The 221,170-nt window shown below is 37.8% G+C and overlaps 27 protein-coding genes and 1 long non-coding RNA gene across 41 annotated transcripts; 14 read left to right on the top strand and 14 right to left on the bottom strand.

The window, feature by feature from the left end:
* The first annotated feature begins 5,878 nt into the window (after nt 1-5,878).
* Nucleotides 5,879-9,840, top strand: rom1b (retinal outer segment membrane protein 1b). The gene is made up of 6 exons (XM_056769950.1): nt 5,879-6,008; nt 6,288-6,438; nt 7,679-7,954; nt 8,026-8,180; nt 8,341-8,587; nt 9,398-9,840. Exons 2-6 carry the CDS (start codon nt 6,289-6,291, stop codon nt 9,623-9,625), a joined length of 1,056 nt encoding a protein of 351 aa, XP_056625928.1. The 5' UTR covers nt 5,879-6,008; nt 6,288; the 3' UTR covers nt 9,626-9,840.
* A 760-nt stretch (nt 9,841-10,600) lies between these two features.
* ccdc88b (coiled-coil domain containing 88B) lies at nt 10,601-28,579 on the top strand. The gene is made up of 29 exons (XM_056770077.1): nt 10,601-10,863; nt 11,129-11,277; nt 11,420-11,528; nt 12,793-12,862; nt 12,983-13,041; nt 13,153-13,236; nt 13,390-13,530; nt 13,656-13,798; nt 13,891-13,972; nt 14,112-14,270; nt 14,417-14,563; nt 14,690-14,870; nt 16,019-16,134; nt 16,215-16,304; nt 16,429-17,064; nt 18,634-18,813; nt 19,082-19,422; nt 19,586-19,712; nt 21,295-21,681; nt 21,849-22,010; nt 22,233-22,510; nt 24,118-24,261; nt 24,887-25,073; nt 25,917-26,062; nt 26,301-26,414; nt 26,743-26,894; nt 27,860-28,156; nt 28,237-28,302; nt 28,418-28,579. Exons 1-29 carry the CDS (start codon nt 10,804-10,806, stop codon nt 28,465-28,467), a joined length of 4,857 nt encoding a protein of 1,618 aa, XP_056626055.1. The 5' UTR covers nt 10,601-10,803; the 3' UTR covers nt 28,468-28,579.
* Nucleotides 28,580-34,838: 6,259 nt separating this feature from the next.
* Nucleotides 34,839-85,618, bottom strand: macrod1 (mono-ADP ribosylhydrolase 1). Of its 2 annotated transcripts, XM_056769046.1 has the most exons (11): nt 85,504-85,618; nt 85,078-85,323; nt 84,269-84,361; nt 83,704-83,814; nt 54,582-54,611; nt 48,481-48,597; nt 42,754-42,875; nt 41,441-41,471; nt 38,957-39,030; nt 36,080-36,161; nt 34,839-35,284 (listed from the first exon to the last, which is right to left on the bottom strand). In XM_056769046.1, exons 2-11 carry the CDS (start codon nt 85,136-85,138, stop codon nt 35,259-35,261), a joined length of 747 nt encoding a protein of 248 aa, XP_056625024.1. In that variant the 5' UTR covers nt 85,139-85,323; nt 85,504-85,618; the 3' UTR covers nt 34,839-35,258. The 2 variants fall into 2 exon arrangements, with proteins under 2 accessions (XP_056625024.1, XP_056625023.1); XM_056769045.1 differs by having other exon boundaries at nt 85,078-85,612.
* flrt1b (fibronectin leucine rich transmembrane protein 1b) lies at nt 58,067-77,948 on the top strand. 2 transcript variants are annotated; one of them, XM_056769043.1, is made up of 4 exons: nt 58,067-58,225; nt 59,312-59,421; nt 70,891-71,300; nt 73,735-77,948. In XM_056769043.1, exon 4 carries the CDS (start codon nt 73,854-73,856, stop codon nt 76,002-76,004), a length of 2,151 nt encoding a protein of 716 aa, XP_056625021.1. In that variant the 5' UTR covers nt 58,067-58,225; nt 59,312-59,421; nt 70,891-71,300; nt 73,735-73,853; the 3' UTR covers nt 76,005-77,948. The 2 variants fall into 2 exon arrangements, with proteins under 2 accessions (XP_056625021.1, XP_056625020.1); XM_056769042.1 differs by lacking the exon at nt 59,312-59,421.
* Nucleotides 85,619-87,147: 1,529 nt separating the features above from the next.
* fermt3b (FERM domain containing kindlin 3b) lies at nt 87,148-92,866 on the top strand. The gene is given in 15 exon segments (XM_056769044.1): nt 87,148-87,220; nt 87,223-87,270; nt 87,403-87,636; nt 87,780-87,896; nt 88,032-88,200; nt 88,279-88,381; nt 88,488-88,595; nt 88,761-88,889; nt 89,007-89,053; nt 89,129-89,253; nt 90,101-90,207; nt 90,341-90,556; nt 90,769-90,893; nt 91,342-91,483; nt 91,596-92,866. Coding segments are annotated over 15 exon segments (1,923 nt in total). The 3' UTR covers nt 91,776-92,866.
* A 1,301-nt stretch (nt 92,867-94,167) lies between these two features.
* Nucleotides 94,168-98,548, top strand: slu7 (SLU7 homolog, splicing factor). Its single transcript, XM_056770408.1, is given in 16 exon segments — nt 94,168-94,237; nt 94,240-94,309; nt 94,469-94,622; nt 94,713-94,793; nt 94,882-95,046; nt 95,184-95,252; nt 95,411-95,440; nt 95,781-95,906; nt 96,011-96,108; nt 96,297-96,364; nt 96,479-96,618; nt 96,712-96,873; nt 96,965-97,069; nt 97,192-97,269; nt 97,350-97,469; nt 98,031-98,548. Coding segments are annotated over 16 exon segments (1,716 nt in total). The 3' UTR covers nt 98,211-98,548.
* Nucleotides 98,549-98,680: 132 nt separating this feature from the next.
* Nucleotides 98,681-100,997, top strand: c1qtnf2 (C1q and TNF related 2). Of its 5 annotated transcripts, none has more exons than XM_056770359.1 (3): nt 98,681-99,036; nt 99,311-99,567; nt 99,651-100,997. In XM_056770359.1, the coding sequence occupies exons 2-3, from the start codon at nt 99,318-99,320 to the stop codon at nt 100,277-100,279; spliced, it is 879 nt and encodes a 292-aa protein (XP_056626337.1). In that variant the 5' UTR covers nt 98,681-99,036; nt 99,311-99,317; the 3' UTR covers nt 100,280-100,997. The 5 variants fall into 5 exon arrangements, with proteins under 5 accessions (XP_056626337.1, XP_056626335.1, XP_056626334.1 ...); XM_056770357.1 differs by having other exon boundaries at nt 99,305-99,567; XM_056770356.1 differs by having other exon boundaries at nt 99,233-99,567.
* Nucleotides 100,998-101,795: 798 nt separating this feature from the next.
* On the top strand, nt 101,796-105,635 carry nocta (nocturnin a). 2 transcript variants are annotated; one of them, XM_056769451.1, is made up of 3 exons: nt 101,796-102,377; nt 104,003-104,266; nt 104,364-105,635. In XM_056769451.1, exons 1-3 carry the CDS (start codon nt 102,206-102,208, stop codon nt 105,221-105,223), a joined length of 1,296 nt encoding a protein of 431 aa, XP_056625429.1. In that variant the 5' UTR covers nt 101,796-102,205; the 3' UTR covers nt 105,224-105,635. The 2 variants fall into 2 exon arrangements, with proteins under 2 accessions (XP_056625429.1, XP_056625430.1); XM_056769452.1 differs by lacking the exon at nt 101,796-102,377 and adding an exon at nt 102,391-103,730.
* Nucleotides 105,636-106,468: 833 nt separating this feature from the next.
* On the bottom strand, nt 106,469-113,908 carry elf2a (E74-like factor 2a (ets domain transcription factor)). Its single transcript, XM_056769448.1, is given in 10 exon segments — nt 106,469-107,969; nt 108,159-108,169; nt 108,171-108,441; nt 108,525-108,717; nt 108,796-108,876; nt 109,824-109,931; nt 110,082-110,174; nt 111,940-112,135; nt 112,285-112,430; nt 113,603-113,908. Coding segments are annotated over 9 exon segments (1,557 nt in total). The 5' UTR covers nt 112,360-112,430; nt 113,603-113,908; the 3' UTR covers nt 106,469-107,440.
* Nucleotides 113,909-114,255: 347 nt separating this feature from the next.
* mgarpa (mitochondria localized glutamic acid rich protein a) lies at nt 114,256-124,248 on the bottom strand. Its single transcript, XM_056769556.1, has 8 exons — nt 124,062-124,248; nt 121,700-121,800; nt 121,271-121,376; nt 120,663-120,680; nt 118,693-119,046; nt 116,337-117,488; nt 115,962-116,017; nt 114,256-115,764 (listed from the first exon to the last, which is right to left on the bottom strand). Exons 1-7 carry the CDS (start codon nt 124,141-124,143, stop codon nt 115,998-116,000), a joined length of 1,833 nt encoding a protein of 610 aa, XP_056625534.1. The 5' UTR covers nt 124,144-124,248; the 3' UTR covers nt 114,256-115,764; nt 115,962-115,997.
* Nucleotides 124,249-125,210: 962 nt separating this feature from the next.
* ndufc1 (NADH:ubiquinone oxidoreductase subunit C1) lies at nt 125,211-126,193 on the bottom strand. Its single transcript, XM_056769187.1, has 4 exons — nt 126,038-126,193; nt 125,669-125,772; nt 125,503-125,570; nt 125,211-125,317 (listed from the first exon to the last, which is right to left on the bottom strand). The coding sequence occupies exons 1-3, from the start codon at nt 126,081-126,083 to the stop codon at nt 125,511-125,513; spliced, it is 210 nt and encodes a 69-aa protein (XP_056625165.1). The 5' UTR covers nt 126,084-126,193; the 3' UTR covers nt 125,211-125,317; nt 125,503-125,510.
* A 677-nt stretch (nt 126,194-126,870) lies between these two features.
* Nucleotides 126,871-137,188, top strand: naa15a (N-alpha-acetyltransferase 15, NatA auxiliary subunit a). Its single transcript, XM_056769184.1, has 20 exons — nt 126,871-127,113; nt 128,668-128,752; nt 128,858-128,962; nt 129,133-129,290; nt 130,488-130,622; nt 130,807-130,960; nt 131,264-131,383; nt 131,496-131,591; nt 131,675-131,781; nt 131,880-131,952; nt 132,251-132,420; nt 132,496-132,648; nt 132,755-132,883; nt 134,570-134,783; nt 134,879-135,072; nt 135,170-135,278; nt 135,351-135,449; nt 135,548-135,691; nt 135,819-135,916; nt 136,001-137,188. Exons 1-20 carry the CDS (start codon nt 127,060-127,062, stop codon nt 136,205-136,207), a joined length of 2,604 nt encoding a protein of 867 aa, XP_056625162.1. The 5' UTR covers nt 126,871-127,059; the 3' UTR covers nt 136,208-137,188.
* A 35-nt stretch (nt 137,189-137,223) lies between these two features.
* Nucleotides 137,224-141,587, bottom strand: ugl (ureidoglycolate lyase). Its single transcript, XM_056769185.1, has 15 exons — nt 141,465-141,587; nt 141,135-141,263; nt 140,683-140,901; nt 140,375-140,465; nt 140,234-140,310; nt 139,962-140,072; nt 139,770-139,829; nt 139,183-139,339; nt 138,914-139,112; nt 138,634-138,712; nt 138,453-138,545; nt 138,282-138,354; nt 138,132-138,199; nt 137,927-138,057; nt 137,224-137,762 (listed from the first exon to the last, which is right to left on the bottom strand). The coding sequence occupies exons 1-15, from the start codon at nt 141,468-141,470 to the stop codon at nt 137,594-137,596; spliced, it is 1,662 nt and encodes a 553-aa protein (XP_056625163.1). The 5' UTR covers nt 141,471-141,587; the 3' UTR covers nt 137,224-137,593.
* Nucleotides 141,588-141,964: 377 nt separating this feature from the next.
* rab33ba (RAB33B, member RAS oncogene family a) lies at nt 141,965-145,188 on the top strand. The gene is made up of 2 exons (XM_056769186.1): nt 141,965-142,456; nt 142,755-145,188. The coding sequence occupies exons 1-2, from the start codon at nt 142,229-142,231 to the stop codon at nt 143,241-143,243; spliced, it is 717 nt and encodes a 238-aa protein (XP_056625164.1). The 5' UTR covers nt 141,965-142,228; the 3' UTR covers nt 143,244-145,188.
* A 197-nt stretch (nt 145,189-145,385) lies between these two features.
* On the bottom strand, nt 145,386-147,545 carry zgc:113425 (uncharacterized protein LOC541425 homolog). Of its 2 annotated transcripts, none has more exons than XM_056770065.1 (7): nt 147,367-147,545; nt 147,008-147,196; nt 146,641-146,700; nt 146,411-146,542; nt 146,100-146,246; nt 145,820-145,880; nt 145,386-145,678 (listed from the first exon to the last, which is right to left on the bottom strand). In XM_056770065.1, the coding sequence occupies exons 2-7, from the start codon at nt 147,170-147,172 to the stop codon at nt 145,572-145,574; spliced, it is 672 nt and encodes a 223-aa protein (XP_056626043.1). In that variant the 5' UTR covers nt 147,173-147,196; nt 147,367-147,545; the 3' UTR covers nt 145,386-145,571. The 2 variants fall into 2 exon arrangements, with proteins under 2 accessions (XP_056626043.1, XP_056626042.1); XM_056770064.1 differs by having other exon boundaries at nt 147,008-147,179.
* Nucleotides 147,546-148,075: 530 nt separating this feature from the next.
* setd7 (SET domain containing 7, histone lysine methyltransferase) lies at nt 148,076-151,815 on the bottom strand. The gene is made up of 8 exons (XM_056769495.1): nt 151,703-151,815; nt 150,711-150,840; nt 150,028-150,229; nt 149,655-149,844; nt 149,403-149,484; nt 149,092-149,209; nt 148,835-148,992; nt 148,076-148,671 (listed from the first exon to the last, which is right to left on the bottom strand). Exons 1-8 carry the CDS (start codon nt 151,740-151,742, stop codon nt 148,470-148,472), a joined length of 1,122 nt encoding a protein of 373 aa, XP_056625473.1. The 5' UTR covers nt 151,743-151,815; the 3' UTR covers nt 148,076-148,469.
* mgst2 (microsomal glutathione S-transferase 2) lies at nt 151,756-155,782 on the top strand. The gene is made up of 6 exons (XM_056769496.1): nt 151,756-151,894; nt 154,205-154,354; nt 154,708-154,807; nt 154,958-155,028; nt 155,144-155,225; nt 155,318-155,782. Exons 2-6 carry the CDS (start codon nt 154,294-154,296, stop codon nt 155,427-155,429), a joined length of 426 nt encoding a protein of 141 aa, XP_056625474.1. The 5' UTR covers nt 151,756-151,894; nt 154,205-154,293; the 3' UTR covers nt 155,430-155,782.
* A 6-nt stretch (nt 155,783-155,788) lies between these two features.
* On the bottom strand, nt 155,789-166,261 carry LOC130437857 (uncharacterized). 4 transcript variants are annotated; one of them, XR_008909241.1, is made up of 7 exons: nt 166,099-166,261; nt 162,620-162,751; nt 161,145-161,286; nt 160,181-160,312; nt 158,134-159,575; nt 156,925-157,055; nt 155,789-156,265 (listed from the first exon to the last, which is right to left on the bottom strand). It is a non-coding gene; the product is annotated as an uncharacterized LOC130437857 (long non-coding RNA). The 4 variants fall into 4 exon arrangements; XR_008909239.1 differs by lacking the exon at nt 166,099-166,261 and adding an exon at nt 163,823-163,944; XR_008909242.1 differs by lacking the exon at nt 162,620-162,751.
* A 5,675-nt stretch (nt 166,262-171,936) lies between these two features.
* On the top strand, nt 171,937-177,580 carry cabp2b (calcium binding protein 2b). Its single transcript, XM_056769919.1, has 6 exons — nt 171,937-172,263; nt 176,300-176,330; nt 176,425-176,556; nt 177,017-177,126; nt 177,203-177,350; nt 177,473-177,580. Exons 1-6 carry the CDS (start codon nt 172,075-172,077, stop codon nt 177,496-177,498), a joined length of 636 nt encoding a protein of 211 aa, XP_056625897.1. The 5' UTR covers nt 171,937-172,074; the 3' UTR covers nt 177,499-177,580.
* A 1,524-nt stretch (nt 177,581-179,104) lies between these two features.
* On the bottom strand, nt 179,105-181,535 carry crybb1l1 (crystallin, beta B1, like 1). Of its 2 annotated transcripts, XM_056769590.1 has the most exons (7): nt 181,430-181,535; nt 180,476-180,582; nt 180,011-180,105; nt 179,802-179,920; nt 179,591-179,723; nt 179,363-179,505; nt 179,105-179,276 (listed from the first exon to the last, which is right to left on the bottom strand). In XM_056769590.1, exons 3-7 carry the CDS (start codon nt 180,098-180,100, stop codon nt 179,105-179,107), a joined length of 657 nt encoding a protein of 218 aa, XP_056625568.1. In that variant the 5' UTR covers nt 180,101-180,105; nt 180,476-180,582; nt 181,430-181,535. The 2 variants fall into 2 exon arrangements, with proteins under 2 accessions (XP_056625568.1, XP_056625569.1); XM_056769591.1 differs by lacking the exon at nt 181,430-181,535 and having other exon boundaries at nt 180,476-180,615.
* cryba1l1 (crystallin, beta A1, like 1) lies at nt 181,536-183,630 on the top strand. The gene is made up of 6 exons (XM_056769592.1): nt 181,536-181,707; nt 182,009-182,091; nt 182,174-182,292; nt 182,389-182,530; nt 182,663-182,805; nt 183,190-183,630. The coding sequence occupies exons 2-6, from the start codon at nt 182,017-182,019 to the stop codon at nt 183,335-183,337; spliced, it is 627 nt and encodes a 208-aa protein (XP_056625570.1). The 5' UTR covers nt 181,536-181,707; nt 182,009-182,016; the 3' UTR covers nt 183,338-183,630.
* Nucleotides 183,631-184,371: 741 nt separating this feature from the next.
* On the bottom strand, nt 184,372-189,232 carry LOC130438132 (uncharacterized). Its single transcript, XM_056769940.1, has 5 exons — nt 189,052-189,232; nt 188,623-188,710; nt 187,127-188,298; nt 185,407-186,643; nt 184,372-184,954 (listed from the first exon to the last, which is right to left on the bottom strand). The coding sequence occupies exons 2-5, from the start codon at nt 188,708-188,710 to the stop codon at nt 184,677-184,679; spliced, it is 2,775 nt and encodes a 924-aa protein (XP_056625918.1). The 5' UTR covers nt 189,052-189,232; the 3' UTR covers nt 184,372-184,676.
* A 437-nt stretch (nt 189,233-189,669) lies between these two features.
* On the top strand, nt 189,670-193,075 carry tmem33 (transmembrane protein 33). The gene is made up of 8 exons (XM_056769762.1): nt 189,670-189,808; nt 190,436-190,509; nt 190,623-190,717; nt 190,887-191,074; nt 191,172-191,239; nt 191,341-191,474; nt 191,578-191,661; nt 192,155-193,075. Exons 2-8 carry the CDS (start codon nt 190,462-190,464, stop codon nt 192,282-192,284), a joined length of 747 nt encoding a protein of 248 aa, XP_056625740.1. The 5' UTR covers nt 189,670-189,808; nt 190,436-190,461; the 3' UTR covers nt 192,285-193,075.
* A 2,387-nt stretch (nt 193,076-195,462) lies between these two features.
* On the bottom strand, nt 195,463-198,603 carry ccna2 (cyclin A2). Its single transcript, XM_056770256.1, has 8 exons — nt 197,992-198,603; nt 197,200-197,440; nt 196,956-197,062; nt 196,645-196,868; nt 196,354-196,558; nt 196,165-196,278; nt 195,944-196,077; nt 195,463-195,856 (listed from the first exon to the last, which is right to left on the bottom strand). Exons 1-8 carry the CDS (start codon nt 198,202-198,204, stop codon nt 195,805-195,807), a joined length of 1,290 nt encoding a protein of 429 aa, XP_056626234.1. The 5' UTR covers nt 198,205-198,603; the 3' UTR covers nt 195,463-195,804.
* Nucleotides 198,604-198,857: 254 nt separating this feature from the next.
* Nucleotides 198,858-205,247, bottom strand: bbs7 (Bardet-Biedl syndrome 7). Its single transcript, XM_056770254.1, has 19 exons — nt 204,115-205,247; nt 203,927-203,992; nt 203,438-203,500; nt 203,168-203,343; nt 202,884-203,070; nt 202,598-202,670; nt 202,400-202,516; nt 202,076-202,206; nt 201,891-201,975; nt 201,617-201,719; nt 201,348-201,540; nt 201,178-201,252; nt 201,009-201,074; nt 200,748-200,887; nt 200,480-200,644; nt 200,188-200,297; nt 199,794-199,897; nt 199,589-199,712; nt 198,858-199,393 (listed from the first exon to the last, which is right to left on the bottom strand). The coding sequence occupies exons 1-19, from the start codon at nt 204,148-204,150 to the stop codon at nt 199,260-199,262; spliced, it is 2,148 nt and encodes a 715-aa protein (XP_056626232.1). The 5' UTR covers nt 204,151-205,247; the 3' UTR covers nt 198,858-199,259.
* Nucleotides 205,248-207,230: 1,983 nt separating this feature from the next.
* anxa5a (annexin A5a) lies at nt 207,231-213,598 on the top strand. Of its 2 annotated transcripts, XM_056769831.1 has the most exons (13): nt 207,397-207,448; nt 207,627-207,657; nt 209,455-209,539; nt 209,792-209,886; nt 210,394-210,507; nt 210,665-210,755; nt 211,569-211,648; nt 212,260-212,310; nt 212,471-212,564; nt 212,644-212,739; nt 212,820-212,878; nt 213,087-213,209; nt 213,298-213,598. In XM_056769831.1, the coding sequence occupies exons 2-13, from the start codon at nt 207,655-207,657 to the stop codon at nt 213,355-213,357; spliced, it is 951 nt and encodes a 316-aa protein (XP_056625809.1). In that variant the 5' UTR covers nt 207,397-207,448; nt 207,627-207,654; the 3' UTR covers nt 213,358-213,598. The 2 variants fall into 2 exon arrangements, with proteins under 2 accessions (XP_056625808.1, XP_056625809.1); XM_056769830.1 differs by having other exon boundaries at nt 207,231-207,657.
* A 2,888-nt stretch (nt 213,599-216,486) lies between these two features.
* Nucleotides 216,487-217,645, bottom strand: fgfbp1a (fibroblast growth factor binding protein 1a). The gene has a single exon (XM_056770115.1). It carries the CDS (start codon nt 217,478-217,480, stop codon nt 216,851-216,853), a length of 630 nt encoding a protein of 209 aa, XP_056626093.1. The 5' UTR covers nt 217,481-217,645; the 3' UTR covers nt 216,487-216,850.
* Nucleotides 217,646-218,394: 749 nt separating this feature from the next.
* Nucleotides 218,395-219,090, bottom strand: fgfbp2a (fibroblast growth factor binding protein 2a). The gene has a single exon (XM_056770311.1). The coding sequence runs from the start codon at nt 219,088-219,090 to the stop codon at nt 218,395-218,397; it is 696 nt and encodes a 231-aa protein (XP_056626289.1).
* Between the last annotated feature and the right edge of the window lie 2,080 nt (nt 219,091-221,170).

Here is a 221,170-nt window from a genome sequence, read left to right as displayed (position 1 = left end):
CAGCTATAAGAAATGGAAAGATTCTTCACACCAGTTCCCGGATCCTCTGAGGATGAGGCCAAAATTTACAAACATTACCAACCCATACCTAATCGACATCCGCACAATAATCATCACCACCACAACCAGTATCATCACCATGGATCACACAGGTATGTGCCTGAAATCTTTCTGAAAAACTTTAAGTTTATATTTATTGTTTACCCAATATGTTGACTATATTCTGTATTGATCTTGGTTAAATTGATCTTTTCTTTATTTTCTTACTGCAAGTAAAATAGTGTTAAAAAATGTCTTTTGTCTCCAAAAGAAAATCATTACCTTGTCCTTTTTTACGTGTTCCCTATTGCTCATGTTTTTAGGTAATCGATAACTAATAATGGCTTTCGTAACATAAAAAGATTACTAGCCTACATCTGTGATTAATAAGTGATTATACAACACATTTAATTTCAGTAATCCTTTTATAACTCTTCTTACACCAGTCACAGCTCTTCAAACAGTCATGGGAAGCAAACCAATAGCCACGATCACCATTACAATTATAACCAACATCAACCTTATCATCACAAAAACCCTAAAATTTCTGGAGCCCACCATGGCTTCACCAAAACATCATCTTCAAGCCTGTCTTCCTCCTCTTGCCCAACTTCATCTGCCTCCTGGACATCAGAGCCCAGCCTTGATGATGAGTCGTATCTCACGTACAACAAACCCCAACATTCCCTGTCCTGCTCCAACATCTCAGAAGTTCAACGGAAAATCAGTGAGGACTTTGATGACAGAGATCCGTTGCATGGACAAAATAAGAGGCAGCGCGGGTTTGAACACTCTGCCCAACTGCTCCCGAGTTCTCAACATGGACTCAGAGCACCGAAACTCTGCCGGGGTCACAGCAAAAGCGAGGAGGGACTTCAGCAAAATTGGCAGAGAGATTCTGAGGAATCCCACCTGAAGGACCATGGTGCACTGTATAAGACGGCAAGCCTAGTTCACAGCCTTGCTCTTGGTGAAAACCTAACTAAGACGCCAAAGAAGGCTGCATCATCTATTCAGTTACCCAACAAAGGTATTTTAAAAAACAAAGATGAAGTACAAAATAGAGGTAACTTCAGGAAGTCCAAATCTATGGAAGTGCTTTCTACCAGGGTGGAGGTTACAAAAACCTCCAAGCAGAGCTCCACTGAAGTGTCAAAACATAACGTTGTTAAAGGGAAGCTTCAGTTCTCTGCGTTTTTGGATGAGATCACCAGACAGGTTATCAGTCCCTTCACCCTTAGCTCTCTCGGTTTAACCCCCCCGAAATCTCCCAATAAAGAACTCAAGCAGTTTGCTGACAAACTTAACCATGAGAGGACTGCGCCACCACCAAAACAGCAGCCCGAGAGACTCTTTCCTGATTCAGGAAAAACTGCTACAGATTCCAGCACATGCTCTCAATCGCAAGAGAAGGGAAGGCAGCACCAGGACTATTACCACGACAGAAACCGTACCAGTCTTCCGACCCTGCCACCCCGGCACCCTTCCAAAGCTGAAAGACGAGGGACCACATCAGATAAAAACCCTAACAGGCAATATTCTCAACTGCTTAATGATGGGACCAGCATCAGCCCAGATCCGACCCCAAATCACAAAGAACGGCAAAGTGGTCCCAACCCAGCGCGTCAGCTTCATACCAAGGAGCAGCAGAACAGCTCTTGTCTTCCCCCTCTCCGAACCCCAGGGTCATCCACTAGTGCCAGCTCAGAGAGAAGTGACAAGGCCAGACACATGGGACACAGGAGACACCCCAGAACACACAGGGTGAGAATTAGAGAATTTTCTTTTTATAATTTCATGTAGATGATTTTTCATGTTGCTGGGTTCATCTGATTTAGATATAGGTAGTTAGTTTGACTCTTGTTATCCCCTGTAACATCTAAAGTTTGCATTTAAAGGGATAGTTCACCCAAAAATAAAAAATTCTGTCAAAATTTACTCCCCTTCGAGTAGTTCTAAAATGTTCTTTGTTCTGATAAACATATAGACAAAGATATTTGGTTGAAGGCTTATAACCAAACCAATTGAGCCAATTGACTACCATCTATAGGAAGAAAAATAACTTTATGATTTTTTGTCTTGTTCAACACAATAGAATATATTTTTAAGAATGTACAGCAAACACTTCTGGGGCACTTTTGACAAAATTTTGTCTTCTAACAAAATATTCCATCATTAAAATGGAATATTGTATAAAATGAAGCAAAAGTACAATTTTACAATCTTTTAAATCTTTTTAATAATAAGATAATAATAACGGATAACCTCTACAGGCAGTAACCTTTACGAGGAAGACCCAGCATCATGTCATATCTGTTAATCTATACCCTATCGAACCGGATGAGTGATCAATAAATAGTCCATCCTGCAGCGTATAACTTTAAAAATCTATTTTCTATTCTGTTCTTGTCACCCCCTCCCCTGTTAACCGTTTCAACTATCTGTCTTTCCTGACCCTATAGGATTCTGCCAGTGCTGTGGACACAGTTCAGTAAGTACTTCCCCCCTTTCCTCTGGATGATTATTTCACAGTATTGATTTTGCTCTCGTTCCAAAGCTTTCCCTTATTTCACTGTGCTCTATTTCCCCCATATCTGCCATCCAGCCTCAGCCCTATATTAATTGTACACAACCAAAACAGCATTGACAATGCCTTATTTATTTCAGTGCTTTATAATATTGAGTGTGATTAATAATATGTTTTTTTAATGGAGATAGATAAACACAGATATTTATAATGCAATGCAGGTTGCTGGAGCAGTACAATAAAGAGTTGCACGAGGATCTGCTGCAGATGGTGTCATGCATTGAGAATATGGAGGCAGAACTGCAGTGTACCAAAACAGAACTAGTCAGCTTTAAAGAGAAATACAAAAGGTTTGCATGAATGCAGAGTTATAATCAAATAAATGACTTTGTATTACAGTTTGATGGTCTCAATTTAATTAGATCCTTCTTAGATATGTAAAAACAATATTTTATCATGAAAAAAACTTTACTAACTTATCTCTTTCATTGTCTAACATTGTCATTCACAGGCTTCAGGAGAGCTATTCTGCTACACAGCAGGCAAACAGTGTACTGGTGCGAAAACTGAAATCTATGGTAATGTTAACACTTATAAACTGTAGAAAAAATATATTTATGAAACAGTGCTTAAACATGAAAGATTTTTGACTATTTAATTTTAATTCACAAAATAAAATGTATGTAACATCTACAGACAAACCACCACTTGTGTAGTGTTACACCCAGAAAGTATATAGGTTTTGTTCTGTATTATAGGTTGACAACTTGGACTCAGAAAGGAAGTTCCTCCGGCAGAGGTTTGTGGATCTGACCAATAAGCTGGAGACAGCTCAGAAGACCATCAGCTCTCTGGAAAACATCAATGTAAGTGCAACAAGTAAGATACAACATACCTAGTTCAAGATAGTCTTCTTTAAAATGCAACAATGTTAGAGTATAGCAACTGGTCTAAATTTTTTTTAAACGAATGTTAAAACCAATCATGCTTTTCTGAACTGGCTAAATGTGATGAGACATTAAAAAGGATTCATGTTTTTCTTTTTAGGTACCCTCATTGATTAGAGGGTTGTTGAAAAAGCCTTTTGACTCCAAGAATGAACTGGAACACCTCTCAAATCCTCAAACCTTACTGAGCCAATCTGTCACTGACCAATCAAACAGAGCTCAACAGTTTAAGGACAGCCAATCATTTGATGAAACGGGGGAAGAGAGGATGTTTGAATGGCCTGGAACTGGACAGAGTTCCAGTAAACATCCTGCCACAGCCTTTTTGCCATGGAAACATGATCATGATCCGTGGGCGGGGCCTGATCCTCTTGACTCACTTCATTTTTCAGTTACTGATGATGTGTCTATTTGCAAAGCAATGACAGATGCAAAGTCTTCAACTCATCAAGCACATCCATTTGGCAAGAATACAGAGTTTCACAGTGTTGCCATGCCAACCCACAGCTGTGTTGATGTTCCCCCAAATCCATTTAACTTAAAAGAGACGAGACTCCGCAGAGAGACAGGTGGAGATTTAACAGACGAGGGAACTGTCACAGTAAGAAAAGACCCCAGTGATTTCAACTATCTTACAGCACAGATGATGCTAGAAGATTTTTTTAGCCAAATTCCTCCCCCAGAACTTGATGGAAAGGAGAAAGATAGGCTGGAGCCAGTTATGGGGGCAAGAGAAAAAAAAGGAAATTAGTGACATGTATAGGAGGTTCTTTTTCAGTGAATATGAACAACAATGAGTAAATTTCAGAATTGTTTAAAAGTTATTTTATTTTAATAATTCCCACAGATTTACTGTAATTTCTTTAGGACCCTAATAATAATTTGATATCTCCTACGGCATCTGTTTAGACAATTGTAATTTTTTTTGGTTGATTATATGTGTACACCATTTGACTTTGTAACATATACATTAATTTAGTTTTCTGTAGTCTGTAATCTGTAGTTCAACATTTGTGGATTGGTGGAAAAAGTATCCCTATATAATCTAAGCCACATAATATTTTGAAACTCTCAAAGATTCATGTAATCTTAAATTTAAGAGTTAGGCTGTCTGTCAAAACGAAACGGAAGAGTGATTAAAACATTTGTTAAATATGTACATTACTGCTCCAACTCAGGCAATTATCTAAAAGTGATAGTTTAAAAAAAAAGAAAATTCTGTCATCATTTTTGTAATTTCATATCTGTATAAATTACTTTGTTCTGATAAATACAGAGAAAGATGTTTGGAAGAATGTTAGTACATTTTCAGTCCCGGGATATCATTGACTACCAATATAAGGAAATAGAATTTGTTTGTTTTCCCAAATTCTTAAAAAGATCTAATTTTGGTATGGTAGTGGATGATGTCCCGGAATTGAAAATTGCTAACATTCTTCCAAATACATCAGAACAAAGAAATGTATATAGGTCTGAAACCACCTGAGGTTGAATAAATGATGAGTGTTCAGTGAACTTTTCCATTAATGTGTCACTCAATGGTATAAATTAACGTTTACCTTTTATCTACTTTTATCTATATGTTTCTAAATGTCAGTTCTTCAATGTCGGTTACAATGCAAGTAGGACAATAGTCTCTTTATAATGGAGAAAAGTGCTGTACCATGTAATTTTGATTAAAGAATATGATATATTAATCTCAAAATTAATATATATGGCAATATATTAATAAAGTGTTGTATCCACATGGCAATTTTTTATATGGTTCTTATGTACAAGTGTCAGATTTTTTGTCAGACAAATTTAAAAAGACGTCACTATTCGCCATTTTAACCGCTTTAAGGGATAGTTCACCTAACAATTGAAATTCCGTCACCATGCTCACTTTGTTCTAAAACTGTATACAATTATTTGTCTTGTTAAACAAAACAAGAATATGGGAAACTAAACAGATCTGGGGCATCATTGACCACCGTAGTATACTGTTTTCCCTAGTATGGGAACGTATAATTGTCTTCGATACAAACATTCTTCTAAATATCTGTGTTCAGCGGTTGTTTTGGAACAACTGGAGGGTGCAAATAATAACATACTTTTTTTGGAACTATCCTTTTATTATTGGAAGAGTTTTTATAACTTTTGATGACAAAGCATTGGGTAATTTCTGAGTCTGCTGGACACCCAGGCTCAATGGTTAAAATGGGTGTCACATTCTATTGTGTTTTTACCTGTTACAGTCCATTGCATAGTGAAACCCCTCCCCCTGGGACTTCCTCTGGACTTGTTAACCAAGGGCAGGTTTGTTTAGAGGACACTGGCCTAGATTCTCATTGGAGTTGGTCTAATAGGATTGGACATGAGGACAGAAGATTATGACACTCAAGACATAATACTCTATCTATATCATATTTTTAAGCTCTAGCCAACATGGCTGCCAAACTGTAGGAAGCATATTGAAGGCTCAGGGTTTGAAAGTGCATTCAAAATTCTCGAAGGTAATATAATTTGAAACTCAAACTAATCTTGTAGTGGAATAAGTTTTCATGTGACGTTATTATTTGAATTCGTATTATTTGTTTGATTAATATATAAGTCTCACAAGATTGATCCTGACAGATAATGATGGACAATTGATGGAAAGAAATCCTAGAAATTTTTCTTTATTTACTTGATGTTTGTAGAACTATACAACCTTTATCAAATCTCTCATGTTGTTCAAAATCCTCTCTTTATCTACCTTTCTATCTACTGATAAAAAAACTTTTTTTAAGCAGCATGGCATTGTTGAAACTAAAGTTCCCCTTCCAAAAGAGGGTCCGTCTGGCCCAGGGTCTCTGGCTGCTTTCTTGGGTAGCTGTGTTCTCTGGAGCCATAACCTTTGCCGTGGGAGTCTTCCTCAAAACTGAGCTTCATCGCAGATCAGAGGTATTTTATTGAAAAGCATGTATTCATGATGAATTTATTAGTTTGTCAAGGTTTGTTATTATTATTTTTAAATATTAAAATGTTTTGTTTTTGTTTGTCATAAGGCTAATGCTCCAAATTCTTTACACGATGTGATTCCACGCTGTTGTGATAACCACGACGTCTCTGTGTCATGTTCCATTAATAATCCATATTTTTCATGATCATTACTGTAACTGTGGGGGAAAAATAGGAAAGACATTATTTATTCTGTGTGTGAGTGAGTCAATATGATGGGATTCATTTCACTTTTTATCATTATAGTTTGCTGTATGTAAAGATATTTCTCACTGTTTTGAATAACGACGGCTGAGTGTCAAAGACTACTTATGATACATTAAGTCACATTTCCCTAAATGTACTAAACATGGTTTAAATGTTGAATAATAATTATTGCAGGTACTATTATTAACTTATTACACTGTCAAGGAATGTAACATGGCCTAAGCTTTGCCTTGTCAAGAGGAATAATCTGACATAATCCTATGGATTGACACTCAGATAAAGTCTCCAGTAAGTACTAATAACTGAGCTAGTATAGTATCAATAATGAAGCGAATAAACATTTCAATGAGACCACTGGAATGAGCACTTTGGGAAGAAAGGAAATTATAAACAATATATAGTGCAAACGAGGCTGCTTGGTGTCATGGTACTCATAGACCTGTGGCATCCACATGTGCAGACGAGAAAGAATTTTTAATATAGTTTTGGTTTAAAGGTATTTTTTTGCAGGATCTATTGACAGAAATGCAACATTATATGCATAACTCTGTCGTTAGAGGTGTATAAAGTGTTACATAATGAAGTGTTATCTTTTTATTATCTTAGAATGAGCTATTTCTATCTACATTCACCGCGGGTCCCCTTGCATTGAATTCACCATGTTGTTTCTAAAGTAGCCTTTAACGGACAAACTGTTCTACTGAGCACGTTTCGTAAATATTTTATCAACTTCGGGGCAAAGAAGCGAAGACGCAACGACATCTTAGTTCTGTGCAGCCACCGTGGTGATTCGAAAGGGAGGGGTGGAGTGAGCCGTTGGTTGCAATTCGCAACGTCACCACTAGATGAGGCTAAAATCTCAACCTTGCTCCTTTAAGCATCTGACTTGGCAAAAATCACATGTGTTAAAATGAAGTAAATGTCTGTCTACGGCCTAATCTATAACTGACCCTAATAACACTTAACCTCCATACAGGTGATGCACAATATGGACATCCACATTGTGCCAAATTTGCTGATGGCAGTGGGGTTAGCATCAGTGGGCATCAACATCTGTGCTAGTAAAGTCTGCCAGGACTCACTGGACCCCTCGCGGTTCCCGCGCTGGAAGACGTTTCTTCCTCCTTTCTTCTGCATGTCTGTCTTTCTAGCCTCTTTGTTGTTGGTGGCCATGATTCTGAGCTACATCCTGCAACCCAGCCTGGAGGAGTCTCTGAAAATCGGCCTGAAGAACGGCATCCGTTTCTACAAGGTTTGTGTGAGGGTAACACAAAAATCATGGGAACAAACAGCTATTTAATACTATGAATATTTGTTTTTCAGGATACAGACACACCAGGCCGTTGCTTTCAGAAGGAGACTATTGATCGCTTGCAAACTGAGTTTCAGTGCTGTGGCAATACTAACTTCAGGGACTGGTTTGAGGTGCAGTGGATCAGCAACCGCTATCTGGATTTTACATCCAAAGAAGTGAAAGAGTGAGTAAAAAACAAAGACGAACACGTTGAACGCGAAGTCAATACAAGACAAAAAATCTAGCGTTGGCACTCAAGCTCTACAACTTAACCAAACAAAAAATGAGTGAATACTTCTTAATAAGTTTGAAGCAAAATACCCATTGCACTCTGTCCAATGCAGTCGTGTGAGGAGCAATGTGGATGGCCGGTATCTGCTGGACGGGGTTCCATTCAGCTGCTGTAACCCCGCCTCCCCTCGGCCCTGCATCCAGTACAGTCTCCTGGACAACTCTGCCCATTACAATTACGAGTACCAGAGTGATGAGCTGAACCTCCACAACCGAGGCTGCCGCCAGGCTCTGGTCAACTACTACATGGGTTTAATGAACACAATCGGCCCTGGTGTTCTTTCAGTTTTCCTTCTTCAGGTATGAGCTGTGATATGAAAGACATGACATACAACACCTTGACTGAAATATTTCTACTTCAATATTTAATAAAGCATCTCAATTTAATAAAGCATCTCAAGTGAGACCTCATCTCTATTATTTTGATAAATTAACCAGTCATCCTAAACTGTTCAACATTTGTGTATATGCCTTGTGATAGTAAATGTCTGTTGCATCAGATTCTCTGCATAAAGAGATACGAAATACAAACAAAGAGCCGTAGGACTGATTTTTGTGGACCTCTGTTAACTACATCATCACGCTTCAGCCTCAAAAACACTGTAATGTAATGCACTCAACACATCGAACCATTCACACACTGGTCACTCAGTAAATATTGACATGCTTCCGGATTGGCTGACAGTGCAGCAATGAACTCAGAGGTGTCTGTATTTATTATTTAAAATGACTTGCACCCAAAACCACATCACGCTCTCGGCTTTTATAACAGTTTGGCCAGCAGCTTTTGAAACACTGACGATGTGACACATCTTATCTCATACTTTGTCAACAAACAAGATCATAGTGTCAACTAGCTCTTGGTTTACATTTGATAGATGAGATAGTATTCATCATGTCACTAAATTTTAGCTGTTAAGAAACAAAGGTGTTCTTTACTCCATACAAAGTAAAGAGAGCTGGAAATGACCTTGTCACACTTTTTGTCAACTACATTGAAAATAAAAAACATTTACAATGATTAAATATGATTAAGATTAAAACCAGGTTACATTTTAAAGATAAAAACATGATTTTTCATCGGACCTCTGATCTCAATTTGTTCTTTAGATGACTGTGCTGGTGAGTCTGCGCTATCTGCAGACCTCAATGGAGGGTGTGATGGGACAGGAGAATTTGGAGATCGACACAGAGGGATATATCCTGGAGAAGGGAGTAAAGGAAACATTGATGGAGACCAAGGAGAAGGTGATGAAAATATTTGAGTACGCCCAGGTGGGCGATGCATCCGCTACGACCCCGGGGTCAGATCCTGAGGCAGGACCTGCAACTAAATAATGTGTAAAACTGGTCATCAGAGGTGCTGACACCTTTATAACCGTCCCTCATCCATCATCATCCAGCAAAGGCATAAAACACGTTCTTACTATATTACATTTGACCAAATATTTGATGTTAAAGTCATGTCCTCTGCTTTAATCTCTGGTAAACCCCTCATTTCCCCGATGACAATTAAAAAGTTAAAAATCCCTCTATTAAATTGTACAATTTAATAGTACATTGCACCACATGCTGTTCTGTTTGTAGATGCTTCATGCTTGCTTACATAAACAATAGTAGAAGGCTGAAATTGCAGATGTATGCCACAAATAAAGATGTTAATAAAGAAGTTTTTAACTGATCTGTGGAGTATCATGATTATTTTTTCACGTGGGTCATTAACTGCATTTCTCATTACCTGTTTGAGGGGAAATTCAAATTTTTTTTCTTCATATTTGCAGGTGCAATACACTGCTAAACCACCAGATGACATTAAACACCCATTGTTGTGTTGCTTTTCATTTAATAGATGAATAAATCTAATGTACATGCATTATAGTTCTCAAATTTCTTCAATAAGAATAATCCCAAAATGCAAATCAAATATAAAAAATAGCTTTTTTCCAATTCTTCAAATTCTGTCAGATTTCCATTTCTATGAATATTGTTACCAGTTAATAAGCATATCATTGACAAATTTCCGTATTTTACTGTCTAGTCCACACTTACCTGTGTCTCAAATCCTTACAAGCTGTCAACTCTAGATAGGGTGTTAAAAGGCCCGTTTAGCATTTGTGTGCATCGTCATACTGGGGTTGTTTAGCGCAATTGTGATGCACACAAATTCAACACACGCCAAAACTGCACAACACCCAGTTGTTTATGCAGGAAGCTCAATTTGTTTTGAGACACAGCCCCACTGTTGCGGTCTTGCTGTGTGGAAACACGCACGTCACGCTGACACGCGGACGCGCATAGGGGAACAGACTTCAATCGGCGCAACTTTAAATTCCGGTGTGGTTTCGAAGTGTGACTAATATGACAGAAGGAAGGGAAATGCACAGAACAAACTGTGTTAACAGTTTAAAAGTTTAGCCTTATTGTCTTGACAATGTGATAATCATGGATTATCTCTTTAAAGAAGTTTATTATTTAAGGTGTAATTAGTGTTGTAACAAATACAAGTGACCAGGAAGATGGACGCAAACTTTACGGAAATATTAGAAGAGTTTATGGGAAGTGCACTTGTTACTTGGGTAGGTTTTTTTGGTCAATTTAAAGAACATATTATAAATATAGTTTTATGAAGTTGAAAAGTTCGTCCAGTATATTGTGCCGTTATAAATCATGTTCAGAAGTGTTGTAACCAATTTGTGTTCCGTATTGTTATACTCTGATCATTATAAGTAGGCTAAACATGTTGGCCTAGTCATTTATTTTGTTAAGATCAGCAATTCACATCGTTCAAATTGATATTCTACTCACGTCTACATTTTATATATACATTTAATCTTTTTTAAGGTGCATCTCTTTGAGGGTATTGTCGGTGAGGAGGAGAATGGACCGTTCTCTCAACGGTACATGGAAGTAAACTCCAACTCCCAGGATTCATTGAGGCAGTACCTGAAGTTTACCAATGGAGTCTACCTCAATGAAGTCCTGAGAATCATGTATGACAAGGATTCTCGAAGTTAAAAAATTCAAGCATTTGCATTGTTGCTTATTTAAACATGTTATTTTTAACAATTCAATGTAGCTGTTTCAACAATGACTAATGGCAGCTTTTGATATTTGTTTGTTGCTTATATTCAGTGATCCCAATCCAAAGGTAGAGCAAATTTATCACAATGTGGGTGACGACAATATTCGGAGAGTCCAAAACTTTTCCATCCTCAATCGACACCTGAGATCATACTATCAGGTATTGAAGTGCATCATGTCATGTGTATTACTGCATGTCATTGTTCCTATAGCTCAGCTGATAGAGCACCGTGCTAAAAACACCAGGTTCATGGGTAAATTCCTAGGGAACACAAACTCATAAGTTAATGCACTTTTATTTGCTTAAAATTCAAGCGTCTGCAAAATGCAAATGTGTGAATTGTGTCATATCAACACTTCTATTTGTAAGTAATTTCCACAAAATTGTTATATTGTTGGATTTATCCATATGTCCACTCATATGAATGGACATCGGAGTAATTTACTAAAGTACCTAACTGTAGAACAGCTTTTTTTCTGTTACTGTGCTTTCACTTCTTGTTTCAAAAGTCCTTACAATGGACATTTTTTTCTCACTGTTGTTTTGATGCAAGTTAAATATCTGCTTTGTTCTAAATTTGGCATATGCACCTAACAAGCTTGTTAAAATTAGAGCTAAGAAAAGAAATGTATTATAATTTGATATGACATGTATACAATACATACTGTAGTATGCACACTGGCATGTATTGTTTGGGACTGTGTCAACTTAAAGACATTATTTAAAGGCATTAGATTCAAAATCGTATCCATCAAGCCATGGCTGTCTTATACAAAACGCTAAATGTGACTTTAGTCATTATGGGATTGACCTGTATTATTTAGTTTTTGAGAATAGCTGCTTTAATAGCTCCCTCTTAGCCCATAAAGAGTTCAATTTGTAAGCACTAAAGTAAAAAGGAAAATCTATTTTTAATGGTATAATTAATGTTTTTCCTTTCAAACTGTTGATGTGTTATAATAGTTAAAATATTGGCTTTTTACTTTAATGCATTAAAATTTTAATGCATTTCCGGGTCAGTGAGACTGAAAATGATGGTGCGGGTCACCAAAAAACTGTGTTTCAATTTCACAAGCGATTGGTTTATTTTTCTAAAGAAAGTAATACAGTGTATGTGCATTTTAACTGTGCATTGCAGACATTTATGAGGAAGTAACATAATTGAGTGCGACCACTTGTGACTTCTTTACTGTGTTGTATTTGTTAAAAATATACCATGTTAATAACATGATGTTTTTTGATATATCAAATAAAAGTGCCAATGTTACATGATAATATAATAGCAACTATAGGCTGTAGCACATATTTGGTCATACAAACTATACATGACAGCATTACGTAATTCTATGATGTTTGGCAGGGATGACAGCAGGGCTTCAGGTTATATTGCTTGTCACTGCTTTCACGTAATTTTCTCTTTCAGGAGAATCTACAACAGCTGTTGCTGATGCCTCTGCCAAATGTTGCTGTTTTGGGTCGAGATCCTCTGACAGGTGTGTTTCTGTCATCATTTTAAACAGGGATGTTTTTCTTATCCAATAATTACTTAGAAAAAAACAGAAACAGAGAAAATTGTTCAACATTGTGATGTGTCGTGATTTCTTTGTCAATAGAGGGCGCTGTTGCGGAGCTCAGAAGACTGTTACTGTTATTGCTGGGGTGTGCTGTGCAGGTATATATCTTTAACAAGGTTTCAGCTATTTGCTCCTTAGAAAATAAACTGATATGTAATAAACCTGTACATTTTCTTTGCATTTCTTTCCAATTCATTCATTGCTACCAGTGTGAAAGGAAGGAGACTTTCATTCAGCAAATTCAATGCTTGGAAATTGACACACAGGCAGAGATTGCCCTTTGCATACAAGAGGTCAGTACAAGAATGATGTACAGGTCCTATGTTAAGGCTGAAGGGTTCATTTCAAAACAGGTTTCACACTTTAGTCTTTATGAATCAATTTCTTCATTTTCTTGCCACAAACATCACCCGAAACTACTAACCTGGTAATGGGCAATTTTTTAGGTAACCCAGGACCCGAGTGCAGTGCTGCCTCTGGAGTTTGGAGACATGTGTGGCCTCAGCGGAGCAGAGCTACAGAGTCTCTTTTGCTCCATGGCCAAACAAATTCAGAGCCTGCATGCACAACGAGACATACACTTGGAGGTGATAAAAAGACTGCGAGATATCTATTTTTCTATGAATTCATGATTCGGTGCAAGTAGGTCAGGCTGAATCAAATTAAAATAAAGGTATTCACTAGCTTTGGGATTTTTCTGTTTGATGTGTAGAGGATAGCAGAGCTTTATCAAGAAGAGCAATCATCTACAACCCATATAACCACGTCCAGCGGGTTTGGTGATGGAGCTCCGGAAGGACTGGCTGTGCAGCTGGCAGACAGCAAGGCCAAACTACGAAGACTCAAACAGGAACTGTAAGAATAAATCATTTTCTCCATTATTATTAAAATTGATGTGTGAATTGGTTCGGATGTTTTAAATACTTTTGAATAAAAATCTTTAATAGGGAGGATAGATGTGATCAACTGTTGGACTGCAAGCAAGAAATGCAAACTACGGAGGAAGAGATTAAGAAACTACAGAAGGAGGTAAACAGGCTGTATTGATAGTAAACATTGTATATCATAATTAAATGAATGATATGCTTTGTATAGTTAAACACATAGACACTGAACAGACCCTCATACTGTATATCAATGACATGTTGTGTATGTTGGGGTTTATTAGAACCGAGCCCTACAGGTGGATGCGCGTGTGAATCGTGGCCTGAAGGATGAATTGGATTGTCTGCGGGAGCGCGCATCCAGAGTAGAGCAGCTGCAGGTGGACCTGAAAAACTCCACACATCGACTGCGCAGCATGGAGCTGTACCGCACGCAGCTGAAGGTAGTATAGCAATATACATCATGGTGATATATAGTATATCACAGGTTTGAAATAAATGAGAGTCAATGTCAAATTCATTTGGTGATGGATATTTGTAAGTAAACTATTCCCTAAACTTATTTTATTCTTTCTCTGGTTCGCTCCAGGAGCAGCAGCAGTACTGTGCCTCCCTCCAAGAAAACAAAGCTCTGCTGGAGGAGCAGCTCGCTGATGCTCGCACACGCTGCACGGCTCTGCGGGAACTCGAGAAGGAAAATCTTCTACTTAGGCAGAAACTTGTGCATATGGAGAGTGTATGTATGACTTGATAAACTATATTTATCTCGTGTTGGGTTAAAAATGAGCTTTCACCATATTTAAAGTATAATTACATATATTAAGGACAGCATTTGTTATGCCGTATAATTTTATGTGTGTAGGAGCGAGATGTGGAGAGACAGAGGGTGGACGAGCTGTTGGAGATGAATATGAGTCTGCAGGTGGATCTGAAGTGTCAGGCACATAATGTGGGTGTCACCCAGAGAATGACTCATCAGGATTTCCTCCAATCAGAGCTGGAGTCTGACGATGAAGTTCAGCAGATGAACTTTCCTAAAATCGGTATGAATAATTCACACATGATTTGATATTATGAATAGCTATTGCCAGATCATTAGATTCTACGCCATGTATCTGTAATTCCATGTCATTTTACCTCAGTAGATATTTAAGAATACATATGTGACCCTGGATCACGGTAACATTTTTTGTAAATGACAACAATACATTGTAAGGGTGATCCACTCACCCTCGAGTTGCTCCTAATCTGTATAAATTTCTTGGTTCCGATGAACATAGAGAAAGATATTTGAAAGACTGCTTTTAACCAAACAGTTCTTTGCCACAATTTATCATGGAAAAATTTAAATGGTAGTCAAAGTGCCCCAGAAACATTATCTTTCCTAAATTCTTTCAAATATCTTCTTCTGTGTTCAATAGAACAACGAAATGTATAAAGAAAATTTTCCTACTATGGTTTGGTTACAAGCATTCTTCCAAATAGCTTTCTCTTGAGGGTGGGTCAATAAAGTTATTATTTTAATTTTTGGGTGAACTGTTTCCTTAACATTCACTCTTAAAGGAACAATTCAACTAAAAATGAATTTTGACAATTTAAGTGAACGGGAGTGCATGCTAAGCATAAAAACAAAATACTGAAAAGTTAAGAACTGAATACATATCTTCTCAATGATTTTAGATTTTTTAGACTTTAAATCTAGAGGACTACTGTCATTATCCTTTGTCATTTATGTGTCCCCATTCAGTTTTTTATTTTTGCCTAATGTCTTTTGTTTTGTTTTACTGAAGGAAGAAAATCGTATGGGTTTGTTTACCACATGAAAGAATATTGTGGTGTACTTTTGTATTTACTATAGTAAACTGTGGTAAAATCATTGGATACTATAGTGTTTTTGAAACATACCATAGTAACGTATAATACAGTATATTGTTTAGCAATTCACTACAGTTAACTTAATACTACAAATACTTTAGTAAAGATACAATACTACTATAGAATACTATACTATAGTAAATAAATATATATCTACTATAATATATAAGAAATATACAGTATTACTATATACTGTAAGTACAGTTTTTTTTCAATGTGGGAGTAAACATATGACATAGTGAGTGCATATGACAAAAGGGAGTAATATATCCTTTGCACTGTATGTGCTCACTTGTGTCTACCTCGTGTGATTTAGATCTTAAACCCCTGAGCGAAGAGGTAACCGAGGCTTCATCGCTGCGGCTTCTGGGAGCTGAAAATGAGAACGCTGAACTGAGAAAACGTCTAGAGCACCTGCAGGCCGAACAAGAGGTCAGCAGTCAAGGGTGTTTCACCAGTTTCATCATCTCATACATACAGACGATGAGTAAACTCTCATGTTCCTCCTGTAGGCTCAACACAGGAACTCCCCTGAGGTGATGGAGGATCTCCAGAAACGGACAGATCAACTCTTCCAAGAGCTTCAAAGCACAATTAAAGAGGTGAGCCACTAGAGACAGAGAAGAGGATTTTAAACATGGTTATCGTAAGTGTTTTGTCTGCCTTTTTCTCCGTCCTCATCTCAACTTTTGAATCAGACTTTTTCAATTCTCTTTCAACCGTTAGCTGAAGCATCTGAAGAATGAAAATACCAGCTTGAAGATAAGTCTGGAAGAGCTGAGGACGAAACAGAAACAGGAGGACATAGAGGAGGACGGAAGACTCTCTGAGGGAAACGAAGAGAGAAAGCTAATAATCCCAAGAGGGGAATGTGAAGGAAAAGACACAAGAAAAGAGAGACAGGACGGAAAAGAAGAAAGAGAACGAGAAATAATAAAAACCCTCAGAGAGGATGGAGAGGGGGGAGAGGGGGGCGACGTAATCCTCAGTGAGAGAAAAAAGAAGGTTAGGGATGAAATGAAAAGCGGAGAGAGAGGAGAGGCTGAGGGTGAGAAGGAAATTCAGAAGAAAGACATCACAGAGGAGATATCCCAGCACAGCGCTGACACCCAGACAATCACACAGACGGAGGCAGGGGAAGAGAAATTCTCTCAGGACACCCTTGACCTGCATAACCAGCTTCAGCAGGCTCTGGAAGAGGTTGACAGACAGGCCTTGCTAGCACAAGATCTCCGCTCCAGACTGGCAGAGCAAAGTAAGAAGGTCTTGGAGGCCGAGCACAAGATGGTTTTCCTCGAGGCTGAAAACCAGAGGTTGAAGAAGGTGGCGGACACCCTAACGGAGGCCAGGAAACAAATAGAGGTAATGTGCCAAAAGTTGTCACGAAAAAAAACTTAATTATTTCATGACTACTTCATTACAACACTGTGAAAACTCTTTCACTATCCACTCAAAAACAGATAATGGTCCAGTCAATAATGGCAACTCAACAAATAAAACAGAGGCTTCCTGCCATTAGCAATAAACAAGAACATCAAGTAATCTTACTTCAACCCCCTACTGCCTATATAGGTTAAAAAACCATCCAAACCACCATACACGAACAATCTGGAATACTGTACCAAGGCCGGAACTTAAAAGTTGCTTCACTACTAAGTTGGTCATGGTAAAAAAATAAATATATATATACACATTTCCACCAATGCCACTAACAACAATTATTGTAAATAGAATAACATTATACTGGGTTGTGTAATACTGTGTTATGATGCGTTACCAAGCAATGACATCATAATGGGTATTGCCATAATAAGTGTACTTTGATGATATCGTAATGGGGAATGATGTCATAATAAATGATGTCACTGGTGATGTCATAATGGGTGACAGGTTTGTTTGACTTCATGGAGCGCCGCTCAGACCGATCTATGTCTGACATCACAGTACCGCAAAACAGAGTAAAGAGCCGACTGCTCTGTGTGCTTTTTTCGCTCTCACCCTGCTGTGATGTCACAAGCAGAATGATTTAAGTCAAACATGAAGTCTAAATGATTGGACATAACGAGTGATGATGTCATAATGGATAATGATGATAAACAGATATGCCACAACAGCTGTGTCTATACATCTACAGCTGAAGTCATTTTTATAGTTGAACCGTTGTAAAACACACACAGAGGAGTACTTTAAACTAATCACTTTGTTGTTTCTCAGCCAGTGTTGGTGGGTCTAGTGGACCTGCTGCAGTTTTGTGTTTTTAATTCAACACTTTATTTTAAAATAATAAAAAGATGTTTCCTTCATCCGAATTAAAAGCAAACAGCATATATGGCTAATATTCGCCTTGTACCTTTGTTAGGTCACATTTATGAATTGAAGTGCTTGCAGGAACGGCAGGGGCAGAAACAGAAAACTCACACTTTCAAACACTCTCTTTCACACACGCACACATAAACACACACAAACATACTAAATGGAGGCCCAGACATGAGGAGGACACAGTAAAGATACAGAGAACCTACAGTTTCCACAATTTTATAATCCCTGGGTCCAGTGGTCCGGAACATCCTGTATGTACTATAAATGTGTAGGGGGGTGTACAGTGTGCGGTCATTGAAAATTGGTCCTGATATATTTTCTTCACAGAAAATAAGCCAAAGCCAATGAGTTTGATAGAAAATGAAAACGGGTACCACAGACCCGAAGACCACACAAGGGTTAAAGTAATAGATTGAGAACCCTTTTTGGACCCCCCGCCCTTGTCCAAGCTCTGTTCACACTACTTACTGTAAGGTTGCTGGGTCGATTCCCACAAGAAACAAACTGTCAGCATTGTACCCTTGAGCGTGGCTCTTAATCTGAGATTGTTGCAGTGCAAACTTTGGATAAAGGCATCTTGCTACATGACTGCTTACTGTGTTTTTTTGTCAGGTGCTGCAGGGCGAGTCTATGCAGCAGGAGGAGGAACTAATGCGTCTGCGCACTCAGGTGGAGTTTCAGAAGATGGAGGCTGCAGTGATTGCTCAATTAGAGGGAGACAGATCCGCGCTGGAAAGAGAGCGAGAGACTCTCAAAGCCACTATAGACTCGCTCAGAGCTGCAGTACGCAAAGTGAGCCAGGTCCCTTGTTGGGCTTTCTGTAAAACACAAGATCTGAATTAAAAGTCTGGCGAGAGGTTGTGATTTATGGTCCCTGCCTTAAAAATATGCTGTAACAATGAGTGAATATTAAAAACTCTAAAACAGGTGATGCTTCAAAAAAGTATTTTTGGGAAAAAGTAAAAAAAATAACTTTAATTAATATACAGTCATTGTTAATGTTTTATAATAGTTGGACTCAATATGTGTTATTTTTAATTGTTGACCTGTTTTCTCATAGGGTGATCAGTTAGAACTCATTAACCAAAACCTTAAGGTTGACATGGAAAGGCTGGGGAGAACTTTGGAGTCGGCCAGGCGTCGTGAGGAAGAGTTAGAAGCCGAACTCAGAGATTCTGGCCTGGAGGCGGGGTCTCTGACTAGAGGGCGGGAAGAAGCGGTGTTGGAAGTCACACGATTGGAGCAGGAGAAAGAGGCGTGTCAGGTGGAGCTGGACGGCCAACGGCGTGAGCAAAGACAAAAAGAAAGAGAGTTGGCCAGACTCAGACAGCAGCTGGAAAGCACAACGTCTGCTCTAGAGCACAGTAACCAAAGAGCCTGCAATTTGGAAGCACAAAACAGGTAAAGACAAACAGTTGGACTACAATTGTTGCTTGTACTCATGTACTCACCCTGATTTCCAAACTTTTATTACAAAACATTACACACTTTGTTTTTTTGATCTTGTGAAACAACTAGCATGAGAATGAAATTTAAATTACTCATATCTGTCATCTGCCCACAGACGGATGTGTCAGGAGATTTCTCAGTTTAAAGATACATGTGCACAGTTACAGGAGATGCAGAAGAAAAATCAGGAGCTCAGTATAGTCAACGCCGAATGCAAGGCCCAGATTGAGTCTCTTACAAAGGTCTGTGTTCACTGTGTGGTCTGAATGATAAACGTACAAGGTTACTATAGTTTACTAAAACTATTAAAACAATTCTATTAATTGAAATCAAATAATATATAAGCCTAAACATTATTTAAAAAAAGTAGGCTAGATAAAAATGAGAAATGTTGTCTCAGCAATAAATTGAAATAAATTTAATCCGAAGCACTACTATTATCAACAGTAAATAAATTAAAACAATAAATTAAAACTGAAATGAAAATGAATTAAACTTATATAGCAATAAATAAAATACACAAATTATGAAATGACAAATTATATGAAAACAAAAAATATAAAAGTAAAAGCTGATTCAAAATGTTAATAAAGCTACAGTAAAACTAAAAACAAAACTATAATAACTCTGTGAAGGTGTTGTGTCCTTTGGAGCCCCACAATTCACCACAGGCTTTATTTTGCAATTACATTGTAAAAATTAAGGCCCCATTTAAGGTCCCATTGAGTGAAGATCTAGTGAAGTGGGCCACTTTGACTCGTTTTTTCCACCAGTAATTGCTTTCGAGTTGTTTTCTTATCAAAAATCCTCAACTCAACTCCTTAAGCGTTTTGTACAATCTTGAATTTTTAAAGGGTCATGTAATAAAAAAAATATTTTCCGTGATTTTGTTTCAAGTAATGGAGTTCATTGTACTATAAAACACACTAAACCTGTTAAAAATCTCAAAAAGACCATCTGTGACCCTGGATCACAAAACCAGTCTTAAGTAGCACGGGAACATTTTTAGTAAAAGCCAAAAACACTTTGTATGGGTCAAAATGATACATTTTTCTTTTATGCCAAAAATCATTAAGATATTAAGTAAATTTCCTACCTTTAATATATAAAAATGTTATTTTTGTGAGTGGATGGCCTGCTACAGTGCCTCTGATGGACAACTTTAAAGGGGATTTTCTCAATGTTTCGTTTTTTTTTGCAGCCTTCGATTCCAGATTATAAACATCTGCATCTCCATCATATATTGTCCTATCCTTAACAACTCCTACATCAATAGAAAGCTTAATTATTCAGTTTTCAGATAATGTAAAAATCTCAATTTTGAAAAATTGACCCATAAAACTGGTTTTGTTGTCCAGGGTCACATTTGTTAAAGTGAATGTTCTTCCAAAAATTAAAATTCTGTCATCATTTACTCACCAACTTTCTTTCTTCCGCGAAACACAAAAGAAGTTATTTTGAAGAATGTTGTTAACTTGCAATGATTTTTTGTCAATACAATAGAAGAGAATAGGTGCTGGTGACCAACTTTCCTCAAAATATCTTCTTTTGTGTTTTGCGGAAAAGAATGAAAGTCATACAGAGTTGAAATGACAAGAAGATGATTAAATGATGACAGAATTTTCAGTTTCGGGTGAACTATCCCTTTAAAACTAAGCTGCAAAAACAACTTGTTCCAAAATCCTTGGATTAAAAGGAACTGGCTATTTTATGATTTGATATGACCGTTATGATCGCTCAATCCAAAAGAGACGTCTTGTTGGTTCAAAAACGGATTTGAATATTTTGATAAAGTCTAACTTTAATAACCTTTCTTTCCACCAGGAGCTGTCTAATGAGGAGACCCAGTCTCAAGAGTTATCCAGCCAGGTAACACGACTCAACCACACACTTGAGGAGATGCAGAGCAAACTTGAAATGGCAGCTAAACAACAGCAAGAATCTGCTTCGGAGGCCACTTTATCATCCTCAGACTCACACGCACAGAGGATAGAAACTTCTGTATCAAACACGGAGGCTCTGCAACTGACAGCAGACCCCCAGGAGACCACTGTCAGAACTGTAGATAAGGTTAACCACAACCATGGCTCCGGGCCCACAGACTCCCCCTGTGCAACAGAAGTCTCGGAAAACATAGAGAACAAGCACGCTCTTACAATGCTGGGAAGCCAGGGGGCTTTGAGTCAGAGACTGATAAATACAGAGAGGGAGGTGAGATAAAATGCTAAACAATAATGCTCTGTAAAAATGTCATTACATTTTCGACCCACAGGGCCACCTGACGCCCGTTTTTAATTAAACGCTGTTAATGCTGTTCAGGGATCGTGATAACATTGCCTCTACATATCCTGAATTCTATGAATCTGCTTGTATCCCAGAATGCCGTGCTGCAGCATGAACGAGACATATTGTTGGCTCAGCTGACTCAGTCTCAGTCAGGCTGCGCTCAGCTCAGGGAGCAGTTGGATACCCTGCAGCGCCATTCCATCTCGCTGCAAGAAAACTGCAGTAAATTACAGGCCCTCAACACCAAACTACAGGTAAGAGCATGATTGAGTGTGGGTTGCTTGTCTGGAAATGGACCCTTGACGCTGAACTAAAGGGCAATATATTTTCGAAGCTGACATGTTTAAATCTGAATTAGTGTTATAGTGGGTGGATTTCAATTACACCGTTTCACTCGAAATGATACGGGCTTTTCACACTCGTTATTAACATTTCACTGGCCACGCTCTTTCATTAGATCATTACTTTTTCCTCAGGTGGAACAGGCCACGCTGAGCTCCGACCATGCAGCGGTGTTGGCACGTTGCAACGAGAGCGAACTTCGCTGTGCGGCTCTGGATGCCGAATCGAGGGTGTGGCTAAAGGAGAAGGAGGAGTCAGTGATGCGTCTGGAGGCTTTAAGGCGGGACCATGAGAGACTGACAGCTCTACAGCACAGGCAGGAGGCGGAGCTAGAAGAGTTGATTGGTAAACATCGTCAGCTGAAAAGCAGCAATCGCAGTCTGGAAGCTCAATATAAAGACATCGGAGTCAGGTAGGGGTACATAAATTATGCACGTAAAAGGATGAAGAGCAAAAGGGATGAGAAACCTGCTTTTTTATGTAGGTAGATATATGGATATAATATACATATATCATTTTTTACTTTATTAATCTTTTCATAAATATATTACTGTTGTATTGCTAAAAAGTGAATATATATTTATTTTCTTTGCAGTATTTGAGGTCTGAAAAAATACAGAGCATATTCTCTGTGTTTTGACCTGTTTCTCCAGATTTCTGCAAATAAAGGCAAAAAGAAACTAGGGTTGTGTATCGGCAATATCCCGGTAGATGGGTCACGATACAATATATTGCTATGTATTTCGATACGATACACATTTGCCATATATTGAGATACTTTATATAGACAATGTAAAAAGTAGAGGTAGAAATACAACATGCTGTGCACCTCCTGGGGGTTTCTGCAAGGATAAGTGTAAAAACATCCTCGGTGGTCATGATGTGCGATGTATGGACATGTAGTTTAGAGGTTTGGGATCCCAAACCGTAGATTGCGCCCCTCAAGTGGGAAGCACAGGGGAATAAGGTGAGTCACACAAGTCACTTGGCTGTTGTGATGCATTACAGTTAAAAAATGAACATGGGCAGTATAAAACCTCTGGTTCATCCGTGCTGTAAATGCACTGGTGTCACATCGGTGAAAGCACAATACATGTCATTGTTACCTTTTGGAATAAACTTTGTCGAATGCACTGCAGTAGCCTAGTGATTTGGTGGCTCAATGATGTGAAGCTTACAAACAGTATTTATTTTATATAACTCATTATTACTCCATGACTTATTTTTAAAACCAAAGCACACCCACACATCAGCTCTGAGAGCTCGAACATGCTTAAATTTTGTCGCCATGCTCGCTTCCACTTACATTTGCACGTATGTATATGACATGATTTAAAAAAAAATTGATAGCAGAGGTATCACTATCAATACACTATCGTAAAAAAAAATTATTGTGATATTTACATGTATCGATAGTTTTGCACAGCCCTAATAGAAACAATATTTTTATTTGAAAATTTGGGACATATTGTTAGTATTTCATAGAATAAAACGAAAATGTTTATTTTAAATAAAGATGCATCTTAATTTACAGCTTTCCTATAGCTCATAGGTAAGAGCATTGCGTTAACAACGCAAGGTTGTGGATTCGATCCCAGGGGATTGCACATACTTAGAAACAAATGTATGGGATAATGCAACGTAAGTCACTTTGGATAAAAGCGTATGCGAAATGCACAAATATAAATGTAAACATGAACACAGTAGGCCTAAATACTACAAATACAAAACAAAACACTAAAAAATTATATTTGTAATATTTAAGAATATAATTTAAAAACTGTCTTTAGGGCTGATTATAATTTCTATTTTCAATGCCATGTAAGTCATTTTGGATAAAAGAATCTTTCTAATACATACAATGTATAAGGACGGAGCATACATACTATTCTACACTATTAATAACATTATGTCAGTTATACACTTTGTAGATACAGTTAATGATCTCTTACTTTATTATATAGCAAATAACCTATTATTCCAGTCTTGTAAAATACTCTAAATACTGTGCCCCCCTAGATACAAGGAGCTATTAGATCGAAAAGCTCAGCTAGAGGAGGCAGAAGAATCCATACGTATGGAGCGAGAGAAAATGGAGAGAGTGACACAGGGCCAGTTGGAGAGTGAGAAAGAGCTGGAGAAACTGAGAATGGACAATGAAAGGTGAGAAGTCATTACTGAAGTGTCCACAACACCGAGCTGAAGTTACAGTCAAGCAGATTCTAAGAAAAAAGGAAGTGATGTCAAGTGCCCACCAGAGTTTCGCCACAGCATGACTCACAGCGCAGTTTCTAACAGTTGTTGCCATGGTGTGATAGTATATGTTTGTAAAGCTTGTTATTTTGTGAACAGGATGAAAGGAAGGATTTTACATAACAGCCTCGGTAGGAGGCATAATACATTTATTTGGCATGTGAAGTTAGTTTAGATTGGTGCTTTGATCAGATGTTATTTGGACGATAAACTGTATGGATGAATGGTTGCATAGAGAGATTGTAATGGTGAAAAACATGTCTGTATTTGACTCCCCCCAAAAATGTTTGCATAATGAAAATAAGATCAGGCCCATCTGAATCACTTAGACTTACAAATAAGCCCAAGCAATATGAAGTATTCTGGTTTCTTATTATTTTTATTAGTACGTGCATCTTTGGATCATTAAGCCTTTTCACATTATCATGACTATTCATATTATAATCCCCCATATTTTCTTTTCTGTTCGGTGTGAAACATGACCCGGGTATGTTTTTGACGGTCTTTGTGAGATTCACCCATTGATTACCTGTAGATACCAGAGCCTTCAAAAGGAGTGGATTCAGGTTCAGTCTGAGCTGTTGGCTCAGAGTTCAGTTCTGCGGGCAGAGGTGAGCGCGGCACAGCTTGAACGGACCAAACTGGAGGGAGATCTCAATAGCCTTAAAGAACAGAACCAACAGACAGATCTTAACTACGTTCGTCTCAGCGGCCAGTACCAGGTCTGAGAACCTTTAAACACATTTTAGTGGGGTGTGGAATTCAGAGAGTTTGTCTTGAAAACACCGAAAAGTTACATGTGATTTTGATGTTAAATGCACATTTAATATTCCATTCATAATGATATATATTTAATAATATTTCATTATTAAGTTTAAGGTAAGAATAATGTAATGTTATTAAGTTATTATATTTAATATCTCATTACTAAGATTCTTCTCTTTTTCAAAGTCACTAATAAAACGTGTGACATATAACTATATAACCGTCTTTTAAAAAAGGTCCAATTTCTTTGCTTCCTCTGAAACACACAAGGTGTTATTTTGAGCATTCTCAAATTCTGCTGGGTTTCACTCAAACCATCTTGTGTGCATAGTGTTGTAAAAGTAAAAGTTAAAACAAAATTCTCAAGCAATTAAAATTTCCATTCATATATATTTTGACAACAAATTGCTGCTGTCCTTCCGAAACATTCTCCATATCTCCATATTTCATAAATCGTTTTTAGTCACCCTTTATGTTTGTCACTGTTTTAAGCAAATATCTAACCAATTAAAGTATTAAAAAATCCTTGTCAACTTTGATAACACAGTATTTAATCATTTAAAATTTCAAGCGGGTTTCTTTTTTCCTGAAAAACTGTAAATTTGGAAATACAAGGTTTTTGAAGGACAGCGACAAAATAATGATTAAATAAATATGCAAAGTTAAAGCTTCTGGACCCCGGTTTATATAATCAGTAAAAAGTCAAATATTTTGAACACTGAAAAGTATAAAATTGTGAATAGTTTGATAATCGCGGCCCTATTATGTATGTACTGTGTATGTCTGTATGTGTGTTATAGCTCCTTAACCAATTGAAAGCGAACATGGAAGAGGAGAACCGACATTTAGGAGAACAGAACCAGAATCTAGCCAAAGAAAACAAAGCTCTGCTGGAGAGCAGACTGGAGAGCAAAGACCAGCACCACAACGAGCAGAGAGAATACCAGTAAACACACACACACTTCCACATGTGCCAAAACATTGCTGGATAATTCTACTGACACAAAAAAATAAACGTTTACACATACTGTAGCACACCAATGCCTTCTGTATATTCATTACCATTATGCAGTGCTATTTTACAAAAGTGATATTTATAGCTTCCAGCAGTGGATCACCTGCATCTGTGAATAGCCTTCATCTTTTCTCTCTCATCTGTCCATCTCTCTCTCTCTCCACCCCAGTGACAAGCTCAACGAGCTGCGCAGGGAGAAGCAGAAGCTGGTGGAGAAGATAATGGATCAATATCGAGTTCTGGAGCCGGGTCTGCCCGGCATGTGTCCACCCAAACAGCCAAAGTTAGTCATCCTTTAACATCTGTCTCTAGCAGACCTTCCCGCTATGCACTCATGCCTTTACTCTGTGTTTAAATTACAGGGAGTGCAAGACCCCCTATGTCCTGTTATAGCCCACCTAGCCATTTGAATATTTTATACACATACATAACTGCAGAACAGGAACCGTAAATATGACATTACAGAAAATAAACATACTTCTTTTTTATGCAGTTTTGACATTTCATATTTTTCTGTAATCTACATTCAAACATAGGAATTGCCCCCCCTGTTGTCTCACCTATGTAAAATGTACAACCTTCAAATCACTTAAACTGTCTTGTGGCCCCAGGAAGTCGAACTGGATAGCAGACCGCATGAAGAAGCTGATCAAGCCAAAAGGTGGAAGCAAAGAAGGACGAGCTCTTTTTATTGCCGTCGGCAGTATAGAGAACCTCGCAGATGCCGTGGATGGCACGCCTGGTTCTTCGGCCACGGTGCCAGGTGAGAACCGCAAAGCTGTTGCTTCTGTAATAACATAAGACGTATTACACCACAGAGTGGAAGAGAGTGCCAATAAGTTAAGACTGCAGGGTTCCCTGGACTCTGTAAAACACAAAAAGGTCCCCCAAAGCCTATAACAATGAATGATGCTGTTACCCAACCACATTAGGCCTTTCCTTTCTTGGATCACAACCAGACATAGTAATTCTGTGTTTATGTGAGGGAGTAATAGAATGAAATTTGGAGATCAAATGAATATTGTGCTGATTGATTTTTTTTCCAACAATGAGATTTTAGGCAAGTCAAAGAAATTGTATATTTTGTGTCATTCATCATCATATTTCACCCCAAAATATTACCATAATAATACCATCAAGATTTTTTTCACTATAACATTTATTACAGAATTGAATATACTCAATAGTAAATCTTTTATATATTTTATATTATTTATATTAAGATGTATATTTTAATAGGTACTTTGTATAACTTTTGGTAATTTTGCATTACAGTCATGAGAGTTTTGGGGACTTCATTGTCCTATGCAGCAGTGTCAGAATGGATAAAATCTTATTTGATCAAAAATTCTTCTTTAAGACGGGATGTCCCATTTCTCATAGCCGTTGTTGATGTTAAATCACCAAAACAGACACACCCCTACCCCCATCTTTCGCTTTCGTCAGCGCTCGCCTCGACTTATGTCCATCCTGTGTAATGTGCACCTTACTGCTGATTGGCTACAAGGTTGTTTTGGTACTCGGCCCGACTTTATCTAAACAAGCGTTATTCGGAAATCGGACACCCCGCCTTTAAAGGATAAATATAATTTACATTTTCACAATATGAGAGCCTAATACGAGCTAGACAAGTTTGGAGAGATTCACCCAAAAATATCTATCCTTCAAAATCTTGTTCTAAAGATCTATTGTTAACAAAAATACATCTTTCACTATTTCACCCTTTAGTTCATGAGCAGGACCCCATCAGTGCTCCAGTCTCTCCAAGTGTACTTAGAAGAGCCTCCTCCCAGGCTGAATCTGAAGACCAGCCGAAGGGTAATCTGCGTACTGGTCGGCGTAAATTGGGCTCCAGGCACGGCTGGGCTCTCGGCAGGGGCAGAGGAGGAGTCTCCCAGTCCTTCAGTCCCGGTGACCAGCATGCACAACCTCGCATCCGCCTGCACTCATCCCACACAGCTTCCACAGCCATCTGGGAACACGACGGCAGCCCCACACCCAGCCAGGATAGTGAGGAGGGGAGAGGTGAGTGTAAAAATATGTCTGATTTTTCTAAAGATATTTCTGAATGTTTGTTAGGAGAATAATATCTGTATGTGTTTTAGTTGAGAGCGAAGAAAATATTTCACCTGAACATTCAGATGTTAGTCGTGTGTCATCAGGAACAGAAGGTTGGTCAACAGAACTGTCAGTTTTAATATATAATATATATTTTATAAACATGGTTTAATAAAAACATCTTTTAATATGTAAAAAAACCAAAATATTTCTGTCTCTCTCCTTTAGACTTACACTCCAGTTTTGACAAGCCACAAGATGCAGATCACAAAGAATAAAACATTATTCTTAAAAAATTTTTACCATGTTTTTATTACTTTCATAAATCAGATTATGTACTATTACAATATTTAAAAACAATAAACGCACAGATATAAATTGTGAAAACAATACATGTTTTATTATTTTATCAAATATACATGATGTCTCAAGTATTGGTGCCTCAAGTATGAAAAGATATAAATGTATAAATATTCAGCCACAGAAAAAATTAAGAGACCATTTTGAAATCTGTTTTTCTGATTTTAAAATTTTAAAAACTTTTCTTTTATCATGTTTATGTTTGATATCAGTGATAAACAAAATGTATTTAATTTGGTTTTCCATGGTTGTAGTTTTGGTCAAGCTGTTTCCTTATAATGGATTTTGGGAAAGAGAGCTTAGCGCAAGATTTTCTTTATCTGTTATATAAGAGCTTGTTCTTTTAACAGAAGCAAGTTAGGTATTACAGAAATTTGGGCTCATGTTGTTCAGGTCGTTAAACATGAGTTTATAACAGTGAATTCCTATGGAGAAAATGACTTGCTGCCGTCCACGTGATTGAAAACAAACTTTAAAAGTGCTATTTTTGAAGTGTGCACGCAACCCCCGCATCGACACAGACTGGTCTGTCCTATTTCTCTGTGGCGATGGCGGCGTGTGGTTAAAAATCATAAACAAATTTGAAAGTGGGGGGACATGAACAGGATTTTGAAAAATGGAGGGGACATGTCCCCCTTGTCCCCAGTGGAAATTATGCATCTGTCAGTTACTTATGTAAGAGAACTGGATGTTTGGTCTCATCCTTCCTTCTCTCCCCCTCTCTCCCCCTCTCTCTCTCTCTCTCTCTCTCTCTGTGTGTGAGCGTGATCATTTTGCTTTGTGGATATTTTTGCATTGTTGGAAGTGTGCCACTTTAATTATGTCTATGTGCGATCTACTTTGTTTCTGGTTTTGAGGATGAATTTTGTACATTTTCTAAGTTGGGTCTCTCCTGAACCCAAAGACCATGAGTGTGACGTTTTTTCACACCAACATAAAATCAAGATATCATATAAAAAAATAATATTTGTAGATCTAGAAAGTGCTGACCACTTAACAAAGTATCATGCCATTTGGACAAAGAGAACATTTCCTTATATTATCGCAAACGTCATTTGTGACCCTGGACGACAAAACTCTTATGGGTCAATTTTTCGAAATTAAGATGTTTAGGTCATCCGAAAGTTGAATAAACAAGCTTTCTGTTGATGTATGAGTAATTAGGATATGAACATATCTGGCGGAGATACAACCGTTTAAAACTCAGGAATCTGAGGGTGCCTTAAAATCTAAATATTGAGAAAATTGCCTTTGAAGTTGTTAATAAGAGGCACTGTAGCAGGCTATCCACTCACAAAAATAAAGTTTTTATATATTCACGATAGGACATTAACTAAATATCTTCATGGACCATGATCCTTACTTAATATCCTAATGATTTTTGGCATATAAGAAAAATAGATAATTTTTACCCATACAAAGTATTTTTCCCTTTTACTAAAAATGCTGCCGTGCTACTACAGACTGGTTTTGTGATCCAGGGTCACATTGTATTGGTCAAAAAGACCCTGAACGCGTAAGGGTTAAGCTGGTTTCCCAGTCTGACCAGCTAAAAACACCCAAAACTACAAAAACCTGCTCGACCAAACTCGAAGACCAGATAAAACCAGCAAACATGCTTAAGCAACCATAGTATTCTATCTATATATCTCCTATTTTCGATCACTATGTTGCAAATCCCAGTGGTGTTTTCATCAGCATGGTTAGGAGAGTGTCCTAGACAAAGTGATGCTAACAAGATATTTATGAGTGCATATGAATTCATTCTGTCTCATTGGAAAGAAGCTGACACTTTACATACTCTGACATTTAGAGAGGAGGAAGATGATGATGGGGGGGTCTTAAAACAACGAGGGTGCAGGCAAAGAATGTTTTTTTTCTACATTCCTTGGCTGGGGTGAATCATAACTCAAAACCGACAAATGGAACGCTAATACAATTCATGAATTATGCAGTTGTCATAGCAACATTAATCAAAATGCGTCAGTCTGCAGACCATTTTGTCGATGAATTGATGATATACTGAGCAAGATGATTCACAGAGATCAGAGATTGTCACTCAGTACACCACATTTTAAACAATGACATAAAGACGCTGCATTCAAATGGTTTGAACTAAACTCTGTAAATCGATTTTTCGTCCGGAGATGCACAAAAACACATTTTTCAGGTTGAAGTGTTGAACTTACAAAAAGAATGGTTAAGTTGGCATGATTTAGGCCAAAATTAGAGGACCCCTGAGGGTAGCCTTCATTAGATTGAGAGGAGAATGATTATCTTTTGAGATCTCAGGCCTGATTGCCTCTCAGATAGTGCTCTGGGAACAAAGAAACCACAATTTTTATCTGTACCAACGCAGCAGTTGTGAAGTGAGATCTTACAGACCCTATGGCATTGAGGTCTATGAAATATTTGTAAATTACTAGCAATCATAATTCATATTTCATAGGTGTCAATGCTATAAAGTCCTAAAAAGTACCATGCACCACCACAACATTTTTGGAGGTACAATAGAGTCCCATGTAAATACCATGGCACATGGTAAAAAGTCTATGTACTACTATCAGGTACCATAGTACTACCCCAGTATGTTTTCATAGGGTTATCTATCAGAAGCATTCTAATATAACAACATTCGTTCTCTTTTTCCTTCATTAACAGTTTGGTGCGCCACCTTAAACCCTCCCCATCATCCTCCCTCCCATACTTGTTTCTCCTCCAGTGTATTAAAGGCTTTGACGCTCTCAGTAAAAAGCTGATTTATTTTGTGGAGGTATCGATCGCTCTCTGCATTAAAGATTATAATTCATTACCCCCGCCACTTTTAATACATTAAACATTCAAAATAAAAATAAAATAAAATCTAGGTGGGTGAGAGGAGAGCACTCAGACACTATCCACACACACATACCGTTTCAATCACATTTGTATAAACACGCGTGCATGGAAAACTTTAACACCAAAAAACAACCTCTTTTTAAGGTATAATTATACACTTTCAACTTATTTAAATATGTAAATGGATAAAATCACACTGGCTCTGTTAAAATTGAGCACATATTTGCACACTGTGAATTGTGGAGATTTACATGAATTAGCTTGCGTCAGTATTATTACTTACCATATTATTCCTTTTTTTAATATTTATTCTAGAGAATTGAACTACGAGTTTCACCCTGCAGACGATAAGAGTTGAAAATGATATACCTGTGCGTCCCCTTACAAATAAAAGTTTAAAAACATTTTTTTAAATGTAAGGTGGACTCTTGACAAGCATCACTCAATTTTCTTAAAGTGAACAAAATCAAGTCAATTTAGCAGACGCTTTATACATTTTTATACTAACATACAGTATAATTTGCAAATTGTCAAAGAGACATACACATCACAAGCTAAAGAAAACAGTGATGCAAGATACCCACAATTCTTGAAAATACAAAATGATCTATGATCATTGAAAAGATCCATCAAAGTGTCATGATTCACTCAGTGTCATGTGGGCTGAGCATTTCGCAAATACCTGAAGATGTATGACAAACATAGAAGGAAAAAAGACAGAGATACAACAGACCATTTAATAATAGAGATAAAATGCAGTCATACATTTGTGCTCAAAATGCATTGCTCACAAATGACCCAGTCTTCCATTATGACGGCGAGCGCTCATACCGGGTAGTTTTTATCGCAAACACTGCATTTAGGGCTTGTGCACGCATTTTACTGATGCAAATCTAAACACTATCTATTATACTATAACGTTTGCGCTTTAAATTATTTTTAATTGGTTGTCTGAATAAATTTTTCAATTACTAATTCTTAATGTTCATTTTTTGGATGAATTTGAACAAACACTTTCAATGTCATACTGCTACAGAGTAATGTGGTAAACAAACTATAATCTTATTTTAACTGCCTCCATGTGCTTTGGGATTCCTGCAATTGTTAAATATTAGATTAGTAATATTACATTAGATATAAGCTACAGTTTTGTCAGACAGACAGAAATGATACCACTCTCATACAATACAGCAAGCAAACATCTTAAATATTTCAGTAGTCACCAACAAAGAGAAAACACATGTACTGTAAACGCACACACATAGGTAGATGCCACAGAGCTCTGCAGGAGATGCAGCTTAACTTCACTAAAAATAATTCTCTCACGACGTGTTCTGCTGCCGCAGTGTTTACTGGAGAACAAAAGTAAACTGCGTATTTAATTAAAGGGATTGTACAGACACACAGATGAGCTTTCGACGGGAACCGTCAACTCTGCTCCCACAAGGAGAAAAGTCGGTTTTTTGATGAACGTTTTCCTCATAGGTTACTCTGCTTTAAGGGATATTTCACCTAAAATTAACATTTTTATATCATCTTACTATAATGTCTACCCCTGTATGACTTTCTTTCTTATACAGAACACAAAAGAAGATATTTTGAAGAATGTTGGTAACCAAACAACATTGGCCGCCATTGATTTTGTGTGGACTCAAAAACATTAAGACATTTTTCAAAATATCTTTTGTGTTCCACAGAAGAAAAGAGTCAAATCTAACCGATTACAATATTTATTTCTGAGTGAACTATCCCTTTAAGTTCAACATCTCATTCCAAACCACTCCTCTCGCACCTCTGGTTTACCCTTTACTCACTTCAATGTTGGTCTTTCCGGCTCTGACAGGCTTTCAACTAGTAAATCAGTGAATTGATCTTGAGGGGCAGTAGAGTGTCCTGGGTTCTGCTTAAGATCCATTTTCATTTCACAAGCAGCCCCTCCACCCCCCCGCGAACGTCTTCTCCAGCATCCATAAACATCAGCAGCGCACCCAACACTTGGTGACCCATGACTACTTCAAGCTTTTCTTCCCCTTACACTCTTTCACTTGCTCGCTCAGATCTTTCTGTTCTACCCATGGGTGTAATGTTTTTATAAGCAAGGGTGCTCTCTTGTAATGAATAACAGAGAACAAGGCCATATAGCGCTATATTGCCTCACAGTTGTCAATATCCAGAATAATTCGTTTTTTTAGAAAGAAAAGTTTCAGAATAAGTAAAATAAAGCAAACTAAATTGCAACTAAACTTGACAACCAGTGATCACCAGACATTTTCGTTGTGAGGAAAATTTGACATTTTCATAATAGCCCCTTTTGTGTTCCACTAAGACATGTGAATGTGTAATTCCTTCACAGTTTTAGACAAGAACGTTCATGCATTTGTCACACACTTTTTTCAAATAAACTTAATACGGATTTTTTATTCATGTGCTGGTTATATGTGTGTTCCCTTGGAATCCAATTGCGCTCGCGCAATCCTCCACCAACCAATTGAGGTACCAGAACACGATGCTTCCGGTTCTACTAGATCAGACCAGATTTAAACACTGACAATCTGTGTCCACAACACGAGGATAAAACGACAGGGCTCTGTGTGAGGTATATCTCGGTTTTACTGACAGCATCAGATGTTCCGCGTCTGACAATACACGAAGCGCAGCTGGAGGGAGAGACAGAAGCGAGCTGATAAGATCGTTGAAAATGAGAGCACCGAGGGCACGGGCGAGACAGATATGGGGGAGAGCGCGGCGAGAAACGAGAGACGACAAGCTCTCATCTCTCGATGCGGTTCTGCAGCTAGCCTATAGGATGTACTCCAGCGTCATCTTCACTGAAGGGTTCCTATTTCAGCAACAGACTGGCTGCTTTCACTGTGCCAATACAGCAAATTAAATAACACTTTACTAAGAGGGCTAGAGAGGGCCGGAGAGCCGGATTGGAAGAGGGAGGAAAGGAAGAGCTAAGTGCTGATGGGACGGTGATGAAGACTGGATTTAGGATAATTACTCCGCAGAGCGCTGCCTTGCGTCCTCTCTCATCCGCTCGCCTTGTTCCCCCCTCCGCTCTCATTATTTGGAGACGCTCGCCTGATGACAGTATCTGAGTTGGCTGTCGCTTATTAAAAAAGGAAAATTGCTTCAGATGAGTTTATTAAACTCATCTCTCTCCCTTCTTCACAGATAGAGCGGCATGCTGAGATGAAAGGAGGCTCATCTCGTTGGAAACGACTATACGAGATGTTCAAACCGCAGGAAAGAAATAAATCACGCAACAATTGGGAGTTCTTGCCATCTGACAGGGGAATTGGTTTCGACACGGGAAACAAAATCAATACGCATCAATATATTAAGATATTTCATCTGTTCTAAGCCCATTTGCTGACATTATACTATTAACTCAAAGGCTTACGGTGTAATTAATGAAAGTTGCATTAAGAGCGGCCAGAGCCATTAGTTCAGAGAGAGGAGTTGACTTTAATGAGAGTCTTTTATCATACTGGAAGACAGAAAGTACACTGAAGAAGTAGAAATAGTGCACTTTCATTATAGGTTAAGCGTTACAAGCATTGACGTGCACTTTTGATTTCCTTAGATTTAATTCACAATTTAATGAACAAGTCTTTATAAACAATACTCACACAGAACACCATTTTAACACATTGAAAAAAACATTTGACACAACTTCAAAGCAACATGACTTTATCCAGAAACTGAATTAGGCGTAGCGATGTTTTGGTGATGAGTATGAATCAGGCAGTGTCGGGCAGCTATTATCGCTGTTGTTTGTCAGACTACATCAGGTAGCGAGATGCACTGATGTGGCGGAAAGAGGCTTGAACTTGTGTGCCGTTTCCACAGCAACTATGACATCCTCTCATAATTTGCTCTTTGGTGGTGAACCTGCAGGTGAAAAACATGTCTAATAGAGCTGAAAGTGCACACATACATTAAAAATCACTACTGTATACAGACATGAACACTGATGCCACTTCCATGTTAGATATCTGTGAATACTAGAGATTGGAGGTTTGGCCATGCAAGATGTACAATGAAACAAATCTGTGTCATCACAGTATCAGCTTTCGGCACGTTTGTGAATATTTCAAAAAGACATAAAATTTTGTACTATGAAATCTTAAATTAGTCAGTGTGGTGCTTTTGAATTAATTTCCTTTAACAACGTAAACACTGCATCTCATGAAAATGCTAATGCAGTCGGTGTTAGTTTGTTAGCAGCACGAGCTGCATGCTGTCGCACGACAGCTGTGCTAAAATAATAACTTCGACTAGTTTGTGCCCTCTGTCTCAAAGCACAGAAAAAGATGAAACAAATGACATCTGAGTCCGAACCACCAATCACATGTCCTCTAAATGAATGTCTCAGTCTGGCCAGGAGGCTTTGAAATGCACATTTTAGAAATGTGATGACAGGACAGAACTAAAGGGTACATTTTGTTTCCAAGGGGAATTATAAAATAGTTTAAGCTGAAAAATAATTACATATGACAGCTACTTGTTTTTAACAGGCTGTTTTCAAAATAGCTTAGTGGTGACAATGAAAAAAATCTAAAGTTGAAAACATCTAATGTAAAAAAGTGCACTTATAAACATATTTCATTCACGTTTAATTTGATTGAAATAATGTTAGTATAGATACAAGTCACTATAAAATGTGTGTGTGAGTCAGTGACAGACCTTGTGGAAAGTAGGCAGACAGTCTTGTTTCATACAGCTCTTTGTCAGACTTCAGGAACACGCAGAAGATGACCCGGTCCAACTGAGAGCAGACAAAACAAGAAAGAGAGAAATAAAAAATGAATGAAGACTGAATAGCTCAAGCTGTGATTTTAGAGCAGAAACAGAGAGCACCACACACACACACACACACACACACAAACTTTAGGCAATACTCGTAAGCTTAATGATGCAATTCCACAAACGACAGGAAAATAATTTCCATTTGTTTCTTCAGTTTGTAAAAAAAACATGAAGGATGCAAATTTCTAGACTTCTGTTGCAACTGAATTTTTGTATGTTTTTACCTCAACAATTTACAATATTTATTTAATGCATGAACAAACAGTGGGCAATATATGTTTACAGCAGTTATTACTCATTGTTAAAGTGATAAATCACCCCCAAAAAAATTCAAAACGTGTATATGACTTTCATCTGAACAACATAAAATAAGATATCTTGAAGAATGTTGATAACCAAACAACCACTGAATTCCACTGAATGGACACAAAGCCACGGACACATTTCTTAAAATATCTTATTTTGTGTTTCACAGATGAAATAAATGAATACAGATTTTAACTAAAATGGTGAATAAATGATTTTGCTACAGCTACAACTTTATTTTGAAATGTATTTGTACAAATGGTGAAATGAACCTTAGATTAATATAAAGAATTGATGGTATTAAGTTTGCATTAACAAATGTAGTAAGCCTGCCTTAAAGTGAAAGCAACAAAAAGGTCATCATTTACTCACCCTCTTGTCATTTCAAACCTGTATGGCTTTCTTTCTTCTGCAGAACACAAAAGAAGATATCTCGAATAAAGTTGGTAGCTGAACAGCAATTCTATTCATTCACTTCTGTTGTATGGACACAAAACCAATGCAAGTGAATGGGTGACGTCGCTGTTCGGTTAATAACATTCCTAAAATATCCTCTTCAAGAAGGTTAGAGAGGTTTGAAATGACAAGAGGGTGAGGAAATTAAAGAATTTGCTTTTTCTAAGCGATCACTTTAACAAACAGAACGTTATTACCATTAGCATTTCAACATCCATTTACCTGGTTTCAACATTTTAAATTTACAGGTTTTTTCAGTCATATGATCTCCCCTGTGGAAGGGCTGTCCACTAGAAAAGACCATTCGGGTACAATTGGTTAGCATATTCGAATGTCTGAGCCTTCTAGCCGGAGAGGCGCTGTGCCAATGACCTAACTGTCCTTGACAGAACACCAGCACCAGTCCCAAATGCTTTGTGGTGAAAAAACAACATAAAAAGAATACATTGAGATCCGTGCCAGCATCCTAGAACCTCCATCTCCATGACAACAGTGGCGAGGGCAGGTGGGCTGTTCCTCCTTCTAATCATGTTCTTGTAACACATCATTGCATCCAGCCAGCACTCCTCCTCTGCCACTGAATTCTCTCTCCCTCTCTCTGTCATTTCTCTCTCTGTCTTGTCTAGCATTGTTATTTTCTTTCCCTTTTTCATTTTCTTTTGCCAAAACGACGCTTTCTTTTCCACTCTCACTCATCCTGTCTTGCTTTGTCTGTCTGATTCAGATTCAAATTCGGGAAGCTTTATTGGCACGGTAAAAAATAGAGCTGAGCCGGTCGATCTTGAAGTATCGATACTCGCAAAACTGATGTGGTACAAGGAAGATTAATGATCATTTTTAATACTGATATAAAACGTTTTATTTATTTAGTATGAAAATTAATGTATACCATAAGCTTCAAAGTAAAAACAGCTGTGAAAGATAGTGACTGTTTTTTTATCCTTATTTGCAGATAATTGGTTATGCTCTGTAATTTTTATAAGGGACAGGTCACCCAATAATGAAAATTATGTCATTATACATCTTGTCATTTCAAACCTGTATGTCTAGCGCCAGCACCCATTCACTTTTATTGTATAGACACAAAAACAATGCAAGTAAATGGGTGCCAGTCAACAATTTTTTTCAAAACATCTTCTTTTGTGTTAAAAAAGAAAGTCAAACAGGTTTTAAATGAAATGTAAATAATTAATATATGATAAACAATAACATAAGCCTGATCATTTGCCATTAAGGCTTTATTTTATTAGCCATATCGATATTGGCAATATTGTCTTTAAAAGCAGTAAAACACTAATATAAAAAAGCAGTATAGTTCATCTTTATATGCATACAGCACAGACATATATTTCCTCTCTCTCTTTCTGTCTCAAATCTCTCGCTCTGTCTTTCTCTGTGGGTTAGAGGAGCAGGGGTTCGCAGGCAGTAAAGCGCTGGTTAATGAGTGCTCTGTAATTAGGGTGTCTCTGTCATTTTGCATGTCTGTAGCGTAAAAGAAGGCGAGAGCAACTAAGCACGCAGCTCAGAGTGAGATGAAAGCTCAGGACAGGAGAGACAGATCAGCGAGGAGACTTGAGGAAAAAAATCACAGATGTGCTAAGGGAAAATAAAGGGAGCGTGGCCGCAGCGTGGGGTATGCAGAAAGTTTGCTGAACATGTCCTGATGGCTCATTTCCTGTTAAATCTTCTCTTGACTCACATTAATGCATGGGGGCCAAAGATAGTGTCAGTGTGTTTGCGGGTTTTTTTTGTATATGTGATGTTCTGTGCAGCCTATACAAGCTCCGTTAGGAACCAATTAAAAGTTATATATATATATGTACTGTATGTGTGTGTGTGTGTGTGTGTGTGTGTGTGTGTGTGTGCTGAGTCAGAAAACAAAGTCCCTATGCAGCCACCATCTGCCATGGTGTGTACTCGTAGCAAAACAACAACAATGGCAAAAAAAGATCACCAATAGGAAAGAGACGCATACTATACACGTGTACACACCTTCTCATGGTTTTCCTCCAGGTATTCTCTCACTGTTCTCAGGGCAACTTCGATTGCTTGATCGGGAGGATATCCTGCATGACACATCACCAAACAACAGACGCATTACAAAATCCTCGCAGTCACTTTTTTCATCTTGAACAGCAGTAAAAATATAACCTTCCTTAAAAGGGATGCATTTACTGGAGAAAGAGTTGCGTAAGATACTGTAATACCGCTAGACTGCTTTCAGGGAATATATCTTCAATTAGGTTACATTTTTCTTATCCCACTGGCAAATTGTTGTTCATAAACCATTTTGTGAGATTTATTCACGAAGCAAGAAAAACAATTTGCTAATGGGACAAGAAGAATACACTCAATACCTTCAAGATATATTATTTAAGTAGAAGTCTTAATATAGTATCCTATTCATTTTTGCTTTTCAATATTTTACTGGGAAACAAGACAAATATTAAAGGGGAGATTCGCCGGAAATTGGAAACGTGATTTTCTATGTTTTTTGTTTTTATAAGTCGCACATGCATGTATTAGACACGTAAAATTGCAAAAATTTCAGTGTCGGAACAAAATATATATTTTATCTAGAAGCGAATGCTCACCCAAACCTACCTGAAACTCCTCGTGTAACCACAGCCCGGCGAATCTACGTCAGTTTGTAACACGATTCGACTAAGACCACCCAAATGTATACGCAAGTAAGGTGGGCGTACAATTGCTATAGAACCTGATGTTCCAAATATGGTAATAGACGTCACATTTCCGTGCAGTATTCGACCAATTACTACACACTAGTGAACAGGCCAATCATAGCACACCAATGAGCTTTGTTAAAATCAGCGTGTTTCAGAGTGGCGGAGCAAAGAGGAGATACAAACATGCACGTTATGTGGAAAATACAGCCTTTTTTAACCGTAAATCGTGTATACACATTGTATCAAATCTAAAGCAAACAAAAATATTTGTTTTAGCTGCGTCAAATGACCCCTTTAGATAAGAATTAAGAAAACTATTTTGGTGTGTCCACTGGTTATGCTTCTTTGTTAACACCATCAAGATTTTGTTTTGTTCAGATGGTGAAATTGGTCACCATTTCTTCTGAGCTTTTTTATGTGAGTACTATTAATCCCCTTCCACCTTCAGAATTCAAATGGAAAGATCCTGCTGAGTGACAAATTAATTTTTGAAAGTACAAAATGTGCATGTGGTTATTAAACTCGTATGAGACAATAAAATCTTAATATATATTGTATTAATGAAACAAATCAATGTAGGTTTATTTCAAAATTATTTTCAGTTTTCCTGAAATTAGGTACGTATATGTTTAAATTATATTTTTTTATTCATTCTATGAACTACTACGGTATATCTCCCAAATTTCAAATAAAATTGTTGTATCTACTTGCATTTATTTGCAGAAGATGAAAACTGGAAAGACAGGTCAAAATAACAGAAAATATGCTCTGTATTTTTTCTGACTTCAAATACTGCACAGAAAAGAAGTTCATATTCACTTTTAAGCAATACAACAGAAATTAATTTAGGAAAATATTTTTTATGTGATAACCTCGATTTTTATCACAGTTTTCATGTGTCCTTTTCATGCTGTCGGTTTTTTACATTGCTGCTGAATGCCTTTATGTCACAAGTTTGATTCTGTTCAAATTCAACAGACCCTTGACTGGAATGGACACAATACATCTGGAAATGCTGATTAAATGGAAATTTGAAATGGTCTCTTTATTTCTTCTACAGCTATACTTCAACAGCCAAAACCATTTTCACACCGTCAACAAAGCACTTCATGTCAGCTTCCTATTCATCCATACTAAATTACACAAAAAATAGCAGAACGACCATTATTATTACGGATATACAAACACGCACATTGCTTCAACTGCTGTAATTATGATTGACTAGGAGGTGTAAGAGATCAACATGTTCACACCATGTTAGCACTTCCCAGTACTGCCAAAACATAGCACCACATTCTTTGCAAGAAGACGTTTAAGAAAAAAAACAGTGATGTTTTTTAAGAACTGAAGCTTTTCGCTGGGTTCATTTTTGAGTTTAATCTTGACACGTATAGTTAAGGAGAGAGATTATAATCACAGTGACATGCTCTTGCTCCTAATCTCTCCAAATCTGACTCTCTAATACCACCCTTAATCTGAAAATCCCTCATGCTACTGCAAGTGATATCCACTCACTGATTCACAACTAAAGTTTCTACTACAAATATCAGCCACAAATAAAAGTTCAGTATAAGCAAAAAGCTCACAATAAAACTATGGTCCAGAACGATAGATGCTGTTAATGAATGATCAGATTATTTAATCATAAATGAGTCTATAAAAAAAAAAAAAAATCTTTGATCAATAACGCTATTTTTAGAATGTAAAGAATATAAACAAATTAATGATTAAAGACAAAACAATTAAAAAAGAACTGCCAAAATAGAAAATCATAAAACTTTATGCCCACCGTACACTCCAGTAGAGATACATGGAAAAGCCTAGACAGAAACAACAAAGAGACATAAAACGGATACTTAATTAAAACAACTTTTCACACTTTTAATTATGTAACATTTATTATTTACTCCTAAATGTTTTCACAAATAAATGTGTGCTATTATAATAAAAATGTTAAATGGTTTAGAAAGCACTTAGGGTTGTACCTATTTATACAAAACAACAACAATAGCTTTTACAAGGGAAAGTGAATGTAAATTGATAAATTACAACCCATTAAAGATACAATCCATTACTAATGACACTGGGCTACTTGCATCCCAGAACTAAAGGCCTTAAAAACAAAAGCTTTACTTTAAAACAAATGAAGTGAGACACAGCCAGTCGCTGACGCTGCTTTTAAAGGTATTGGCTGTTATGGTACCACTTGAATCCTGCATGTACATATAGTACTTTAAAATAAATAACAGCAACAGTTTGATAAAGTAAATTACTCATCCTTTTATTCCAAACCTGTGTGATATTCTTATTTTGTAAAATACAGCGTCCTTGAAGTTTTTTTGCCGTGGAATGAAAGCGAATAACGACAGGAAGTCAAAAGTAAATATAATTACTTCGTATTTGTGTGGAAAAAGAGTGCCTAAAACGCTCAGTAAAATAATTCATCTATGTTCCACAGAGGAAAGAAATGTAGGGGTTAAAACACGATGGCGAGTAAAGGATAAAAGATAGATACACTTATAAAATAATATCTCACTTGTTTAAAGACAACAATCTCTCACAAAAAACTCTATTCACATAAGGGAAAACCAACAACTTAAAAAGAAACCTCAGCTGTCCCTGTGTGTATTTTTATCCTTACCCGTGCACTGTGTTAAAATATTTTATATATGCAGTAACCTGTCATCAAATAAATCAATCGCTGAAAGAAATAAACTGAAACAGCTCTCGACTGTTTTAGTACGTTCATATAAAATTGTAAGGGCACAGGATGAGCGCGAGTTATGTACTGTGTTATGACTGGAGTGGTGGCATCTAGATTTTTAAACCGTGAAGCCGATGTGAGATGTGAGTAATACAGGATGAGAGTTTAACGTGATAATGTTATTTACGTGTTTATGTGTGTTCATATGAGAGCAGGACAAATTTAGCATGCAGCGTGTAAAATACAGTATGTAACATTTACAGTTTCACATACAGATTCAGTGTTCATTTTCGAAAAGGAAGTCAGATTCCTTGCTCTTCTATTATGCATAAATATTAAATCAGATTAGATCAGATCAGCTGTTTTTTAGCAAAGCATCTGTGTTTGATCAGACTTACCACAGTCCGCAGGTTGTTCTTAGTCGCTGTTTGTAGGCAGTTATAATAACAGTTTCTAAGGGATTCCTTTTCTCTCTCCCCCACTGAACCGTTGACTATCGGCCCCACAGTGTGAATTACATCTGTACAAGTGAAAAGCAAACAACAAAGTCATACTAAAAAAACAGAAAATATGTGAAATGTCTTTCATAAGCTCAACTTCCTGTCTGGTATCCTTGCTTTTTATTCAAGGATTTCATTTTTTAAAAGAAAGACTTAAAGAAAGCAACAGACGATTCGCTCTTCTCTATTCACTAAAGCTTCTCCACTGTTTGTTGTTCTTGTCTCTGCCATCTGTTTCTCCATTAGTGAAGCCCCACTTGTCTCCATCCTGTCTCCTCCATCCCAATTTCCTCTTTCCTCCTCTCATTTACACTCAGCTCAACGGCAGGCACGTTCAGATCGCCCGATAGTGACCTGCAAAGTGGACTTCACAGGGCATTTGGCCGTTTTGAGTGTCAAACTAAATCATACAAAACATACTATATATGCTCAATCTGAAGGGCACTTCAAACAGCATAGGAAACAAGTTTGGCTCAATAAATCAGTTCACAGAAAGTGGAAAGATATCAACTCCAAAATTGCTTAGACACTTTTGACATTAAGGTGCAGGAGAAAATATTAATTTTTTTCAAAAACTACACTCATTTATCACTATTTAGGGGTTTAAGAATGACACTACACCACTTATGTCAATATACTTCTGGATGCATTTTATACGCATTTAAATGCAAGGAAGTATGGTCATTTTAATAAAATACAAATTTAACCCTTGTGTGGACCCGTTTACTAAATAAATGATAAAAAGTTTTACCTCAGACAATAATATTATTCAAGATAAACATGTTTTTTAGCACTTCTTAAACAAAAAGAAAATGCACTTTTTTCTCAAAAAATGTGACCGGTAGATGGAAAACCATAAAGGATCAACCATGAATGATCTTTGTTTCTTGTATTTGTTATAAAATAAACATCCACTAAAAACAGTTGCGTTAAAAACACATTTTGTGTTGCCTAACTCAACTTGTGTAGTCCCTTTATTCAATATAAAATGTAATACAAAATTGTATATTTAATATAAATTCAACAACAAAATGTTTTAAAATGACACATAATGTGTTAAAAGCCATAACTCAAACAGTGTGATTTACACATCCTTTATGAGAGTGTAAAGTATTTTTACACATTTTTATGGCTGTATTGAATTAAAAAACAAATAATATTGAGGATCCACCAGAGCGGCAAACATTGGCGGAATAACAAAAACATCAACAGCATACAAAGGTTAAATAAATATCACTTTTGAAATGAACTAAGTGTTTCGTTTCATGACACTGCAAGGCTTCACAAATGACCAAATTTTATCAAGCGAACTCTTCAAGACCCCGAGCTAGGAAGCGCCGACTGCTGAGTAGGGACCATGTGAGTCCTAAAGTGGCTAATGTGTCTGTTTCCCTTTCTACCTTCTGTCTTAAACGTTCAACTATCTGTCCTCTGCAAAGCTCATGTCCTCATGTGTCACGTCCTCAATCTCTCCCCTTTGCCCTGTTCGTCCTTCAGATTTCCAGCCATCCGTCGCCAGTGACTGTGACACTCTCTCATTCGCGGACCCACCCCACCCGCCCCCTCTCACTGACACCTCTCTGCTGTCCGGCTGTGTTTATTTACCGTTGCACTCTGCAGTGTTTACAGCATCGATCCACCTCTGTTTGTTTAGTACAGCAGCACCATCATACATCAACCCGGGCAGAGACATTACTCACACACGCACATACGCACACACAATGTGCAAAAGACAACAACATACTGATGAACGGGGAACAGCGGGCATGTGTTTCACTAGAAGTACAGTGTCACAAAAAGTGTGTTACGTCTGTGGCACAACATGATCTGTAAAGCGGGAGTCGAGGGAGAGGAAGATGACATAATCACCGCAGACACACAGGTGCTGCTGGGGGTTAAAGCAAACTAAAGAAAACAGCCGGGAGGTTTAGAATTCACGATGCTCCACTTTCTCTGCATTTGTGTGAAACAAACACACACAAGTAACTTTAGAACATACTGTGCTTGAGAATTAATTTTTTTTTTACTGCTTGGTGTTAGTAGCTTGAAAGGTTCAAAACATACTGCGGAAGCTGTGGCCTGGTGGTAAGAAAACGTGGGGGACTCATGACAAAAACTGCATGCGCAGTAATGCACTTTCAATATAAATCAATGGGACAAAACATTCTCCGGCAGGCTTGCATTTTTGTTAAATCAGCTTTGTAAATAAATGTGTGTTATTTGCGCTGTTGTTGTACTTTTTAAAGGCTGTGATATTGCTCTACTCTTGGCAGGTGACCTTCTGGTTATGCATTTCCTACATTATTCCCGTGCAGATGGTTATGTCATATTCATAAATTAAGTTAAGCTGGAACAATCCAGAACAGTTTTCTGCAGTTTGTTTGTTGAACAAATTCATATGTTTACTTGAAATTCCAGACTTTGTTCAGCATCATTTAGTGTTCTTATTTAAGTGTAACTTTAGGTATGCTATAACAATAATAGTAATATAATAATATAGTAAACAAACTGTTTTATTAAATGGATAGTTCACCCAAAGATTAAAATTATTTTAGTATTTATTCACACTCATAATGATCACCTGTATATAGCTGTTGTCCTTCTGAAACCTCTTATCTCCATATTTAGTGATTTTTATTTTTTGCAATAAATCATTATTATTAGTCACAATTAATGTTTCTTACTGGGGTTTTGGACATATCTTACACATTTGTGAGCTTACTGTGAATGCATTGTTGATGTGTTATTTCAAAAGACATCAGATCTTTAGTGCTCTCCCACCTTCACAATGGCCATTTATTCATGCAGGTTAGCATGCGATTTTATTTTTTCTTTAGTTAAATGTTCAAATACTTAAGTCTATACATTTTGATGAATTACATCATTCACTTTCACTCCAAATACAAAGTAAATGTGCTTCTTTTCTGATAATAGACATCATGCAACATATAACTGCTGTCCTTCTGAAACCTTGTATGTCCATATTTCATGATTTATATTTTTGGCCATAAATCATTATTAGCAGTCACCCTCAATGTCTGACACTGGGTTTTGCAAATTTCTAACCAATAAAGTGTTAAACATGCTTTTTTAACTTTGACAACACAGTATTTTATTATTTAAACTTTTTAAGTGTTTTTCCATTTCCTGAAGGATTCAAGGAATCAAAAGGACAGCGAAGATATGTTGTCAATAAAGCTGAACTTGAATTAAACCCCCAAACATTCCTAAACGTGTGGTCATTGTGGCTTTTTAAAAAATCCTTCTTTTTTAGTATAACACCCAGCTTCAACATCCGCTCTGAGAAAAGCTATTGTTACGCAGTTCCCAAACTACTCACCAAATCCTGACAACTCCCATAATGAATCGACGAATGCACTCCAAACTTGCTATTATCAACCTCTAAATCACTCCTACGTTTGTCTCCCCATCCCTCCTCCCGCTCTCTCTCTCTCCTCCTCCCCATTCTCCCTCCTTTCCCGTAAAAGGTTCCCCGTCTTTTCACTCAGGCAGCCCAAGCCCAATTCTCCTGTCTCCTGCACAAAGGGAGGCCCTGGCCTCACCCACAAACCCCCCAGAGAAAAAGTCACCATGCTCCATACCCTTTCTGCTCTGGTAGATGAGCAGATGCGTCGATTTAAAGTCAACCATCTAAGACGGCCAAACTGAGGAAGGCAAGAGAACTGCTTATCATCTGAAAAGTCCTAAGGTGTTAGACTTCAGGGGCGCTGCCCCTTTTCTTCGCTTCTCTCTCTCGAATTCAAATTTGCTTGACAGCCGAGTTACAACGTCCCCGTAGTGACTGGCCCGATCAAGCACGACTGCCCCACAATAGATTCCTCGTCTTTCACCTTGGCTGGTTTCGACAAGAAAGGGCTGTGATTTTGAGACGGCTGCGGACTAATATAATTTGAGATAACAGCGTGGTATTTGAAGCCATTGTAAGTGTACAATGTATTTCATTGGATTGTTAAATAAATGTAATTAAGTAATTGAACCTTGTTATTCATCTATTCTGAGCTATAGAGGAAGAGAGAGAGAGAGAGAGAGAGAGAGAGAGAGAGAGGGATTAGTTAAATAACAGGAGAGAAGAGTGGGTGTTCGATTGGCCTGTGTGGATTTTAATTAGTGTTAATTGGCCACAGAGGGAAATGAGGGCTCAGAGACAGTATACGAGTGTGTGTGTGCATTGATATACACTCCTCTCGCTCTCTTTCTCCCCCCTAGCAATGGTTGTTATTTGTTCGGTTGCGTCCCTAGTCAAGGCTGTATTGGTACACAGGTGGACTCAGGGACTGACAGAAGTTGCAGATTTTGCCGTTCACACACAGCAATGAGATCCACTGGGTTTCTAACTCGTCCCTTCAACTCTGGCAGACTATATATTATTACTATACTTCTCCTTTACTAGAATACACAAACACACTTATCCTCAACCAACAAGCGGCAGATGCGAGGGCACGTGGGCAAGCTTCAACAGAGGCAGTCAAAACATGACAATGCTTTACACAAACACTCCAATCTTATTTTGAATTCGGAGAATGAATTTAACTTCCTTTAATAAGTGCTGCTTGCTTAATTTTAGTATTGCACATAGTTGCTATTAAAGTTTGGAAATGGATTTCTATGCTATGCACATGAATGTTACTTTCATTTATAATGATTCATAGACTTACGCTGGATGAGAAAAAATAACACTCACAAATTTGAAAAACGTATTATAAGCGATTATAGAAGTAATGTGTACTTAGTCATCCACAAACCCTAATTTCACTCCCACAATTACTGCTGATATTTACTCTTCTCATCCCTGCAGAGCAGTACAGTACACACGAGAGATAAGAAAGAACAACAGCAAGATAGAGAGAAAAATCAAGTAAAGTCAAAGTAAAACCTAACTGAGATTTTGGCCTGGAGTGAGTGTGTGTTAGGGGATATGAAGGGTGAGGCAAATCAGTGATGTTTATCTGCGTGTGTGTCGGGGGGTATAGCTGGAGAATCAGCAGCGTGTGCAATCTCTTTCTCCGAACAGCTAGGTACGGTGGTGGGGGGATCATAAATTAGACAAGGAAATTACTGCTAAGTGTGCGAATAAATTAAAGTGCGCTTGCTTCTGTAAACACTGTCTGACTACATAATTACTGAACACTTTCTGGAACAGAGAGAGAGAGAGAGAGAGGGGTGGTAGAGATAGATAGATAGGGGTGGGTGAGACAGTGATCGGCAAAAAGGTTTGCGTTGATGCTTTATTCATACGGCAACGTGCGACAGTATGCTGGCTTTTGACATTTCGCTGGAGAGGTTGCACAACACCTGCTTACAATCTTAAGACAGGAATTGAAAATCCGAGAGAGAAAAAAATGCACTTTGTGACATTTATTAAGTAAAATTTAGTTTTTGCAGAAGCTCCACTCTGACTTTGATGTAATCAAGTGTAAACACAAGTCTAATGGTATTCTCCGTCTCATCTATCCTGGATACCCCCCCCAATTCTCGGATTTGATTTCAACAACTGATTTTGAATTCATTGTGTATTAAAGAGCTCAAAACATTTCAGACTGCTGTTTATCTGGCATTTGTATGATTATCTTGCACGATGAGTGGTGCGCTTCGTGAGCGACTTACATCTTGCAGGCAGGCCATAAGCTCCGGTAATCTTTGCCTCCCCCGTCTCACAGCCGTTCAGGGTGGCGCATTCCTTACTCAACAGAGGACCAGCCCCACGATGAATGGCCCCATCAACTGAAAAAATAGAATTGTGAAAATAAAAACATTAACATTGCAAAAATTAGACGTTAATATATCATTAGACGATTACACAATGAGGTCAGAAGTGAAAAAAAATGCAAAGAAACAATTTAGAACTAATTTCAATTTGCACACCATTAAAAATGACATAGAATTATCCAATCAGATTAAAGCTTGCTAGACAAAAAACTATTTGTAGTTTTGTGTGCAATATGCATCAGACAGCGAACAGATTTGTGGGCGGTCTCTGGGAGTGATGTCTGAGCCTGCGACTAGCGGAGGTTAGGCACTTGCGATGTACTTTAAATGCAAAACACTTTAATGCCAGGGCTTTTAAAAAGCCCAACCCCCATTTCTCATTTCTTGAGGACCCAAAAAATTCTGATTTCTCACAGCACTGTCGGCAGAGATTTGAGGGCCATTACAGCTTTACTCAAGGGTTTTCAGCACCCTGACACTTTTTTCATATATGTGCTCAGAATTTGTACAAGGGGGATAGAGTGATAACAAGAGAGGCAGACGGAGAATAATACACACAGGGAATGCAGGAACACCATAGAGGGAAGTGGAGAGAATGATGGAAAATGGGAGGATGTACTTAGGGGTTTGGAGTGGGAAAAGCATGAGAGGAAGGAATAAGAGAAAAGATCCAAAAACAGTGATGAAGTATGGCTGTTGGGAATAGCTCGGCTTCCTGTGTAATTGCAACATGCACACACGCTTTTAAATTTAACACAGACATCTTGTTAGCAGGTGCTAATTGGCTCTCTGCTTACCTGACAGAAGGTTTGTGACATGGAAAAAACATTTGACATTTTCCAATATTGCACATAGATTTGTTTTTTCAACACATCTACCTTTTGCAAGCAACCCCATGCGTTTAATGCATATAAACATCCATCAAAGCACACACAGAATATGTTTACAAAAGCGTTCATTAACAGTTGTTCTCAATTTTAAATCTGTTTAGCCTGCGCAGCACTAATAAGTGTCACTGAAAGGCCTTCGCATATTGGCCGAGCTGGTCACCATGGCAGCCATTAGTAAGAGCATTTGATTGGATCTGGCATATCTGCTTGCCGATGTCACAAATCCCTCGACACCAGGGCACTATCTCTCTCTAAACACTTGTCCGGTTTCTAGGGTTTTCAAGCAGAATACCAACAAACCGCTCCCTCCCGGAGGAACACAAACAATCAATACTGCACGTGTGGCTTTCCAAGTAGGTAAAATCAGTACCAGAAATCCACTTTAATGAGTTAACAGCCATAACAGCCATCATCCAAAGCGCAACTTTATGCCACGAACACAACAGCAATCCCAATGAGACTCTAATGTCACGGTACAATCTGGAGCTCTGAGCATCAGGACTGATGTCTTCCAGAGACGTAAATTAGAAGTGCTACGCTAAACCATAGAAGAACCATTTTTGACTTAATGGTTCTATTAACAACCTTTAACATCCAAAGAATCACGTATCATATTTCACAAAAAAGTTATTTGTGATGGAAGGGTGTTCTTAAAGAGTACATGACATCAGATCATGAAACTGACATTTAATGCAGTGTGTTATGTTGCCATGTTTGAAAGTAAGCAGTCTGCAAGTTGTAAATCAGAAGGTGAATGAATAACAAAGTTATTGGCTTGGAAAAAAGGGAGTCGACTCTGAATCACGTAAATGAGTCATCACTTGTTTGATTCGCTAACCGCCGTGGATTTACGTCACTACATATAGTCTCCGCCTACATTTTGCTAGGACTGCCTGTGAAAACTTCACTCATCTTCCCCAAACACTGTTGCTCTTGAGCCTCATTCGTGGAATACCAATAACAGCAGACTAGACCATCTGACCAATCACATCAGACTAGGTTAGGAGATTAGGGATTAGACAGATGAATCATGCAACGAATCATTTGAGTGTCAGTCAAGAAGTAAGGTAAGAATAACTGCCTATTATTATGAAAAATTATGTTTTTTCACCTTCTATGTACATAAACTTGTTGTTGGACACTCCATAAACCAAAGTCGGACCTTAAAAATCCCTAGTTCTGTAATATAAAAAAGAAAAAGAAAAAGAATCTTATGGTCTTATGGGCAAACAAAAATTGGTTGTTTTATGGCATCGCTGTGACGAACCTTTTGTAGCACCTTCATTTTTAAGAGATGGTTTTAAAAACAGTTTTTATTTTAGTCAATAAATCAGACACAATCCAGTGCGGTTTATGCAAAAGGTTTTTTGAAAAAATTATCCCAATGAGCTAGGAAGAAAACAAATCAACGTGTATGTGAATATATGTATTAGCACACTTTGTATTTTAAAAGAAGTACATTCATCTTATGATCAGACAGCGAGACAAACACTTTACCGATCCTGCATGAGAAATTGGGGTACATTAGCAGCCAGACAATCAACAAAGTACATGGAGTGTATCACATTTAACATTGAAAACGGCAAGAAAATCAAGGAATAATTGTCATTTCAAACCTGTATGACGTACCTTCCTCTGCAGAACAAACAATAAGATATTTTGAAGACTGTTAATAACCGAACAACGGCAATACCCATTGACTTGCTTGCATTGATTTTGTGTCCATACAATAGAAGTGAATGGGCCATTGTTCGGTTACCAACATTCTTCAAAATATCTTTTGTGTTCAGCAGGAATAATGACGGAATTTTCATTTTTGGGTGAACTAGCCCTTTAAGGATATTTTACTGGAAAATAAACAAAGCTATATTTTTCTGGGAAGTCTTGCTCTGCTCACTGTAAAAGCATAAAAGTGTCTGAGAAACATTATGCAAAACAAAACATATATATCTCTATACAGCACCAGACACACCATCCCAAACCTTCTTAATACTCTCTTCTATCATTTTAACACATCCTCCTTTTTTTGCTCTCTCAGCTTTAGTGCTTTTCCTGCCTTAAACACCAACAGGCAGAGACTCAACCTCATAATTCTCTCTCTCTGCATGCAAAGCTCTAAGGCTGTGTCCTCCCTGATGTATCGTTTGTCCCTGCCTAATTATCACCCAGGTTTGCCTTAACAAACCTCAGGAGTGAAGCCAACAAAGAGAAGGAGAGAGTGAGAGCGCGAGGAAGCTGGTGTGTTTGCGTACCCGCGACAGAAATAGAGAGAACAGAAGTGTTGAAGTGTTAGGGAGTGAAGACAAGAGGTGATGGGGTAGAGCAGAGAGACAGAAGAGCAAATAGCAAATGAGAGAGAGTGGGGGAATACATGCATAAGCACGGACTGACAGTTTGGTTGAAAATGAAGGTGAAGGTCAGGCCTAAATCAATCCCATTTGCCATTTGTGTTTGAGGAACTGCATTAAAACCCAGCTCAATATACAGCAGTGCGGACTTCTGGATTTGCGTTTGTGCGCGAGACGCGGTTCTGATGACCAGAAATCTCGAGTGCAGATTTATCACAAGTATTGATTCTTTAACGGATAGGCACTTAACACGGGCAGAGAGCAGGAGCGGCACATGCTTACAATAACACACACGCGTGCATACACGTACACAAAAATACTGAGTCAACAAGTCGGACATCTCTGTTGATTTGCATAGCACTTTACTATCATAAATTATGTGCATAAGGTCTTGCAATACATTTAAAAAAAGGCATGCACCAGCCACACAGATAGATGTACATTAAAGTTGTACTCCAATTCACAATATGCTAAGACACAACGGGCACAGTTGTTTCCATAGAGATCATCTTCACGAAAATAGTTGTGGCTTGAAAGGATACAGCTACGGCCGGAAGTGCTGCAAAATCTTGCCATATGATTACAATGAATTACATTAGCTAACATCTACACCAACCCTTAACCTAATAATAATAAAAACATATTAATCAACTGTTGTCGATGTCACAAAAATGATGCGGTGCCCAGTGGAATAGCTGTAACCCTTCAAGCCAAACACTGAAAAATGTTCGTGAGCATACAAAATATTTGATCAGAATTAAGTTTTATTTTCAAAGCTTTCTTGTTAGGGTTTAACAGCTAGTCTAAGCTAAACAACAAAATAGATGATAAATATTACACACTGGTTATTTAGACTCTCCTGAGACAAGAGAATTGTGAGCCCCTAACTAATGACTAAAAGAGCAGCACTTTGGGTAATTGTACACATAGTTTTACATCCTCAGGAGAATACCAGTACGTTGATGGATTGTAGTTTATATGGTAAATGTAAAGCAATTAAAATATTTACCTGGCTTCCTATGCAAAAAGATGTGGTATTAATAAGTTATCAACTGTAATGAAATAAATGAATCAGGCCAATGCTTAAATTCTTTACAAAGTTATCTTACTAGAAAACAATTCAACTGATCAATCTTTTGCAATCTCTTACTCCAGAAAAAAAAATCATTCTAAATATAATTTTTAGTTTTTATAAATTAACTATCTCTAGGTAAGTGTTTGGTACACTACAATTACAAATAATATTCTCCCAAATTTCAAACACATCTTTTTTCTATTACCATTTATTTGTAGAAAATGAAAACTGGAGAACAGATCAAAATAAAATGGTCTGTATTTTTTCCGACCTCGTATACTGCAAAGAAAAGAAGTTTATATTCACTTTTCAGCAATACAACAATAATATTTGTACACGTATTTATGAAAATTGAATAAAAGAAAAGTGATATGCAATTGTCTTGTCATGCTGTCAGTCTTTCACATTGCTTGTTGGATATCTTTATGTCACACCTCACGTTTTATTTTATTGAAATTCAACATCTGGATTCCAAACTGGATTGGAATGGCCACAATACACCTAGAAATGCTGATTAAATGAACATCTCGTAATATTTTCTGAGTTGATGACAAGTAAACCATAAATGGTGTGACAAAAAAGATATAAAAAAACTAACAATCAGGCTAAATCTCCCTTATGCTATTTTATGTTAAAAACATAAATATAAATAATATAAAAGAATAAATTACATTTTTTGTCCACACTATTGGACACACATTTGTCAACTACTCATAAGGAGCTGTTCATACAGGGTATAATCTCACGATCTAAAACAACTATCTTAAACACGGTAGCATGTGTTGCTCATGGTGCAACACAATGGAAAACAGAGACATTAAGCAATTGCTAAAGACGGCCGTCCCCATGTGTACAAGTATTATAGACTGTTTAAACAGGTACCTCAGAGAAATTCACTGACTTGTCACGTTTATTTAATGCTTAATTTGACACAATAACACAATTATAATGTCACTGAAATGTCTTCATGTGGAGTGATTTGAATGTAATGTGATTAATAAATCTTCACATAAGATATTAATTCATATACAAATTTGTATTTGATTGACAGCATTACTTTAGAATTAACTTTAATGCCATTGAGTTGCCTGTTTGATAAATATGTACATACAGACAGAAAGCAGGAATCTGAAGGTTTTACTGTATTTCAGGGAAGATCCACTGTCTTGTCAGATCAAAGGACCTTTTAATACATCACAGTGAGCAAACGTTTTTGAAAAAGCACCGTCTCGCCATAATTCTGCCGTTTTATTCAGAATCTGCTGATGAATAGTTTTTCTCTTGTCGATGTTTGTGGCTATGTGTGCGTGTCGGGAGGGGAAGGCTTGTTGCTCTATCAGAGATGGTTTAAGAATTTAGCGCTCGTTTCATCTCGCTGGGTCTCTAATCGCTCTTTTGCTCCTCAAATAGAGCTTCTGTTCTCACTCACGAGGCGATCAGAGATCGGCTGTTCAAATTCAGAAATGTGTTAACCCTCAGGCTGATAACAGCTCCAATCTCACACACTTTCTCACTGTCTCACCTTGGCTTCCACCTGCTGATTCTCACTTGCTCTCTTCCACCTTCTAATTCCTCTCACTTCTCTACTGTTTCTCTCCTCTAATGTCTTTCCCCTCTTGAGCATGAATGTAGTGCCTGCGTTTCTCATTCAACCTTTGAGAGAGAGGGAAAAAATAATCGACTCACCTCCTCCTCCACCCAGCAGTGTCTTGTTAGCTGAAACGACAGAAAGAGAAAACAGAGAACAGTTCAGGGAAGATGTCAGAGACATTTAATACAAAAAAATTAAAACAGAAACTCTGGAAATAACTTTGTGAGCAAATACAATCAAAAAGGAAAAGGTCAAGGATAACAAGCTATTGGCAGAGTAGTCTGTTTAATATTCTCATTCAGAAAACAAATGAAAGTCTGTTCTCTATTTTATTGCATTCTATCTATTCTGTATCTATATCTAATCTAGTCTGTAAATATTTATAAAAGACCACCTTACACTCATTGATAACAGTTGAGCATAATTTTAAACAATTAGATTAATAGACAGACAGAGAGAAAAATTAGAGGAGTAATTTATTTGCTTCTGTGTTCCTCTATGTAAACTTTTATGTTAACACACTGTTTGCATGTGAAATTAGAAACAGCTCTTTGGTGCAGGTTAAGGTTTGCCGTCACGTTCAATATAGGTTGTGCAGCCCATATCGCTAATAAAGGACAGTATAGGCTATGAAGGCTTACAAAAAAGAAACAACACGAGATTTGGCTGACTTAGCCATAAATTAATGCTCCATCGTTAGTTTTAAGTTATGAGAATCCTTACCTCTAAAATTTTCAATACATTGTATGTTAAACAGAAATATTATACTGGAAGATCAAGGTGAATTTGATTCCTTTTGAATGTGCCATACTTCATCAGACAATGGTAACACGGGACCTAAGTACAGAAGCACATGATGACTCATATGGTTTTCTGCCTTAGTAAAATGTGAAAAATAAATATTCTTGAGACTGTTCATCCAATGTTCTAATTGACTTTTGCATTAATGCAGTAAAAAGCAAGGTCTTGAAGTCACGGATGAAACATATGCCTTTATCCAATTTCACAAATTATACTTGCCAAAAGAGCTTTTTACTCAAAGTGCTAAGACCTGATTAATAATAAATACACATACACAAAAATGTTTTCAGTATAAAGTCAAAAAACATTTTTATTTGTTGCAAATAGTTTTTTGCGTCTGAATTGGGACAATTGCAGGGTAAAACAGACAATATTGTTTCATGATCAGACAGAGGAGCTACAACACAAATGAGCAATAAGATTGCTGATTATTTTTCCCATTTAAAATTCATTACACCTCTGCACATGGACATTAAACCGCATGATGAGTGATGCACTTATGAGCCCGCAAATAATTTACCAGATGGAGGTAATGCAAGCTCAGACAAACACAATTCTGAATACACACACAACCACAAAAAGCAACAAACGCGCCGACACACACATTTGCAAGAGACAGACTGACAAACAGAAAACAGTATGGAGAGCGAGGTAACCATAGCAACCCCAAAGCCCAAAGGTTTGTTACTGAAACCTAGTTAATTACATAGGGAGGGCAAAGGGGGAGAGATGGAAACATACGAGATGGGGAGAAAGGAGCAGAAAAGAGATGTAATTTGCAAGTGACGGCTTCTTTTTCTTCCGTCTGTCAAAGAAAAAAATACTAGTAGTAAGATGATCAGATATTCATGGGGAAGAACGTGAACAGAAATAGTGGGGGACAAAATGAGTGAAGACTGTAAGTTGATAATACCCTGTGGAGAGAGATTTGCCATCTGCCTAAACTCTGTGTGGAATGTCATCTCTGGTACCACAGAGAAGATAATGATGGTTACACACACACACACACATAAACAGTAGCTGTAAGGTATATTGACATGATCACATTGTATTTGAAAATGCATAAAAAAATGCAATCTTATTCGGAACTCTAAGAATTTCCTTCAGGCAAGATGAAATGGATCCATAAGGAAAACAATGTCCACGAACATCAATACCAAGGTTAGGAATATAAACAAAAAAAAGCCTCTTGTGCTGATTCTTTGTGTCAATTGGATTCTACACAATCACAGATGGAATATACACCAACAGCAAACTCATGTCAGGATTAAGATCAAAGGATTAGAAAAAGAGAAAAACAGAGGGAGGAACAGAAAGAAAGTTGAACAGAACGCCAGGGGTGAGAGTAAGAAAGAAACGTGTGGAGGTGGAGGGAGAGAAAAAGAAATATGAAATAAAAGTATATAGATGAGATCAAGAGAGGAAAGACGGCACAGTAGAAACCAGAAAAGTGTATTTTTCTTGGATGTACAAAAACCCAGGTAGGAAAAAAGGCAACGAGAACTGGAGGAGATTGTTGCCTAAAAAGAAAGAACACGGCTTGAGTTTACTCACACACAAAGAAGACAGAGAAACTGAGAGTGAGAGAGATTTATTTTAAATAATCACATCTATCAAAAGAGCCGAGGAAAGTTCACGCTAGGAAAACTCCAGTCTTTAACATTCGAAATTGAGCATTTTTAACTGCTTAAAAATTAACACGTATAATTTGTTAGCATAATCTTGAAAAGTATTACCCTTTGCTGACATCATTTACACTTTTCACAAGAATGCTTGAAATTACATTAGTTTAAAAAACAGCAGTAATAAATCATTCGAAAGTGAGCTTGTTCAGCAGAGGTGATGGTCAAGTATTTGGAACGGAAGTCTGTGTTTCTGAAATAGCCTGTCACCGGGGAGGGGGGGGGGTGAGACCCACGGAGAGAGAGAGAGAGATGTCGGGTGTGTGTCTGAACAGATGTCCTTAATGTCTGACACTCCAGAACCCTGCAGACACCTTGGCTTCTACATACAACCTTATTCATACACACATATGCACCATACCACATACTTATGGCAAAGACGGCTTCATAAACATTTAATCCACATACTGTATATATTGTATATGCGGGCCTGAATGACATGTAGGTCAAAATCAATTCTCCCCACAGTTCAGTGCACTGACAGTTGCGGACATGCACTCTGTACACTGCGTCACGTGCACTACTTGAGGCTGGCCCTTACAGCAAACAACATGCCATGCATTAAATTTAACCACAAATAAAAAACTATCTCTGACAGCGCTGTAAACAATTCATCCATATTTAACATACAGATAAAACACAAACAAGCAACTTTTAGAAAAAATAACCATAATTCTAGTGCTTTAAATGATGGTGGATGTATGTATTATTTGCATAACCACAGTTTAAATAACTATGGTTACTGTATTTTGGACATTGTCTTTTTTATACAAATAAACGCACGTTGTTTTTCTATATATAAACCACGATTACTTTATATCATATTTATATTAGCCTACACATATTACAAAGATGGAATGAGTTTATAATGATAATTTATGCAATCATTCATCCTGATACACGTCTTTCACTTCGCTGTAAACCCACTTAAATTGTATGCATCTCAAAATATTGATATAACGTTTTAATGCTACTTTGACCGAAAAGTGGTCCAGGTTAAGATCCGTTAGGACGGTGATGAGATGAAGGGGTGGAGTGGCGCGAAGAGAGAGCGCGAGACGCATCGCTCTGAGTGACAGGAGAGAGAGAGGGAGACAGAGAGCGCGAGAGAGTCTGAGCGCGCGCGACAGTCACAGCGCGCCTGACTGAAGATTGAGGCGGTTAAAATACAAAAACCGTTGAAAATCGCGTTTCACAAAAGAAGAAAATAAACATTTCTCTGCGTTTTAACGAGGATGCCGTTTACCCGGATTAAGGTACGTTGCTCTACACAGTTCTTAATATGAGCTACTTGTTACAAACGGTCAGCCGGAGACGTCTGAGGTACATTTATGTTATGGTCTGGACACCGGAAACTCTGATTTTATGTGGTGTGTTTATGTTCTACTATAGATTATCATCGCTTTCGATAAAATATGAAGACATGATGTCCGAGTGCGTGTTCTTCTCATGTATTTGCTTTTAAAGCGCCTGTTTAATATGTCTCTCAGTCAGCAGCCACATACGATTTAAATGCAGGCGCTTTGAATTAAGCCCCTGGATTGGGAGTCTCAAGTCATTTATTTTAATGATCTGTGATTATAGCCGAGTCAATATGTATACTGCCAAAATGAGCTTGTTCGTTCATGTTGACTATTTAAATAATGAAAGCTATATAATCTGGAGAAGATTTGCATTTGTTTTGTACTTTCAAACCGGGTGCATGGCTTGTGCTTTAGCTCAGTAATGCATCAGTGTTTTTGCGCTTGTATTGCACTGTACTATAACTCGCTAAAATTGTCCAAAAGAGGACAAATAAACGGGATAGCACAGCTGCCTACTGTACAGCATCTACAGTAGGCACCTAAATCATTGGGTAATAAAAATGGCTTTTTATGGCATAGATTACAAACACAGTCTAAAAAGCACAGTTCAACATTTCTTGTGGGCTGCAAAGAACAGCATGCCCGAGTGATATTTGTCTTTTTACATTATTTTCTATTGAATTTATCTTTTGTTCTCTTCGATTGTTTCTTTTCTTGTTGTGTGTTGCATTAATTAAGTTTCTGCAATGTTCCCCTTTTTTCCGACTTCGTACATTTTTGGAACAGGAAGAGACCAACATCTGTGTAAAGAAAGACAGAGGCAAAGAGGGATTTGCAGTTTTGGGTTGAAGCTTATTTATAAAATCCAACGGCAGTCCTCCGAAAGTCTTAAGGGAAATAATCTTGATTTCTGAAAGTGCAGTTAGTCTTGAGAGAACGAGAGAGAATGTGTGTGCGCATATTAACATGGTGGCAACCCTTTTATATTTGATCACATTTCCTTATTTTATATCTTTTTCCCTGCCCTGTTGGTGACAGCCAAGAAACAGTGGGGGTTTTGTAGAGTCGCCAGCATGAGTCCATAGTCAAGCCAACACAGTGGGGCCTGTATGTAACAAACATGCTTCACACTGCATGAATCAAGTACAGTAAGGCCTACATCATGCACACATGCACACACATACACACACACACACACACACACAGGCCCAGCTACCCAATGTCAAATTTGGGACTGCAACAGAGAACCAGCAGCTCCACACTTACACTAATTTTCTTTAACATTTTACGTAAATACTTTGATTACATGGGAGCAAATCACTCACACACACACACACACACACATACATGTATCAAATCAATAAATGTCTTGCAGTGATCTAACACAGTCCATCTTGTGGCAACGCACATCATGTAGAATGAGACATCTGGGATTAGCACAGACCCAACTCCTCTCTGTGCAGGAGATTACATAGATTGTGAGTACATCAACTCTTAACACAGATTAACATGGTGGTCAAATGCAGTTGAGGGATGAGAGAAAGAGAAAAGAGCAGAAGGCTGAGAGCAATACAGCTCGGGAAGAGAAAATTCACAAGAGATTAAAGATGACTACTGCCAACTTTTCTGAAGAGTAAATATCGCATTTCTACTGCATATAGCCCCTGCTAAATTGAACATTGACACATTTGAACAATCGAAAATAAACAACTAATGTAAATTACAACATTTACATTTAATGAGCATAATACTGATATTTTAGCATTCATTTTACTGAAATACAAATGTCATCCATTTTAAAGGGATATTTCAGAGGCAAAACAAAATAACACCATGTTTTTATGTTCACCCTCAAGGTATCCTGTAACGGACTTTCTTATTTCACACGAATACAGTCAGAGTTACAATACCATTGATCCTTTTTCTTCAAAGCATTAAAATGGGAGTGAATTGTGGATGAGATTTTGAAGCTTCACAAAGTGCACCCATTGATCAAAGAACTGCTCGACACAGCACCACTGGGTTAAAAAAGGCCTTAACGAAACAATGCATTTGTTAAAAATAAATATCCATATTTACAGGGGCTGGGATAATATATTGGGCAATTCTTATGCTAAGTTTCTCAATGAATTACGGGTAAATGCCGCAACATCCAAGAGCCAGAGGGTGCTCATGCGCAGAAACTCCAGATATGAGAGTTGGAAACTCCAACTCTGGCGCAGAAACTCCAAATACTTAACAACCCAATCTCATAGTAATTTTAGATCGAGCAGTACTTCTACTGATCAAAGAGCTGTAGTTCATGAAAAAGCTGTGCATAAAACACAGAATCGAAGCCTTTGAAATATTAGCTATAGACAGCTATAATTAGTGTGAATCGCGATATATCATCCCAGCACTTATATTTACAACTTTATAAACGGTAATGTCTAACTCCGTTATCCCTCGGCTGTGCAAAGTTATAGTGACGATTCACTTCAAACGGCCTTTTTTAACACCGTGGGGCCGTCTCGAGCAGTTCTTTAATCGATGGATCCACTTTGTGAAGCTTCAAAATATCTTCCACAATTCACTCCAATTCTAAAGCTTGAAAGAAAAAGGATAAATGGTATTAAAACTCTGACTGTATTCGTCTGCAAGAAGAGAGTCATATACACTTAGGATGCCTTGAGGGTAAGTAAAACATGGTGAAATTTAGTTGAGCATCTGAAATATCCCTTTAAGAAATCAAATGCAAAGTTTTGAAAATTTAAATGATCTATATTTCCCAGGTCCAGACATTTGTTTTTGTTTTCACAGATATTTTTACAGAGACATTTTAAGCTGCATCTGCATACAGGGTTTTGGGAGATCAGTAGGCAACACCTCTAGCCGTTTTATAATTTACAGTTCTGTCTGTGAGACTGGCATTGGTCACTGGGGTCACTATGCAGTGGGCTGCATGATAAAATCAGAGTAATAGTATAAAATAAACCATTACTAAAGTATAAATGACTACTTTTTTCAACGTCCTTATTTTATATAATTTAAATGACACAAGAACACTAGGGCTGATATAGGTACACTACAGGTCATACAAATCAATTACAGTACACTGAAAAGATTCTCAGCAGTGGCAGGACACAAATGTACTCGGATGTATATAAATTAAAATAAGACAACCAGTTAGGGTTAGGAATCGAAAATCTATTCTGATCTGAAATCGAAATGCTAGGAATCGTATCGTAAGTAAAATGAAAAGGAATTGGATACTTGAAATTAAACTGAATTCCTCTTATCAATTCCTGTGTGCATATTTTCAGAAAAGTACATGCGTTGCGTGATCTGCTGATATCTCAATAAACAGCGGGTAAAATAAGTATTTGACACATCAGCATTTCTATCAGTAAGGGGATTTCTAAGTGGGCTATTGACACAATTTCCACCAGATGTAGCCATCAGGCAAATATTGAATTCATACAAAGAAATCAGAACATTTAAGTATACAAGTTCACTCAAAATAAATAAAGTGAAATGACACAGGGAATAAGTATTGAACACACTTTATTTAATTCTTGTAGAAAAGCCTTTGTTGGTGATTACAGCTTCTAGACGCCTCTTGTATGGAGAGACCAGTCGTCTGCATTGCTCAGGAGTGATTCTGGCCCATTCTTCCACACAAATGGTCTTTAAATCTTGAAGGTTCCTTGGGCCTCTTTTTTTAACTTTGATCTTCAGTTCTCTCCATAGATTTTCTATGGGATTTAGGTCAGGTGATTGACTGGGCCATTCACGCAGCTTGATTTTCGTTCTTTGAAACCACTTCATTGTGTCCTTGGCCTTGTGTTTGGGATCATTGTCTTGCTGAAATGTCCACCCTCTTTTCATTTTCAGCTTTCTGGTAGATGGCAGCAGATTTTTATCCAGAATGTCCCGGTATATTTCTCCATTCATCCTGCCTGCCTTCAATAATATGAAGTCTGCCAGTACCCCTTGCTGAAAAATAGCCCCAAACCATGATGTTTCCACCCCCAAACTTAACTGTTGGTATGGTGTTCTTGGGGTGGTGGGCAGTGCCATTTCTTCTCCAAACATGGTGTGTAGAATGACTGCCAAAAAGTTCAATTTTGCTTTCATCTGACCATACTATAGTCTCCCAATAATCCACAGGCTTCTCCAAATCCTCTTTCGCAAACTTTAACCGAGCCTCAACATGCTTTTTGTTCAATGGAGTCTTGCGTGGTGAGCGTGCATGGATGCCATGGCGGTTCAGTGCATTCTTATAGTTCTCTTTGAAACAACAGTACCTGCTGATGCAAGGTCTTCCTGAAGTTCTGCCCGAGTGGTTCTTGGCTCTTGGAGATCTCTCCTGATTATTCTTTGGACTCCTCGGACAGGGATCTTACGTGGAGCACCTGATCGTGGCCGGTTTATGGTGAACTGATGCGCTTTCCATTTCCGGATAATGGCCCCCACAGTGCTCACAGGAACATTCAGCATTCTGGAAATGCGCCTATAACCATTCCCATCAAAATGCTTTTCAACGATAAGATTACGAAGATCTACAGAGCGTTCTCTGCTTTTACCCATCATGAAGTCTTTCCTGTGTGCCTCCTAGGTAATGAGAAGACTTTATAGGCCATCAATTAGGACTAAAGCAGCTGATTTCAATTAGTACTGATAGGGGCCAGTGTTTCTCTCTCAATACTGACAGATTTCAGGTGATCTCCTGGCTTTCTATGCCATTTTGCACCTTGTTACCTTCATGTGTTCAATACTTATTCCCTGTGTCATTTCACTTTATTTATTATGACTGAACTTGTATACTTAAATGTTCTGATTTCTTTGTATGAATTCAATATTTGGTTTGATGGCTACATCTGGTGGAAATTTTGTGTCAATAGCCCACTTAGAAATCCCCTTACTGATAAAAATGCTGATGTGTCAAATAATTATTTTTCCCGCTGTATATTTATGAAAATAAACAATATTTTTACTATGGTAAGCATAGATTAACTAGTATTTGCATTTAAAAGAACAGGAACCACAAATTAACCTCTATTTTCATTCTACAACAGTTTAAACATTATGTAGTTCAACTCTGGTAATACACATAATAAGTAAAAATTCTGAAAAAAATGGTTCTATGAGTATATATACACAAAACGGTGCTCATAAATATACATATATATAGATATATATATGTATATATATATATATATATATATATATATATATATATATATTGCAAACAAGTCAAGAAGCAGGCTTAATATCCATACAGGTTAATTTCTAAATGTTTTAATTCAACTGTGGAATCAAAACTGGGAATCGATAAGAATCGAAATCGATAAGCAGAATCGTAATTGGAATCAATAAAGTTCAAACAATCCCCAACACTACAACAATTATATATTAAAGCACAGTTAACTATGTAAAAGTAACTGTGTTTCTAAGGATTTTTTGTTAAAGCCACACGAAAAGAGAAATGTGAGAGATTCCATTTTCTGATGAGTGATATGTGCCTGCCAGACATTAAGCATATCATGATCTAACTATTGACAAAAGATGCTAGAATACCATTATCAACATCTATTACACTCTATGGCAAACATCACACACAAATAAAAGTCATATTCTTCATACTCTAGCACTATATTCAGAACAGGAACACTCACTCAGTCTTTCAGTGTGGCATTAGAATGTCCATTCAATATTCAAGTACGTCTAAGACGCAATAACACAGTGTTTGCTCGTGTTTCTCAGCCAGCAGCTGCAATAATCCTACATTAGATTTCCCAGTCTCCCTAGCATTACCAAACACTTGTAATCTGGAGTTTTATCTCAGTACTCTCAACAAGGTTGCAACTGCCTTGCAACATATAAATACATCCATAAAGACGATCTGACTCAGCGAAATATTATGGTTTTAATCATTTGGAAAATTAGATCTGTTTTAATAACTCTGTCATGTACTAAAACCGGTATATACTGTAAGTGTTACACGTTTAAAATCCCCTATCAGTCTTTTTTATTCATGAGTAGCATGATTGAAAATGTGACAAAAATATTGCACTATATTAAACATAGATTTTATAATAGCACATTTAAATTCTGCAGCCCAGTGGCAGAAAGTCATTGTTTACAAAACATAAGTGACCTCAACCAAAGTACTTCTGGAAAACCAAAAATTTAACAAGGTTACGTCGACAATACTTTTTTCTTTAAATCTAGTTATGTAATCGACTCAAACAGAATTATGTACCTGTAAATTATTGTTTTATTACATGAATGATTCTCAGATTGAGAATGCACTGAGCTCCTAGTAATGTCCTTTTTTATAGACGGAAATGCAGACAGATTCGTCTTGCTGTCTAAAAAGGGTACAGCTCTCACACAACAATGAGTGTTTTTGTCTTATCCTCTGCCAGGCCAGGGTTGTCATAGACACAAGACCTACGTCAGTGCCGTTCATTAATCAATGTGGCCGTTTTGTGGTCATTGACACAAAGTAATTTTTTATTTCACTGGAATAAAACACGCTACTGTTAGACAGAGATATCTAGATGTGACTAGTCTGCCGTGAAACAGTCAAGAAAAGACAGCGTTGTCTGAGGAAAAGTATGATAGAGGAAATTGAGTCAGGGGCAGACAGAGTTTATAGGTAAATGGGTCTCAAAGAGTTGCCTGTATTGCTCTAAAAATCAATAAAATGGAGGCGATACGAACTAAGTGAATGTGGCACTGGATAATTGACATGGTCTGAAAGCAGCCTGAAAAGCTGTATTTTTTATTCAATGCAAAACCAGTTCTTATTTCTCACTTGTGAACTTGGCTTTGATAATGCGACTAGTTTTGAAGTTCAGCTTAATTTTAGCATGTGGCAGCTTGAGCTGAGAGGTTAATTAAGTGAATCCTGGCATACAACACCACACATCACTTGTGCGTTATGTCATAAATGACGTGCACGCATGTGGACCACACTTTGATTAAAAGCATGTACATTTAAAGCCTGCAGAATGGATTGAAATTACATAGCTTATCAAACCCAAACACATGCCTGTTAAATCGTTACAACTCATTTATAATTTACACGCAGAGAGACCCATTCAACCAGAGTTGCAACTTTTTATATTTATGCTCAGTTACTTTATAATCAAAGTGATACTGTGTACTGTGTAAGGAATGCACAAATGCATGCGTGCACAGCACGATGCCTTGCTGTTTGGCTCTAAATGAGCTATAAAAAAAAACAAATGCTCAGGCCTGCCATGGGACACCAAAGACAGTTCAGCTTAGCAGAGATCTCTTCAAAACATGGTTCGTTTCACTCCCTGCTTTGTGATTGCGTTTGCTGAACATGTGGGCAACTTTGTTCACTGACCTAAATGCATGAATAGTCTTTATATAAAAATTGCAACTTTCTGTTCAGCACATAGTGGGGGCTGCTTATTATGATATTTGTTCGCTCTTCCAAATGTAAAAGGCTGATAAGAGAAATTTACCCACATTAAGCCAAATTCACACATTCATTTTTTCTACCGCACACTCTTGTGGAGTGTTTGTGTTTGATGTTCACAAGCACAGACTGAGGGATGGCAAGAGGTATGATTGGATTGTTTTGTGTGTCTGCACGCTAGAAGACAGAAAGGGAGAGCGGTGAAGTACCAACCGCTTAAATTGTCTGCTTACTTCCAGCGACTGCATCATTAACAGAGATACTAGGGGTGTGAGGGAAAGAGAAGCAGGGAGCAAAAGGGGAAATAGGAGTGAAATGGTCACGCAAGAGAGGAATATTATTTGAAGGCGAATGGGAGCTAGTTAAAATGCATCGATGTAACTCCACCAGACAGTGATTTAGGTATGTCAGTGTTCATGCATAATTCTAATAAAAGCCCATCTCATCCAGCCTTAAGGGTAATTGTTCGCTGGCACAAATATATTTTTTATTTTTACTAAAACCACTAAAGCGAGGGAGATGTGAAAAACAGAATAAACAAATAATATACACAAATGAGTATAAAATAGATTGTGGGACAAAATATGAAGAAGAAACATGGCTGGAGGTAGTGACAGTGACACATTTCTATCATACATTTATTACACAGATGAGATAATCACCTTAAGGGAAGTAAACAATACCAGACAATATCACAAATGTAGCTCAGCAAGCTCTACTCGTCCTTGGACATGTTGAATGGCGGCAAGGTCAGGTCATCATGTCATTCAATGGTCCAAGTAACTGTTAAAAATTTGATGTATTTTAAATATAGTGTTTTATATTATATATTTTTGAGAACATTAATTAGGAAAGGAGGAAAAATCCTCAACAGGACTAGTTGAATAAAATGTAGTTTAGCATTTACCCGTTCATTAGGGACATGAACGTAAGAGTGGCGGAATTCAGGCAGAAAATGAAAAAGCATCAATTATATCAGTGGCAAAAAACTGCATACAATTTAATGGTCTGTTTTTACGTAGTAGTGTTCTGTAAAAATAAGAGACATTTTTAACCACAGACAGACAGACAACGGACTGGAAATTATTCCTGGCTATGTCTAAATGTGTTTAATCGATGAGGTGACTGGAATCATAAACATTCAATTTGCTACATTCAGGCAATGCTGAAAAACAAACTGAATGCAAGTGTATACTTATCATCTAGCCAAAATGGTCTATTAAACGTAAGTGTCAAGCACATTAATTCTTGTCTATTAAAATGATTTTATAGGAGATGATTGCTTAGCCGCACATCTGTCTATAAAGCGTGTACTGAGACTCGTGTACTGAGACTGAGTTTATATGAGCTGTATAGCGTTTGATTAGCATGTTGCAGGTGCAGTTGTACAAATCAGAAGACACCGTGAAATGGTTTCACCATGCTGCTACATTTAGCTCTATCGCGATTTAGAAAAGTTAAATAAACCACACACATTCTCCATTTAGTCCTTTCTTCAGTCCATTCATGTATCTTCCTGGAACCTCTTGAATACCTTCATGCTGTTTCTTAGTTAATAAATGTCACTCAGAAAGCATCACTAAAAATTAAAAGAGACATCTGAATCACACAGAAGAATACCTTGCTGTTTTAATGTTACGTTAAAACCAGCAACTGAACAGTATAACATTTTATGCCCTTGTATGTCAAGATTAATTGAATGCCCTCGTGTACTCCTCTCAAGCTACAACTTTCTCTATCTTTTATTCATACATCCTAGTCACATTTGTTCCTATAATGCAACCAGCCCAAAGAGCAGTGCTGTACGTTAACTGTTTTTGCACATAGCACTGCACCGGTGCCACAGACGCTTAAAGTTTTGTAGCACAGGCCAAATAGTTGTAGCACTCGATAAAAAGTACAGTTCACTACATAAATATGCAGGTAAATGACAAAGGACATTAATGTTACATACAGATGGATAAATAAAGGGCATGTCATTTTTAGTTTTTCCCAGATTTGTTTTCTCCTTTTTAATTTTTCGGAGTTCTGTTTTTTCAATGTTTTGCTATACAATAGTTAATACATTTGTCCATAAAAATCTGTATCATACTATAACATTTATAATATTGTATTCTTGGGTTCTACAGTATTGTTTAAACTTACACTGTACAGTCCTGCCTATAGGAAAGATGGCTTATCTGTGTAATGCTTTTAATTACAGGTAGGCCTTGAGGTTTTGTATCACATACATTGAAGGATTCTTAGTTACCTCAATGCTATAGGCCACTCTATTCCCAAGCACCTTTAGTGCATCTTTATTAAATTCACAAGCCACTGGCTTTGTTCAGTGCATCAACACTGAATATTATAAGCACATAAATCAGTATAGGCATTTATGCATTAATGGTTCACAAATTACAGTAAATGCACTGGTGAACATCCAAGAGGATAGAAGCCAAAATATACAGAGCACGTCAAAACAAGAGAAAGAAGCTCATGGGAAAATTGGGAGAAACATGATGTTTTCCTGCTTTCCTCATCCATGCATCCCTGTCACACTTACCCCTTATCCCCACGTCTCCCTCTCTTTGCTCCTGCTTGTTCATACTAAAAGGCTGCAGTGTGTGGGTGTGTGTTGAGAGGCCGGTCACATCCCTGCGTCTCTTGCCATTTTCGCTCCCGTTGCTGAATTACCCCTGATTACCTTTAGCTAATTATCATCAGATCTTAGAGAGCGAAACACACACACATTACTATTCAGCACGACATAGACACTGACGGTAGAAGATCTGAAACATCACTGGACCGTGATCGGTACCTTTATAGGCACATCTCATCAAGGTGTTTGTACTTCACTGTCAAAACATCTCTGTGTACCAATTATATTTTTTTTCTTGCGTTTCTGAATAGTACATAATTACGAGTAGACTGTGAAATGAATTAGACTGCTTCCCGAAAAGAAGCTTTGGAGCATCATTAGCGCAAGACGGGTCTGTCGTTTCATGAACACAGCAACCGTTGAACGTTCATAGAATATTCTAAAAGACCCGCACTCATTGAATGCACAGTTGCATTGATGAAACTATTTTGAAACAGAACTGGACTACGGACTATCAGTACAACATTGTAGCCTGCAGGCCTTGAGCCCTAGTTTCACAGGCATGTGCTGATATGGGAGCTGAAAAATATCCTGACAAGTATGCCCCGCGGCCAATGCTCTGCTATTACGATGCCTAGCTTTGTAGCCCTAATGTAAGTATCATATGCGTGCGTGCACAGTCGCTGTTCAGTAAAACACCACAATTCTCGAGGGCTCTGTAACAATCATGTCATATTAACCGAAGTTAGTGCTCTTATGTGCAAGCCATCAGACGATTACATAAAGCTCCCCATTTATTTACATTGTTAGCCAGCCAATACAACAACACTATTCATCAATGCCTGTCATGAATTAATAATGAACTGGATTTGCTAGGAAATAATTATTTCATGATGTACTTGAGTAATATTTTATGACAAAGCTGTGGGATGGACGAGATAGACCATTAAGATTTCATGGTCCTTCATGATCCTAAGACAAAAGCTCAGCGAGAGTGACTATGTAGGTTTATGTATCCGTCTTTATATCAGTGCTGTGAATTCATGTTATTGTGGATTTAAACCCTACTTGGCCTGACAGTCATTTCTGCCTCCAAATTTGATTCCAATTGGTTCATCAATCTTCCTTCTTTCTTCCACTCCTCCATCTGCCTCTCTCTCTTTTCCATTCTCTCTCCCTCGCTCAGCAAATGAGAATTTGAAAAGCAGAGATGGGTAGGTTACGTGCACAGGATGGTAAAATGTTCGACACAGGCTCACACACATATGCATACGCACAACATGTTTACCCTTATATATGCAGGGACATGCGTGTGGGGCACTGATGCGCACACAGGGTGACAGATGTGTCACCCACAGTCGCCATTTTAATTTGGAGGCATCTGTACCATCAGCAATATTAACAAACCAGGAGCAGTGGATTAGCACTGTACCTCACTCCTGGCAAACATTATTACTGTCTATTTTCAGCATTTACTCAAGCACGCTTGGTGGCGATGGAGGTCAGTGTGAGCATGCCAGCACCACAGATCTAACCGCTTATCATCTTCCATCATAATCCCTTCCCTAATGTGACTGTCCCATTACACCACTCAAGAGAGAAGGCAGAGTGAGAAAGGTGACCAGTGAAGGGCGACAGACTGTGCGGTTTTCGGTTTTTATACTTACCAGACATTTAATGCATCTGTCTACATAGCCGTTTTGTTTTTTATTATCTGCATGTATTGATTTGCAAAAATCCTCCTATATGTCCATTGATTTTAATTAGCCTTCTTTGTCCTTATTACTCCTCCTCTGCTCAATTCCCTTTACATTAGCCTTGCGCCTTGGAAATGCTCCCTGTCTCCTCACACACATGCTACTATGACTCTCTGCTGATCCATCTTCACCAGGCTGCTGCGTCCACATAGTGCATTAAATTTCTGCAATAATGTTTTTGATCACTCCCAATATCTGACTGGACCGTGAAAAAGCAATTAGACTGGGAGTCAGTGGGACCCAGAGGAGACTTTCAACATCACAAACACAAATCAACCATGTCAGGCCTGGGAATTTAAACAGATTCAGCTCACTATGATACAAAGAGAGTTAGCAGTTGCTGGTTCAGTGGCTGAATCCCTTAGGAGCAGTTCTAGTAAACATAAACAACAAATGCTAAATGTGAAATTCTAAATATATGACAATAATGTGCACATCATTTCAAAATCACACAAAAAATCAAGCATAGGTTAGCATGAAAAATTATTAGTCTGTCTAGAAAAACGAATACAATACAGCGGAATGAGTGGAGGTGGATGCCGTCATTTGTTGCTCTTCCTCAGTCTTGTCAACAATATGACCCACTTTGCAACAATCTATGTGTGCGAGACTTCATTTTTGTTGGGGCTATGGCTTGAAGCCGTCAGTAAAAGAGATTTTCCACTTAATTCTGCAGACTGAACTTCGACTTTGCCATTTTCAGAGCTGACATTCTTTGAAATACAGTTCTTTTTAGGTCGGGCCAAGTTTAAAGAGAAATAACACACTGTGAATATAAAAGTATTTTATCCTGGCCAGGCACTCCTATTCACTAAAAATGTTACCTTGGTTTTCTTCACAGGTGACATGGTCTCAAAGATGAGGGGAAACAACATTCCTGTGTTAAGCCGGTCGAGAAAACACCATCAACATGATCTCAACTTTGATGGACACACTACAGCTTGAATACACATCATCAGCTCGGATATACTGTGGCTGTGAGGGAGCGGTGCTGGTTGCCTTTGTTGACTAAGACTGGAAAGATTCTCAAGGTTCTTCTGGCAGATGTTATGCTTCTTTCAGTGCCTACAACCCATGGGAGTCTTACCATAAAAAGCTGCAATTTCTATCGGTTACTAACACCAAAGGACGTAGAGACTTGTGAGCCCTTTATCAATTTCCAGAATCAAAAGAGCAGGTGAAATCGCTCAAAATCAGACTGCTCACATCTACACGACAAAGCGTAGGACAATGTGGTATACTCACTAGACGGTAAGAACAGTTATTAAGTTCTGCTTTAAAAATATCCAAAACAAAATTGCTTGCCGTATATTGCAGTGCTTCAATAACAAAAATTCCCCTTCGACTATGATGCTGTTTGCCTATGCCTTAATAAAAAAATAAGAGATAGAGTTTTGTGCCGATAGATGAAAGTGGAGGGTGCAGCGGAAATTCAACTTCTGAACTCAAGCACACACCACAAAAAAAGAAAAGAGATAAAGACTTAAGGAGGATAAAAAGCAGTTTTATGCAGAATGAAAATGCAGGATTTATACAGGAGGATCAGCAGGATATAGAGGAAAAGAAAAAAAAATACGATTAAAGAAGAGTATAAGAACAGATTATAAGAGATTACAGACGCACAGTGGGCGGTTATGGAGATGACCAGGATGAAAACATCCTTCAGTGCTTAGAAGCATTTGACTGAAGGAGCCAGTGAGATGGAAATAGACCAGAGCTGTAGAACAGAGAACATGTAATGCTATCCTGTCTACATACAAATTTTTGTCATTCAAACTATGGTGCAAGATAGAGACAGACAGCATCTCGCTCCCAGTCTGCCTTCTAAAAGCAAACTTGTGTACAAGTTGTTTTACACAACGCATCCTTTCCTTTCATAAATATTACTTTCTATAGTCCCACACACATACCAAATGCAATGCACAATCACGTAACACACACACCGTTGTTTTATTTCGCTGGCCTCAGCTAAATGGATTATGATGAAAAGAAATGGCCGTAGCATAAAGGCACATTATATTAGATATTCAAAAGAGTGGCTTTTTGCCATTTTCTTTTTTTCTCCTTTCTCTCCTTTGTGAGAATACACTGGCAGGCCTGAGAGACAGCTGATTTTTTCTAAATGTATCCAAATGTATACACACTGGGAGAGCCATTAAATATGACATTTAAATTGCTCCCATTTTCAACGCACCTCATTTAAAAAGACAGACAGATAAGGAGAAAGTCAAAGTGGGAACAATGATATCAGATTTTTTAAAACCCTAAAAATAAATAAAATTGGTTTTGTAATTTTTTTTGAACATTTATTGCCTGTTGCCTGTAGTCAAAGCATGCAAGACACACACGAATAAAAACAAACAAATACAATTATTGTTTGTTTTATTACGAATAAAAAGGAATTATTTGTTCAGTTTTCTCTTTTTCTAAGCCATATTATTCAGATTTGCATGAGAACAAGCTTTCTGTTTAAGGGTTTGTTTTGCATGTAGTCGCTGTCTAAGGTAACAACGTCTGTAACCAAGGGGCAGGCAACGAACTCCCATCTGGCCTGGCCTGCAACACAAACAACCTTGAGTCCAATCCCATGGGATGATAGACAGCAAAAAAAAAAAGAATGAGGCCCCAGCAGAGAGAGATGCATATAAACCCATCATAAACAAACACTTAGAAAGCAAAATGAGGCATTTTGGTTAAGTGAGATAGTGATGTACACAAATTTTATAACACAAAGGATTATGATATAATATTTCCCTTTCCTTAAAAAAGAGAATTTTAGGAAATGTGAAATGACACATTGTAAAAATACAATTATATTTGACAAGCTATTCAAAAATCAGTTGGTGAATGCATACATTTCCTGTTTGGTACTATTTAAATCTGAGACAGGTTTTCAACTAAAATATATTCAAAATATTCATTCTCTTCCTTCCACTATTTTAGATTGATAAGAGTCACTGAGAACACATAAACACAATTCTATAGGCCTTCTAGTCAATGACTGGGTAAACAGTGAAATCTCTGTTGGGCATTTCACGTAGTTTCTCTGAATAATTCATGCTATTTTGAAAACAATAACAAGCAAGAAACAGCATCCATTATGCATGTCAATTTGTTGTAAATCTCCGTGCTTTTCATCAAAATCTCAATTGCAAATCAGACAGAAAATGAGAGCTCCAGCTCACCCTTCTTTGAACCCTTATAAAACCTGGGCTAAAATTAAACCAGTGATTTATTCAAACTCTTTTCCCCGAATCACATGAATTCTAACATGACTTAATGTCAATCCAGAAATAAATCTGTAATTGTTTCTTAAATGTCAGTCATATTTAATATATTCAGAGTGACCACCTCACACCTGCGATTATCAATGTTTCATGCAGCAATGTAATAGTTACATTCACCTCTTCATATTTTCTGCACACCATTTAACCTACATCCATTTGCCTTTATTTTCAGGCTTTTTATATTCTAATTTTTCAGCCTTATGCCTGTGATATATACAGTAAGCCATTCAGGCTGACTTAGTTCTGTGCTTTAACTTACAAATGTCTCAAATTACCTATAACGTATGATGTTTTGTCAAATTTAAGCAGTACACAATATTACAGTACATGACCCTAAACCAATGTACTAACGTTTCATATACAAAATTTCTCATACACTTTTTTTATTGTTTCCACAGAGCTTGTGACTGGAAGCAAAAAACAGGACAAGAAAAGACCTGTGTTCCCCATCACTGGATTTTTTGGAAATTAATTTAAATTGACTCACCAAAAGGAGTGGGCTACACTGCCTGGAACTATGGCCACAGAGAGCCTTATTGAACTCCGCGATTGGTTGTTCCTACTTCTACTGTGCCTGACGTTATTGGTGGAAGTCCTCGAGTTTGCCGCAGCAACGGCGGCTGCCGCCGAGGCAGCTCTCGGAGAGGCCGAGCTTCAGGGTGAAGTGCCATGTCCCTCCACTTGCAGGTGTGATGATGGCTTCATTTACTGCAATGACCGAGGCTTAAGTATCATCCCTCCGTTACCATTAACTGCAGCTGTGCTCTATTTTCAAAACAACCGAATAGACAACGCTGGGCTACCAACATCTTTAGAGCAACGAATGACCGTCAGAGTAGTCTACCTTTATGATAATGAACTTGACGATTTTCCGACACATCTGCCTCCATCGTTACGGGAACTCCACCTACAGGACAACAACATACGAACTTTACCTCGCTCTGCTCTTGCACGTCTCCCCTTGCTGGAGAAGCTTCACATGGATGACAATTCGGTTTCCACCGTAAGCATAGAAGACAAAGCATTTGCCAACAATCCAAGGCTGCGACTTCTTTTCTTGTCACGTAACCACCTCTCTAGTATACCATCAGGGCTGCCAGCATCACTTGAGGAACTAAGGCTGGATGACAATCGAATTTCAACTATCCCAACACACGCATTTCGTGGACTTTCCTCTCTAAGACGTCTCTTTCTTGATGGAAATCTGCTGGCAAATCAACGAATCGCAGATGACACGTTCTCAAGGCTGTCCAACCTAACCGAGCTCTCTCTGGTTCGTAACTCACTCCAGGCCCCGCCCTTAAACCTTCCGAGCATGCATCTTCTTCGTCTCTATCTACAAGACAACGCCATAGCCCACATACCACGAGGTGCCCTGGATGGCATGCGAAGACTACAGAAACTAGATATATCAGGCAACAATTTAACAACTCTTCCAAAAGGTTTGTTCAAAGACCTGGACAGCCTTTCGCAGTTACTTGTTCGAGGGAACCCGTGGTACTGTGGCTGTAACCTCCGTTGGCTATACGACTGGTTGTATGAGCGAGGTACATCAGTGACTGTAAGAGGTTTAACCTGTCATGGACCAGAGAGAGTAAGAGGCATGACACTACGGGACCTTAGCAGCCATTTAGACGATTGTGAGATCAGCGTAGACAACGCTGGAGGGATGGTTGGAAATGATGCAGCAAAAAAAGACACAGGCAGTTTTCCAACACAAGCACCAGCAACAACAACGCCCCCGCTTCCCCAAGGGTCGCTTTTCACTCTCAGGTCCAGACGGCCGGGACACAAGTATTCTGATATAGGACAGGATGGTCTTGGCGGAAGCGGCTCTGTGGCTAAATCATTATTAATAAGTGTGAAACCACTCACACCAGAGACAGTACACGTTACCTGGCAGGCTACACACCTTGTTCCCTCCTTCAGGCTTTCCTGGCTGCGACTAGGAAACAGTCCTGCGATGGGGTCAATCACAGAGACGCTTGTGCCAGGGGATCGACGGGAGTATTTACTCACACAATTGCATCCCCAGTCAACTTATATCATTTGCTTGGTGCCTCTTTCTGCAAACGAAGGTAGAAGAACTCCCTTCATTGCAGGAGGCGGCCTAAACATAAACATAAACACAAACTCAGAACACGAGCATCCCGCTTGTGCCAAAACAGAGACAGATCCGCTGGAACAGCCTATTACAGACCAGGAAAGTGATCGAGGAGCTGACCAATTATCAGCTTTACCGCTCGCTGGGATTATAGGAGGCGCAACAGCATTGGTCTCTTTGTTCTTAATTTTTGGCATCTTCTGTTGGTATGGACACCGCGCAGGGTACCTTGCACCAGGTGACCATTCCATATACGGAAGGGACGTTGTGGCATCGCGAGGTGCTGGCAAACATTACGATGACTATGTAGAATCTGGAACTATAAAAGACACTTCAATATTGGAGATCAGGGCACACGGTTTTCAAATGACACCGATGTCTGCCCAACAGCCTTTGCAGCCCAAGGCAAAAGTTGAGGATATGACATACATCCATACTATTTTTCCCTCTAATAATACAACTCTTTATAGGAGCACTCTCAACCACACTGGAAATCCAGGTTATGGAACAAACAGAGGGTATAGAGAAGGGGGAATACCAGACATAGATTACTCATACACGTGATAGCCTTTTATAACCCCCTGCCTATTGTGTTCCTGTCTTCGGGTAATGCAGTTTGGTAAGGGTTCTTTTTCCCTAGGTTCCATAGTAGGGGTGTGCCGATTTTGTGGGGACTTTTTTTACTTATCACACTCATAATGTTATTACTGTATAGTGGAATTTATGTAGTTTGTTTTTTATCTAAATAACTATAGTTAACATAGCATGGTTATTAGTTGAAGGATTGGTGTAACATTAAAATTTGGATTTAGTCAATTTAATTGTAAAATGTATGCCACAGAATAAACATCAACAAAAATCATTCTACATAAAAGGATCAAAATTGAAAATTCTAAAGAAAAAATAAAATACCAGTCTACAAAAAGTCTCATAATTAATTTTAAAATGCAGTATGTGGATGGCATCATACTACAGACACAATACATTCATTACACAAAATGTTAACATGGTTAACCTTAAAAAGGATTCAGAAAAAGACGCCTGTTAAGTCCTCTTATTGTGAATGAAGCAGGTTTTCATTCGGCACACCCCTATTCCAAAGTACCCTTTTGTGCCTCCTTCACTCTATTTTCAAAACCTTGTTCTTTAAGGGCGAGACCAGTAAACATCTATTATAGTCAGAAAGTGCCAGGGATACCAGTCTTGGTGATGATGTTAACCAACATTCTGCTGACAATTGAAGCTGTTCATGCATCTTGGTACCAATGATTATGAGTTTCCTAAAACTAGCTCATATAAGGGTTAGCATGACCACGAGATTTGGGACCTGGTCAACATAGGTATAGTTTTACTATGTGGATTGTATCGTGTGTATATATGCACTGGGGAAATCTCATGCCTTTCCGTTTTGGGGATACTGACAGTAAGAAGTCTTTTCTTAAGGGTGATATTCAAATTCTACATTTCAGTTCACTCTCCTCCTTTTCGAGCTTTCCCTTTATTCTCTCTATTTCTTTTGCACGCAGCACGAGGACTTTGTTCCTGACCCAGGGAGCTGACTGTTGTGATAATGGTTTTGACAATGAAAGGCCTCAAATTGCTACTGGGTTTCTTTTCTTTTAATGAGAGTGAGAAAAGTGGGGGAGACAAAAGCAAGAGTAGGAGATGAAGGCAGGGAGAAAGGTTTCATGTTCATAAAAGAATAAAAAACAGACATTGAAAATCTTGTCTGCAAAAAAAAAGATTCCATTCATCACATGAAGGGGGTTTCAAAAACAACCAAACAATTTACAAAGCTCTGTAGGTTCACGTCAACAACAGACAACCGCATTTAAATGATGATATTTCCAGAATATATATCACGTCATCACACAAAAAAGAAAGCCGGATTTAAAGACAATCATAAGGGGGAACATCTAATTGATGAATCAATCCAAACTGACAGGCCAACATATATTAGCACTGAAGAAAAGCAGGCTAAAGGGGAAGGGTTTAATAGAGAACATAACAGTCTTTTGGGGAATATCATGAGCACCAGATTCATCAAAGTAGGTCACAAACGGTCACATTACACATATATGTGTCAGCTCATTACAATGTTTGTGTGTAAAACACTGCACGTGTCTATACCCCTGAGGTGCAGGAAAACAGAAATCAGGGATTAGTAAAAATTTAACACTGTGACTGCATCTTGTGTGTGGCCTATAAAGGGAGAGAGAGAACAAAGGTCTTTAACCGATTAAAGACAATCCATTTTTTTCACGCTCTGACTCTGACGCATTAGCCTGGAGAGTTGAAAAGTAGGAACGCTGAAAGAATATCTGTACCGGATCTGAGATTTCCAGCCTTTTGTGATGCATTTTAAAAGTGAACTATTCAAAGAAATAGTACATGTAAATTACTTCTTTCTCTGGTTCTAGATATGGAATACCATCATGATGGATAGTAAATAAAGCTTGTTATCTTTTTCATTGATGTATGTACGATTAAAAGTTGTGATGAAACGCATTATTGATGTGTACCTAGTTAATGAGATGAGATGTAGAATATATAATCCATAATCGGAGGTTAATGTCAAATCTCTTTATCAGGTTATAAGGACATTATGAACTTGCACTTATGGATTTGGCAGAAGCTCTTATCCAAAGCGATTTACAGTGAATTCCAGTGTGTTCCCTGGGACTCAAACCCACAGCCTATGCGCTTATAACACAATGTCCTGCCAATTGAGCCGCGGGAATTAAATAATTCATAGAAAATGTATACGGTTACATTGTATATGACACACACAACTGTTGGTAGAGTGAATAAGAATGTGTTTGTTCAAGAGCAGACAAGTCTCTAGTCTTGAGAGTGTGGAAATGCCTGTGTAAGCAATGGAGAGATCAATATAATAAGAGGGTAAAACAGAGTATCCAAGAAAAAAAAATGGCTTAAACCCAAGCCCTTGAATTGTCGAAGAAGGACATGCTGTGCCGTTCTGCAAAGTTATTTGCACTCCATTTCTCAAAGGAATGTAATTCTAGATAATTGGAAAACAGCATTTTCATCACTGCAACATTCCCAATTATTGACTCTTTATTAAGTGTACGACAGGTGTTAAACAATCAAGACAGTTGCAGACACCAACATATGGTGGAAGTCATAGATGTGTCATACCTTAAATATCTGCTTGAAACGAGCAGTAAAACATGCAGCTACATTAGGGACAAAAATATTCTCGCAATGCAGGAAAACTTGACATTTGCTACACTGTGTACATCCCAAATGACTATTCAAACCCCTTAATGAACATCGCAGTCTTAATGTGCTAAGGCAGAAAGGTTTGTGTAAGGATAGAAAATATAATTAACTCGGAATATAAAAGACGTGTTCAATGGAAAGTCCTCATGATAGTACTACCAGTACGTATGTGGGTGGGCAGGAGTGACCCTGGACGTACTGCAGTCGCTAAAATTACCAGCTAAAAGACCAACTTCACAAAACCCAACAATTAACTTTTGATTTTTGACGTGGCCCAATTACTGGTAAATCAAACGCCCAAGAAGGTACACCTAGTGGCTTTGCAGTGGCTCTTGTGTTGTACCATGTGAAACCAAACCGAGAACTACATTTACGCCAAACAATTGCACCAAGCCAAACACAAGCAGAAACTCTCTGAAGTCGCCCCTGATGAACCGCACGCCTCCTTCCCCTGCATTTAGCACATCGGGTCAATTAAGCTAATTAGACTGAGAGGAGATCAACAATTTCACGTTTCTTCATTGGAGCTAAAGTGCCGATTGATTGTGAGAGAATGGTATAGGTGGGAGGCTTTTAACCAGACTTGAAATGATTGCTGTGGGGCTGCCGTTCTGCAAACATGCTCATTTTTCCTCAATTGAACACATCATTCATATCGTTAAAGGTTTAGCAAGTGATTCTTACGCCACGGGCATCAACTAGAACTTGAAGCACTTTTTGAAAAATCTGGATGTTCCAAATGGTCATACAAAATATAACATAAAAATACCATACTAAACATTAATTTGCACACAATTTTTATAATTCTCTTTTTTCTTTTGCTACTAAGCAACTCAAATCTTGGAATATAAAAGACGAAATTGGGTTTAAACGCAGCATAACGCGAAAAGTCACTAAATGCCAATTTCCTAAGAATTTATTAAGGTTGTGTGTGTGACAACCATTTTCCTCCAACATGCTTGGTTTCCAATTAGCAACAATGTGGCATATGCCGAGAGATGTGAGATTTCTCAGTGTGAACTCATTTTAAATTCGCCTACGCTGGTGAGAGGGGTCTGAACCATCAGCTAAGGATGCTGAGCTTCATTTGCAACAGATAACAGATTTAATGGCTTATGCTCTTTGACAAATAAGCCGCGTTTTTTCAGACCTATTTAGAGATGTCTACACATTTTACATACGCCTGTGCGGCGCTATCCACACTCCTTGCTAAAGCTGTGTGAATATCACAGGCTCTCTGTGAGAAGAAGACAAATCAGTGTAAATTATGCATACCATCTTACCCGGCAGAGAAAGCTAGAACGGCACATGCAAAACGCAGCATTATGCTTCATGCTCATGCCGCTCATCATACAACTTAACTAGAAACCTCTAGACCAGTAAAAGCAACATCCAGTATTTACCAGCTCTTGTCAATCACTAATGCATGGCGTCACTCCTGAGATTCGTTTTTGTTGACTCTTGGTGTCTGTAATATCGGTAATGCCCAACAATCTTTTTTTTGTTTTTACTATATTTCACAAAGTGTGTACTGCATGTTTCAGTACAATCTGCTTTTGCACCAGTGATCGTAAAACATATTTGTTTTATACTAATAATTGAACATTTTGGCAACTGTATCATACAAATTCTTACAAATTAGTAACCACATAAACAGTTACGCAATCCCGTGAAATCAGGCTCGGTATGTGAGACAATACTGACGGTCATATTTAATTGCCATCAAATACGAATAAACACGGAGGTAGATGAAGCTAAAGCAATTTCTTCCTATAAGATACTCCATATAATCTTAATTAAAGTAATGGTTCACCTAAATAAAAAATATACATTTATACAAAATGTCTTAGTGTTTTGTGTGTACAGATGTAACCAATGTTATTTTGTTACCAACGTTCCTTAAAATATATTTTTGGTCTTCTGCAGAAGAAAGAAAATCATACAGCTTTCATACAACATGAAGGTAAAATAACAAAATGTTTCTTTTTTTGGGTGAACTACGCCTTTAAGAAGCACCGTCATTCTGTTTTGAATGAAATCATCCCCATTCCTTCTCCTAATAATAATAAATATTTTATATAATTTTATTCATATGACAAAAAAGAGCATGTGGTTATCCTTCTGCACACTTAGTCGCAACAGACTATTCACGATGTAATGCATCCTAATAAACCAAACACAGGACAGTATATCCTCTCCCACTAACTAGATGGATGGGTGGATTGACAGGGGGATGGATGGATGGTGGCGTAAAAAGGGTGTTTACCCCTCCTTCCACCCCTGCTCTCGGAAGGACAGTTACTAAGTGCTTGTGGATTTTATGTTTACTGTGTTTTATAAGGCAGATTCAGGAGCCAAGAGCTGTAAAATGTTGTGAGAGGGAGGAGAAAGAGGACAGGGGGTGGAGGCAATGTTATTGTAAATCCAATCTTTATTGAGAACGACAGACAAACAGTCGTGCTCGTTCCAGTCCACCGCTCCATCACCCCCTCGCCACTGATTGATTTAGACCTCAGCAAGTTTTAAACAAGATATATTTGTTTGTTTTTGCTCAGTTCTAATGCTATACAACTCTGACCTTGCTTATAATGTACTGTATCTATAGTCTGATATTCAATCTGTAAAATACACAGTACAATATACTGATGCCAGTGCGATTTTCTCTTGGTTTCCTGTTTTTCGCCTACCTAAACATCTTATCTTACTTTTGCCGCCTAAACATTTCTAAAGAATACGTATGGCAGCGACTTCCTGCAGCGCTTCACCATAAATAATAACAAAAAAGAAAAGCAACACATAAAGAAATGCAGATGTTTCCACCAAATGCGGTGAATAATATAAATGCAATCTCAAAGGTAAGAATGAAGAAAATTAGTGTCTATTTGAAATACATTATAATTGCTAAGAGGGATAGTTCATCCAAAAATTAAAATTCTGTCATCATTTACCCTCAGGTTGTTCCAAACCTGTATAAATGTCTTTGTCCTGGTAAACACAAAGAAAGATATTTTGAAAGAATGCCAGTAACCAAACAGATCTCATCCCCCATTTACTGCCTCAGTGGGATAAATACCATAGGAGTCCATGGGGGAAAAGATACAGTATGTTTGGTTCCAAGCATTCTTCCAAATATATTTCTCTGTTTAGCAGAACATACTAATTTTTTGGGTGAACTGTTCCTTTAATACATCATACAATCTGATATAATTGTATAATGTTAGTACATTATTGCATTTACATATATGCATTTGGCAGACACGTTTATGTCAATACTAGTGTTGATTTCATTTTATGAATCCAGTGAAAATTTTTGATTAAAAATAATAATAATTATGCTGAAATAAACAAACTAAGATTAATAAATGCTGAAGAAGGATTGTACATTGTTAGATCACGTTAGCTAATGTTAACCAAGTCACAGCTGTTGTTCGGTTACCAACATTCTTAAAATTCACAATATTTTTTTCGTGTTCTGCAGAAGAAAGAAGGCCATACTCGTTTGAAATGACAAGAGTGTGAGAAAATGAATACAGAACTGACATGAAACTGGAGCGAAATTATACCCAACAGCTCATAGTGTAAATCATTATTATAAGCTTACATGTAAGTATTTTATTAACCGGCAAATAAGACAGTTCTCACTCAGTTTTCAACCTGCTCAACCAAAAAGTTACAAATTTCCGTTTTAAAGAATGTGTTCGTGATCGCTTGAGAACTTTGGCGAACAACATGCATGGTTAGCAGTCTCGGAAGTCCATTCCAACCTCCAAATTAATGACCTCAGGACAGTCTGTTAATCCTCACGCTTTTACAGAGAGACCTACAGCCAGACGATCAATGTGTCAACTGGGAGAGATGAATCAATGTCCTGTCGCAAAAAAACACTCTTGCTCTCTTTCCCTCTATTTTAATCCTTTGCCATTTCATTTTGCGCCATTGTTCGTATTTTCTCCTACCCGTGAGATTTTTGCTTCGCATGCACCATCTGATCTGAAAAAGTCTCTACACACCTGTTTCAATGAGCCTGAACAATAAGCTCCATTACGCCGCCCTGCAGTAAACGTAACATCTTGTGGTAATACCTAAAACATTAAACAGCCATTGCTTTGCTTTATTGCAGCTTAGAGGTGATGATGAAGAAAATAAAAAGCTCTGTGCACATCGAAAAAGCTGTATGAACACGAAAATGTCAATATGCCAAGTAACTACAGCGGACTGAATCTCATAGTGGTGTTATTATTCATTCTGGAAATGTTTACCATAACTTTCTGACTTGCAATAAATGCACTTTGAAGTTACGGTCCATTGAAAATTCCGTCTTATGTCTGTCTTATAAAGAGAGTCTGCGGTGACAGTACGCAGTGTAATCTTATCCTTGGCTTGTTTCCTTACCCATTTATGGATGCTGTTGAAAAAAGTGCAAATGTTGGTTTTTTTGTAAGACACTTTGTTCTGCACCTGCTGAGAACGCACGATGCAGGTGAGTAATACTTTCAGGTGTGTCTACGCAGACAGTAGCTCTACCTCCACCTAGTGATACATGATCTCTTGGTAAGGACAATTTTGTTCTAAAATTCAATACTCTTAAATGGGGTTGAATAAAAAGGCGAACAGGAGATTTTTATTACGTCTAACTGAATGCACACGCTCCCTAAACTCAAATGGAAATCCTCTGTTCCGCAGTCCGATGAGGTCAAAGGTTCACTGCTTTAATATGTAGGTCAGGTCTGTTCATGTAGACAGAACAAGGCCCCAAGCAAGATTGAGATCAAATATACCAAATCTCCCCCCTGTGCAATGTGAATTTTCAAACAAATCAGTAGATCATAATGGATTACGTATGATAAAAAATAAAAACAAGAATCTTTGTACAAAAAACTCTTAACAATAAACTGCTGAATCAGTGCTTGACGTTTATGATGTATGGCCAGTGTTCTCGGGAAACAATAAAATATCTCTTGGCAGACAAACCCAAGCAGGTAAATGTAGACTATGGATTTTTCTGCACACTGACTCTCACCTGCGTTGGCAATAGCATCTATCTCCAGTTTTGTGATGTCACCACTGAAGAGGGATATTTTCATATTCAGCTTTTCGTTGGCCTTGAACAGAGGCTTACAAGAGGAGCTGCCTAAGACATTTAAACAGTAAAAAACTATTTATAATTTCAGCATATATCCCCCCAAAAAAACTCAAATAATAGCATCAAGTCATGCTTCAAACACTTTCTGGACTACAAACTTACTCAAACAGTTGTTAATCAAACATTTTTCTTTCAGTAGAATAATTCAGAACAAAACTGCAACTGAACATAATGGGGTGGTTTCCCGTACAGAGTTTAAGAATAGTCCAAGACTACAGTAAATGTTACAGCTGTCAAAACTGAAAACAACTTGCATTGGCATATCCTAAAATACACCAGTCCCATTGTTTCGTCAAAAAATTAACGCAAGTGATGTTTTTTGTATGCCATCTTTGTAAAAACGACTTAAATGTCCTAATATAACCAAGGCCTAGTCCTGATTTAAGATAATCCCTGTGCTGGGAAAACACCTCAATACGTATTTTCTGTGTGTTTAGTTCACCTGTCGATTTCCTAATAGGAATGTTCTCCAGAGGAATAAAGCCAACCCTATACATTGTCCTCCTTGTCTCTGTATCCATGGAGCAAAGCTTATCTATCAAAGACAAACAGCAAATAATAATAAATCATAATTAACTATTTATTAATAATAAAAACTGTAGTGCTTGCTTTATGGTATATAGTTCTATTCTACAATTAAATGATGTAATTCATGGTAGAGTGTACAATTAAATTATATAGTGTTTGTTTGCTATAGTGTTTACAGTATATGGTGCTTGATATTATAGTTCAAAGTGCTTCCTTTAGTGAATACAGTATATAGTATTTGCTATAGTGTGAGGCGCATAATGTTAGCAGTATATAGTGTATGATATAATATATACAGTTTAAAGTGCTTCCTATAGTGTATAAACCATATAGCTAATGCTTACTATAGTGTGTACAGTTTATAGTACTTGCTACAATGCATACAGTATATAGTGCTTGCTGTAGTGTATTCAGTGTCACAACTAAATTACATGTTTGTAAAGTACATAGTGCTACAAATCAATTATATAGTTCTTGCTATTGTGTGTTTAGTGCTACGGTTAAATAATAGTGCTTCAATAAAATTATACTCCTTGCTATAGTGTATATAGTGCTAAAATACATGTTTTCTAAATATAGTGCTACAAATTTATAATACATTTCTTGATATAGTGTAGTGCTACAATTGATTGTTTACAGTTAATTTTATAGAGTGCTACAACTAAATGATATATAGAAATGATATTGTTTCAGCCAGATCTCTGAGCACATCTTGAAACTCACTCTTTGCCTCTCTCCAATCAGTGGCGTCAGAATCGAGGTTGAGGTCGGGCCGCGCGTTCATGGCGTGGAGCGTGCTCGTGCGTAGAGTCGCTATCACCGCAGCCGTTACCCCAACAGCGCCGAGGGCAGTCTTAACAGCCCTTCCACTCTTAGTGTGGAGTGACTTTGATACCTTCTCCCACCTCTCAGCTCTATGTACGACCCCCTGAGGATGCAGTGCTTTGATATTTGCGGACTGTTTACCTGCTGTGTAAAAGGAGCGCTCGGTTAAGCCATGTGCGAATTTGCTGAGGAATTTTACATTATTACATATTAATCCGCCGCTTTTTGAGAGTGTAGCGAGAGAAGCGAGTTTTGACATCTGAAACGCCATAGTCTTGTGTGTCTTGTCAGCTGTCGAACTATGAATTTTAAGCTCGAACGAACCTTTGTTTTTGTGTTAAACTCGGTCAACTATAAAAAACGGTACTCAGTTTGGAAGACAATATTAGTGATATCGAAAGTAAATAGTCTGCAACAGTTCATGCAATATGGACCATACCAATACATAGGGGGCCGTGAGTTGAGTTCGTATAAAAAGCGGGTTTGGTTATTTAGACTGTTCCGGGTCACATCGTGCATACTGTAGCGACATCTAGCGGCAGTAACGTGGAAGTGCAGCGCTTTTGTCTGCTCGCTCCAGTCAGGTCTATTTGTTCTTTAAGATTGTTCAAATAAGTTTACAGCAAAACTAAAATAAATGTACAGCAAAACGTTAGGTTCTGTAACTGCTTATGGTATAGACATTCAAGTTTTTTTTACATTTTCATGTTTTAAAAAATAACAAGTATTGCATATTTAAATATAGACATTTTTGTGGCTCAACCAGTTATTTGCATAGTCTTTTAACAACTTATTTTATGGTGTTGCCCATCTTAAACAATGTTGCATCTATTTTAACTTTTCATCTCTTCTCACAATTTTTGGGGGATGTCATAGGTTTGAGTGGCACCATTTTAAAATGTGATAACACAACAACACATTTCCTGAATCAGTTATCTCTGTGAGACTTTCATGGCCATATAACAGTCTGAAGTATAAGAGCACACCCAATGAAAAGAAACATTGCCATACACAGTTCCGTTATACGGAAGTTGAGAAAAGAGGAACATCCTTTTTGTCATCGCTGACATACCCAGAAAAACCACAACTTACTTTTGCATACTGCAGCAGAGACATCTTGTGCGTATAAGTGTGAATGAGTAGGCCTATATGTTCGGGTAACCAAGAAACACTGACAAAACGGACAGGTGGCAGTTTCAACAAATCTAGACTAAAGGTAACAAATTAAATATTGACTAAATTGACTTTGAGATATATATTTATTAAGAAATATAAATAGTAAAGTGTAATTCACATCAATATGCAGCCAGTGTTGAACATGTTTCTGTCTTGATAGCCGTGACCGTTATCTCTGTGGCATTTATATTTTAAGTGGATGAATGTCAACCTAAACGTTTATTTTGTTTAGATATAATATCTTAATGTTACGAGGAATGTTTCCATATCATTTCATATTTCATATACAAAATGTTATATTGAGTCTTCATGTAAAGGCTTTATTTCACAATTTAAAGGTCAAACATTTATGCTAAAGATTTAAAAGATACATGTGAAGATATCTGTCACACATGTGTTTGATATATGATGCTTGGCCTATTTCAGTTTACAGACATGCGATGAGCTAATTAAAAAAAAATCTTCACCCACACACAGACACACACCCAAATACAGAGCGGTCGATTAGATGCTACCAAAAGAGGAACTGTGGTTCCATGTGATTTGTGTATAAAAGGGAAGTATTTCCCATGGTGAACTTGACTAGGAGTCCAACAGCATCGTGCTCACAGGGTAGATGAAGCAAAGACACACGAGTGCTGGTGATGTGTGTTCATGCAAATCATGTGATTATCATCATGCTTTTTACTTCATCAAGTCACATTTTGGTTGTCTATTCTTTGTACTCTCGACAATCTCTACATAACAAGACTCCAATAGTATTTGTATTTTGTCATTTCTATCATTTGCAGAATGGCAACGTGGGACCTATCAGTCAGTGTGGAGGATCTTGGTCCTGATGCTCCGCCGCTCAAAGTCAGCGTGACCTCGACTTGCACATTGGTGGAGTTTTTCTCAAACTAGTAGAGAAAACCCGTGAGTTACACTTTAGATAAAGGACACCCTTCACTGACTGCGAATTAAGTTATTCAGTTCTTCATAGGTTTAAGAAGTTGAATTCCAGTTTCTTTAATCGCCATTGAGATATTCCTGTGCCCACATGTGTAGAGCTGACGAAGGACTGGTCCGATCACGCCCTGTGGTGGGAACAGAAGCAGCAGTGGCTGCTCCGGACAAACTGGACGCTGGATAAATGTGGGGTGCACGCAGATGCTCGCCTCATTTTCACCCAACAACACAAGCCAGTTCGGCTGGGCCTGCCGAATGGGGCGACGCTTAAAATGCGGGCTTGTTTTTCCAGTCCTGTGTTTCGGACTGTAATGGGAATCTGCAGAATTCTTAGTAAGTCAGATCTGAGAATAATTAATTTTGGATAAAATGGTCCCGGCAAAACTAACTTGAGCTGGCATGTGTTCAACTTTTCGTTTATCATGTAAGTAGGTGTCATGTTTAAAAATATTTTGTCTCATATGTATCTCTTTCAGATATTCGTCGGCCAGAGGAGCTCTCCTTGCTACGTCCTGTTGAAGAAAAAAAAAAGAAGAAAGATAAAAATTGCTCAGAAGAGCTGTACGACATTACTCATCTTCCTCTATCCGCAGGTGCTCAAAATGACACACACAAGAACTTACAGTACAACTATATATATCAAATACAAAAAATAACCTACTGAAGCGGTGATATTTATTCATCCGTTTAAAAAATGTAATTAAAAACTGGACTGTATGTGGACACAGGTTCTGGTCAGATTCTGTGTAATGGAATGCCGGCCCATTTTGCTGAATCTCCAAAAACTGAGGACGCATATAAAATGCTGTCTGTTAGTCAACCCTCCCCTCCACCTGAAGCCATGGCGAAAATCTATCGGCCAGCCAGTGTGGTGGACAAAACACACATTCACAGCAGGTACAATTGAGATGCGAGCTTTAAAAATATCTTTCGTTGTTTCTTTTTTAATATGAATGCTTTTTCGGTTCCCTCAAGGTGGTTGGATTCATCTCGCTCACTAATGCAGCAGGGAATAAAAGAAAATGACAAACTTTCGATGCGTTTTAAATACTACACTTTCCATGATTTGGATCCCAAGGTATGATTCTCTTTACAAAGAGGAGTGCTCAATTATTGAAAGAAAACATCGCAAATAGTTTCGGGATCGTTCATGTTATATGAAGTCAGTTCTGTTTTCATTGTAGTATGATGCAGTGCGTATGACACAGCTGTATGAACAAGCTCGATGGGCTATTCTCCTGGAGGATATAGACTGCACGGAGGAAGAAATGATGCTGTTTGGAGCCCTGCAGGTAACACCTAGAGAAACATTTCATGGACTAAAAACTATAATTCCTAATGGAGAAAAGTGTAATGCCAAAACTACTAAATTAACCAACAGCATTGCAATAGCATCCAAATACATCCACAAAACATGATACTTTCCAATATCTGTCTCTCTAAATTTCTCTTTTCAGTATCACATAGGTAAACTGTCCTTGACTCAGGATGCAGTGTCTTCCACTCAAGGGATGGATGACCTGGAGTCTGCCCTGAAATCTTTGGAGGTGAAGATGGTGGGAGAGAGTAACAGCTCAGACATGCTGGTGAGATACTGTTAGTCTGTGGAATGTTCCGATTAATGTAATTAACATAGAAGATTTGTATATAACATTCAGAGGTGCTTTCTTAAACTAACAGTACTGACTTATTATTTTCTGCAGGATGACATGACTGCTCCAGAACTGACCGACTATTTGAAAATATTTCGGTAAGGCTCTTGTTATATTGTACTTTTGTCTTGAGTAAATATCAGTGTCATATCTCACTAATTTTTACACTTTAGGCCTAAGAAACTAACTCTAAAGGGTTACAAGCAGTTCTGGTGCAAATTTCAGAACACATCGATCTGCTATTATAAGAGTAAAGAGGATCGCTATGGAGAGCCAATACAACAACTCGAACTGAAAGGTGCCTCTTACCACATCACTGTCTAATGCCACAAGTGGACATTGTCTATTTGAAAGGAAAAGTTTACCCTTAAATGAAAATTCGGTCTTAATTTACTCATCCTCGAGTCGTTCCAAATCTTACATTTCTTTGTTCTGATAAACAGAGAGAAAGATATTCAGAAGAATGCTTGTTACAGTTCTTGGCCACCATTGACTATCATAGTAGGAATATTTGCTTTGGAAAATTTCTGTGTTCTGTTGAACAGAAAATAAGATTTTTTGAAGAATGTAGGAAAGCAAACAGTTCTGGGCCACTTTCGACTACTATGGTAGTCAATGCTGGCCAAGAATTGTTTGTTAACAAGCATACTCCCTTGTGTCTTTCTCTGTGTTCATCAGAACAGAATATATATACAGATTTGAAACAATTTGAAGGTAAGTAAACAATGACAGATTTTATTTTGGTGAACTGTCCCTTTAAATAGATTATTTGTTTGTTAGTTGTTTTACTGAGATTTTTTTATTTTGTCAAATATCATTCTCCCTGTACAAAAGTCACGAAAGACTGTGTCTGTATGAACACTTTGTAAAAAAGGAGAGGAATAACCTAAAGATCTTCTCGATTGAACAAACAAAGCCATGCAAATAGAATCAACAATTTGCCGTAAATCCTCTTGTCTTTTGAAAAGAAGAAAGATTTCTTTAATCCTTTAATAAATGAAAAAAACTCACTGAATTATTTTGCTGGAGTCATATTTGCAGTGTGCAACATGTGCGTTCACACCTTTGTTTTGGGTGGGACCACAGCAGAAAAACATTGTTATATAAATGGTGCATGTGATAAGTTACCGATCTTCGTTCTGAAGGTTGTGAGGTGGCCCCTGAAGTAAACGTTGCAGGTCAGAAGTTCTGCATCAAACTGCTCATTCCTGCACCAGAAGGCATGAACGAAATCTATCTGCGATGTGAAAATGTAAGCAACCATGAAGGACCTCCATCATTAAAAATGGGATTTAAAACTATGTCTATAAAAAATCTGCTATAAATTAAGTGTAAATTTATGAATAATTTATTGATTGTTTCTCCACCTCCCTCGACCCAATCAGGAGACGCAGTATTCCCAGTGGATGGCAGCTTGTAAACTGGCCTCCAAAGGTCTGACCCTGTTGGACACCTCGTATCAAAGTGAAGTGAAGAACATCCAGTCTTTTCTCTCCATGCAGCGCTCCAATTCCACAGCTGCCTCTGCGCACACAGACGAGAGCATCAATACACACAGTCTTGTCTCACCAAGATACCACAAGAAATACAAACCCAAACAGGTGCAGAGATAATGAAAAATGTTTCCAGTTCCCTTAGCAATTTCATTTGAGCTCAAAACTGCCATGTTTGTTTCACTTCATTGTACTGTATTGGTTTAGCGTTAAAATAATCTTTGATTTTGAATAATGCTTATGATTAATCCTGATCATCTAGTTACAAGTTTTACTTTAAAGATAATCACCAGAATCTCATTTCTTCTTATTCTCTGCAGTTAACACCTCGCATTCTGGAGGCTTATCAAAATGTTGCCCAGCTTTCCTTGACGTCTGCCATGTTGAAGTTTCTGCAGATCTGGCAAGCTCTGCCTGATTTTGGAATATCCTACTTTATGGTCAGGTGTGTAGACTGTGGATTTTAAACAAGAAACATTGTTATTGACAATGAATAATATGGAAATGTAGTTTCACAATATCAACAAATATTGACACATTCGTTCAAATTGAAAGAATAGTTCACCCAAATATACAAATTCTCTCATCATTTATTCACCCTCATGTCGTTCGAAACCAAATACGAAGATGATGTTTAGACAAATGTTTTTGTGTCCATACAATGGAAGTCAATGTGTGGCAATGATGTTTACCGACAATATTTCTGAAGATCCTCTTTTGTGTTCTGCAGAAGAAAGAAAGTCATACAGGTATGGAATGACAAAAGGGTGAAAAGATAATGGACATTTTTAACAAACTAAAATTTTTGGGTGAAATGAAGCAATGTGAAAACACAAATTCTGCTATGGGAGATAGCTGAGATGATGCAGCATTTTACTCCCATCTTTGCTCAGGTTCAAAGGCAGTCGTAAGGATGAGGTTCTGGGCATCGCTAACAACCGTCTGATCCGTATAGACCTGGGAGTTGGAGATGTGGTGAAGACGTGGCGCTATAATAACATGCGACAGTGGAATGTTAATTGGGACATTAAACAGGTAGGTTACAGGAATATGTGATCAATTGAAATATTCTCATATCACCAAATGACACATCTCATGTAATACAGTTTCAAGTGTTCAGTACTTAAAACATGGCTGTCTTCATAAGGTGGCCATTGAATTCGACGGAAACATTAACATAGCGTTCGGCTGTGTGAACGCAGACTGTAAGGTTGTGCACGAGTACATCGGAGGATACATCTTCATGTCCACACGTGCTCGGGAGCAAAGTGATACGCTGAATGAAGAACTGTTCCACAAACTCACTGGAGGTCACGATGCTCTCTGAGCACACAGGAACAGCTTACAGACAAAAAAGACTGAAGCCACAATTGAAGGAAACTGATAAGTGTTAGGATGGGATTGCAACATCACCCTTCATTTTACTTATATATATACACAGTATTAGTTATAAACAATGAGTGTACATTAGTGAGCTATGATTTAATTGTGAGTATCTATAGATGGCAAATGAAACCCGTGTATTTTTCATGTCATGAAATAGGACGTTTTAGTCATTATGGTGTCTCATCAAACTATATACTTGGTACCTATATCGAGAAGGAATGATTTAAAAGGTATAATATTCTGAAATAATCTAAATGTACTTTCTTAGAAGTGTGTCTGTATTATTGCCAGTATTATCTCATTTTGTGTAACAGCTCAGGAAACCACAGTATATCATTGGCTACCAGGCAAAGGTTAATTGGCCCACGCTCTTCAATGCAGAATGTCTTATCTCTGTACAACAGAGTTTCAGTTAACTGTGTTGTCCCATTGTCACTGTCAGTGTTATTTTTAGATTCAGTCATGCCTGGGAGAGCTTGCTTTTTACTCATTAAGTTAACAAAATGTCATGTCTCCAGTGTTTTTCTAATGAGTTTCACAGCATTGCTAATACTCAATATCCAGAACAGTATAACTGTACAAAAGTCGTTTGATCTTCTCTACAGGTACAATTTGTTATAACAATTTCACACTTTGGAAACACTTAATGCGTTTAATGCTCCTGGGGGCCGTTGTCCTGCAGGGTTTGATCAAACGCATTTGTCTGTCATTTTAAAGACATCTTGAATACCTTAGTTAGATGGCTTCGGTGTGTTTTAAGTAGGTTGGAAACGTGTTCACTTCATTTTAAGTGGTTGAGGTATATTGGAAAATGTAAAGTGACCAGGACAAATTTCATTTAACAGGGCAAATGTATCTACTTGCCACACGCTTTTATCCAAAGCAATTTACAATTCATTCAGACCATAGAGCTTATTAATCGACGTCCATGCAGTGTTTTGTTTTGTCTTGTTTGATTAAGAAATATAACTATTGTATGTCGCTGTGTTAAAAACTGCAATAGTCATTCAGGGAAAGCCCCCTGTTCTTTCACTTTCGATTCCTCCATTTATCAAACAAAACAAGTAACGGTACATATCAAACAGTAATAGCAGTGGATTATTATCCACGCAAGATGGCGGCGCCAATGCAACATGCAATATAGGGGGTGACGTCAAGCCTCACATTCTGTAAATGAACATGTCTGACGTGAACATGCTTGTCATGTTTTTTGACAAGTTTAACAATCATAGGTAGTATAGATGGTTAGAGTTAGGTTGTGGGTTACGGTTAAGGTTTCGTAAGACTTGAAACACCAAGCAGTTAGTCAAAACCAACAAGCCATTCCTACAGATCTGACACGAAACAAGTGAGAGCCCATTTTCACCAGTATGTGTTGTGTTTCCTGGTACCATCAATCCTATGCCATGACATATCAAGACAGCTAAAGGAATTAATTCATACTGTCTATTTTAAAGAATGTTTTGCTAACATTTTTAACAGAAAAGCACTTGTTTTTTTGTAAAACCAAGTAGAGGGAAGAGTATTCCAATTGACTATAAGCTCTTTTAACATCCACAAATAAACAACTTTTTATAAAAGGACAACGTTTTCATTTCACGTACTAACTTAAAGTATAAATATACATACGTAAATAATTAGTAATACCGTGTGAAAACTTCCTAAAAGAAAAAAATCACTAATGCTAAGTTTGTGTGGGTCGTGTAATTTTCGAGCGTAATAACACTTCAGTCCACCTGAGGGCGACGAGTCATCTTCACACACGTCTCACGTCACAGCGAGGAAGACCGGAAGTCGGCATCCGGAAGCGAACGCAACACGCTTGTAAACAACTAGCCACCACTTACTCAGTTATAAATTAACAGTTTTAGATTTATTTTGGGATTTTAAAAGTCTTCAGGTAAATATGTTAAGACAAATTTTTTAAAAACGTGACTCGGAAATAGTATAGTGGTACGTTAACTTTATTAAAATGTATAACGTACGCCGTATCCATCGAGGCTAATTCCTCTAAATTAACGTTGTTGCAGTTGTCATGCTTTAAATGGTTTACATGCAGTATGATTTGGCTTATGGTTGCCTACCATTACACTTTCTGAATATGGTTCCTTTCGAGTTATTTTGTCAATAATCGTGTCATATATTAACCGACTGTCTGCCAAAAGAGAACTCGTAAGCGATACGGAACAATAACTTTAGACATAACGTTAATACCGAAGACATTTATTCGTTGTTTACTGGTTTAACGAAGGATATACGGCGATGACGTTTGCTTCAACTTGAAGCAGGAGAATTACTCAAAATCTCTTTGTATTTTCTTGCAAAGGAGGGCAATGGAGGAAAGTAAAACCCCAGAGGGGGTCGTGGATCTCGAGGAACCGAAGAAAATGACCCGAGAAGACTGGAGAAGAAGAAAGAGCTCGAAGAACAGAGAAAACTTGGAAATGCTCCAGCTGAGGTGGACGAGGAGGGAAAGTATGTTGTGATGATCAAACACAGATACAACATATACAAACACATCGGCATATAATTTACAATTCATATGAAGTGAGACATTTTAAATATATTGAGGAAATCTGTGAAGAAGCTTGATTTTGTCAAAACTTCATCGCTACATACCTTTTTTGTTTTCAGAGATATCAACCCTCATATTCCTCAGTACATCTCATCCGTCCCTTGGTACGTTGACCCCTCAAAGAGACCCACTCTTAAGCATCAGAGACCTCAGTCAGAGTATGAGAGAGAGTTTGCACCCATTGGGGATTGGTACAAGAGAGGTGTACAAGAAGTAAGCACATTCCACCTCCACTAAGAGACATAATTGATTAATAAGTTTCAACTTGAGTAAGATTTTTATCTTTGCCTCCCTGACAAATAGAAATCAATCAGCACAAAATACAGAAAAGGAGCTTGTGAAAACTGTGGTGCCATTACACATAAGAAAAAGGACTGTTTGGAGGTAACTTGCATGACGCTATGTTGTTATAATCAGAAAATAATTAGATTTAGAAATTCGATTTTAATAGGATGATGTAATGCTTTAACAGAGGCCCAGAAAGGTTGGAGCAAAGTTTTCTGGTACAAGTATTGCCCCAGATGAGCACAGCCAGATTCAACTGGCTTTGGATTATGATGGGAAGAGAGACAGATGGAATGGATACAATCCTGAAGACCACACTCGAATTGTGGAGGAATACAGTAAGGTTGACCTGGTAAGTGTTGTTGTTTCTTTCGTTTACTTCTGTTTATTGTTTTGTTATACGTGCAATGATAGACATTGAACTAGGATCTGCTTTTACACAGTGCACAAGCTATGATGATGCTTTTCTTGTTTGATTCCTTCTTATAGGCAAAGCGTACTCTAAAAGCTCAGAAACTTCAAGAAGAATTGGCATCTGGTAAACTAATAGATCAAGCTGTAAGTATTCACATGATTTTATGTAAATTAGGATCTTTTAACTTTGTAGCCTAAATAATACTTATTGCGAGTGAGAATTGTAAAGTAGATAAAAAAGTGTAAAATAGTTTCTTCGTGTAACCTTTTCTTTTGTCTCTTTTTTTGTTGATTTGTTTTAGAACTCAAGAAAACATGATGATGATGCACAGGTACATTTTACATTCCCATAAAGCTGTAAAGGACTTCATCATCATATTTGAATGAACACCTATTTATTTATTAATGGTCAAATAACAACGTTTACCCAGAATTTTCTTTGTGTGGAATCTCTCAGTCCGCACTATATTACGAATCTGACTTTTGTGCTTGGCATTCGAGCTGCCAAACCACAGTATAAAAGAAAAAGACAGCTCACTTTCTATGACGGCTTTATAGATTCACACCATACCAACTTTGGACATTGCAAAAAATTTAGGGGATTGAGATTTCTTAATAATGACTTTCAAGTTGTTTTGCCACTGCTTTCATCTTTTGATTTGTCTCACTCAGGAGCACAGCAGTGAAGATGAGGATGAGGACAAATATGTTGATGACTTTGACATGCCCGGTCAAAACTTCGACTCCAAGAGACGTATTACAGTGAGGAACTTGAGAATCCGTGAGGACACTGCTAAGGTAAATTAACTTGAACACAGTTGAGTGTTCAGTAAAGTATAATGTACCGTCAGTCAGTTGTTATCACAGTATTTTTCTCAGCTAATGCTGTCTTTATTTTACAGTACCTCAGAAATTTGGATCCAAATTCAGCCTACTACGATCCCAAGACTCGAGCTATGAGGGAGAACCCATATTGCAACACTGGCAAGAATCCAGAAGAGTAGGTTCATTTTTCGAATGATTGCTTGAAACCTATAGCCACCTCACCTGCTAAAGAGATGCAAAATCTAACAAATATTGAAGAACATACTTTAAGTTTTTGGATCACACATGTATTGACTGTTTTCAGTGTGTTTGTTCCTGTAGTTGATTCTGCTTGTTCTCAAAGTGTTGTGTTTGATTTGGCAGGGTGGGCTATGCTGGAGACAACTTCGTCCGCTACTCGGGGGACACCATCACTATGGCCCAGACACAGCGTGAGTGATCTCCTTTTTCTACCTGATGTTAAAAAAAGCTCCAGTGTTTTAACCAAACATTTAATGCAACTGGAGAATAATGGTCCATCATTGTTTTGCATGTCCTGTCTGCAGTCTTTGCGTGGGAAGCCTATGAGAAGGGATCTGAAGTTCACCTCCAAGCAGATCCAACCAAACTTGAGTTGCTCCATCAGTCCTACAAAGTCAAAAAGGATGATTTCAAGGATAAACAGAAAGAGACTATCTTGGAGAGGGTACGGTGTAGAGTCTTCGTCTTTCCACCTCTAAAAAAATTCCCCTGTTCTCTGTTTGGCGTGTTGATGGGTTTGTGTCGTATCTCTTTGCAGTATGGTGGGGAGGAACATTTAGACGCCCCTCCTCGAGAGCTTCTGCTGGCTCAGACGGAAGAGTATGTTGAGTATTCTCGCCACGGGGCGGTGCTGAAGGGACAGGAGAAGGCTGTGGCTCGCTCTAAATATGAGGAGGATGTGCTTATTAATAACCATATGGTAGGTCTGGTTATCCGCCAATGTTGGAAATGCACAAGTTATGGATTTTGTTTTATGGATGTAAAGAGATTTTTCAATTTGGTTTCTGCAGTGTATCTGGGGATCTTATTGGAGAGATGGCTATTGGGGTTACAAATGTTGCTACTCGATGGTGAAGCAGAGTTACTGTACAGGGGAAGCTGGCAAGAAAGTAATGGTGAGTGCCATATGCAGTTCATACCTACATAATTATCCGCACTAAATGACGCTATGATGATGCAGCCCTTACCAATAGGTGTCAGTATGATTTTGCGTATAACAGTTTTCTCTTTTTATCAGAACAATTCTTGTGTTCCGTTTGAAGAGGATGTGGAGGAGGAGGCTCAACAGGATGAAGAGCCAAGGACTCTTTTACAGGTACCTTACCATTTTCCAAACCAAGCACGTCAGCAAGTTGATTGAATTGAATTGAATTGAAATTAAATGTGTCATTGTAGATGCACCAGGAAAAGATGAAGGAAAAGAAAAAGAAGAAAAAGAGCAAGAAACACAGCAGCAAAGATTCAGACAGCAGTGATGAGGATGATGAAGCAAAGAAGAAAGAGAAGCTGAAGAAGGTGAGTTGGCCACTTCTTCTTACTGCCACACACATATCTTCACACGTTAGATGGATCTGTGCTATACAAAGCCCATTTTAAAGCGGGCGTATCATATCTCATATTAATCTCTTAAGTACTTATAGAGTAGTATTGCATACTTTGTATCTTCGTAGAGTATTTAGATTGATCACAGTTATAAAAGATAGATACAGCTTTAAGATTATTTCCGAAAACATACGGCCCGTGCGGGGGGAAGGGTAGGCTGAACTAAAGCACATGCGTGCCCATTGTCAACAAAACACATACATCAGTTTCACTCACCGCATGTGGTTCATGTCCGGCATCTTTTAGCGCTGGGACGGCTCCATATATCAGTTTCAAACGATCTGAAAACCTGTTAGATTGCTGGGGGAGTGTATTGAGCACAGAGATACGATGTAATATGCCCAACTCGTTTTTTTGCAAGTTGACCATGTTAAGCATGAGAAGACCGCACGTTTAACATTGTAAAGAAGTCAGAATGTATGACACATGGTTGCAGGGCCGCTTTCAAATAATTGAATGTTTGTTTTTGTGCAGGCATTGAGTGCGGAGGAGCAGAGACTGAAACAGGTGGCTGAAATTATGCAGCTGGATGAGAGGAAGCGGCCGTACACCAGCCTAATGGAAGTCCGTGAACCCACAGAGGAGGAAATGGAAGCCTTCCGCATGAAACGTTACAGAGCTGACGACCCCATGGCTTCTTTCCTAGGACAGTGAATAAAAAGATGACTCAAATGTCTCTTGCACTGTACCACAGAAGCTTCAGTCTCTTTTGTCTGTCACTGCTAGGACTTTTACATACAGACTATTGTTTTAAAATAAATATTGGAAATGTACCATATTCGCAGCACATGACAATACTTAGACACTATTAGAGACTTGTAAATCTTTCCATTTTGTTTAAATGATGTTATGCTGTGCAAGCTAAGCTTGTAAGTATTTTTTGTCAGTCACAAGTCATCTTCTGAAAGTCTTTTTTTTCTTTTGACAGTATATAACAAGCATTGTTTTATTTGTCTTGTAAATACAAATTGGCCATTAAATCATAAATGGGTCATGTTTGTGGGATTTTCTCTTTATTTAACAAATGTCCTCCATCCTCCCCAAGGTTTTCAAATTGAATGATAAAAATAAACTGACCAGAGGTTTACATTATAAATATGTCAATTTAGTTTATCATGTTTTTGTTATTATGTTTAATCTCAAGTGTTTCCCAAATACTTGTGCAGAACAAGTGCACGCCACACTGCTGCCATTCTATGTAACTTTACACTGACTTTATACATTTATTCTCATTTTAAGTGATTTGCGAGTTGCAGTATTATGATATAACAAACTCATTGAATCCCCTCCCCCAGTGTGTTCAATTACATCATGTGTGAACTATCTGGCAGAGCACGTCAGAACTTAAACTGGGTGGATGCTTGCAGAGTTGTTAGCAAATCCATTTAAACAAAACTTGTTTATTTTTCTCCATTTTTGTCTTTGCGACAATCGCAGCTGGATCTTTACTTTGTTTTGCTGTGCATATTTCCTTCCTCTGGTGAGGGCTTGTGCAAGCCTATGCATGCTTTTACTACTGTAATATCTTCGGATAATTTCATATAAAAAAAGGAGATGTTTAGGCCTATGTAGCCTGTACGTGTACTTGTTCTTGTTCTTTAGAACAAAGTTGAGCATTCATTTTATTATGGTGTGTATTTGCTTTACTTCATCTTTTAATATTGTCACTTCTTTAGCTAAATGTTCAGTTTAAAAGAATGGAAATTCCCCACAAAGTCTGGCCTCACCCTCATCTGCTCTGTTTGCAGCCACAGCTGCATCATGTATCAGTTACCGCTGGCCGTGTGCCTGCTGTCTCTCTTCTCTGAGCTGACTGTGAACGGTGCCATCAAGAAGGGACGCAACTACACAATTCATTCATCTCAGCTCAGTTGCAGTCTGCCAGGCCCTCAGGGTCCTTCAGGGACTCCAGGTTCAGCAGGTCCCATCGGCAATGCAGGCAAGATGGGCATTCCAGGTGTCGATGGTCAGGATGGCAAAGATGGTGACATGGGTCAGAAGGGAGAGAAAGGTGAAGGATTTTTAACCTTTACTGTATATAGTGTGTTTTCTTTCATCTAGACATCTGTGAATTTTTTTATTCCCGAATATAAGGTGAACAGGGTCGTCCTGGCAATCCTGGTAAACATGGACCACTAGGACGTCCAGGAATTATTGGAAAGGCAGGACCTAGGGGCCTGAAGGGAGAGCGAGGAGCACCTGGTGTGTCTGGGGCTAATGGGACAAAAGGAGCGATGGGAGATGTAGGAGAGACCGGTTCACCTGGAGGTTGTGATTGTGGAACAGAGGCGCGTTCTGCTTTCTCAGTAGCGGTAACCAAGAGTTACCCAAAGGAACGCACGCCTATCCGCTTCAACAGGATTTTAATGAACGAGGGCGGCCATTACAATACTACAAGTGGGAAATTTAACTGTGCAATACCTGGTGTGTATTACTTTACATATGACATCACGTTGGCTAACAAGCACCTGGCAATCGGCCTCGTCCACAACGGCCAGTACAAGATCAGAACATTTGATGGCAACACAGGCAACTATGATGTAGCTTCAGGTTCAACAGTACTCCGACTGCAGAAAGGAGATCAGGTTTGGCTTCAGATCTTCTATTCAGGACAAAATGGACTATTCTTTGATCCATTCTGGACTGACAGTGTTTTCACAGGTTTTCTCATTTATGCTGATCAGGTTGCTCCAGGTGAAGTGAATGTGACAAATTCTGGATGATCCTGACTTTCTGCTGTTTGTTTACGTGTTGTTTTTTCACAAATTGCCATAAGTGACTCCATTCCAGATTCACTTTATTAAAATCAATACAGAACATTGGACCTAACTGAGGCGGAGAGTTAAAAGAGATAAATATTGATTAACACAAACAGATAACAAAACAACACAAAGGAAAAAAAGTGACATTTGTACAAAACAAGTGCAATATCATCACAAACATTCTTTTTGGTTTTTTCAACACAGTAGTTTCATTATGAAAAGATAGTTGTCATTCAATAAAAAAAGACAATTCTCTGATTTATTTATTAATTATGCGTGCAGGTCTTTGTTTTTATCTATAGTTTATTGACTGCATAAAATGTGATCAATAAGTCATGTTAACACATTTTCAATTGCTGTAATTCATCAAAATAATTTAAAGGGATAGTTCACCCAAAACATGACAATTCTGTCATGAATTACTCGCCCTCAACCTTTATAAATGTATTTGTTGTATATATTTTTTGTTCTGTTGAATATGAAATTAGATATTTTGAAGAATTTAGGAAAACTGGAGGCACCTTTGACACGCATTTGAATTTTTCCTGCTAATGATGACAGAATTTTCATTTTTGGATGAACCATTTTATGTATTTGAAAAAAAAATATATAAAAACAGCAACAAAGTTTTTAAGTCAGTGTATTATTGTTTAAATTCACATGGCTTGTAAAGCCAGTTTAATGGAACTTACAATTTTGAGGAGCTTTGGATCTCAGGTTGAAAGAGTTAGAATTTTACAGCATATTCATTATTTCAGAGGACATTACATCTTTTTATTGTCTAGTAAAAACATCTTATTGTCTCAGTCCTATAGTAGGCTACAGCTAACCTTAAATTGAAGGAACTCTTCAATCATCTTATTTTTATGCTGCACCTGCTATTTCCTTCAGAAAACCTCTTATTTCTGCTAAAGTAAATGACCTTGATGTCATTGGAACATGTATTTGTGTCCAAACATGCTGATACAGGCATTTGATCAATAGGCCCATTGGGGTCTCGACAAACTGCTGTTCAAATAAACAGAAGTGTTCTGTCTCAGTGATGTTATGTAAAGATAATGTAATAATAAGACATTCATGTCAGCATATCTGCGTCAGAAATCCATACTCCTTATGTCCCACTGCAAAAAGGACATGAAATTATTTATAATAAATACATGTTCATATTTTAACTGTTACATTTAATTATTTAATTTAATAGTGCATATTACACAAGTTGTGTTTCTAAAGGGTTGTTTATTATTGTATACATCAAGAGTTCTGCTATGAAGAGAATCAAAACATCTCTTCTCTTTATAAAACTTGGAATTTAAATTAGTTCCACGAACCGTGCTGTGTACGTCAGTCATGATGACGTACTCGCGTTCCTATGGGTCACAGCATATCCTGCATTCTGATTGGCTGTACACGCGTCAGTTCCTCCTAATATGGCTTGCTACGCTAAAAAGACCGGGTTGTCCCTTGAGTAGGACTAAACCATTCGGAGTTATGTAGGTACGTATCGTACTACAATATATAGGAATATTCTTATCCTAAAACTATTTCGAGATCTATTCAAAAACATAATTTATAATAGGAATATTTATGTTACAAATAGAGAAATACTATAATTTGATAAGTGATATCAATACTACTTGACAAATCAGTCTATTGGAGTCACCTATCTAAAGATAGATGATGTATTACTCTTAAGTAATATGAAACCATACCGGCTTTTTCCATACACTAAAAAGACAACTTAACACGTCAAAAAATCATCTCTAAATGCCTTAAACAACTAACACGTTATTTTTATGGGGAGTAGTAAACGCATTATCGGTTTAGTCAAACTTTAAAACAGTTTGAACCGCTTTAAACTACGGACTGTCAACCGAAGAGAGAGAAAGAATGCATCCGGCTCGACGTTGTTCGTCGCTTTTTCACCGAGACCTGACCGCCCTGTTTCTCTCATCACTGGGGACACATCCAAAGAAATCCGCTACGACGAAGATTTCACGACACTGTCATTCAAGGGCTCTTCTTCCTCCATCGAGGTCAAACTCGTCTCCTATTCTACAAGGTTCGTTACAAGGTTGTGCCAAAAAAGATTGTTACATATGCTTGTGTTATAAATTTTGGTTAGAAAATACGGGTTTGTCTCATTTCCTGACTTCCTAACGTTTGATAACGTTACCACTGTTAAGGGATAGAAGCCGTTTTGCGACACCTAAAATAGCTGTAACATTAGGCGGGGAATTCGGGTCTTATTCGGCGTAATGTCAGAACATTGGTCACTGTTTCTTGTCAAAACATACGAAATTTAAGTACAAATTTAAGGACTCTGTCCTAAATGCAGATAGCAGGTGACTCATGTAACGTGACGTTCACGTTAGGTAAGGTGATGACACGAGCAGGAAAACAAGTACTTACTACACCCTGTAGGTGGAGATATACTGCGGTTTCACAAACAGATCATTTGATTTATATTGTTTTAAGTTCTTTACGTTCCTTATTCAAATGTATTTTGTGTTTCATTATATCCCATTATCTAGTGTCATTGCTTTACATATGCATACGGAGCTTGCTATTCGTCCAAATAGAAATGCGTAATTCACTAAATGTTTGATGAATGATGTCCCGACGCATGTGTTATTTTCAAAGACAGAGCTGTTTGTTTGTTGTTCTGTACTAGGATCTATTCTAAGTGTACTTTCTTTGTAACTCGATAGTTCAGGCAAAGGTCAGTGTAGCGTCCAGCAAGTGTCCCCTAATGGTTCCACATGAATTGGTTCAGACGCTTTGCATATTAAACATCTGAAGAGTGATACAATCTTTTAACACGAGATGCCAAATGTTACATCACCAAAGCAGCAAAGGTTTACTTAAAAAAAAAGGTAGTAGGTCACTATGCTGGATAAGCAAATATGAACCCTTCTCTTCCATATCTGGCATAACAGATCAAGTGACTTCAATTTTTTTCTTAATTTATTGGATGACACGAGTTTATTGAATTACATTCCACACTGAGACACACTGTCCTCTTCAATCTGTTGATTAAGTTCGATCTGTTCTCTTCAACCACGTGCGTGTCTGAGCGCGCACTTGTACGCGCGGGCACGCATCGGTTCCCTCTCCTGATTTTCAAACGAGTCATTGTTCGGTATGAATGGTGGGGGAAGGATGCGCTGGTTCGTTCAGGAATCTCTTTGTGTAGCATGCTCACACAGTCATATCCGCAACCCCCAGAATCGTCGCACTTGTCAGAATACAGTGATTTAAGCTGAATCGGAGGATGCGGGCGTGCTCTGCTCTCTCTGGCATTGTATCACCATTGGATTGCATTGACTGGATTTTCATATAATCAAAGAAACGGCATCAATAGTTTGCTTGCATCTGAAAACAAAAACATAGCTGGAAAAGAAGAGAACAAGAGGTATTGCTGAGATGTGTGTTTGGGGTTTATTAGACCCAAATGTTTGAGGTGACTGTGTGATCCACAAACACTAAAGAAGTCTTTTGGGGATGCAAGGCAAGACGCCTTAAATGTATTGTTGTTTTAAAATGATTTTATTGTTTGATGTTATCATCACTACTATGAAGACTAGTGTACTAAGAATGGTTGTCGGGTCATAATTTCAGTACACTAGATTTCTATGTAAATTATGTGTATGTAACGTGTTATATTGTTTGTATGTGTTTCTGTAGTGTGTCAGATGGGAAGCAGCAGCAGTAGTAGTAGGCTCTTCAGTTCTCTGCCTCAGACTCTGAGCAGCGCTCCACTGGCAGACCCACACGTGGATAATGATGACTACGAATACGAGCAGGCCGACCCAGATGCCCTCTTGCGTGAATGCGAAGAGGTTTTGAGGAATCGTCCTCCTCGGCTGCACCGGGACATTATGAGGATCAGAGCCAGCTCGCTGCAGAATGAACCCATCCGCATTATGCAGTGGAACATTTTAGCGCAAGGTACAGTTTGACTGCTTATGTATTTGAATGCTTAACTCCATCTTTGTTTCTTTAAATATGATCTTAATATGTTATTTGTACTGTTGTATGTCTACAGCTTTAGGTGAAGGAAAGGACGGTTTTGTGCGTTGTCCGATGGAAGCCTTAAACTGGTCTGAGAGAAAATATCTTATTTTAGAAGAGATCCTTACCTGCAGACCCGATGTGCTGTGCCTGCAGGAGGTGGATCACTACTTTGACACTTTCCAGCCTGTATTAGCCAGCTTGGGCTATCAAAGCAGCTTCTGCCCCAAGCCGTGCTCCCCCTGCTTGGACGTTCACAACAACAATGGTCCAGATGGATGCGCTCTGTTCTTCAGCCGCCGACGTTTCCAGCTGCTCCAAACCAACCACCTCAGACTGTCCGCCATGATGCTCAAGACCAACCAGGTGGCCATTGTGGCTACGCTTCGCTGCAGGCTCACGGGCCAAGTCTTCTGCGTGGCAGTAACTCATCTGAAAGCCCGGAGTGGCTGGGAGGCATTTCGCAGTGCACAAGGGGCTCATCTCCTCCAGCAGCTCCGTAACATCACCGCTCAGTCGTATCCAGAGATGGACCAGGAGGAAGGAATTCCATTGGTGGTATGTGGAGATTTCAACGCTGAGCCAAGTGAGGAAGTGTATAGACGCTTCATGACGTCCCCACTGGGACTGGACAGTGCGTACAAGTGTCTAAGTGAGGACGGGACTACAGAACCGCCTTATACTAGTTGGAAAATCCGTCCTAGCGGAGAGAGCTGCTCCACGTTGGACTACATTTGGTACACGGAAAGAGCATTCCGTGTGGATGCTGTGCTGAGGATACCCAGTGAAGAGCAGATTGGACCAGACCGGCTTCCCTCTTACAATTATCCCTCTGACCATCTGTCTCTGGTGTGTGACCTCAGCTTCAATCAGCAGCCTCATAGGCTCATGTAGCTGTCAATTATAAGTGCTACTCAATAGTGTTCCAGAGACATTCCTAGAGCATGTGTGAATGTATGTCTGAATGAATTACATTTGTATTAGAATGTAACTTATGTCATTCACATGACCCTTATTTTTACCTTCTGAAGTTGGTCTTTATACACATCTCATGGACTGTTGTAATTGCATTTATTTACCTGGATGGAGATATGATGCATTGTTTGTAAAACAGAGGTTGTGCAATAGTCTGTAATTTATTAAGTGCTGAATGATATCATGATCTCAGGAAGATGCACATTCTTGAAACCGTTGCACACGTGGAAAGATGTTTATATTTATATGACCGTTAATTTTTTTCCTTAAAATTATTGTAATCACCAATGTTTGCCATTGGAAATAATATAAAAGTGTCACACATTTTGAATGGACGTGGTCTCTTTTTATTTTAAAAGCAAATGTGAGCAGTTTGGAACAGTGAGGTGGGATTTTCCATAGACAGTAAGAGTACAGAAAAGCGTAATTTATTTTAAATGCATACAGATTGAATATTCAGACAATTTTAGTTAAACTAAATGCATTCTCTCAGAAGGATTAGTTAAGATGTAACAGAATAGTTTTTGTCCTTAAAGGGCAAATTCATATAGATGACAAATAAAGTTCGATAAACAGTTGCATACAAATCCAGTGCCTGAGAGAATTTCAAGAAAAGGATCTCTATTAAATTAAGCTCACTCCACTTTAATGAGATTATTGAATGCAATGGTTCCCTGCAAACTATCACCCTGATGCGGTCATATAATAAAAATAATGAAAGTCCCCTGCAATATTGCTTCAAGTACAGAGGCATGCGGTTCAGACCTATTCCTATATATGAGCATAAATAATACAGTATAATACCCTAAAAAGAAAAAAACACATGACAGTGTTTTAACTTCCTGAATGTTACCATTTCTTCCTTGGAGACATTTTGCCTTTTCTAAGACCGTTCTGAAGATTACATTTTATCATCTTGATGCAAAGATCCTGATCACGGCAATTTAATCTATTTTGGTCTAAATCTGAGCTGATCAGATTGATAAACCTCGGAGCAAGGGTTTGTTCCATGTCCCTGCAAACACCAACAGAGCTCTGGCAAATATTATATTAGTCACAGATAATAAGGTCTCTCAAATGAACATTAAGCTGTATGTTTAGGGAGTTATATTCAAATAAAGATGCTAACAGACTCTTCGTGTTTCAATAGTTTCAACAAAACAATAGTACTGAAGTGACTTTATTACCAAAGGTCCAACTAAAAATATTCATGTTCACACTTATGACAGTCCTAATATAGGTCATATGACCTGAAACAAAAAGGTCAACTATAGAAGTTCATGAAGATCAGTTAACAAAATTACTTTTTGCACACAAAATGAAACAAAAACAAAGCTAGGTAATTTTTTTTGTTGCATAATTTGTTTTCTATATTTAAATCTACTAGGATACATTTTAGCATAAGAATACAACAAAATATATGCTTCATATATTGAATATTCAATATACTGTATTTTCTTTCCCTTTCTGTACATGTATGATCAACCAAAGTGATTCACAAAGTACAAAGCCACAAATGCATGGTACACAAAAAAGAGACAGCGGAGAAACATGAGAAAATTATTTTAAAAGATTGAAATGAAAAACACAAAAAATGTATGTCCTTCGGAAAACAGTTTCCTTTGAACTGTAAAAACACTTCCTGGTATAAAATATAAAAAAATCTCATATTTACAGAAAAAAAAAAACAATGAGCAGGAGAAAGGTGACCTAAGGCTGCTTGTTTTATTTATCATTCACTACCACAGCGAGTATGTATATGCAGATTCTCACATGCTCCAGGTGAGCACAAGCAACTCAGCTGGTGGCCTCTCTTCACCCATGTGACTTACAATCTTTAGCACCAAGTGAAGTTAATTCCTACAGCATCACAGCACAGACACTTTGCTATAACAAAGCAGGACTTTAACACATTTACGTAAGGAAAGGAAGAAAAAAAGCCTTCAAATGTCTAACCCTGGTTTGAGGCTACACAAGGTGGTTATAGTGTGGGGGAGTGTCTGAGCTGTAGTGCTGGATCATCCATTTCACATAAGACACAGCCACCATTCCAAGACCCTGGATGTTTTTCATTACAACTTTCTCTATTAGCATCTGCATCACAACTGTTATTGGTTCCTGTGTGTCAATGTTTTTTTAGCTCTCTGTGTTTGTGGGGATTGTCTGTGTAACTGCAGTGGTCCCTGCAGAACTGTCAACCGTAACTTCAGAAGTCTCGACCTTTACAATAGTCACATCCTGTAGAGACATTGCAGGCTGTTTGTTTGGCACCACAGTCACCGCTGGCTGCGAGGTCACCATAGTAACAGCACCTGAGGTTCCAGGTGCAGCCATATTAGAGGGGACGGCAAGCTTCAGAACTTGGGAGTTGGTGGTTGTGGTCACAGGGGAAAGCGTGCTCAGTGAGATGGGAGTGCCACCCTTGCCAGGTAAAGTGGGAAGGGTGATGAGCTGCAAGGTGATTCTCTCGCCGCTTTGGCCCTGTGCTGGTACTAGCGTCGGCACAGCCTGGAGAAGCACTTTGCCTGTGGTGTTGCCTCCCACAAATGAGCTGGAAGCGGGGAGGAATTGAGAGCGAACAGTGGGAGAGTTGACAGATAATGTGGAGATTTTCTGACCCTGTGATGTCATGAGAAAAGGGACTTGCATGGCCAGCCTTACCATCCTACAAAAGAATGTAAAACAAAGGTTCAAACAATTCATCTAGAACTAGGAAATCAAACAATTAAGAATTCATTCCGGAAATAAAATATCTAATGTAAAGATAAATTATTTATTTTAGTGCTCATTTTTTTATTTATTTTGTAATTAAACTTGTAATTAAGACACCTTGATAAATAATGAAATATCTTACCCAGGGGCTGTCGCTGAGTTGGCGGTCGACCTGCTGCAGGGTTATATATGCATCTTGTCCCGAGGTTAGGTTGATGATTTTAGGCAAAGCAGAAGAGGAAGAGACCACTTCCACTTTGCCCTTCTGATTGCTGCGATTAACAGCTGGAGTTTCTTTCTGTCCTTCATCAATGCTGTCATCGTCGTCGTCGTCTATGAAGACAATATCTTTCGGCATCTCCTTAAACTGGTACACGAGTCTTTGGCCTTCTACTTTTGCTAAAATGCCCCGCTGGTAGTAATACCTATACAAAGCAGTATGTTAATACCACTGGCATCATTTCAAGAAAGTAAATCTAGATATCTGAAACAATAGAGGAAACATTACCTGAGTGCTCTCCCCATTGTCTCGTAGTTCATGTCCGGTTTATTCTTATGTCTGCCCCATAATTTAGACACCGCTTTGGAATCCACAAGCTTGAAAATGCCCTTCTCTTTCTGAGTCCACTTTATGTATTTTGGACATGTTTCCTTATCCTGCAGGAGGTCCAACAGGAACTCCCATAGATAAGTAGTCGAACCTAGAAAACATACACGTTCAGATTTTTGGCACACTGGAAAATATTAACTTACACATACAAGTTAACTGAAACATTTACCCTTGCTATCTTTTGATTTCCTCTTATAGACCAGATCCAGTGAACCATCAGAGCTATTTCGTGGAGTTCTAGGTTTTCGTCCTGATGGAGAACATTGCGCATATTAAACGTCTTATTTTAAATATAAACTGATTAAAAATTAAATACAGTTATTAAAAGCAAACATTTTATGATTTAATAACCATTAGTAAATTAAAACCATTTAGAAGTTAAACCTGAGAGAATATACAAAAGTGCCGTTTTACAGCGGGATCGATGTATATATAAGGAACAATAAAAAATAAATCTAACTAATGCTTTAAAATGTCTGTTTTTAAAGATCGGGTATGTCATGCATTCAGACTTCTTTACACTATTAAACGTGCTGGGTTCTCATATTTGACATGGTCAACTTGTGAAAAAACGAGTTGGATGAATGACGTAGTATTTCTGTATCTTATACACTCCCCCAGCACTCCAACTTGTTTAGGAAAGTTTTCTTATAGTTCTGTCATCACAGGGATCCTATTTCTTTTATTGGTCATCCTCCCAGAAAACCACGTTGAAAGAAAGAGCCCGCCCACACACCAACAGACGAGTGTGACCCGCTTACCATCAAGATTATCTGCGCTGCAGCTCGTTACTCTTGTGATAGTGAAGTTTATGGACAGTGAAGCTGGATATAATGCTGGATATGGAGATTGTTTGAAACTGATAGATGGCGTGGTCCCAGTGCTTAAAGATGGCGGACATTAACCGCACAGTAAGTCATACGTCTGTGTTTTGTTGGCAATCGGCATGTACGTGTATTATGTACAAAATACGAAGGGATGATGTGATGCTTGCTCGTGCTATAGTTCAGTCCCACTCTCCCCACATCTAGCAGCTTGTGTTTTTGCCGGAAATAATTGTAAAGCTGTATCTCTCTTTTATTCATTTCATCAAACTACTTTTCGAATATATGACGTATGCAATACTACTGTGTAGGTACTCAAGATTAATATGAGATTGGTAGAAACTGATAAGTGATCTTTAATAAAACACGTTACCTCTTTTCTTCTTCTGTAATTCTGTCTGCTGTAGAACAACAATGTCCTTTGTAGCAGGTCCAATATCCTCAGTTCTCACCTCCACTTCCACCTCAGAAAAAAGCTCCTCTGCAGGGAGAGATAGAGCAGAAGTCAACTAAATGATTTGTTTGCAAGACAAGACCAACAAAAACAGGCATGTTTACAAAGTTAAATACTATTGACCGAGTGGCACCACAGGATTTGCAGTACATTTTACGCATATATGTAATCACACACCTGCATTGCGATCCCCATGCAGACTGGAAGGTGAATCCATGTGCAGCAGTGCTTCGGCTGCTTCAATAGTTTTGTCATGTACCGAGTCCTCCACTATGAACGAGAAAAAAAGTTCTTCTTGTCACTAATAACAACACCTTCAGAAAAGTTTGACTAAATGCATTACTAAAGCTTAACAAGTAATGATAACAATTTTTTAAAATGTCAAGTCTTTAGATTCTGTTAATGGTGAAGGTTCATGTGAAAGAACTGCATTTATAGAAAACACAGTGCAATGACATTTCCATTTATTGATTTAAATCGACTACTTTAATTTCATGATTTAGACTAGCTTTCTATTAGAGTGTTTTTTTGCATCTGCCTTATTTTGTTCTTTTTGTATCCAAATTGGCGGTAAATGAACAAGATATTTCCATAGCTCTTCGTTCATTGGCTTAACTGTAGCTTGCGCAAGAGCTGTTAACAACGATTGGTCATGTACGCTGTCACTCAACGACGTACAACGCCCATAAAACACTTCCGCCCTAAACTCCGAAGACAAACAAAACGGAATTGTATATCAATAAACAAATCATATATTGCCCAAAGCAACGTTTAAAACAATATTTCCCGACATCAAACAAACAAAACAAACAAAAAAGGGTTGTTTTTAACAGCGGTACGTTTTCAGTGCTTTTAATTCAACAACCCTACGTTTTAGCAAAGATAAAAAGGAAGTATATTAATCACGATTTGCTGTTTACCTTAGATTTGCTTTGAGCACAATGCAATACTAAAACAACCCGCAAAACTAAGTACGTGCATAACTTTGATTTATCTCGAAAGTCATCAATAAAAACCAGCACCGTTAGCTGATCGGGACGCACAATCATATCGTAAAGAAAATAAACTGTTTTTTAAAACATTTCAGCACAACTTTCAAAAATGAAACACAAAATCTCTGCTAGTTAAGTTATAAACCGCATAACAAACAACGTGTGGGATAAGCGAAAAAGAAAACAAACACTTCCTGGTTTCCGACAGACTCTAGCATCCATACGCTAGAATGAACAACATAAACTAACATACTGAACCAAACAAAACAACTATGAAATACAACAACAATACTTATCAATTTACAAATACAAAATAACAATGTCGATAAAACAAAAAGGAAATAAATTATTTAATGTTACTTGAACTTGGAGCAGCGGATCCACGGCAGCTTCTCACTTCCTGGTTTCTCACTCAAGCGCTTTTTCATAGTTTACCTCTACAGGAGCCAAGCGCTCTTTACCTCAAATCACGTGGTCCTTCATAATGATTATTCAAAGATATATTATTATATTGTTTTTATTAAGTTTTACTGTTTACCAGATTCGGATAAGAGTATTTTCTGTCTTTGAATACAGGCGATTAAAAGCTTGTTTAAATAGAAGTTGGCTCTGTCTGGCGGTTTCCCTCTTAACTATAACAACATCAATACAATACACAAGTTATGAATATTCACAATGAACATATACTTTTTGCTTCTCTATCTTCTCCAATTTCAACTGAGGGCCACAAGATGTCTCTCTTTAGCTGTTTATGTTGGCAAATCCTATCCCTCCCTAGAGTAATATTTCTTCAACAGTTTTGATGATGTGAAAGATGTTCGTCTTACAAAACCTTTGCAATTAACCTGAAACTGCAAAGTGATAGATGGCTCATTTTATTTTCCAAATTAATATACATCAGAACAAAAACAGAAGCATGTATTAAAAAACATCCTTACATACTCTTACTGGCTATCCAACCAGACACGGCACACAAATCATATGTACACTAATACACCAAGCTGTACATGTTCTTGAAGGCAGTTTATGAATTCTGTGCTTACCTTCTTCCATCTCTTGCAACTCAGTTTCCACCACTTGTTCTTCAGCCACATCTTGGACCATATAGGTATTCTGATCATCATAGACCAATACCTGAGCAGCATAGCACTGCTCCACTTCTGCACTATTCACCTGCTCCACTATCACTGCAGGACACTCATTCTCTATATCAGGCTCTACCCCTTCAGGACAAACCTCCTGGGAATAAAACAGATCAATCTTATTTCAATTGAGTGAATTCTTGAATTCACATTACTTGTGTGCTTATGGTGCTCCATTACATATGAATGGATATTTCAACACACGTTCATTCTTTAGCCGTTATGTGTTTGTAGTACAAATGTCACCTGCTGTGCCTCCTCATCTCCAGCAACATACTCCAGTATATTCCCTCCTCCATCTACAATCACCACTGAGGTCATGACTCATTCCTCTGTGTCAAAACTGCAAATATTCACTGGTCCCTGCTGATGACCTTGAGTGATGTCCAAGCCTGAGAAGAGAACATATACTTAATATATTGACTCCTACTATGCATAAAACTATGTCAAGTAAGCAAGACATTTTTTTATCTTCTATTGGGAAAGAATGTTTAATGTTTAGGGGTTGGGATATGTTGGAATAATATTCACAAATTTAACGTGTTTGATTTGTGGGTGGGGCAGGTATCAGTTACGATGTTTGTGTTTTTTCATGGATGTCACACACAGCACTGAAACCACACTTTATAAGCATATTGAAGTATGAGAAAGAGACTTAAGAGGTGGCACACTGGATTTATCTATGAACCAGCCACTCTGAGATGCTCAATATGTTCATAGGCAGACCTTCAGGCAAAAAATCCACACATGCAGAAAACAAAACAAGAAAACGGAAGTAGTATGTATCCTGTTGGGGAAACTATTCTCTGCACACCCATACAAACTGAATATGTCAAAGTCTTTTTTTAAAGAGGAATCAAACAAGTTGTGCCCTGCAGATGTGTTTGCCTCTGTCATTTATACCAGAAAAGAACATTTACCATGTAGTTAACAACTCAACTTAAAGGGACACCAAAATAATTGACAACTGTGAATATCTCATAGCATTTACCAAAACCATTTATTAGACAAAATGTGTTATTTGAGTTTTTGGCCTTTTTACGCGAATTATATTTTGTCATTCTGTCTTGCAAACACATCTGTAACGTTACAGGATATAGCATAATCTAAAGCTCCAACCGGTCAGAGGCCATTTTTAGTGAACAACTAAACGTTTTAATATACGGCCAACTCAGTCTATGGCTTGTTTCACCCCTTTTGTGTCACAGTTCTTATTCAAAATAATAAAACATTGCTGGCATAAACATTGATACTCCGTAAGGTTTGTTATTATTCACATCTTCTCCTTTCAACAACCCAGTTGCACTCTCGCAGAATGATTGTAAACATCCAACGTATTCATCTGCATTTCCGAAGTTAATGACACGTGTAAAGAAAAATAACACAAACAAATGAACGTTTACAAGGACTAAGGTTATCTAAAATCAAGTATGGATCAGACAGCTGCGTCAAACTGTATAAACATAACGACCAAAACAACCTATACAGCTAATATTGGTCTAAATTAAATAAGGTTACTTTAATATCGAATTATTGGTTTGGTGGGATAAGTCAAATATCTTACCTTTAATCGTTGTTTCTTGTCGTTTGAACCAACTTAGGTCGGTTGAATGCACTCTGTCATACGGTTAGCATGCTAATCATGCTAATGACAGATGGACTGGATAGCGCTATAGCAGCTCAAATTGCGCAGGATTCTTTCCGACGAAGCGCAAGCATGAATGAAATAAATATACGTCTATTTAAGTAATCTAAAATTGAAAGAAAATCTGCGAGTTTGCATGCTGCTTTGGTTTCGTTTGCAATGTTTTGCGTCGCTGGTTTCAGGCCTCCAGTTAGCAAGATCTGACCGACGAACTGCGCAGCAACCGCTCGTGACATCACACGCCCGTCCAAAGTGCGCGCGCGCGCTTAAATTTCAACAAGCTCAAAAAAATAATCAAATTAAAATGTAACATGATCATTAATTAATGTACTATTTTAGCACTATCGTACTACATAGCGAATACTTTCAAAGTAAAATACGTTTAATAAGTAACATTTGTTTGAACCAGGTTGAGAGAATATGATAAAATGCACGTACGCAAGCACGCACGCACATTATGTAAGTGATAAAGTTAGTTCACCCAAAATTGAAATTTCTGTCATCATTTGTCATTTCAAACTATCATGATATTCTTCCTTACCAGACATGTTAATGATTTAAAAAAGGCTTCATTCATTTTTGTTACTTTTATTTTATTTTATTTTCTCAGATACAGATACTCATTTTATTCACGAGGTATTCATTCAAGAGCAAAAGTAACAAACACCAAAACAGCACAAGAAGACATTACATCCTTCGAGCCGTAAAATAACAACCCAAAAAGTGATTGAAAAGGATTGAAAATTCACATTGCTTCTGTAGAGGTCCCTTTTAAAAATACGTATGAAAATGAATTAGGCTTAACTGTCTGTGGTTATATAATGTTTTATCTTTTAATTATTATTTGACATTAATTTCCCCTCATATAAACACGTTTCTAAGAATCTAAAGAAGTGAAGATGAAACTGTTAATTAAATAGTCATACACTATCAAATCAGAAATCAAATCAGAACATTGCATATGCTTTTACATTAGCTGCAAATTACTTGATGGTATCATTTACATTAGCTGCAAATTACTTGATGGTATCAAAATTTAACTTTTGCTAACATGTTTGGACACCTCCCTTCATATAAAGAAAAACTGACTTGTGAAACAAGATATTTTATAACAACAGAAATGTTAGCAGTGACGTGATGACAATTAATGTAATCTTAAAGAGAACAGGTGCATAAAGACGCAGAAGGAGTAGCAGCAGTGTTTAGATAATGTTGTAATACCTGACATTTAAAATCAATGTTAAAATGCAATTTGTAACAATATAATATTGTGATGTATTAATAATAATAACAGTTGTAACTTTTCACATGTTTCACATAATTATGTATTAGCTCAGTGGTTAGAGCATGACGCTTGCAACTCCAAGGCCATTGGTTCGTTCCCAGGTATTGCACATATTCAAATACAAATGTATAGTATCCTGTAATGTAAATTAATGTAATGTCACAATTCCATTCGAGCCTCAATACTGATTTTGGAAGTGAAAAAAATATTTTTTATGAAATACTATTGCATTTAAACAGAGTTTTTAAATTCTACATGTTTCAAACTGAGGTAGAGGTAACAAAAAATACTGAAAATGTATAAATAACTGACCAATAATATGACCAAAAATAGCGTAAAAGGAAGTGTAAGTGAATATCGTGCAGGTATGGCAGTGTCTTTGTTTGGCCAATTTGCAACCATGCTGGTATAGTAGCTACTGACACAACAATTAGAAACCTGTGTTACTAGTGTGATGTTTGAGGTAGAGTTAACTAGATTATAATAGGCTCAACCATGCAGCTTACTAGAAAAAATAAAAAAGGTGGAGTATCACTTAAAACGTCTAAATGTACATCAAGATAGATCACAGCTTTTCATAGATAATGTTCAAGAAACCTGTATGAGTGATGCAATTGTTTCTGTATCAGTGGAGGTATCGTTGAAAGTCAGTCTGGGCCCAGTGTTTGGATCAAAGCTGAAAATGCATGAAATCTATAGAGCCATATTGAAGGTGAGCTCAAAGTAAAGGAGGAAAAAGGGAACTTTCTTCTTCAAGGATCCAGTTTACAATCCCAGGATATCTGACCTCTCACAACTGCAATAAAGAAAATGCAAAACATAAAATATGACATGTTAATCAGTATATTTTTTAAATAAGGTAGAAAAGTTATCAAAAGATTTATTTGTTTGAGAACAAAAGTGGAAACATAAATAATAACACAACTTTAAACGAATTCCACCACCCAAAAAACAAACAAACAGTAAAATGAAATTGTTACAAAATGCTTTTACCTTAAGCTCCTTAGCTGTTATGAATGCATGTGTACTTTAAACAATTGGTGCTTGCCCTATATGATAAAAACATATTATTGATGTTGATCTTGTTTAAAGCATCAGGCCAAATTAAATAATAAATTCCAAAATCTGTAAATAAATCAATAAATGAGCAATATTTTCCCTGCTTTCTATTTCTTCATTCTGTTCACATTCAAATACATTCTATGATTTATCCATTATTCACTACCTATAATAAAAGTTCACCTTTCTCTTATTAAATACTATTCTGAATATGTCTAGGTAATTTTGTTAATCCAGTTTTTCTTTTACAATCATCATTAATTCAGTGAATAAAGACACCCTTTTAAAGTAGATAACCTGTTTCCTGACCTGAAGGCTCCACTTCATCATCAGGGGGTGGGATGATCTTGCAAGTCATGGGGGATACACCCAGGACCTTGGGCTTTATTTCTGTTTTGGGAGCTCCTTCCAAAACAACCACTATGTAATCTCGCTTCGCTTCAGCAGAAACTGACTCTTCCAAACCATCAGGTGCACCCGATGTTTCCACTGTAGATGCTGCCTCTACCTCCACTTCACTTACAACAGCTGGTTCAATCGCACTTTCTGTGACTTCCACAACTGGACTTTCAGCAATGACTTCTTCAACTACTGCAACAACTGGAGCTTCTTCTGGTGCCTCTTCTAATACTTGGAAAACTTGTGACTCAACTGGTGCTTCCTCTGTTACTGGGGCAACTGGTGCCTCCTCTACTACTGGGGCAACTGGTGCCTCCTCAACTACTGGGGCATCAACTGGTGCCTCCTCTGCTGCTGGGGAAACTGGTGCCTCCTCTGCTACTTGGGCAACTGGTGCCTCCTCTGCTACTGGGGCATCAACTGATCCCTCCTCTGCTACTGGGGCATCAACTGATCCCTCCTCTGCTACTGGGGCATCAACTGATCCCTCCTCTGCTACTGGTGCTTCAACTGGTGTCTCCTCGGCTACTGGGGCATCAACTGGTGCCTCCTCGGCTACTGCTGCATCAACTGGTGCCTCTTCTACTACTGGGGTAACTGGTACATCTACTACTACTGGGGCAACTGGTATATCAACTGGAGTCTCTTCTGTCAATGGGGTAATTGATATCTCTGCTTCTGTGGAACCTGGTGCCACTTCTGAGACTGCTGGGGAATCAGCTGACACATCCTCCTCTGCTGCTAAGACCTCTTCTATCATCAGGGAAACAGGTGCTTCCTCTGTAACCAAGGCAACAGATACCTCCTCTGCAACTGGTGCCTCTTCTAGTGAAACTGGTGTTTCAACAGATGTTACCTCTGTTACTGGTTCACTCTGTAACTCATTTGCTGCAGACACATTAGTGGGCTTCTCTGGTGACGTTTCAGTTTGCACTGCAGCCTCTGCACCAGCACCCATGTCTTCCACGGACACGGATTCGAGGGGAACCACCTCAAGCACAGAGGCAGCAGCCATCTCCATTGTTTCTCGGGTTACTGGGCTGACAGACTCTGACTGTGCCACTGCAAAACACAACAACGCCACCCAAAGAGCTTAAAAAAATATTGATTCATTATATTCATGCAGAGGTTTTTAACTACCAAACCCACACATGTACATGTGTCCTAAACCAAAAATTTACATTAAGTCATCTGGAATAAGTAGAGGCACATAAGGTGTGTGAATTTAGTTAAAAATCGCAGATTTCAAGACACAAACATACATAGTAAAAGAGACAAAATTAGACATTTTAAAAATCCATTCTCACAAAAAATAACACCGTGAACGAATATGAGAGTGTTTTAAGTTTAGAGTTTACCGTTATTCAAATGATACAAAGAGGCTTTACTGCCAAATATCACCTAGAAAGGGACATACCACATACTTTAAAGATACTACTGTGTCATGATGATATTTCAGTACAGGAATGCTCAAAAACCCTAAATTGAGCATTATAAAAACATTGTTTATTAGGGATCATAACATTTTGCAAGAGCAGAACGGTTAAAGAAAATGAAGACAGAATATCTTTGATACTTATCAATAGTTTTATTAAATGGCTTCAAATCCCTCATACTCTTTTTTTATTAATTTAATAACATGGTTGCAATTTTCCAAGTAAATGACCACTGTCGTTGATTACATACATATGCAAGTTCCTTGTGAGGTTATTGAGTTCCCTGACAGTTTATTCATACTGATGACTACAAAGGGTAAAATAATACAGAAACATATCTGTCACAGTAGCTAGAGTGCAAATGACTCACAGTTGGATGTAGAGTATAAGATTTCACAATATCGTGAACCATCTAAGTGATATATGGCAGAGAAGCACAGAATAAAATGGTATTGGTCTAAAAACAGCAGTCCATAGGCAGCTTATCAGTTACTTTTCATGCAGTTGAAAAGAGGTAAGGCAAACCAGAGGTTGAAACATATGAGGCTCAGATTTGTAAATAGTTGATGAGATCATAATTGAAAACAATGTAAGTAATGAAGAAACAGAATTTGATGGTATAAAGGAAATGCATGTGTGGTGGAATGTTTGTCATATTTCACAAAAAGCAGCATCTTAAGATTCTCACAGTAGGTAAATATTTAAATATCTACACTGGAAATAAGTTATTAATATAACTTTATAAATTGCACAACCGAGAGTCTATTCCTTTTCATATGTTCTGCAAAACCTATATGTTATTGCCTCATCTTGGGACGTCGGTGGCGTACCATTGCTCTCTGATGCAGGCTCTTCAGCTTGGATGACGGGAGCTACAATAGCCTCTGCTGCTGCCTCAACTTCTTGTGCCACCTTTTCCACTTCCTGTGCCACCGTCGCAACCTCTTCAGCGGTCTCCGCAACAACCTCCGCCACCTCTGCGACCACCTCTGCAGTCTCCGCGACCGTCTCTGCAACCTTTTCCACAACAGTCTCCAGAGACCCAGTAGGTTCTTTGCTGACCTGGGCTGTTTCCATCAACACCTCAGTTTCTGCCTCATTTTCATTCGCAACAGCGGCCACAGGCTCCTCAGATGGGCTTTCTGCAGTTTCTGTTGCCTCTGCTTCCTCTGCCTCACTGGCTTCTAAGCAAACAACAGAGAACGGAAAACCAATCAGCAAGCTATGCTTCAATGTTTCAGCACACACTCTGAAAAGATGATGAGATTTAAGAAGATCTTCTAAAGATTCTAAACATTAAAATATAAACCACCTCACCAACCATTGTTATTAAAGTTTAAAAACATTTCAGTTTAACATTTCAGGCCCTAACCAGCAAATAACCATAGCATTTGAAATACAATTGGCATTATACAAAATGCCTACACTATAGTAAGATCTCGGTCAAACCCGGCAACTAACTTACTAGACATCAGGACACCTGAAAACATGGGCGGATGCAAATAAAATGTGTACATGCGCATTTTAAAACACACAGCACCCATTTTACCTCCAAAAAAAATCCCCATCGAAGGGGTGTACAAGAACCAAAATTCTAAATCACTGCAGACAGCATGCAAAACCCAATGAGAGGATGGGTGAAGATAACAGAGAAATTAAACAGGAACAACAAGGAGGAATGGGCAGGTGAGGAAATACAAAGATGGTCAAGGCTTACCATCCAAGTTAGCGGTCACAGCATCTCTGTACATTCCAGTAACACAGAATACCCACAAAGTTGCTTGGTTGTGAACTTTTAATGTTTCCCAAAGCTGGTTTTACATAATGTTTACATAACATCAACAATTTTAACTATAATACACCACATGAAACTAAAATAAATAAGTCAATAGAGGAAAGAAGAAATTTGGTGCGAAATATGATTCTAGACAGCAGGACAGATAAGGAGTGAGTGATCCAATACTGATGACTATAGATGACCAGCCCGACTGTCCAATTTAGTTAAACTGGAAAGAGGCAGAACAAACAGAGGGTTAGAAAAGAGAGGCTTAAAGTTTAGTTGACTAGTTAGTTTCTTAGTTTGTGGTGCTTTTTAGGAAAAAGATATATATGGACTGGGCCGAGTAATAAAAGACTTCAGGTAAAGATGTTGGGAAAAGAATAGAAATGCACAAGGGTATTGACGGAATCTTTTAAGGTTAATACAAAAGGAGTGAGAGTGTGATCCAGTGCCAGAGAAAGTAACACCCAGTTTTGATTAACAGGTGGGTTTGAAAGGTTTTGGACATGAGGGCAGCTATTCACTAAACATAACAATCCCAACCACACCAATAAATTCAGCAGCAATTCAGAAAAAATCGATAGTTTCACACTTTTGCTATATTTTTCTACACAAGCTCGACCTCTGTATAATCATAGTGTAGGGATTTAACATTGCATCTTTCAAAAGATATGCAGAAACAGATTCCGCCAATCACCACAGTCTATTTATACTGTAGTTTTTGCATAAGAAAACATTTGTTTGACTTTCAGATTAGGGTAAATTTTCTTTACATTAACAGAGCAAATAATCATAATTAACCGACATAATGCCTAAAGTCAATTCATCATTCTACATTTCAGACCATGCATATTAAAGCTCACCAAATGGTTTTACATTTAGGACAAGTAACATGCTTAACATGTTTAAGTTTAAATGACAGTTAATTTCTTGAAAATATCACGAAAGAGACAGTCATACATTAAGATTGATTATGTACATTAAACTTCATGTAAAAATTACTGAAAAACATTAACTCACCATCACCGTCATTCTCACCTACAAACAAAAATGTTTTATTTATTATTAGAAATCTGTCAATGAATGTACTGAGCATGTGTATTAAGCTTGCACACAAACATTTATCCATGGTCAAACAGTAGCTAATTTCATATAACAATGTCAATGAGAAAGTCTTTAAATACTGTTGTAATTTAGTTAAGAGTGTTTATTTTGGCCTGGATACGATACAAGTTATTTATTGTACTGAACGTTGACTTGGCTGAACTGTGACAGTGTACAAAGGTGGAAACTTTCAGCTGTTTGACACTGCACTGACCCAGAAACACTTGAGCAGTTGAAGGTTTTTATGCATACTTGTACACAATGTTGTGGTTGTTGTATTTGAGCTATGCTAAAACTAGCAATAGAATATTGCAGTGGCATCTGGATTAGACCAAAATGAGTTTGCTTTGTAAACTGGGAATTGAGTTCAGCAGGTAAGCAGCATGAGTACACAAAGATTTCTATTGATGCAACCTAGAAAACCTTAACTAACATTTAAAACAGCTCATGTAATACTTAACAATAACTTGGACCAAGTTACAATAGTGAACAGAATATATGTTAAAACCATAAGTAAGACTTACTCTTGGGTGGCCATGGTTTGGGATTCCACTCAGATTTAGGACGAGCCTTAATTTCTGAAATGCGGTCATCGTAACGGTCACGGTCTGTTGATACTGTACTGTAGGCCTGTCACAGATTTCAATGATGACATTAATAAAACATGTTTATTTAAATGTATTTGTCTGACGGGTTACATGCAATCTATAGGATTTTTAATAAAAAAAACTGAAGAGTATTAATTTAGCACCTTCAGCAATGCATACAACTTTAAAAATGAGTTATTATTTATTGAGCAAAAGTGTGGGCAAATCTTGTTTTGTTTAGACAACAACAAATAGACTCCTCCAACCAAAGAAATCTTTGTTGAAAATTGTATCTACATTAGTTTTCTATGCAAATAGAATTTTAGAATAGTTTGAAATTACTTTCTGAGTTCTGATAGAACTTACATATGCCAAGGCGCCTGCAAATGCTCCGGCACAGAGGACTCCATAAAGGATATTTTCTCCTGAGCCACCTGAACCTGACGACATAAGCCTCCGAGGAACGACTGCAAAAAACAACAAATTGTGAGTTTGAATGCTATTTTGTCTTTCTTCCCCCTTACATTTTAGGAGTGAATGCCTCCTAGATGGACCTTCAAGGCATCCCAGGAAGGTTGTGAGCTGTTCTTTGCCCAGTAGTTCAATCTCAGATTCGATTCTGGACAGTTGCTTTAGGTTCCTATATAAATATTCTCGTCTCCGTTCATCTAGCTGTTAAACTCTGTATTCCTGTCTATCCACACTCAAATTATGGTTACAATTAATCCATAAAAATCTTAATGAGTGAAGATTTTTCTAAATGTTTGTCAGAATTATTGTTATAATAGATTATCTTAATCTATAAAACCTATTAAATGTAAATATAACTTGATATATTGTGCTTCAGGTTGGACCTCTATCTAAACTCTTCCCTTTAAAAAAAAGTTGCCTGGTACCCTATATAGAAAATCTGGAAAAATATTAGTTCAGTCATATTATGTCTGGACCACAATTGATCCAACATTAGCATAGGAGGTTTGGTCAGAGCATTTGTAGTATTCTTATTAAAATAATCCAGTCGTTTAGTCTTGAGTAAATGGATTATAGACACCTCTGTGTTATTTATACCAGTTAATCTGGTAATCTCTCACAGAAGTCAAAGGATGAGACCAACAGAAGGTGAGAAAAGATTTCCTAGACTGAGACAGATGACTATATTTAGAGTGCAGGGTGGTCAACAACCTAAAAGCATACAGTATATTCGCATAATACAATTGAATGATGACAAATAAGACATCATTCTTGGAATAAAATTAATTTTACAGAAAAATAACTACAATTTAAAAAACAGAAGAGGGAACTGCCAAGTCTGCTTCTTGCCCAAAGCAGGTTGGGTTAAAGGTTACTTCTAAAAATCTCCCATTGATTGATCAGCCTGATCAATATATTAGTCTACTCTAACATAACCTTAGATTAGTGTTTCCGGGCCCACTAGGGCCTTGACAAAGATAAAAAGATGTTACTTATGATATGACAAAAAATAATTTAAATATGCCTATGAGGAAAGTGTGGGGTTTCTTACCCTTTGTTATTTTTATAACGAATATACATCTTTCTATATTTATGCCAAGCTCTAAAATATTTCACTGGGAATTCATTGTCAGAGGCAAGGATCTTAAAATATTACAGAAGATATAGGGGGCAATGAAGACAAATCACTACCTGTGATCATGACACTTTTCTTACATAGTAGTTATGTAACCACTGGCAAATAAATCTGTAGATAGATTTCTCACAGCTTGATACTGTAACAGTTGAGCAGGCAACAATGAATTCAAGGTTTAAAGCAAGCCTGTACACGTTTATATCTCGCGGCTATTTTCTGAGATACAGCTAGTGTGATTACATTTTTTACATTTTGCGACACTTAACTTCACTCGAAACTTCTTTATATAATAAAGTAATGGTCTTAAATTATACTTTTAAACATTTTAAAACATTTAACGAGAGCATTTAGTGCGATATTTCTTATTTGAGATATATGCGTAACCTGTTAACTAATCGTTCTGAATATATTTTTATACTAAACATCGACTTCCTGCGTCTATACATCGAGCTCCGTCACACGTATACAACCACGTGAGCTGTACATGGAAACGTACTGCTGTGGTACCCTTGCAACACTGAAGGTCACAAATAAGTGCCCAACGAATAACGTCAAACATTTCATTTAGACTGAATTCCCTATTACGCAAGTCCGCGTTTCATAATCCATTAAGTAAAGAGAGGAGGCATTTGCTGGTGCAAACATTAATGAACCACGTTCAAAGTTTAAAACTAAATCTATTCGATGAACAAATTAGTACCAACAAAAATATGGACCAAAATAAAAAAATAATATGCGGTTGCGTTGTCCAAAATGGCAACATTCGCATGTTCAGTGCCAGGCGGAGTTTTATTCGATCTGTACACAGTGTTCCCTTTAAAGAACGCATGTGTAAGTATAGTAGGCGTGTAGAATGCGACAGTCTCTAAAAACGTCCTTTAAACATGCGAAGCACCAGCACGCTTCGATGTTGTAACTGACCTTCATTTCTCCTTAACCCTAAATTACATACAAGTTCACCATAAAATTATACCCTTGTATGTTGTGAAATATTACGACAAATGTCTAGCTCAACCACATACGTTTAACAGATCGCATAACACCAATGCACATAGATGATCGCTATAATGATGACATTAACAAAGAAAAAATAACCTATCAGACGGATAAAATGAACCTCACCATCCCTATAGAGGTGAGCGCGGTTCAGTGACTGTCGCGCCAGAGGCCCACATCTCTGCCACGCCGCTCTGCACGGAAACATTGTCCAAACAGCCACGGAAGGTAATCTGGGTGAGAGTCCAACGGAGGCTCAATGAATGACTGCGAGTGTGTCGGGACAGTTGTAGTGGGAGGAGTGTTCTTGACAGGAGGAGAAAACGCTCACTGTATCTCCTCTACCCGCCCCCTACAGGTATTATGTTGATTGTTTTATTGCCATTTAGATACAGACATAAATCTGCGTAATTGCTTAGTGTGTTTTTGACTGATATAGTTATTGCATAAAGAAATCAATTTATTATGGTGTTCTGTTCAGGATTATTTGTATATACTGTGTATTGTTTTGTTCATCTGTGTTGAAGAGACAGGACACTGTCCAGAGCTCTTTATCCTATTCTATTAATTAGTATAGTGTCTGGAAAACCTCACAAGATTAACCATTATACCTAATATACTGACAGTAATTAATTTAGTCTGTGTTTGCACTTTATAGGATACAGTAAAAAGGTAATTTTCCTCTACAGTTGTTTTTGTTGTTCTTTTCCTGATAAGATTTTTGTCAAAAAAAAGTTTGCTTAATTATATGTTTAGTCTCAGTTTTAAATATGCAGTTCTTATTTCTAGGTTGGTTATTGTTTGCACAGCAGGGGTTTTCAAACTGTGGGTCGGGAAAGTCACTCGGGTTTTGAATGACACACAAAAAACAGCTTGGTCCAGTTAATGACTGGCAATAACACTAGTTTTCATTTTCTATTATAAGATAGTTTGGTATTGCAGCTTAAATTTCATTTATTCTATTTTGAGTTTGTATTTTCTCCACATATTTCCGTTTAAAAATATTTTGGTGGGTCTCAAGATAGATTATACCTGTCTAGGTGGGTCCTGGAATGAAAAAGTTTGGGAAACACTGGTCTAGATTACCATTTTACTTCCGGTTGTTTGTATGTGACAAATAAAATATATCCATACAATTTAACTTATTAAACTAAAACCTATGTTTTTGAATGCTGTTATCAATTCTAACATCCCGAAGAAACAATCGACACCGACTTTGTTCCCATTAATTCAGAGTAATGATACAATTTATAAGCAAAATAACAACAACCAACATGATTTCTCAAATACACATTTTTATTAAACATTTTTGTACATATTTTCATAGCAGATGAACATTTAAATGGGATAACCCAGAGAACCAATGAGCAGCACTCAGCACCCTACAAGGAAAGAGGGGATAAAATATAACCAATTAATCATGACATGCACTTTAAGCCACAGTATAAGCAAAATATAGTCATAAATTAACTTTGGCAACATTATGGTAAAATCTTGCACCACACTGTAAATTGACATATTTTATACATGTTGATTACAGTAAAGAAGATGTAACGGTTTGACTCACCCAATGATTTACTCTAGTCCATTCCTTGTTTTGTATTCTCGCACATCAGTGCTGTGTTGTATGAAGAGCTTTTGGGGAGCAAAGAGATTCAGTCAACACATACTGAAATGACAATTATAAAAAGTGTGTGTGTAAGTGTGAGGGATAATTTAAATGGTTGAGTTACCAATCCCCAGAGGAAAGCTGTGCTTCCAAATGCCATTCCTACTCTCAGCATGTTTGGCTTTGAAGGGTCAGGTTTTAAGGCGGTGAAGGCATTTCTGCTGACCACTGAAAGAAGGAAATTTAAACAATGAATCAATACCAATTATATCTAACATACTTGTTGTGGCTGAAATGTACACGTTTGGTAACTGTTATACAAGTTGCTCCAATATGTACAAGCATTAACACAACTACTGTACACTTCTCTGCTGCTAGTGGCTAAGCTAAGCAAGGTCAGCCCACTGTGCGTTGCTAAAAGGGTCGAGTATACACAACCAAAGAAACATCCTGGTTAAATGTACGCCGAATATAATAATATTTTCAGACTTACTCTTATTGATAGTCGATGCCCGCAACAATAACCGACCGAGAGGCATTTTTACAGTGTTTATGCCCCAAATGCAATGTTGTTCGATTCGTTCCTTGTTCGATTATCTTTCCTTTGCGTTCACGTCCTGGCGATTTGATAGACAAAGCTAGCGGCACGTAGACTAATCGATCACGATTCAAACCCCAGAAAACGTGCGTTAGTTTATTATACGCAAAAAAACATTACCTGTAGGGGGTAGTGCATTAAACAACTGCACTAATAGACCTCTGGCAGTCGTTTTTTATTCTATAAATAATGTCAACGTTAGTATATAAAAGCACATATCGAAGTTACCATTTTGTATGTTGTAAGCAAACTCCCAGTACGTTGCGTACTAACTTTGGAAATAATGTAAACATTAATAATCATGTAAATCTTTTTCACCGCTTACTAATGCACATAGATAGTGCCATCTATTGATTAAAAAGCGTACGTAGTTACTTTATGTTATACAATTATGTCGCAGCATGGCGCTCTAAACCATAAAGCTAACAACGCCAAGGTCGTTGGTTCGATCCCAGGGTATTACATATAGTAAAAAATATGTATAGGATAATGTATTGCAAGTCGCTTTGATTAAAAGCGTCTGCCATAAACGTAAATACAATGATGGCAATGTCTATCCTTTGTTTGTGTATTTTTTTCTGTATCCCTACAATAAGATAATCACAATTAAGTCCAAAAATATGATTAAATGGCCACATTTTCGTTTCCTTTAATCTTATATGAATTTTCACTGATTCATCCCCGTCTCGGAAACGCTACACACTCGGCGCATGCTCCGTTCACCATTTGACCCGGAGAGAAGGAGCGTCGCCATTTTGGTTCTGAAGGGGGGCCTGCTGTCACCACGTGAAGGCGAGGAGCCCCAGACAGCGAAGTTCGGGGGGCTTTTACGATACGGCGGACAATCCGGCTAGAGGATCACGGATTCCGGTTCATGACCAGAGCAAAGTCACGGCGATCGTCACTCAATCAGAACAATGCCCTCGATAACTCTGCCGCCGAAGGAGAACGCTCTCTTTAAGAGAATATTGGTAAGTTGGGAGAAATGTAGCTGCAAAGGAGTGCTGGGTCGTTAATAATAGAAAGCAAACGTGTGTCATTCGCCTTCCTATTTTAGACAGGATTGCTCTTCGCTTACCCCACGAGAAACCTCCACAAGAGCTTTTTGCAGCCTCGTTGGGTATTTACGGAGGCTAAGAGTGGGCATTGTCATTGTTTTAATACTGGAAACACGACTATTAGTTCATGCACTTTGAGAGCAGATGAACTTGCCCAGTACGGAGGAGCTAACTACCTTAGCACGTTCAACACAGACCAGTTTGATAAACGTGTGTTCGGAATAAACATTATTGGTGCAAAAGTCAAACTATTTAACACGAGCATGTGCGATTGAAGAGTTTCTCTTAATCGCGATGAATTAACGTGACTTTGATGACTAGTCAACGTGCATGCTTACTTTTAAACTTCAGCCACTTGGAAACCTGTTTAACCACAACGCATTAGAAGCGTACGTGAGGTTTGAAAGAAGAATGGTGATGGTTATTTTAGCACGTTGTAAATATTATTTTTGCACAATGTGTTGTAAAATGGCTACTAATGGAGTGCAGTGTATTTCCATATAGGCACTTTAATTAGTATTTAAAGCCACGCCTCAAAACTGCTGTGACATTCAAATTTAACAAACCATGCAGTAGTTTAACATCAACTAAAACATATCAACAACACGAATAAAGATTCCTCAGGTAGCCATTTAATCCTTAAATAATGTTCATTTATGTGTACCGAAGTTACTATTTTGTTTGTCGTTAAAGCTACTTCAAAACCCTTGTGCTTGGTTGTTTTGTACAAGTTATTTCAACTCAACAGCTTGATAAGTCATTGTTTTTAATTAGTAATAATGTGTTATAATAACCAGCATAGAAACACACCACGTGGTTATTTTATCATATTACTAGACATTCACCTGTTTTTTTCCAGAACGTAACATACAACGTAACATACAACAGAGTTTACATTTTCTTGGGTTACTCATGCAACAATGCAGACCGCATAGAGGCATTCTTGCTTATTAGTTTTTTGACATCCAGTGCTTTGGACCTTTAAGCTGTTGTAATTGGCCATTGTAGATAAGATATAAACGTGTATAAAAACATCTCATTCTGCATATAGATACTAGCCTTATAAACCACATTCAATAGATCTACATGACGGGGATCAGTAAGCAAATCTTGAAAAGAGCAGTAGGTGGGGCTTTCCTCAAATCCTTTTTTTTGGCACAAGTGACTATCCAGAGCATGTCTTTGCAAGAGTCGACGTTTGCGCCCTCACACATTTTTTTGCCTTTGTGAAGTGATGTCTCCGCTGCAAGGTGCCACTGTGCAAGGGTGATTCATACTGCTGTCAGACTATAATGAATCTTCTGACTTTGTAGTTGCGCTGGTGGTTATGTGTTATTCACACAAGTTCTCTGCGGTTTTGGTTTGATGCATTTGGTTATGGAATGTAAATAAGATATCGATAACCACGTTTAAATTAGGTCTAACAGGAAACTGATTTAAGTTAGCATCCTGATTTTTTTCTTTTAGAGATGCTACGAACACAAGCAGTACAGAAATGGGCTCAAGTTTTGCAAACAGATCCTGTCCAACCCAAAGTATGCCGAACATGGAGGTAACCTTTTTCCAGTTTAGATTATTTGTAGGTGACATTTGTCACTTAAAAGTTGAGGACTTGATCATGACTGTTTACTGTCCTTTTCTGACCTTTCCTCCGCAGAGACCCTAGCAATGAAGGGACTGACCCTGAACTGTTTGGGACGAAAGGAAGAGGCATATGACCTAGTCCGAAGAGGTTTACGAAACGATCTGAAGAGTCATGTCTGTATCCTTAAACTTATTCTTTTGTCCGCAGAGTCATGAAAACGCCCTTCCCTGCTTTTGCACAATGAGAGCGGGAGGCTCTTTTGACTCACTCTAATTGACTGCCAGGGATTAGCGCATTTTATGGAATGGGTCTTGTGTTGTTTTCGGTCCTTAACTCGTCCTCCACAGGTTGGCACGTGTACGGTTTGCTTCAGCGCTCGGATAAGAAGTATGATGAGGCCATCAAGTGCTACAGGAATGCTCTCAAATGGGACAAAGACAATCTGCAAATCCTCAGAGATCTCTCCCTGCTGCAGATCCAAATGAGAGACCTCGAAGGTTATAGGGTTAGTTAATTTTCTTTCCTGTAGCTCTTGGGTTAGAGCATGCCGCTAACAACGCCAAGGTCATGGGTTCGAACACCGGGGATTGCAGATACTTAGAACAAAAATGTATAGGATAATGCAATGTTAATCGCTTTGGATAAAAGCATCTGCCAAATGCATAAATGTAGATGTAAATTTTGAACGTGAGCACTTGTGTAAGTATCTGGGAACAATCAAGTAAATTAGTCTGACAAGGTTGTATATACTCACTTGCATGTAACACCTAGGTGACAGAATGTGGTAAAGAAATTTGTATAGATTATATGTATTGTATTTGAATGTATAGAGCTTGTTTATCGACAACATGCCGCGTTGAATGTTGCGCCATCTTGGGAGAATGGCTGCTAGTGTGTTCAATGCAGTGTTTTGTTTTTCTTGTTTGATTAGGAAATATAACTATGGTAGGTCGTTCTTGTTGTGTTAAAGAGTACATAACATGAGATCATGAAAATTACATTTCATGCAGTGTGTAATGTTGCAGTCTGCCAATTTGAGAATCCGAAGGTGAATGAATAAGAAAGTTATCGGTTTGGACTCTGAATCATGCAAACGAGATGTTCCTATTCCGGTTCGTGAACCGCCGCGGATTTACGTCACAACATATAGTCCCCGCCTAGACTTTGTTAGGAATGCCCGCCAAAACTTCACTCCCAAACACTGTAGCTCGTGAGCCACATTCGCAGTAGACCAATCACAGCAGACTAGAACATCTGACCAATCACATCAGACTAGGCTAGTGGAAAGGAGGGAACTAGACGGATGAATTGAGGAACAAATCATTTGAGAGTGGGTCAAGAAGTAAGGTTAAAGTAACTCGATATTATTACGAAATTGTTGTATTTTTACACCTATGTACATAAACTTGTTGTTGCACACTCTAGTTATGTGCTAGGTATGAATCCCTAGTTATGTGCTCTTTAAAAACTGCAATTGCCTTATGCAGAGTCGTTCAAAAAAAAGCCTATGGTTCTTTCACTTTCAATTTCAACATATATCAAACATAAGAAGTAACGGTACAAATCAAAACAATAATAGCACTGGAGTTTTATCCTTCCAAGATGGCGGTGCCGCTGTAACATGCAACATAGGCCGTGACATCAGCTTCACATTCTCTATTATAAAATATTCAATTTAACAACTTTTCTCTGCTTTTCACAGGAGACCAGGTACCAGTTACTTCAGTTACGGCCAGCTCAGAGAGCATCCTGGATTGGTTATGCCATTGCGTATCACCTTCTGGAGGATTACGAAATGGCAGCTAAGATTGTTGAAGAGTTCCGCAAAACACAACAGGTGCCTTTTTAACCTCAGTCAGTTAAATCATCCACACACAGAAGTGCTGCATGATATTGAAAACAAATGGAACAACTAAACTTTGACTATAGATTATTAAATGTATGGATTGTAGAATATTAAAATCATTCAGCTTTTGATTTTGGAGGTCACTGATGTGTGTGTTTTTGTTCACTTGTTACAGACATCTCCAGATAAGGTGGATTACGAGTACAGTGAGCTCTTGCTGTATCAGAATCAGCTGTTGAGGGAAGCCGGACTTTTCAAAAAAGCTCTCGATCACCTGACCAGCTATGAGAAACAAATCTGTGACAAACTGGCTGTAGAAGAGATGCGAGGTGGTTCTTTCACAAGAAATTAAATGCATTACAGTTTTAAGCAATTGTTTTTATTTAAAGCTGCTCTCTCTCATTGTTGCCTCAAAATCGCCATCTCTGTTTGAAAGATAAATTGCAGCCTCCTTTAAATACACTTGCATGAGTTGAAGTCAAATAACTGACATTTCCTGCGATATCGTACCCAACAACTCAAATTCCAGTATTATTATGATACTTTTGTGTATTTGCTCTGTAACCCGTTTTTGTTTATTTGTAACGGAAAAATGGTTACATTGGTTACAACCTTATGTGGTATGTGTGTAGGAGAACTGCTGCTGAGATTGGATCGGGCTGGCGAAGCTACAGATGTCTATCACCGACTGCTGGAGAGAAACCCTGAGAACTGGAGCTACTATCAAGGGCTGGAGAAAGCACTCAAAACAAGTATACGCATGCACATTCTTCCACCATCATCTTATTACTCTGAATGTAGTGAAGCCTAGATGTTTTTGTTTCCTTTAGCCTCTTATTATCCGCAATGCTTTTTTTTTTTCAGAGAGTGCAGAGGAGAGGCAGAAAATCTATGAGAATGCTTGGGTTAAGTATCCTAAGGGCCTGGTGCCAAGAAGACTTCCTCTCAGCTTCCTCACTGGTAAGTTTCAGTGCTGTTAAATCAATAGAGCCGTTCTGATCTGGTAATGCATGTGTGTGAATCACTGCATATTTTTCCGGCAGGTGAGAAGTTCAGAGAGTGTTTGGATCGGTACCTGAGAATTAACTTAAGCAAGGGATGCCCGCCTGTTTTTACCACGCTTAAATCACTGTACCCTCACAAAGACAAGGTAAGGTTGACAGAAGGGTCTATTATTTAACAGAGAAGAGAAACCAAAATAGGGAGTATAATCCTTGGAGTAACGTCTCTTCTTTTCATTCTGAACAGGTGGCTATAATTGAGGAATTAGTTTTGGGCTATGAAAAAAGTTTGAAGACCTGTAGAATGTTCAACCAAAATGGTGAGTAAATGTGCCGATGAACAGAACATGTGAAGCTGGGCAATAAAGCAAAACATATTTTTATTTAATTCTCTGTTTTGATGGTTTATTTGTTTATACATTATATTTTTACATTAATAATTGCATTATCCAGCACAATTTTCATGTGTATGTGCCATACATCATGCTTCAGTATATTGACCCTAACCAGTAATACAAGATTTGTAGATGTAAAGTAGTTATCCTACAGCATTGGCAGCTGGTGCCCAAGCATTGATCCTTCTGACGGTTAACAACTGGTGCTCCATGTGATTTGTAGATGATGGGAAGACTGAGCCTCCGACTTCCCTACTCTGGGTTCAGTATTTCCTGGCCCAACATTTCAACCATATCCGCAAACAGACCCTTGCTCTCGAATACATCAACGCAGCCATTGAAAGCACCCCCACCCTCATAGAGCTCTTCCTCATCAAGGCGAAGATCTATAAGGTAAAACACACTCTGGTCGAGCACTACTTTTTCATAGTGAAGTGAGATTTACTTGTTTTTTTTCTTTCTGTTTAGCACTCGGGTAACATCCGTGAAGCTGCTCGCTGGATGGACGAGGCCCAGGGTCTCGACACTGCTGACCGCTTCATTAACTCCAAGTGTGCCAAGTATCTGCTCAAGGCCGGTCTCATCAAAGAGGCAGAGGAGATGTGTTCCAAGTTTACACGGGTTAGTGTGTTGAACGTCTTGAGGTTGCGGGAACGTGATTTTTGTTTTCCCCGTTTTTGAATGCATTTAATATTAAGGTGTTTTAAATCTTTGTTGACGTCTGCAGGAAGGCACCTCTGCAGTAGAGAATCTGAACGAGATGCAGTGTATGTGGTTCCAGACTGAATGTGCGCTGGCCTACAAGTCTCTTAACAAATATGGAGAGGCACTGAAAAAGTGCCATGAAATTGAAAGAGTGAGTACCACGCTCATTCATCCACAACTTTATTTATTCTCTGGCCAAAAATAGTTCACCCAAACATGAATTTCAAATTCTCATGATTAACTTCCGCCCCAGATGTACATGACTTTGGTATGTATGAAATGTATTTTAATAGTTCGGGAAGAGTTGGTATATTAGGTCTTTGTGATTCAGAATGAGTTCTACACCTAATGTTCTCTCTTTCTACAGGGTGGCCGTGGGTCCCTAAAAAGTCTTAAATAAAGTTGTCTCATATAAGGGCTTTAAAAGTCTTAAGTATTAAATTCAGATTCTACGGGTTTTAAATATTTTGGACACATTTCAGAACAAAAATCTTTCCGTCTGACTGGCCAAATGACTGTTTAAAATCATGGAAAAGATTTTTCTACCCGCGATAGTTACTGCGTCATCAGAGAGAATTGAGGTCGCAAAATATAGGTTGAAGTACAGCTAGTTTACGGCATCTTAGCTAATTTTTTAAATGCAAGTTTAATGAAAATGGATGGAACGATGAGTTCTTGTGGTGTTTAAAGCCGGTGGTGTGCCAAAAAATGACTCCTGCCAAACTCCCTCATTTACATTAGGTGTTAGGATTAGGTGTGGGAGAGGGGTTAGGATTAGCTAATCCCCCAGCACTTTCAGTGAGGGGAGTCGTTATCTGGCGGGGAGTCAAAATTCGACTCGACACCAGTGAATGGAAATGTCTACGAGGCAAACTGTGTCATTTACCGGAGATGTTTTTAACTCTGTATGAGCATCGAGGTGGTGAAATAACACAGTCACAGAGGGAAGCAATGAGCACACAAAAGGCTTCCAGCCGATGACAATGTTTATTTTCCACTGTTTTTATATTGTAAGTAATGGATAATGTACAGCGGCTTGATATTCCAGGGTAACACCCGACAGGAGCCTGACACAAAGCGGGGTAAACGTTACAACGACTGAATGTACATATCCCGCATATTAAACAACTAAGGTTACTTACAACATGAGCAAATAATCGGATGCAAAATATTGTTTTTAAATATTTTATTTGTTAACAAAAACAAACCTATGCAAGGAAAATGCGTTTCCTTACGGCTTTAATCCATTTCAAACAAGACAAACATGCAATTTGGGTAAATCATTTCTAAATGTAATCTCATATATTATTATTTAGGCATTACAAGATGACTCGCAGCACCCGTATGACCCTGTGTTAGTTTAAAAAAGGGCACTTAAGCCACGTTCACACTGCCACCAAAATCTATTTATTTTACTCATATGCGACCCAGATTTATTTACTTCATGACAGTGTGAACAGGACAAACCAGATGGAATCCGATCTTTTTTAATCTGATCTGAGCCACTTCCATATGTGGTCCTAAATCAGATAAAGGTCTGATGTTTCGCAAATGCGACCTCAGTCTGAACAATGATAGCAGAATTCATGCGACTTTTGCGTCATTGTAGATCGACTTGCGTCATAATTCTGCGCTAGTTTAAAGCTTCACGCGCTATTCTGTTTTTCAGAGGCTGCCAATATTAAATATACATATATATTAGAATGTGTATGTCCATCGCAGGTTTTGTGTAAAATTTCATATAAAGTGGCATTAAAATGATATTAGAAAGACTTACTTGCTTATACCTGTAGACACCCTGTTCTAAATTCTACTCTCGTTCTTTTCTTGTTAACAGCATTTTGTGGAGATAACAGACGACCAGTTTGATTTCCACACATACTGTATGAGAAAGATGACTCTGCGCTCCTATGTGGATCTGCTCAAACTGGAGGACGTGTTGCGCGTGCACCCTTTCTACTTCAAGGCAGCACGGACGGCCATCGAGATCTACCTCAGCCTTCACGATAACCCGCTCTCCGACGACAACAAGGAGTCTCAGGCTGACAATGGTACCATCTTGTACACAACAAGCATTTATTCATCAGATTAACCTTCATTGGATATTTGCTCAAATTTGGTTAAACTATTGTTTTATTTGCTTTAGCAAATCTGACGGACAAGGAGCTGAAAAAGTTGCGTAACAAGCAGAGACGTGCCCAGAAGAAAGCCCAGTTAGAGGAGGAAAAGAAGAACGCTGAGAAGGAGAAACAGCTTAAGAACCAAAAGAAGAAAAAGGAAGAAGACGAGGAAGAAATCGGTGGACCTAAAGAGGAACTCGTACCAGATAAGCTGGCAAAGGTGCGGACACACATTTAAAACCTCAAATTCTTCTGAGGAAGTGAAGATACTGGTTGTTTTTCTTCGAGTTGTTTTAGAATCATGATCTTTTGTTCAGATTGAGAATCCACTTGAGGAAGCAGTGAAGTTCTTGACGCCCCTGAAGAATTTAGTAAAGAATAAAATAGACACACACCTGCTGGCCTTCGAGATCTACCTCAGAAAAGGTAACCGTACTGACTGACTCATCATGATTCGTAATGCATTAGTCATCAATTGTTAAAATGTTGTGTTTGTAGAAAAGTCTCTTTTGATGCTGCAGTCGGTCAAGAGAGCTCACTCATTGGACCCTGATCACCCCTGGCTTCACCAGTGCTTGGTGAGATTCTTCAAAGGAGGTACATTGTGCGCATCTGCTTAAATATCCATACGGTCGCTAAAACGCATATTGAAAGACCTCTAATTTTTATAATGAGATGTTGCTGTTTGTTTTCAGTTTCAGACAATAAGGACATGCCGGAGGCAGTGCAGACGGTTCTAAAACAGGAGATCACAAAGCATTTTGGAGAGAGCGACCCAAAAACCTTCAACCAAAACTTCCTGAGCAAGCATGTCAACTCCTTACCACACAGAGTTGCAGGTACTTGCACGCTGTCGTTATTAAAACTGAAACTTGTCGCATTATAAAGTGAGGTAGAGATGCATTTAAGGGTTTGTTTTGAGTGCTATTTTGCGCCCTCAATTGTCTTTTTTATCCCTGTATGCAGCTGCTAAGATGATGGTCTTTCTGGACCCTTCCGCTGAGGGGAAAGCTGCTGAGCTGGCTACCTCTTTAAATGAGTCCTTAACAGGCAGAACCGTTCAGGTACTGTAACTGAAGATAACAGACTAATGTTTGGATTACTCGATGTATACTACATTAAACTACATCTCTAATGTTTGTTATTAGATGTGCACAGAGGTGCTCCAGGCTTTAAGGGACAACGGTCTGGGCTCACAGCCGGAGAAAATTATCGAATCATACCGTGCGTCTTGCTACGGTCTCCACCCCTACGCCCTGGCCTTCATGCCCCCTGGTTACCAGGACAACTCCGTGGTGACCACAAATGGAGACGTGTCATCCTGCGACCACGAGGACATGCCTAATGAAATGTGAGCATTTCAGGATGGAGCAGGGTGGCTGTTTTATGGCCATCTGCATTTTGAGACCAGACGCCCCACGGAGGTCGAGACTCTACTGCACTATTGAGACCAGTTACCTTCCACTTTCGCTTCCAACTCACAGGAGCGAACGAGCAATAGGGGTTAAAACCTGTTTTACTCCTTTTTTTTTTTTTATAAATACGGCCAACGGCGGTTCTTATGCTAGAATAGAACAAACGGTATTACAGAGAAAGTGAATGATAGATAATGATGGTCACAATGAACTGTGAACTCATTGGACCTAACTAATGTTTGAGACTGCATTGTTTCATGTTTTTAAGAGTAATTTATATAAAAGAATATTAAAGAGAGCAGAATAATATCAAGAGGAGCAATACTTCTGGTCCGGGTTTGACTTGCATGGTCGTGTGCCAATCCTGTGGGGCGAAGCTCAGATGCAGATAACGGCACCTGTTGTTGAGGGTACTGGGGGGGAGGGGTGGTCAGGGTGAGTGTGGCAATGAATAAACGTTACATTGTGCCCATTGTGTTGCTGGGCACAAAGCAGTTCCAGGATCAGCCACCAGGGGAGCCAGCAGTCAAAGCCCAATGGCTTTTGGGAGGAAATGATGAAGCTCGGCCAATAAACTGATAACAGAGTTGATTGCAAGGTCACCCGGCGTGGCGAGCAGAGGCAGACATGCATCTGTTTCTCTTTCATCCTTTGCTGCCTTTAGGTTCTCCGGTGAATGTCTCGGAGCCGGAGTGTTTTTTGAGCCTGTAGGACATGTACTGTAACTGTTTATTTTGGGTTAGTTTGGCTTGTTTTGTTTCCCCCCACTCACTGTTTGGGTTCTCTCATGCTAGTTTCAACCTTTCTGTTTGATTTTTTTCCCCATAACACCAAAAGACTCAAAGATACCACTGTCTGGATTCTGGAACATGTTTTGTCATTTCACACTCACACAGTTAAAAATAAAACAAAATAACAGTACTGTTTATACTTCTCTTTGTTTTTAATTTCCAGCATTATGTGTGTAATGTAGAAGAGCAAGAATTATCAAAAGCAGAAGCATTTTCATCCTTACTGATAAGATAAGTTGACATTTTCTTGTATTGCTATATATTGAGAAAAGAATAACTATTAGTGTTCATCTTACTGAAGTAGGTTTTACTCAGTTAGACATTTGGTCATGTAAGGATAATCAGGAAATCTCTATAAAATTATTGTTATAAGTAAATGCAAGGTTTTCATACTACGCTTAAACACTTAGTTACCCATATTTAACCCTAATATTTAGGTTTGCTGGGTTTGTAATTAACTCACACAAATGTTTGTGGTGAACTCACATTAACAGATCTACTATTTACTAATTTCATGTAGATGATTAGATGTAAATTAGAGTCTGGCTTTAGGTGCCTTATCTGTATGTTTATTCTCAAGTTGGTTATGAAAGCTAAGGAAGGTGTGGTCCAGGTTTAAGTAAGTAGTGAGGAACTCTGGGAAATCATTCTTCTGCACAATTTCTAGAAACATGGACACAGCAGTCATCAACCTCTGTTCATCCCTTAAAATTAGACAGTGAAATTATGGATTACTTCTCATTGAGCTCTAATGCAACATCAGCATAGGTCTATAATACACACACACACAATTCTGAATCAGAATTTAATGATCATATTATATGCACATCTGTGAATGTATAATTTTATGACATGAGTCAAAATGTACCTGCTTGTTTGACAATGTATGGCCGCTTTCAGATCTCCTATCAGATCTTCAGCCAAGCCACGGACTAGAGCTCTTGTCACTAGCGTGCCGCTATCCTCCAGTCTCACCTGATGCCGGATCCACTGCCACACCTTATAAATGCAAGCTCTTTGATTGACCAGTGGTGTATGTTGTACCATGTGTGTTACACTTTTCGCGAACCAACCTGAGACCTGGATATCTCTGCTGTCGCCGAATCCTCAACCTTTCCAAGATAAAAGAAATGTCCTCTGCCTATAACATCATAAACCTCCATAAAAACTACATTTTGTGCATTAAATGTCATTTTGAAAGCCATAGGTGTAATGTATGCCACCTGAAAGCCAGGCTTCAATGAAGAGGACTCCTACAGCAATATTATACCTCAATCCATACAATGTTACACCACCCTACAGAAATGAATAAAATCAAATATTTGACCATAATCACATTCAAACCACATAATAATAATCAACATCTTATGACATGGTCTGAGAGTTCAGCTGACCGCAGGCATCACGAGCAAGTCCTCTGGGGTTACGGTGATGTCATCGCGCAGCTGTAGCAGCTGGTTCTGATCCGGAGAGTGAAGCTGGAACAGCTGTGAGACAATCACAGTCACTCACAGACTTTTTATTTGAGTTTATGCCAAAGCTGAGAGATGAAATGGAAGGTTTGTGATGATTTACTTTTTGCATGGGCTCAATCAGATCCATATCATAGACCATGAAACCGTCAACTCCAGCATTGATCTCAAGCAGTTTAAGTCTGCAGGAAAACACAACACAATGTTCATTTTTATAAGAACTAAGGTGACTGAAGCTGGATGTGCCTAGCTGATACATCTTTCCTCGATCGCTACATACAGAATAATGTTTAACATTAACAATTTGGGTTTAAAATGAATTATGATTATGTCTATTATCGTGGGTGGACATTTGTTCTGGTTTAGTGGTATCTGCGTCTTGCCTGGTGACAGTATGAAGCACAGTCTTGTAGAGGTCACTCTCTTTGTCTCTAGGCAACAACAATGCTGCCATGCCACCTGTTGCTAGGGCACCCCTGCGGTGACAAGTCTGCACCAGGAGATCCATGTAGCTGTGCAAGAAACGCTTCTCCATATCAACATACTTACTGCGGTCAGGGAGGAGGAAATCAGCTCGAGGACCTAAAAAGCATTGACACTAACTGTGAATATTTCTTGGTTTTAAAGACTCTCAGAAACCGTATAAACTGACCAAATTTGTTCACAAAGGAAGCAGAATAGTCCCAGATGCCACAGTTTAAACCAGCGGAGTGCTCCTTGAGCTCATACAAAATCTCCTCCATTTCAAAAGAAGCCAGGACGCACTCAATAAGCACGGTGGCCTTTATAGAACCTGCTGGCAGACCAAGCTGAAAGACAAAAATGTATTACATAAGTTACAGACATAGTTAACATAGTTACAGGGAGGATACTACTATTCAAAAATGTGGAAAATAATATGATTAAAGGAAATGTTTAGCCAAAATGTTATTTATGTCATCATTTACTCAACCTGAAGTTGTTTCAAACCTGTGTATATTTCTTTGTTCTGTTGATCCTTAAAAGAAGACATTTTGAAGAATGTGGGAAAACAAACAGCTCTTCCAAAAAACTTTCTTTGTGTTCAGGATAACAATAACATTTACATGGCTTTGAAACAACTTGAAGGTGATTCAATGATGACATCATTTAAATTTTTGGGTGAACTATCCCTTTCATTGACACTTAACAATAAACTCCATCTTAATTAATAAAATAATATACAATTATTTTTAAAACACGTTTATAAAACACCTCTACCTTTTTCTCAGTCCAAAAAAAAATCTGACTCCACAATCTGGCCTCCATGTAACTTTCAACCTGCATAGCAGAACAAAAAGTGTTTCATATTGAAACATACCATCCATTGAATAGATATTCCAGGATATGTTCGGTCTACTGAAATTACAGTATGTCCTAATGTTAAACCGAATGAAATCGTTCATCACTGACCTTGGATAAGTAGAAAAAGGGTCCACTCTGATTCTGAAGAAGTAACTTTGCATTATGAAACATCAGCAGACCAAAGTCAAACAATGGACCTGGAACTTCTCGACCATACACCTACACAGAGATTCTCACTCGCTTACAGATTCTTACCATACAACATACGGCAAAAGCTTAAAGATGATTGCCAATTTCAAACACACAAACTGATCTCATACAACAAATATCATAATGTAATTTAACCAACACAATAATACAATATTTCAACAGATCTGCACCATCATGTTGTGCTCCACCATGTTCCATGCTCGAGGGCGGAGCATCAGCACTGGAGCCTGAGCAATGGGCGGCACATCTGTGTAAGACAAATGATTATTAATTGACATGCAGGAATAGATTATCAGAGAAGTAAAACTTACCTGGAAACTGGTTGTGCACAGCCTGGTAAACATTATAAATGCCTTTAATTTGATTATGGTATGTTGGGCAGTTGCCATCATCAAAATCAACCTAAATTAGAACAAAATGATAATAAGATTGAATAATAAGATTATACCTTATCATAAGTATGAATTTAGTATAGCTTTTATGTGCAACATGTTTTGTAATACACACAGTACTGTTTAAATTAAGTGGATATAGCCTACAAAATTAATGCTTGTATTCTGATAAAAGTTAGGTTTTACTTTTTATTATGTGTCTACCAAACCAGCACTTTATGTCTTACCTGTAACCCTTGTGCGGTGGATTGGAGTCCTTGTATAAAACGTTGTGTATCACAGGGTGAAAGGTCACCGACATCCACATGTCTGCAGTGTAATCTGTGTGGAACAGGACTCACTCTCCAGTCGGGATCATTTCGGTTGTGAGCCGTGTCCTTCGCAAAGACTGGCAGCCCTCCAGTCAAATCCAGCTGAACTTTCCTTAGGACTCTCAACTTTAGGACCTAACAGGCAAAACAGCAATATTTGAACAACCACCCAAAAAAGTACAAACGCAAATCTTCCTTACACTATATAGTTTCTCATCTTAAATAAATATTAACAACAATATCAATGTATCTCTATTTATAGGTATACTTAATTGAATTATAGTATCAAAGTTTGATGCACAAGCATCGCTGTCAGGCATATTATAACCTTAAAAAAGATGATATTTGTTTTAAAGTGGCTTTCAGACCTTGTCAACTTCAGGCTGGAAGGTAGAGATGATTTCAGACAGAAATGTCAGTGCATCAGAGCTGAAGAGAGTGTGAAACTCGTCCGCCAGTCCTGGTGGAGGCGTTTCCAGCTCAACACCTTCATTCACCTTTTATCAGCACATTAAACTGTTAGTGTCTTTATAACACTCAACAATCATAAAAATAACAGTCACACTTGTTACCAACCTGCTCAAATATATCAGTCTAGCGAAGAGGATATTTCTCTACATCAAATTCTTCATACACATAATCACTTTAAATAGTAAGGCATTAATGTTTTAAAACAATAACAATTTATATGAACTTACCAACATTTCAGCAGTCGTCCAGTAAATCTAGAGTTGGACTTTGATAATGGTGTCATTGCACTGTTTGCACACACGTGACTACAGTTACCGCAAAGCCTTTACTTCTTTATCGGTATGCATTTTTATTTTGTACAGTTGGCAGGATTTATCTAAACGGTATTTTAAATACTGACTGTCAAAGACATTTTTAACAGATTAAGACTTTTATCACCACTATATGTTATTATAATATAACTTGTTTAATCGTTATTTTAGTTTTTTTGTGCTCTATATATAGATTTATAACAAGAGAGACCTTTATCTAGTGGATTTTTTGTAATTAAAAACGTAATTTTAAAACGTTCAGTTTACCCACCGAATACACAAACAATAAATAAGTAAAATATAAAAAAGAAATGCATTATGTTATGCTTGTGGTTTTATTATAAAAATCTATTGATTACAGCATTTTGTAAGTTCTCGCGAGATTTCAGTTACGTCACGTAACGTCGTACGTGGCTTCAGACCCAAACAGTGTAAGTGGACTCCGCCAGGAATGCATCAGCAAAATGCGGAGTCTTTTATGTCAACACGTTTAATAAACTCTCTGATTTTTTTATTTATGTTTATTACGAATGAAGCTTGAGGTGACGGCATAAGGGTTCAGCTAAGTTTGCCTTTTAAATCAATATCTCAGTCGTTAGCATCGGTGCATTTGCACTGTGCCACCCTGTTAGGTGACACGTCTCTGGCACTCGGCACTGGTTTGTCTTCAGGCAGACAGCATGGCAGACATCGAGTCCTCTTTTGAATTTAGCTCGTCTTTGACAAGTTCCTCGTTGCCTCCTCCGCGGACTCGAATCTTTAAGATCATCGTGATCGGAGACTCCGGGGTCGGCAAGACCTGCCTCACGTACAGATTCTGTGCGGACAAGTTTCCTGACAAGACTGAGGCCACCATCGGCGTGGATTTTCGGGAGAAGGTTGTCGAAATAGACGGCGAGCAAATCAAGGTTAGTTTGTATGTTTGCGGAGGGAGTCAACGTCTTGTTTCCCTCCCCTATGATTGTCAAGCTGTCATAACCGTCACAATAAAGAGCTCCATTTCTATACCACTGTTGCATACATACCGTCTATAATCGTCTGCATCATGCACATGTGTTACCTGATGTGTTTTGTTTATGCATAATCATGCCCTGTATTATTTTTCTCTCTTGTAGGAAGACATAACATGCAAAGGGCCCAGCTAATGAGCTATGATTTATGGCATCTTTCAATTTAAGTATCTCCTCTCTCTTTCATCTCTTCTAGGTCCAACTATGGGACACTGCAGGCCAGGAGCGTTTCCGAAAGAGCATGGTTCAGCATTACTACCGTAATGTCCACGCTGTGGTGTTCGTCTACGATGTCACCAACGCTGCTAGTTTCCGAAGCCTTCCTGCATGGATCGAGGAGTGCCGCCAGCACGCCCTGGGTCAGGAGGTGCCCAGAATCCTGGTCGGGAACAAGTGTGACCTGAGGCACGCAGCTCAAGTAAGCACTGATGTAGCGCAGCAGTTCGCCGATGCTCACTCAATGCCTCTGTTCGAGACCTCTGCCAAGAATCCCTATGGAAACGAGGATGGCAGTCGGAATAATAGTGACCACGTTGAGGCCATTTTTATGACGGTAGCGCACAAGCTAAAATCCCAGAAGCCGCTGATGTTAAGCCAACCACCTAGCAGACCTGGAGATATTGTCAATCTTAGGCAGGAGGAAGAGGACAGGGGACTCTGGGGCTGTGGCTGCTGGAGGAGCTAATAAAGGGAAACACCTGATCGCTCCGTTCAAATCAAATCGGGGGTCACCACTTATCATGGAGACAACTAAAGCAAAAATAAAAAAAGGGAGATTAGGAGATTATAGATGTGAACATTTTATCAAATATAAACTCTCCTTAGGACTCATTTTTGAACTCAATGTGCAAGATGCCCAAGGTAAAAGACTTGAGTAAGTGTTTTTTTTCTGTGGAGGCTTTGACACGTTGCACGTCTTACATATCCTAGCTTCAGTCACTGTATGTCAGCCTCTAACTTGTACGCCTCCACTGCCACACATTCTAACAAAAATAAACATACCTAATAGATGTAATATTCAGTGGAGTTTCACAGGGGGTTACCGTCATACACATGATGTTGCCTTGAATATCATAGCTCTGAAGCACTTTTCATGCAAAAATTTGATAAAGGGTTCAGTAAAATCATTTGCCTCCCAGGTGAAACAGCAAGTCTGTGTTAGTCTTAGCATTTGTGGTTTGTTTTAGTCCTCTTTCTCGCCCACACACATACAGGCACTTCCTGCGAAAGTTGTCCGTTGTCTCAAGGGAAAAGATTTAGCATTAGTGCCACTCATAGGTAGAGAAACAAAGGATGAATTTAAATCAAAAGTAAAACTGATGCCATTCCATAACAGAATATATTTTTAAAGCCTGTCATTCTCCACTGCAGGTGTTTGTTTGATTTCTTCAAGCAGGCATTTATATAAACAAAATCTACTGTAAGCACTTCCGGGTTATCAAATCAAAATGTGTAAATGATGTGCGGATTTAAAAAGATTGAAGTCAGATGTCAGATAAAAATAAATTACTTTACAATTTTTACTACAGTCAGTCGTGGAAAATCACAGTATACCTTATGATTATTTTAGGCAAAATTAAAAATAATCTGTAATGCCTACCACAGATTATCTTCTAAATCCACATGCATATTATACATCGTATCTGGTTTGTGCATGCTCTGATAACAGTTCTGATATCAATATTTAAATTTCGCTGTAATCTATCAGGACAAGTATACATTATGTCAGACTTGATAATGTCTACATTTTCTTTCCTGGTGTTCATTGCAGTCCTTGTTCAATCCATTACAGAAAATATTCATTCATGTCTTGAATGGAACCACAGCAGGCCCTGTGGAGTGCATCAAAGCAGCATGCCCCAGTATCTTTTTCTTTTTTTGTCCGTCAAAAGTTTTTTTTTTTGCATATAATTGCAATGATCTATTTGAAGTAGGTTGTTAAGGGGCTGATTAGCTTGAGCATTAAATTGTTTGATGGTGGTCAAATATTAGCAGCATGTGATTGGTTGAGGAAATTTGCATGGTTAAGGATGGCCCTCAAATGTGCAAAGTGCTGAGTACATACTAAAGTCTTGCAAAGTATTTAGACTGTTTACGTTTATCTTTTTTGTATCACAAGGTGGCTTGGTTTTGGGTGTCAACAGGCTTTTGCCATTGCATTCATGCATTAGTCTCTGGTTTCTCACATTTTAAGTGTTCCTCAGACCCGAATTCTGTGCTATTTTCTTTGTCTTTAACAAATTAATGAAAACAAGTTGATCTCAGAAAGCCAGTACGTTGAAAAACATACGGTTATATGACACTTAAATGACATGTGTGCTACATTTTGTATTATTTTAAATTATTGTTGTTCTTTTGAAGATTTTCATTATGTATTTTGCAAATGTATGAGCCAATTCATGATATCAGGGTTACAAAAACAGTACCATGCCAAAAATTATATCAAGAATGCACAACATGTATCTTGACAAAAACACGCCTGTTGGTCATGAGTTGGAGTGATAGTCATTAGGAAAAAAACTACAACAATCAATATGCTACAAATCAAATGCATATGAAAAAATCATACCGGTTGTGGTTTTGTTTTCAAGTTTTAATGGTTTATTAAGAAATAAAGGTCTCATCTTTGAGTTGTCTCTAGGTTTGTATGTACCATTTTGGAAAATCTTTGAGACGGATTTCATTTGGAGGTGATATTAGATTCTCCATGGTTCCTGTTTTATGCTAAACTAGTTTGTACTTTTATAAAAGAAAGCACTAAAAATATTCATTTTTAATATAACTATTTATTGAAAAACACAGGTGTGTGTGCAGAAAACATCAGTCATGTAGCTGCAATTTATTTAAAATGTAAAATACAAGATCATATAAATTTACAGTATATGGCACTGATAATAAATAAAGACAACACAATTAAAATCACTTTACAAACTGGAACAAATTAATGAATTAAATACCTCGCAAGCGAATAAAAACAGCTTATAACTACAGACACACATTTAAAAGTCAGCAATTATGCTATTCTGCTGTAAGGCGGAAGTGTGGAGATCTCTCGCTGTTCCTGATCTGGACACTGATCCATGAAGGACACGGGAGAGTTAAAGATTCGCTCATCGCCACCTGCGTGAAGCAGAATACAATTTGTCTGCCACATCCTTATTAACATATTCATAATGGCCTATGTTTTGCCAGTTTCTCTTTGAATAATGATTTTATCATTACTGTGTACCAACCCACTTCATCCACACATCTCTCTCTTACCCTGCCAAGTGCAGATCAATTCTGTTGGAGCACTAGGGTCATTCTGTGGAACAAGAAACTCCTGCAAAATAAACACAACATTTAAATCCCACTTACGAAAAAGGGAATGCTTTTGAAATGACCCATACATGCAACCAGGATGCATTGGATTCGTAACAACTGGATTTTAAAATATGAAAACTCAACATTGTATCTGAAAAGAAATAATATTATTTTCATCAACATTACATAGGTTTTCATAAACTTCTCATATTATACAAGATACTCAGATTTTACTTACCATGCCATTTACTGAATTGTAGCAGCCGCAGAGCGGAAGGCTGCGGCAGCCAACAAATGTGATAAGAGAGGAGAAAAGCAGGGAACCCGTGCAAGCCATCAGAAGTGTGACATTAGCGCCTTTTACCATCCGACTAAGGACAAACCTCTAAATAAGACACAGCTGGATCAATTATATCCATATTTTTAATTAAAGATAGCAAAGATATACTGAAATACTGTATATACAATATGCATAGGCCCCCATCGAAAATGAGATGGTACATCTCAAAGGGATGAAACTATTAGTGAAATTTTATATGTGTAGTGTACCACTTCAGGGACAGGATGGGCATGGAAGATCTCGTCATCCTCCTCTCCATAACTGAGAGTGACGCAAGAGTAAACGAACACAATCACAACAGCAACAAAAGACATCACAGCGGACACTATCATGACGTTTACCTGAAAGATTAAAATAAATGGGAGTGCAATATAATCAATTGGTAAAAAGACACTGCAAATGATTCTTTGCTAGACAAATTTAAAAAAGCAGAAATTACCAGAACAGGATTTTTCTTTTGGGATGCAAAGAGAGAAAGCACTCCTGGGGCAGCCATAATCTAAAATAATTTTAATACAAACATATCGATATGCACACACAATACAACACAAACACACACGTCTATGCACATATATGCGTCTGTGTGTAACATTAATAGATGCGTGTATACATAACATAGATGTATTTACTTTTTACTCTTTACGTGGTAAAACACACAAGAACACTGAACACTACATCTTTATTTTCTTTATTAGAATATTTTTTTCAAGTTTCCCTTGGCTTGGTGTTTCCAGGTTTATGCTCACAGGGGAAGGCCTTGCTCGGTCTGTAATACTCACAAACAGAACACATTAAGAGTTTCTCACCAATCCAGCCCAAAGTGGTGCTCTAGTTTCACTCAAAGTAGTGTTCTTGCGGAAGACTGCGTCTATGAACCCGCACACCACGCAGAGTCCGGCACACGCCACCTGAAGGATGCCGAGCACCAGCACACTCTTTTGATTGAAGATGAAATACCTGTAACGGGCCATCTTAGGCCTTCAGCGGAGAGAGAACTATAAACAGTAAGTTAAAGGCTTTTTTTGTTTTTCCATCGTATTTTTTCTACTTAAAAAGAGCAACACTCCAATACTAATTTAATGTTTTACATATAACGTTATTCTCACTAAACGTGGTTAGATAAATGTAACGTTAGACTGACTGTATACTCTCAAGCAGCACTTACCACGTTTCTGCGTCGATTTTGAATCTACGGAACCACGTATGTTGATTTTAACCTTATGAATTAATAATTTCACGAATTTCTACTAGTTTTGAGACGTGTAAAGTGCCATTTCGCATTTACCGGAGACGTTTTCCTATAATCACTTCCGGACCGCTTTGTTCACGAAACAGCGGTGAAGTTCAGCGCGTGTCACTTATTTACCTGGAGCGCGCGCAGGTGCAGCGCCATGACCACGCCCACATTATAGTGTCGCTCGCGTTTAAGAACAGATTAATTTACACAAAATTTGATCATTATTTATTCGTGTAAAAAAGTCAATGAACTCAACGAGTTTTGTGCTGCATTTATTGATAAATCTTTGCTGATAGTCATTTCATATCAAAACCTATTTTCACTTTCACTTTCATACATATTTCTCTTAACCTTGTGCCTTGTTTTTCAGAGACCTTCTATTTACCTTCCTTAAACTTTCTTTTAGTGGTGTATATCTTCCATTACACTCTTAGTGTGGAGAAACACAAAAGAGAATAACATAAATATTGTATCGCCAGGAAGATGATGTTATTCAGGACCATTAGAGACAGTGTCTGTATACTGCCAGAAAAAATGACAGGAAACATTTGTTTTCATGTGCAATTATTGGTGTTACCAATAGGTTAATATATAGAAGTATCTTAAGTATTTTTAATGTAGGAGAACACAACAGAAGAGCAGTAAGAGACTGGTTTAATACTTCATAGAAGATCCCAAGGAATAGTTACAGTAATCTTTATTACATTCCCACTCCACAGCTTAATGCCTTATCGATCACTTGCCCATTTCCAATTAATATTCACCAACACAGTGGCCAACCACATAATAGTCCTTCCACAGTGTAGAACCATACAATTTTGCAGCTTACTCAATGATCTGAGCGGGTATTTTCACAGTTACAATCCTTGTAAACAGACCAGGATACATTCAGAAAGAGGAAATTGTAACAGAATACCTAAAAAAGTAATTATTTGTTAGTATTTGTACACTATTAGAAAGTCAAAGGATAGAATTAGTCTCTGATGGAAGTGCTGGTTGGAAGGGATGATGCTTTGGCGGTGAGAAGGAAATTAGCAGGTTTCTTCAGTCTCTTTTCCTGATTCTCTTTGCTGAAACTCCTGCAACTGCTTTGTGTACCATTCGGGTGCCTCTGGACCAGATTTTCCCGATGGTTCATGGTCATAACCATAAGCGACAGTGAGTTCCTCATCCTTCTGTATAGCACAGATTGCTCGGATGCATTTTATTTTCCCAAAACGAGGGTGGATGAACCTAAATAAAAGCATGTACAGATATGGTTAAAGATATGTCATTGTGTTTATATATCAATGCATGTCTAATACATACTCACACACAGGATCCATATACAGTTTTACTCAATGTAAGAAAGAAAAGAACAACTCTGTATGTTTATAAAACAAATATCAACACTAACGGGTCATATTTGCAGTTGGGGGTGAAGGAGTGATTGGCCTTGTGGCCCAGAGATGCGCAATAATTCTCAGTCAGGTTGAAAGGTTCAGGAACATCAATCACTGTGTCGTCATCAAATGAAATTGTGTTTCCATTCAGAGACCAGTCACGACTGTCCACCTGTGAGTTTTTAATATTATAAGAAAACAATCAGGATGTGTTTTTTTATATTAAGCATTTTAAGCTATTTAGTGTTTAAAAAAGTAAAAGTTTAAACACCTCTGAATGTGTGATGCGGACACCATTATAAAAAGCCATCACAGTGTCGGCCTTGGCTTCAGTTTTTGCAAACAGTCCTTCTCCAGCTCCAGAGATAAGTGTCTGTCCCACGTAAACACTGTTAGACAAACAAAAAGACCATCGGCTTTTAGTTTGAGTGAGGAACTGTCATAATGTCAATAATATTACATTTAATGTGGGGAACCAACAGAACCTCCCAAATAAAAATAAGACAATGGAGAATAGGGAGCACTTTCAAAGCAAAATTTGATAGATTGAGGTTTACATGGTTGATCACAGCTTGCACCAACCGTTGACTTTCGTAGGGGTCAGGGAACAGTTTATGACCAGCGATACAGGAAGAAGTAGATTTATCATAGCAATAAACAGTACCTAAACAAGAGGAAAAAAACAACATTAACATTTAGATAACTACATCGCTTCATTCTCTATTCTCTATTGAGTAAAATTAAATAAAGTATGATTATATGAAGTGATGGAAAGTGTAAATGTTAAAGTTAGAAAAGTTTTTCAGACAAGTCTTAGAAAGAATATCAACTAACTGTCTGGATTAACCGTGAAGTGTGGTCTGCCGCTCTCTCGCATGGTAAGAGTGGCAAGTCGGGCCTCAATGAGTTCTCCATCTACGAAGGTGCCATATAGTGCAGTAGACCCATCAGGGTAGAGATAGGCCACAGCATTTCCGGTCATCTCTCCATCCTTATTCACCTCCCCCACCACACAGCCACCATCCTTCACAACGACAAGTGAAGAATAAGAAGCTACATAGAAAACTGGATCAAAAGCCATTTCCTGATGAAATATTACCGGTTTAAAACAAGTTTGGTACTATTATCAGTACTTTTGTCATAATGTCCATAATCAAAGTAAACTTTTTGTAACATTCATTAAATAGCCAAGTCAAGCAAATCCCACCGGATAGTAGGTCCAGCACATGCCACAGCGGATGTTGTCCTTGTACTGGCCTCTAAAGACAAGGTGACCTTCTAGATCAAACTCCTGAGCAGGTCCATTGAGCTCGCCGTCTGCATAAGTCCCATGTAAAGCACCTCCATCCTCATATGTGTAAATAGCCTGGCCCTGCAAAGCATCGTCCACATAGAAACCCTCCAGCGTACTACATAGAGAAATAATGAGTGAAATTTGGGTGAAATATTGTTACATGAGGACCAGATCTCAAAGGAAACACCATGGAGGCAACGCTGACGGATTCTTTAAATCTTTGGACAATCAGTATTATCAAGTCGTGTGGGCATTTTTTGCTTTTTTTAGACAGGACAGTGGAGTACAGATAGGAAGTGACGGAATAAAAGGAAAAAAGTTAGAATAGGACCTCAAGGGGGGACAATTTTTTTTGTAACATCGGTATAAAAACCTGATCAGAAGGCTGCAGCTGCAGGCTGCATGTAGAAAAATAGGACATCAAAAAAGGGGTGTGTGCCCATAAGAAAAACTGAGACAGGGAAGGGATGAAGAAATTCAAGAAATTGAAATCCATGTCTGCATGGGACTTTGAAAGATACTGATTTACAGTGACGGATCATTCTTAAATAACCATTTGGAAATCAATTATAGACTTTCACACACAAGTCTCGTACCTCCCATCAAAAAAGAAGAATTTGCCTTTTCCATTCTTCTCCCCGTGAACAAAGAGTCCTTCAAATCTGTCGCTGGATGAGTAGGTTACAGTACAAAAACCGTGAGGTTGGTCGTCCTCATCCAGTGGCCCTATAAAAGAAGGACATTGTTATCACAGCTAAGGCATAATAAATTGAAAACACAATTAACAGCTATTCAGGCATCATTTGCGTTTTAACCCAAATTATAGCGCGGTTTCTCCTGGAAACCATGGGCTTCTAAGTGGATTGTTTGTTGACCAGTACTGACATCAGGGCAACTCTCATGGTGTGGTTTCGTTCAAGCTATATTAATGACTGTAAATATGTCACATGTAACACAATTTACTTTGTTCTCAGAAGTGTTGAAAAAGGTATCTGAAACGTGAAATAACATTTTAGCACTAAATTTTGTCAAACGTAGCACTATGACTAAATTAGTCTAAGCATATAGACATATACAGGAGCAGAGCATCGTTTTTTTTCTTAAATGGTCATGTGTCATTTGAGTCCAATATGACGAAATCTTACGACAACTATTTCTGTAACCACGTGGTAACAGCATTACGTCCACGAAAGTATAAACTAAATCTATACACAGGAGTTATAATGTTTTAACTTAATGGTTGGCAGAATGTAACAAACATACGTATTTAATAACATATTACAATAAATTAGTTTATACTAGCAACCGATCAATCATTTCCGTTATATTTCTTCTTATCACTCACACTGTCGTCTTTAGATATTCAGAATTTAAAGGGTCTTTGAAACCAAATGCAAAGCCCAAATACTGCTTGCTTTTCATCATAGAAAGGATTTAGGAAATCCAAACCTAAAGGGACTCGCGTGTTTGGCAGCTCGTGTCGGAATGAGGGGGCTCTTCGACGAAATGAGACCGCATAAAAGTTGAGTCTGACAGTCAAAAAACAAACTTACGAACACTGTATCGTTTGAGAATACGCTTATCGTACCTTCCACCACTTCTTCCATGTTGTCATCATCGCTGTCCATTTTTGGGGCTTTGCTTTTTTCGTGTACTCGAGGGCTGTTGTGTCTGTTGAAGATGCTTTGCGCAGATCTGACGACTCCGGCGCACAATCTCTGACATCATCAAGAGTCATCACGGTCAACATTTTCATTAAAACCTCAGTGCTCTAACGTTGGTAAGTTAATATTCTTTATAAGAATAAATCACTTTTCTTTGGCAACTGGTTCGAAAACAACCATCTTTTAGTTTTTTCAACGCACAAGGCAGACATTATAACTATTCAGAATTCTTGTATCAGATGTATCCTGTATTATGGGGAATCCACAATTTATGATATCAGGGAATCGGTTCGTTTAAATTATTTGCTTCTATGGGCTTGTTCATAAACAGCGACTCACTAAGTTGTTTAGTTGTCGGGACACCACATTCGATTACTTCTTATCCTCTGACATTTAACTTAAACACTGACATTTTGCGTCGTGAGAGAGCAAACCGGATACTGACATCCCGACTTCTGGTGACACCGGAAATTCGTCGGGCACATAGTAGATTGTCGCTAATGTTTGATTATTTCGGCTTCATAAGCAGTAAAGTCAGTAATTTAAAAAAATTCACACACATCACAGAAAAAAGTAGGTACGGCCCTACGTGAGCAAATGGATGTGTGTCGTGAATATATGACAAAAAGCTGTAATTTTCATGTGCTCTTGGGAGCCCCCTAGTGGCGGCGAGGCCCTAAAGCAGCCGCTTACTTCTATAATGAGGCCGGTGTCCTGAAATTTCATCATACCTGTCAAATTGTCCTACCAGGCATTCGCACAACCTTATTGCGTCACTTTTTTTGCGCTGTAAAATATTCCTGGCTGTTAGTTTTATACTGCTACGACAGGCTGAAATATGTGGTATTTTCGTTGTTATATCCACATATTTATTTAACAATAGGACAATGTTGTAGGGTATTTTGCATTGTACATTAATCCTACTTGTTTAGTACTGTATGATAGTCTGATAGGGTATTTACACTGTAAAGTTTTTTTTAAAGATGGACAAGTTTATAGGCTATTTTGCCCTGTAAATTAATCCAACCAATTTATTACTGTAGGATAACCTTATGTAGGATGACCTTATATCAGGTGTATTTGTTGTGGTTAGCCTGTAAACAACTATATGATTAGCAAATAATTCAAATGCATTACTTTTAAACAAATTCTCTTTCTTTAATTCTGTTTATATATTATTTTAAATTGACCTATTTTAATAAAAAGTGTCTGCAACTTTTGTAGCTACACAAAAAAGTTAAAGGGACAGTCACTCAAACACGGAAACCTCTTACCTTTATGTAATTTTAAACCAAATGCATTATGATTCTTTATGAAAGGCAGGTTGTATTTCATTCTGGTTGTATTTGTACAAAATTATAAATTGACCATGTGTTTACTTTCATTACTGATTAACATAAAAAGACAGAGTTGGTTTTAGCAATTGTTGTGTAATTTCCTCTCCAAACCTTTTCTAATGCACATACGGTAAAGTAGATCAAGAAAGTCACTTTTTTGTGTGACAAATTCAGTTTTTGGACCTCGGTATTACACTATTGATTAAAAAATCCTACTTAATAAGCCTATCCATACCATTCATAGTATACTTCTATATTTAAATAATTTCCCAATTAGAACATGTGACCCTGCTTTTGAAAACCCACCAAAAATCCATCATAAAATCACCCTACAGAATATTCTGTGAAAATATAATATTGACTGAATAATGCCAAAATCTTTGTGAAATTAATGCTTGAAATTAATCTTTTATGGTTGTTATCTAATAATCGATTAGACTATGAGACTTTAGCCTGGGTTTTCACAGGGTCACAAATGTTTACATGCTGATCACTAATGTTAATGCTTTATGAAAGTAATTTGTCTGCATTACTTTTGTTAAAAAAGCGCTTGTTTGATGCTCTTCCTGATGAGCGCATTTGGCTGAGAAGAAGCGCGTGCGGAGCGGATATGGTCAAAATGAAGCGTGTTTGGCGCTAGAGAAAGATATTAGAGGATATAGCGGCAAAATATCAACTACATAAATGTTCCTGCGAGCGTGTGTGATGTGATTCTCCGTTGTGTAGACGCGCGTCTCACCAAACGTTTTAAATGGTTTATTAGGCCATGTCTCGGTCCGCCAATTGAGGATGACTGGGCCATAGTTCATGTTTTGACATGACACTTGAAATAATGTTTAGTCACAAACAGGTTTGTTCGACTATGTAAAGCTTTACGCAATACAGTAGGCGTGTTGCATTGAATAAACGCGAGAGTTATTCAACAACAGTCTACTCCTGTATACCTTAAAATCGCTCTCGCGCTACTCTGATCTTTGACGTCATACGCTGATGGTACACATGGCATGAAGTCGAACACGCCTGTTTAAACAGGCTTTAATATTGTTTGGCTGCAGTGTTCCGGTTTTTGATACGGTTTTTTTATCTCAGCCACAGGACCTCACTTGTCATATTGGCCGGTCTTTGTAATTGTTGAAATACTGACGATAATTCCACTGGAAGTTTTCTGGACACAAAACATGACTTCGGATCAGCCAATTCTACTCGCTGCAGTGTCGTTATTGTCTGCTCTTCACATGGGTAAGTTCAAAGTCTTTGTCAGTGTACATATTTCAAAAGTTAAAACACCAAGCATGTTTGTTTCCCGAATTTGTCTTTAAGGATACATGACTTTCGACCACGAAAGGTAAGGACTGGTAACTGTAAATGCATGCTCCCTTTTTGATAAACCTTGCGAAGACCATCCAAATGTAGACTTGAATCATTAACAATTTGTTGAGAACACATCGATTAAAGGAAATCTATTCAAAAGGTGCCTTTAAAGTATACTCTAAATAAATAAGCCCATAAACCTAATTTAAATATCAGTATGTTACTCTTGAAGTTAGGCAACTAGTTAACTATCATGCATAAGAGTGCTTGATTTTCTGTAGGTTTTCTGGCAAGGCGTGTGGGCTGGTCTAGGATGAAGCATAAAGTCATGCCACCTTCTGTTACTGGACCCCCTGAGTTTGAAAGGACATTTCGTGCCCAGTAAGTTTTTGATCTTCACACTTAAGGTATTTTCTGACTTTTTAATTTAATTTATATATCAGATGTAAAAACTAGCTCTATCCAAGTAAGAACATTTTAAGTATTATTTAGCAATAAAATCCCAACTGTGCCCTTTCTCTGTTTCTGTAGTCAGAATAGTGTTGAGTTTTACCCCATCTTCTTGGTGGTATTGTGGATCTCTGGTATTTTTTGCAATGAAGGTATTTTACACAATCACATGCATGTAAACTAAATGTAAAATAATTGGTGTTAGAAAGTCAGAACAAAACTGAGAAACTGTGTAGATGCCTATAATTATTATTTTCTTTTTTAAAGTATTTGCAGCTCTTGGTGGACTTCTGTATATTGTGGCAAGAGAGATGTATTTTAATGGCTATATAAATGAATCAAAGAAAAGGTATTATTCAAATATATGTATAATATTGTTGTTCTCTGAGATTCTGCTAAGTGATAACACATTAAAGCTCTGTCTTGTTTTTTTGTTTCAAGGTTGCCAGGCTTTTACACGGTGATTTGTGTTTTGTTATTCTTAGCTGTGATGGCTACACTTGGAATCATTCAATCATTCTTGCATGAATATCTGGACGTCAAACTTCACTAGAGAAAATTATATTATTTTAACCTTCAGTTACTCTTCTATCCGTTGCCCTCTTTAACAATAAACACCAAGCATTTTTTATTTTCAAATATGTAGATCAAAGTTTTTTGGGTAATTTAAGTATAATTTTTTTGTCTCATATTCTTTTGTAGGAAATACCAAAAACATGAATGTACAGTATGCAGTTAATATACTGTAGTGCATTAACAACAGTTACCATCAATGCAATTTTCTTTATTAAATGCAATAATTATATTATAAAGTTACAAATAGAAAACGGGAATAAAAAAGTAAGTGTAGTTAGACATCTGTGTTATTTCTAGCTACACAATAAAAACTGATATATAAATATGAAAGTCATCAACAACCAAGTGCATTATTTTATTGAAATTTGTGGGTTTAAAAGATTGTCAGTACTGTATATCTTACAGCAGCATAGATTTTAATGCCAACAGTAATAAACTTGACCCAACAGAGATGGTTGTGAATGAGCTACTGGATGTAGTCATTGGAAAGACTGTGGTTAAAGGGTAACGTATATTAAAGGGACATTTCCCTTTGTTTCCTGCCTTGTCCAACACCGTAATCTCCACATTACTGAGGCAGCAGGAGCCACTGTATGAGTAAAGGGATGCATTGTATCCATTTTCGTCTTTAGTTATATCAAGTGTAATATTAATTTCACCAGAGCCCGTGGTGATGAAGGAAGGATAATCGATTCCTGAGCCACTGCCATCTGACATGATATAACTCACTTGCCAAGTTGCATTTCCACATGATAAAGGACAAAACAAACTCTCATTTAACACACGGCACACTGGTGGAGTAACATCCAAGACCTGTGGTAGCACAGAAAAATCATCAGATAAACAATGTTTTAGTCAATTAAGTAGCCTAGAAAAATAAAAGCCTTCGTGTTTGACCTGGTTTTATGCCAGAACTTTAGCAGACTTGACAGTTGAAGTCAAAAGTTTACACCCCAGTTTGCAGAATCTGGAAAATGGGGAAAAATTGGGACGAATAAGAGGAATTAAGGTTGTTTTACGAAGGAAATGTTAACAAGTTCACACCAAAGAACAATACAGAAAATCTAAAAACAGCCCAGGTCAAAAGTTTAAATCCCCCCACCCCGATTATTAATATGCTGCTTGCACAATCAATGACAGTTTTTATGTATTGCCATAGTAGTTTAAGCGTTTTTTTGTTTGTCATGAGTCATTAAACTGTCCACTAATCTTCAGAAAAATCATCCGGGCCCTCCAGAATCTTTCAGGATCTCTGTATATTTTACTCATGTCCAGCAGTGACTGTCTGATGTTGAGAATCATACTGTACATCCTGGACACTCAAGAGAATTTTCCACATATTTTCTGCATTTTCCAGATTTTGCAAAGGGGGATGTTAACGTTTGACTTCAACTTTATTTTTACTCTAGTAAACCTTAAACTTACACAATATTATATCTGCATACACCAGTACAAAAAGATGTCAAACTTACATGCCAAATAGTATCTCGTCTTTCTGTACTGCCTGCATCTTCAGGTGCACCAAGTGAAGGGAAACCCTTTGAGCATCCAATGAGCATAAGAGAAGTATCAGTGTCTTCACTTCCTGAACCATTCTTCAAAACTGTAAAGAGTTTTAACACAGATTGATTCTATTGTGTGGTTGTAATGATAATGACAGGATACTTAGGCGTTCCACGGGTTACACTTTTATACAATATGTGACACTGCGTCATGATGAAATTCCCTTTTGCGTCTTCCGGAATTACACAATACTGGAAGAATATAGGAAGAAATTACTATTGCTGGCTGCTTATGCTTATACTTATAGACTGCGAACAAAGGTATCTAAGTTATGACATTTTTCTATCGTTTGACTAAAATGATGACACTTTGTGCATTTCCCTGAATTATTTGATGCGCGGATGGTCAAAGAGCGCTGATGATTTGTTTAAAGTGGATGTCGTGCGGACGACGTGACAATACCCTATAAACGAGCATATTTTAAAACGACCCCAGCCATACAGTATTCAACGCCAAGGTATGTCTGAAATAACCAACAGTTAGCCTAATAAATAGCTTTTTAAGCTTATATTAAAAGTACTTAATTCCAATGTCTGGAACGCAGCATTCGCAAACATTCGAAACAGTTAAACATTAACTTTACACACAACAATGAACTGCTTAATGTTTGAAGAACTCACTATTGGCGGCTGCTTATACATACACTACAAAAAAAACGAAACTTAGCGAAGTTACGGCAGTTTTCTTTCAGTTTGCCCAATAATGATAAAGGGTCTTTATGATTTTGTACCTGTTGTGCACTTCCCTGAATAAATCTATCTCAATAGTGAGATTTTTTTTAAGCTGTTCTATTCCCTCTTTCATACACCCCTCATAAGTCGTTTCGGTTAACAGCGTATGAGAAAGCAAATGAAAGTGCTATTCTAATGTACACAACCTAGTGAGTATTTGATACATTATGAGGTCAGCAAGGAAGGGACACCATAAACACTCAAGATTCACATTATTTCTATTTGATAGAAACGAGGACACGTTCAAAAAGTTCCCGTTCTTCATTTAAACTTAGCATGTCATTTTCGTAATTACTATTGTAATGTCTTAAATAAGTATTTCATTATAAATGTATAATAATTTATTAAAGTTAATTATTAAAAAAGTACTCATGTTATTTCATTTACCTTTAGATGAAATCAAAAGAATTTCCTCAGTCAAGGATTTTTTGATTTGTGTTTGAAATGAGACCTGTAGACCAGTATATATACACTCCAAACACACCCTCTCACACAAAAGTGTCTTTATAGGCAGTAAAATGTATCTGAAGACCTTGCACAATAAGTAGGTATTGATTACTTAATTTCCTCAAACTGTTACAGTTGTATCTCTGTTTCCCAAGATAACAAGCTTTAAATGTTTTGTAATTTAAATTTAATTTTGACATATAGAGTCCAAACTGAACCTTAGGGGTCAGGTCACCACAAAATATGACATGACACTTGGAAATGTGTGTAGCTTTAGGGCACTGTATGGCATTCCCTACCAGTATCTAAACATGTCTGAGCCTATAATTCATTGTTTTACTGAGAAATAATATTACTAGTTTTGCAGTATACCCTGTTGTTTTACAACTATGGGGAGCCTATAGACCATTGAGGTTGACCGGATCCTATCAGTTAAACCTTACCAATTATTTTGCGCAAAAATTGAGATATATTATAAAGAACAACCGTTTGTCATTGAGCACAACAGAATCAAGATCAACAGTTTGAACCATATCAAACTTTCAATTCAAAACAATCATTGCAAAAAGTTTGTATATAACTCTTTGGATAAACTTAGTTTGTGTAATTATTCAGTTTGTCTATATACTTTTTTAAACCAAAAAGCCTCCCACGTGGACAGTCTTGGTATTGCAATACAATAACGAACTTGAGTTTTCCACTAGGAGGACATTTATGTTCTGTATGCAGTTAATATACTGTAATGCATCAATAACAGTTAACATTAATGCATTTTCGTTTATTAAATGCAATAATTATATTATAAAATTACAAATAGAAAACAGGAATAAAAAAGTATTTGTAGTTAGACATCTGTGTTATTTCTAGCTACACAATAAAACTGTTAAATAAATATGAAAGTCATCATCATAACCAAGAGCATCATTTATTGAAATTTTTGGAGTTTAATGGCGTGTCTACTGTATATCTTACAGCAGCATAGATTTTAATGCCAACAGTAATAAACTTGACCCAACAGAGATGGTTGTGAATGAGCTACTGGATGTAGCCATTCGAAAGACTGTGGTTAAAGGGTAACGTATATTAAAGGGACATTTCCCTTTGTTTCCTGCCTTGTCCAACACTATAATCTCCACATTACTGAGGCAGCAGGACCCAATGTATGAGTAATGGGTTGCATTGTATCCATTTTCATCTTTAGTTATATCATGTGTAATACTTATTTCACCAGAGCCCGTGGGGATGAAGTAAGGAAAATCGATTCCTGAGCCACTGCCATCTGACATGATATAACTCACTTGCCAAGTTGCAATTCCACATGATAAAGGACAAAACAAACTCTCATTTAACACACGGCACACTGGTGGAGTAACATCCAAGACCTGTGGTAGCACAGAAAAATCATCAGATAAACAATGTTTTAGTCAATTAAGTAGCCTAGAAAAATAAAAGCCTTCGTGTTTGACCTGGTTTTATGCCAGAACTTAAGCAGACTTGACAGTTGAATTCAAAAGTTTACAATCCCGTTTAAAGGATCAGTTTTTATGTGTTGTCATAGTAGTTTAAGCGTTTTTTGTTTGTCCCGAGTCATTGAAATGTCCATTGATCTTCAGAAAAATCAGCCGGGCTCTTCAGAATCTTTGCTTTTTCATGATCTCTGTATATTTGACTCATATCCAACAGTAACTGTATGATGTTGAGAATCATATGTGTACATTGAGGACAATCAAGAGACTCATTCACAACTTTTACAATCTGGTGGGTGTAAACCTCTGAAAATGTTTTGGTTTCAGGGCAGGAGTAAATAAAACATATAAAACTCAATTTTAAAAATCCCTCTAATTTTCCAAAAATTTTCGGCATTTTCCGGATTTTGCATAGGAGGATTTAAACGTATGATTTCAACTGTATTTTTAGTTTAAAGTAAACCTTAAACTTACACATTTTTATATCTGCATACACCAGTACAAAAAGATGTCAAACTTACATGCGAAATAGTATCTCGTTTTTCTGTACTGCCTGCATCTTCAGCTGCACCAAGTGAAGGGAAACCCTTTGAGCATCCAATGAGCATGCAGAGAAGTATCAGTGTCTTCACTTCCTGAACCATTCTTCAAAACTGTAAAGAGTTTTAACACAGATTGATTAAAGTGGTTCACGAGTTCACCTGCGCAGATAACAATCATGTTGATAGGGATAATGATAAAGCTTGGTTTTGAAGGTTATGCGTATTTGGCGTGCTGTCCGGGAAGCGGGCTCCGAGCTCGCCAGATCCATCCGAACCCGAATCACTCTACCTTGGTACGAGTGAGTGCGCCGAGCTCGGAACCGGTCCGAGGGCAGAGCACAACCCCCGGGATTCCTGCGGGATTGTGCGCTTGGGAGAGGAGCCGGGTTGATGGGGGATACTTAATCTTAGGAGATCGCTAGGGCCGTTTGCGTCTTACGGAAAACACAAAAATGAACTGCTTAATGTTTGAAGAACTCACTATTGGTGGATGATTATACCAACCTGGTCGCACCCAATTTCGTATAAATAACACGCTGTTGCATTATCGTCTAATATGTACGCCAAATTGCGATTTTGCGTGCATATGGTACGCGAATGTTTGCTTGTACCTGGGTGGAGAGCAGCCATTTTAAAACGTACATGAAGAGAAAACACTGAAATAATTAAAATTATAACTGCAAGCAGTAATAGCGGGTTTCTCGCCATCTGAGCCATCCAAGGCACTATGCCTTCATTGAACAGGCTCAGATTGGGCACCAACACACCCACTACGGATCAAAGTCCTGCACACACACACAAATGTCAGGAACAAAAAGCAATCCTTGGGTAGATGGTACGGGATTCAAGCGAAGCTCAGAAGTGTGCGGCCTCTCTCACTGCGCGTCCCCGAGCAACAACGACACTTAAATATGCGATTTCTTTGCATGCTCAAACAACTCACTGAATGTTATCTTCCTTATTCTGTCGAAAATGTCCGTGAAGATAGATGCAAACAGTCTTATATACATTCAACTTCACTCACTCGGCATTCCACATGGACCGCTTAACTTCCTCAAAGTTCTTCTGACTTCTCCACCCTCAACCTAAGAAAGCCAAAACACACAGTTCTCATTGGTCCTGGTTGAATCATCTACATTCTACAATATGGTGGTCACACAATTTTTTGTTTACCCACAGATATATAATCATTTAGCAACATATGTATTGTGAAAACAACCAAACAGAAAAAAATAAAGAACAAAAACATGAATGAATGCAAACATTCCTTCAGGGTTCTACATATGAATAATACTACTTAATTGCAAGTCAGTTGGATTATTTATTAAGGAGTAGCGACCTTTAACGTACATTCTTCACGTTAATATAATAAAGGACCCTGTTAAGGTCACACAACTAAAAAAATTCAACATGTTTTTGATGATTATTGACCCAGAGAGTCCAAAGAAATGTACTGTGGTAGAAATTTTGAAATTGCTTGAAAATCCTTGAACAAGTTAGCAAAAGTAGTTTTTTTACATCATCACCAATAACTCACAAACCATTTGATAGACATCAATGGTTCAATAGGCAAAGTTGTTATGAATGAGGAGATCTATCGTTTGATATCAGTAGTTTGTGTATTAGTCAAATGTCATGTGACACATAGTTGTCTAGGCCACTAAAAGACATGTACATTTTGCCATTTTTACTGTTATAGCGCCACCTAGTGTCCAAACGCCACGTTCTTTTGTATGTGACCTCGAAGTGATGGTATACACATATTTCCAGAGCCCCATGATGATATGTTAAACCCTTCTGGATTTATGGCCATTTTAATTTGATAGGCGTCGTCCATTCTTTTTATTTTGGCACCCCTAAGCAACCCTGAAAAGAAATTTCAACTTTTTTTGATAATTATTTACATCCAAATTCCAGAGAAGTCATCTGCATTGTTTTGGTCCCGCACTGTCAAGTTGTTTTACGAAGGAAATGTTAACAAGTTCACACCAAAGAATAATACAGAAAATCTAAAAACAGCCCAGGTCAAAAGTTTAAATCCCCCCACCCCGATTATTAATATGCTGCTTGCACAATCAATGACAGTTTTTATGTATTGCCATAGTAGTTTAAGCGTTTTTTTGTTTGTCATGAGTCATTAAACTGTCCACTAATCTTCAGAAAAATCATCCGGGCCCTCCAGAATCTTTCAGGATCTCTGTATATTTTACTCATGTCCAGCAGTGACTGTCTGATGTTGAGAATCATACGTGTACATCCTGGACACTCAAGAGAATTTTCCACAATTTTTCTGCATTTTCCAGATTTTGCAAAGGGGGATGTTAACGTTTGACTTCAACTTTATTTTTACTTTAGTAAACCTTAAACTTACACAATATTATATCTGCATACACCAGTACAAAAAGATGTCAAACTTACATGCCAAATAGTATCTGGTCTTTCTGTACTGCCTGCATCTTCAGGTGCACCAAGTGAAGGGAAACCCTTTGAGCATCCAATGAGCATGCAGAGAAGTATCAGTGTCTTCACTTCCTGAACCATTCTTCAAAACTGTAAAGAGTTTTAACACAGATTGATTCTATTGTGTGGTTGTAATGATAATGACAGAATACTTAGGCGTTCCACGGGTTACACTTTTATACAATATGTGACACTGCGTCATGATGAAATTCCCTTTTGCGTCTTCCGGAATTACACAATACTGGAAGAATATAGGAAGAAATTACTATTGCTGGCTGCTTATGCTTATACTTATAGACTGCGAACAAAGGTATCTAAGTTATGACATTTTTCTATCGTTTGACTAAAATGATGACACTTTGTGCATTTCCCTGAATTATTTGATGCGCGGATGGTCAAAGAGCGCTGATGATTTGTTTAAAGTGGATGTCGTGCGGACGACGTGACAATACCCTATAAACGAGCATATTTTAAAACGACCCCAGCCATACAGTATTCAACGCCAAGGTATGTCTGAAATAACCAACAGTTAGCCTAATAAATAGCTTTTTAAGCTTATATTAAAAGTACTTAATTCCAATGTCTGGAACGCAGCATTCGCAAACATTCGAAACAGTTAAACATTAACTTTAAACACAACAATGATTGCTTAATGTTTGAAGAACTCACTATTGGTGGCTGCTTATACATACACTACAAAAAAAAACGAAACTTAGTAAAGTTTCGGCAGTTTTCTTTCAGTTTGCCCAATAATGATAAAGGGTCTTTATGATTTTGTACCTGTTGTGCACTTCCCTGAATTATTTGACCCCGGATATTTTTAAGCTGTTCTATTCCCCTCTTTCAAACGCCCCTCATAAGTCGTTTCGGTTAACAGCGTATGAGAAAGCAAATGAAAGTGCTATTCTAATGTACACAACCTAGTGAGTATTTGATACATTATGAGGTCAGCAAGGAAGGGACACCATAAACACTCAAGATTCACATTATTTCTATTTGATAGAAACGAGGACACGTTCAAAAAGTTCCCGTTCTTCATTTAAACTTAGCATGTCATTTTCGTAATTACTATTGTAATGTCTTAAATAAGTATTTCATTATAAATGTATAATAATTTATTAAAGTTAATTATTAAAAAAGTACTCATGTTATTTCATTTACCTTTAGATGAAATCAAAAGAATTTCCTCAGTCAAGGATTTTTTGATTTGTGTTTGAAATGAGACCTGTAGACCAGTATATATATACTCCAAACACACCCTCTCACACAAAAGTGTGTCTTTATAGGCAGTAAAATGTATCTGAAGACCTTGCACAATAAGTAGGTATTGATTACTTAATTTCCTCAAACTGTTACAGTTGTAGCTCTGTTTCCCAACATCACAAGCTTTAAATGTTTTATAATTTAAATTTAATTTTGACATATAGAGTCCAAACTGAACCTTAGGGGTCAGGTCACCACAAAATATGACATGACACTTGGAAATGTGTGTACCTATAGGGCACTGTATGGCATTTCCTAGCAGTATCTAAACATGTCTGAGCCTAATATTCATTGGTTTACTGAGAAATAATATTACTAGTTTTGCAGTATACCCTGTTGTTTTACAACTATAGGGAGCCTATAGACCATTGAGGTTGACCGGATCCTATCAGTTAAACCTTACCAATTATTTTGCGCAAAAATTGAGATATATTATAAAGAACAACCGTTTGATAGTCATTGAGCACAACAGAATCAAGATCAACAGGTTGAACCATAACAAACTTTCAATTCAAAACAATCATTGCAAAAAGTGAGTATATAAGTCTTTGGATAAACTTAGTTTGTGTAATTATTCAGTTTGTCAATATACTTTTTTAAACCAAAAATGTGTAAGCCTCCCACGTGGACAGTCTTGGTATTGCAATACAATAACGAACTTGAGTTTTCCACTAGGAGGACATTTATGTACTGTATGCAGTTAATATACTGTAATGCATCAATAACAGTTAACATTAATGCATTTTCGTTTATTAAATGCAATAATTATATTAACAAATTACAAATAGAAAACAGGAATAAAAAAGTATTTGTAGTTAGACATCTGTGTTATTTCTAGCTACACAATAAAACTGTTAAATAAATATGAAAGTCATCATCATAACCAAGAGCATCATTTATTGAAATTTTTGGAGTTTAAAAGCGTGTCTACTGTATATCTTACAGCAGCATAGATTTTAATGCCAATAGTAATAAACTTGACCCAACAGAGATGGTTGTGATGGAGCACCTGGATGTAGTCATTGGAAAGACTGTGGTTAAATGGTATCGTATATTAAAGGGACATTTCCCATGGTTCCCTGCCTTATCCAACACCGTAATCTCCACATTACTGAGGCAGCAGGAGCCACTGTATGAGTAAATGGTTGTATCGTATCCATTTCCATCTTTAGTTATATCATGTGCAGTATTAACTTCACCAAAGCCGTTGTAGAACAAGTAAGGAAAATTGATTCCTGAGCCACTGCCATCTGACATGATATAACTCACTTGCCAAGTTGCAATTCCACATGATAAAGGACAAAACAAACTCTCATTTAACACACGGCACACTGGTGGAGTAACATCCAAGACCTGTGATAGCACAGAAAAATCATCAGATAAACAATGTTTTAGTCAATTAAGTAGCCTAGAAAAATAAAAGCCTTCGTGTTTGACCTGGTTTTATGCCAGAACTTAAGCAGACTTGACAGTTGAATTCAAAAGTTTACACCCCTGTTTGCAGAATCTGGAAAATGTCGAAAAATTCGGACGAATAAGAGGAGGTTAATTAAGGGTTCTTTTTCATTTAGTCTTGCCCTGAACAAGTTGTTTTAAAACGAAATGTTAACAAGTTCACACCAAAGAATAATACAGAAAATCTAAAAACAGCCCAGGTCAAAAGTTTAAATCCCCCCACCCCGATTATTAATACTATATTATGTTACTTGCACAATCAATGACAGTTTTTATGTATTGTCATAGTAGTTTAAGCGTTTTTTGTTTGTCCCGAGTCATTGAACTGTCCATTGATCTTCAGAAAAATCAGCCGGGCACCCCAGAATCTTTGCTTTTTCATGATCTCTGTATATTTGACTCATATCTAACAGTAACTGTATGATGTTGAGAATCATATGTGTACATTGAGGACAATCAAGAGACTCATTCACAACTATTACAATCTGGTGGGTGTAAACCTCTGAAAATGTTTTGGTTTCAGGGCAGGAGTAAATAAAACAAATAAAACAAAAAAACAAAAAAATCCCTCTAATTTTCCACAAATTTTCGGCATTTTCTGGATTTTGCATATGGGGATTAAAACGTTTGACTTCAACTGTATTTTTAGTTTAAAGTAAACCTTAAACTTACACAATTTTATATCTGCATACACCAGTACAAAAATATGTCAAACTTACATGCCAAATAGTATCTGGTCTTTCTGTACTGCCTGCATCTTCAGCTGCACCAAGTGAAGGGAAACCCTTTGAGCATCCAATGAGCATGCAGAGAAGCATCAGTGTCTTCACTTCCTGAACCATTCCTCAAAACTGTAAAGAGTTTTAACACAGATTGATTCTATTGTGTGGTAGTAATGATAATGACAGGATACTTCGGCGTTCCATGGATTAAACTTCTATACAAAATGTGACACTGCATCATGATGAAATTCCCTTTAGCGTCTTCCGGAAAGGCCGTTTGCGTCTTACGGAACACACAATAATGAACTGCTTCATGTTTGAAGAACTCACTATTGGTGGATGATTATACCAACACTGCGAACAAACGAAACTTAGCAAAGTTACGGCAATTTTCTTTCAGTTTGCCCAATAATGATAAAGGGTCTTTATGATTTTGTACCTGTTGTGCACTTCCCTGAATTATTTGACCCCGGATATTTAAAGCTGTTCTATTCCCCTCTTTCAAAATGTCAAACGGTCGTTTCGGTTAACAGCGTCTGAGAAAGCAAATGAAAATGCTATTCTAATGTACACAACCTAGTGAGTATTTGATACATTATGAGGTCAGCAAGGAAGGGACACCATAAACACTCAAGATTCACATTATTTCTATTTGATAGAAACGATAAAACATTTAAAAAGTTCCAGTTCTTCATTTAAATTAAACATTTCATTTTTGTAATTATTATTTTAATGTCTTAAATAAGTATTTTATTATAATTTTACAATAATTTATTAAAGTTAATTGTTAAAAAATACTTACCGTTAGATATAATCAAAAGAAGTTCCTCAGTCACAGATTATTTGTTTTTTTGTGAGTAAAATGAGACCAGTAGACCGTATATATACACTCCAAACACACCCTCTCACACAAATTAATACATCTACAGCAGTAAAATCTATCTTAAGACCTTCCACAATAAGTAGGTCATTTTTCATGAGAAGGTTTGGATCAAAGAGGATTTACTGTGATTACCTAATTTCCTCAAACTGTAACACACTGTAGCTCTGTTTCCCAACATAACAAGCTTTAAATGTTTTTTAATAAAATATTTATTATGACATCCTGACCGGATGATCAGGAACCGAAGTAAAGTTCAAGCAGTTATCGTACAAAGGATAAAGGGTCCAAACTGAACCTTAGGGGTCAGGTCATCACAAAATATGACATGACACTTGGAAATGTGTGTACCTATGGCAAAATACTACTGTACGGCATTTCCTACCAACCATGTGTAGGCCTAATCTATTCATTGGTATACTGAGTAATAATATAACTAGTTTTGCAGTATACCCTGGTGTTTTACAACTATGGGGAGCCTATAGTCCATTGGGGTTGACCGGATCCTTATCAATTAAACGTTACCAATTATTATGCTCAAATATTGAGATTTATTATAAAGAACAACCGTTTGATAGTCATTGAGCACAACAGAATCAATTTCAACAGTTATAACCATATCAAACTTTCAATTCAAAACGATCATTTCAAAAAGTAAGTATATAACTGTCTGGATAAACTTAGTTTGTTTAATTATAGGTCTAGAAGCACTTTCTGTTTACACAGAAACAAATTTACAACGTAATGCCAAATTTATTGCTCTTTATTTAAAAAGAATAATTAATGCGTTGAATTCCACAAAACAATTAATTTGTAACATGTAAAGTGCACAAATGTAAAGTGCACAAATAGTGTGGAATTATTTAAAGTATAACAACAGGAGGGATTATTATCCCAAAAGCATGTATACTGTTCTCGTTGTCGTGATTCTGAGAAAGTCAAGGGTTCTCTTTTCCCTCTGATGTTTAATTTATCTCAACAAGACGGTTCACCTGTCAAGCATGTCTGGGTCAAGATATAATCTCTATACTTGAATTTGACATAACAGGTTCTAGCAGTTTGTATAGTATACCTTTCCATATGGCTATGTGGCTATTCCAAAAAGAGAAATTGAGGGTTAGGGTAAAGTAAGATGACACCATCTGCTGTGCTACAAAATGACAGTAAATGTATCAAACAGATATACGTCGCAAGCTATTACCAAACACACTACAAGAAGTGATGAGTACATTAAACATGTATTATATTTTTACTGTTAGTTTATCTTAGAACACCCTTAGTATGAAATATATTTACTTGGACATTTCAAAGGCAATTCATGGCTATAAGCTTAAGAAAATTAAGCTGTTTTTTAAGTTCTTTCATTTCAATGTTTTCTGTGGGGGTACAGCTCAGTGGTAGAGCATTCGATTGCAGATCAAGAGGTTCTCAGTTCAAATTCGTGTTTCACTTTAAAGCTAATGCTTTAAGAAGACAATCTCCTTTCGATATAAAATTTCTCTTTTTTTGTTTATATTCAATTGTTGTTTTTTGATTCGATGTTTTGGTTTTTATCCCTGCTAAAAAATATATATATATATAAAAACCATCACAGAAATTCTAATGTTTGTATGGACTGTATGGTCTTAAAGGAAACTATGATAGTCTTTGTCTGTCTTTACTAGTAATGAGTTGGTTTCTATTGTGAGGTTATCTGGGTGGGAACCAATAGAAAATCATTAAATCCTCACTGGAATAAGACCAAACACCTTATGTAAAGAAATTTTAAAATGGTTTAAACAGTGGATGGTTTATAATGGTATTTGCAATGGAAACCATTGGAATTTGTTTTATCACTAGTCTTTCTTTTACGTTCCAATTTCTGACCTGTTGTTTCTCAAACAATAGATAGACAGAAATGAGATATTTTAGGAAATTAAACAGAAAGTGTTGTTAACTAATCCTGCAGATTTATGTTTCAGTCATGTTGTCGTCAACCCCCCCCCCCCCCTTTTCCACTCATTCTGAATTTCTGAGTTCACCACTTCTGACGTGCAAATCTGACCCCTTTTTATCTCCTCTTTCATTCTCTGTTACCGGGACTGTAGCTCTTTTTCTTTATCAATTATACATCGCGTGAAGAATTGGAAAGAGAGATTTCCTGCTGTGCTCATTACCTCTGATTACATATACAGGGTCAATGCCCGGTTTCATAGACAAGGCTTAAGACTAGTCACACATTAAGATGAAAGTTTGAGCTCCATGTCTTAACTAAAACTACATTGCTCAAACATATTTTAAAATATGGCATTGCCATTGTCTAATGATGCACACCAGCATGGAGACCAGCAAGACATTTTAATAAAAGCAACTTAAATATCCTAATTTAACTAAACCCTAGTCCTGCTAGATAGCTACACTGCAAAACTAACTTGGTAATTTTGTCTCGTTTCCAGTCCAAATATCTAAAAATCTTAAATCAAGATTACTAGACAAGAAAAATGGCATGAGAAAATTAAGTGATGCTTAAAACTTCTGTTTGAAATTATATCTCATCAAGATTATTTTTCGTACCCCATTGGCAGCTAATTTTGCTTGTTTTAAGCAAACAATCACTTAATTTTGAGGTGTTTTTTTTTACATAATTTCTTATGCTTTTTCATGTGTCTAGTACATGTCCCATATCCCAAATAGGTTAGTATTGACAAATATATTTGTGTGTGTTATACTTTTTAATTGAATTTTAAAGTTATTTTATAGCACTTGGTCAACTTAAGCTGTTTTTAAATGTGGTGTATAAATTAACCTTGCACTTACTACAATGATGGTCATAATTTAATGAATAAGCTTCAAGTGAACTTGAGAGTGAGAGAGTGTGTTTGTCAGTGTGAGAGTTTGTGAGTGTGTGCATCTGCAAAAGTGTGTGCATCTGCGAGTGTGTGCGTCTGCAGTGTATTGTAGAGAACAAGTTCTTACATTCAAATCCTGTTAAATTTTCTGATTTATATTGTTCTTTATTTTTTATAAATTATTTATTGTTCTGGCAGCTCAGGTGGCACTTTTATTTAAAAAAAAGTCTATATATTTGGCAGATGTAAAGCATACATGTGTATGTTTTTTGTGTTAGTCCATTTTTATTTTATATTATTATTATTATAACAGCTCAGGGATGTTCAAGGAGCAACATGTTTGTGCACTTTCTAAAGATTTTAGTTCCATTTTTGAATAAAGGGTTGGAAATGAATGCTTTCTTGGTTTTTGTGTTTATCTGATTCATCGATTAATCGATTAAAATAATCGTTAGTTACAGCCCTAGAGTTGAGGTGGGAAATGCATTTCAAAGGTTAGAAAGATTGATGTTGAACTGAGGCAGGAATAAAAAAATAGAAGAAGCTGGTTGTGTAAGATGAGGTCACAATGTTTCATGTTGATAAACATCTGCTGTGAGTTTATTTTAAAGCCATCATTTCCAAAAATGTTCACACAAAGTATGATGCATTTTAACTGTGAAGTGTTTTCTTTTACAATATTTCACATTTGGTATGAAATCTACGGCTTGGTGATTGTTAATGCCTCCTATAACAAGCATCGTAAATAAATATACTTATTTGTATACACATCAGGGTTCCGTCAGTGTGCCCCAGTAACTTTTTATTTAAAAGTGTACTTTTCTGGTTATGAGGCAGATGATGCTACATGTCAGAGGCACAGCAAGTGTGTTCACCTGCAATTCATTTTGTTTAACAATTCAATACACAACAGAATACAGCCTTCAGCTCTACGGAAGCAGACATTGAGGGCAAACGAAAGATAAGGAGACAGAGATATCGGATGGATAGAGTGTCACCTGAATGTAAGAAGGCCAAATAAAGACATTCTATACTTCAGTCTGTCTTTACCTCGCTGGACCAAACACACTCTCACTGCGTCTTAAGAGTAAAGCAGAGACAAATTAGGAGAACGGTAGAGAGCTTCTTAAGGAAGTTAGTGAGACACAGAGAGACACAAAGCCATGCATATAGAATTTAAAATAACATTTGAATCTATTTCTTTGGATTTTTGAAGACGAAATTAATTGCTTAAAAATAGTTGACCTCCCCGAAAGCGGCTTGAGTTGCAGAATATAATTTTTTTAGAAATACACAATAGTTATAATTGCACTGACAAAACTTCAGATACAGTAGGCCCGTACTGGGAGGGGTAAACAGGTGTTGTCTTACTGTGTGTAAGAGAGAGAAAGAAGGGGAAGAGAAGAAGAGAGCGTGTCATTGTTGCAGCGATGTTCATGATTATTCGAGAAGGATCAGCAGGCGGGGCAGCTACCACCGGAATGTCCGCTCCACATCAGAGAACAGCAAAACAGGTATATATTCTGTTTATTTGTACGTGTTTGTGATTGTACAACATGTATCATCTTGTGGGGTTATATGTTTATTCTTATATTCAGCTCACTTTATATAAGTGTTCTGCCTTTGTGTTGTTCAGCTGGTAGTATGTGGTGCTAATCTCAAAGTCATGGTTTGAATCTCATTTGAAGCTCATTCTGAAAAAAATGGATTGAAAATTGTTTGTAAAAATTCATCCCTGCTTATTGTATTCTTAAGTCAATAAATGGTCTGTTGAAATTTCTAAAGTCTAAATACAGTGGCATTGTTGCTCTCCTCCTTAACAGCCTGAAAGTAACACTTGCTAAACCAATGGCATGATTTTCAGACAGAGCAAACTGTTTGTCTAACTAATGGAAGGCAAGACGAGTGTTTGGGGAATATGTAAAAGTTTTGTGTTTTTACAGAGCATTATTTTTAAATAGTGTACGTCAAAGTTAAAGTAAACTGCACAAAAAAAATCCAGCTTCTCTCCAACTCAAAATTTTCTATTGACTTGATGCATTTATATTTTTAATCAGCTAATTGAAATGTTTGTCAATTTCACAAATGTCTGTCAAAAAGACGAATGCCACAAGTGATAGATTTTTGCAAACCTCAACTGAGCCATTGTGGTCCTTGTGGTCATTCTACGTCAATTTGGTATAACATCTCTAACCTCAACGTGCGTTCTGACAGGTGCAGGCCGCAATTAAGAAAAAAGTGGAGAAACAGAAGAAACAAGTTGAAATGGGCGTGGTGGAGGCATTCAGCAGTAATACAAGACCTAAAGTCAGACTGAAAAGGAGTAAGCCCATTCAGTCGAAAAGAGCAGATGCTGGTGAGGAAGAAGATGAAGAGAAACATGACGAGACCGGGGAAGCCAAGGAAATAGAAGAAACAGATCTTGTTCCTATTGTTGCATCTGTTTTCGGCCAAGTAAGACAACATAACACATGCTTCAAACCTTCTGTCTTCAATTTACAGTACTTATTATCTATCTGTACTATTCAAAGAACTGTACTATTCAACTGTTCACAGTTTCTTTTGTGTTGCTTTTTTTAATAATTATTAAAACTATGTGCTAAAGCAATTGCCAGGAAGGGGCCAAACTACAGTAAAGATTTCATTACTAGTTAAGTAGTAGACGCCTGCCAGACACAAAATGACAGGTTAAGGAGTTGTACTAACAAGCACGTCTATCTCCTCATGATTCAGCTTCTGATGACCTGATCTTGGTCATGTGGTGTTGCATTCCTACATTAGGATTATCTTGCTCCAGTAGTAATCACTTGATCACCAGCGGAGAGCACACAAGAAACCCAATCTTGCCTACTCACCTTTCTGGAAGAGGGATCATTGTTTGCTATTTTCATCATTATTTAATTGGCTTGGTTACTTGGCAAACTAGTTTAGATTCATGCAGTTAGGAGTTAGTTGCTTTGTACTTTTATGTAACCCTAATGTGTTAAAACTAATTAAAACTATGAAATATAATAACTAAAATATGATTTATACGTTGGTCATATAGTGATTGCCATTTAAGTATTCATTGTAACTTTATCTATTTGTTTAAGTCACCCGAGAACGGCTGATTAAAAGGTTAATTCAGCCAGGTTGGCTAGTCTGACATCTGATTATCTCGATTGTCTGAGTATCGGTAAATAAATAAAGCAGATGACTTCAGCTAGATACAAGAGGGCAAGCAAAAGACGGTGTTTCATTTCTCAAATATTTGAAATAATTATTATAAATATATTAGAGGGATAGTTCACCCAAAAATAAAAATTCTGCCTTCATTTACTCACCTTCGCATTGTCCAAAATGTGAATGAATTTCTTTGGGAAACACAGGGAAAGATATTTGGAAGAATGCTTTCACTAAACAGTTCTTGGACCCCATTGACAACCATAGAAGGTAAAATTACTTTCGTTATGTTGAACATAAAAAAGGATGTTTTGAAGAATAATGTTGAATTGAAGAATGTAGGAAAGCAAAAGGTTCTGTGGCACTTTTTATCTTTCTAATTCACCTACTTAGTCAATGGGCTCCAAGTACTGTTTGGTTTCAAGTATTCGTCCAAATATCCATCCAAACAAATAAATGTATACAGGTTTGGAACATCTCGAGGGTGAGTAATTCTTGACATAACTTTCATTTTTTGGATGAACTATTCATTTAATCCCATTACATACACTGTATTGTATTATAGCCCACCCAGAAAATGATCTTGTGGTCCAGTTACCTGTAAGGGAGACAAAGAACTGTGTTATTCTCCACCAGGGGTCTGTGCACAGCTAAAACAGAAATGATATTTTTTCTGTCTGTCCTGCCTTTATGCTCTATGCACAGTCTTGTCAGACATCTGGTCAGCACACACACATGTGAAAATCCTCAATCCCAGCCGCTCATACAGTAACCTCAAATGACTCAACTCAGCTGTCTGTTTGTACAACACATATACCAACACAACACAGTGCTTTCACTGTTCACACAATATAGAGCAACATTCACCTGTTTGCTAAACATGCAAAACAATCTACATTAATAACAAACTACAGAGAAACACGCTTTCATATTAACACAATGTAGAGTAATGCGTGTGTGGGGATTAGAGTAGATTAGAATTCAAGCTTGTATGCTGCTGGGTTTTACTAAAATGTGAGTGTGGATTAACAAGAGTAGTTCTCTGCTCGTCTGACCAAAGGTGTGTTTGTGATTAGAATGGGATTATAGCACGAACACGCATACGCGCACACACACACACTTATAGACAATGTCTTATGGGGACATTCGATAGACGCAATGTTTTTTATAATGTACAAACTGTAAATCATATTCCCTAACCGACCCCCTTAACCTAACAATCACACAAAACTTTCTGCTTATTTTCAAAAAAGTTAATTCTGTATGATTCATAAACTTGTTTACTCATGGGGTCCAAAATATGGCCCCACAAGGACAAGGTTTTGGATATTGGCATCTTTGTCGGGACATTTTGTCCCCGTACCGTGGGGTTTACCGCACCCACACATACACACACACTCTATTGAGTCAAATGTAAAAGACACTAATATTTATGCATTTATTTCATTTTATTTGGCCAAAAATATATGTATATAGACAACAGGTTATCTTAAATAGTTTAACATTGGCACTTAATTGATTTACTCACTCTCTTTATATTTGTCCCACTCCTCTTCTTCTCCTCAAATCTCTTTGCATTCTCTTTTCCCCAAGCTACATCATCCAGTGTCTCTGTGTCTTTAATCTGAGATGGGGGATTAAAAAAGATTCTCGTTTTCTCGTCTAATTCGCACCCCCCTGCCTCACCAATCTCTCTTGCTCTCTCAGCTTGAACATGAAACATTTGCATGGGACTGCAGTCCGAGGGTAGAGAGAAATGGACATGGAAAAGAAGTGAAGATGATAGAATAAGGGAGACCTTGGTTCATTCTATGAATCGCAGATGTTTGAATTGTTTGTGTTAATTTGTCCGTCATTGGAGAATTAAATGAACAGGTCTTGGTGAAGAAACGATGCAAAGGTTTGAATCTACATGTGTTACGTTGGTTTGGTGGATTTGAAGAAACTGTAAAGTTCATTCCATGTTCTGATTATGGAAGAGTGTGAGTGTCTCTCGTCGTTCAACGGCAGAAAATTAAGAGTGTAAAAAAGGCCGTAAGAGGAAAAGTGTGCAGTGTCATCATTTCACACCATACTAAGGCATGGGAAACTGCACCAAACCAACCATGAAAATCAAAATGAAGAAGGTAAGAAAAATATATTTGAAGATTGAGGCCTATGTGTGTTTATGTGAAATCGGTTTTAAACTGAAAAGTTATTTTAAGAGTTCTTTGAGGTAATCTAGATGTTTATAATATAGTTCAGTAGTTTAAGGACATGTCAAGCAAATTGACTAATTGTGCTTAATTAGATTATGTCTCAAGTAAAATTTGGCCCCGCCCTAAGGGTGTGACTGAGGATAAAGGGCGCAGAGAAGCAGATGGAGAGATGGAAGTACCATCTGAGTTTAAGGAGCCACTGAATGCTCTAGTGCATAACTGCACCATGCTGCATAACATCGTTGGACCAGCTTGCATCTTCCTAAGACAGGGCTTCGCAAAGTCACAGCTCGTATGTAAAAACCAAGAATGTGGTGTCTCGGCATCCACATTTTCTACCTGCATTCATATAAAACATCTCGTCATCCTTTTCAGCACAACGTTATCTTCATCCTTGTGGATCATCTGCTTCCATTCACCCCATCCAGTGCTGATGTAGATTGTTGTGAAAGACAGTTTAGGACATTAAAAGATATTTAATGATGGTCACTGTGGTTTTCTGACACCTTATAACTGTGGTGAAGTGAGGAGAGGAATCCAAGGAATCGATATTGCACAGGTGTCATCTGTAATCCAATGATACCTACATGTGCATGTGCATGTGTATTATAGATGTATAAAAAAGCTGTAAACAAAAAGGAGAAATCAGCTCTGTGATTTTCTCATATGGCACTCTTTTTAACTTCATCCGCTCACTGGACAATGTTTTTTGTGGACCTCTCCTCAAGTTAAACCTTCAAAATCTCCTAAACTACGTCTGTTGCCAGGCAACTTTACTATGTCATCTACCTTGTCTTTGCATTATTGTACAATGGAACCCACCTTCTACAATCTTTACTTTCACATGCTTTAATTTTTGTTCGAGTTTTTCATTTAAACATACCCACCTATATGTCTATTCAGAGAGAGAGAGAGAGAGGGTGGGAGGGAGGGAGGGAGGGAGAGAGAGGGTGGGAGGGAGGGAGGGAGAGAGAGAGAGGGTGGGAGGGAGGGAGGGAGGGAGGGAGAGAGAGAGAGGGTGGGAGGGAGGGAGAGAGAGAGAGAGAGAGAGATTGAATAGAGGTATTGAATGCAGTATGTTTAATATAGTATAATATTGTTTTTAATGTCTTTCTGCCTTGATCAAACAGGACCGAGAACTGCGTCCAGAAGAAATAGAAGGTATTCATAGACACAATACACACCACCTCACCCAAAAATCAGTTTCAATAATCAGTTTCTATGTATCAACACTCTTTCTTACATGTTTCTGAAGAACTAAGAGAAGCCTTCAAAGAGTTTGATAGGAACAAAGGTTACATTAACTGCAGAGACCTGGGCGAATGTATGCGAACTATGGGATACATGCCGACAGAGATGGAACTCATTGAATTGAGTCAACAAATTGGTGAGTGACATCACACCATTTTTCTCAAGAGTGCTCTTTATAGTTGTGAGAAGACTTATAAAAAGATAATAATTTAAAGAAAAATGTTATACAATAAAAATATACACTATATCTAAGAGTTTTCACTACCTTTTCAAGCCCCTTTCCTTTAATGAAATCAAATTTAAAACAATTTTAACTCTCTTTAACTTTTAGATTTTCTTAATTTATTTTTGGATCATCCGGTTTAAACAATCTTGTGGAAACCGTATAGCTCAAATACATGTCAGTAAAGCAAAACAGGTGCACAGTACTAAGACATTCTGTGATCTAACTTGTCAATTTAACTCTTTATTTAATTGTGTATAATGCAATAAGAAATGTTGTAATAAATGGGAAGGAATATAAAACATATTTAAGAAGTATTTTTATGTTTGCACTACACTGTGTATGAATGGTTATGTTTGACTCATTTTTAAAGGTGGAGGTAAAATTGACTTTGAAGACTTTGTGGAGCTCATGGGCCCAAAAATGCTAGCAGAGACAGCAGACATGATCGGAGTCAAAGAGCTAAGAGATGCTTTCAAAGAGGTACACATACTCACATACACAAAAAAATGCTTATTGCAGACATCTGTGCCTTTATCAGCATTTTACTGGTGTGTAGTTTGACTCCAACGGTGACGGGCAAATCAGCGTCACAGAACTGAGAGAAGCAATGAAAAAACTGATGGGACAACAGTTGAATGCCAGAGACATTGACGACATTCTTCAGGATGCAGACCTCAATGGTGACGGACAGGTTGATTTTGAAGGTGAGACAATGTTAGACATAAACAATGATAACAAATGTTTGTTAAATATCTTCACATTTTTACTTTGCTGACATCTCGAAATGCAACTTTTTCTTCTGTTTCCCACCTCATTAAACCCTCAGAGTTTGTGAGGATGATGTCACGCTGATTGGAGCCACAAAGATATTTCCCACATATAGCACTCCATCTTGAGGACAGTGCAACAATTGTAGCAAGGGCTCTTGAGATTAACCTTACTTGTAAATGAATGCTTAACACATAATATTTATTTATTAAGCATTATTTAAACAAAACAAAACAAATTGTCTCTTATCCTAAGAGATGGATGTACGTATTGTTTAAACAGTATTTAAGAAGTGTTTGTCTAATTAATGATTGTTTTAAGTTTGTAAAATTGAAATTGTGTTTAATTAAGTTTTTAATAAAACTATTTGATAAAAAAGGTTTTGCTAATTACCTGTTCTTGTCTTTTGTTGTGTCATCAGATAACTATGAGTTATTAAGCAAGCAGCCACAAAACTTTAACACTTTATTTTATAGACTACTTATCTTTATTTTTGTATGGCATTTTATTGTTGATACTTCTGAAAAATACACGAGAATAATGATATAAAAATAAACTTAACAGCTAGGCTACTAATTTGACTTTTTTTTTTTAAACGTTACAACAACTAATAAATTAAATGCCTGATTTTGTATCTGTTCAATGAGGGAAAACGCATTAAGGCCAACCCTAACCGTTTTTATACTTGTTTATACTTTTTGTCATTCTTTTTTACTTTATTTGATTTCTATGTAAAAGATGCACTCACTCACTCAACATAACTTGAACTCACATAAAGCACAACAATAGCGCCATCTGCTGACTAGGTGTTAAAAATACTAAAATCATACTCATCAGCCCACATGAAAAATACTCTAGTAGGCCTATAACAGTAGTTTAGAGTTTATGAACATTACTGTTGTGAATAGTAAAGCATATTACAGTATTTATAACAGTTTTTCAATTTACTATATAACTCTAAGGGTTCAAAGCCCCCATTGTACAAAACATCATTTGAGGTCCCTACACCTATACTATAGAAAACTGTAGCATCCTACAGTATTTAGCAGTATGGGAGACTTTATGTATTGATTAAATATACATTTAAACTAACTTAAAGTATATGACTTAAGAAAATGTATTCCCCTAAAATATCTACTCCTTACTCAAAGTTTATAACTTTTATATTGCGGTCAATACCATGCATGAAATTATAGATTCACAAAGACAAAACTTCGGTATCATGCTTTTAGGCTTTTATTGAAAAGATGACCAGGATTCTGTACAGCAAGCAAAGGGAGATATACAGGGCACAGGAGCATCCCTCTCCTCATCCCTTCATCTCTCTCTCCATCTTTCCATTCTCCTGAAGAAAGGGTGATGTAGGCCGGGGAAAGAACAGGTGACAATAAAGAAACTAAATTATGGAAGGAAAAAGAAGTCATGATGCAGGAGAGAAAGAGGGGAGCTGGCGAGGTAGAACGATCTGCGTGTACTCTCAGAGGCCTGAGAGATACACAGCCTGCTGGGCTTTAACATGTTTGACAGACACAGATCCCACGGTGAGCCGTCTGTCATTCATTTAGCATTTACACCCCTCATACCGGCAGCATGGTGAAGATGCAGCCTCTCAGATATCTTTTCTCTTCTCCTTCCTCTTGCGGCCCTCTCCCTGTCCCCCAGCCCTCCTCTTCCTCTCCTGGTCTGGCCCTCACTTGGTGGCCATGGTGTAGCAGCCAAATGGGTGCCACTGCATGTCACGGATGCGTCTCACAGACTGGAACTGAGGGCAGCTAGCGCCATACGCGTTAAAGTGTCTGTATTCGCCCTTTTCCAGCAGGAACTGGCTACCACGGTATCCGGGGTACTGATATCCCACCCACCTGTGAAAACAAGAGTTACATGGTATAGTTTACACGTTCTTAATATTGATCATTTAAATCGGGGGTCGAAGATTCTGCTCACTCACGTTCCACAGCTGACCATGATGCTGCCAACTCTGTCGGTGAATCCGTAAGAGAACAGACTGGGAACGTCATCATCCATGATGTCCATTTTGCGTCCCTTGTACTCACCCACCTCGTACAGGCAGATCTTGTGCTTCTCAGGGTCCTTTGAGAGAAAAGTGATGCAGGATTTTTGTTAGATAGATAAATGTAAAGTCTGGGTGAAGGTGGAAGCGTGTGCAGTTACGCACCATTCGGACGGGTCTGAAAGATAGCAGGTAATCGTTCTTTTGGCAGTTGCTCCAGGAATCCCAACGAGGATACTCGCCCTTCTCTAGAATGTACATCTCTCCGCAGAAGTTCATCTGCTCAAAGCCCACAAAACTGAAGGGGACAAAAAAATTAGGGAATCTTTTTATAAATAATATAGAATATCAATAATGAGTGTATGGGGTTACTTACGGGCCGCACTCCACACGTAGTGAGCGAACTTTGTCCATGCCCATTTCGCAAACGTTCATGCACTCGTTGCTGATTTCAATCATACGTCCCTGGAAGTTCTCCTGGTCAAACACATACATCTAGCAGAAGAGAGAACGGTGATAAATCCAAGAGCAAGTGAGTTGTGCATGTTTACATTTTCCAAATAAATGTTTGTTTAATAGTTTTACCTTGTAGGACATCATTCCCATGTCGGACTTCTTGGTCTGGCCCTTGCCGTCGGTCTGGGAGGCAGTCTTTTTTTCTCCACTGGAAGACATGATGCCTGAAGTAAAAAAATGAAATGGGTCACGAGTTATGAAAATATTGAACTTGAGATAGTAGGCATAGGACATGTTTGTTGGAGGACAGAGAAGGTTCAAGAGAGTGCTTGAGTAGTTACAGGGATATTTGTACGAGATCTTTAGGGCAAAACAAATTGTCATAACTTACTAAGAATCATTTTAGCATTATATCCAGACTGCTTTTTTCACAGATTGAAATAAGATGGAGACCATCGTTTTTATTGTAAAGAAAAGAGCAGACTGGACATTCAGAAAAACCAGAGAGTTTCTGAGGACTTGCAGGTGTGTTTTGGTGGACTGTACCTTAAATATTTGCGTATGTATGTGTGAATAGATTTTCTGCTGTCTTACCTGTGTGTTGAGCGCGTGTGTCCGTACCAAAGGTTCACTCTGAGAGTGTTTGCGTCTGGCAATGCCTGGAGCTCTTATACCCTGGCGCTGAGTCTATGAGGATTACACTGAAACAACGAAACATGGCGTATTCAGCATTTTCACAGAAAAGCCCCACATCATCAGCACAGAGTGAGAAACAGTTCACACAGTAACATCACAAAGATTTTCTCATTTTCAGGTTTGGTTTATACTTGAATAGAATAGATTTACACATGCTATAGACATCAGCATAAACTGTACATCAGTTCATCTTGGGTGTGTATTGATAAAGAGGATTTCAATAGCTGTAGGGAACGTGATAATATGTTTAAAACAATTTGAATAAAACTTGAAAAATAAAATAAATTTAATAGATTCACCTCATTTGATGTTTTTATCACAATTTATGTATTCATAATAAGCATCTTTTGTATTCAAAATGCACACACTACCAGTTAAATTTAATATGCAATTAAGTCCTACATATGAATTTATTTACATATTTGTTATAAATGAGTAACAGTGGATAGCCAACAAGTGTCCGGTGTACATGTGATATGTTGCAAATAAACATCCCTTTTTCAATCTTATAAAAATGGTTGAGAATGACAAAAAGAGATTGATTTCCACGATAAATCCAAGATTTAATACGCAATTCCCATATTTTAGTTTGTGATGTTTCACAATGACCATTACTGTACTGTAACAAAATGTGTTGTGTATCCACATATTTGACTTTTATCTTGTGCCATACTTCATTAATTCATCTATTTGTGTAGATATACATGCACACTTTGATGAAAAACTGAAACTATGAACTTGCAAACTCCGTATCACCTCCCAGTTAAACTTTTTCCCCAAATCGACACTCAGCTGGACTAAACTAATCCCTGTATTTTGGGCTCATTGTGGTTCCAGCGCAGGACTGCTGACCTGCACGAACATACTGGAGCTAAACCTTTGTGTCCCCTCCTTTCATCCAAATCGCATTGCACTTGCCAGCCACCATGCGGGACTTCTATAGTATGTGCTGACCTGGCGACCCTGTGGCCTGTTCAACAGAGGAGGTGGGTTTCACGCGCCGCGCTCACGATGGCGAGCGCGCGCAAACCCGTGCGCGCACGCGGAGGTCGATATAAAACCCAAGCGCCAGGTCCTCTCAAAGCTCTACGCGAAACAGGCGTTCAGGCCCAAGCCTAGTGACTAAAACGGTAAGATGCCAAATTGAACTTCATGGGATTTAAACAGTTGGCACAAATATAACATGCATGTGTACTTCACATCTAACTTGTTAGTATAACAACAAAAATCATTAGTAGTTTGATTTATTATTGAGTTTTTTTTACACACATTTACTTATTTTGATGTGAAAATTGTGTACAAAGTTGACATTGTTTATAATAAATATCAGTGCATATTTAAGGAACTTAAATTATATATATTGCTTATTGCATGTCAAAGCCTATAACAAAATACCTTGCTTTGTTTAACAGAGTTACATTTTTTTTCAAGATAATAAGATGTATAGGTTCACCAGATCCCGCATGATGCAGCCCATGATCAGTTCTGGCATGGGAATGGCTCCTTTCTTCAAGGTAAACCATGTCAATGTAAAATACATGTAATTGAACTATATGTTACAACATGGACTCTCAAAACCGTGCACTTCTGCCTTAGGTGACCGTGTTCGAGCAGGAACACTTCCAGGGGAAATGTCAGGAGTTCACCTCAGAGTGCTGCAACATCCAGCAGTGTGGCTTCGATAACATCCGTTCCATTCGTGTGGAGAGCGGAGCGTGAGTAAACACTGCTTGCACAGAAGATGCGTTGAGGGATCATCAGTGGGTGTGGTATGGGTCATACCGTATGACTGGATGTTCTTCTTTTCACAGCTGGGTGGGTTATGAGCACCATGACTTCCAGGGCCAGCAGTTCATCCTGGAGAGAGGAGAATACCCTCACTGGGATGCTTACTGTGGAAACCTCTCCTACCATGTTGAGAGACTCATGTCTTTTAGACCCATCTACGGCGCGGTGAGAATCATTTTCATTCACATCATTATGCTGTGACATCTTAAAATTGGTAATGTGTGTATATTATGTATAATTTAATGTATAATGTATATACATATAATGTATAATGTATAATTCTTTTTCTCTCTTCAGTCTCACCAGAGCAGTCGTATGATCATGTTTGAGAAGGAGAACTTCCTGGGCCGCAGTGCTGAGCTGTGTGACGACTACCCCTCTCTGCAGGCCATGGGATGGTGTCGCCCTGAAGTGGGCTCCATGCATGTGCAGTGTGGCGCGTAAGTGTACCCTTTCTTTCACCTTTTTATTTTCTATTATCTTTTAATAGGAATTATTATCTATTATTTGAATGATCTATATATCTTTTTATTTCTATTATCTAATTTTATTTTTTTACAGTACTGTTCAAAATGTTTGCTTTCTCCCACATTTTAGAATAACAGTAAATTTATAAAGTTTGTATTGTAATGAAAGAAATTGCTGTGTTGCACAATTATATTTTATGTATATTAGACAAAGTGACAGACTAACAATTAAGATTATGATACTGCATAAAGCAAAATGAACAGGATTGTTTGTCCGGTTATACCTCAACACCACTGTATACTCTTCCATTTCGAAATACAAAATCTTGTGATTCTCTACTCTATCTGTGCGTCTAGTTTTGTGTGTTACGAGTTCCCAGGCTACAGGGGCAGGCAGTACATTATGGAGTGTGACAGGCACAGCGGAGACTATCAGCACTGGAGAAACTGGGGTTCCCACAGCCAGACCCCTCAGATCCAGTCCATTCGCAGAATCCAGCACTAAGAGCCCACCCTCACCAGGGGACACCCTGCCGCCCGACAAACACATTATACGCACACTCACCCTGTTTTACTTTACGAGTGTATCTTTATTGCTTGGAACACAACTCACATCAAACTCTATACATACCATTTTGTCTTACACAAGGGTGTCAATCAGGTACTGACAACAGTTAATAGCTAATGTCAGGTGCTAAACAACACCCCCTGAGGTGCTACACAAACAATGCAATATAAGCTATGTTCAGCCATATCTCCTTGTGATTGACTGAGAGCAGCTCAGGTGTAATGTGTAGGAGAAGGATAAGAACATCATAAACAAATAAATAAACTTATGTTTACTTCAATGACTGTGTGCATTCATTACTTGTGTGGAATGTGTGAGGATCTATTGACAGAAATTCAATATAATATACATAACTGTCTTCAGAGGTGTATAAAGACCTTCCATAATAAAGCGTTATGTTTTTCTTATCTTAGAATGAGCTATCTCGAAGTACATACAACGTAGGTCCCCTTGTATGGAATTTGCTATGTTGTTTCTACAGTAAACCTAAACGGACCAACTGTTTTACAGAGCGCATTTCATAAATATGTTATCTTCGGCAAAGAAAATAAAACGTGATGACATCATTGTGCTTTTGGTGCTTTGAAAGGGAGGGGTGGAGTGAGCCGTTGGTTGCAAATCACAACCTTACCACTAGATGCCACTAAAGTTCAAACACTGGATCTTTAGGTTTATACTTTTAGGTATATATATATATATATATTTATATGTATATATATTGCATGTGTGGGTAGTTTACTATCTTTATTAACTACAGTAAAAAACAAATATTGTTTTTCAATCTGTCTACCTGGCAAGACCAACATTTATTGACACCTAGGGTTTTGTTATTGTTTAGCACAAAATAAAATAATGTCTTCACTTCCCTATCCCCATATTTGTTTTGAACATGCTTGTTTACACACAAGAACATTAGTGGTTGGATCCATGTCTTTTATTTCTGACCATGGTTACAAAATAGACTTAAGATAAGCAAGAAAACATGGCTTGATTAATATCAGTCTTCTGAATTACAAAGTGTGACTTAAAAATAAAAAACTTAAAGATTAAGAACTTAAACCTGTCAAAATTCTCATGAAACCGAAGCCACCAATGTCAAAACAGCAAATACTGCCGGTTATCACTTTCGGAACCCCTAAATCAAATTATATACAAGCAACGGTACCAAGTACCACCTGTCTTTCAGATTTTAAAATTTGCATTTCAAATATGTCGGTACACATTTATTCAGAACTCTAAAGCTAAACAGTACTAAATAGACAAAAACGAGAAAACCTTAATTAGAATCTAATACATCAATCTCTGCATCTTCTTCATCCTCCTCTGTACTAAGCACAATATCGGCAACCAGCGGCTGAACAACAGCAGACTCGGACAAGGAGCTGGAAATCTCAACAACATCCACATCTTCTTCTGAACTGTCTGTGGAGCTTTGTGTGTGTCTGGATTGCTCAAGTGGCAGCGCAGGAACCATTGCAGGTGAGGCAGAAGGCATGGGTGTAAAGTTTGTAAGCGTAACATCATCTGGGCTGCAAACCTTGGCATGACTGCTGTCTGAGGGTTCGGAGATAGTTCATAATTAATACAATAATTGTGAGAGCATTAAACCATTTATATAAACATTATTCACTCATCCATTTGTTTATATATTGACACTTAGTGACATTTATTCATCCTCATGTCATTCAAAACCTGTATAAAGACTCCTGTAAAAGTCAGAAGATATTTTGAAAAAGTGGTTTTGTGTCCAATAAAAGTCAATAGGAGGCTATGTTGTTTGGTTACCAACATTCTTCAAAACATCTTTTGTGTTCTGCTTTAGAAAGAGAATCATACAGGTTTGGACTGACTTGAGTGTGAGTCAATAATGAAAGAAGTTTAATTTTGGGGTAAACTTTCCCTTTAAGAGCCACGAAAAAAAACCCACAAACACTGGAAGAACAAACTTAACATACACATTTGAGAAAAAATTGTGAATACAGTTCTTTTAAAGCAGGACCTCTTACCTTCTTGTCCTCTTTCCCTTTCTATCTGACTTTCTGCATTACAACTTCTGCGATCATCATTGTTTTGTAATTCTTTCTTTCTTCGGTTCTCCAAGAGGTTTTTCATCATTTCAAAAGCAGAAAGATCTGTTTTAGGATGATTGTCAATGAACGTCTTCTTTGTCGACTTGTCAAGTTTTTTGGCTCTGTTTGTCTTAGCATGATGTTTATTTACAAGACCAGATTCTTTGTGACCATGTGGCTCTGAGGATTGCGACCGATCCTTTTTTGGTTTCAGACTGCAGGCACTAGGCATTCTCATGACTTTCCTTAATGCGTTTGTGATGATGCAATTTGAATCCATCTTGCTGCTGCTGCCTTTATTCTCACTGCACATCTCTCGAAGTTGCCTTTTCTTCTCATTTACCAGTGATGTTTCAACTCCCTGCTTTTCCAATCTTTCTTTTTTCACACGCCTTCTCTTTTTTGCTGGAAGCTCTTCTCTCCCTTCTCCAGTGTATTCCAGCTCCCTCTTTTGATACTGGCTTCTGGTGATCCTGCGATTTTCAGACTTCTCACTTTGTCGTCCTTTTAGTTTCTTTACATTTACACCTGAGGCCTCACAGGAAGATGTGGGTCTGTCAGCAGACACTTTTCGTCTTTTATGGGATGATGCTGTTGGGCCTAGTGGTGTTGTTGTGTTCACAGAGGAAGCCCTGAAAAGGTCTCTTTCATTTCTTGTGTGTGAACCTGATGTCCCATGGGCTGTGTAGTTTTGAGCAGAATGTCGATTTGCATCTCTCGTCTTATCTGGGTCCTTGCTTTGTGACCCGTCTGCCATCCCATCCCGGACTTCTGAGTCACATGCACCCATATGTTGATCAAACGTTCTCAGAAAACTGTCGAGGATGTCAGTAAGCTCACCTTCAGGTTGCGGTTGAACCATACCGAGATCAGCAATCTTTGCTGAGGTTTGTTGTCTTGGTTGGGAATCTGTACTCATGAATCCCTCCTGAGCTCCAGAGGTGATGGGGGGCATAAAAGGGAGCTGCGCAATGACATCATCGATTAGCCAATCCAGTGGCTGAACGAGGCCCATTTGATTGGCTGCTGGGAGAGCAGCTGTGTGCATCAGGAAAGCAGCTGGAGGGTTTGAAGCCTTCAGCTCAGATGAGGACATTTTACGTTGAGCTGAGTTTCTAGGCAAGGCACATTTGGGGGGTCGACCTCTTTGTCGCTTGATAGGTGGAGCTTCATCCTATCGAAAAATTGAACAGTTTTGTAATTAAAAGCCGTTACATCAAACAATATTTAGTCTAAATCTAATGTTATTTAAATTCCCTTTAGGTCAACTCTGTTAATACATGTAAAAATGACTTTGTAGACAGCATTTTATTTTATTACTTATTGTATTGTATTGCTACATTGTATTATAATTTGACAAAATGTTTAATGCTCCTGCATATGTAAAAAGCATGGTATTAATAAATTAATAAAAGCATTTTATAAAGTAAATGTAACTTGTTTCCTTTTATTAACATTTATGGCAAATGGTGAGTGTATCTCTGATGACAATTTCCAATTGTTTTTGAACTGCGGAGGAAGTTCTGAGTTCTAAAAATAATCAGTATTTTATACATCAAGCTTCTTCCTTTACGCAAATAGATGTCTTTATAATATTGTTGGTATGACATTATATTTTAATGTCATACCTCCTGTTCTGATGTGGTGAGACACCTACCTGACCCTCTGGCTCTACGAATCTGCTCTCTGCCTGTCTCTTTTTGGCTCTGCCTCTTGTTGAAGCCCTGCCTGTCTTTCCTTCCACTTCATAACTCGCTCCTCTGGCTTGTCTCCGGTTAAGTCTCCCTTGATGCTTCAGTACATGTCTTGTGCCTAATATCCTGCCAACTCTACCTCCCCCTTGCCCGATCCTGACTGAACATGCCACTCTTCCAAACCTATGCACATGTTGTTCTATTTTTCTAATACTCCAACCCTCACTTTTAAAAGCACTATTTCCTGTCGGCCTTCCACGTCTCGCACGCCTTGCCGTTACACCAGTTTTGACATCTCCTCTCATCCCTCTCTGACTTTTCCCTGTTTGCCTTGCACCCCGAGTACTGTTGGCTTTCAGGAAACAGTTAATAAAACCCGGGATATTGTTCTCAAACTCTTCTAATCCTCCCACATCGTACTCCTCACCCTGCATAATCGCCCCCAATGTTGACTGGCCCTGACTGCCCAATGGCTGTGTACCATAACAAGGATGAGTTTGGGGTGGCGGCGGGGCAGACCAGCTTTCAGTGGGGCATGCGTAACCCTGTGCCGCACAGGCAGGTGCACTCACTGTGGGATACATAGAGTTTTCAGGGACCCCATCCATGGCTTGGCAAAAAGGCAACTTCTCTGGAACACCCTGGACAAGTGTTGTCAGAGTAATATCAGACAGAGTGGAGAATGGGTCGAGCCCTTGGTCTGATCTCCATGATGACAAGTCAATCACATTAACAGTTTCAACAGTGTCCTCAGGACATTCAGAGGGCAGCGTCAGAGTTGCTGTGCAGAGAATCTCGGTCTGACACTCTCTCTCCACCAATTCTTTTGTGTGCTCTGTATGCGTTCCGGTCTGACTCCCACTCTCTGCTTTACCAAGGTGACTTTTGCTTGCTGCTGTAGTGTCTTGCTGAGGTATGTTGATGCCTAGTTTGCAAGCGACTGAGAGGACTTCATCTTTGTCCTCATTAAACTGACCCGAGTACAGCAGAGTGACCAGACTGAGCAATGTGCAAGCTTCCTTAGCCTGGATCTCAATCAGCTGCTTTTGCCCGGATGATGGCACGGTTGACAGAGCACCTCGGAGCCAAGGGCTAAAGGCAGACAACACACAGCTGTGCACAGGCACAGATACACCTGGACAAGGAGGGAGAGAGCGAGAGAGAAAGAAAGAAAGAAAGAAAGAAAGAGAGAGAGAGAGAGAGAGAGAGAGAGAGAAAGAGAGAGAGAGAGAGTCAATAACAGAGTTACAGCGGAAAAACATTATATTTTACCTCATTCTCAAAACTTTCATCTAAATAAAAAGAATATTCATATTTAGTCATCCTTTATGTCTATTCTTATTCTACACAAAATAGATAAGTGAGGAGTTTAGTTCAAACTTTACGTTTTCTACTACTACACAGTTTAAATATGATAAATAATTGTAGATATTTTGTGAATACAGTAGATTTGATTAACCTTGAGTATGCAGCACAATGTCACATAACTCTGCCCTGCTCTGTTGCTTCTGCAACTCTTTCACGAGAAGAGACTCGAACGTCAACATCTTAAGACAGACAGACAGACAGACAGACAGACACAAAAGTCAAACATTCATTTTGCACAGCACTTTTGAACATTACGCAATTTTGCCGTGCAGAGGTGTATATTTACGTTACTCGGCACGCGTCTGAGCACATGGTTGAGACAGAGATCTCACGAGATTGGGAAATACTATTTGTCAGCATATTTTAATTTTCACGCACCCACATTAACACAATTCATATCTAATTATATTCAATAATTTAAGCAAAAGAGGAACATATGAAATGAGCACAAGGCTAATTAGGGGTTAATTAGTTAACGTCAGATGGCCATGTCAAAACTATTTTTGTGAACAAAACTGACCTTTAGACGTCTTGTAAAGTAGCGTTCCGTTGTGACAGAAAATGTGTCATAAATAAAATGTAACGTAAACGAATCATCCAAATTTATCCCGTCTGTATGTGTCGAGATGACTGGGTTTTAAGAATCGTCGCGCGTTCATCATACGAACTCCTGGAGCTCTAACATTACAGGTTTGCGCACATTAGCGCCTTATAACGGTCTGGTTATGAATTGTATTTAATGTGGAAGTGTCTCTGCACATCCTGTCAAGTACATCCTGTTCCACTGAGTGAGTCTTAAAAAGGTTAAAAAATCATTTTACATTGTCTAAAAAAACGATCCCTGCAATGTTGCTAAGATGGTTGTTTAGTATTTGAGCGTGGTGTCAAGAAACATCTCAATTCATTGCAAACAGTTGTATTAATAAAGATTAAAAAATTAAGTTTTATTTTTGGCAACGTATGGAAATTTGATGTCAAAACCTAAAATTTGTATTTAAATCAAATAAATGAATGTGCATTGATTGAGATCTGTTCACACTGTAGTTCCCAACACCACACACTGACAGCTGTTGCTGATTGACAAGTCCGGCATGCAATTACAAGCTGGTATGAAACATCGCGAGATTTTGGCAATCCACAGAGGTCGCGAGGTCGGTTTAGCTCAGCTGACCAACCTCTTGTGCATATTCCGGGTTAGAACGTGTATGTTTCGAGCGGTGGAAATAAAGCTGATTTTTCACCTTCCTACGACACTGACAACCAACTAAATATAACAGGTATTGAATAATCATGATCATATTGTAAGCTGTCTAAATATAAATAAATCTGAGGTATTCTAGGGTTGCCAATGGGGCTAGTTGGCCTGTGTGATAAGTTAGCATGTCGGCTACATCGTTAGCTCCCCCGGGTAATGAAGTCTTCTCGATTTTTCCAGTGTAGTTTATCTGAATTAAGTTGTTTAATTTAAGCCATCTTATACTTTTGTCTTCCAATATAACGTTACACGTTACGATATCTGTAAAGAGCTAAGTTTTAAAAAATCGGCAAATGTAGCCGGGTGATTGTTCTTAGTTTGAATGGATTGTCAGCAATTTGTCCGTGATTGACGACAAGTGTAATTCTCCGGTGTAACTAAAGGTGGATTTATAGAAAGGATTTCCGTTTGCTCGGTTATAGAGTGGCGTTAACAATTGTATTAAAATTATTTAAGATTATAAGGGTTTCTTGTTTTAATGAGCATTATTGCTAAAAATCAATCCAGAATGGGTTAATGTTCCTTGTTTAGGTGTCTTCGCCCATCCCCACAGACTACACAAAAATACAAATGGATATCCTCAGCGTTACTAAACAACCTGGGTGCATGATCTTGACTTTTTTTGCTATAATCTGTTAATTTCTCGCAGAATCTGTCTCTCACAATATCTGAAATATGGCAGACACAGAGCAAAGACCTCCTCCCCCTCAAACAGGGCCTATGGTAAGGGAAATGACTTTAATCTCTTTGTTAAAGTATCACTTTCTAAATATTGCCAGTTAACTAATTTGGCCACTTCATGTGGGAATGTTTTTGATTAAATTGATGTGTTGCAGCAATTCTTGTTGAGTAACAAGCTGGAAACGGCTATGTGGCTGTCAAGACTCTTTACCGTCTACTGTTCCGCCATGTTCATTCTTCCCTTGCTTGGGTAAGTCATGTTCCATTTAAGCTCTTTCACAATTTGTTTATATAGAACCAGTTCTGCATTTAATCATCAGATGATGAGGTACATGTAATCCATTAAATCCCCAAAAGGAGATAAGAAGCGATGATTATACCCAATTTTGGACATTGTGGCATTTTGCTTTTCTGAACAGTCCTCAGGCTGCTGCTAATTTCTATCAGCGGGCATTGCTGGCAAACGCACTGACCAGTGCTCTGCGTCTGCACCAGAGACTTCCTCACTTTCAGCTGAGCAGAGCCTTCCTGGCCCAGGCCTTACAGGAGGACAGCTGCCACTATCTCCTTTACTCTCTCATCTTTGTCAACTCCTACCCTATCACAAGTATCCTTTCCCAGAATACTTATTGCATGTAATTGGGAGCAAATTACTGAATTGTTTTCGCATTATTTGTCTTTGTGACCTTGACTTTTGTTCTCAGTGAGCATATTTCCTGTGTTCCTCTTCTCACTTCTCCATGCCACCACCTACACCAAAAAAGTTCTCGATGTAAGTTTTTTTTTTTTTCCTGCATCCTTTGGCTCCCTAATGTATGATGCTCAAAATTCCATTCTGACATTTATGTCTGTAACTATTTATTTTCTATATAGACTATGGGACCCAACAGCATTATGTTTGTAAGGAACTTTCTGAACAAGCTCTCAGCCAATCAGCAAAACATTCTCAAGTTTATTGCATGCAATGAGATTTTCTTGATGCCTGCTACAGTCTTCATGCTTTTCAGGTGAGGTCTAAAAGTCAGCTATTTTCCCCCACTTTGACGTTTTGAGTAGTTAGGTAAAATGTTTTTAGTACAAATTTAATGATGTTTGGTTTTTGGTTAACAGTGGCCAAGGCAGCTTGCTTCAGCCCTTCATCTATTATCGATTTCTCACTCTGCGTTATACCTCAAGACGCAATCCATATTGCCGGTAAGAATTACTGTCTCTTTATATACACCGTTAACATTTCTACTAAAATGTGACCCAGTCTGTGAAAACCAAATTTTGAGATGACAAATATCAAAGTTTCATTTCCACAGTAAGACCATATAAAAATTAGAAATCATACTAAAATTTAAGATATCGAGTTGATATTTTTGCAGAATGTTCTTTGCATTTTGTAGAAAATGTATATTGGAAATGGAAAATCACAAAAAATGACTTCAGCTGGGTTTTCACAGACTGGGTCAAAAATTAAAATATTAAGGGCAGTTAGTAAATAATCTAGCACCATTCAATAATTACTGGATCAAATAGTCATTAACTCAAAAAAGGCAAGTATCTCCATTATAGTAACTAAATGGCGGAATGTTCATATTATATGGAAGAATGTCGAATTGTGTAATTGTTCGGCAGGATGATTGTCATTTCTGTTCAGTGCATATTAACCGTTTGATTTCTGGGAATGTTTGTCTTCTTTCAGGACTCTTTTCACTGAGCTGAGGATTTTGTTGGAGCACTTTGTGATGAAGCCTAGTTGCCCTGCCTTCTTCAGAAAGATGTGCCTAAACAGCATTGCCTTCATTAGCCGCCTTGCCCCCACTGGGGTCTAACTACTTTCTCTGAATTTCCACACTCATATGCACTACACATGCTTCAGCACACATACACAAGTCCTAGAACAGTTCAGAGTTGGAACCATTTTAAGATGGACGTCATGATGATTGCTCCGAAATGGATGTCCTCCTCTGCACTGAAGGCGTTTGCTATGTTGGGAGAGACTATCAATCTCAGACTGCATCCAAAAAACAAACCCGCCAGAAGATGCATCTCTATGCGCACTTGTCTGTATGGATGGTAATTGTTTTACTGGTTCATTTGAGCATTTATATTGATACTTATTCTCTGGGGATGGGCCCTTGGGATATCTTAACTGTTAGGGAAAATAGATGATTTTTAATAGTTTCTTTCTAATGAGATTTCAGTTGTCATTTATACGTGTCTGTCCTTCACTTTGATTACATTTTTATATGTTCTTGCTGAGCATTGTTATTTTATGTCTTGTACTGGATTACCTCAAAAGTAACTTGCCCCCAAACTTTTTCTTTTTTAAGTAGTTGACAAATGACCGGAATGTGAATGAATTGAAGTTTTAGGTTCCAGTTCAACTGCTGATTTATGTGAACATGCTGATGATATGAGAATTATTGTTGCAAATCCTGTGATCCTTCATCTCTTGCATCAGTTCTTATGTTATGTTCAATGCTGTTTATTTACATTGCCAAGTTGTAAAAATTTGAAACTTTTTCAACTATTTGCTTGTTCAAGGCATGTTGTCACTATTTATTGCCTCTTGTTTATAACCAGGCTCTATGTAGATTAATAAAATCTAAGATTAACTTAACTGGTATTTATGATGGTTTAATTATCAAAAATATTTTTTGTCCCAGTGGTTTTCTGGAACCGTTCTGGTTTGCAGTACACCATTATAGAGCACACGTCATTCCTCTCTTCATTAAGTTACATTGGCTCCCTATAGTCGCTCGCATCAAATTCAAAGCTCTGCTCTTGGCCTACAAGACCATTACTGGTGTGGCACCCCCATGTCTTTCCTCGCTAGTACAGACTTATGTACCCGCCAGATCCCTGTGCCCTGCAAATGAACAACGTGTTGTGGTACCATCCCAAAAAGGGAAAAATACACTCGCATACCTTCTCTGTTTTTTTTACATTTGTGGAATCAAACAGATTCTGTAGCCATCTTTAAGAATCGGTTGAAAACATCTCTTCCGTCAACACCTGACCGATAAGTTCTGATTTCTATTTCTTTTCTACTCTTTCAGTCCCTAAACAAATCTGTAGCTTTGTATACTGTGGTAGACTATATGAGACCAGTATTACTGCAATTATCCTTTCTGTTCCAATTTCTTCATTGTTTACCTCATTTGTAAGTCGCTTTGGATAAAAGTGTCTGCTAAATGTCAATAATTAAACTGCGACTGTAAGCTTTTGTGCAGGACCGTCTTCTAAGACATTCATGAATAGTTTACTTAAGAAACATTTAAACCGTTCGATAATTAATAGTATTAAACTGTTTCCTTTCGCAGCCCTTTTTGAGCCTAGACATGACAACGCAATGTTTGAATTAAAATTGTTGTAACTCATATTAGCTTTGGAGCACAGACCTACTGTATAAGACACTCTGAAGATTATTTCTGGTTATTTAATTTCTTTTACAAAAGATTTTATATTTACCGCTTTAACAAACCATAAAATATAATGGTTGGATTCTATTTATAAAAAAATCGAATCGTTCGGCTTAAAAATGTCAAAAGGTCAAAGTCCGAAGTACTACCCTTTTTTAACAATGAAGTTCTAGCTTGATAGACCAAATACTGCGTCTTCTGTGTGGGTTTTTGCTGCAGTACCACAATTATCCAATAGGGGAAACCTTTGATTTTGATCTGACATTGGACGACAAAACAGACATTGAACTTATTTTTCAAAAATCAAAATTTCTTCACATTATGAAGAGACAATGCAAAATGAGAAAGGATCGTCAAATATTGAAGTAAATGTAAGCATTCCGCTGGTAGAACAATGTCGTTTATCAGGACATACATTTTTGAAGCGCACACTTGACATTTATAAATAGATTACTCCTACATATTTTATAAAACAGTGATGAAATATGTATTCTAGAGACTAAGACCTTTCCACCGATATATAGTTTGTCAATTATATTAGAATCCATTTGCAATACAAACTCGCATGTTTCGTATACGGCCCTTGGAAAAAGGGGTCGATGATTCAAGTTTCATTTGGAAGACATTTACAGATTTGTTTACAGATTTATTGCGGTTTAGTTTATAGTTTTCTATATTTCAATTTTAAGCTTTTTTATAAGGTTGGAATTTAGTATATTGCTATTCAAGTTTGAGTTTTAAATATTTTCATCTCGTCGTTTTTGTGCGGAGTGTCTATTTACACAGAGTACAAATAGCCCACCGTGTTGGCAGATTATTTGAACTAGCTCCACCCACCAATATGTGATTGCATAAAGTGCAAGAATGACGTCATTTTTAAAGGGCGACTCCACTGGCGTCAGGACGAAGACTGCATAGTTTGGCACAGGAAATCTAACCTGTTGTGAAAACGCTCTTTGACCTTATCTATTACGTTACAGATCATATAGGCTTAGTTTTCACAAAAATATTGATGTAAGGCTTAAATATTTTATTCATAAAGTTTAGGGTAAGGTTAGGAGTAAGTGTACGGCTTCAATATTTCAATGAGTTACCATCATAACAATTTTTTAAATATGATTTACACATACTATCGATTAATGTTTAAAGCGCAACAATACAGAGGTGAAAATAGTAACGTTATCTGCAAGTAAATAGCATCTATTTCAACTTAATCTTAAGAAAATAGGCCCTACAGCTATTTTCAGTTAGTGTAAACGAAACCTACTAATATTTAAACTTACAATCATATGTTCTCTGCAATAGACTTCAAATAATACTTTGATTTAAATTAATATAACTTTTGTGAAGTAAAATACTAATATAAATCAATGATTACAAGACACATCATTAGGCTCGAGCCATCCATTTATGAACTAAAACCAATAAATAAATCCCAAGCACTACTACAGATCACGTGATCTAAAAAAAATATATAAAAGACTCTCAAAAGCATGTTGAAAAGCACTTATATACGAAGCATAAGCATACTTTAAGTTTCACATAACTCGCTCTAAAAAGCACAAAATAAAACAAGACAAAGTACTACGTTAAAGGCCAGCAGCACTTTATTTAGATGTAAAGGTCAGGTCACCTTAGGTGTAAGAGAATAAAGTGCACCACTGGAGTCTCATAAAAAATAGAATACAAACATTGAAATATTAAAACAATGCTTGATTACCTAATGTACAAAAAAATCTGGTTGCATCAAGCGTATAAAAGCCACAATCCTTAAGGACTTATAAAATGTACATATCACTAATCTCACCATTTCCCCAAACGAGGCTACGGCTTCAGTAATTGGAGTTACGGAAATAAGACAAAAAAAATGTGCACAATTCCCATAAAGTATGGAAGCAGTTAACACAGATATACGTCAATAGGGATGTTAGTTCAGCATCAGCTTCTCTGGAGGCTCGATGAGAGAGACTTCATGGTACCTGGGGGAAAAAAATATTTTAGACACGTCTAACATTGGATTTTAAATCTTGTATCAGCTATAGAGCTGGTAGGTTAAATGGACTTACTTTGAACTTTTGTACTTTTCTTTGACAGCCTGCTGTGCGTGCTGTGCCGCACCGAGGTAGATCTGATGTAGGTCCTGAATACACGGCATAAGATCCTCGAACGTGTAGCCAGACATCTCAGCAAGTGCTGTTGACTGCAAAAAGCGGATGAACAAAATTAAATTCCCATTTAAAACTTTGTGTTTTCTATGTTCAGTGTTAAATTTGAAGCACATGCTTACCCACGAGCCACCCGCAAGCGTGTGGTTTGCCAGAACGAAGGCTGCAGCAGCAGTTTGAGACGGGAGGTATTTCAGGAAGGGGTCACAATCGATCAAACTCAACTCCCCAAGGAACTGAGAGGAGAGATTTATTTTTACATAAAAACCAATTCACACTACTGGAAAAGGAAAGAATGGGGAAATTCTCACCATTGATAAGCTTTCTACTTTGCTGCTCACAGGCTGGTGTAAGAAATACTGTGTGAGAAACTGATTGATCGTTGGCGCAGCCAGATCAAAAGAGAGAACGGTCAACACCAGATGCTCCATCCTTAACACTTGTTTCTTTGTGTAAGTGTCATCAGTGATGTAAACAAATTCTGCCACCTCTGGAGGGTAGATCTCCTCAAACTTCCTACAGTCACAAAGAGACGCGTTATTAAAGATGACCTTCACAAACCAGTTTGAGGCTTAAAAATGGCCAGAGAAAAGAGGACTTACGAAGCCAAAAGCATGGCCGCTGTGCCCACTAACTGCAGTTTTCCTCTCAGGACAGACATAGAGGACAGGAAGCGATCGATGTAGTTCACAGCCAGATAGAGGGTCTCATTCTGAAGCTTGTACTCCTCTCCCACTTCCACCAGCCAGTCCACCAGGATGGCACGCATGCTGTTTGTGATGTCAGGCTGTTTCCTCATGTAACCTGCTTTTGGCCTTGACTTCAGCTGCAAGCAAGACATTTTTTTTAATGATAAACCAGACCCCTAATGATGAAGTTGATGACTATTTAACAAAAAGCACCACATACGAACCTCCATTTCCCGCAAGTGTGTGTGTATTTCTGCAGCATAATCTGTAACTTCATTCACACTTTTTGGCCTCTCCTCACCTTCGACTACTGACATATCCATAGGAGAATCTGATAGGGTAGAAGGAAAAAAAAAATCAGATTGACTTTCCAATATTACAAGCTGAAAAGGTAAAAATGGTGTTTGCCCAGTTATCCATAACTCCGAGGTCGCAAGATGCACGGTTTAATAAATCAACATTGCCTACCGAAACTGGACTCCATAGGCAGCTCAATAGTGGCAAGAGGCTGTCTCAGACGCGTCACGGTGGGATTGAGTTTGAGGGGAGAGCAATCCATGGCTGCCCTTTGGATGGACAGTTTCTTAGCACATCCACCATCAGGTTCATCCACATGAATCTGGAAAGAAGTTGGCTTGGTGGAGGGCTTCTCTCCAAAGCTCCTGACATGTTCTTCTGACTTGCAGGCAATTACTTGGGGCCCAGAGACCTTATGATAAAACAAAATTAGGATCGCATATAAATCTAATAAATCAATGGCTCACACTACATATGTTATACAGATAACAGACACCCTTTGTAGTATCATCATAAATTCCCCCATAAACATTTTTTTACACAAGTATTACAAGCACAGCAGATTGTGTATGAACCCACTAATATTAAACTGGTTTATAATGGATGCAGGGAGGGAGTTTATAAAATGGCGGTCTGCACATTGGGAGGGAATGAGCTGCGAGCATTTAACATCGCATTACATTCAATCTGTGGCGCCATAACAGATTTTATAAGCTATAAAGAAAAAGGGAACAAAACCTCAATTCACATTTTTTGCGATTCTGAACGCCTACAAAGCACTAGTGGATCTACTGTAGCAATCCTTTCAACATGCATAACAGTCATCGTATGAAGTTAACCAAGACGAAATACATCCCATCAAGCAAGCTAGTAACATATAAATGAGCTTTTCCTTGATTTGATAAAAGATAGGTCTGCTTTAAAAGCACACTTCATTGTCATACATGCGATGCATGATCGAACCTGTTTAGCGGCGCGCAGAGCAGGCTGTCTCCGCTGATTGTGCTCCAAGGCGCCCAGCACAGTCCTGTTGGTCGGTTTGGGGTTGACATTTTCCCGGTTTTCAACCCTGTTCTTGCCAGCACCGCGTAGTCGAGAAAGCATGTTTTCTTGATTTTGAACATCTGATTCTGAACCATGAAGCGCGCTTCCTTGCGTTTGACCGAGAGATGACATCTTTCCAACAACAGATCGACAGGTTCGCTCAGCAAGAGCGATCGGTGGCTTAAAAATGACTTTAAAATACGAAAACCGTTCTGTGAACAAATTAAAACTTTATCCGATGACATAAAAGCGAGCAAAAACAAGTAAGAACCAACATGCACTACCCAGCGGGAACTGGCAGAGGGGAGCTGTTAAAATCCGGCGTAAAACAGTTGCATGCGGCGTCTTACAAAACCGAAATTCAAAAGTAAACCATACAAAAATACTGTCCTACTAAAAACGCGCCATGCTGGTGTTAGAAAGCTTTCAAGACGCCTCGACAGCTTCGTGTATATAAAGCCAAACGGCGCCTTGTTGCTTTGCTGAACTGCTTTTGGTATTGTCGCTATCTCAGTACAGTTCAAGTAGCCCGCGACTATTGAAACGGACCAATCAGATTGAAGCAAACGCGACGTCACTGATTCTACGGGAGCTCGGAGAATCCAAAAATGTTCGCGCATGTTGAGCAAACTGGTTCAAAAACATTTAAACGGTTCCAGAATGTAAATAGTAGATCTAAGATGGCACGTTAATTAAAAATAATAATAATAATAATAACAGAAGATTTGGTATAGCAGGTGTAAGTGATTTTAAACGAAGTGGAAAAGAAAACAGACACATTTGTAAGCGTAAGTGCATGGTTTAATTGGCCAATTTGTGTTCTTGGCTTATTCCCCACCCAGATATTTTAAATTCATCTCTACAATAAATTGATGCTATACATGATTATAAAATCTATAAACACGTTAGAAATCTGAGGCATACACGAGGTACAAAAATGCCATGACACACTTTACACACAAAGCACTAGTTTTTATGAAAATTGTACTTCTGTATAAATGCATCTAAACTATGGACAAGTGTTCTAAAAATATATAAAACATCTGCAGTCACAAACAGGTTTAATAGTCTTTGCACTGAATATTTTAATATAAGGTATGCTGGGATTTTTATTTGCTTATATTACATTCTGTTTTATTGCAAAAACAAAACACCTTATCAAAAACTGGTTCATTTAATTGTCTTCATTAAGCTTCATTGAAAAAATCCATCAATGAATTAAGTTCATAGTTGTTTAAAATTGCAAGCAGCTGTGAAACTTTTGTTTTAACGTTCTGTCCTTTAAATTTGAACTTATCGATGAAAAGGTCTGTGATCATACCTTGAAGAAGACAAAAAATAAGCTCAGTTAGTTTCACTCTTCAGATGGCCCCTATACATTAAGCAAGCATCATAATATACAAAGGTTATATGTACAAGACATCAATCTTTAAAGCATCTACTTGGAAAAATTTGAACGTCCATCTTAACAACATAATTTAATAATTTATCCTCTGTTTATCTCAGGCTAACTTACCATAGAGTCTTTCTAAGTGAGCTGGTTGTTTTTTATATTCTTCTAGGAGTTTAGCAGACTCATCCAGTATACTGCGATACTCTGGAATCAGAAAATCTGCGTTTCCCTCATGTACCTGAAGCTCCTGCAATGACACACATGCTTTAGAGGAAATCAAGAGATATGCTTAATTTTCTTATCAGGCCTGCTGTCGTGCTGATGTTACCTTTAGAGCATCAATAAGCTGAACCTTTTTGGCCAAAATCAGCTGATACTCCAGCTTGGGATGAATCATCTGAAGAGTGTGGTTGACAGAATCTTCGTTTACCTCTGAAGTCAACATAACCATGACAACAAAGACGCTTTACTCATAACTGATATCAGAAGAATTTTGAGAACAAACATCTACGATGCCAAAAAACTTCAGGCATACTTTTTACCATATAATATCCATCTCGGGTGATTTGACCCAGCTAAGGCAGACTGCCTTTATCACCCAGTATTTCAAATGTGTCTCTAGCAGCGCCCACTCGTGTCTAATTTTGTGAGTACATTTCATAAATAAATCAGTTGTCTCTTCATGTCGATGACATGTGTTCTGAGAACGTTTGTGAGCTTACCATAGGATATATTGAGATTGATTTTTCGTTTAGTTGCTTCCTTGGATAAGACATCCTTTAAAATTGATATGGTAGAAATGTTGTCTGATTTGAAGTTTGCATCATCTTTGCTAGAAAGAAAATAATCATTCATTGTAAAACTGATCTTAAAATATTGTTAAAGTTGTTATTTGTATTGCAATTTATATACATTACATGACAAAAAGCGGGAAATATGAAATATGCTAAAGGATAAAGTGATATTTATGAAGTTTACAAAGATCAATTTTGACATTCAAAAAGTAAACCTCACCAATAAGTGGCTTCAAGCTGTGTGCCCAAGAAAGTGTTCTGGAAGTAAAACGTGATGCTTTCTCCTGCTGGGGTTTTCTCTGGGACCTCAGGCAGACAGAACACAACCCAGGAATGGATCTCTGCAAAACTGAACTGTCCTATCAATCTCAAGGTGTTCATAGGCCTAACCGAGATGACAGGATCATATACGTGTTTAGTAACCAGAACAAATGCACAACAAACAGAAAAGAAGGAAGAAAAGCTGAACGTTTCTGAGCTGAGCTCACCGTTTCTGGTCTATTGCGTGTATTCGCTGGTGGAGGGAGAGCGGCTTGATCTGGTATTGTCGAACTTGACAGGTTTTGGGCTGAAGTCTTGGCGTCACGTAAGCCTGCAGTGTGCCGTACTGACCCTCAATAGACCTCACCTGAAAGAAAAAAGACAAGAAGGATGGACGTAAATAAGGCTAAAGGCAGAAGTGGTATTATTGTTTCAGCACCTAAATGAATTGTTTCTTTAAAACATGTTGATCATTTGAGATGAATCACCTTCAGTTCCAGCCTTGTGGTATTTGCTTGGCATCTGTAGGTGGCGAGGAGAAAGTTCCCATTTGACTGTTGGGAAAAGTGAGCAAACAAGCGTTTTTGCATCCGTATGTGATTGATAACTTATTAAGTTTAATGATGTGATGCACATGACAGTACAGTGATGTATTACCTCGGAATCACATTCACTGAAACTAACAACAGCTGAATTCTTATCAACATCCAGCAGATCAATGGGAACATCACTCTGTCAAGTAAATGTAAGCGAATGTAAATACTTATTTCTTAAGTCAAAAAAGAAAGAGATAAAAATACAGTCATAGTAAACCTTATTGCTCCTACCTGAAGCAGGAGGTTGTCAATGGCAGTCTGTACCTCAAGTGTGAGGCTGTAACTAGCATCGTCCTGGCACAATGTGAACTTGTCATTGATGCTAAAGACCGGCACAGCAGACACAGCCGTACTGGACTGAGAGCTTTGCTGGTATTTTTCTCTGCCCTGCAAAACTTTCAACTGGAGCTGCTCCAACTCACCCCTATGTGCACATGAAAGCCATCTTTGCAAGCCTTAAGACAAGAGATATGGCATGGAAACAGCTGGCTGTGTAGTACCTGAGTGCAGCCACCTTCCCCTGGGTCTCTCGGCTCATCTTGATCTCATCCCCTGGGCCTGCTACCATCTGCTGGGGCTCTGTAGTGAGACCTGACACCCATCCTGGAAAGCAGAAGCATGACAGACATATACAGGTTATAAGCTCCTAGGCAAACTAGGTGAACGACAGATATAACTATAAAAGCACAGATATCACACTCACAATGTTTGTTGCTTTTCTGTGTTGATCTAAAACTGTCCATTGTAAAAATAAAAATCTAAGTGGATGCTTACCTGTGTAAGTTGTTGTGAGAACTTCATCATACATCTCTTTTCCGACACATCCCCCTTGAATCGATGTAACACTCTCAGACAAAACCTTGTTAATACAAAAACAACTATAAGCGCATCTGCTGTGACTCTGAGGTTGCAGTATCTTAGATTCTTGTATCTCTTATACCCGAAATAGATGTACTCACATTCTCAAAGCGCAGAGTTGGTTCATTTGAGCTGTCCAACCCAAAGACCTCCACAGTCCCGTCATCCCTCCCCACCAGGATGTCCTTCACACCATCACCAACAATGTCAAAAGTATCAATACACAGGACTCCTTTGGAAAAAAGATCAAACACACTAATGACTACAATTTACTTTTTACTTAGGTGCGAATTGTGTGTTTTCTTTGCCGCTGCTTTAAACGTTTGTTTTGACAGCCACTTATTGACATAACAACATTGGCTTAACTAATAGTAAATGTCTGGAAAGGGACTATTTGTTTGTCTAAACCAACAAAAGTGTCCTACCTCCTTTTTTCTTCTCATTATCCAGTTCCCAACTAGTGATGGGTCCAGATTGGGTGATTCGCACAAGACCCAATTTCCCATCAGCTGTTCCATAAAGAACGTCTTCGCCATCCTTTCCTGAGAACCACGGTATCATGCATGATCACATTTTTGGACCTCAATTTGCTCTTTAAATAAAACACGCATTTTAACACGTACCACCATCTCTGTTGTGAAGTTCAAGAACAGTTGGCGGCCCAGACACCTCTACATCATACAAAAGATTAGATCCCTGATGGAGCAGAGGGTGAGAGTTGAACATGAGCATCAGAAAACAGTAAATTTCCCTTTACTGAAATAACTAAATTAAAAGCTAAATAAAATGGGCAACTAAGTAACAAACAATAAGGACTGGCATTTCTCACAACAGACTGTACAGAATGCTGCTTCACAATTCCATATCTTATCTACAACTACTATAACATTTGACATTATGTTAAAGTACCTGCAATACTCTAAGCACCCTGTCCTGGCAGGCCAGAATGGGCACAGTGCGGCCAACCGTCTCTACAGGTAAACACAGGACATCATTGATCTTGTCTCCTGAAAGGTAGTAGTCCTGGTCCTTGCAGTCACAGTAATGGTTATAAATGTAACTGGCACAGACAAAAAGATCTGCCCCTGAAACATGCCTGTGGGACAATATGTGCAAGTAACAAAAAAGCCTTTAAAGTGACAATGTTTAACTTTGTATAGCGATTTCAATCAGCAGTTTATAAAAAATCTCACATGGCATTAATGCTCTCTGTTAGGTTGGCCTCGAACGTAAGGAACTGTTTGCCCTTTTTAGTATATCCCCTCACTTCTGAGCCTGAGCACACAAAGATCTTTTCCTGTGGGGTCCCCAAAGCCCCTCCAAGCTCAAGTCTGGAGATCTTCTGTCCTGGGAGTGATTTGAATACAGGCTGGCAAAACAGACAGACGTTTAGTGTAAATTTGTGCAATGCTTTTTGTCTGTAGACATCAATCAATGAAGAAGCATGTACGTCTGATACATACAACAGCCTCGCCTTTTTTCATCCCAAAACAGGTCACGACACCATCATGATCTGCAACCGCCACCTGAAATAACAAAATCACCAACACCATCTTAACGTTTTTAACCATCAGCTTTCTTAATATAGACACAGGCATGCTGTCAATAACAGAAACTTTGAACTGTGTTTCAGTTTGAATGTGTGTGGTTTGTTTATTTCTCAGATGTTTGATTTGTTTCAGAGATAATTAGATAATTGTATACATTACATTAAGATAATTTGCTGGTAACTGTCTGAACAACATTGACTTGTGTTGGTTTTGTGTACACACAAAAGAAGTGAATTGTTACCGCTGTATTTGATTACCACGTTTTTCACGTTGTTTTGCAGAAGAAAGTCATAAAGGTTTTAAATGTCAAGAGGGTGTGTAAATGATGACAGAACTTTATTTTTTGGGAGAACTATCCCTTTAACCTTATTGAATATTTTAAAATATCAATGCAGATTATACCTTTTGAGTTGTTTTCCTTCCAACAGTAGGGAGGAGCTTCATGATTTTCTGAGATGTCACGCCAACCTGAAAAAAGTCGACACGACCATTAGCTGGTTTTCCTTGATATATGTACCACCCAAGACCATTTAAAGCAGTTTGCCATCACTATAAATCACAGCCGAGGAATAGTGATGTTGAGATCCTACCTGGAGATAATCAACATGGTTTAAGTTCAACTCCATTGCGAATGTCTTAAATTCCTTAAAAATCTCTGTTTTCTATTGAGCTTTGGTCCTGTTTATAGATGCTCCCCTGTAGCCTTTTGTTTTCATGCCCCACGTAAATGTATCGCTTTAACGAGACAGAAATATATAGTTTCAAGTTTTCCTTATCGATGTAGGTTCGTCGTCACTGACTGGATTATCTGGGGATTAGTTAGTGGATGATTCCCTGCAAATATCCTGGCTAACGTTAGCTGTCTCCCATTCAAGATGATTCACGCCTCGTAAAGATGTTGATATGTAAATAAACTATGTCGATTGTTCCTACACATCAATTCAAAGCGTATTTTTACATTCGTGAAGTTTTGTAAATGACCAAAGTACAACAGCGAGATGAGTTTGTCTCTTATTCTTTAGCTAGCACGCTTACACTGCGGCGCCATGTTGTCAAGCTCTCAAACCATCGCAGGTTCCCATGGTAACAGCAGGAGTAATGACGTTCGTCAAAAATACGACAAAGCACCTAAAAATATCGTAATAATGACAATGTTATCTGATAAATACTAATGACATGGATTACACGAGTAGATTTTTTCCTTGATATTATTAGGAGTACGATGTTTTTTTGTTTTTTTTACATTTAAATATGTTATTCTACTCTAATTATTTAAATATTACAAAAATAGAAATTGTTTATCTTTTCAACTGAGCTAATTATATTTTCTATAACCTTTATACAACCCCTCACGCAAACCTTTGTTGTACTATTATATTTTTTATTAAGATTTAGTTTGTTCATTAGGGCGTTTTCCTTATGGAGCCATTGACTGCTCACTTTAATTTTGCGTTTTATTACCCTTATGGGAACATTTGACCTGACACAAGCACACACACACAGATGTGTGGATGAAGGGGTGTGGATATTTCTCAGCAACAGTAGGTGGGGACACAGCTGCAGAACAGACAATAATCATTTTCATTTTGCACGACTCCAAAGAGCATGCTTTCTCGAGGATAATACAAGATTTAATTTATGATAGACTAAAGTCAGCGACACCTGTCATGGACATACAGATGGACTATCTTACACATCAAAGTGCCTCATCAGACATGCAGTAGTTTCATGTAATTGGACCGCAACTGATGCCCTCACCGAGGAGGTTCCTGGTGGCATCCACCTCTTTGCCTCTTTCAGCGGGATGGGGCTGGAATCTAAGTGTGTATGTGGGGCTCTTCATTGTCCTGCTGGCACTGATGGGACTTCTTTTGTGGATGCTGCTGAAACAGCTTAGAAACTCTGTGGGAAATAGTAACCTTCAGTCCCATTTGGGTTCCTGCTGAAGATTTGTGTTTTGAGGGAAAGACATATGCTATGGATAAAGAGTCTTGTTGGAGAAAGACGCTTTGCAAGATGGACATACTGCTCTGGACCATGAGATATCTGACTAAAATCAAGTGCCAGAAGTTTGCTGAGTGATGGAAGCATGCACTTTCAATGCTGTATTACTTTTTATTCAAAACTACAACATTGCAAAAGAAATGTAAGACTGAGATGTACATTTATTCGTCTATGACAGATGCTTCATAATATGCAACAAATATAATTTCATATTTCTCCCATATCACTAGAGTTAAATACAAAAATGAATGACATCAGCTCAGCCTAGTTACGTGAATGTTATTTTGTTTGCTATAGAGTTCAATTTGATGATTGTTTTAAAGCGATTTAATCTATTTATCTAGTTATTCTGTCTGTAGAAACACAAAAATTTGGTCAAAATGGTCTAGTTTCTGTACAAAGTTAGTAAATGTCTCTGTTGAATATTTTTTTTGTGTTTTGTGAGAAACATCTGTTTGTTTGTCTTTTGCGTGAATAAGGCTGAAAGTGAAATTGGTCAAATCAACATCCTGCACATTTAAAATTTAAGGTATTTTTCATAACACAGCCCTGAATGCTTTGGGATTGGTTATAAACAGGGAGCTGTCACATGCACTCAGTACTCAGCACTGTTTAATGTTAAAACATAAAATAGCATTGTGATTGTAAACAAATGCTTTCTTTATCTGATAATGCTTTCAATGGTCCTTTGTTCTTTTAAGTGCTGATAAATTTGGTTAAAGTAAGCTTTTATACTTTAATTTACGCAAATGTTTCTGGAGAAATTAAGGAATACTCTGTAAATGAACAAACAAAATCAACTTCGTGCTGCTTTTCATCATTTGCATATGAATTAAATTATGAAAGCCATGTACATTTACACATTCGACAGTTTCTTTTATCCTAAGCAATTTACAGGCTAAGAAGTGTGATGAATTATGGGTTGGTGTATACCTGTGTACTGCCTGAACTTGAATTTACATATATATGTGTGTTTGGATTGATTCATCATAAAATCTCATGCACAGTGTTATTGTAATGATCTCATCAGCAGGCTATTAAAAACATCTTGATTCAGAATCCCAATGAAGTCAACTTGCTTTAATTCACTTGTTCACCAGGCAGGACACGTGTGTCCATGTGTGTGTGTCAAGAGAGAAAATCAAATTCACACCACGCTGCATATGCAAACAGCAGGGTGCTTTTATCTGACAGGGGATATTGACATGTGCACTGTTCACATGAGAAACAGATGCTGTGGAAATCCTGTGGCTCTATGTTTATGGCATAAAAAACAGAGAGCACTTCAGTCACTAAAGCCTTAAAGTTGTTCATTAATATTCCCGGCGTGGCAGGTTACTAGGTTTATTGAGCTGCTTTGAGGTAAGTATAAATCTTATGGGCCTACAGGAAATTTACTTCACAAAGCATCTCATTTAAAAGGCCACTGACAAATGCATAATTCTTTAAGGCCCAATAAATGGGAAATATTGCCAGTCACTAATCACAGAAAGCAGCTGCTCAGGTTATTGCTTTGTCCAAGTCTGATGTGGGCGTAATGAGTCATATTCTAACCAATGATTATGTGTAAAGCTGTTGCCTAAAAAACACACATTTTGGACTTAACGTCAGCGTGATGGATTTAACATATGCAGTCAAAACTTTAAAACGCAAACTCTCAGAAAATGATTAATTATCAATATATTGAACCATATCTTTATATTTTCCTAAAACCCTCACTGGGGCAAGTTGTCACAATTGTACACGCCCACACACACGCACGCATGTAAAAAAACTGGGTCTTTGTTAGTAAAGATCTATGTCTCTGCTATTGACAGGTGTTTTGGGGGGCGTGGCCTACAGTCACCTACTTCAGTCACTGTCGGCACGCGCCACAAGTCAGATAAACCCTACAGGTGACAGAATATATAACGGGAACAGGTGCGTTCTGTAATCTATCTAAATAATCTATAAAGTGGAGTTATGTATCATTACAATAACGAATGAATGATATGAATTAAACTGAAATAGGTCTACCCGCATTAGCCTTCATATATATTTCCAATTCTATGACCTATCGGTCTGATAGTGGACTAACTTTTTCTACTTCATTTTTCAGATCTTCGGCTGTCTACACCTCAGCACTTATGGTAAGTATGCCTTATTATGTCGAACTAGTAGTCTACTTTTTCAAATGTTTCAGGCATAAAACATAAACCTAATAGGTTTAAAGTTAATTGGGATTTACAGCAGAGCGTTTAGTGAACTTGCGCGTTTTTCGTATATTCTCTTCTCTGCGCACCGACATGGCGCTAAATGCAAATATTTATCCTACGTCAGATATCGTGTTATGTAGGCCTAAGTTAAATTACGTTTTCGGCTACTCTGTGTTAGAATTATTTTCTCTGTGACTAAATAGAAAATATTATAAGTCTTACATTAGCCTAGTCTTAACATCAGCCGGCTAAAACGATACTTAAATCTTGTGTTATTTTTAATGCGTCGTCTTCTATAGGCATGGCCATATTTTCAGCCTTTTGTCAGCTATCGTGTAGTATACAACGTAGCAATATAATCTCGATAGTTTTTCCGTATTTGCACATTCTTTTTTAAGATCGAGAGGTTGTTATCGGACCTGTGTTGGCATGGTGACCGTTGTCATGGAGGTTAACGTGTTGGATGACTCGACTATAGCAGATGAGACTTGTATCAGATCAGGCGAGGGAACGGTCACTGCCATTAACAGTCAGAAGTGTTTTTTACATTTACATTTACATTTAGACATTTGGCAGACGCTTTTATCCAAAGCGACGTTCATTGGTTTATCCTATACATTTTACATAGGTATTTGCAATCCCCTGGGATCGAACCCACAACCTTGCTTGTTAACGCAATGCTCTTACCACTGAGCTACAGGAAAGCTGTTTTTCAGTGTATCTGTAAAGAAATGAACATTCTTGCCACAAACAAGAATGGCTGTGACTTTCATTCTTCAAAATATCTACTTTTGTGTTCCGCACACTTTCAGATGCTGTTTTATGCATTGAATTGAACTGAAGTTTCAGGGTTAACTGATCCCTAACCTTTAGCCTGAACACGAACCCTAACCTTAAACATAAAACCTCATCTTATCCTTTACTCCATCTATATTAACCTGAGCCTAATCCTGCTCTATCTTTAATCAGATAGGAAACCGATGCTCTTCGTCATTTTGTGTGGCTTCCCTGGATTATTTTATAGACTATTTACTGTTGCTTTTAGCTATGGACAGTTCACCCAAAATAAAAATTCTTCTGATGAACACAGAGAAAGAATGCTTATAACCAAACAGTACTTGGAGCCCATTGACTACCGTAATAGTAAAACATACTTTATATTTTTTGTTCTGTTGAACACAAAATCATATATTTTGAAGATCATAGAAACGGTTATGGGGCACTTTTGGCTACCATTGTTATTTTTCCTTCTACGGTAGTCAATGGGGTCCAAGAACTGTTTGGTTACAAGCATTCTTCCAAATATCTTCCTCTTTGTTCAATCAAGCATAGAAATTTATAAGCGTTTGGAACAACTAGAAAGTGAGCAATTCATGACAGAATTTTCATTTTTGATTGAACTATCCCTTTAAGTAACAGTTATGTAAATAAAATGCTATTATTAGGGAATCAACAAAGAAACACCTAATAGTTTTGTCGTTTTGAAAACATTTTGATTTACAGATTTTTCTGACATAAGGTCATATTAAAAAACATATAATATTGCAAAGCATTAATGACACTCAGCATTCATATTAAAAATGTACATGTCACTAATTGAGAATGTCGCATGCATCTTGAATTTGTATTTTAGTATTATAAGCAAAACTACATACATAACTACATGCAACTGTCAATTGCTTTAAAATCACATACATTGTGTAACATCTTCAATTTGAATATATTCTGTAGGCAACCAGAGGCAGCGTGAAACCCTTCGTGAACTTCAACGCAAAGCAAGATGCAGAACTTTTGCGCAAGGCCATGAAAGGGATCGGTATGTCAAACAGTTTATTGTAATTTGTCTATAAATCTACAATTGTTTTGTTGGGATCTATGTTTTGAAAAGTAAGTTAGAAGATTTGGAACCTTCACAATATACATTTGACCACAATTACGCATTGAGGAGATGCAGTTACCCAATCGTTGTTAACAAATTGCACTGATCACCGGATTGAGGAACATTGTTTTCGAAAGTTCAGCCTCTGTCCTGTGTTTATAAGCTGATGTGAATGATGTGTGTCCTCAGGCACTGATGAAGATACCGTCCTCATGTTGCTAACATCTCGCTCTAATGACCAGAGACAGGAAATAAAAGCAGCCTATAAAAAGGCCTTTGGCAAGGTATGACAGTGTTGTATTTGTGCATTCTATACACTCGAGTTACATAACATTAATCATATACTGTGTATTGAAATCATAATCCTGATATTTAAAAATATGTATACTGATAAATAAAAGACAGCACATACCCATCTTTCCAAACCGCATCTTAAACTGCAAAACAACACAAAGAATATTGATTGAAAATCCATGTGGATGTTAATTTATGTGAGTTACAACCGAACAAGGTAATAATCTATATTAACTAAACTGTCAGGTAGAGACCACATTCATTTGTTGTTCCATTAAATCAGTAAGAAATACTACAGCACATCAATAGTGATGGATTATTTACGCTGCTGTACCGCTGTTTGGCACGTGTTTGCAGATATATTCAAATACTGACATCTCCATTTAAAGCGATGCTTAAATGCTTAATATCGTCATTCTAATAAACAGTATATTTTCTTGTCTTTCTTGGCTTGTGATCTCTCTTTCGCTGTGTTAATCTGTTTTGGCTTTTTACAGGATTTAGAGAAAGACTTGCGATCGGAGCTTGGCGGAAAGCTAGAGGATCTCATTGTGGCTCTTATGTCTCCACCCACGATATATGATGCTAATGAACTCCATAAGGCCATCAAGGTAAAGTCAACTATAAAAGAAGTCTATGAAAGTCTAGTATATGAATATCATAAAGTCGATGTCTATGAATTATAATGAAAAAGTAAGCAAACACATTGTAATGAAAAATGAAATTGCATTGTGCAAATGGGAGCTCTCTTTTTTTGTTTTCTTACAGGGTGCAGGTACGGAGGATAAAGTTTTGATTGAGATACTGGCTTCCAGGACATGTGATGAGATAAAAAATATCATCAAGGCTTACAAGAAAGGTAAAGTTCACTTTGTTTACGGTCTTCCTAAATCCACACAATAAATGTCGCACCAATGCAAAGTTGAGGAATAACCGTGTCTAAGAAGGTAGACAAATGACCAAGTTTTTATGCTTTGGGGACTTCAAATAATGAATCTTCTACAGTATTGCTCAATAGAGGGTTACAGTAGTTCCAGCAATGGAAATTTTCTCCATAAAAACTTGATTTTTGACAATCTATAACCAGATGTTATGCTATGATATAAATGATTTTAACTTGAGAAAAAAGCTTCAGTAGCCACCTACAATAATGAATTTGTTGAATTTTAACAACTGCACCAGTCATTTGTAAATCTCGAAGTTTTTACATATAAACGTAGAATGTTAATTTGCAAATATATGAAGAGTTTGGTTTCAAAATGAGATAACGGTTTTATTGTGTTAGTTAGCAGTATTTTTTTGTTATTATGGCTTAAATCAAGACAAACCAACTGCAGTTTGATTTATATTAGATGGAATGCACAATAAAAACATGATTTTTGAAACATTTTCGAACCAAACTCTTCATATTTACTCTCTCGCACACTGCATCATCCTCCTCCTGCAAGCAAACAGGCCATATGGAGAACTGTGGGGAAATGCACGAAAGCTATCTTAGAAGATATCTGAAAGGAGAGAAGACTCACTTTACCCTGATCATACAGTTTCTACATGGCATCGCTGTTAAAACCGATCCTTTCCAATTAGAGTCAGTCGAGACCATTAAGCCGCAGTCGTCACTTTAGGTGTAAACAATCTATAGACCCCGTCTCATGTATCTTATGTGGCCTAGAGCACGGAGGCAAGCTGGAAAAGGACATCATGGGTGATACATCTGGACATTACCAGAGGATGCTGGTTATCATCCTGCAGGTAAAAACTAAATCATGGTTTTAAAGTTCATATGCCAACAAACTGTTGATAATATATTTTTTATGTTATAAATATATATATAAATAGGATAAGAGGATAATAGGATAATCTTCACTGTTTGTTTTTTTCCCTGAATTTTTACTCTGACACCATAGGACACATTTACTGTATATTTGTCAACTTTTGTGCACTGGTAAAAAAATATTAATTTATGATACTATGGAAGATACATTAACATGGTTAACAGCGGACAGGACAGCTTCAAACTCCAGAAAAAGAACTTGTGATATGAAATTTTGGACATACCACCAATCTGGAGTTGACATGGAAGAGGCAGTAAGTAAAGTTGAGAAGACTGCAGGCAAAGTGATGGAAAAGGGCAGTGATAACATGAGCTGGATGAAGTCATCCTTAAGTAATTAAAACAGCTCTTGAGTTAATGTTGTGCAGAAGATTAAATGATTCTCAGGGGTAAAGTGCGGGTAATTCAATATTGGAGTTTACCGTTTGAGGGAAATTCCACGCCTCGTATAGGAATATGTGGAAGGTGGAGAAGGGCTGTCGTGCATCAGATGTTCTGATCTGTCTTGTGCATCTGTAACTACACTCAGGCAAAAAGGGAGGAGGGAGTAGATGAGAGCAGAGTGGAGAAAGATGCCAAGGTAAAGAACACTGACACTACCAGAAATACACACACACCCTGCAAATATACATTTGTTTCACCACTGTAATTAATCATCTTCACATACACGAAAAACGTAACTAGATCTTCAGGTTTAAGTTGCAAACCTTAGAAGTGTTGGTCTGTTGATCATGTTTCAGGAGCTGTTTGCTGCCGGAGAACAGAAAGTAGGCACGGACGAGGAGAAGTTCATCAACATACTCGGCAACAGGAGCGCAGAACACCTGAGAAAAGGTGCGTGTGTTCAAAGCTTTCCCACATAATCAGAACGAACAATGAAAGGCTTTTTAATGGCTTCTTGTCCCCGTTTCAGTGTTTGATGCCTACAAAAAGATTGCCGGCTGTGACATTGAAGAGAGCATAACAGATGAGTGTACCGGGAACCTTGAAGCACTGCTGCTTGCTCGGGGTACGAAATGAAACCCTGACTCAAAGATTTTTATCATAAAAATGTGGAATCTGAAATGTTCTCGCTTTCTCTCACTGTAGTGAAGTGTGCAAAAAGTATGCCTGGTTATTTTGCCGAATCCCTTCGAGACTCCATGAGGGTATGAGAGGTTTAAGAATCTCATCAATTTTTTTTACCTACTATAATCATATTCTGTAACTTGCTGCTCATTGAAATGATCAAACAGAGCCACTTCAAGTTGAAAAATTAAAACAACGTGTGCCTGTTTAATAAATGAGTTTGTTGGGTCTAAGCAATAATGAGACTGTGAAAATGATTTCGAGCATTATTGGTTTGTTTGCTCACAGCGTGCTGGCACTGACGACGAGACGCTCATAAGACTCATGGTGTCTAGAAGCGAACAGGATATGCTGGACATCAGAGCGGCATACAAGAAGAAATATGGCGAATCACTTTACTGCACCATACAGGTTGGTTATACACAGAGCCTGTCTCATATACATTAAAAATGATAATATTACAAAATCATGTCAAATATTGATTCATCCCATTTTATAGGAAGACACTGATGGAGATTACCAGAAGGCCCTGCTCTACCTGTGTGGTGGCAATGATTAGATACAGTATAGTCTTTTTTCTTTTTGCAAAAATTAATTTGTCTTTCTTGTCTAATTGTTATGTAAATTCTTGTCATGTTTCTTAACTTATACACATTCACATTTTCTTGGTTTAGTATTTTGCATTTATGTACCTGTGTTATTTTTTCTGCTTTGTGGTTTTTCTCTGTTTGAGAACTGAAGGTTACGTTGAGGCATGAATTGGTGCTGAATTTGTTTCTTTTAAAGTGTTGTTTCTATACTGTGTGAAGGTTTTGATTAAGAACAAGCATGACATGTTTTGGACATATTAAATGTTTCTGTATTTAGTTTCACCTGCTGAGAATATTCATACTTCTGCCATTAGATGGCAGTATTGTTTTAAAAAATATATATGTTTCCACCTATGTTAATGTTACATTTTCACATCAATTAAAGCGTAAAGTTGATTTGCTTCACATGTATATATCCTTATCAAAACGTAGATATCATGTTAAATGCATATGTCTATAATGAGCTATACTAGCTATACTTGACAGTTCACCCCAAAATAAAAATTAAAATCTGACATCATTCACTCACTCTCGAGTTGTTCCAAATCTGTATAAATGTCTTTGCTCTGATGAGCACTGAGATAGATATTTCGAAGAATGCTTGTAATGCAAACAGTTATTGGCCACCATTGACTACCATGGCAGAAAAAATGACAATATTGTCAAGAGTTTGCTTTCCTAAATTTTTCAAAATAACTTCTTCTGTGTTCGACAGGACAAGAAATTGACAAAACAATTTCCAGAACAAGACATTTATATAGATTTGGAACAACATGAGTAAAAAAAAATTTTTGGGGGTGAACTTCTCATTTTATCAGACCTTTTTCATTCTTTGCGCATTACTTGTAAATAGATTTGTCAGTGTGGTTTTGTTTCTTTCCAGATAAACTATAGACAAACTAATTTACTTTGCTTCCTTTTTCCAAACATTATAAGGGATTCTGTAGGGGTCAATGTGTTTGGTTCACATATATTATCTTCCTGACATTAGAAGACTGGGAACTCTTTCATAGAAATACTGAATTCTTGAAGCGTGAGAGAGCTTTCAAGACTCATAATATCACATTGTTTTATTTTGTGTGGACTGTGGGTAAATCTCTTCTCTAAATCCTAACACTGGCAGTCTCATGCAGCACAAATCCTACGGAGGACCCCAGTGTTCGTGTCCAAGTACTTTTCATTTCCACAATGGTATTTATTAAGGTCATTATTTCAGCCAATCAGAGATCAGAATGTCAGGGTGTGGGATCAGGTCACCTCAGACCACATGAAACCATGAATGGAGTTCCACCCTGCAGGACCCACCAGAAGTAAAGTAGCCTATCTCTGGAGGGATAACACGAGAACAGTGTTTGAATTCATCTCATACAGAAATAAAAGCAGTGTCTGAGATTTTATAAGAATGTTAGGTAACAATTCAGTGTTATACACAAATACATTATGAACCACACCTTCAGAAAAGAACGAAAAGTTCAAAAGTGTTACATTACCAAGTTCATTGTTTCTTAGCATTGAGCTGACATCCACTCAAAATACTTTCCTTCATGTGCACGCAACACTCTTGGAAACCATTAATATCAATTTAATATTTCGTGTTAATACCTGTTGTAGATGTGGTACTTTCCAAAGTCAATATGATGTGGTTTTTACCACATAATTTACCACGTAAACTGGATTTAATCATCCCTGTTGAACGCTAAATATTTTGCTCCAGCAACATTTTTAAGTACAGTTAGATTGGCGTAACAACTAATTTCAACTGAAGGTTGTCCATTGGTAAGTTGCTGTTATTTATAAAAATTTGAAATTTGATCACTGAATTAATGTTAAAACGTATGCCCAGTTCACAGACACGGTTTAAGGTTAGTCCCAGACTAAAATTAATCTTTGAACTGTCTTAAATTAAAATAACATGTCTGGGCCATTGCTTTGTCTCAAGATGCACACTAGTAAAGTTTTCATAATACATATTTATAAAACATAAGTGTCCTTATTTAACTAATTAAGTCCTGGCTTAAGCTAAACCTTGTCTGGGAAACCAGACCATAAAGAAAATTAAAAGTTATTGTGGCGGTTTCCTGGACAGGGCTTAAAACTAGTCCTAGAATCAAATTTATTTTAGAGCTGTCAAAACTGAAATAAGCTTGCAGTGACATATTTTAAGACACATAAGTGCCCCTGTTAAGTCTCATAATGCACCAGTAAAGACCCAGTCCTGATTTAAGGTAATCCCTGTCCAGGAAACCACCCCATTAGAGTAGATTTAAGCAAGGCTTATGTCATTTCCCACTTCTGCATAACATTTAAAAGTTTTTGGTCAGTATTTTGGGACTCAAAGTGCAAAGAGGCCAAAACATCAATGAGTGTTAACTTTCATAATCACTGGCTGGTTGATGTGTACAGCTACCAAAACCACAAGAAGTGTTGAACGTTCTTCTTCACGATCACTTACTTTAGAATGATTTGTGTACTGGGATATGACAATATAAGTTTTAAAAGCAGCAATTTTTCTGCTTTCATAACAATTGTTTGGTTTTTTAAATTCAAAACAAAAATGTATGTGTTGGAAAACAATTTGCTATACCCTGATTTGGGATTTCATATTTTAAACCAGCAATGTATTGAGACATCTGGTTCAACATAGAAGGGATTCAGATCAAAGTTAGCACCACGCAGGCTCACAGAACTAAATAGGCAACAAGTTGCCTATAGTTTTCTTGTAATGACTGAAGGAGCACATTGCTTGTTTGGGAATGAAAAGATCGCAGAATAATAATTACACTATCAAAGCAATGTGGTGTTTCTCCTAAAAAATTTGAATTGATCCAAAAGAATGGCTCATATCACATTTATCTTGACATGAGCTTAAGATAAACTGGCAGAATAAGCATTTTATGAATGGATGCACAAACAATTAGCTGTTATTCCATCAATAGGATTATCTTAAATCAATCTGGGTCGATGCAATGACAACACAAAGTTTCTATCTTATAATCTTTCATTGAAATCTGTTACGAGCACGTTTCACCTTGTTCGACATCTCTGAACACATTTATTTAAAATTCACATTAATACATGTATGTTTGTGCATCGTGCAATCCTTTTTATAGCTGATTTCAGGAACACAACTCCTCACAAAACATTTTTTTTTCATTTTAACATCGATTTACACATTTTCTTACAAGTTTCAGTAAAGTCATGTGAGAAAAATGTCATAAACTTTTAGACAATAGTCATAAATGTATTCTGATGATTATTCCAAAAAATAGACACTTGTTTATGACACTTATCAATTGGATGTCAAGGGAAGACAAGGAAACCAATCAAACGTAACATTTATCGAGTTAATCATGTCAAACTATAAAAACATATGAATTCGGCTATACACATTATAAAACGTATAGGCTTATCTCATGTATACAGCCAGCCATCAATTCTACATTCTACATGAAAGATTGCAACTCAAGAGCATTCATCACTCTCAACCATCAAGAAGAGAAATGTGCACAGAGAAGACCAGGAGCTGGTGCAGTATTCCTCGGCCCGTTTCATCTTATCGACCCGACCAGGACACGGCGGAGAACCGGGCGGCGGTGACGGGACTCCAGATGAGGAACGCGTGTGCACCAATCTGAAGTGCGCTTCCTTCGGAGCTCTCCTGCACATCACGGCTTTAACCCGCGCTGCATAGTCGCGACACAACCCTTTCAGCTTCTTCAACGAACGGCCGATCTGCTTCCAGTACGCTTTGGAGTTGGATGAGTATTGCTGACAAGTGGTGGGCTTCGCCACATACTTGCACTCGAAATCTTTTCCCTCGTTTGCACAGGTGACTCCCAAAAGAAACCTGTCACCCTCACTTGCCGCGGCCCACGTGCACTGCGCTTTGTCCATCGTGGAAAATCTCCCTCTTACCACTGTGTCACCAGATGCTTCGGGACCGGTTTCATTCTTCTGACCTCTTCTTCTCTCCCCTTTACCGGACTGTGCTCTCCCCCGCCTTGGTGTATCTTTCACACTGTCCACTTGTAAAACCTGCTGCGCGACGCAGGCGAAAATCAAAACGAGAGCGACATCTTTTACGCGCATCATGCGTGAAGGAAACTGTGTTTCAAATCTCAAAGTTGTTATGATATCACGCACGTTTACATATCAACTGTTGAGATTTAAGTGAGGCAAAGTGCATAAGAGCCAATAAACAGCTGTATTACGCACACAGTCACCGAAACCCCGTGCGAGCGATTTATAGCGTACCTCGCGCGTGCACGCCTCCCCAAGTTTTACGTTACGCTTGCGTGTTTTTTTTTGTTTCGCTATGAATTTAAATGTTAAATTAGGGAAGTGATTGGTGAAAAAGCTGAGGCAGACAGAACATTTACAAGTGTATATAACGTTAGCTCATTTTTTATATTTGGGTTAAGTTTAATAGCCTACTTTTGTAAAGGTTACGTAACTTTGATGACAGTGGTGGCCACATTAGCCTTTTATTTGTACAATGGCATGTACAGTATTAAGATTGGAGATCATATATAATAACAGTAGTTTGTAATGACAATACTAGCTCAGTTTCCATTGAAAAATTGTGTATATGAAACGAAAACTTGTACTTGACACACTGGTCACAGCTATGAAATATTCTTTACGCATTAGCGCCCCCTGCTGCAATTCCTATGAAATTCGACACAAAATGCAGTTTAAAGAGGCATAATGTAATTTATTACATACTGAGCCATACTGTGATCGATCAGTCCACGTAAATATGTAGCTATTAAATGATTAATACAGATAATTTTACACACATATACGTTTAAGCGTAACACCTTTATAATCGTGTTACGTGAATTCACAGACAGTTTTGAGAACTGATGGTCTTTTAAACCACTCGCAGTCATCTTCAGTTGTCTGTGAATATGTGACACATGGTAGAAGAGAAAAGAGACAAACCGGTTAAACAATTTTTTCAAGAAACCATTTTTAGTTGAAGGCTTTTAAAACTCCTACCTCTTTTAGTTTTTGAACCATCCTATGAAGTAGGAACACACACCCTGAAAGGAGCGCCAGCAGTAATATCGGGCAAGTCTCTTAGCCTCACTCGTGGGTACTTGATCGGTTGGCTTTGGCACAGTTGGTTTGGGTGTCATCTCTTTCCTGAACGCTTTGGATTGATTTGTCCTGCGTTGTGAAGCTCTGGCTGGTTGGCTCCTGAAAGTTTGGAGCTGTGTTAGCGATGGTCTCTGATCCGGTCTGCTCTGGTGTGGTTTCATCTGCTCAGGTCTAGCAAAGTTTGGTCTGGAGGGAAGGTCCTTTGGTGTAGCATCGGACGAGGATGTGAAGACCATTTGGGCCTCATCAGATGCTCTTTTGCACATCAGAGGTTTAATGATGCTCTGGCCCTGGCAGGCATTCTGCAGCTTGCGGAGGTCCCACATGATCTGTTTGTAATAGTGCCGTGGATTGTTGTTGTAGTTGCGGCAGACGTGTGGCTTGCCCTTGTACTCGCACCAGTAAGAACGCACTGGCCCTTCGCACAGGATGCGTAGGTTTGTCACATCTCCTTGTCCTGTCATGCTCATGTAGCAATTGTCTTTGGTGCCTTTAGTAGCAAACCAGATCGGGTCTTCCCAAATGCTCCTCTGGTGATCCTGTGCTACAGCAGCCTGGAGACAGCATGCTAGCAAGAGCGTGACTGTGATTTTCCACATGTTGTGAGATGCTAACGTTGGCAGTAGACTGTATGCAGGGATGGATTCCTGCTATTTAAGGACTTTGGTTACAAAAAGAGAAAGTTGCCCAACATGTTGGCTCGCTGTTTGGGGGTGGTGGCCATGGGCGCCGTAATGGGGTGGAAGGTTAGGACGATTCTAAGGGCCCAGGCTGATTTAGGGCCCAGAGAGCAGACCCCCTTTTTATTTTGCAATTTGTAGGGGGCCCAGAAATATTGGTTTCCATAGGGCCCAGAATTTCTGGCGGCACCCCTGGTGATGGCGTTGTTTTCTTGGCCATCTGGCTGTCAATGAAAAATTGGCACACATATGAAACCAATTGGGAAGAATGGACGGACGCGAGTGAAACAGCAGGTGTCCCTTTACACACCCAATTCTGGAACTTGGTATATGTTACATAATTTATAAAGAGTACACCACAGCTATATATGTTTTCAATTACATTTTGTTTGTTTTTGGGATGTCTGAAAACAAATCTGTTTCTGCTCTCTCTTTATTAAATTTAAGGGGTCTTGCATTATACACCAATTTAATAAAGTGTTAAGTGGTTCTTTTTGCTCAACCATATGCCAAATAATTATTATTAATTGACCACAGGGATAAACAGTAAATTTGGTCTAAATGTTATGTGATGTTTTTCATCATTTAAACAACAAAACACATAACGTAAGTTGCACACACAATTTTATTTCTTGTTATTGATAAAGGTATTAAAATAAAACAAGCAGAACAAATCACTTTACCTTTATTAAAGAATAAAAAATCATGCTTTTTTGTTTTGTGCAGGTTTGGAGTCAAGCCTTTTTCCTAAAGTAATTGATTCAATTTACTTTATGTATATAAAAAATATATATCATCATGCTATTTGTTATATTTTAGAAAAAAATTGTCATAGAGATTTATGTTCATAAATGTAAAACATAATTTAGAGCACATTGCCCTTTACTAAAACCCTAAGGGATAGGTCACCCCAAAATGAAAATTCACTTATTACATTTACATTTAGTCATTTAGCAGACTCTTTTATCCAAAGCGACTTACAGGTGGGAACTTATTAAATCAGTAAACCTGTACGACTTTATTTCTTCTGCAGAACACAAAAGATAATTTGAAGAATGTTGGAAACAGAAACGTTTGTCCCTATTGACTTCCATTGGGTTTGTGTCCATCCTATAGCAGTGAATGGGGACCAACGTTTTTTGTTTACATCCTTCAAAATATCTTCTTTTGTGTTTTGCAGAAGAAAGAAATTCATACAGGAATGACAAGAGGGGGAGGAAAATGACAGAGTTTTCATTTTGGGATGAACTATCACTTTAATATCTGAAACTGTTATTACACTCAAATTGAACAAATGAACCTAGTTTGATCTTAAATAACCTCAATCCAGTCTTGTTTAGCCCAGATTGCTTTATACAGTTATTAAACCTTGAACATACAACACCGGAGAAAACGTTTTTTGAATCTGAAATTTTATTCACAATATTTTACAGTTTCAGCCAGCCTGACCACATGGACTCAAAAACCAACGGAACTGACCACCAGTCCCACCACAGCTACACATCTCGAGTAAGATCGAACACCAATCCGCATGCTACTGTAAGCTTGATATGGCGAAATTTCGAGGTGAACAGAGAGAGACCTTTCTGGATAGAAATCACTTTACCTGAGGACCTAATAACACTGACATATACACAGCGTAGCACTGCAACAACGTGAAGGTTCTGAGAGAAAATATGTAGCACCTTACAAAATGTCTTGCACAGCAACTTAGAATTTGATGAAATAGTTGTCAATGGTTATGGCAGTGTTAGGTAGGCTCCTTTCAGCATGTAAAGAGTGAGGAGAAATCCTAACTCCCTCTATATATGGGCTTTGATGTGATCTACAGCTTTCAGGCAAAAAACTTTATGAGGTACATTCACTTTTAACTTTACTTCAACGGATAAATGTCCATAAATGTTACATCACCAAAATAAAATAAATCTTAAACAATTATCAAACGAATATGTTGGAGTACAACCAATGAGCAAAACATCATCAATAAAGTAATATAATA

Source organism: Triplophysa dalaica, chromosome 16 (genome assembly GCF_015846415.1).
Source record: "Triplophysa dalaica isolate WHDGS20190420 chromosome 16, ASM1584641v1, whole genome shotgun sequence".
Taxonomy (NCBI): domain Eukaryota; kingdom Metazoa; phylum Chordata; class Actinopteri; order Cypriniformes; family Nemacheilidae; genus Triplophysa; species Triplophysa dalaica.
The sequence above is the reverse complement of the archived record's forward strand: the minus strand, read 5'-3'. Positions and strand labels throughout refer to the sequence as shown.

What these genes read in the sequence shown, in the direction of transcription:
- bbs7 (XM_056770254.1), bottom strand. Translation starts at nt 204,150, where the DNA reads ATGGAGTTGAACTTAAACCATGTTGATTATCTCCAG. An exon ending in GGGAAGGTGGCTGCACTCAG is followed by an intron (nt 201,541 to 201,616) that starts GTACTACACAGC and finishes ATGTGCACATAG; the next exon opens with GGGTGAGTTGGAGCAGCTCC. An exon ending in CCACAAGGCTGGAACTGAAG is followed by an intron (nt 200,888 to 201,008) that starts GTGATTCATCTC and finishes TTTTTCTTTCAG; the next exon opens with GTGAGGTCTATTGAGGGTCA.
- ndufc1 (XM_056769187.1), bottom strand. Translation starts at nt 126,083, where the DNA reads ATGCCTCTCGGTCGGTTATTGTTGCGGGCATCGACTATCAATAAGA. An exon ending in GGCATCGACTATCAATAAGA is followed by an intron (nt 125,773 to 126,037) that starts GTAAGTCTGAAA and finishes TCCTTCTTTCAG; the next exon opens with TGGTCAGCAGAAATGCCTTC. An exon ending in CAGCTTTCCTCTGGGGATTG is followed by an intron (nt 125,571 to 125,668) that starts GTAACTCAACCA and finishes GCTCCCCAAAAG; the next exon opens with CTCTTCATACAACACAGCAC.
- zgc:113425 (XM_056770065.1), bottom strand. Translation starts at nt 147,172, where the DNA reads ATGGCCCGTTACAGGTATTTCATCTTCAATCAAAAGAGTGTGCTGGTG. An exon ending in AAAAGAAAAATCCTGTTCTG is followed by an intron (nt 146,543 to 146,640) that starts GTAATTTCTGCT and finishes TTAATCTTTCAG; the next exon opens with GTAAACGTCATGATAGTGTC. An exon ending in CCCATCCTGTCCCTGAAGTG is followed by an intron (nt 146,247 to 146,410) that starts GTACACTACACA and finishes TGTCTTATTTAG; the next exon opens with AGGTTTGTCCTTAGTCGGAT.
- fgfbp2a (XM_056770311.1), bottom strand. Translation starts at nt 219,090, where the DNA reads ATGTGGAAAATCACAGTCACGCTCTTGCTAGCATGCTGTCTCCAGGCT.
- tmem33 (XM_056769762.1), top strand. Translation starts at nt 190,462, where the DNA reads ATGGCAGACACAGAGCAAAGACCTCCTCCCCCTCAAACAGGGCCTATG. An exon ending in CCCCTCAAACAGGGCCTATG is followed by an intron (nt 190,510 to 190,622) that starts GTAAGGGAAATG and finishes GATGTGTTGCAG; the next exon opens with CAATTCTTGTTGAGTAACAA. An exon ending in TTCATTCTTCCCTTGCTTGG is followed by an intron (nt 190,718 to 190,886) that starts GTAAGTCATGTT and finishes TTTTCTGAACAG; the next exon opens with TCCTCAGGCTGCTGCTAATT.
- macrod1 (XM_056769045.1), bottom strand. Translation starts at nt 85,450, where the DNA reads ATGGCGTTTCAGATGTCAAAACTCGCTTCTCTCGCTACACTCTCAAAA. An exon ending in TGATTGGAGAGAGGCAAAGA is followed by an intron (nt 84,362 to 85,077) that starts GTGAGTTTCAAG and finishes TGTCTTTGATAG; the next exon opens with ATAAGCTTTGCTCCATGGAT. An exon ending in ACTGCTGGGTGGAGGAGGAG is followed by an intron (nt 48,598 to 54,581) that starts GTGAGTCGATTA and finishes CTATTTTTTCAG; the next exon opens with TTGATGGGGCCATTCATCGT.
- flrt1b (XM_056769042.1), top strand. Translation starts at nt 73,854, where the DNA reads ATGGCCACAGAGAGCCTTATTGAACTCCGCGATTGGTTGTTCCTACTT.
- ccdc88b (XM_056770077.1), top strand. Translation starts at nt 10,804, where the DNA reads ATGGACGCAAACTTTACGGAAATATTAGAAGAGTTTATGGGAAGTGCA. An exon ending in CTGAGAATGGACAATGAAAG is followed by an intron (nt 24,262 to 24,886) that starts GTGAGAAGTCAT and finishes GATTACCTGTAG; the next exon opens with ATACCAGAGCCTTCAAAAGG. An exon ending in GGATAGTGAGGAGGGGAGAG is followed by an intron (nt 28,157 to 28,236) that starts GTGAGTGTAAAA and finishes TATGTGTTTTAG; the next exon opens with TTGAGAGCGAAGAAAATATT.
- mgst2 (XM_056769496.1), top strand. Translation starts at nt 154,294, where the DNA reads ATGACTTCGGATCAGCCAATTCTACTCGCTGCAGTGTCGTTATTGTCT. An exon ending in GAAAGGACATTTCGTGCCCA is followed by an intron (nt 154,808 to 154,957) that starts GTAAGTTTTTGA and finishes CTGTTTCTGTAG; the next exon opens with TCAGAATAGTGTTGAGTTTT. An exon ending in ATAAATGAATCAAAGAAAAG is followed by an intron (nt 155,226 to 155,317) that starts GTATTATTCAAA and finishes TTTTGTTTCAAG; the next exon opens with GTTGCCAGGCTTTTACACGG.
- cryba1l1 (XM_056769592.1), top strand. Translation starts at nt 182,017, where the DNA reads ATGTATAGGTTCACCAGATCCCGCATGATGCAGCCCATGATCAGTTCT. An exon ending in TTAGACCCATCTACGGCGCG is followed by an intron (nt 182,531 to 182,662) that starts GTGAGAATCATT and finishes TTCTCTCTTCAG; the next exon opens with TCTCACCAGAGCAGTCGTAT. An exon ending in ATGCATGTGCAGTGTGGCGC is followed by an intron (nt 182,806 to 183,189) that starts GTAAGTGTACCC and finishes CTGTGCGTCTAG; the next exon opens with TTTTGTGTGTTACGAGTTCC.
- mgarpa (XM_056769556.1), bottom strand. Translation starts at nt 124,143, where the DNA reads ATGTTTCCGTGCAGAGCGGCGTGGCAGAGATGTGGGCCTCTGGCGCGA. An exon ending in CGCTCACCTCTATAGGGATG is followed by an intron (nt 121,801 to 124,061) that starts GTGAGGTTCATT and finishes TGTTTTTTGCAG; the next exon opens with TCGTTCCTCGGAGGCTTATG. An exon ending in TTGCAGGCGCCTTGGCATAT is followed by an intron (nt 121,377 to 121,699) that starts GTAAGTTCTATC and finishes AATCTGTGACAG; the next exon opens with GCCTACAGTACAGTATCAAC.
- setd7 (XM_056769495.1), bottom strand. Translation starts at nt 151,742, where the DNA reads ATGGACAGCGATGATGACAACATGGAAGAAGTGGTGGAAG. An exon ending in CATGGAAGAAGTGGTGGAAG is followed by an intron (nt 150,841 to 151,702) that starts GTACGATAAGCG and finishes CTTCTTTTATAG; the next exon opens with GGCCACTGGATGAGGACGAC. An exon ending in TCCGCATCACACATTCAGAG is followed by an intron (nt 148,993 to 149,091) that starts GTGTTTAAACTT and finishes AAAAACTCACAG; the next exon opens with GTGGACAGTCGTGACTGGTC.
- naa15a (XM_056769184.1), top strand. Translation starts at nt 127,060, where the DNA reads ATGCCCTCGATAACTCTGCCGCCGAAGGAGAACGCTCTCTTTAAGAGA. An exon ending in TCAAGGCGAAGATCTATAAG is followed by an intron (nt 132,421 to 132,495) that starts GTAAAACACACT and finishes CTTTCTGTTTAG; the next exon opens with CACTCGGGTAACATCCGTGA. An exon ending in TGTGTTCCAAGTTTACACGG is followed by an intron (nt 132,649 to 132,754) that starts GTTAGTGTGTTG and finishes TGACGTCTGCAG; the next exon opens with GAAGGCACCTCTGCAGTAGA.
- c1qtnf2 (XM_056770356.1), top strand. Translation starts at nt 99,237, where the DNA reads ATGTTCAGTTTAAAAGAATGGAAATTCCCCACAAAGTCTGGCCTCACC. An exon ending in GGGTCAGAAGGGAGAGAAAG is followed by an intron (nt 99,568 to 99,650) that starts GTGAAGGATTTT and finishes CCCGAATATAAG; the next exon opens with GTGAACAGGGTCGTCCTGGC.
- ccna2 (XM_056770256.1), bottom strand. Translation starts at nt 198,204, where the DNA reads ATGTCATCTCTCGGTCAAACGCAAGGAAGCGCGCTTCATGGTTCAGAA. An exon ending in CTCTGCGCGCCGCTAAACAG is followed by an intron (nt 197,441 to 197,991) that starts GTTCGATCATGC and finishes TTTTATCATAAG; the next exon opens with GTCTCTGGGCCCCAAGTAAT. An exon ending in GCGGCCATGCTTTTGGCTTC is followed by an intron (nt 196,559 to 196,644) that starts GTAAGTCCTCTT and finishes TTGTGACTGTAG; the next exon opens with GAAGTTTGAGGAGATCTACC.
- ugl (XM_056769185.1), bottom strand. An exon ending in CCACCGCACAAGGGTTACAG is followed by an intron (nt 140,466 to 140,682) that starts GTAAGACATAAA and finishes GTTCTAATTTAG; the next exon opens with GTTGATTTTGATGATGGCAA. An exon ending in CCTTTTTCTACTTATCCAAG is followed by an intron (nt 139,830 to 139,961) that starts GTCAGTGATGAA and finishes TCTGCTATGCAG; the next exon opens with GTTGAAAGTTACATGGAGGC.
- rom1b (XM_056769950.1), top strand. Translation starts at nt 6,289, where the DNA reads ATGGCATTGTTGAAACTAAAGTTCCCCTTCCAAAAGAGGGTCCGTCTG. An exon ending in ACGGCATCCGTTTCTACAAG is followed by an intron (nt 7,955 to 8,025) that starts GTTTGTGTGAGG and finishes TTTGTTTTTCAG; the next exon opens with GATACAGACACACCAGGCCG. An exon ending in TTTCAGTTTTCCTTCTTCAG is followed by an intron (nt 8,588 to 9,397) that starts GTATGAGCTGTG and finishes TTTGTTCTTTAG; the next exon opens with ATGACTGTGCTGGTGAGTCT.
- nocta (XM_056769451.1), top strand. Translation starts at nt 102,206, where the DNA reads ATGCATCCGGCTCGACGTTGTTCGTCGCTTTTTCACCGAGACCTGACC. An exon ending in CTCGTCTCCTATTCTACAAG is followed by an intron (nt 102,378 to 104,002) that starts GTTCGTTACAAG and finishes GTGTTTCTGTAG; the next exon opens with TGTGTCAGATGGGAAGCAGC. An exon ending in GTGGAACATTTTAGCGCAAG is followed by an intron (nt 104,267 to 104,363) that starts GTACAGTTTGAC and finishes GTATGTCTACAG; the next exon opens with CTTTAGGTGAAGGAAAGGAC.
- rab33ba (XM_056769186.1), top strand. Translation starts at nt 142,229, where the DNA reads ATGGCAGACATCGAGTCCTCTTTTGAATTTAGCTCGTCTTTGACAAGT. An exon ending in TAGACGGCGAGCAAATCAAG is followed by an intron (nt 142,457 to 142,754) that starts GTTAGTTTGTAT and finishes CATCTCTTCTAG; the next exon opens with GTCCAACTATGGGACACTGC.
- LOC130438132 (XM_056769940.1), bottom strand. Translation starts at nt 188,710, where the DNA reads ATGTTGACGTTCGAGTCTCTTCTCGTGAAAGAGTTGCAGAAGCAACAG. An exon ending in CATTGTGCTGCATACTCAAG is followed by an intron (nt 188,299 to 188,622) that starts GTTAATCAAATC and finishes CTCCTTGTCCAG; the next exon opens with GTGTATCTGTGCCTGTGCAC. An exon ending in AAGGGAAAGAGGACAAGAAG is followed by an intron (nt 184,955 to 185,406) that starts GTAAGAGGTCCT and finishes CCGAACCCTCAG; the next exon opens with ACAGCAGTCATGCCAAGGTT.
- cabp2b (XM_056769919.1), top strand. Translation starts at nt 172,075, where the DNA reads ATGGGCGTGGTGGAGGCATTCAGCAGTAATACAAGACCTAAAGTCAGA. An exon ending in GCGTCCAGAAGAAATAGAAG is followed by an intron (nt 176,331 to 176,424) that starts GTATTCATAGAC and finishes ATGTTTCTGAAG; the next exon opens with AACTAAGAGAAGCCTTCAAA. An exon ending in CGGACAGGTTGATTTTGAAG is followed by an intron (nt 177,351 to 177,472) that starts GTGAGACAATGT and finishes TTAAACCCTCAG; the next exon opens with AGTTTGTGAGGATGATGTCA.
- crybb1l1 (XM_056769590.1), bottom strand. Translation starts at nt 180,100, where the DNA reads ATGTCTTCCAGTGGAGAAAAAAAGACTGCCTCCCAGACCGACGGCAAG. An exon ending in TGGGAATGATGTCCTACAAG is followed by an intron (nt 179,921 to 180,010) that starts GTAAAACTATTA and finishes CTCTTCTGCTAG; the next exon opens with ATGTATGTGTTTGACCAGGA. An exon ending in CTACGTGTGGAGTGCGGCCC is followed by an intron (nt 179,724 to 179,801) that starts GTAAGTAACCCC and finishes TGTCCCCTTCAG; the next exon opens with TTTTGTGGGCTTTGAGCAGA.
- anxa5a (XM_056769830.1), top strand. Translation starts at nt 207,577, where the DNA reads ATGACCTATCGGTCTGATAGTGGACTAACTTTTTCTACTTCATTTTTC. An exon ending in TCTACACCTCAGCACTTATG is followed by an intron (nt 207,658 to 209,454) that starts GTAAGTATGCCT and finishes TATATTCTGTAG; the next exon opens with GCAACCAGAGGCAGCGTGAA. An exon ending in CAAGGCCATGAAAGGGATCG is followed by an intron (nt 209,540 to 209,791) that starts GTATGTCAAACA and finishes GTGTGTCCTCAG; the next exon opens with GCACTGATGAAGATACCGTC.
- fgfbp1a (XM_056770115.1), bottom strand. Translation starts at nt 217,480, where the DNA reads ATGATGCGCGTAAAAGATGTCGCTCTCGTTTTGATTTTCGCCTGCGTC.